The 288358-nt window shown below is 39.3% G+C and overlaps 4 protein-coding genes and 1 non-coding gene across 5 annotated transcripts in view; 3 read left to right on the forward strand and 2 right to left on the reverse strand.

Annotated features, from left to right (window-relative positions):
• The first annotated feature begins 15910 nt into the window (after positions 1-15910).
• On the forward strand, positions 15911-168050 carry Vwc2 (von Willebrand factor C domain containing 2). Its single transcript, XM_038337593.1, has 3 exons — positions 15911-16606; positions 40940-41069; positions 167899-168050. The coding sequence occupies exons 1-3, from the start codon at positions 15911-15913 to the stop codon at positions 168048-168050; spliced, it is 978 nt and encodes a 325-aa protein (XP_038193521.1).
• Positions 85965-92826, forward strand: LOC119819406 (troponin T, slow skeletal muscle-like; the record flags this gene model as incomplete). The annotated part of the gene is made up of 2 exons (XM_038337605.1): positions 85965-86010; positions 92390-92826. Coding segments are annotated over 2 exons (483 nt in total), but the record flags the coding sequence as incomplete, so codon positions are not given.
• Positions 168051-183577: 15527 nt separating the features above from the next.
• On the reverse strand, positions 183578-267600 carry LOC119811694 (zona pellucida binding protein). The gene is made up of 9 exons (XM_042055086.1): positions 267565-267600; positions 266514-267006; positions 264288-264368; positions 239753-239878; positions 236673-236822; positions 233576-233794; positions 224890-224966; positions 199886-200063; positions 183578-183782 (listed from the first exon to the last, which is right to left on the reverse strand). Exons 1-9 carry the CDS (start codon positions 267598-267600, stop codon positions 183688-183690), a joined length of 1455 nt encoding a protein of 484 aa, XP_041911020.1. The 3' UTR covers positions 183578-183687.
• On the reverse strand, positions 242931-243056 carry LOC119806090. The gene has a single exon (XR_005284123.1). It is a non-coding gene; the product is annotated as a small nucleolar RNA SNORA24 (small nucleolar RNA).
• A 1008-nt stretch (positions 267601-268608) lies between the features above and the next one.
• Spata48 (spermatogenesis associated 48) overlaps positions 268609-288358 on the forward strand; it is a 40703-nt gene continuing 20953 nt past the window's right edge. Inside the window, exons 1-5 of the mRNA XM_038317350.1 lie at positions 268609-269179; positions 277957-278057; positions 283648-283724; positions 285836-285974; positions 287861-287928. Coding sequence (XP_038173278.1) covers positions 268609-269179; positions 277957-278057; positions 283648-283724; positions 285836-285974; positions 287861-287928 — 956 coding nt within the window. The remainder of the gene's footprint in view (positions 269180-277956; positions 278058-283647; positions 283725-285835; positions 285975-287860; positions 287929-288358) is intronic.

Raw genomic sequence — 288358 nt, forward strand, 5'->3', positions numbered from 1 at the left:
CAATTCCACCCTTGGGAATATACCCAAAAGATGCCCTATCATACTATAAAAACATTTGTTCAACTATGTTCATAGCAGCATTATTCGTAATAGCCAGAACCTGGAAACAACCTAGATGCCCTTCAATAGAAGAATGGATAAAGAAAGTGTGGAATATATACACATTAGAGTACTACTCAGCGGTAAAAAACAATGACATCTTGAACTTTGCATGCAAATGAATGGAAATAGAAAACACTTTACTGAGTGAGGTAACCCAGACCCAAAAAAGAGGAATATGGTATGTACTCACTCATAAGTGGATTCTAGACATAAATAAAGGTCAGTGAGCCTATAATTCGTGATCCTAGAGAAGCTAAATAAGAAGGTAAACCCAGCCGGGTGGCGGTGGTGCACACCTTTAATCCCAGCACTCGGGAGGCAGAGGCAGGCAGATCTCTGAGTTTGAGGCCAGCCTGGTCTACAAGAGCTAGTTCCAGGACAGGCTCTAGAAACTACAGGGAAACCCTGTCTCGAAAAAAAAAAAAAAAAGAAGGTAAACCCAAAGAAAAACATATAGTTATCCTTCTGGATATTGGAAGTAGACTAGATTGCCAGGCAAAAATTGGGATCTTGGGGGTGGGGTGGGGGTAAGGGGAGATGGGGAGATGGGGAGAGAAAAGTGAGGAGGGGAGGATGGGGAGACCCTGGACGAATGGGATGGTTGGGATGGAGAAAGGGTGGATAGGGGAGTAGGAAAGAAGATATCTTAATTAAGGGAGCCATTTGAAGGTTGGCAAGAGACGATTCTAGAGGGGTTCCCAGGTGTCCATGGAGATGTCCCCAGCTAGTTCCTTGGGCAGATGAGGAGAGGGAGCCTGAAATGGCCCATCCTATAACCATACTGATGAATGTCTTGCATATCACCATAGAAGCTTCATCTGGCGATAGATGGAGATAGAGACAGAGACCCACATTGGAGCACTGGACTGAGCTCCCAAGGCCCAAATGAGGAGCTGAAGGAGGGAGAAATAAGCAAGGAAGTCAGGACTGTGAGGGGTGCGCCCACCCACTGAGACGGTGGGGCTGATCAAATGGGAGCTCACCAAGGCCAGCTTGACTGGGACTGAAAAAGCATGGGATCAAACCGGACTCTCTGAACGTGGCGGACAATGAGGGCTCACTGAGAAGCCAAGGACAATGGCACTGGGTTTTGATCCTACTGCATGTACTGGCTTTGAGGGAGCCTAGTCTGTTTAGAAGCGCACCTTCCTGGACCTGGATGGAGCATGTAGCGGGGAGGACCTTGGACTTCCCACAGGGCAGGGAACCCTGGCTGCTCTTTGGACTGGAGAGGGATGAGGAGGGGAGTGGGGGGAGGGGAGGGAAATGGGATGTGGGGAGGAGGCAGAAATTTTTAATAATAAAAAATTTTTTTAAAAAATTAAAAAAAAAACATGGAAAAAGCTCTCTTCAACCTCAGGGTAGAAAAAGTAGTTTTTAAAAGATTTTTAAAGTATCAGTGAAGAAAACATGTTTTATAAGTTGGAATTTATTAAATAAAAATTTCTACTTTTTAAGAAAATGTTTAAAAAGTTGAAGCTTCTAAAACTAATGAAAATGGTGGTAAATATAAAATTTAATGGATTTTGATCTAAAATGTATAAACACCAGTTAATTCATACAAAAGATAGGCAACCAATTTTTCCAGACATGAACCTGTGAACAGACTCTTCACTGAATATGGCATGAAAGGCCAAAAGTACATAAGAAAGTGTCAACATTGGTTAGTCAAAAGACAAGCACAGTTACAAACCGCACTAGGATATCACTTCACAGCCGCCAGAGAGGTTAAATCTGCAATTACTGACATCTGTGCTGACATGATGTGGCACCATGGGAGCATTCAAGGACTTCTGGTAGAAGCATAAAAGGTACAAGGACATTTTGAGAAGTAACTTGGAAATGTCTTATAAAACTATGTACAGATCATAAGCACAATAATTTAATTTTTCTGAAAGTCCATGTTCACAAAATTATTTATGTAAAAAGTGCTCAATCTGCCTCAATTCTGGTAGTAAAAAAAATGTAGACATCATTGAGATGTCCATTAACTAGTGGATGGGAAAAAATGGTAAAGCCATGAAACAGAACATTTCATAAAAGAAGGGAACAACTTCCAGGGGTATGTGGCATAGGAGGAATCATGGGAATCATAGTGAAAAGGGTCAGACATCAAACATTGTATAAAGACATGGGATTCTCTGAATGGAATCCATAAGAAAAATGAAATGAACTCTTGGTGATTAGGATGTGTGGGGTGCAGTTGGCAGCCACATAAAGAACTGTCTTGAAACTATAATAGCGAAATTTCTGAATAGGTAACAGTAAATATTGGGACTAGTGTATAAGGCACACATATGTACATTGATTAAAACACATTGAATTCCATAAAATCTGTGGTAAGTACATATATATGTATATTGGTTAAAAATGCATTAATCCATGCAATCTGTGCATTGTATACTACATATATTACATTACATGTGAACTGTTTCCTGATAAAGTTAGTTTAAAATGACATAAGCAGGTTCTATACCCTCATACGATCATCTAATGAGAACCATCATATGAGTTTATTTCTCACAGTTCAAAAAAATTTTTATTATTATGCTGATTTGGCATTTGGTACAATTTTAATAGTCACAAACTCAATACAAGCCAGCAGTGAGTCTTCATAAATAACAGCTGTAGTCATATTAAATAGAGGCCACTGACTTTATGGGAAGCCCTGCTAATGAAGCATTGAGATCGTTTAAATAGAGAAAGATGTTGGAGGATCCAGACCCCACCAGGCATGAATCTTCCAACAGTGCTGGGCTCCGAGGAACAGAATAATTAGAAACATGGGCCTCCCACACTGTGTGGAGCCATGGGGCTTCAGGAAGACACCCTCCCCCTCTTCCTAACTAGTGGAACTCATTTCAATTGCATCGGTTTTATAGTTTATTCTACATGTGATCTGAAAATTTATTTTTGTGATTGTCTAGTAGTTGTAAGCCTAAGGATATGCAGTGCTTTGTATTTGCATATGTTTAAGTAAAATTAAAATAAAAAGAATTTTATATTGAGGGACCATGTGAACAGTTTCTCTTTTAAAATATATCAATACATTACTCAAGACTGGAATATGCTGAGTGTTTCTAAATGGTGTTGTAATTGGAAAAGGTCCAGAAATCTTGACTGGAAGCTGGGGCTGCCAGAAAGAAAAAAAATGTAGCAAAGCTGGCAATGGGGACTCTGTGCACAATTCAGGCCAGTTCTGCCTCTGAAAGCACACAGGCAGAGCCACTGGGACGGCATGAAAGAAAGTTTTGTGCAGAAAAGGCAGTGGCTTCTTTTCTAAGTGAGAGACCACGCTTGAGAACTGTGAAGATAGGCTCCAAATCCACTTACAGTCTAATCATTACGGTGGGATTTTGACGTTTGCAGATAGTCTCAGCAGCCACTGTCTGAGCTGTGGCAGAGCTGAATTCAATTAGTGAATTTAACAAAGCATTTGATTTGCCAGAGCTGTGTATTTTGTATTTGCAAAGAAAAAAATCAAATTCAAATCTGCTTGGGAGAGGAAGGAGGAGAAGGGAGAAAAGACGAGGAGGAGAAAGGAAATGAGAAAGAGGATTAGGGGAAACATAAAAGAAGAGAAGAAAAGGGAAGGGATGGAGAGGGCAGAAGAGTGGTAAAAGAAGAGAGAAAAGGGGAGGGAAGAGGAGAAGGAAGGCGAAGAAACGGGAAGAGGAGAGGAAGAAGAGAAAGGGAGTAGAGAAGAGGACAAAGAGAAAGACAATAAAAGGAAAATACTGAGTACAGGTGACCCAGCAGTTGAAGAGATAAGCACATCTGTGAGTCTGGAAGCTCCCACACAGCACTATCAGGAGTTGATTTGTTTCTTGTTTGAATTTTCTTCTGTGCTGTCTCCATTTCCGGTAGAATACACAGCATGTGCTACCTTTAGCACACAGACCCTTAAATTTTACAAGTTGCATACTACTAGGAGGAGGAAAACAATAAATCTTTAGATGGTTTAAGTAAGTACCAGCCCTGGTTTTCCCTGTCTCAAAGCCATTGTGGACACATCCTTGCACCACCCTCCATGGTCTATGAATAAAGAAGCTGGCCAGACCTAAGCATGAGCATAAATACATTTCTAATGGACAAAGTGTAACGTTGTCTTTGAGAAACAAGGATGAAAAAGTTGAATGCAATTATATTGGTTAGATGATATAGGTTGCTATAGTAATACTTGAAACAGTATTACTCAAAGGATACTAGAGAGTCTGGTTTCTGGTCCATATGTCAAAGACCAGATATCTTGTCTTGCAGTGAAAATCTCAAGCAATGAAATCAAATTCTATTTAGATTTTTTTTTTGGAAGGGGGAATCAAGTTCACAAACAAAGCAGACCTCTAATCTTCAAATAAAATACACAGATAAGAGGATGTGCAAAGTTATAATTTATTGGAGCAGAAATCCACCTTCCGATTTCCATGGGAACTGAGCAGAGGTGGTAAAACATGAACTGTGATTGTCATTGCTGGAGAGGGTGTGTGGGCAAGGGGGCCTCCAAAGCTCCAGCTGAACCCTATCACCCAGGGGTCTCTCAACTTTTATGATTTTACCTTCTGAAGTTGCACCCAGCTTCTGCTTCTATCAAAGGGAAAGAAACAGCAGATATTCTGAGATATACCAGAACACCCTCTTTTCCTTTTAACAGTGCCTGCCCCTAGGAGACCCTATTTAATTAGAGATAACTGTTTGGGGGTAAAGAACACTCAGATGTAACCTCACGATTTGAACAGAAAGCAAACATCAGAGACAAACGGGAAAAGATGGTTACTTTCCAGGAATTTAAAATGACAGTGGCTGACAAGGAAAAGATAACACTGGATAAAGACAACAACACATGCGTACTAGAGGTAAAGAGGCTGAAGTCCTCAAAGGGAGCTAAAAAAGAAATGCTAAAGATCAAAAAGCACTAACAAAAATGAAAAATGCCTTTCATCAGCTCATTGGCAAAGGGCACAAGGGGAAAGAAGTTTAAGGATGTCTTGCATCAAAAAAAAAAAAAAAAAAAAAAAAAAAAAAAAAAAAAAAAAAACAAGAGTAATGAGACTGAGAACAGTTCAAAAAATAAAACTAATTATTTGGAAGAAATAAAAACCGAACAAGTTATATGCCCATGAGAATTTAAGAAAGGGAGAAAAAGAAAAGTGGGGAAAAAGGAAGTGATGGACACATGGTTTGACACTAGTAACTAAGAATTTCCACCAAAATTAAAGTAAACAGAACACAGATTTACAAATCTCAGAGAAACCCTAGAGGGATAAATTGCAGGTCACAAAACAGGTACCTAGCAGAAAAAGCAAGTCCATAATTAAAAGGATCCAAAGTTCAAGGCCATTCTTGGCTACATAACTAGTCAGACACAAGTCTAGCAGCCAGGAGACCCCATTGCAAAGAAGGAAGTGGAAGAGAAAATGGAGGAGATCAGAATTAAAAAAAAAGAGGGGGGGGGGGAGAAAAGTTTCACCAAATGCCAGATGGAGGAAAAACTTTTCCCATGAAAGAGCAAACAGAAAATTTATGCAACATCTTGGAAATCAAGTAAGAAGGGTGGTGGAAATCACAGCTGCGTGTCACACAAGCAATATTTTGGTCCGTAAAATATCTCGGGAATCCTCTTCCAACAGAAGAGGAACCTAGAACAGAAGAAAAGAATTCCCCCAGGAAAGTTCACTGTGTAGGGTTAAACCAGAAGCTTGGTGAGGCTTCAACTACTTCTTAAGAAGTTTGCCAATGCTACATAGCTTACCTAAAGTTCATGATCCTCTTGCCTCTGCCAAAAGTTAAAGTAAGATGAGGTTAATTGTGATTGAAGATATAAAAATATGTTTAATAAATTTAGCAGGACTCAAGTATACAGTACTTACTACGTCTGAACAGTGATGCACCAAGACTGGGCACTTATATAAAGATAAAGTTATTAAAATAAATTTTAAAAATTAAGAACAAATAAAGACTTTCTAAGGCAAACTGAAGTTAAAGAATTTGTTGCTAGTAAGCTCAACTTACAATATCACCAAACAAGTGAAAAACACATTGGCATATTTTCTTCACTGTTCTAAGTGGACACTACTGAGCTAGTGAACTGATGTAGTCTAAAAGCAAGCCATCATGTGCATGGTAGGCGCTCCTGTGATCAATAGTAAACCCAATCTCTGATGCAGCAGGGACTGGCTACTTAACCTGCTCTAGGGTGGCACGGTAATGGCAAGAATAATAAACCAAGTCTAGTGTCTATGCAAAGACTAGAGTGAAAGACCAGCAATCAGCTGATAGCCCAGTGCCTGCAACCATGACCAGGGAGGCTCCACTGTTCTCAAACTCTGGTGAACCTGAGTAGCCTCTTCACTGGACTGTGCTGGAAACTAGGTGTTGAACACCTCAAGAATCCAACAATCCAAGGTGGACGAACACTGAGGGATGCAGGGAAACCCACCTTCTATTATATGGTTTAGTAATTCATTTTACTACATACTATAGGTGTGACACGTGCTGGCTGCCTGAAATTCAGAGGTGACTGTGGTAGTGATTGAGGTATGGAGATTAGAAGTGATAATTATTCTGTATTAATAATTATTCTGTATCAATGGATTCAACCAACTGTCCATCAGACATACTCAGAAGAGGGCTAGAGAGATGGCTCAGCAGGTAAGTGTACTTGATGATCAGTTCCCAGAGCAGTGTGTTGGGAAACTCATAACTGCCTGTAACCCTAGCTGGGATGCCCTCTTCTGGCCTCTTCCAGCACCTGTACTCATTTGCACATATCCATCAATGAAAACACACAGCATACATGCAGGAAGTAATTAAAAATAAAATAAATAAAAATATTCAGAAAAGAAACCGTATCTTCACTAAGCCATATAGATATTTTCTCATTGTTCCCTAAACAATGCAACAACTATTTGCATATTTACATTGCTCTAGGTGTTATAAGTAATCAACAGATGATTTGGAGTGTATTAGAGGAAGTGTATAGGTTCTAAGCATATTAGTACATCTTTTGGAAAGAAGAAATATAGGAGGAGGGTCTGCTTGTTTGTCCCTGCCACCCAGCTAGCTTAGCCCCAAAATAACCACACAGAAACTATATTAATTAAATCACTCCTTGGTCCATCAGCTCTAGGTTCTTGCTGGATAACTCTTGCATTAATTTAACCCATTTCTATTAATCTGTGTATCACCACAGGGCAGTAGCTTACCAGGTAAAATTCACAGCTTCTGTCTCCTTAGGTTCCATGGCTTCTTCCTGACTCCACCCTTCTTTCTCCCAGAATTCAGTTCTGTCTTCCCTGCCTACCTAAGTTCTGCCCTATCAACAGGCCAAGGCAGTTTCTTTATTTATTAATGGCAATGACAGCACACAGAGGGGACTCCCACATCAAGGAAATACAAATGTAAGACTTTTGTGTTGTGGTAGAGCCTTAGAACCAATCCTATGTGGATACAGAAGGTCATCTAAATATGTAACATATCCCAAGTGTTCAGGAGTCTCTATTAGGAAACAAAGGCTCTCTAAGCAATTTGATAGGTTCCACATACCTTTAACTAGGCTACCTCAAATCAGTACCAACTGCAAAAGATCAATAGTACCATGGAAATCATTATGAGCAGAAGGAGTCTTCAAGCAGTCTCGTCAGTGTGACGACCTGGAAAGCTTCCCTTCAAAACAGGCTCTCCTGGCTGCTTTCCCTTGGTTTTTAGTGTCCCCGTTCTAAGCACCTACTAGTCATCATTTTCTGCATCCCCCACACCTTCTGCTTCTACTTCATGTGTCTGACTTTATTGTTGTTGCCCTTTATAGCCCAAATACCTGAGGCTTCTCATACTTGGGTTCCATATTGAGATGGTTTGGGGCAAAGACCCGACTCTGTATACCAGTCAGGCCTTACAGTCTTATGAGACAAGCACTGATTATCCTAGCCCACATCCGCAGCCTGGTATCTGAGCATCAAGCATGATCAGAGCACTATGCACTTTGAATTGTCACTAAAAACAGAACACCAGCCACCCTCAGATTACAACATTGCTTAAGGATCTGGTGATATCCAGAAAGGTGGGAATGACACAGAGGTTTCTAAGTTCCTAACCTTACTGTGGATTGTTTAGGAAGCCAATCAGCTCGAGGTAAAAGGAACAAGTTATATCAGGGAGACAGGTGCCTGGTTCTACCAAAAATTCGCGTGCCATTGGCTCACCATCAACTCACCTGGAAATACTCTCCCACTCTTACAGACAGGACATAAACACTGCATCTTCTAGGGCATCACAGTCAGGTCTGATACCTTGCTCTTTGGAAGACCAAAAACTAAGAAGCCCCGAAACACGATGCACCTGAAATCTTTTATTTCTGCTTGATACACACAGGCCCTTGTCTATGAGACTACTATACCTGCCAGGACAGTCCCAAGAATTTACAGCAATCCTCTTACAATGCTTCCAGACCAATACACTCTGACCAGTTAGCGTCTTTCGTAATAATTATTTTCAAAAGCATTTCTACCCATAAATATTGATGCCTGTGATGCTCACACATTGGTTTAATTTACAATATATGACAATGAATCCATCGGAACCCAGCAAGCTTTTGCAACCAATTTTGAAAAAAGCCTGAGTCATCCATTCGATTATCTGAACAGATGCTGCTGACGTTTGGCCTCCTAGCAGAAAGGATGAGTCCCTGAGGTGTGTTGTAATCAGGCAGCCTGAGCAGCAGGTCAGCCCAGGGAACAGTAACTCTCAACCCCAGGCATGTATCAAAAGGGTAAGCAGTTACAGAACTGCTTCTCTGCCGACTGGTAGCTTGCTCCAGAGCAGAACTTTAATTAGTGGTTCCCTTAATAGCCAGGCATGCTCTGTGAACATCCATAAAAAGCCGTCTGAACATGACGGTGGTTTCTCTCACTCACTCATTAGCTTTAGATAATGGTCAATGGTCACCCTAAACCACAAAAACTCTGCTTACTCTAATTTCAGGTGAAAGTGGCTTTTGTTCCCCTGAATTTGGAAGAGAAACATTTGACATACCTTTCTTCTCTGGCTCATACCAAGAGTTCACATTGAATGTGCCTTTGTCAGAGGTGTAAACTAAGTGAGGACAGCTCTTATTATCTGGGCCTAAACCTTTGGCAATCAGCAGGACACTGGCCAACCCCTCTGATTTTCTGCTTTTCTTGCTCTACACCATGAGCGAAGAACATGCCTTCACAGAGGTCTTCTTTCTCCTTGGCAGCATCTTTGTACTTTGCCAGCCTCAAGGACAGGCATGTTGGCAGCCAGACGTATCTCCCCTTTGCTACCTCTGGGTTACCTTCCCCCTGGGTGCTCAAATGGCTTCTTTCTTCCCAGGAAAGGTCATAGGGTGTGTTCATTCCATGTAACTGCTTGCCAGACCCCATAGGAACATTTCTGTTCCTTGGCCATTTTCAGTCAACTTAACTTCACTCTGTACTTCATTTCACACGATCTGTATTTACTCTCAATCTACCAATACCCAAGGCCATCCATTCCAGTGGATGATTTTGCTGCATTGGATTATTTTCATCCTTCTAACTTCTCTTCACTCACAAAGCACCTTCTCTTGCCTCCATGTGTCCAGGATCCTGTTCCCCATCAAGGTATCCTCCCTCAGCTATTCTTGCACTGGTTTGGTCTCCATAAAGGGGACAACAAACTTGAAATCCAGTTACAGCCGGACACTAGTGTAAGACATACAGGTGAGAAGTAGATGAAGAAGGCTCAGGAACTGGCGCGAAGGGCCACCCCTCCTAGTGTCCTGTGTCACCACTGTGCCTCTACTCTTCTGGGAGCGTGGTTTGAGAGATGAAGCCTTGTAGTGTTAGCTGCACAAACAGCCAACTGAACTGAATTTCCATAAGAAGCCAGGAATGATCTGCCCTCTCCAGATGGCAACTGAACTGAAGTAACGCTTAGCCCTTCCTCCCGTTCCCTTCTTTTCCTTTTCCCTGATTACTTCTGTTCCTCCCCCAAGAGGTCTTGTTAGGACCCTCAGCACTAAAGATAGAAAGATGGATAAAACACAGTCCAATCATTTAGTAAGATTATATTTCCTAGGTGAGTACCGACACCCTGGAGCTATGAAAAAGTTGAGTGCTATAAGATTGTAATAGAGACATAAACCATGCCTGGATGGAGAAGCAGAAGGTAGAATTAATTTTGCCTAACGGCAAAAGAAAGGTGACCCACCTCTCAAGGCAAAGTTGAACCCTGCTTAGAATCCATGTGCACGGCTCTTGCTCAGGGCTACCCTGAAGCTGATCACACATTCTCAACCTGGTCACTAAAATAGAACTATAATGCAGCTGGCTGATTTAACTCCTGAATAAAGATAGAAAAGAGGAAGGAGTAAACTGGGCTAAAGTCCAACACAGGTGAAGCAATATTGTGCTCCATTCCCAAAACGGAGAAGTTCCTAACAACTGTTGATTATTTTCCTTTTAAAGACATCTGGACCCTGCAGCACTGGGTAATTGCCCCATGCTTCAAAGTGAAACTTGATGTGGTTCCATGAAACTCATACCACCTTACTCCTTGACAAAGATCTTTCTGTCGCTGTCCTTTACTCTCTAACCTAAAAGACAGGGTAGGGAGGATAGAGAGAGAGGAGAGGAAATAAAATGGAAAAGAATAATGGAAAGGTAGGAGAGAAAGATGAACCACAGAAATTTACTGCATTGAAAATAGATGAGTGGCAAATCCCTTCTGTGGTGGCAAAATTCTCTTTGTTTAGTTGCTGGATATGGGAACGTATTGTTGTAAGGGGGTATTTCTGTAGGAGGAGGAGGGCTGGTTTGTTCATCCCAGCCACCTGGCTAGCTTAGCCTTGAAATAACGACACAGAAACTGTAAAATGAAGAAGGTCGCTTAGAAGAAACCCCACACTAGCTCAGAATTGAGAAATAGGTGGTTATTTATTTAGGGGTAGACTCACAAATCAGAATCCTCTGCTTCCATGGAGATCAGAAATCGAATCCCACAGCCAGAAAAAGAGCCGGTGCATGCTCTATATCGAGTTTATATAGTATAAGAGGCCACGCCCCAGTGGGTGGGTAACCACTGGCTGTAAGACTTCCTACAGCATGTTTCTGTAAGGGTTTATTGTTGAAGGGGAGGTATTGCTATAAGGGTACATTTCTACAGGAGGGTATTGCTGTGACAGACCTGACCATGATGTTTTCAAGAGAATTGTACAAGGACTTAGGGCTGGAAAAGTCACTGAATGCTCAGAGACCAATGAGCTGTTTTTTGAAATCTTGGGCGATAAGAATACTAACACAAATGCAGGTGATGGAGGTCTGGTTTGTGAAGTTTTAGAGACAAGTTTAAAGACTCTCTCCAAATAATTTCCTATTTTTAACTAAGAATCTGTGGTTCTGGTCAGCAGAGTCTCAAGAAAGAGGCATGATTAACAAGGGACCAGCACAACTAAAATAAAATTTTTTCTTTACCAGAACAGGTGATGCTAGTCATCTGGGCTAAGAAATAAGCAGTGTTTAAGAAATCAGCATCACCAGTTAGTGGTGGCCACAACTTTAATCCCAGAATTTGGGAGGCAGAGGCTAACGGATCTCTGTGAGTATGAGGCCAGCCTGGTCTATGAAGCGAGTTCCAGGACAGCCAGGGATGTTACACAAAGGAAATCCTGTCTTGGAAAAAAACAAAAACAAAACAACAACAACCAAAAGAAAAGGCATTGAGAGACAAAGCTGTGGTCCAGAGGCAGCCAAGGTTGCTCTTCATGCTGGCAACCAAACAATAGTGTACCAGTCACCCAGGCAGTGCTAACTTCAAAGGCGTGAAAAGGTCAGAAAGAGTAGGTGAGTCCAGGAAAAGCCATTGGTAGAGGCACAGCCTCAGCTACAGTCAAAAGCCCCAGGATTGAGGGGGTTATGGAGATATGTTGGAACTCAACAAAGTGGCATGGTCGGAGTCCCTGACGAAAGCCCAGAACACACTAATAGTGAAGGTGCAGCCCAGTTGTAGTGGAGACGTTGGCATTTGGGAGATGCCAATATCATGGGACAACCACCTAGGGAACTAGCAGATGGAGAATGGAGCTAGCCTGAACTAGACAAGCTGCATACTCAATGGCTGCCCAAGCCCTTTGATGGAGCCCAGAAGACCGTGAATGAGTCCCAGAAGTCTGACACTGACTTCACACTGTTGGAATTTGATTTTGCTTTGTTCAGATTATGACTGTGCCCTGGTTCTTCCCTCTTGGAATAAGAAAGTATTTAACTTGTTTAATTTTGTAGGATCCCACAGTTGAGAGAGTGAACTTTTAAGGAGATTTTAGAATTTTATAGAGACTGGATTTCTAGAGTAACTTTGAATTTTAAAAGAGATCAGTTATTTTAAACCATGTAACTAGTGTCAAGCTTCAACTTCTCTCCATAACTTCCACCCTGGCCCCTCTTGGATGACTCAAACTTGTGTCAAATTGAAATAAAAGCCAGCCAAGATGGGATGTAAATATTGCAATATAAATCATAAATAACTGAAAATTCTGCAGTCTTAACAAATATTGAGAGGGACAAACGAGGAAGGAAAAATTCTATCTGAAAAGTGATGTGTTTGTGTGTGAACTTGAAAAGTGATCAATTGTCCTGGTTGGGGCAAGTCACAAGTCCCTCCAGGTGCAAAGAGACTTGGGATCAAGGTAAGACAAATGAAACATCCCTTATGGGATCAAGATGAGGCAAATCAAACATCTTCATTCCTTCAATTGGACCCTGACTTTCAGTTATGCTTCTTCACACTTATTATTACATAGTCCCAGAAAGTGCACAGCTATTTCATGAGTGTGGCAATTAGCAAAAACACCCAGGACTCTACAACACATTGGATGCTGTCCCTAGGTACCCCATCGAGGGCTTCCCACATTAGAAATGATCACAACCCCAGCCCATTCTCACTGTAGCCTGTGGTGGTATCTGTATCAGAGGCATCATACAACACCAGAAGTTATGATTGATGGGTACTGGAAAAGGATCAGGGAACCGCTGGAGGTAAGGCAGCAGCCCCCAGGCACAAGACAGTTCTTCTCGTCCCTGAAGGCGACAAGAGTGGCAGCAGGGAAACTGACAAAATTCTTATCAGTGTGCATGGTTGCTCTCCTGTGGAGGGTCTCCCGGGGATTTTCCAGGCCCTATTGCTTCAGGTCCCCCATTTAAACCTTGGTTGGTCATCTACATGGAGTTGGAGAAAATAATTCATCCTAAGACAGTCCTCACTGTGCAGTTATGTGAGCAACCTTGGCATGGCGAGTAATCACAGTCCAGGAAAGAGGTATTTCTTTAAACATCCCGCCTCAGAGAGAAATTTGAACAGACACCACTGGCCTTTAGTCTTTTATCCAAGAAAAGCGGTAGATTTCGTGTTCAAGATCATAGTGGAGCTAACGGACTTGCTTACCACTCCAGCATAAGAACAAGTCAACAGCAGCAGCAGCCACTGTTGCCTCTGTGGTGCAAGCCGGAGGGTGTGCTGTTTGATATACTCCGAGTTTCTCACTCTTCCTTGTCTGGACCTCTGGGTTTCTGGATGTAAAGATGGAATAAACCTCCCAACAGTCTATGTTAACACAACCTTAGGATTCCAAACTCAACAGTTTGGTTTACATTTCCAACAGCCGCAAAAGCAATTGTGTCCACAGAGAGCAAAGCCAGAGGGGGCCAATTAGGGGAGAGGATTTTAAAGAAAAGAATAAACAGAAAGAAGAAAAGCCAAGATAAAAAGTCCAGAGGGGAGTGAGTGACAAGATTGAAAAGAAGCCTGAGAGCGACTGACAGGTGGGCTAAGCTGCAGTGGCGACCGCAGCGCATGCGACAGGAGCCCTCCCACCCAACAAGGGCAGCGTAGGCAGCGTTGGCAACGCCTCGCAAGCGTGGGCAGCGGAGGAGGGTGCAGGGTGCAAACCCCACGACAGGCAGCTGCGACAGGAGGCAGGCGGCGGGCGCGCGGGCTCCCAGCCAGCCTGAGTCCCATTGGCCCTTGGGACGAGCTCGGAGCCTCTCCTCTCTTCCTGGGAACAGCGACTGCCCGCCAGTCCCCGCGGTTCAGTTTGGGGAAATTCCTTGCCTGCCTAGCGGGGAGAGCTAGGCTGGGCTTGGGCGCTTTTCGTGCTGGAGACTCAGGGACAAGACCCGGGGATGAGCGGCGGAAGGCGGCGCTAGCACTGACAGGACTCGGGGCCGAGGCTACCGGCCACCGGCTGCGAGATGAACCGGCTGGGTCAGATGCCTTAGCTGGGTGCACGCGCCGGGCAGAGTGCGCAGGTCGGACTGTACTCTCCGCGGTCCGCCCTGCGCTGGTGCCCGGCCAGTCCCAGGATGGGCACTGGAGCCCCGGGGCCGTGCCCGCTAGAGCCCGGCGTCCCTCCCGCGTCCTGAGCTCATGTATGTAGGTGCCAGTCCGCTGGGGTGAGGGTGCATGTTGGAGGTCCACGCCGCGGGCATGGGGATGCCTCCGGAAACTATTCTATGGCCCAGCCACTGGGGAGGACCCCTTCTTACCTCCCAAGTTTTAAATATGGGCGATTCGCTCTAGGGTGATGTTCACTGGGGTTGGCCCTGAGCCAGGGGCCAGCATGATTAGAGTCCTAATAGAGAAGGCTGAGGCAGAGGGGTCAGACGCACTGGTGCGCACCTAGAGCGTGGGTGCTTAGAAGAGGCAAATAGATCGGCATGTCTGTGACCAGAGGTGTCTGAGGCTCTAGGCTCCTTTGGGCAACAGAAACTTTGAAATCCACCAAGGCTGGAAGACATGCTTTAATGAGATAGTCTTGGCCCTAGTCCTATTCCGCTGCACCTTCCCTCCCAGTACTCAGACATTGCTTCTCCATCACCAAGACCCCTCCGAATTAAAAGCTATTCCAAGACAGCGCTGTTGCCGGTGATAGCACTCACGTCACCCTCCAAATCGCCTAGTGAAGAGCCTGGCACAGGAAGGGGGATAGCAGCAAAGGAGCAAAGCCTTGGGAAACCCGGAGCGGGTCAACCAGGCAGAGGCCAGGTAGTGCCCCGGTTAGAGAACAGAGGGGACTTGTGCTTCCTAGACAGGCGGCGTCTAAGAAGTTACAAACGCCTCCTGGGGTCTTCGGAGTAGCTGGAGTAACAGTGGGTTTTTTGTTTGTTTGTTTGTTTATTTGTTTGTTTGTTTTCCCCGGCTCTCCCCAACCCAGCTCCCTTTCCATGCACAAATCTCTTCGGCAAGAGAGGAAGGGTTTCTCTTTAATCTGTGAGCCCATTTGTCGATCTCCAACTCCACTGCGGAATTCTTCCTTTAGTAACCTGCGGGAAATGCGGCCACGACTTAGGGAGGGCTAGCCCAGGTGCCGGAATTTGAGCTTTGAGTGCGAGCCTTGCAGACCGCACCCGCCCGCCTTGCTGCATTTTCTGGGCTCCGCAACCTGCTGGTGACCATCTCCAGCACTAATCTCCACTGCAGGAGACCCCGGGCCGGTGTTTTTGTTGGACTTCCCTTGCTATATATTCCTGCACATGTGTGATGTCTGAGAAGCCCGTTGTGTACAGACACTGGGCAAGCTGCCCCCGCCTCTGGCGTCCAGCTCGTTAATCTAGAGCGATGCGGGAGCCCGGGCGGCGCCGAGCCGGGTGGGGGCCACGGAGGGGCCGAGGTGCGCGCGGGCCGCGGAGCTCAGTTGTGCTGCTGTTCTCTCCGCAGGGACGGCGACTCCTGGCTGGCAGCGGCGCGCCCCCGGGCTGTGAATGCGACTCGCTCTTCGTCCGCGCTCCCCGCCCGCCCGCCCGCCGGGACGTGGTAGGGGATGCCTAGCTCCTCTGCGATGGCAGTTGGCGCGCTCTCCAGTTCCCTCTTGGTCACCTGCTGCCTGATGGTGGCTCTGTGCAGTCCGAGCATCCCGCTGGAAAAGCTGGCCCAAGCTCCTGAGCAACCCGGCCAGGAGAAACGCGAGCACGCGTCTCGGGACAACACTGGGAGGGTGAGCGAGCTCGGGCGCGCCGCGAGGGACGAGGGCAGCAGTGCCCGGGACTGGAAGAGTAAGGGTAGCCGCGCGCTCGCGAGTCGGGAGGCGTGGAGCAAGCAGAAGCAGGCCTGGACTGCTCAGGGCGGGAGTGTCAAGGCCGCAGACTGGCAGGTCCGGCCTCGGGGGGACACCCCGCAGGGGGAGCCCCCAGCCGCCGCGGCACAGGAAGCGATCAGCCTAGAACTCGTGCCCACACCAGAGCTGCCTGAGGAATACGCTTACCCAGACTACCGCGGCAAGGGCTGCGTGGACGAGAGTGGCTTCGTGTATGCGATTGGGGAGAAGTTCGCCCCAGGTCCCTCAGCCTGCCCCTGTCTGTGTACGGAGGAGGGGCCCCTTTGCGCACAGCCAGAGTGCCCGCGGCTTCACCCGCGCTGCATCCACGTCGACACCAGCCAGTGCTGTCCACAGTGCAAGGAGAGGAAGAACTACTGCGAGTTCCGGGGCAAGACCTACCAGACTTTGGAGGAGTTCGTGGTAAGAGGCAAGCGCCTGCCGGCTACTTGGCACCTTCCAGGAAGGGACAGAAAGGCTTTGGTTCTGTGACACCTGTCCCCCACTTTGAAGGGAAGGCTCTACCTGGTTCTCTGAGGTGGGGAACGGTGTTTTGGGTACCTCTTTCACACACCCCCTTTTCAATGTTGGGGTAGTCCTTATAAGACCAGTGTGGCCAGTCTGTATTGATTGATCAGGTATTTGCTGTAAAGGGGTTTCATTAGACACCAAGGGAACGGCTGCAAGTTATTGACTATACTTTCAACACGAATTCATTGCTCCTAATTTAGAAATGAAGCGCTCAACCTGTTTTCAAACGCAGTGTAATTTACCCTGCCACTAGGGACATAGTCTTTAGTAACTGACTAATTGCTAAAGACCATTCATATACAGAAGCCATTCTCCCGGATATGGTGGTCAGATTAACAAGTAAATGTCCTAAATATCAAAAGAAAACTTTTTTTTTTTTGCTTACTATCAAAACATGGTGGGATGCAATATCGAGAAGCCAGTTTCTGATTAAAAGTGTTTTAATCTTGTAGAGGACTACAAGGAATCCTGTTCCTCTTGACCCTCAGTATTAGGTTCCAGGCTAAGGATCTAAAGTGCAGTGCTTTACTGGGATTGTGTCTCCATCCAGGAGGTAGGTGATCTGTCTCTGTTTTATGAAGAAGCACCTGAGACAGAGAAGATCTAAATAACGAGCTGAAGGCAGGGAAGCTAACATGAGCAAATTCTTGTATCAAACTAAGCAGTTCTACTCCATAGCTTATGCTTTAAGCCTTACACTGCATTTGAACTCCATCCCGGGCCTATTAGGACTTAGGTTTGCATTGGAGCCCTGCCCTCCCTGAATGTGCTGGGCGTGGTGCAGGGTGCAATGTCTGCCTCTGGGTAGGGAACCTTTGAAAGGGTCTTCTGTCTGCATTTGCACACATCCCAACCTGGGTTCCACAGGTTTGGCCCTGGCCCTTGGCTTAAAACGGGAAAGACATTTTCCCCCCCCTGCCAGCAGAGGGCATCCTGCAGCTGCAAATCCTAAAGCAGAGGTTAGAAGACAGGAGGGAAGCCTTTTGGAATTGGAATCCCCTGTAAATTTGTGGACTCCTGGACTCCACGAGTGAAAGAGGGGTGAATCCCAGCACGGAGAGCACAGGGAAGTGCAAAACCAGGAAGAACTGATCTACAGATAGTGTGGAAACTGTGTAAGCAGCTTTGTGATTCGGTCAAGAAACATGGGTTTCCATTTGGACTTGGTTGCTATTCAGGTGCATGACTGAAACAAGGCAACTATGCTCCCCTTTGGATTTCATTGTTGTTCTCTGTGGGATGAGGAATCGGCTGTCCCCTTGGCTCATGAGCAGGGTAGAGCTTCAGATGTCCCACGTGGCTTGGCTTCCGCCCTTTGGAGAAAGCACTTAGGTGAAAATTCTATAGGACCCAAACTCAGGGAATATGTTAGCGCCAAGAACACTACCCTGGAACTGCCTCCTGTACTCTGGGGATGCTGCCAGACAACTCTCCAGATGTTTTGGATTCCCAATGCAATTCCCTTAAGTGTTCTGGGTTCATAAGATAATCAGGGCCTTATAAAATCAAAGCAAACAGTTGTTGTTAAATTAATAACATTTGTTGCTTGTTCTGTTTATAGAGTTCCACTTTAGAGGAGCTTTGCGAGGTGAGCTGAGGAATTATTTTACTATGAAACAGAGAGTTGAAACACTTCCCAGAGGAGCCATCCCTGCACCTGAAATCACAGAGACAGGAGAACTCAAACTTCTGTTTTCATAATTCATTGCTAAGCACTAGAAGCAACGGAGCTGTCTTTGGCTCTTGGAGGAGGGCAACCTCTGCTTTGGTTTCTGACTGCAAAACTGGTATTGGAGAGAGAATGTGTTTTTAAATTCTGGGGGAGAATGTGATAGTGACAAACCCCCCAGGAAATTAGCATATTCACATCCTCCTTCTTCAAATTAGCATATTCACATCCTCCTTCTTCAAGTGACTTTTCATACTCTCTGTCTCTGTCTTTGTCTCTCTGTCTGTCTCTCTGTCTCTGTCTCTCTCTGTCTCTGTGTGTGTGTCTGTCTGTCTGTCTGTCTGTCTGTGTGTGTGCGTGTGTGTATACATGCACAGAACCAGAGGTCAATGTGTAGTGAACTCCTCAGTCATTCAGTCGATTTCCGACTTGTTTTTGAGAAAGGGTCTCTCACTGACCCTGAAACTTACTGATTTAGTTAAACCAGTTGGCCACCTCTGGAGACCCTCTGACTCCATTCTTCCCCTCTTCCCAAAGCATGAGAGTTGCCAGGATATGCCAGTTCACCTGGCTTTCATGTGAGTGCTGGGAATCCAAACTCTGGTTCTCATACTTGCTCAGTAAACCAACTGAGCCAGCTCCTGCCTGACTTTTCGTTCTAACCTTTCAGGCAGTCTTTACACATGCTAGGATGTCACACATTTGTATATTGCAACATTTCATAAATTTAACTATGTGATTTCTCTTACAAAGTTTTTGCGCAAAGGTTTTATTCTATGATGTTTTGCTTACTCCTTGCCTTTGGTATCACGTAAGTGTCTAGTCATATATCCTATTTGGTGTTGCTAATAGAAGTCGTTTGGGCCTGTGGGCTGTTGTTTTTCAGCATTGTACAAGGACCCAGCACCTGGGGGGAGGGTCCTACAAAGGATCAACATGGAAGAATGCAGTCAGTTTCAAGTCCATGGAGTTTGTGGATGGCAGTGAGAGATATTTACTTTGCAAATGGTCACATATTTGCTGTGAGCATTCAGAGAGAGAGAGCGGGGGTCATCTCTTCCTCAGTCTGTTGTATGACATAGTTGTAATGCTCAGAGCTGTGAGCTAGAGACAGTTCTGAGGAGAAAGACTTCCTTTCCTGAGGAGATACAGAACCCTGTGACAGGTTAGTCCCTGCTTCCTGAGAGAGGAAGTTGCTAGCACTGCCTGGTGAAGTGAGCAGCAGATGAAGCTCTGGGGCTGCCAGCTGCCAGCAGGTGCCTATGATGTGTGAGACATTTGGCTCCTGTAAGCAATCAGCATTTCCTTAGTTCCTGTGCTTCCCCATTCTTGGGCACATGTTCCCCACCCCTTCTGCTGCAGAGTATCACCCCTCCCTTTTCTCCCCTTTCTGGGTACCTTAACCCTTACCCAAACACCTACCATTTATTGCTACATATTGGTAGAAGATTTTACTACTTAGCAAAATACCACAAGGTGATAGTGGTAGCAAGCATGATGGTGGTCTCACCCCTCTAGGAGACTATAATCCCACGTGAATTCCAGAATCGGGGGGAGGGGAGGGCACTTAGTAGTAGAATGTTTTCCACTGCCTCTTGATTATGTATCAAGTGTCTTGTTCTTTCAGCTTCTGACAGCAGCAGACATCCAAGATTAGAACAAGTTCCATGTACTTTGGGCTTCCTAGGAATATTTGTCATCTAGGGTTACCATAACAAGTACCAAATTTTTTAAAAATGAAAAAATAAAGCTTGGTGCCTTAAAACATAGAAATGTATAACTTCCTGGTCTTGGAGGCTAGAAATTCAAGGTCAAGATATGTACAGGGTTGATTCCATCTCGGTTGTGTTCCTTGGCTTATAAAGGGGCTGTCTTCTCTGTGTCTTTACTTGCTCTTTCTTCTGGATATTTATGTTCAAAGTTTCTTTTTCTTTTTCATTTTTTCCTTCTTCCTTAGTGGTCACGATTGTTGTTGTAGGGATTGGATCAGTGGCTTTACACATGATAGACAAACACACTTTGCTAATTCCCAAGTCCCAAATTTCTTGCCGGGATGCCAATATTTTTGGATTATCATTCCAGTGACGTCATTTTAAACTCAATTTCCTCCCTCAATGGCTAGATCTCCAAATGCAGTAAGATTATTAGATAAAAGGGTTGGGACTTGATGGGACTTGATCATAATGTCATTATACAGTTCGGTGTATAGCACAGGGTGCCAGTGACCAGAGTTGACCTTGTGGCAATGAGAATACAGGACAAACAAGACAAGCAGAGTAGAAAGGGACATATTTACATGAAGGAAGCAAGTCTTTATGAAGAAGACATAGGGAAAGGTAATAACTCCAGGCCCACTAACATCAGTGTGGCCCATCTAATTGTGTCAGTTCCATTATGTGAGTGCCACCTTTGGAGTTTTTAATGTTGCTTCTATAACTGTGCTCTCAAGTCACAGATAGCTAGAAGGTGACTCTGCTGCTCTATTGAGTTTTAAACTTGTCCCCCATGATGATAATCGTTTATTGAAGAAGCTGACTGAATTAACAGGAAATAGTTTTATTTTGATCTATATAAAAATTGTTCCCATGGTAGGAGTTCTGGTTCTGAGGAACTCATTAAGGTCTAAATGGGAGTCTGTAGCCACATTCAGTGTGTTAGCTGAGCTGGTGGAACTCATGGGGCTCTCCGAACTAAGGCCGTATTGGATGGCTAACACTTCATATTTCTTTGCCTCTGGTTGGATGGTATTAATTTAAGGTGTCAGCACTGTTATCACAGCAATCAGAAGTTCTACTAGCAATCAGTGTGTCTTTGGAAAAAATATGAATTATTAGTAGACATTGCTTGATGGACCATCTGTCAGAGCTCAAGACCTGTTGAGAAGGAAAGAACTGTGGGGTTTCTGTTTCTGCAGACAAATTGGATGAGGGATACTGAGTTAAAGCAATCTCTCTCTCTCTCTCTCTCTCTCTCTCTCTCTCTCTCTCTCTCTCTCTCTCTCTCTCTCTCTCTCCCTCTCTGAAAGATTGAGTGTCTGGCTTGCTATTAACTGCATCAAAAATTCTCATTTCTAGAATCCCATCAATGAGGAGAATATTTTCACATGAAAATTGGAACCGAAACTTCTGTCTAAATAGATGTCTGTTGCAATTTTGGATAAGTGCCAGTAAAACAAAATCAATCATATTTTCAGTCTAATGGTGTTTATATTCTTTTGGCTGATATTGCTTAGCCAAAAACAATTGTTATTACTATCTTCTCTCACTGAGCAAGTAGCATTTTGTGTGTGGCAGTGAGAATGGCATTTAAATCTACCTAGCTGTACAAAAGGAACATTCATACAGACTTGGGCACCTGAATGACATTATGCCTAATAAATAATTGGGTTCATTTGCCCAAACATTTGTTTATGTGAATTTATGACATTTTGACTCAAAATAGCGTAAGTATCTATATCTTTAAAATTATGAACTATTGAGTTGCAGCGAAATAAAAACATTAGTCCTAAGCATTCCACAAGAGCAAAGGGCAATGATTCCAGTCTGTCAATCACAGAACATTAGGTCTCAAGACATAGGCAAGATCCTGGAGAAGACCATACTTACCTGGGGCCCAATCAAATCCAGCTGAAGCTTCCCAATAGTTAGCTCATGTCTATAGCATTTGTTTATCTAGTGCCAATATCAAAAGGTTCGTGTCAACACACAGATACTTAGTTCCTGTAAAAAGAGGATGGTTCTTAGATGACAATTGTGGAGGAACAGGCTTGGCACCACTGTGCCTTAGCAAGCCATTTGCTCCTGCACATGGCCCCCTCTCCGCTTAGCAGCTGTTGTGTTTGTAGACTCTGGTCCGGACGTTTCACCTTAGGAAATGAGTGCCTTCTAGTCGGTTGTCCTCTGAAGGAATCCTGGGATCCTCAGATCCCAGATGACCTTTATTTGTGTGCACATAGTTCATAGAGTGTGGACGTGCAGGTGTGAGTCTCTGTCTGCTACATTCAGAGCCCTGGGACATTTTCACGGCCGTCTTGTTTGCTGGCAGGTAAGGCAAGCAATACCCTGAACATCTCTTACCATTAGAAGGAATGGGGTGACTGAGGATAGTTTGTGTTTTAAGCTCTAAACAGACATGAGAAAAATCATATTCTTATCACCTGTGTGGATGCTGAGTGCTCCAGAAGGTTTGAGTGTGGCTCTGCCATGGTGCGGCTTAGATCTCCTGGGGCCTCTACCTGACGATGCCCTAATCACCAAGGACACATTTGTGGGGCTGTGTTTTAAGTGTTTTTGTTCAGATAAAATCTCCATATTTGATACATCGCAACATAAAACCAACCCTTGCCTTTTTTTCCTCAAAAACTTTTGATTGCTGTGTGCCAGATATATCAAGATAGATCTTAGAGACACAGTGAGAAGCAAATGCGTCCTTCTAGTTGACAAGCAGGGCCACTGTGATACGAAACGTCCAGAGGGTCCTGCTGGGAGCTCTGAGTGGAGAGGAGAGAGTCACTCTTGCTTGTTATTACTCGGCATTAGTAGTAATCAACTCAATTCTTGCTGATGGCTTATTTTTAAATGATAGGAGGCATCAGGGCAGAGGTCCTAAGGGACAGGAAAAAACTGTTCCAATATAGTCACCATCAGCTAATGACTTTCCACCGAGGCCCGCCTGCTCGGTAGCCATCCTTCACAGTACTTTTCTGACCATGTAGCTGGAAGTCCTTCTTGCTGCTCCTGCTCATGTGTTCCCAGGCTGAGATCCTGCCAGCTGGATCTCTCTTCTCATTCTATTTCTGTCAGGCACTGGGGTGCGGCCAGGACATGGGCTGCCTTTCGAATCTGCAGAAAGGGATGATGTCAGGCATCTGCCTGTGGCCTTGTGAGTTCTCTCAGAATCCCTAGGACAGTAGAAAAGCAGGAAGACCAAAATTTAAAATGTTCTGTGGATACATTTCCAGTTGTGACAGAATGGTGCTGCATTAAACACGGGGAGACCATTCCTTTCATGGCAAAATGGAAGATAGCCAAAATTCTACCTTTTACAAACTGCACAAAATCCTGGATATAATGTAAAAAAAATCCTGGCTATGATATTTGTCAGTATTTTATTTAAGTGAGCGCATCTATTAAGAAAATCAAACTTTTTTGATTCACAGTTTTGGAAGTAGCAATCCATACTCAGTTGGCCCTGTTGTTTCTGACCAGTAGAGAAGAACTGTGTGCATCCTGTTGAAAGGACATGGTAGAGTAGAACCAGCCTCATCAAGATCCAGGATCAAAAAAAGAGGATTGGCCAAGGTTCTATAAGCCCCTTCAAGGGCACCCTCTTGGAGGCTATGGATCTATCTGTAGACTCTACCAGTCTGAGCTCTCACTACCACCCAAAAGAGTCCATTTCAGAACTGAGCCTTTAATGTATATGTTTAAAAGGGGCATAAAAGGCTCAACCAAAGGAACATCTTTTGAGAAGGATAGCTGAGATGGTGAGAAAATAAGAGATTGATCCCTAAAGATGGAAATTATAATTCATACAGCAAAGTCTGCCTTGACATGGTGGCTCTCTGAAAAACTCTATTGGTTCCTGTTAGTTCTTATTGGCCTAGTCTCATGAGTCTATGTAGCAATAAAGGGAATAAGATCATCATTAACCGCATAAAGCCAGGCTCTGTCCCTCAAAAGACCTGAGCATTGTTCAGAGGAGAAAGAGACTTGGGGTTTCTTTGTATAGTTCCAGTTTCTCCATTCACGCTCTTTTATAGATGTGGAAATACTTCCCCAGGAGGTGTGAAAAACAACAAACTTTTCTACTTTTCTCAAGTTAATAGCTTGGATAGAGACCAAAGATACCTAACCTTAGCAAGCACACACAGAGGAAATGCACCCTCCACCTAGGCTACTAAAATCACCACAAAGAGCATTCCAAGCAATGTGAGTGGTCTCTAAATGAAGCTTAATTAGGGAAAGAAGGGAACTTATAAGTGAGAGACAGCCTATAGCAAAGTTGTTGAACCTCTCTGAGATTCAGAAAAGAGACATGAGTATATTTAAGATGAATCTAAAAATGGATGCCCAAACTAAACAGCTAGGTAAGAGATAGAAATGTATTCCAGCTAATTGCCATGTTTATAAAAGTAATAGAATCAAGTGTGACATACATTAATGAAGTAATGCCAAAATAGTTCTTGTCCAGTAAGTAGTAACTGGGTTTAGCAGTAGATTTGCAATGGTTAATCTTCATTGTTAATTGACTATGTTTAGAATCCCTTAAGAGATATACTTCCTGGAATTTAAATAAGAAGCTTCCAGAAGGAGGAAAAATCCACTCTGACTGTGGATCGCACCATCCAATGGAATAAGGACCCAGAATGATTAAAAGAAAAGGGGGGAGGGGAGTCAAATGTAATGCCAGAATCATCTCTTTCCAAACTTCTGGCTGGGGAAGCAATGTTAGCATCCATCTCCCATGCCAACATTTTGACTTCCCTGCCACAATACACTATATACTGTATACTCAAATAAGCCTTCTTTACATTGCTTTTGTTTGTTGTTTTGTGTAACAAGAAAAGTAGCTAGTACAAAACAAGACACTGATGAAGAGTTAATTTAGTGAGTCAGCAAGTAAGTCTGAAGAAGCAGACATATGGCTAGGATAAAGGAATGAGACATTCTACTGCAGAGAAGAGAAAACCTAAGGTCTGATGATTTCTTCCTAGACTGTAGACTCTGGGAGAAATCAGGAGACAGTTCCAAGACTTGGTCCTTGCAGCACACACTGGTTTTCTGGTTCAGAAAAGCCAGCAAATATAAGCAAGGATAAATACAATGTGTCTACATTCATGCTATTCTGAGACTAATGAGCACAGGGACAGAAGAGAGATGTTCAGCAGAAGTGGCAGCCGGAGAAGATATTGTATGCAGAGCTGCCATGGGCAAGCTGTCCTGGAGATCAACAACTGTGCAACAAAGACAGAATAAACAGGAAAAGCAGCTATGAATCTGGTCAGTGTATCCAGTACAACTGTTGTTCAGACAGGAGTCTAATAACATAATTTCAAGTAATAATAAGCAGCAGAAAATGGCATATACCTGTAGTCTCGGTTAGTGGGTTATTCGACTACAAGAGGTATAAGGGATGTTTCTGGCAACAGATTGTAGAAACTAGGTTGAAAAAACCTACTGTGTGCAAAACAGTTGGGCAACCCACACCCTTGGTGCATGGTGTTGGTTGAGTGGACCCTGCACAGTGCCTGCCTTCCTGATGGGGGGGAAGAGCCAGAGAAAGTAGATACACCTATGCCTGGGTTGATTTCCTTGCCCTGGAGTTTGAATTGGGAAATTTAAATAGGAAAACCCTTGAAGGTCAGTTTTCAAATGCTTCCAGGAAGGAGATCCAGGAATCAACCTCACATATATTCGAAGGCCCCCTCCTGCCAAAGCTGCCCATGGTAGGTACCACTAGGCTTCCCTTGACCACCAGCAGTTTTTATTGTCCTTTCTGTAATGAAGGTCAGAGTACTTCAAGCTGATCTTCCTTCTTAGTTGGTTCTCCATGCCTGCCACACCCTGGGAAGTTCTGAAATAAAGTATCCAACGTAAATAAATAACGTAATAAAGATACTCCACGTGCCCAGCTTTCCCAACACCCCTTAGTCTTACCTTCAAACAAATTTTGGGTGCCTTTTACAAAGATCTCTCTGTGTTTTTAGAAGGCTTCAAGCAAAATACCATCAAATTAGTTTCAAGCAAGTGACTGTTCTCATTAATTACTTTTGGTGTGTTGGGAGTTGTGACAGTCACTTTGGAGGCACAGCCCCTCCTCCCTCAGGCAGTAGAAGAGCTGTATTTAGTTCCCTTGGGTGTGGCCAGTGAGACACATACCTTCTCACGTGGATTAAGACTGCCCTGAACACTGTTGTACTGACCTATTGCTACCTAGCTATACCTGGCATACAGAAATGCAATGTGGGTGAGTTGGAAAACAAAAAGAATTCTGACAGGACTGTTCCTTCCCTCTAGCTGGAGGAAGACAGGCAGGTGGCCTGAGGGATAAACTGTGCTCTCATGTCTCAGCTTGGACAGCTTCTTGCTGTTGGCAGAACTTCTGGGCTCCAGAGCTCTCCAGGAAGCCAAGAAAATAAGATCATCCAGCCCCTGGATACTAGGAAAGGAGGAGGGACACGCTTTAATGATTCGCTCACAGGTTAATGGTTTCTGTATGTCTGCTTGCAAAAGCGGGTCCCTCTATGGGTAAGTGAGCCCTGTAGGCTCCTTTGCATAGAGATTAACATCTCAGACAAAAGAATTGGGTAACCTGAAAACACTGCTGGTACTCTTTTCACACGTGTGTGTGAATGCCACCAAAGGAGACTTGCTTGGGGCAAAGGAAGGGGACAGCTAGCAGTGCAGGTGGTGAGTGGGCACTGAGCTCTAGCACTCAATAATTGACAGCTGATGCACTCAGATGGACTTTAACATGATAGCTGGACTGGTGGTATCCACGCCGGATTCCAGAAGAGCCGCCTTAGAGATGTGGGTGTGAGCCCTACTGCTGTGGCCCTGCCGGCTCTGTTAAAAAGGAAAGAAACACATATTTGAGCATTGTCATCATTATTTGTATAAGATGACCATTGTTTGCCATATCACATTAAGAATGACAGCATGGGGCTGTGTTTTGCCTGCGTCCATGCGTGTGAGTGTGTATGTGTGCCTGTGTATGCATGCACATGCACATGCACATGCACGCATGACTGTGTAGCTATATGCATATCAGTTTTAATGCATTCAAGTCTTCTTCTCTTGACTGCAGACCCTGTCCCTGTTCATCTAGTTCACTGCTTCATTTTCCTACCTGAACGATCCCTGAATTGAATTTATGTTCCCTACAGTGGGGTCGGTTCACAGGTCTTTTCAAACCCTTACACCTTGAAAGATATTTGATTTTACTCCTTTATATAGTCAGTGACTAGTAAACCCTCTTCCTCCTTCTCCAAAGGATTTCCTAAGAGTTTGGGTCTTCCAGGTTTTTTTGTTTGTTTCTAGGAAAGCTTTTAGTGAAAGTTACGAGAGGGACTTCTGTCATACACGTGGGCTCTAAGCAGCTGATCGTATACACATCACTTAATTTAGGAATCTGTGAGTGAGTAAATTAACTATTAACTTTTTCATAAGCACCTCAATATCACTTGGGGTCCCCAAGGTGGGTGGCTGGGGTCTCTGAACTCCGACTGCCTATATCTAGTACTGTGGCCTTTGGCATGCTGGCAACCTTCCTGTGTTGGTCTTGGTGGATAGCAAAAGCATTTATTTCCTCAGGATGTAGGCAGGAGCTTCTCAGGGTTTCTCACAGCCCAGCTGATGGCCATATTTGAAGTAGAATTAGGTGATACCTCGATGTTCGTTGAAAAAACTCACCCCACTTGCTCTTTGCCATGTCCAGAGAGGAGGCAGGAGGCAAGGCTAATCAAAGAGGCAGGCCCTTGCCAAAGGTAGATAGGGGCACGCCGGAAGTGCCATACTTTCTATCAGTGCGTCCATTCTGACTGTGTATCCATCAGTCTGCAGGCACCGTATCTGAGCTGTCAGCAGAGGAAGCTATTTTGCTGTATTCTATTCCTCTCAGTTACTCAGCCCTTTGCTACCAGTTAAACATGCCATGTGAACACCACCGGCATTTTCTACTCCTAACAGCTCTAGCAGATCCCTGTAAGAGCTGCACTATTCTGAGGGAATTCTTCCCACAAAGGTTTGAAAGACTTTGGCAGGTGAGGATCTTACAAAGTTATTGCTTGGTGCTTAAGAAGAAGGTTGTGCCACTTCTCCTCTGCCCCCAGGATGCTCTGTGAATTTACGGTGCAGTCCCTGGAGTTTTGTTTCTCCTTCCAGATTCTTGGAAACTGACAGCTTCTGGGGATGGTCCTTAATTAAGTCCCCTTGTGTGCAAATCCGTTCCCTGACAGAGCACGGAGAACAAGGAATGACAAAAAATGCCTTCTCTGAAGAGTACAGGCATCCAGGCTGAATGCCTCGTGGCTGTCTGCTGCTGCTTGGCTTTGAGGGGAAGCGAGGGATTATGCTCTATTTCGTTCCTATGAAGAAATACCACCTTCCCATAGAAAGGAGACAGACGCACCAAGAGGGAGCAGAACTTGCCTCTGATAGGCCTGCGGGGTCACTGTCCATCAGAAAACAGGGTGTGCCTGCCAGCCTTTCTGTGACTATGGACCCACCCTGTACCTCACATAGACCATTGCTCCCAGCCAGATTTGGGGGGAAAGTGTGTGAGTAGTTTAATAAGTCAGTATCAAGGGGGAGTAGGAAGCAGAGTAGAATGGAAGAAAAGGAGACTGAGTTCATTCCGGGTGTGTCCTCCAGGTAGTAAGACATCCAGCAGAGTAGTTCTATTGTAGGGTCATTGTAACCAAGGGTGTGTGTGTGTGTGTGTGTGTGTGTGTGTGTGTGTGTGTGTGTGTTCGGATCCCATACCAGTGAAGGTTTTTAGCTATAGACCAGACCTGGGTTGGACTCCTGGGTGTATTTTCTTCATTCTGTCAAAGCCAAGTCAGAGGGTATCACTTCTGCTTTTTGCCCATAGCTTAATAATGCAGTTCCAGCCTATTAGAAGTTAATGAGATATTCACACAGAAGAGCACTTGCTGGTGCCCAGAGTGTGACCTGGACTGTTCTGATAATATGAGTAGTTAGAAAGGACACTTTCGCCACCTGGTGACGAAACTGTGGCAGTGTTTTTTTTGTTTTGTTTTGTTTTTTGAGGCGTTGTTAGTCTCCAGAACCAGTGGGAAAAGGCCCTTTGCTTTTAGCTCTTGCCTCTAGCAACTTGCTTGGAGTCTGAGCTCATCAGGATAACCGAAGAGCAAGGACAGAAGGAACATACCAAATTCCCACGTGGCAGCTGGAAGATCATTATCTTTAGTTTGGGAACACAACCTTCAGCGTGTGGCTCCTGACAGTCAGAAGATGGGTAGAAATGGTTGTCCTTGTCAGTTTTCACTTGAGCTTCTTTTGGAATGTTCTGGTCTTGGAAATGCTCATGAATCTTATTACTTTGGGAATTACCCAATGATCCAGTGGTTTTCCCCCATAATGGTAGGGCCGGGTTTCATTTAACCCAAGAGAGAAAGGACTCCTGTAGCATCAGATTATTGGGAAGGGCACCTTATCCTTGCCACCTTCTGACTTTTGCCTGGTTTCTTGTTACAGAATCCAGCCAACTGTATCAGGTGCTAAAGATCCTTTGTTTTCTTGGGAGCAGAACCCTGGCTCCCATGTCTGTAAATGATTGTCAGCTTCTTTGTAGCCGCCAATGGTAATAGAGTCTTTACTCTTGACAGCTGTCATGTTCCAGATCCTTCGAGAACCCTGACCATCAGAGGTCCCTGCTCTGTCCTGTATCCTAGGTGCCTGTTGTCTGTTCAAACACCCGAATGAGTCCTGGACTCATGAGATTCCGTACTATAGTGGAGACTAGCTTTCTCCCAGAGCACCTGGAGCCTTTGGAATCCATCCAGGCTAGTGAATGTCAGCTCCCCATTCTCAGAGACCTGCCCCCTATCCAAGGACCCTTCTGACAGTCCCTTCCACCAGGACCCGGTGGACTCAAGCTAGAATCTTAGCTTTTGACTCAGTCCTCATCCCTCTCCCTCCCTCCCTTGGGTCCTTATTCCCAGAACTGAAGATGATTAGACTTCTTGCGATATATTCTAAAAGTGATATTTTCATTTTTTCTGCACTGTAGCTCACCCTGCAGACTTTTGAGTCCTGACATCTGGAAGTCCAGCTCCAGATGCACTGTGTATGATCACTTCCTCTCAGGGAAGTCTCTCCCTGGTAATACCCACAAATCAAGCATAAACATTCTACTAGTTGTTATTAGTGGTTCAGGGTGGGTTTGCTCTTCGGAAAAATAAGTTTTTGGGGTTCTCTGTGAGAATACAGAACTGGATGGAGAGGTGAGAAGAAAATCTGGGTGGGGCAATATTTCAGAGTTTACCCAGCATTCTATGAACAGGACTTAGCATTGTGATCTAGTGTGGACTGAAAATACTTAAAAGATTTGCACCTGAATTTCTTGTTATTGTGCCCTAAATAATATAGCCAGATAACTATTTATAGAAAATTTGGTACAAATAGATATTATAAGTTACCTAGAGATCAGCTTAAATGTGCAGAAGGATGTACATGCACCTCATGTAGATAAGACTCCACTTTATAGAAAAAGACTTGAGCATGTGTAGATTTGGGTCTCTATAGTTAAAGGAAAATCCCATATGAATAATGAGAGAAGACAACCCTAGCCTTCTCGAACTGTTGTCTATACGCCATCACAATTTATGTTTATTAGCACCTAAGCATGTTGTGAGCGATGGTGCATAGCCATTTCTCAGATGTGGCACTGATACCCAAGTCACCTGCCCTACTTTCACAGTCAGTTGGGCTTAACTGGACTTGGACCCAATATCTGGTTCTCAATTTGCTCTTACGCTAAAGGAGACGATTTGGTATATATCCATGTGTGTCAGGCACTGGGGTTCTCTGATTGGACCTAGATGGTTTATTGGATACCTTCCTCCTCCCGACTTTGACTTATGAAAGCGCAGAGGCTCAACAAGAAATGCAGCCAGCCTTAGTTTCCCATCCCAAATCACTGTGAAGTCACAATGTGGACCAAACCTCCACCCCACCGCCACGATCACCTGGTACCCTTGGCTTTCTGTCCTGACCCTCACTTGTTCTTGCTTGGTGAAGTCTGGAAAGCCTTCCTTGTGGCCAGACACATCCTCACCACCACACACAATTTTGTAATTCTCCTTGGGCATCTATTGGAAGCCAATGTATGGATTACTGCATAGCCTTTTCCTCTGGTTTCAGAGGCATGAGTACATAAGATTCTTCTGCCTATGTCATTCATCTGGGATGGCAATGCCAGGGCCCAGAAGAGCCTTATGCAAGCTGGGAAAACAGACCCCAGTGTCAGCGTCATCCCCAACCCTAGGGATCTGGAGGAATAATTTACTGGCTTGTTTTTGTATTTGTTTCGAGGCTGGGTCTTGCTCTGTAGCCCAGGCTAACTCGGAACCTGAAGTTATCCTGTTCTGAGCACTGACAAGGCAGATGTGCTCCACGTACCCAGTTTGCGGAGCATCCCTAGGTCAGTCCCCTAGCATACTGTAAGTATGTAGTAAATGTATTTTTATGTTTCGACATAAAACAGGTGTATTTTTTAAAGACCACATATAAAATTTAGCCAACAAGCATAAGCAATGGGTAGTTGAGTAGGTATCTCATGCTCCTCTCATGCGCTGTATTTTAACATATTTGTTTCTGATCCCCATTTTCTAATGAGATGAAAGGATACAGATAACCCTCCTTCCCCTTCCTTTCTTGGTCCTTCCCCTCCCTTCACTGCCACAAGAAGATATGTAAATTAGCCTCCTATGTTGACTTTCTCATTTTCTCCTTGAGCACATGCCTATAAACCACATCTTTCATTGCATGAGCTCTCAAGGGTTGGTGCTTATATGCACGTGTCGTGAGATGCCATATCTGGTTTTTTTTTTTTTTTTTTTTTGTCACTTTGTTCCTGGCGGTGTTTTTTGAGGTTCACATGCTTGTTTCATATATGGTGATTCTTATAGTTTTGCTGTGTTCCATATTTCTTATGATTACTGTGACACAAGGCTTTTCGGGTCTCTTATTAACAGGCATCTTTTTTCTCAGTTCTTTTGTTGTTGTTGTTGTTTTTGTTTTTTCTTTTTTCTATTATTATTATTATTATTATTATTATTACTACTACTACTACTACTACAGATTTTCACCTCCTCCCGTCCTCCCATTTCCCTCCCTCTCCCCCATTCCCCCTTTCTCTCCTTCTCCAGTCCAAAGAGCAGTCAGGGTTCCCTGCCCTGTGGGAAGACCAAGGTCCTCCCCCCGTCTATCCAGATCTAGAAAGGTGAGCATCCAAACAGACTAGGTTCCCACAAAGCCAGTACATGCAGTAGAATAAAAACCCAGTGCCATTGTCCTTGGCATCTCAGTCAGCCCTCCATGTAAGCCACGTTCAGAGAGTCTGGTTTAATCACATGCTCCATCAGACCCAGTCCAGCTGGCCTTGGTGAGTTCTCATTAGATCGGCCCCACCATCACAAGGGGTGGGCTCACCCCTCACGGACCTGACTTCCTTGCTCATGTTCTCTCTCCTTCTGCTCCTCATTTGGACCTTGGGGACTCAGTCCAGTGCTCCAGTGTGGGTCTCTGTCTCTATCTCCATCCATCGCCAGATGAAGGTTCTATGGTGGTATACAAGATATTCATCAGAGTGGCTATAGTTTAGGGCCAGTTCAGGTGCCCTCTTCTCAACTGCTCAAGGAACAAGCTGGAGACATCTCCTTGGACACCTGGGAACCCCTCTAGAGTCCAGTCTCTTGCCAACCCTCAAATGGCTCCCTTAATTAAGATATATACTTCCCTGCTCCCATATCCACTCCTCCTCCATCCCAATTGTCCCATTCCCCCAAGTTCTCCCCATCATCCCCTTCTCACTTCTCTCACCCCATCTCCCCTTTTCCCCATCCTACCCCCATCCCCAAGCTCTCCATTTTTGTCTAGAAATGTTGTCTACTTCCAATATCCAGGAGGATAACTACATGGGGTTTTTTTTTGGGGGGGGGGGTTCACCTTCCTATTTAGCTTCTCTAGGATCATGAATTATAGACTCAATGTCCTCCATTTATGGCTAGAATCCACTAATGAGTGAGTACATACTATATTCATCTTTTTGGGCCCGAGTTACCTCACTCAGGATAGTGTTCTCTATTTCCATCCATTTGCGTGCAAAATTCAAGATGTCATTGTTTTTTAACCGCTGAGTAGTACTCTAATATGTATATATTCCACACTTTCTTTATCCATTCTTCCATTGAGGAGCATCTAGGTTGTTTCCAGGTTCTGGCTATTAAAAATAATGCTGTTATGAACATAGTTGAACAAATGCTTTTGTAGTGTGATAGGGCATCTTTTGGGTAGATTCCCAGGAGTGGTATTGCTGGATCCTGGGGTAGGTTGATCCCGAATTTCCTGAGTAACCGCCACACTGATTTCCAAAGTTTTCAGTTCTATTTTATCAATCTGTTAAGGTTCTGGCCTCAACTTAGCTGGTGCCACAAGGTCACCCTCTTGGGCCTGGCTGAGTACACAGATGGAAGGCATTTTGCTGGTAGACCCAAGGGGTGGCTATGCCTTTCTAATCGAAACAACTGCAGCGCCTATCTATAGAGTCGATCCTGCTAGCTTATGAAAGGAAGTCCCAAATTCCCTCATCTTGTAGGCAGGCTGACAGCCAGAGAGAGAAGTTCAAAGAGTCTTTTTGGAATTAGCTGCAGAGTGTCCTTGATCTCCCCTGTCCCCAAAGAATGGAAGAGAGGCAGAAGCAAAACCTGGGAGAATTTCTCTCACTTCTAACCCTCCCTGGTTGCCTCCAGTATAGTATGACCCAAAGCCCTAATTTCCATTTGCAAGCCAGAAAAGATAAGAATTCTTGTTTGTCCAATTTGATACCCTCTACATTCTCACCATGTGAGTTTAGTGCCTCCAAATACGTTCTCATTTGATTTGAGATTCCCAGATTTTGGATCATATGGTATATTCTTTCATACATCAATTAACCATTCAGACCGCCTTTGCCATGTCATTGGTTTTGGTGGCTTTTCTTTTCAACTTGTAAAGATAATTCACAGTTGATTTATAGAATTTCTTGCGTACTCTGGATACTTTTGCCTGTATATAGTTCCATCATGATTGTGTCAACCGCAACAACCACAGTCTATTAAGCTTTGTGTGTCTTCATTCATTTCATCCCAACAGCAGTCAATGAGCTAAAAATTGCTATTCTATCATTCAATGTTTGTTATTGTAACAAAATACCCAAGGCAATTCACTTATAAAGGGAAACGGGATTGTTTATAGCCGTACCACCCTGAATGTGCCCAGAGGCATCTAATCTCTGAAGATAAAGAGTGCGGGGGCTGGTTAGTACTTAGACGGTGGGAGAAGAGGGGTTCTTTCAGCTTACACTTTTGGAGATTTCAGCCCCTGATGCATTTGAGCCTAAGATAAGGCATCACATAATCACATGAGCAGGGGACAGAGAGCAAAGATGTTCACTTCAGGGACAGAGAGTAAATGAGAAGTGTAGAAGGGACTATGGTTCCGTATATCACAAATGGTTCCAAGGCCATTGCAAGACCCACCTCCAAAAGTCCATTACCTCCTAATAGTGACACCCTGTGGCTCACCCTCCAATACTCTATCAGTTGAGTTTTCTGTTCTTGGTAATGGACATGGATACACAGCAATGATAAAAACAAATATGAGGTTGACTGCACTGTCTTTGAGCCTTGTAATACAGTGTGTGAAGTTGTCGTTGGTTAGTGCAGATCCAGGATGATCTTGTATCACTGTGTAAGGACCAGGAGTGGAGAAAGCCCTTCACCACAGACCTCATTCCCTGGTGGGCCTCTATCTTCTCCCTCTCTGCATGCTGACTCTGACCTGCTATTGTGTACTTCCATTATAGTTATGTTCACCCAGCCTATTGTGAGCAGTATTCTTTGTATAATGGATCTGTGTCTCAAACTTTGTCTTCTTGTCCATTTGGTCTCCTCTGCTCCACAGTCAGAAATCTAAATAAAATAGTTTCAGAGAAGAAATTATTGGGAAAGAATGGGGGAATGTATATCTCTTTGTTTCATGATCACCTTGTTTTGTGTAATTGCAGAATAAACACTTTGGAGTTTAGGAAGACAAATGGGTAAACTGATCAAATAAATGGTGATGTGGGGTTTTATTCTATGCTGAGAAGTTTTAGCGGATAAAGATCTAAGCTGAAACCTATTGACTCATACTTCTCTCAATTTAAATTAATCCCATTAACCAAAATATTACAGTCATTTAGGAAATCGTTCTGGGATTTTCATCCTTCCCATTTGTCTATTGTTGAGTTAGCATCTGCATTTAGCATAGAATTGTTCCCTGGGCATAAAGTGCTGCCTTTTGCCACGATGCAATTTCATGGTACCCACTCCAGAATTTCTCAGTGACAGTTTCTGGACGAGGAATATACTAGAGGGAACTAATTACACCAGGGTGGTTGAAACACACAACTCTTAACACTCTTCTATGACAATGCCCCTTTCTTGCAGCATAGAACAGGGAGGTGCATTCGGATTGGATTGAGAAAGGAGTATTGTATTCCCGAGCAGAGGGCAATTGTGGTGTGGTGAGAGAATGTTGTGGTGCAGATAGGAAGGAGCAGGAGGAAGTGACTGGAAAGATCTGTTTTCTAGCTAGGCATGGTAGTGCATGTCTTTGATCCCAACACTCAAAGGCAGGTAGGTCTCGGTAAGCTCAACGTCAGCCTGGTAACACAGTGAGTTTCAAAACAGCCCGGGCTACTTAGTGAGACCCTATCTCCAAAGAGAATGGGGGAGGGTAGAAAAAAAGGATTTCGCGTTTTCCACAGGAAAGAAACTAGAGGCATAGCAAGAATGGGACTTAAATTTAAGAAGCTTTCTGCAGGTCCCTTTTGTCGTATTAGTAATTAGAATTACAGTTGCAAACTGACGAAGGCAGAGCTTTATTCAGATAGACACTTAATTACACCCAAGTACATTAATATAAATGTAAACAACTTGCCATCTTGTGGAGGTACACATGTTTGAGAATTGATCCTCATTGTGGTGACGGATAGACTCTTTAAAAGGTAAGGTTTTGCAGGAAGTGATTAGGTCATGTGGGGGACACTTAATTTATGTGTAAAGGCACAGTGTTCAGTCATATGGTCTTCATTTTATACTTGAGGCTAATTTTATATAGTAGCTACAATTGCTCACTATCCTAGTTAGGGCTTCTATTGCTGTAAAGAAATAGAACCATGGCCATGGCATCTCTTATAAAGGAAAACATTAAATTGATGCTTCCAGTTCAGAGGTTCAGTCCATTATCATTATGGTGGGACATGGTGCCATGCAGGTAGACATGGTACTGGAGAAGTAGCTGAACATCTTACATCTTGCAAACAACAGGTGTTGTTGGTTTTTTGTTGTTGTTGTTGTTTGTGCTCTTTACTCTTTGGGGAAGCCACCACACAGCTCCTGAATAATCACATGGAGACTAATTCTTATTCCTGAATGTCCGGGTTTAGCTTAGCTTGTTTCTAGCCAGCTTTTCTTAAATTATCCTGTCTACTTTTTGCCTCTAGACTTTTATCTTTATCTATTCTATATACTTTTCCCCCTTCTTACTGTGTAGCTGGGTGACTGGCCCCTGGTGTCTTCTCTCCCCCTTTTTTCACTCCTGTCTTTCTATCTTTTTCTCCTATTTATTCTCTCTGCTTGGCAGCCCTGCATATCCCTCTCCTGCCTTGCTATTGGCCATTCAGCTCTTTATTAAACCAATCAGGTGTTTTAGACAGGCAAAGCAACACAGCTTTGCAGAGTTAAACAAATGCAACATAAAAGAATGCAATCCATCTTTGCATCATTAAACAAATGTTCCACAGCATAAACAAATGCAATACATCCTCAACTAATATTTCACAGCAAATAGAAAGTTGTCTCAGTGTCACACAGAGAAACCTGAGCAGAAAAAGACCTCAAAGCTCGCACCCACAATGACATACTTCCTTCAAAAAGGCCACACCTCCTAATAGTGCCACTCCTTTGGGGACCATTTTCTTTCAAACCACCACACCCACTTCTATTTAATCAAAAGATACAGCCTCGGGGCTTGTTGCCCCTGCTGCTGCTGGACATGTGAGAGGGGCACACACGTAACTATCAAGTGCTATGAGGGCACCCCCAATTATGACTGATCTGCTTTTATTACCATTTAGTTACTGTATTTATTTGCACTTTCTTGTCTATGCTGTAGTCTATGTAGTCAGAGTTGTTTCACTGAAAATATTCTGCTTTGGGTTTAGGGCATGTTTCTTGGATTTCCTGGGAGGAGGTGCTGCTTGCAAGCATAGCACACCTTAGGTAACAAGAAAGTCATATGGGCAAGGGACAAAGATAAGCCGTGTGAAATTAGAGATCTTCCAGTAGAGGCCAGGTCCAGCTACACTACTTGGTCATCACTCAACACACACACACACACACACACACACACACACACAATCTTATCCTCACCCCCACAAAAGGTGCCAGAAGAAGTTCACACTTTTGAAATTGCAGCTGGATTCATAGCATGAACAGAAAATGTCTTCATTCTCACTTCCAGTTGGGAACAGCTATACTATTATTATTGATATGTATTGGGATCACTCCTACTTTGTTGCTGTGCCTGGGGCTGCCGAACATAGTTGGGTTTAAAAGGGTAGATGGTCAATCTGGATCAGAGCCATAACTGTGTGAAGATCTAGCCCTGAGTCCCTCCTGGTCCCCATCAGCCTCACAGGGGCCACTTTTTGAACGTGCAATGCTGAGGTTGAGCCTGGCGACAACTTCCTTGGTTGATTCCTGAGATACCATGAACCCTGGGTTTTTTGTTTTGTTTTGTTTTTCTCCCATTTTCTTTGTCTTGTTTTATTAATTTTATTTTTAAACTTAGCAACATTTCATATGCTGTAAGAGGGCCATACAGCAGCCCACGGGATGAAGTTAAGTGATAATTTACTGGAGGAAAGACCCCAGCTCTACCCATGCTTTGATGGACATATCTCAGCTGGGTCTAAAGTCAGCAGCAGCAGATTCAGCATGAAATTTAAAAGGGGCAGAGATCTGCACAAATGAAGAGTAGAAAAGTGAAAGCCAAGACGCTCGAATGATAAGCACCACTGGGCTTGACACTCAGGAGGTAGCCTTAGTCCGAGGCATGCCTGGTTAACTGGTTTTCACTTAATCTATGACCAGGAATCAGCACAGGGAGTGGCAAGAGGGCCTGGCAGATGGTCTCAGAGGAGTATGGAAACCAGGTGGTGAGGAAGGTGTGTGATTTGGAAAGAAGTGTCTGAATGTATTGCCTTGTAGGAGTCAGGAACATGAGAACTGGGCATGCAGTTCTGATGTGAAGCTGGGTACTGGACAAGGTGGGAACCCCATTAGTACACATGAAAGACTGCTATCTTAGGAACTAGGGGCCTGTGGCCTGCTGAAGAACTTTTGCCCAGCTGGTACCAGCAGAGCATAGGGAACCCCAGGTAACCAACAGATTGAAACTTCCTCTTACCACCCTCTCTTGTAGGAGCTAGGGTGGCCTGAGCATGGGATTGAAGACAGCCCCAATGTAGGAGCTGATGATAGGAGATCTGGGTGGTAGAAGGAAGACTGGAGGGAACACACTCACGGTAACCCTGATGGACTATTCATTCTGATTTTTGAGAAACGAACAAATCCCCATAGAGCTGAGCCAGACTTCTTTGTATTGAATTAGAGTAAAACCTGCCATCAAATTTTAGGGAAAGCATGAGACTTTTGAGAAAATAACAGATCAAATGTGTATCTACACATTTGTATTCTGAAGTTGTACTCTGAAGCCCTCACGTGGTTTTAGGTCAGGCTAGAGATAGGGGACTTCATTTCTAGGTAAGGTTGTGGCATATGGAAGAATGGACCTACCGAAGGCCACCTGCCAACATACTGAATTTCAAGTGCACATTTTGCCTCGGACATGACATAGGGCTCTTTTTGTCTCCTTTAAATCTACCGCATGTTGAGCCTTATCCTTTCTATTTAGAGCGTGGCCAGGGTGAAGAGTGGGTTCCTAGCTATGGAGCAGCTTGCTAAGGACATATGCAGATCTGTGACCTCCCTGCCCATTACTAGTTCTGTTGCCCTAAGCGAGGTTGACTTCTGCTCCCTTGGGAAGCACAGCTCTGCATCTCTAATCCACGCCATCTGGGCTCCTTGGCTTCTGCCTGAAGTCCTTCCAGTTAAAGGGATCTGACATGCACTTGACTGCTTCTCTTGCAACTAACTCAAGGTCTTTGCTTCTAACACTCAGGATATTTTCTTCATGTTGCTTGCTATCTACATCTGCTCTTGAGACAGAGATGCAGTGCTATAATCAGGAAAAACTGACGAAAGCAGCAACAACAACAAAACTCACATTGCAATATCCCCGCACTATATTGTGCCAAAAATACTTCTTAAAACTGTGCATTTATATTGGGATAAACTTGGTTTTAACTTGCAAAGTAGGCCAACATTTTATTCTGGGCTATTGTGAAATGTTTACCTCTCTCTCTCTCTCTTTCTCTCTCTCTCTCTCTGCCTGTCTCTCCATACACAAAGAAACAGAGAAGGAGGGAGGGAGGGGGAGAGAGAGACAGAGACACACACACACACAGAGAGAGAGAAAGAGAGAGAAAGAGAGAGGGGGGGTTAGCGCTTGTTTGTTTCCAGCTTCTGAGATCTGAAATAATCACTCAGAAACTGTATTAATTAAATCACTGCTTGGCATATTAGCTTATGCATATTTCTAGATAACTCTTAAATCTTGAATTAACCCATTTCTATTCATCTGTGTATCACCACATGGCTATGTCTTACCAGCATGATTCTGGTTCATCTGTCCCCGGTGGTATGGTGGCTACATGGATTCTTACTGACTCTGCCTTCTTTCTCCCAGCATTCACTTTAGTTTTTCCTACATAGCTCTATTCTACCCTGCTATAGGCCCAAAGCACTTTCTTTATTAATCAGTGGTGATCATAGCATATAGAGGGGAATTCCACATCACACAGGGGAGGGGCAGGGGCAGAGAGATGGAGAGAAAGAGACAGACAGGCAGGCAGACAGAGACCTGACACCTCTCAAAGCTTTGGTTCCCAGAGAAATATGGCAGCACTGATGACATGAAGGGGTGACCCTGTAAACCACTGGAGAAGGGGAAGTCAGCATTGACCTATAGTCAGGAACCCTCTACGTCATATTGGCTTGATTCCCTAGGATATCTGGTGAAGGCAAATTGCCTAATTCCTCTAAATCTCGGGTTCTTTTCCACTAAACAGGGTCATCCATATCAGGAGGGCAATTAGTGTGGTTATAAGGCCTCTGGGACATCAAGGTTATGCAGTTTCTAGAAAGGGGTTCCTGGCCTCAGAGGACTAGAGCATCTTGTGCTTTTTTTTCTCTCTGTCCCCCCTCCCGTTCTGAGAAATATTGGGAAAAATCCATGTTAGTTAGATTAAGTGCAGAGTTGACAGAGCTATGGAAAAGTAAGGCTTTGTTAAGCAAGAAATCAGTAGTAACTTGATTTTGGAAGCAACAAAAATATTTCTTCAGAAGGATGCTTTCAAAGAAGTCCCTTCAGTGAGAGCTGCCCTGACTAGAGCTGAGAGGCTAAGTAGCCCAGTGAGTGCCTTTATTTACGCCTAAGACAACACCAGGAGCTTGTGTTCACATTTGAAAAACTACTATGCCTAGCCACTTAAACATGCCATTCCTGAAACACCTGGGTGTCTTCATACCTAAAATTAAAGCTACGACGTTATAGGGTAAGGACTGTGGGAGGTGTGACCCTGATCATGGGCTTGTGTCTCAGGTGTCTCCGTGTGAGCGGTGTCGCTGTGAAGCCAATGGTGAAGTGCTGTGCACAGTGTCGGCGTGTCCCCAGACGGAATGTGTGGACCCCGTGTACGAGCCTGATCAGTGCTGCCCCATCTGCAAAAACGGTAGGTGTAACACCCATCGGGACAGTGTGACCTGTAGCCCCAGCTATGCTTGGCTTCTATCTGTGAACTATGTGGGCATGTATGGTTTTTGTAGACATGTCTCTGCCCTGCCACATAGACCACCAGTAGATCAGGGGTAGGTGCAGGTGATACTTACTGTGAATCAAGGTGTTCTGTCTCATTGGTGTGGTGTCTGCTTTGTGTTTTATAGATGTTATGAAATTTGGAGGGAAAAATTCAGTTCCACCATGGAGGAGAATTACTTATTTTAATTTAACTTTGTTTGTTCTTGCAAAGCAGTTTCTGTTTTCAAGACAAATCAAACATGTTTGTTTTGCTCATTTTCTTTTCATTACTAAGAGAATTAAAGTAGAAACATAATTGAATATTTTTCAAAAGCAAATTAGGCAAGAAGAGAGGTCTCTCTTTTTCTCGGGGAGCATCCTTGGTACAGCAAACACCAGACCTGCTTTATGAAAAGAAGCAACCAGAAGCCTTTGTCAAGGAAGAGTTGCTTATCTAACTTAATAAGAAGTATTACTCTTGTATCTGAAGCTATTAGGGCCTTACGGGTGTGACATTCCAACAGGGTGTTTAATGAAGGTGTATCCTCACCAGAATGGGCCAGGGATTACAACTTAGTTAGATGATTATCGAAGACATAGAAGAGAGCTTTGAAAAGAACAGAGATAGGAGATCTGACCAGTGGTTCTGTATCTCAGTATTGCCCCTCATGGGAGAGATCGGGCTTTCTCAAGTATGTTGATTTATAGCTAGGGTGTAAATGTGAGTATTGCAGGATTAATTTGTGATGTCTGTAAACATGTGTGCTTCTGAACAAACGTATGATGGCTCTATGATGACTCTATGGCTTTAGAAATAGCAGGTGAGATCTGCATTCATGATTGAATAGGAGTATCAGTTGTGTTTCAATTTTGACAGTCTTGGGACATCATTAAAACTTTGGCCAGGTACATGCACATACCTAAGCTTCCTTATGACACATTGTGAAACTCTTGACATGTATAAGTTGAAGAAGAAAGGAAGTTTCTGTTGATGATGGGTAGCCTTCAGATGAGTAACTGTGGAGGATGGTATGTTCAGTCCTGATGGCAAATGGACAGAGTGCAAGGAAAAAGGTTAGAATGTTCCATGTGGAGCTGGTGGTGTGTTTATGAAGACACCATGATGTGTGATCTCGTTTCATGAAAATGGAGAAGATTGGGAAGGTCAAGAGTGTTTTTGTTTTTGTATTTGTATGGACATTGTGCCTGCATGTACATATGTTTGTGCATCACTTGCATGTGTGTTGCCGTCAGGGGTCAGAAGTAGGTGTCAGGCCCCCTGGAACTGGAGTCACAGATAAATATGAGCTGTTATGTGGGTTCTGGGAACTGAACCCAGGTCCTCTGGAAGAGCAGTCCGTCCTCTTAATCCGTTTCTAAATCCCCTCAAGTATGTTCATTTAAGAAAGAATGTAAAACAGAACTACAGGAAACTAATGACCTCTGGAAGAAGAAAAATTAGAATCTCCAAGGGATGAGGCCCCTGATTGTGTTATGCAAAGTGGTCTGACCTGAAACCATGTACGAACAAAGGGCAAAAAAATGAACTCAGGATGATAGATATAGATAAAGATATGTGTCTTTACATACAGATATATGAACATCATACATGTTACTTATATATGTAACAATAATTACCAAAGACAAGAAGTTGTGAATTTGAGCATGGGGGAACATGGGATGAGTTGAAAGGAGGAGAGAAGTAGTACACTGGGGGGACTGGAGGGAAGAAAGGGAAGGAGGGAAATAACATAACTATTACCTCTTAATTTAAAATGTAAAACCATAAACTAAAAAAAAAAAGAATGTTGCAACACTGAAGTAGTGTGTGGGGAATTGAAATAACTTAATTTACTAGTGTAAATCAACAACAAGAGACTGAAGAAGAAACAGAAGCAGGTGGCAAGGCTAGCAGATTATCGTTGGTGTGTGGCATGACACCAGCAAGGCCAAGAGCTGCAGTTAGGACTTCAGATGGTGAGGAGATGGCAGCCAAGCTGGCTGGCATGGCTTCAGCTCCCTGCTTGGAGAGAGGCTGAAGAACGACCTTTCTCCAGCCTAATGATTCAGTGAGTGGCTCCAACCCTGACACCTCAGATACTTGGTAAACAAAGTACCAGAGATTCTCAGTGTTTCTCTTGTTAGTTACAATTGGTAACAATGTGTTGGCATTAGCAAACCTTGGAATCCTACCTGGCATGCCTTCAATACATGGGAAGTCAGAATTTTAATCCCTGCATATTTCCCAGGGAGTGAAAATAGAGATCCAGACCATTGGAGAGTTGACGTGAATGTCCAGTGAGCAGTTAGCTGCGCTCCCTACATTTGCCTGCTGTCCATGTTCTGCTTTGTTTGGTTCATGTTTTTCATTGTGTTGCTCACTCCCCACCCCCGACAATACAGCCCTGCAAATACATGGCTTCATAGCATTGGTACTGTGGTAATTTGTCCAAGAGTAGCCTCCCTTCCTCCCATCACCAATAAGGAGCTATGAGACTAGATTTCTTCATGGTTTGTTTTTCCCATAGGGTTTATCCCAGTTAAGGGACAGGGTCTTTCAAAGACCTTTAAAAGATATTTGAATGCCATGTGTTGATATGCTAAAATTTGCAAATTTTAGCCAAAAAATATTTAGACTTATAAGGTGACTTAACAGTTATGAGCATGTGCTACTCTTCCAAAGTTAGATCCCAGTTTGACTCCCAGAACCACTTTAGGTAGATTTCTGAAACTCCAGCTCCAGGGGAATCCAATACCTCTGACTTCTGATGCACCAGCACTCAGAAGCACACGATTAAAAATAAAAATATAATTTTAAAACCACAAATATTCAGTGTCATTTGTCTCTTTCTGCATCCAGTCTTTTATAGTTTTAGATATAAATTTGTTTGGGTGGACAAGAAGTATTTTAAGAATAAGAGGTATAAAATAAGGTAAATACAGAGATTTGCCTTCACTATTGAAGTGACAGCCCGGGAAACCTCCTTTTGGTGGCTGCCCTGATAGTACACTTTAAATATTCACGTATTGCTTGTTTACCTGTGTGCTTTTAGGGGCAACAGAGATAAAGTCAAGGCATGGTTTTTGACTTATTAAATACTTCTAGAAGTGTGATGATATTTTTATAAACTAGATTTATTTATGGAAAGTTTCATATTAAGACATTTGGGTCAATTAAACCAAAAAGCAATAACTTCTTATTTCAAGGACTACAAATATTAATACATTGAAAGGTGTCTAACTGTATATCTCTGACGAGATTTTGCCTTATTCATCAGAGAGTTCTTAACTTTGAAGTCTCCGTTTTAAGACATTCTGACCTTGACAGGATGTCAAATCTGACTGAAAAATGCTTGCTTGAAAATGAAATCTGTGTCTGTCAGAGATGGATGCTCTGATAACTGACAAAGTTAATGGATAATTTACAGTGGTCCAGCCCTGCCTCCCACACACAAAAATGATGATTTTGTAAGAAGAGATTATTTCTTATATGTAGTTAATTATAGGATATCAAAAGTGGATGCTATATATGAAATTAAACATCTGGGTAGACTTAGCTTGGTTGAAACAGTGAGGTTTAACCCTGATCTCTGCAAAGCTACCCATTATCCTCATGCTGGCATAACTTAACCTACAGCATTAAACAGCTCTTCTCTTGGCAGAATGGAAATTGCAATTCAGTTGCTGTCAGTCACTTACATCAAAAGAGCAGAAGTTTAAAACCAAGAATGTCTGGAGTATAAATAAATGATCATAAATCAAGTATGCTTTAATTTATTCACTTTGTTGACATGTGTAGCTCAATCTCTCAATGGTCTTTTCTTTCAATAAAAGGAATGCATTATGGCACTGTTTCCTCTCACCCCCCGTCTTCTATGCAAACAGGGTACTGTATTGTATCAGCTTTTTCTGGTAGTGGATGCGCCCTGCCCTTTATGCACCTTGATCACGACATTACGCAGGCATGTAGCTTCTACCAGTGATCACATCTCTGTTTTGTATAGATGGGCTTTCTTTTTTACAGCCCCAAATAACAACATGGAGATTTATTATTAATTATGAAAGCTTGCCCTTAATTTAGGCTTGTTCCACTAACTTTTATAATTTACATTATACCATCTATATTAATCTATGTTCTGCCATTTGGTATTACCTCTCTTTCATCTTGAAAAGAAAACCTTCTGTTTTCTCTCCCTATCTTGTTGGATTCTCTTCAACATCTCTATTATCTGCTTGTACTTCCTCTCTCTGCTTGGAAGTCCTGTTTATACCTCCTGCCTAGCTATTGGTCATTCAACTCTTTTTTTTTTTGAGACAGGGTTTCTCTGTGTAACAGTCCTGAATGTCCTGGAACTCCTTTTGTAGACCACGCAGGCCTCAAACTCACTGACATCCACCTGCCTCTGTCTCCCAAGTGCTGGGATTAAAAGCATGCACTACCACCACCCAGTTATCATTCAACTCTTTTGTAAACAGCAATGAACCAATGTTCACACAGCATACAAATATCCCACAACATTTCCCCCCTTTGTCTAAATAAAAAGAAAGATTTTAACTCTAACATAGTAAAACTACATACAATAAGAACAGTTATCAAGTGAGAATGGTATTTACAATGTTTATTCCACATGTGTTTGGCAAATTCTGAGAAAGTATTATATTATCTATCCTATCTTAGCGAGTCTAAAGTTTTATACCTAAACTATTTTTATTATGGTTTATATTACTATCCTAAAACTATCTTTTAGACCTTAAAACATTTTTAAATAAACAACTTGAGTTCTTATATTTTTCACCATTATAAACTTTATACATATTTTGTGAGTTTTTTTAAAGTTTGATAACAAGGAAAACTGTAACTAAAAATATCTAGTCTTTCACATCATTAAAGATCCAAGAGGAATATGTTACCTGATTAAACAGGAAGTGCAAAGCAAGCCACTTACAAAACTAAGAAATGACAGACTGCTGCTTTAAGAGACACACAAGGTCCTTCTGTAACCTTGGGACATCCATCTTTGGTCTATAGTCTTAGAATATCTGATAGACTTTCTTATGAAGCAGTAATTTTGAAGACCTGTACTACCTTTTCTTGGCAAAGTTTGTCAGTTGCCTTTTTTCAGATCCTATTCATCCAATTTGGATATCATGCTATCAGCAGTTGAGGCAAAGGCAGTTTCTTGCCCAAATGGCTAGCTTTGTCACATTGAAAGCAAACACCACATGGTGGTTCTTTGATGCTCATCATCCTTTTTTGAAGTTAATTGATGCTGCCAGGAGCAGACATATCTCACTGTCATAGAAAGCCCTATGTTATTAAAACATTTTAAATGTCATATTCTGTAAGTCTTTGAAGTGCTTGAAGATCATCTAACTTTTAAAATATAGGTTTGATCATGAAAATATATCTAATAATAAGTTTGATAGTTACAGATGATTAACTATTAACCTGTCTTTCTTTATTATTCTAAATAGCTTTCAAGGACTAAAACTTTATATTACATTTTAAAGTAAGTTGCATAGGTAGAATATCTTAAACAAGAGCAGAAATTTATATACAGTATAACAAAAATAACCTTAAATTTGTATCAATATACAGAAATCCATACTAATGTAAAGTATTTGAGATGAGTAATTCTTCAAAAGAGACTCAGAAACACACACTTTTGGCCTGTCACTTTTGTACTATACTCCCCCTTTTCCCTTCAGAAAGAGAGTGCAGAATTTGACCTCCTTTATTTTGTTTTGTTTTTTTAACCATTGTCAATAACAATTTGCAACCACTTGTATCTAAATGACAAACAACTATAACCCACCAAATGACCAAAAACTACACACTCCACATCTTGAGATATGTGGGTTTCATGTACTCTAGACTGCTACTGCTGTCTGGGGGGTGATAACATATTTAGGAGACCCTGAGAGAGTAGGGAGAATGATCTAGTCCTGGGAGAGCTAACTATATCATTTGCTGTCCAATTTCTGTATAATGGGAAAGTTTAGAGCTTATCTGTAGTCCTGACTGGAGTAGTATGTGAGACTGGACTATCTCAGCTAGTAGCTTGGAAGTGGTTTTGGTTTTTTAATATTTATTTATTTATTTATTTATTATGTATACAATATTTTGTCTGTGTGTATGCCTCCAGGCCAGAAGAGGGCACCAGACCCCATTACAGATGGTTGTGCGCCACCATGTGGTTGCTGGGAATTGAACTCAGGATCTTTGAAAGAGCAGGCAATGCTCTTAACCTCTGAGCCATCTCTCCAGCCCCAGAAGTGGTTTTGAATGCAGAATTTTGAGGAACCTTTAACAGAGGCATTTTGAGGCTGAGTCACCTGGTCTTTATTGGTGTTTAATTCTTTATTTCTGAAAGCACACAAACTTCTAAAGTTAATATATATATTAAATATTAAATATATATTAAATTAATAATATTATATATAAGGATATATATCTTCATTAGCACATATATAGTTATGCAGAGTGCACAAATCAGCTAAAGAGATTTTTTGTTGTCGTGGCTGTTTTATGTAAAACTAAAAGGTAAAAGGCATCTCTTAACTTTATAAGTTTATTTGGACTCTATAACCAAACCTCTATCCATGTCATATAAAAGGATGGCATGTGATAAGTTATAATGGTATATTAATTGTGTTTTAATAAATAAAGCTTCCTGAAGGTCACAGGGCAAAGCAGCCACACAGGTCAGGGAGTGGTGGTACACATCTTTAATCCCAGAACTCAGGAGACAGATGCAGATGAATCTCTGTGAGTTCAAGGTCACCCTGAGTTATACAAGATTGAATCTGTATATGAGTTCATACAGAGGTGATCCCAGTGCTTGGGATCACACACCTTTAATCCCAGCATTTGGAAGGTGGAGATTGGAGTGCTATAGCTGGGCAGAGAAAGGAATACAAATGGAAAGAGGCAGGAATTCAGTGGAATGTGGACCTTGAGGACTCGTGGAGACAGGACCTTGCTCTTTGGTCTGAAGACTTGGTAGAGGTAAAAGATCTCTCTAGTGGCTGGCTGCTTTGCTTTTCTGATCTTCAGGTTGAACTCCAATATCCGTCTCTGAGTTTTATTATTTGTGCTACAATAAATCATGAGGATTCTATAGCCAAGAAGATTTACCATGCCTCATCCAGTGTCACAGCTGTTCCCATGTTAAGGGATCAGCACACCCATCACCTGTCCTGTAGTCTTTCTTGGCTTTTTCCCTCATGTCTGTAGCCAAGAACCTCCACAAGTTCTCCCCAAGGAGTTCTGTTCTCCCCAAACAAATCTGATCTTTATTAATTTTGAAGTAAGTCATAACTTTCTGTTTCCAGTGGAAACAAAGGCATAACATCTCCCCCAATGCAACATATTTTCTGTCTTTCATTTTGAAGTGAAGACCTTCTTTTGTTTTTGCTTTTTTGTTTTTGTTTTTGTTTTTTCAAGACAGGGTTTCTCTGTAGCTTTGGAGCCTGTCCTGGAACTAGCTCTTGTAGACCAGGCTGGCCTCAAACTCACAGAGATCCTCCTACCTCTGCCTCCAGAGTGCTGGGATTAAAGGCGTGTGCCACCAAAGCCCAGCTTGAAGACATTTGTAAAATAATTAGGTCAATTTAATTTGGCAGTTCCCATAATCTGATATCTCTCAGAAGCTATTGTATTTTTACATTAGCTTTTAAAAGTTTAAAGTCAACAAAGCACCATGCAGGATCCAGACACCCTGTGTATTTCCCATCTTTACATGGTTTATTTTTTTATATTACTTACTCTCTTTAAAGACTATACAATATTTTTAAGCTATTTTTTTCTATGACTGTCTATACCCATTTCCTTTCCTTTCTTCAGCATCTAAGTGCATTTTTAAACATACCTTTTTAGAGGTTTTATGTGTCTGTACCTGACTTTATTAAGTACCTGAAGCATTCTCTGAATGTATGAGACAAATCTTAAACTGCCAAGTCAGCCACCATGTAGCTCAGCTTAGTGCATGACATTGGTGGCTTACTTCAGCCCTCAGGTAGCAACCAGAAGCAGCACCTCTGTACACCACCAAGGGCAGGCCTGCTTGAGATACTGCAGGACTAGGAATCTACACCTGGCTCATTGTCCAGAACATTTTTTGCTTTCTCAGGCCCCGTGTTTGGACATTCAAGTACTCACATTAGATACCATATGTACCAAATCTTTCTTTGTCCCACCAGCCAGCTCCCAAAAAATGACACAGAAGATTATTATTAATTATGACAGCTCAGCCTTAGCTTAGGCTTGTCCCACTAGCTCTTTTAACTTAAATTAACCCATTAATTTTTATCCATATTTTGTCATGCAGCTCATACCTCATCTCTCCATTTCGGTCATGCTGCTTTCTCAGCATCTGTCTGGATGCTCTGCCTTGTTTTTCCCAGAGTTCTCTCTCTTCCCTGAAGCACCGTCTATATCTCCTACCTAGCTATTGGCCATTCAGCTCTTTATTACACCAATCATAGTAATAAATTTTTACACAGTGTGCAAATGTCCCACAACAGCTCTGCACGTGTGCTGTGGTCTCACTGTACATCTGCAAAGAGGAGAACTAATAAGAAGGATGCCAAGTGTGGGGGTTCACTGTGCTTCTCGGAGAGACTCAGCAGCAGGAAGAGGAGAACCTGTTGCATGCTAGAAGCACAAAGGCATGGAGCATAACACTTATTTCCTTCCTGAAGTCTCATCACAGTTTCATAATAGTTATTTACAGCTTTATTTTCATAAGAAAATGTAGATGTTTTTTTGGATGAGCATGTAAAACATGAAATTTTAAGATAAACACTGAACTTTCAAATCATTAGATGTACTGTCATGGAATATGTGAGAAGCACTGGCAGAACATAAGGCAGAGTTTTGCTTGTTTTTCTGAGTATTTCACAACAGGACATAATAACTACGGTGAAGACTGAAAGAGAGACTGGGATAAAACAGATGTGTGCAGGCTCCTATCCAGAGTGTCTCATAAGGAGAAGACTTAAAGTCACTTCTTTGTACAATTTTACCAAAGCAATGGTACCAGTCTCATAAGAACTCTCTCTCATTGTCCGCAGATGTATCTATAAAACCTCTGAAATTTTTAAATTTCAGAGCATCCAGACAGATTGTCAGAATGAATTGGTTGTAATAACAGTTTTTCAGGTTAGCTTCATCAGGTCACTGTTCAACACCCATCTGTGTGCTGGGCTTGGTGGTCTAAGCTATAACCCTAGCCTCCCAATAGGCAAAGACAAAAGTACAAGACTAGTCTAGAATTTAGCAACTTTGTCTCAATACAAAAGATAAAAACCAGGGATAGAGATATATAGGTCAGTGGTAGAACGCTTGTGTTCAGTGCCTGGAACCCTAGGCTCAATTCTCAATATCACCAATAAGAATTTTTTTTTATGTGTATTCTTTTTTTTCTCATTTTTTTATTCAATATTTCCATCTCCTCCCCTTCTCCTCTCCCTTCCCTCCCCTCCCTTCCACCCATACCCCCACTCCACCCCTCTCCAAAGACAAAGAGCCATCAGGGTTCCCTTCACTATGTTTATTTTTTCCATATACCCATAAAAAAACACATAGAAATGAATTCAAAACAACATTCTCAAATAATATCATGCATATCAAATGAACAGAAGTATATTCTACTTCTACTGACCCAATAGAAGTTCAATAAAATTGCTCTGTTTTAGCCTGGCGATGGTGGTGCATGCCTTTAATCCCAGCACTCGGGAGGCAGAGGCAGGCAGATCTCTGTGAGTTCGAGACCAGCCTGGTCAACAAGAGCTAGTTCCAGGACAGGCTCCAAAGCCACAGAGAAACCCTGTCTCGAAGAAACAAAAACAACAACAAAAAAAAATTGCTCTGTTTTTCTTAAAATCATCATATTACTTCTAAAAACCAAACAGAAATTGAGAGTCAATGAACATGCAAAAACAACTGGGCGTGTACAGAGTGATAAGAGGATTTATTCAACATCATAGACTTTAGCATACTGTTATGTAGCCCCAAAGGTTCATGATGACAAGAGAACAAAATAGAGAAAGAAAATTGTTGGAAACATCACATACTAAGCTGTAGATGGAGGTGGAGCTTTTCTCTCCTAACTGCCTAATCATAAATAAACACACAAAAGCTCATATTAATTACAAAATACCCAGCCTATAGCTCAGGCTTATTACTAACCAGTCCTTACAACTTAAATTAATCCACTTCTATTAATCTATATTTTGTCACATGTCTTGGGGCTTTACTTGTCTTTTAGCATATCTTGTTCTTTTGGCAGATGGCTTGCAGCTCCTTGACTCTGCCCTTTTTATCTGCTGTATTTTCAGTTTGACTTTCCTGCCTAGCCTTATTATGCCTTGCGATAGGCCAAATTGGCTTTTTAAATAACCCATGAGAGTAAAACATATTCACAGTGTACATAAGGGTTATTCTACAGAACTATGCAGCTCAGTCAATCCTGAGATCCATCCAAAAAATGATGTTTCACTAACTGAATAGCAGATGAGTTAAAAAGAAAAGTCTAAATTATTTCCTCAGACTACATATAGGGAAGAGGAGAAAAACAAAAATGGAATTCCCAAGACTTGAGATTTAAATATGGAAGTTGAAATTAATAATTTTAAAGGAAAATACATCTTCATGATGTTCAACAGGTGAGAAATAGCAGACCACTAAAATCACCAGCTATATGGAAAAGGTGATAAGATAAACTTTATTAAAAATGCATATCAAATAACACTGTTAACAAGGTAAATGTAGCTCCCACCTATCATGTATCATGAGAAAATGCATACAATACATTTATCTGGGAAGTATCTATGATTCTAATGCATTAAAACTGAGCAGAGAGAAAGGACAGAAATAGATCCAGAAGATTCCAGAGCCTCTGAATACTAGTATCTTTTCTACTCATCAGAGAGGTGTCTATTCTCAATATGTTTTACATACTGATGCAGAACATGGGAAATGCGAGTTGAATAATCCCAAGATAACTTCGAATAGAGTATTCTAAGGCTTTTATTTATAAAAGGGAACTCACAGATCACAGCAAGGAAATGGGAACAAGGTCCAACATCCAGGTATGGGTTGTGGTAAGAAGAAACCCAGCGGGGCAGGACCATGGCTTTTTGGTACCCTAAGTCACGCCCCAACCTGGTCCAGTCTCTTAAAGGCCATTGACTTAAGGAGGTTCCCATCAACATACCAGACTTCTATGACTATCTCCTCACACTGTAGTCACATTACAGTAGCCATCTTTAGTTTACATAGAAGAGAGAAAAAAATCAAAGGAGAATTAAATAAGTTAGTATTTTTGTTTATTTTTTAAATTTTATGAACTTTTATTATAGAAAAGTTTGCAAGTCAGTAAAAATATTGCACACCAAACTGAACGAGACCCAAAGTCTATACAGCTTAATGAAGTTCTATATGATTAGAATAGGTGTTAGGAACAGGAGCTGCTGACCTTCAGATTGAGTTTTCCACTGAAAGTGAATGAGTACTAACATGGAGTTCATTGTTATAATCAAAGGCACATCTTGTAATTTCTATGTCACTGACAGAATCAACAAAGAAAATGAGCACAAGATACAAGAACACATAACTCTAAAAACGGAAAAATAGAGACAAAAAACAGAGAAAACAAAATGTTTATATGTTATCAGTAAAGCCCCAAATACATAAGTTTGAAGAATTCAAAAATAAATAGAAGAATAAATCATTATATTTACAAATTTCATTTAGCAATATTTAATAGACAATCCAGACAGAAAATTATCAAGGTAATGAAAGACTCATACCAGCTGCAAAAGGTGTGAATACACTGCCCAATAAGAGGTCCTCATTTTGTTTACTGCAGATAAGTGTTCCATAGGTAAAACCAATTGCTAAGCCGTAAGAAAATTCCCACTAAGCATGCCAGACACAGCACACAAACACAACAGAATCATCTTAGAATTAACAGAAGCAGACAACCTAGGGAGTCTGAAAACATTAGGTAATCAAACTGTTATACTTTTGATCACCGGTGAACCATAAAAAGAAATCACAGAGGTTTCAGGACATACCTGCAACTGATACAAAATGCAAAGCACCTGTTTTAATTGCTGAAGCAGCTCTAAGCTACAATAGTGCTTAGAAGAAACTTTATCTCTCAGGTCAGCAGCATAAAAAACAAACATCTGCCTGTAGAACAGTAATACCAGAACAACAGGTCAAACAAAAGCATGCAGAATATAAAACTCAATAAAATGTAAGCAGAACTCAAATAGAAGATACAAATACAAATGAGAGGGTCATTACATTACAGAGAGTTAATTCTATGAAACATATTTGAAACAATAAAATTAACACAGCCTTCACTAGACTTCAAGAATGACATATGAATGCTACTAAAAATCCTCCATGATTATGACTGCCTCCCCATTACGGTGGGGTTCAAGAAGTCATACTTGGATGTACAGAAGATAAGGTGGTTTTGTTTTGTTGGTTGTTTCTTGCTTTTTGTCTTGGGACAGGGTCTCATTATGTAACTCTGACTATAATACAAACTCACTATGTAGTATGTAGTAGAACTCATAGAGATCCACCTGCCTCTCCCTCCCAAGTCCTGGAAATAAAGTCATGCCCAACTCAAAGATATGGTTTTTATAGCTCAGGGGTAGGGGGTTTCCAAAGGGAGGAGTTGGTAGACAAGCAGTCATGGTTATAGAAACTGAAAACATAACAAGGTGGTCAAAACACGGTAGTCACAACAACAGGTGGTTATAAAAACATATCCTTTTGATAGCAAGGTAGGGTTGCAATGCTTTAAGACAAATATATGGTTGCCATTTCCTGGAACAGGCAGTACAGAACCAATGGTAGTTAAGGTTACATGTGGGGCATAGCCCAATCCTTGAGAAACAGGTTTACTCATAAACAGGAATGAGCCTCGTTTGTCTTTACTTAAGACAGTTTTCATGCCTGAGATGGAGGTAGGCTGGTTCATCATAATATGTGAAATATTTTCTTTCTTTTACAAATAAAAGCCAGGCTGTGTGCTTTCCCTGGTGAGTTGCCTGATATAATTAAAAGAATAATAACACTTCTTCACAAATTGACTCAGGAGAAAGTTGGCAAAAAGGAACACTTCCCAATTTAGTTTTGAATTGATTTTCTTGCTCACAAGGTTACAGCAGTGTACCATACACCAAAGAAACTGTACAAAAATTCTTTATTAACATGATGAAAAAATCTTTAAGAATGTGTTGATACTCTGAACCCAATACCATGAAAATAATGTAGCATTAGATCAAATGGGTGTAGCCCAGGAAAGGAATGTTGACTTCACATCTGAAAAACGAGTGAATTAATTACTGCAATAGCAAAATAAAGGAAACAAAAATCACCTCAACTGATGTAGAAAAGTTATTTGACAAAATCCAACATTCAATTATGGCTAATTCTTTTTAATAAATACTTACAAACAGAGTGTTTGCAAGTTGACAAATGGTAACTGAATAATTCACAGCTAGTGATGTAGATGATTGTTCTCATAATACTCCTGAGATTTAAGATCATAGAGCATTATCTATTTATCTTTTATATTCATCAATGTAACATCAATGTAGTAGAGAGAGAAAGGGAGAGAGAGAAGGTAATGAATCTGAGTGTGAATCTTTTCAGGGAATATGTACAAACTTATTAGGGCTAATAAGTAGTGATATCAGTAAGTAAATCAATTTATATACTATATAATACATTTTAGAAAAAACTAAACTCAGAAAAATTCCTTATTTGGTGGGCTAGTGTTATCGAAAAAATGATCACCAAACAACACTGGGGAGATGGTGGTCCCCTTAGGGATCTCGATTTTATTAATAAAGGAATTTAAAAACTCAAATGGAAACTTGAGTGCAGTTTTATTTGAGTTTGAGAAACCCCAGGGCAGTAGAGCTCTGAGTGTCAGCAGCTGCCTGGAGGAGAAGAGAAAAGTCACAGTGCTTGAGTTAGGCCATCAAGGAAACCAGCCACATAGACAAGCAGCCACATGGCAGGGAGGGGAACCACAGGGAAAATAAAGCCCAATTGTTAGGGAAAACATGTTTTGAAAAGAGTTAAAAAGAGGAAAAGAAACAATTGTGTTTTTCTGAGTAATTCAGAGAAGCTGCCTGATTTACCCAAGTGCATGCTTGGCCTGCATAAGAGACTGAACTAGGGGGTAGGAACTCTGAATTGGGAAAGTAAATATGTCCTTAAAGAGAAATTTAGTCCTCCTTTTTTTTTTTTTTTTTTTTTTTTTTAGCATGGTTTAAGGTGGATCACTTTCCTCAGGGCCAGATTCCTTCCTTAGGTGATTAGCCAGCCTAAGTGAATTAACTCTTAAGGGAAGAGACAATGGCCCATCTCCACACAGAGGTAGATTCCGTTCTTTTGACTAGGAGGTGACAACTGCCCCTACGTGGGCCTTCACTGATTACAGAGCACTGAAGGGTAAAGCAAGAGGATGGTGGATTAAAATCAGCCTGGGCTACACAGAAAGTCTTCACCTCAAAAAAAAAAAAAAATACCAGAAAGACAAAATTAAATAATATAATCTTATTTACTCTAATACCAGAAGAATAGACTACCTAGGAATATAAGTAGTTTAAAAAATGCAAGATACAAGCACTGAAAACTACAAAGTATTACTAAAACAAATAATAGGAGATATAAATTAAAAGCTATTTCATGTATTAAAAATCTTCACTCAAGCCAGGCGGTCACCACGCACGCCTTTAATCCCAGCACTCGGGAGGCAGAGGCAGGCGGATCTCTGTGAGTTCGAAGCCAGCCTGGTCTACAAGAGCTAGTTCCAGGACAGGCTCTAAAAAAGCTGCAGAGAAACCCTGTCTCAAAAAACCAAAAAAAAAAACAAAACTTCACTCCTAATAAGATGATAATTCTTTCTAAATTGGACAATAAATTCAATGCAGTTTTTATACAAACCAAAAGTCATTTTTGCAGAAATTGAGAAACTAAACCTAAAATTCACCAACAATGGACAAACCAATGTTAAAACTAATAAAGTTGGAAAAATGTCACTATTCAACTTCAGAACACATTGGACAACTATAAAGATACTGAAGTGTTGGTATAAAAAGATTTTCTCTATGTTTTGAAGCAGGATCTTTCTGTGTAGCTCAGACTGGCCTCAAAGAGACTATGTTATATAAAATAGCCTCTAATTTGTCATGATGTTATTACCCCAGGCTCACTAGTACTGGGATCACAGACTTACAAACCTGAGTCACCATGACTGGCAAAAAGATTGTGTGTGCTTTTGTGTCAATAATTAGCACATATATAAGTCCATGCAGATATGAATTGACATGTTCATATTTAACATGTACTATGACTACATGGAATTTATATAACACAATACATATCTAAATAATAGATTAAATATAGAATAAATAATGTGTTGATTTAAATGTCATGCATATAAAATTAATGCATGAAATCTATATTTGAGAAACTCAGAAAAAAAGGTATAAATCCTTGCATTCTTTTTCTTTAACCAGGAGAATAAGGTACTTTAGTGGGGGTAAAAATAGCCTTTCCAGCCAATCCTGAAGGGACAATTAAATAATCGCATGATTAAAAATCAAGACAGAGATAATATAGACCCTTAAGTCACATCATCTACAACACAAACACTCATGAACCATAGACTTTTCTAGAGATTTAAACTATTTACCCTTTGGGTGGGAGAAGAATACTTTATGACTTTAGGTTGGGCAGAGTTCTTAGATTTGACATAAGAATCACAATCCTTAAAAGGTAAGCAAAACTTGAATGTCATAAAATTTAAATCTTTTGTAATTCAAAACATATAACTGAAAATAATTAAAGCACAAGCCACAGATTATGAGAAAATAATTTGGAATGATATATATGATAAAATATTTATATCTAGAATCAATGAGGACCTCACACAATTTAAAGAAAAACATAGTAAAAATAAGTCAAGGACTTAAATACACACTTTACAGAAGATGGACAGATGTGAATAATCACATGAGATGTTCTCATTAGTCTTTAGGAAAAGCAAAAGGGAAAATGAAAAACATGAAAACAGGTATCTTGGGAAGGCAGATCAATGAATATTGGAAATGATGAGGAAATGCTAGATCCCTCAGCATGGCTGATGGCACACCAAATAGTATCCACCATGGAAACAATTTGATGTTTTATCCCAAATTGAAAGAAAAATCTACCACACATCTCAATAAATCATTCTTAGAATTCTGTCCCAGGAAACTATGAGCACGTCTTCACGAAGATGTGCATACAGATGTTCATAACAGGATTACTTTCTGTTTCTTCAGAGAAGGTTTTAGGCAGCTGAGGCTAGCCTTGAACTTCTGACCTGCCTACCTTCGCATCTAAAGTGCTAGAGTTACTGTTTTTAGTAACTACACTAGCTACAATTTTATTAATTTTTTTATTGTTTTTTATTGAGCTACACATTTTCCTACTCTCTTTTCTTCCCTCTCCCCTTTCTCGTCAGATCATATAGATCTTTTGCCTTTTACCAGATGTACAATCTTTTTTTTATTTTTAATTAAAAATTTCCACCTCCTCTCCTCCTCCCATTTCCCTCCCCCCCCCCTATTCCCTTCCCCCTCCCTCCCCAGTCCAAAGAGCAGTCAAGGTTCCTGCCCTGTGGGAAGTCCAAGGTCCTCCCCCTCCATCCAGGTCTAGGAAGGTGAGCGTCCAAACAGACTAGGCTCCCACAAAGCCAGTACATGGAGTAGAATCAAAACCCAGTGCCATTGTTCTTGGCTTCTCTTAATGACCACTAAATAATCAGAAATGTCTGTCAGTGAACAGATGCACCAAATGTATCATATCCAAACAAATGCATGTTACTTACTAATTAATACAAAGAAAAGAACTAAAGCTATGTGCTACCACATGAATGAACCTTAATAGCCAGTTTTAAAAGACCATATATTTGATTTATTTGAAACATTGTTAGGAGATAAATTTACATAAAGGGGAAACTGATTGTTGGAAGAATAAGGATGTTGTCAAACTAAAATTTACTATATGTAGACCCAGAGAATTTATTGAGGTGGTGATATGGGTGTTAATTAAGTTAACTAATTAACTGGGTTGATGAATTAATTAGGTTAATTAGCCACACAATGAAATAAACTTGACAAAAGTTGTTAAATTATAAGTCACTGTGTATAAATTCGATGGCGTGTGAGTCATGCCTGGATAGGGCTGCCGACAATGCTGGTGATTCCCTAAGACATGAGGAGTATATTAGTTACCAGCCTGCTGCTGAGATAAACACCAGAACGGAAAGCAACTTATTGAAGGAAGGGTTTATGCTGGCTTGTGGTTCCAGGGGGAGAGTCCGTAATGGTGGGGAAGGCATAGAATCAGAAGAAGCCGAGAACATGAAATGGATGTGGGGTGAGACTACGGACTCTCAAAGCATGCATATAATGGCATACTTTGTCTGGCAAAACTACACCTCCTAAAAGTTCTATAACCTCCCCTACACAGCACTAGCAGCCAGGGACCAAGCATCCAAGTGGACTGTACAAGCCTGCGAGGGGCATTTCCCATGTAAACCACCACAGAAAGGTTCTATACAGTTTTCTTGACTTTTCTTGGTTCCACAGCCTTCATTTTCCCTCAGAGATCAGCTATTCTATACCAGGTCTGATGCCCTTGATAAATTAAATAAAATCTCTTCCTCTTTAAGTCTGTTGTGCTGAAGGCCTTTTGGAATATATACTTCTTACCTGTATGGAAACAAAAAGTTAACTTTCGCAGAGTTTATTTCCTCAAAAGACAATTAGTGAATCAAATTGGGCCACACTAAGAACCAGAAGTTCCAAGAGTTCCATCCTGCCAGGTTTCAGTTTGTTATGTAACAACTGATGTTTATTTTATTTTGACCTTGAGATGAGAAACTGTAAAGGGTAGCAAGTGGAGTGATGCAGCAGGAGTCAATAATCAAACGGAGTCCTTCCTTACACTCAGAGTTCCATAATCAGACTGTGGCTCTCCAACACCGCACTCATTCCTGCTGTGGTCACTCTTCTCTTATAGGACAGGTACTTCTGCTCCTCCTTCAAGTCCTGTGCTTCTCCATGCCAATCTAGGCTCTACTACTTTATAATTTAGCTTCTCCAAACATGACTATGAAAAGGCATGAAGAATGAAAGGCTGTGACAGAAGGAGACCCCGGTCTCTTGCAGGCACTGGACTGTGGCCACTCCATCGGCTCCCTCACACCACTGGCTAACAAGGCGGTGTATGCAGAAGGATTACCTTGAAGGCTGGCTTCTGGGCCCTGTTTTAGAGTATCGAATTCACAAGGTCTAGGCTGGGACCAGAGCCTTTGCATGTTTAAAATGGACCAGCCTCCCATCTGAGATGTCTCTGTCAGGGCTGGGCTAAATCCTAAACTGGGAAGTGCTGCTGGCTTGCTCACACATGTTTCTGCTCTTTGGATATTTTCTCCTTGTCAGATTTAATGAGAGAAGAGAACAGTAGAATTCTAAGGGCTTGAACGTGGAATGAGATCATTTTGGGAATTAAACACATTTGCAACCGTATTAGTTGCATATTTCATGTTTTCTAGAGATTTGAGAGCTTATAGAAAAAGCTTAATATAGGGGTTTTTTTTAGTATGAAAATACCAGGTCAAAGAGAAAACAACAACTGAATGGCAAATTAAGTTGGAAAAGGTTAAAACAGAAATGGGTTTTCTCATTCTGTACAGTTAGTTATTAAAGACAAAGTTTTACTGTTGTCTTAGAGCCAAAATGAAAAGAAACATAATAAATCTTAGCTACAAAGAGAAACACAATTCTGCTTTTCTTGGTACAAAGCCCTAGAAAACTCTCTAGTCATCAGTTTTCCTAATAATGAATACATCAATAAAATTTAAATATTTAAAACCTTCCTTCAACTTCTCAGCATTCCCCGAGTCAGAAATTCAACTCAAAAGTGCTAACTTCTGCCGGACGGCGGTGGCGCACGCCTTTAATCCCAGCACTAGGGAGGCAGAGGCAGGCGGATCTCTGTGAGTTCGAGACCAGCCTGGTCTACAAGAGCTAGTTCCAGGACAGGCTCCAAAGCTGCAGAGAAACCCTGTCTCGAAAAAACAACAACAACAACAAAAAAAAACAAAAAACAAAAAAAGTGCTAACTTCCTTCTATGTATGCTCTGATATATGCACATTTTGGTGGTATAGGGATTCTTCAAATGACATTTTGTACATTCTTTAAATCTCCTTGAGCATCAATTGTCATTTTTACTTAAGGACATGATTCCTCTGCTGAAGTAGTATTTCCTTTCCATTGTTTCTTTTCACTTGCGTAATTAATATAATGTCTACATTACTGCTGTCTGTTCCAGGCTTCGATGTTATATCAGCAGTAGAGGGTGTTAAGATCTGCTGGCCTGTAACCTGGTACACTGTCCCTTTAAGAGACAAGCCTTGTCCATCCCAACCACCCCTTTCCACCCAGGCAAGTGGATCTCCCATCTCCTCCAGCCTGTGCTCTCTCTTTCTGTCTCTGTCCTAAAGAGGTAACTTTTGCTCTCTTTCTCTCCCCCTTTCTGTTCCCCTTTCTCTCTTTCTCTGCCTCCCTCTCTTCTTCCCCCTTCTCCCTTTTTTCCCCTCCATAACTCACTAAATAAACTCTATACTCAATCTCTCTGCATGATGTATCTGTCTGTCTCTAACCTGCTGCTGTCTTCCACCCACCAAGGTAACCCACCAAGGCCTCAGGGGACTTGCATGGGTCTCAGGTCACCCGCCACTACCCCTCATGGGACTGACCTTCCCCTCCATATCTTTGAAAAAGAATAACATTGGTGCGTGACTCAGCCATGTTCTCTCCATGTTCCCTCCTGCCTGCAGGCAAGCAGGCTAAGGATACATGGGAACTCTGGACTCGGACCACTTTCCAATGCTGCAAATGGTAAGGCTCCCTATCAACTCCTTTCTAAATTCTACCAGCAAACAGGACTGCCAGTGTCCTGCCTCCAGCATCTCATGCCTGTCCCCTTTTCCTTTCGCTGGGAAGCCCCTTCCCCATCCATCTGTAAAATGCTGTTTTTCTTTCTCTCCTCTTCCTTCTACTCTATCTCTGCCACCGCTACTTCTGATCCCACAGAAACTGACAAGATTAGCCAGATCCCTGAGGCACCTGTTTCCAGTTCCAGCCTTTGCTCCCTGCTGTGGCTTGGCCACACGGAGGCTCATGGTGCTGAGTAATTGTCCTCTCTACTTCATGTATGAAAGAATGTGTGAATGGTGTGGCGACATGGATGTATTCGGTTTCAAATGTATGTTCTACACGGCCTCGATTGTATGTTTCTCTTGTTATTATCTTTAAAACTCTTGCCGCTCTAAAAATGTGGTTTCTCCATACAACACATGACTGCCACCGTTTTGACTAAGGTCAGGTGACCTCACTTCCATATTAACTAAGGGCAGATCAAGTGACCAAGTCCCCCCATCTTTACTGAGGTATTTCTTGCCTAGTCTCGTGGTTTACTTACATTTTTGTCTCTTTCTCTTATTCTCCCCCCCCCTCTCTCTCTGCCCTTTTTCTGGAAAGGTAACTTCTGCCTTTCTTCCTTCTCCCTCCATTTCTTCCCTTCCCCCACCTTTATATCTTTATAAAAGAATAAGAGAGAATCTCTCTTATTTAGAACAAGGGAGATAAAGAGAAACATTTCTAAACTTCAGGGTAAGTTGGTTTGTTTCCACCTCAGATCTTTGGAATAACAGCCTTCATTTGCAAATTTTTAACAACATTAAAAAATAACCGCTATGATCACAAATAATGGTTCAGACTTTCTGTACAGTGTCTCACTAAAGAGCACAGGCTGTTCTCCCAAACCCAGCTGAACATTTTTGTTTTGTTTTGTGGTTTATTTTTGGTTTTTCGAGACAGGGTTTCTCTGCAGCTTTAGAGCCTGTCCTGGAGCTAGCTCTTGTAGACCAGGCTGGTCTCAAACTCACAGAGATCCGCCTGCCTCTGCTGAACATTTTTAAAACAAATATGTTGCTTGTTTGGTTTTTGGTTGGTTGGTTGGTTGGTTGGTTGGTTGGTTGGTTGGTTGGTTGGTTGGTTTGGTTTTTTGAGACAGGGTTTCTCTGTGTAACTTTGACTCTCCTAGAACTCTACGGACCAGGGATTAATGGTGTGTGCCACCATGCCTGGCTTAAATAAGTTAAAGACAGGCTACCCCAAAGCAGTTGCTGCCAGTTTATTAACATGAATAATTTTTCTGGGTTTAAGTACACTTCTAGGCAGTGGTTCTAATTCTGTGTTCCTGAGGTTACAAAACAAAAACCAAAGCCCTACTCTGACAGGCATGGCCACTTCTATTTTACTCTGTGCCCTTTGGCCTTGCTGAGGTCTAGCCCTGGTGTCCCTTCCTCATCGTTGCTTCTTCGTAACCCTTTATGAATGTCTAAAGGCCTGTGCCCATGTCCTCACTGTACAAACATTCCAGGTCCAGCTTCCAGGGCATGTTTCTTACATTGCTGGCTGTCCTGAGAGCTTACGGTCTCAGTAAGGCATTATTGTGAGTGTAGGAATCTGAAGACATCGTGGTAAGTGAGCCTTCTTCAGCATTTAGTTCTGCTTTTGGAGATGTGTGTGTTTGTATATGCATATGTGTGTGTGTGTGTGCATATGTGTGTGTGCTTTCTGATCATTATTTATAAAATACTGAGTTCATTACCATTTATTTCTCTGTAAGTACAAAAATGGATCATGTCATGGCATCTTGCCCATAATGAGCTCATAGCCTAGAGGGGAGTCTGCCTTGTAAATAACTTGTGTTTGTGGTTCTGCTTGAATGATGATAAAAGTGGGGAGGGGGCAAGAAAAAGCTGCAAATCCCCAGTAGCCTCACCTTGGATTGTTTTTTTATTATTAGAACATGTTCCCAGGAGTGAGCTGATCAAACCAGAAGTTTAGAGCATTTTTATGATCTGATATATTGCCATGTTATTCAGCAAAAGGTTGTGAGAATTCATTCTGATTTTATTTTAATCCTTCTAAACTCCCGTTCACTTTATTTAGAGGAGACGGTGGTTCATTTCTTCCAGTATTGAATATTTAAACTTTTTAATAGCCTACATAGCACTTTTTAAACAATATGTTTTACTTCCCTGCCTTTGTAACAAATAACTTCAGACACGATTTAAATAGTTCCTGGTGATTTACAGTCAGGAACATCAACAGCAGTTGGTGGAGTACCATGTATACTGTAAGGTCTCCAGAGTGGGATATTCAAATATCCTGATTCCTGTGCAACCATCTTTGTATCTATCACTGTGGGTACATGCATAGATGCTCCATGATAGCTAGTACAAGGAGCGATTTTGAAATCCTCCATAAGTTCATTCAGCAGAAAATACCTGATCTTCTTCTCTATGCCTCAGAAAAGAAAACAGAAAGATTTCAGAAGCATCCTGTCTTTGTTGGTTTTTTGTCAAGTTGGCACATGCTAGAGTTATGTGGCGGAAGCTCAGTTGAGAAAGTGGCTCTCTCCAGATTGCTCACAGGCAATTTCTCACAGGGCATTTCTTGATTAATGACTGATGTGGAAGGTCCAGCCCAAAGGGTGTGGGGGTGATGTTGCCTCCTCTAGGCAGGTGGTCCTAATCCTATAAGAAATCACCCTGAGCAAGTCATGGGGAGCAAGCCAGTAAGCAGTGTTCCTCTGTGCTTCCACTTCAGTTCCTGCTTCCAGGCTCCTGCCTTGAGATTTTAGTGACCCAGGAGCTATAAGAAGAAATAAACCCGTTCCTCCCATTTTTGTCATGGTGCTTTATTGCAGCAATAGAAACCATACCAGAGACATAGTGTAGATAAGGCAAAATGTAAGAAGCGCTCTTCTCCACATAAAGAGAATGCCTGTGAACCGGTTATAGTGGCTGAGAAGGAAAGCGCATGCTAAGACGGGAAACACAGGTGTTGGAGACTAAAAATGGTCCTGTGGGTCTGAGATGACGCAAGAGTGAGGAAGTGTGGGGCCAGAGCATGAGTGTGGTCACAAAGCACCTCACAGAGGACGTAGATGCCTCATTATGGAGGTAAACATTCTGAGGAATGAGATGCAAAGAAAGTATTTTAGGATGGAAGTGGCACAGTTATATTTGAATTCTATAAATCCAATCTGATTGCGGGACTCAGAATAGAGGGCATTGCAATATCCAGAGAAGGGTGACAGTGGCTTACCTTGAATATGGCCAGTAGTTATGGGGAAGTTGCATCATAGAGACACATGGGAGGTCAAGACAACTGGGTGATGACTCTGTAAGGGGGGAACCAAACATTTAAGAATGGTGTTCTACTTCAGGTATAGACAGAGAAGCAGAGGTAGTGGAGAGAGTCTCTGAAGCAGGTGAACTGGTAGGGGTTCTCTTTAGCAACAAAACCAGTAGGATAGTGTGCACACATGCATGTGTGTGCATGTGTGTGTGCAAATGAATTTATTAAGTCAATTGTTGAAGAGATAGCAACAGCTGACTCACACATGAATGCTGAGCACCCAGTAGTTACTGGGTCCTTGAGGCCGGGTACCTCAGCAGTCAGAGTATTCCCATAGAACAGACTCACAGTTATTGCCTTCCACTATAGGGGGTCTGACCACTGGGTAGTCACTTGGTCCACAAGCCTGAATAGGTCAACACTGGCCCTGAAAACCCAGGAGGTTCCTGGAGAACCACTGGCACATAGTCCATGATGAAGGCCTGGTAACATTCCTTCTGACATCAGCAGTGAAATCAGCAGTAGCAGCAGATGTGCTTGGTGATAGGAAAGGCCATGTGATCAAAGGTAAGATGATCTTCCTTATGCCGTACCTCTTTTATTAGAAGGTGATGCCCACAGTTGATGTGGATATCAGTCAAGGCAATGAGGACACTACCCAAGTTCTTCTAATTCATAGTGGTTTGGCATTAAAACTAACCATAATAGCGTTCCCAATGAAGGACCAAGTTCTGGATGTCAACTCTCAGAACTGCCAGGTTAGACTGGGCTTCTTGCTGTGGTGTGAAACTTCTTGGCTTGGAATCATGTTTACTTTTTTCCTTCTGTAAAATGGGCACAATCTGATGTACATTACCTTAGGATTATGATGAGAAATACATAAGTTTAAAAAAAAAACCTACGATTGAGATCAAGACTCAAGACTGCTTCCTTCCCACTTCTTGCCCCCAGAGCTCTACCTGGAATTTCAGTTAATACTCAATTTTTAAGTACTATAGTGCGATTCCATCTCAAGAAACCAAAAAAAGTATCTTGTATTTCCAAAATTCCTTTTAATAAGCCTCCAAATATTGTCCTGAAAACCCTGTAACAGTTTGTGCAGCCTCCGGTTGTGGGCCGGGGCTAGAGAAGAGGCTTACGTTCTGCTGTGTTCCATAGAACATTATCTCTCAGATTATCCATTCATGCTCTCATCATCGTTTTCGTCTGTTCGAAGCTGTTTGCTCATTAATACAGTGGTCTGAAATCCCCCGCCCCATCTATGTCCTTTGCAAAAGGGAGTTCAATTGTCACAGTACACAATAAAGCCATTCAACCCAAGACAGATAGCTTTGCCGCATCCCCAGGATGATCAATGACACCATTACTCGAGGTAACTTGAACTGTATCCAAAACACTTACACGAGACACATCCTGGTAGAAACGACCTGTCAATGGTAGACAGTCTGAAGACAAATAATCCCATGGATGACTTGCCCAATCTGTCTCCTCTCAGCAGTATGAACCAATGAATATTCAATGCAAGGGTTGTCGTAGGGACGTCCAAGGAATGCAGAATGTGTTCCTTGTTGATAGAAGACACATTCTGCTCTTACCTAACAGCCAAACCTAAATGTCTTATTTGGCTTTCATGAAGATAAACTTCAGGCATAAAAGAGTCCATTGCCCTAGGAGGTTCCCATAAACCCCCAATTCTGAACATTGCTTCTCCATCTCATCTTTTCTAAAACCAATACTTCCTCTTAAGAGTGCTTGCCACTTGCTAATCCTGACAGCTGTGAACTGAGTGTTTCTTTAATCACACATTCACTGAGGTCGGTGGAAAGCACCTCAGCCATCACCGAGTAAAGCATCAGCATATGGGATAGAAGTGATATGTTGCCAATTCTTTAATTAGGAACACTTAGGTTTTCCAGATATAAGGACCACGTGCCTCTTGGAGGAATGAAGGCACTTAGCCCCTGACAGACCTTGTGCTGCTATCGACTGGTTAAAATGGGAGTTCCAAATATTTAGTTACTCAAGGAGCAGACTAGGATGGGCACAAAGGAACACACAAGATTTCACCTCTAATTAGAACCACCACATACTGGGTGAAAGCATGTGTGCCCTCCTAAACAAAGGACTCTCCCTGTCTCCTAAGATGAACATCTGCCCCTCAAGATAAGGAATCCCAACCCAAGAGAAAGCCTCCATTCTGGGAAGGCCCCAGCCATCCATCTGGCCACCCATTCTCAGAAAAGCAGCAAAAGTCCTTTGTCCTGACCTGACTCCCATCTCTTATAAAACCCTGCCTTCCCCATCCTCATGAGGCACATTATTTATTCCTGTGGGAAGGTCGCTGCCCTTCATAGTCATAACAGTGCATTCTGTTTCTGTTGAGGTTGATTTCAGTCTCCTTCATTTTCACATCACCTGGATCAATCCTGACTTGACACTAGGCATGCCTATAGTCAAGGAAACTTCGAAGGCGAAAGTGAGATGCATGAGAGTCACATAGCCAGGGTTCAGCGCGTCCTCATTTTCATTCTCTGCCCTCCACAGCCACATCAACCAAACCACAAAAGACGTGGAAGCTGACACATAGCTGTGTCATGGCGCCTACAGTGTAACTGCTGTAGGGTGAAAACAGAGGTTCACAATTGGCATGTGCTCTGGTACAAAACACAGACGGCTAAGAGAAGACAAACGGAAGGCTGTTGGTACATGTTTCCATACGCTCACAGGAGCGGCACTGGATTCTAGATTATACGATAGACTTAATGAAGATGCACAGTTTGACAGCAATGAGGGACAAAAGAAAGAAAACTGGTTTGAATCTCTAAGATCAGCAACTGTGGGAAAGTGAAGACCTGGACGACAAGAGCTATTAGGGAAGCTTATTAGTAGACGCTTATTGTTCTATCTCCAGACCCACTCGGAGCCAAAGCTAGTCTAAGAAGTTAGCCTTTGTTCTCCCCGGTAAAGAGGGTTATAGAGACTGTTTATGTTCAACTTCTAGGTAAATACAAGGGAGACAGGGAATTCTGCTGCATCATTTCTAATTGTCTTCAGTTTCTTCATATTTTGTTCTCCCTTAATATATTTCCGAGTTTAATCCCTTCTAAATAGGGTGGAATAAGAGATGCCAAGCAACCACCCTTGCTGGAGACCATGCTTTACAGTTTGGTCTGGAGCCCTTGAAGAAAATGCTGATTTTTTTTAAAGTATTTAAAAATAGCCCAGAAATCTGTAGCCTGCAGGTTCTGTGGATCTCTGAGACTGTCTGGACTGCAAGAAACTTCTCACTAGTGACTGTGACTGCTCCCCGGGCTCTGTAAACGATGATCACCAAAGCAGCCTGACAGTCACGATCGAAAAGGCAGTCTCAGAGAAATGAAGATGCCCAGACTCTCCCCTCTGGCTCCCATGGGTAATGAAAGCCTGAAGGAACAGCTCTCTCAGTAAGGTTTCATAAGTAGAGGAAGAATAAAAGTATATCTGTTTTAAAGAAATTCATTTTTTGTCCAGTCTATACTTATTTTAGAAGAACATTATAGGGAGTGTAAACTTTTTTAATGATTCAGGTGATGCTCAGTGGCTGAGAATGTCTTAACTATTAAAGTGTTTCATTAGCAACGATTTCTTCAAAAAAATTATCCACTAAGATGAATTTGATTTTGCCTCATATGCTAAAGAAATGCAAAGTTGACTATTTTTCTATACCAGGAATACAGAAAATAAAGTGCATTTCACCCCTGTTTCCTCTTCCCATCCCATAACTGCCGCAGTGCCTCTGCAACCTTTAATTATATGGCCATTGCTTCATTTCCTGGGACATGCCCAAATGGTGACCCCTGACAACCCCATTCAAAGGCGCAGTTCCCAAGCTGAAATGACAGGAGTCCTGGGAGGGAAGGAGTGGTGTCACATCTGCTATCCTTCCACCTGCTCCGTCGACCAAGCTGGACCACAGCCCAGAGCTGCTCTGTGCTGCCCCTCTCAGAACAGGATTCTGAATTAAGGGTTGGTATTTCTAGTTGAGCAATATGATCACAGGGCAACATCTACAGTCACTTCTTAATGTATGTGAGATGAAATCCAGGACCCCTGTCACTTACACAAAATGATCCATGATTCCCTTTTCACCTACATCCCTCTATGTACTTTAAACCATTTTGATGTGATATATAGACCCCGACGCAATGTTAACACTATATAAAGAGTTGTATCGTTAGGGAAGATGACAAGAAAAATGGGCACAGTTAACTATCAATGCTATTTATTTATTTATTTATTTATTTATTTATTTATTTATTTTATGGAGATAGAATCTCATGTAACCCAAACTGACCTTAAGCTCTTTATATTGGGAAATGTATGATATCTAACTCCTTATCCCCATACTTTCATATATCTTATGCTGGGATGCTCAGTTTTTAATATATACTTTTTTTTTCAATCGCAGTGTATATTAATTACTTTTCTGTTGTTGTGACAAAACACCATGACAAGGAACTTTATAGAAGGAAGGGCTTATTTGGGGCTGTACTGTTTCAGACCAGTAGGAATGAGTCCATTTACAACCAGGGCATGGAGCTGGATGGCAGGCAGGCACACATGGCTCTGGAGGAGCAGGTGAGAGCTCCCATCTGTGTCTGAAACACAGGAAGCTGAGATCACACTGGGAATGGTAAGAGTGTTTTTAAACTTCAAGATCACCCTAGTTATATACACCTCCTCCAATAAGGTCATACCTCCTAATCCTTCTCAAACAGTTTCACTAACTAGGGACTGAGTAGTCAAACACATGAGCTTATGTGGGCTATTCTCATTCAAACCATCACATAGTACTAGTGCTTATATAAAATGTTTTACATATAACAAATTTCCCTCAAAGATGCTCTTTTAGAGGTCTGTACCCACAAAAGGAAGAAACCTTAGGAGGTAGAGAATAGTAGGAGCTGTTTAGGTCATTTGGGATGTGTCCCTAAACTGGGATTAAAGGACCCAGCCTCTCTCATCTCTTGTTTGCTCCTTGGCTAGGAGGTGCTCAGTTGTGATCTCTCATATATTCCCCAACATAGCCCCAAAGCAATCAATGTCTCCAACATGAATAGAAATCTGCAATTCCATGAGCCCAAATAAAACTCCTTTTTATAAACTCATTATTTAAGATATTTGTTGTCATAATGGAAGGCTGACCAGCCCCCTGATATTGGGTCAATGGACAGCTAGAGACTCACCACTATGAATGGCTGACTTTCATTCACTTGTTAAAGCTTTTCAATTGTATCAGTTCTTTAATTAGCAATGGAAAAGATAAAAGAGGGGAAAGAAGTAAAGAAGGGAATGAACAGTATTGCCAACATTTAGTGATAATTTTCAGTTTCTGAAGGCTAGTAATAAGTGCCTACTCTGACCAATATTGTCCCACTGTTGATGACAGAGAGCTATAGTGAACTCAGATGGTGTGGGAGGTCCTTCTGTCTAGGTGCTGCTTTTATTGGTTAATGAATAAAGAAATTGTCTTGGCCTGTGATAGGGCAAAAGAACAGAGCTAGGTGGGAAAAACTAAAGTGAATGCTGGGAGAAAGGAGGCAGAGTCAGAGAGAAGCCATGGAGCTGCCGGAGACAGATGCTGGGCACTTTACCTGGTAAGCCACAGCCACATGGCAATATACAGATTAATAGAACTAGGTTAAATTATTTTAAGAGTTAGCCAATAAGAAGCTAGAGCTAATGGGCCAAGCAGTGATTTAATTAATACAGTTTCTGTGTGATTATTTCGAATCTAAGCTAGCTGGGCAGCTGGGAAGCAACAAGCCGCCCTCCTCCAACACTCACAGGCTGGTACACCTCTCAAAGGGCAGAGACTTGAATGTGAAACATCTGTTCCTGGTTTAGAGGCTAGCTATTATTCTAAGGTGATTATCTCTAGATGAGACGTGATCCACGTAGCAACAAAAGACCTGTTTTCCGCCTTCTCTAAACTTTAAGTTTTATAGAGCAGGTCTTCTATGCTCAGGGATCATCAGCCCTTTTCAGTTGCAAGGCTTCTTTGTGGTTGAGTGAAATAAGTGCTGTTGCTAATATGTAGACTCCAGTATCATGAGAAAAAGTAACAAAACTGTTACATAATTGTTTTATATTAGTATCCCATTTACTTGAAATAGAAAATCAATGATTTTAAAATCAAGGTCAGTATATTGTGTGTGTGTGTGTACATGTGTCTGTGTGTGTATCTGTATGTACCTATGTGTGCATGTGTATGTGTTTGTTTTAAATTTGTAGAATCAAAGGAAGTTCAAGACAATTCCACCAAAATTAAAAATATATAATGTGCTTAACTAATTCCATCTTAAATTTGCTTGAAAATTCTAGCATTAAAAAACAAATGTTTTTAACAGATAATGTGGATAAAGTTTTGACATATTAATGTATTTCTATAAAAAACCATAGTCTTGCTAATTGATGAAGACAGCAGAGAGAAAGACATGTGGGCTCAACTCTGCTGTATTATTTATGTTTGCATCCAAAAAATGATTTGTAGAAGTAGTTGTGGAAGCTGTGATTGTCAGTTATCACATTTCATAAGCCTTATGAATCCATTCTTTTACAAAACAAAAAAACACAAAAGAAAACAAAACCCCAGTTTGGTTGCCATGTCTTCACTTCCACCAAGTGGGTTTCCTCGAGACCAGCCTGGAGCTGAGCATGGCTGCTCTATCCCTACCACCTCCCAGAGTTTCTGATTGTGAGGTCTGTATTGTGGGCGCTTGGCTCTTCCACAATCAGCTAGAAAGTGTGGTTAATCCCAGAACTGAGCAAATACAAAAAGCCCCGGATTTTAAAGCTTTAGAAATTCGCTGCTGATGAAACAACTGCATATAACTTCTATGTATTCCATGATTCCATATGCTAATAAGAACTTTCCCTTTACTGCACTGCATGTTTCTAAGCCTTCCCCCTCTTATCAGGGCAAGTGCTTGTGTGTTCTGCAGCTGCATTTGTTTTAAGTCTGGCTTGTAGAATGTCTTTGGATGGACTAACTTACCGCAAAGGCTCTCTGACTCACCAGTGCTGCTGCCTTTCCCACCCTCCTCATTTTTAGCATATTTATGGATCCCACTTCATTCACTACCCATATTATTTCAGCTTTCACTTTCTAGCTAATGTGAGCGCTGTTCTATGCGCATTTATGAACCAGTTTTTGTGTGAGAGTAAATTTTTGTTTATCTAGGATAGATTTTGCAGAAATGGAAATACTGGGAGTCAGGGCATGGTTTCTCTGGCAAGAAACTTCTGCGGGGTTTCACACCAGGGCTGTTCTGTTTGCATTCTCTTTAGCAGAGTGTGAGCACTCCAATTTGTGTCGTAATTGCAGGGTGCTCCACGTGATTACAGGTTTCTTGGATCACAGTATTTAACACAAAGGTACTTAGATGAAAAGCAGAACCCTTTGTCACTTATGGATAGGAACACAGTGTGTTGTATCCAGAGATACGAAGACAGCAAACGGTAACTACCAGAGGGAGCTTTTGGGCCCCGAGATGAGTGAAAGGGTTTTGTGGAGCTAGTTGGAAATGGAAACAACTAAGGGATAAATGAGGGGGAGGGGCTGTTTCTGGGGATTTGGTGCCCAGGGAAGCCTCCAGAAGTGTGGTACATGCATACCCAATTCTCAGTTCTCAGAGCTTGCTAACAGAAATCCCTGTGAATGCACTTAGCAAATTGTATGTGCTTTCAGAATTCAGAATTTCAGAATTCAGAAGTTTTGGTCAGAAATCAAGTTTTAGCAAAGCACTTGTGAAGTGTTGAATTAAACATATACCCATGTTATTGCCAAGCGTTGTTATTGACGGCACTTAGTTCTAGAAGGCGAAGCTCAATTTCCATCCCCATGAGTGCCAAAAATGAGCATGCTTTCCTGAGACTTTATGGCCAATTGTACGATGAACTTTCTGAAATGTCATTTAGATATTTGGCTCACTTTTCTTTGAGTTGCTTGATTCTGGTTATTGATTTGAAATGACTCATTCAAACATTATGTGCATTTCTCTTTCTCTCTCTCTTTCTCTGTCTCTCTCTGTCTCTCTGTCTCTGTCTCTCTCTCTTTCTCTGTGTGTGTGTGTGGGGGGGCATGTGTTGCGAATATTTACATGCAGACTTAGGCTTGTCTTTAATTCCTAAAGGGTATCTTTCAAAATAAAAAAACTTTTAATTTTGATAAAATTTAATTTGCCCATTTGCCTATTATAGTTTATATATTTTATGAACCTAGCTAAAGATTATGTCTTTTTTCTTTTCATTGTGATCCAGAGTTTCATAATTTCAAGTCTATGCTCCACATATTGAGGTATAGAGGGAGAGAAAGGTTGTAAGTAACTGTTTCCATGTTGAAATCCAGTTGTGCCTATACCACTCTGGGAAAAGATTATCTTTTCCCATTGACTTATTTTGCATCAAAATATATTTACCATATGAGTGTGGACCTATTTAGGTTACTGATTTTACTCCATGTATCCATACATTTATTCTTATGTCAATACCCAATTTGGTTATCCCAGAATTACTGTAAGTAAATCAGATATTTTGAAATGGCAAATACATTTCTTTGGCCTTTATATTCTGATGTGTTTCTAAAATCATCTTGTCAGTCTCTACAAAAAAAAAAACAAAACATTGTTGGGTTTTGATTGAGATGGCATTAAATGTACAGATCAGTTGGAGGGAAAAGGCTTTGTCAGCCCTGACTCTGGCAATAAGACTGTGAATAAATTTCATCCAAACATTTTATAACATTTCAGCCACAGATAAAATAATAATTGATAAATAAAAGAGAAACTCACAACCCCTATTGTGGACTGTTTAGCAATCCTTACTCAGGTCCCTGAAATGTAAGCATAAGTTATAGAAAAATGAAGCACGTTAAGCACGGTCTGTCTATGACAAGTATATAGAGTAATGATAATGTATAAAATCTATCTAGAGAGATGGCTCAGCAATTAGCAATGTTTGTTGCCCAGAGTTTGGATCCCAGCACCTATAATAGTCTATAACTATACCACTCGGGGATTGATACCTTCTTCTGGACTCCACAGATACTTACACACACACACACACACACACACACACACACACACACACCCCACACACAGAGACACATACATATAAATAAAAATAAATCTTTAAATCACCCCAAACAAACCCCAAAATTCTCTCAGCTATTTTTAGCTTAAAGAAATGCTGAATGCTGAATTAACAGAAATATCACATGCCAAAATCCATGATAACTTCAAATACCTAGTTTTTGGTAAGAAACTTTTCACAGTTACATTAACAAATCTTTAATAGGTTTCTTGTGCAGCCACATAGGCATAATTATTTGTAAGCTTGAAAAATATGACATGAAGGGTGGCTTAAAGTTATGTTGGCAACTGAAAGGAAGACTATGTATATGGACTTTTTGTCATGATTTTCAGGAAGAATTATGTTATTTGCCATGTGGTAAACTGTACACTAAAGGATAGAATATTTTCTTAGATAAAATTTTTGTCTTTAGCTTGTTCATCTGCAGAGTCAGGAAAAATAACTTATTCACAATTGCCTTGTTCTTTGTCTTACATACAGTTACACATAAACATAATACTTCATCCCTCCTTCCCGCCCCATATATCAATATGATGTAGTATAATTTCAAGGTTTTAAATTGTTTCTTGTTTAGCTTCACCTTTCATATTCCATGGACATAGACATCATATATTACAGTTTTGGAGGAAGCTTGGTGTATTTGTTTAGTCATATTTCAGAGGACTTAGTTTTGATATATCCTCATGGTAATCCTCCTTCTTTGGTGTGCTGCAATTACAGGCCTGGGCTGCGGCTGTGTTTTTGAGTGGGGTTTGGATGTTTGTTTAAATTTTCTACGTATTTCCGTATTCCTGGGTTGTTATACTCAGAGAGTAGGTTTGTTAATTCTTTAGAATGCCTGCGTACTTAGTTGACAGCCTTTTAATTTTTTTCACTATTTAAGATCCAGCAAGTGTCTTCTTTTATTTAGAATAGTACATTGCATTGCACAGTTGCATTAATACAGATTCTGTGAGGAAAATTGCGTTTACGCTTCCTCCTCACAAACTTTACAGTCCAAACTGACAAAGACAAAATAGATGAGAAGAAACACAACAGTGAATGTACCAAAGGAAGAAAGCATGACACAAGGAACAGCAAAAGAGTGTGTTTACCCACCTGCTTCACCTCGTACACAAATCCAAAAAGGTTCTTTCCATGGGGAATGGAGAATTCAGACACTTTTGTTGGCTGCAAGTGACTGTGAGCCAGCCATGAGCAGCTAGCAGACATTCTCCAACAGATTGGCTCCTGCTTCTGTCTTCTTTCTTGAACTGGGGCTGGATGTCAGGGTGGAACTGGAGAATTCCCTGGGCAGCTGGTCACAAGGAACTAAAGGAATTCGAAAGATGCCCTCGACATTATAGCTAGCCTTTTCTCCCTTTGCATATGTGATTGTGTGTGTGTGTGTGATCATGTGTATGTGTGTGTGCGTGCGTGTATGCACTTGTGCGTGTGAAGTGTGCATTGTGTGCTTCTGTGTGTGCATGCGTGCATGCACTCATGGGTGTGAAGTGTGCATTGCATGTGCGTGTGTGTGTGTGTGTACAGTGCGAATGCATGTGCTTGTGCAGGTAGATGTGTTCATGTATGTGCAGAGGCCAGAGGGCAACCTCAAATATCATCCTCAGAAACACCATCCAGCTCTTCTGAGACAATGTCTTCTTTTGAACTGGAGCTCACCGATTGGGTTAGGATGATTGGCCAGTGATCCCCAAGAATCCTCCTATCTTCATTTTCCCAGCACTAGGATTATCACAGCATTCTATCATGCTCAGATATTTTAATGTAAATTCTAAGAAATGAACTTTGTTCTCAGGCTTGTGGGGCAGGCACTTTTCTGATTGAGCTGTCTCCCCAGCCTCTGTTACTAGGTCTTTTCCCTATGCTATATGCATATAGATAGATAGATGATAGATATATAGATAGATGGATAGATGATAGATAGATAGATAGATAGATAGATAGATAGATAGATAGATAGATAGATAGATGATACAGTGATACTTATTTTTCTTCATATCAGATGAAGGTAATTGCATACTATCCAGATTGTTTTATAGAAATCTATTTATGTTGAATTAAGATGCTTTCTTTAGATTTTGCCATTGTTACCTCCACGCCTAGTTGATAGAAATCACTATGTAAGAGGTTTCCTTTGTACAAAGGGTGGTTCTAAACCTCTGCGATGTCTCATGTGCTTCAGGGCTCTCTTCCCTTCAAGGGAACTTTTGCAGCCAGAACATTGTGACAGCGTCCTCTGAACATCTCATTACTTTTTTTATTTATTGGCACTAGCAATTGAACCCAGAGTCTCAGCATCAAAACATCTTAATTGAGTTCGATCCCCAATTAAATAAGATTTAATTCTTACACCAGACTGTTTCTTAAATGTAAATTTTTTGAGAACAAAGTTTCTCCTCCCATATTTTGTTTAAACTTTTGTTTTTGATACATGTGTCTTATAAAATAATTCAGACATGTTTAGTTAGTCAGGAAATAGGTTTTTTTGAGATTTTGTTTATGTGTATGAGTGTTTGCCTGTGTGGATTTTTGTGTACTAGGTAAGTGCTGTGCTTACGGAGGTCAGTCAAAGATACTGAATCTCCTGAAACCAGAATTATTGACAATTGTGACGTACCATATTGGTTCTGGGATCTGAACCCAGGTCCTCAGCAAGAGCAACAGGTGTTCTTAACCACTGAGCCATCTCTCCAGCCCCTCTTGTAAGTTTTGATTGTTGTGTATGTCTACCTAACCAAGCCATCATTTCTCAAATTCTTTCACGAATGTCACTTCCACTAGGCAATATCTGACAAAGGAACTGCTTTCTGATTTCCATCCCTATAGGTTCTTTTTCTTGTTTCTAGATATGATTTAAATGGAATCTCCTGAAAGCTGTATCTGTTTTCTTCTAATGTAACATGGCTGAGTTTCATCCCTGTTGTTGTATTTGTTACAAGGGAGAGAGACTCTTTGTTTGTCCTGGCCACCTGGCTAGCTTACATCTGAAATAACCACACAGAAACTGTATTAATTTTAACACTGCCTGGCTCATTAGCTCTAACTTCTTATTGGCTAACTCTTACATATTAGTTTAACCCATTTCTATTAATCTGTGTATTACCACAAAGTTGTGGCCAACCAGCAAAGGTCCAGTATGTCTATCTCCGGTGGAGGATCTATGGTGTCTCTCACTCTGCCCTTCTTCTCAGCATTCAGTTCTGTCTTCTCCACCTACATAAATTCTGCCCTATCAGGCCCAAAGTAGTTTCTTTATTCATTTAACCAATTAGAGCAACATGAACAGAAGGAACTCCTACACCATTTCCCCTTTTTTGTTTAAACAAAAAGGAAGGCTTTAAAAAAGTAAAATTACATATAACAAAACAGGTATCAAGCAAAAACTACAGTTATAATATTTACTTCTATTTTGTCTTTTATCATAACTGAGAAAAACTATAATAATAACTATCTATTTTTAAACCCCATCAAAGACTCCAGAAGGATATACTATTACCTAAGTAAACAGGAAGTGCATTATAAACAACTTCCAAAACTCTAGAATTGATAGAGACATCTTGCTGCCTGTACAGTCACCCAAAGTTTTTCTGTACCATTGGGGCATCCATCTTCAGCCTACAGGCTCATCGTATCCAGCAGACTTTTCCATGAAGCAGGAAATTTCAAAGACAGTTTAGTCACTTTCTTCTGTGTCCTGCAGAATGTCTCACAGACTCTTTCATGAAGCAGGAACTCCGAGGGACCATCTCACCTTTTGGCAAGTTTAGCAGTTATCTCTCTGTGAGTTCTACATGTCCAGTTTATGCAACAGTCCAGGCGAGCGCAGTTTCTTGCCCAAATGGCTAACCAACTCCATAAGGAGCTTCTTCGATGCCCATCTTCCTTAGGAAGTAGCTTGGTGCTGCCAGGAGCAGACGTGTCTCATTGTCATGAAAAGTCCTAAGTTATTAAAACATTTTAAATGCCATATTCTGAAGGTTTCTGAAAGATTTGAAAAATATCTAACTGAAATATATCTTTATATATCTATAAAATTTAACTAACATAACTATAAGCTTGACTATTAAAGATGACTCTATTAACCTATATTTCTTAATTATACATTACATTTTAAATGAGCTACACAATCACAATACCTTAATCAAGATCAGAAATACATATACATATAGCAAAATTGACCTTATATTTGTATCAGTAAAGCAAGATCCATACCAATGCAACAGCATGTATTGAATTTTGTTTTTTTTTATGCTTACTAATTCTATTTTATAAACAACTTTAATTTGTAAGTCTACCCAACTGTTAATGGATGATTAGTCCCTTTCCAGTCCAAGTAATGAATACATCACAATGCATATTTTTATGCTGGCTCTTAATGATTTTAAATAACTACTAAGGAGTAACATGAGTTAGCCTTGTTTAATGTTATATGATATTGCAGAGTTTCGAAAGATTTGTAGCTTTCCTTGTGATTCATCTGTGTGTCTGTGTGTGTGTTTGTACATACTGGCATGCATGCCTTGTGCACATGTGGAGGCCAGAGGTTATCACGGGTTTCTTAGCGGCCATTCTCCTCTTTTGGTGAGACAGTGCCTCTCACTGAGTTAGTGTGCTAGCCAGGAGGCCTTCCTGTCACTGACTCCCTGGTGCTGGGATTACAAGAACATTCAATCTGTTGCCGTGACAAGCTTTGTAGGTGGGTCCTGGGGGTTGAACCTGTATTCATGCTTGTGTGACAAGCTTTTACTGAGCTATTTCTCCTACCCAGATATGTAGCATTCTACCTTCCTAGAGGAAGTGTGTGAATCCCCATTGCTAGGCAGGCTTCCTCCACTTAGCATGGCCAGTCTTCCTATCTTCCTTTGGTTAGGGGTGGTGTGGCATGTGCTGAGCTGACCATGGGCTTTGCCACTGTTTGGTTGCTTTCAGTTCACCAAGATTTTTTTTTTCTTTCTGTGTCCTGGTACTTGGTGCCAAGCCTGGAGGACATGATCCTCTCAGTCCTGTCCAATTACAGAAAATGTGAAATAGCTCATCTATGGATACATTCATGAAACACAAACCAACCAATATAGGGTACTCCTTCTTCAGCTAGCTCCCCAGAAAATTCTCATATTCTGAGCCACTGTTTCTTTGCTTTCATATCCACCTAGAGATGAGAATCAGAAAGTCCCTACACCCAAGAGCCAAGAAGAAACTCAGACTAGCCAATCCTCAGCCTGTTGGAGTACTTGTACCCATTCCCACTAGACCTACTACAAAGGCTGCTAACCAAGAACCCTTTTTATCTCCTTCTGCCTTCTGATTGCACTCCCATTATGAGCCCTGAGACTTGCACTTCCTTCCTCGTGAGAACTAGGGGATTGTTGAGTATCAAGACAATGAGAACTGTCTCCTGATGTATTGGGTCTGCTGTACCTCCTATTTCTGCTACTATACTGTCTTTTAAAGCAAATCTGCTGCACACCTCCAGATGGTTTCAGGATTTAGGAGCTGAACTAAACGTTCTTCACTTTTTGCCATTATTTTGTTCAGCTTCCTAACTTACTAAGTCTTTTTTTATCTTTTTGCTTATGACCTGGCTGTTTCTTTCTGGTTCTTGAGGGAATTCACTTAGCACAACATCTGTGTTCTTGATAGCCTCAGGTTGGGGGTCTTTTTGCTCTGATGCCCTAGGATGATCCCAAATCACACTCAGTTAAAGTCTTCACTGTCTGGCAGGGAGTATCTTCTGCCTATTCCCAAATATTCTTTGCTAAAGGTCCCTGTTCCTGTGGAGAACCCCACAAGAAAGGACATGTTTTTGTGGACAGGCTTGCTTCCTTGTTTATTCTCCCCTTGGGCCTAAGTACTGTGCCATCTTCCTTTTCCAGTGAAAATGGTGAACCCTTGCCTTCTCCTGGCCTGTGACTAAACACCCTCCTTCTCATCCTCCAGCTACAGAGACGCCATCAAGACTGTTGTGGGCCTCTGCCCTCAGGAAGTGACTGTCTTGGTCGGCCTCAAGTCTGTGGGACTCTCTCCAAGTCCTCATTGCTGTTGACTGAATGCTTTTAAAAGACCACCCAGCAATCCCACCAAAGTCTGTGGTCTTGTAGTGTTTGCAGAGTTTTCTTATTAGGGTCGCAATGACAGTCCCTTGAAATTGTCCTGTGCCAGATGGAAGCAGAGCTGCATCGTGACTGATTTGTGTATCATTACCTGTCTGTAGGTTACTGTCATCCTTCCTACTTAACCCGCTCTCGGGTGTCTGGTGTTACTTGTAATAAATTTTACAGCCATGTGTAAAATTTGTTTTTAAAAAACTGTGTTTATAGATTTTTCTCAGGTCCTTCGCTTCCAAGACATTTTTTTCTTCTGATCAAAACAAAACAACAACAACAAAGAAGGAAGCCTAGCTAACTGCCGCCATTGCTGAGGTGATGGTCCTCTTTTCTCTGCCCTGGACTCCTGCAGTTCTTCCCTGCATAGGGAAGCAATTTTCTTTGTGTCTTGCACATGCTGTAGCCTTTGGTTTTGTTTTGCTTTGTTTTGTTTTGTATCTTTAGCTTGCAATGATTCTGAAAGAAGTGTTTGACAAGAAGGAGTACTAGAGAAGAAGGCTTTTTTTCTGGGGTATTATAATTCTGATGTATAATTCGGAATCTTGATGGCATCGAGTATTGGATTGCCCAGATGTGATGTCAAAATGTGTGAGCTAGTGTTATGTTAGTGTATTTTTCTTGTCTGTGGAGCCAATAGTAATTCTTCCAGACCAATGTCTGTCTATGGCTGATCTGTCCTTTCCTATCATTCAGTTAAACTTCAAGAAAGTTAGTTAACCTTCCACTTTCCTGAGAACTTTATGTTTTAGCATTTCCACAGCATAGCATGGGTTTGTCTACTTGTTCAGTGAGTTAACCATTCTTCTCTGACGCATGGGTGATAAGGTGATCAAATGAGGAAGCTACACCCAGCCACCTGCTCCTCGTCATTATATCTGGTGATCTTCTCTTCCCCCCTGAGTTTCTCATTGATTTATTAGTACTTCTAATTTATGTAGATATGGGTTCCTTTTCAAATCCTGTCATACACACTATTTTTTTTCAGCAGTAGCAACAAACAGACCTCTTCTATGCTCTCTGCACACCAGGGTTTCAGAATGCTATGACAGATGTCCTAGTTACTAGCACAATTATTTAATAAGAAGAAAATACTGTAGAAAAGAAACACTGAGACTTAAGGAGTGAAATGCTATGAAAATTGACTATAGTAGTTACTTCTTTGTATCTAAGGGTTCTGCTTTTGTGGATAAAAATGTAAACCTTCAACATCCTTAGTCATCAGAGAAATGCAAATCAAAACAACTCTGAGATTCCATCTTCCGCCTGTAAAAATGGCCAAGATCAAAAACACTGATGACAACTTATGCTGGAGAGGATGCATTGGTTGTGGGAGTACAAGCTGGTACAGACCCTTTGGATATCAGTGTGGTGATTTCTCAGAAAATTAGGAAACAACCTTCCTCAAGACTCAGCAATACCACTTTGGGGTATATATCCATAAGATGCTCAATCGTGCCACAAGGACATGTGCTCAACTATGTTCATAGCAGCATTGTTTGTCAAAGCCAGAACCTGAAAACAACCTAAATGCCCCTCGGCTGAAGAATGGATAAGGAAAATGTGGTAAGTTTACACAATGGAGTACTACACCGCAGAAAAAAATAACAACATCTTGAAATTTGCAGGCAAATGGATGGAGCTAGAAAACATCACTTTGAGTGAAGTAACCCAGAAACAGAAAGACAATTATCACATGTACTCACTCATAAGTGGTTTTTAAACATAAAGCAAAGAAATAAAGTCTACAAATCACAATCCCAGAGAACTTAGGAAACAATAAAGATACTAAGAGAGACATACGTAGATCTAATCTACATGGGAAGTAGAAAGTATAGAAAGACAAGATCTCCTGAGTAAATCGGGAGCACGGGAACTTTGGGGGAGGGTTGAATGGGAGGGGAGAGACAGGGAGGGGAGCAGAGAAAAATGTAGAGCTCAATAAAAATCAATAAAAAAATAATAAAAAAGTAAGCCTCTGGAGTTTGCACCTGCACTCAGCAACTACTTGTTAATATTGAAACATTTGACTACAAACTGAGTAATCTAGATTTTATTTAAAATACATCAGGGCATATGTATAAGTGATATGGAAATCATATACCATTTTATATTAGGGATTTGAACATCCATAGTTTCTACTTTCTTCAGGGAACCAAGGCAACACGGACACTTGATTATATAACCAAACACAATGAATTCACATCCCGGTGAATACAAAGCCAAAATAAGCACAACCAAGATATAACAGAGGAGGAAGAGACTGTTTACCAATGAAGTGAGGGCAAGAAGATGAGTTATTTCCAAGTCAGCACCCTCCACCAACAAAGGAAGCACTCATAGAGACTTTATTCTACAAGGTTATGCATACTCATTAAAAAAAAGCACTTTAAGCATGCTTTCCTGAGCATGGTGTTTGAGGTCGTAATTTACAAAAAGGAATTTTGGATAGGCTCAGCTGAAAGTCATGTGCATGTTTAAAAGGCCAAAATGGTGGACAGGAATGCATCTGAGCATGCTCAGATTTGTCCCTAAATTCTTGCTGAAATGCATGAAAGGCCACAAAAGGTGCATTGATATGTTAAAATACGATTCTGACTCTAACAGTACCTGTCTCGTCTAGTGGCTAATAGTTAGGCTTATCTCATGAGAAGAAAAAATATTTATTCTGTACAGTTTTAGGAATTCATGGGTAGCATTTACACATGGCAGATTTTACCTCCATGTAAAGAGAAACCCCTCACAATGAAAATTAATGACTGCCCGAGTGCACAGTGGGAAGTAATCAGCAGCTCTCGGAGGTAGGAGAACAAAGGCTCACTTCTCTCACTGAGTTACATCCCAAATTTGTCAGTGAAATCCAAAAGTTTATTTTATAAGTAAGATTATAACTAGAAGTAGAGAGATGGCTCCATGGTTAAGAGCATGGGCTGTTCTTCAAGGGAATTTGGGTTCAATTCCCAGCACCCACATGACAGTTCACAACCATCTACAAGTCCAGTACTAGGGGTATCCAATGTCCTCTTCTGGCCTCTGCAGGCACTGAATGCATGGCATGCAGTAAATGGATATATATATATATATATATATATATATATATATATATATGCAGGCAACACACTCACACACATAAAATAAAAATAAGGCTATAACTGTCAAATAAAGAAAAATGTTGTTTTTTGTTTGTTTGTTTGTTTCTGAGATGGGGTTTCTCTGTGTAGCTTTGGAATCTGTCCCAGAATTAGCTCTGTAGACTAGGCTGGTCTCAAACTCACTGAGATCTGCCTGCCTCTGCCTCCCAAGTGGGGTTAAAGGCATGTACCACCACTGTTATCATTCTTGGTTCAGGTGACCCGAGTCTGCAATCCATGAGAGACAGACTGCAGAGAAAGCTTGGGTATGGAGCATATTTAGTGGGTGGGGGGAGAGAGAAAGAATGAGAGGAAGAAAAGAAGGGGAAGAGGAGAAGTAGAGAAGCAGAAGTTGCATCTTCAGAAGAAGGAGAGAGAAAGGAGGGGGAGGCAGGAAATCCACATGCCTGGTATAAAGGGGGAGATTGGGAGTGGGGGGGTTGTCTCTTAAAGGGGCAGGTTACCCAGGTGACAGGACAAGCCAGTAGATTTAGTACAACATTCCTGCCTTTCTCTTATAATAAAGGCAAGGAGTTAGGTGGCAGGTTAAGGGGATGAAGGTGTTGAGATTTTAAAACTGCTTCCTGCTCGTTTGTGGATGTAGAAGTCTTGGGGGACCTGAGAAAACAGGGTACTGGTCATGTCCTGGGGTAGCTTTACTCCTGTCCAGGATTTGTGGTGTGGTGTGGAACTGTCCAGTGTCTCTTAGACCTGGCAGGTTTAAACAGAGCAGAGGACAAGGTTAAGTTTAAGGAAAAAATTTTCTTTAGGTACTGGTAATTAAGATCTTGGTAATTGAGGAGGTGGGTGTCAGAACCAGAAAATTGAGAGAGAGAGGTATGTCTGACCTGTTAAAGGTAAATCCTTTAATTCTGCTCCCTGGAACTTGTAAGAATTCTCTGAGTTTGTAAAACATAAGTTTTAGACACATACATTGTATAAACAGCAGCATATTTATGCCAGAATGACTGTGGCAGATGTTTCTGTACAATGAAAAGCATCTTTAGAAAAAAATCAAAGAGAATTTCAAGTCTTGATTTTGCAGTAGTGGTAGCAGTAGTACGCTGCCAGAGTTAGATTAATAGTTTATCAGCATTTTATTGATAATGTTAAGACTATGAATGGCAGCATGAGAGAGAAATTTGGTAACTTGTATTTGTTCTCAGACCTTTAAAAGTTGCAGGTACACACCTTAATAATTTGCATTTGTGCATCTTAAAACACCTTTCATTTAGGACATAGTAAGTTATACTGAAATTTCTTTGGTGAAACAAAACCCTCTCTCAAATTGCATCAGAGATCTTTGAGAAGGATAAAATTGTACTTGAGCTATTGATTTTAAAATGACATAGAACTTACTCAAATTGCTACCTAGAGCCACTCCTCAGGGTCCTCGATGGTTGTCGAGGGCAAGGGTGTCAGGACTGTATTTGTCTTCTGTTGTTTAGCACAGAAGATCCTGTGGCTTAGGAAATCTGTAGGAAGACAAGCCTACCTTGACCTGAGCAGTTAGGCAGTCGATTCCAGTGATTCTGTCCACTATCTGGAGGACTTCAGGATGTTAGATGAAAGGCAGTTTTTGCCAAGTGGTTAGCACTTTCACTTTCTGCGAAGCAAATTGCAGATAGACGTTGACCTATGCCCATCTGTCTTTTGTCTTCTTTGGAGAAAACAAAGTGCTGCTGCTAGGAGCCTTTCTGTCTCTTTGTCATGAAAAGTCTTCTAATAATTAAACATTTAAATGCCATATTCTCCAGATCTCTGAGCACTTGAGGGTTGTTTTTCAGGTACAGATAAGTTATAACTACAGTATGGGATTGGCCTGGAGAACTGGGTTCAAGCTTGGCTGTACTGGTTTTTAACTTAACAGGTGTGATTTATACTTGTGGAAAACAAAGAAGAAAAACTGTTTGCAACAGAAACTTAACAGTAAAACTGACAATAGTGAAGAACAGCTTACAGGAAAGTCTGTAGTTTAGCTTTTGTTAATCTGAAATAGATTTTTATAACCTTAAATTTTATCATTATATAGAATATATGTTAAAGCAGAGTTGAATTATATACACAGTATGTTGTAACAGATTTAAATGAAGGTGTAAGTCACAAACAATCCCACACCAGTTTGGAAATATGATTAATAGAATGGTTATTTATTTAAAGGGGAAAAACTTACAGATCACCATCCCAGACAACAGCACTCTGCACAATCAGGAAGGGAGCCTAGTCGCTGGAAGCTGAGCTGGAAGCCAGAGAGCGAGCGGAGGGCAGTTGCTGCTTTTTTAAAGAGAGAGAGACCACGCCCCAATGGGCTGGTATCTCAGCGGCTATTGGCTGAAGGAGCTGAAGGAGCTCCCGCAACATTTAAAAGTACATACCAATTTAAAATATTTAAGACTCTTTGCTTTCTTTAGTCTGGAATGATATACAATGAACAGAGCTCATTACAGCTGGGACTACTTAAAACACATTTTAACAGTAAGTACATGTAAAAACATACACAGTTGTATTTAAGTTTCTTACACATATATACACAGAGTTAAAGCTAACTTATGTTCACAGATAAAGTTAACTCAAAAGTCACATGCACATACACACACACACACACACTAAACAGGAGTAAACAGCAAGAAGAGGCAAGGAGTACCTCAGTAAAGATGGCAGCTTGGTTACCTGATCTGCCATTAATCAAGATGGTGGTGAGGTCATCTGATCTCCCCTCCTTGCCCTTAGTCAAAATGGCAGCGGTCACGAGTTGCATGGAGAAACCACATTTTCAGATGTACAGTGGGAATTCTAAACAGATACAATAACAAGAGAGGCATAGAGGACGTGTAGAACATACATTTAAAGCAGAATCATATGTGGGTGGCCATACCATTGACATTCTTTCACACATGAAGTAGGCAGGAAAAATCTCCATTTTTCCATTTGCCTATTTGCTGATAGAAATTATAAAACTTTCACTTTAGGTCGTTACCTAAGGGGTACGTAGGCCATTTGTTAGTGCAAAGGTAGGGAAGGTTATTAAGTAAGGCACTAAACTTAGACGTTTTATGGTCTGTAAAAGACATCCCAGCAGGGAGGCTGGACTTATAATATTGAAAAGTTTATTTTCCATGGCCAAAGACACGAGAGAAAGAGAGAGAGAGAGAGAGAGAGAGAGAGAGAGAGAGAGAGAGAGAGAGAGAGAGAGAGAGAGAGAGAAATGGAACCCAAAGGCAAGGCTGTCTGAAAACTTGAGACAGAGTGAGTGTCGAGTGATTGGTCAGGTCATCCTAAGGCTCCTCAGCTCAGAGGGTGGGCATTGGGGCCACTCCAAGTGGCTGAGGGACTACAGCCAAAGACACAGGAAACAAGATCTCAGTCCTCAGCCGTGGAGAATTAGCAGAGATGAGTGCCAGCAAAAGCTGACTTGGAGAAGGGGACTTTACCATTTAGTCAGTGTTGTGTGCAGCTAAGGAACAAACACAGGAAGTTGGAAAGTGGTCCAGGTCCAGGGTCCCTGTGTGTCCCCGTCTGCAAGCTTGCAGGTGGCAGGAACACAGAGAGCCTGGCTAAACCATGCACCAGTGTTATCATTCTTGGTACTGGTGACCTGAGGCTGCAGCCAGTGGGAGACAGACAGCAGAGCAAGCTTGAGTATAGAGTTTATTTGGTGGAGGGGAGAGGGATAAAGAGAGTGAGAAAGAGAAGAAATAAGGGGGAAGGGGAGAAGGGAGAGAGGCAGAAGCTACCTCTTCAGAAGAAAGCCAGACAGAGAAAGAGTGAGAGATGGAGTGGAAGCCAGAGATCCACTTGCCTTGGCAGGAAGGGGGAGATCAGGAGTGGGCAGGGCTTGTCTCTTAAAGGGACAGAGCAGGGTAGCCATGTGACAGGGCAGGCCAGCAGATTTAGTACAACTGCCACCACCAGGCTATTGATTTATTTTTTTAAAGAAATAATTTAACTTTATTTTATGTGCATTGATATGAAGGTGTCAGATCCCCTGGAGGTGGAGTCACAGACATCTCTGAGCTGCCATGTGAGTGCTGGGAATTAAAGCCAGGTCCTCTGGAAGAGCACCTGCTGAACCATCTTTCCAGGAAATACTATTTGAAAATATTCCTGCAAACAAGGAAGGGACTTGTTCACCAGGGAAAGTGGCTGTTGCTGTAGTGGATATGTGCTGTTCAATAGGGAAAATGGCTTGGTACAGTCCAGGAAGAAGGCTATTGCATTTAAGGGAACATTGTATCTTTAATAAAGGAGCTAAGATCGAAGAGTTTGTGAAGCAGGGGTTTATTTTCATAGATATGAATAGATAAAGACGAGAAGACCTGAGTGTGGAAAGCAGGAGGAAAGACCTGCATGACTGATATGACCAGGGATATTTTATCTGTCCTTAGGAGGACCAAACCTCAGGAGCCCAGAGAAAAGTGGATCAGTGGAGAGAAGGCAGTTCTGAGGAGAATGCCATTTGTAGGTCTGTGTCTCGCCTTATCATAAGTAAACAAGGGGATTATGAGTCTTACCTGAGCAGTATGAGAAGGAATGATTCTTTACACATAGATGCTCTCAGGAGCACAAAAGGTGTGAAGATAGCAATTTTTTTAAAAATATCTAGTTACTTTGTACATGTGACTGTAGACTGGGCAACACCTCGTTCCATAGAACAGAACGAATGTTTTCATTCCTGGACAGAGAAGTTTCGCTTCATAGAAGTCCAAGTGGCAAGTGTTGATGGTTTGTCAATTGCTTTTCTTTAATAGCTAAGGCACAGGGGACTTCCTTATTAGACTTGCGCGGTTTGACTGGAGTCTCCTGTTTTTTTTGAAAACTGACCTTTTCTAAGGTTCAGTTTGATGAACTGATGCTTGGATCTTTGACTCCCTTCGGTTTTAGTCTGGTTTTCAGTGCCCTGGTGAAGAATCTTGGTCCAGAAGGGCCCCTTCACTTATGCTTTAACAAGGCTAAAGCAAAATCTATCATTGCAAAGGTTTTATCAGTTTCCCTTTTTAACTTCTGAGCTATCTCTCCAACTCCCACTTCTTGGTATTTTAAGTAGGCCCTGTAAAACTCAGACTGGCCTCAAATTTGTGATCCTCCTACCCTAGTGTCTCTAGGGCTTGGGTTCTGGGTCTTCACTATCATACCTACTTAATACTGTCTCAGTACTTATTAGCTTCCTTATGAGGAGCTGGGCCCATGTGTCATTTAGTATTCCTTAACCATGTGTTAAATACATCTAGAAACTCCACTAGGCACTTGGGCTACCAAACATTGACCCTACCCCCCAGGAAAGCACAGATGTAGGTCATGTATGTCTTGAGTTGTCAGTGCGTAGCAGTCAGGATAACCATCACAAGGGCGAGATTTCAAAGACTGTGACAACAAGCATCACATGATGATTTGCATTCATGCATGAGAGAAGAGAGGCATCCAGTTTAACTGTAGAGAATCTAGTCTGAACAACTAGGTGAATGAGAATGCTGCCATCGGTATCAAGACAGAATGTGGACATAAAAAGATGGGATAGGAGGAGAGCAGGAATCCAGCTAGATGCGCAAAGGTTTAGAGACCTCTTCAAGCCCAAGTCCTTTTTCATTCAGAAACTTAGAGTCTGGAACTGAGAGATGTGGTCCATCCAGGCCAAAACGATAAATCTGAAGATGCCTTCTGGAACAACCTAGCCATAGATTTGCCCTTGTACCATGAGGGCAATGTGAACCTAATAGAGATTGTTAATAGATTCTAGGCTAATAGATAGATTCAGTCATTAGGGAAGCCTGCTATTTTCCTAAACTGCCTAATTTTCAAAACAGTCTTCTCTGACCTGTGAGCATGGGTGTTCTGATTAGCTGCACAACATTGTGTAGGTTATGTGGGCCTTGGGGTAAACTGCAAGGTTGACTTGGTGCAATTCATTGGTGTGTTTCTTTGTCCTCTATTAATTATTCCCTGTGGCTAATTCATTCCCCAGGGGACTCAGTGATAATCAAATGGTATATGGAGAATGGATCTGGGCAGAGAGGTTTCATAATTAACTTTAAAAGACCATACTATAAGTGACATACAAAACTATAAGAATAGGATTAAAATTACAAAAGTATATACTCAGGTAACAAGTTAATGAGTGTGATTCAAATATTGAAAATATTTGTTATCTCTAGAAAGGATCAGCATCTGAATTATATGTTACAGTTGCCATAGGAAGTAGATTACATGCCACATTGCTGACAGAGCTAAAATTCATGATACCTTCTTACTATAAAGAATTCCAAAGAACTCTGTTTGAAAATTCTTGATGTCTATAGCTTATCTTCAAAAACAAATATAAGCAAAATTGCTTCAACTGCTAGAAGTAGAGAGGAAAGTGATTCTCAGTCGTAACTGATGGTCAAATCCACAGAAATCTTGGAAATCTAGGATTGACAGAGGCATTAAGGATAAGGGCTGTGCAACATCAAACTAAATGGAGAGAAACTCACAGCAATCCCATGAAATCAGGAACAAGACAAGGCTGTCCACTCTCTCCATATATATATTCAATAGAGTTCTTGATGTCCTAGCTGGGGCAACAAAAGGAGATCAAAGAAATACAAATTGGAAAAGGAGAAGTCAAACTCTCATTATTTGCTGATGATATGGTAGTTTACATAAACGACCCCCAAAATTCTACCAAGGAACTTCTACAACTCATAAACACTTTCAGTAATGTAGCAGGATACAAGATTAACTCAAAAAAATCAATAGCCCTCCTGTACACAGATGATAAATAGGCCAAGAAAGAAATCAGAGAAACATCACCCTTCACAATAAATACAAATAGAATAAAATATCTCAAGAGTAACTATAACTAAGAACTTTAAATCTTTGAAGAAAGAAATTGAAGAAGATACCAGAAAGTGGAAAGATCTCCCATGCTCTTGGGTAGGCAGAATTAACATAGTAAAAATGGCAGTCTTACCAAAAAGCAATCTACAGATTCAATATAATGCCCATCAAAATCCCATCAAAATTCTTCACAGACCTCAAAAGAATAGTACTCAACCTTATATAGAAAAGCAAAAAACGCAGGATAGCCAAAACCTGTACAATAAAAGAACTTCTAGAGGCATCACAATTCCTGACTTCAAACTCTACTACAGAGCTACAGTACTAAAAATAGCCTGGTATTGGCGTAAAAACAGACAGGAAGACCAAAGGAACTGAATTGAAGACCTGGATATTAATCCACACACCTCTGAACACCTGATTTTTGACAAAAAAAAAAAAAATCAAGAAATATCAAATGAAAAAAAGAAATCATTTAACAAATGGTGCTGGCATAACTGGATATCAACATGTAGAAGAATGAAAATAGATCCATATCTATCACCATGCACAAACTCAAGTCCAAGTGAATCAAAGACCGCAACATAAAGCCAGCCACACTGAACCTCATAGAAGAGAAAGTGGGCAGTACACTTGAACTCATTGGCACAGGAGCCCACTTCCTAAATATAACTCCAGTAGCACAGAGACTGAGAGAGAAACAATTAATAAACGGGACCTCCTGAAACTGAGAAGTTTCTGTAAAGCAAAGGACACAGTCAACAAGACATAACAACAGCCTACAGAATGGGAAAAGATCTTCACCAACCCCATATTAGAGAGATCTCCAAAATATTCAAAGAACTCAAGAATTTGGTCATCAAGAAAACAAATAATCCAATAAAAAAGTGGAGTACAGACCTAAACAGAGAACTCTCAACAGAGCAATCTAAAATAGCTGAAAGACACTTAAGGAAATGCTTAACATCCTTAGTCATCGGGGAAATGCAAATCAAAACAACTCTGAGATTCCATCTTACACCTGTAAGAATGGCCAAGATCAAAAACACTGATGACAGCTTATGATGAAGAGGTTGTGGGGAAAAGGGAACACTCCTGTATTGCTGGTGGGAGTATAAGATGGTACAGCCCCTTGGGATATCTTTGTGGCAATTTCTCAGAAAATTAGGAAACAACCTTCCTCAAGACCCAGCAATACCACTTTTGGGTATATATTCAAAGGATGCTCAATCATGCCACAAGGACATGTGCTCAGCTATGTTCATAGGAGCATTGTTTGTCATAGCCACAACCTAGAAACAACCTAAATGTTCTTCAACTGAAGAACAGCTAAGGAAAATGTGGTACATTTACACCATGGAGCACTACACAGCAAAACAACAACAACAAAAACACATCTTGAATTTTGGAGGCAAATGGCTGGATCTAGAAAACATCATATTGTGTGAGGTAGCCCAGACCCAGAAAGACAATTATCATACGTACTCACTCATAAATGGTTTTTAAACATAGAGCAAATAAAACCAGCCTACAAATCACAATCCCAGAGAACCTAGACAACAATTAGGACACTAAGAGAGACATCCATGGATCTAATCTACATGGAAGTAGAAAAACATAAGATCTCCTGAGTAAATTGGGAGCATGGGGACCATGGGAGATGGTCAAGGGTGGGGAGAGGCAGGGAGGGGATCTGAGAAAAATGTAGAGCTCAATAAAAGCTGCCAGGGAAATATTTTTATGCTATGTTTTAATGGATGTCTGGGATATTCACTATTTTTTTTGTTTTTGAACGGCTACCAAACCATCAGGTTTAATTTAGAAAGAATATTGAAGGCAACTAAATACACTAATTATATTTTCATTTCTAAACATAAGATGACCATTTTTATATCAAAATGAGGAGGTAAATGTATAACTTGGTGTCCTTCATGAAGAATTTTGCTAGATTTTGCATTTCCTCAAACTGTATCTATAATGTATATCTTGATAGGTCCAGAATTTATAAAATCTCTTTCCTACAAACTGGCCAAAACTTTCAACGAATTTGATATAGAAAAATGTTAATGCATTGAGCAAGTAACTGAGCTGCTGCTTCACTGTAGGCATCCCTGTGTGCATATGTTTATATAGGTGGTCTTCTCCGTGAGTGGGTGAACTCAGGTTCCCAGCATCTTTGTCCTGGGGACACCAACAATGATGAGAATGTGTACCCCAATTTCTAAAGTCCACAGTCCCCACATTCTTATATTTTTAGCCTTTGAAGTCGGTGTTATTCACTTTGTCTGATTTTAAAAACTGACCTCACAGAAAATAACACGACAACTCCTAAAGTGAATTGAGGCCCTTGATATAAATAACCCAGTTATTTTTAAGCATGTTACTAAGCACGTTCCATAGAGACACAGACCATTTAAATTAAGAGTTGAGATTGTGACAACCAATAGCTGTGATAGCCAATAACAAATCTGCACTCCCTGGGATCCAATGAACCATGCAACCATCTTGCGCTCTGGCCTGATTAATGGAACTTAATTAAATTTATATGTACTTAGAATAACTGCTGAAAAATGTATTATTGTTTGTAAAATAAATAAATGTTGTTAACCTTAAGGAAACCAAAGCAAATAGTTTACCTGGGTTATGGGCTCACTGATTCAGGCAAGAGAGTGGATGTCAGAGATCATGCAAAGGACTTTGAGCCACTTCTTATCAGCAAACAGGTTTCACACTGGGGTCTCTGAAGCCTAGGTAAGACAGCCATGAACCGAAAAGGAGCGAGAGCGGCAGGCCAAGCTGGCGGAAGAGAAGATGAGGAAGGAGGAGGAGGAAGCAAAGAAGCGAGCAGAGGATGACCTCAAAAAGAAGAAGGTTCTCTCCAACACGGGGGCTCATTTTGGGGGCTACCTGGTCAAGGCAGAACAGAAACGTGGGAAGCAGCAGACTGGCCGGGAGATGAAGCTCAGGATCCTGTCTGAGAGGAAAAAGCCCTTGGACATTGACTACATGGGGGAGGACCAGCTCCGAGAGAAAGCCCAGGAGCTGTCAGAATGGATCCACCAGCTGGAGTCAGAGAAATTTGACCTGATGGAGAAATTGAAGCAACAGAAATACGAGATCAATGTGTTGTACAACCGCTTCAGCCATGCCCAGAAATTTCGAAAGGGGGCTGGGAAGGGTCGAGTCGGAGGCCGCTGGAAGTGAGACTGCCAGGATTTGTCCCATTGTATGGGGTCCAGGAGCCACTGAAGCATGTCCCTTCTGTAACTCAAAATAAAGGCTCTCCAGAAAAAAAAAAAAAAAAAAAAAAAAAGATAGCAGAGAGCCTTTGGACAAGGCCTCAGGCCTGTAATCAGTTCTGAGACTTAGTCAGGGCCCAGTGGTGGGAAATGACTTCCACTGAAGAGACAGTCTATAAATCAAAACTGGGGGTTCCACGGGAAAAGCCGCTTTATGCAACGAAGTCCTCTTTGTTTCCAAAAGGATTTGGCAGCTTGACACAAGATCCAGAATATCAAAGGATTTAATGGTTTTAAACAGTGACACAACATGAAAGGGACAAGAAAAACAAAATCCTAGCAAGACAATGATCCCCAAATGCCCTCCAACATCAGATGAACTTACTAGAAATGAAATACAAATTTAATTTTTAACTTTATTACACACAAGGAGGTAGAAATGTAACCCATCCCTTAGTCCCTCACAGCGATAATAAAAGTCAAATGAGTGGCTCAGGAGGGCATGATTTCTCACTGGGAGATTTGAAAGGAATGTTTGTACTTGTCTTTGTGATACTGTGTAATAAAAACATTTTCCACTTTTATAACACAAGAATAAAGTTCAAAAATCAGCCTGTGTGCTTTCTCCGTGTACATCAATGTGATAACACCAAGAGCAGTCAGTGAAAGCAATTTGAAGGAAAGCCTTCCCTCCCTTGTCCAGATAAGAAATTCTCCAATGGCCTGGCTTCCTCTAGCTATAGAATCCACCATCCATAGCTGAGCATCCCAAAGGCTGTCTTCCGTATCTATCTTAAGTATGCTCGCCTTGTGATAAGAACCTTAAGGTAGTGTTAGGGGCACAGTTTGTGAAAAGCAAGTACCCAGAGCATATAACCATGAAAGGTGAAACACTGAACAAATGGGAAATGCTCCTCGTCCAAGACTCTTGAACAAAACTGTGTGAAGGATGGGATTTATTTATTTATCACCTCTTTCTTAAGTGATTTATTTTGATCAGATTAGTGCTCATCTTGATTTTCTTCAGAATAACTGGCTGGACTTTTTAAAAGGGCATCTGGATGCTGACTAGAGATCACTGAGAGTGGGAAGTGGGTGAATCAGTGTCCTTGGATATGGTCAGGGAAAAAGAAACCAGGGGTCTGGTTCTGGGGATGCATGCAGCCATGAGTGGTTCTGGAGTTGCATGCAGCCATGAGTGGTTCTTCTAGCAGCCAACAGATGTGCAGGCTGCAGGATGTCCTGTCTAAACACTGTGCATGGACCCACTGCTTCTTAAAGGAAAAATCTGTGTGACGTTTCAATGGCTGTAGTCATAGTTTATCTTACAAGATCTAAATTTATTGGGATTTTCTAGGTGCTTTTAATGTATCACTTTTAATGTATTACTTAAGATTCACAGCTACTGTGAAATTATAGCTCACATTTCACAGGTGAGAAAAACAAGATTTTGGAAATGACATTTAAGTTATCCAGAGTGCCATGCTATTTAGAGTGAATGGATTGAATTATGTCCTCTGAGTCTTAATCACGAGTTACAGAATTTGGACAAAAGCCTTAGCAGGAAGTGATGAAGTCTAAATCAAGTCAAGAAGGCCTCACCTTCAGGACTTCATGACCTCCTGACTTGACAGAGCAAGGAACTTGGAAGAGAAAGACACACTTAAGTGTGCTGCTCTCTTTCTGTTCTGTGAAGACTACTCAGCCAGTAGGAAGAAAATCTTCAACAAGCACAATTATCTGCGCATCTATCTTCATAATCTACATCATCCTTATGAAGTTTTTAACTTTGTTATATTTTTATTAATGCTTCCCTTTTAATTTCTACATTTATTATGTTCTTCTCTCTTTTGGTTAATTTTGATAAGAGATTTTCAATCTTGTTCATTTATTATTCTTTAAAAATACTTTTACTAATTGTTGAACATTTTATACAATGTATTTTAATCATATTCATTCCCTTCTCCTAGATCCTCCTCACACCTTTTCTCAGGTCTATCCCCTTTCCACATCTTCAAAACTTTGTGTTCTCCTTAAAAATAAAAAGATCAAATTCAATTTAACCTACTGTGTACTCAAGTGTGGGAACATCCTCTGGAGTGTGGTCAACCTGTGATGAGCCATACCTACAAAGAAAACCCATTCTCCTTTCCCCAGCAGCTCTCATTGGCAATAGCTCTTCAGCTAGGGATAGGAGTTTATGTCCACCAAGAAGAATTACATGGAGATGGATGAGAAGACAGAGTAGAGGAGGGAATATGGAGAGAGAAAACTAATACTGATGACTTTGAAAATCCCATATGAAAACCTATTATTGTAGAAGCCTTCTAAAAATATTTACATATACATTTGCACATACTTATAAAAAAAAGAGTTGAGGTGAAGGTAGCCTGTAATTGAATGACGGTACCCTACTGGATACCACAGGCTAACAAATTCAAAGCAAAGTGCTGGGAATTGGTTACCTCTTTCAGAGCTGTTAGCCAGCGATGTTCCATAGACCCTCAAACACTGTACTCTATCACTAATGCTCTTGATTACATTCTAGAACTTGATGATAAGACTCGGTTGCTGAAGATACCCACATACTTAAGCCAGAAACTATGGAGAAATCAAGTTAGTACTGACCTGGAAGCTCCATTCCTAATAGCTATATTTCAGAGTGCTGGGTTGTGTTGTGCACACTATCAGAGACAAAAAGTAATCATTGCCCTTTTCTATTTGTAAATCCTGTGAGCTATAATAGAGATGGCCCTGGAAAAATATGCTCAATGGTCAGAAATATTTCATAGGAGTAAGCAAACACTTTGTGATTGGATGTAAGGCTTTCTCCAAGGAACCCATACAACATTATCAGGAGCAAGAACCCATGACTAAACAGACCTTAGACACAGGTGAGAGTCTACTACTACTACTAATCTATAATTATAGCATTAGACTGATTCTGATGATTTAGGGTGATACTAGTGAATTTGTAAATATCTTAAATCTCATTAGAGAAGCTTCTTTTAGGAGTAAATGGTAATAACATAGGCACCCACAGCTGGTCAAGGTATAGAAAATAAAAGACTTTTTCTCAGCGCTAAAGGGGACATATCACATCCCTCCTCCCAAAACTCTGGGGCCATCATAAAAGGAGGCAGAGGATTGTAAGAGCAGGAGGAGGTGGATGACTGTAGGAAAACAGTACTTTCTGGACACAGCCGGGTAGTCACATATATTAACTCACAGTGTTGTGACAAGATTTGTGTAAGCTCAAGCCAAACAAAATCTTGCTCCCCATGTTCAAACAACCAACTCTTCATTTCAGCTATTTTTACTTTTCCAATATTCATATTTCATCATTTCTACCCTGGACTTACTCTTTATTTCTTGACTAGTGCCTTTGGGGGGGGGGGATTATTTGTTTTCTTGCTTTGTGTGTTTTGTTGTTGTTATTGGTTTCTTTCTTTCTTGTATTTTTAATTTTCCAAAACTGTATAGTGCATCAATAAATTATTTTTGTGGTTGACTCCTAGTTTTTTTGATGAGTGAGCTTAGCATTATAATTTATCCTATTAATGTTGCCTTTGCTATATCCCATAGATATCACTTATCTTTTCAGTCAACTCTTGTATTTTCTTATTTCCTTCTTGTTGTCTTTGGTGACCCATTCATCATTCAATGTGTGCCATTTAATCTCTGGGAGTTTGCATATATTTTATAGTTTCTCTTATTTTGATACCTTGCATTAGTCCATAGCATCAGATAGAATACATGTTCTCATTTCAATTTTCCTATTATTGTGAAGGCTTGATTTGTATTTTGGAGCAAGTTTCATGTACTGCTAAGGAAAAAAACATGAGTATTCTTTAACATTTGTGTAGAATACTCTATTGTTAGTTAGGTACTTTATAATATCATTTTAACCTCAATGAATCTCTGTTTATTTTATACCCAAATGAGCTATCTATTGATGACAGTGAGGCATTTTGGACACATATTATAACTTCGCTAGAGTTTCCCTGTGACTTTCTGTCTACTAGTATTTGTTTTATGATACTGAATGTACCTATGCTTGGTGCATATGTATTTAGGACTTTAATGTCCTCTCCAAGTATTGTTCCTTTAAGAATTATGAACTGACCTTCATTATCATGAATAGTTGTAGTTAGAAGTCTATTTTGTCAGATATTAGAATATGCCAAGTTTGTCTCCTAGCTAAATTTGTTGAGCATACCTTTCCTGGCCTATATTTATTAAGGTGGTGTCTATTTTTGTTAGTTGAGTGTATTTATTGAGGCAGAAGAAAAGATGAATCCCACTTTCTTATCCATTCTGGTGGGTTTTATTGGAGAACTGTTCAGAGTTATTAATGAAAGATATGTTTATTTCTGCAATTTTAAATATATATTACTTAATATATTTGAATATATAAATATATTAATTATAGATATATATATGCCTCTTTTGATTAACTGTCCTAGTTTTGTTTAACCCTGCCCCATGCCTCCTATAGTTTTCTTGTTCTTAGGCTCAGTCTGAAGGATTCCTTTTAGCAGCCTTTGTAGAGTTGTCTTAGTTGTTATAAAATCTTTTGATTTGTTTTATTGTTTTGTTTTAAGTTTCTGTTTTTCCTCTGCTTACAAAAAAAAAAAAAAGATTTTCTGCATATAATGGTATGTGTTGACAGTTGTGTCCTTAACTTTGGAACTTGGAAAACTATCTTAGTCAATGTTCTACTGTGTGACAAGACACCGTGATGATGGCACCTCACTGAAAAAAAAAAAAAAAAACAAAACTTTAATTGGGGCTTGCTTATAGTTCCAGAGGTTTAGTCTATTATCATCAGGATGTAGAGCAAGGTGGCATCCAGGCAGCACATGGTGCTGGTGAAGTAGCTGAGGTTTCTATATCCAGATCCACATACAGCAGGAAGAGAGAACCACTGTACCTGGCTTGGGCTTTTGAAACCTCATAGCCCCAGTGATTCCCCCCAACAAGGCCATAGCTACTCCAACAAGGCTCCACCTCCTAATCCTTTTCATGTTACTACCAGATGACTAAGCATTCAAATATATGAGCTTACAAAGTCCATTCTTATTCAAATTACCACATTCCACTCCCTAGCCCCATAGGCTTGTAGCCATATTATAATGCAAAAAAAAAAAAAAAAAAAAAAAAAAACCATTCAGTCTGAAATTCAAAAGTCCCCATAGTTTATCACAGTTTTAACACTGTTTAAAAGATCAACATTAAAACCTCTTCTGAGACTAAGGGCTATCCCTTAATTGTAACCTCCTGTAAGATCAAAAAGAAAATGGAGAGCACACACTTCTACCATACAATGGGACAGAATTTACATTACCATTCTAAGGGGAGGATTGGAAGCATAGTGATGAATTACTGGAGCAAAATAAGAATGAAAAACAATAAATTTCAGATTCTTCATCTCCATGCCCAATGTCAAAGTGGTCTTCCAACTCTTTCCAGCTTTATTGATAACTGCAACCTCTCTTCAGCAGGTTCCAACTCTCTCCTCAGCAGACACTCCCTGATTCTGGCATCTCTAACATCTCTAACATCAGAGGGTCTCCAACATAATCCAGATTTCACCTTCACAACTTCACAAATAAAGGCCTCTCTGGACCTCCATTCAGGGACATCCCTGACACACACCTGGCCTCAGTAGCTTTCCTTGGATGCAAAGGGAGATTCTATATAACCCCTTTCTTCTGTCCTTGACTCTAAGACCAGAACCATGTAGCCAAAGCTGCCAGTGTCTGCTGCTTGCTGGGGCTGGAACTTGGTCCCCTCATGCAAACCAGCTTTCTGTTTTCAGTGGTTTCCTTCACTGGTTAAGCTTTTCTTTAATTCTTTTTTATAAGCTGGAAATTTAGCTGGATGGGGTTTACCCTGAGGTCACCACTCCTGATATAGCATCCATTCCATTCTTCAAACTTTTTAATCTCCTGGAGCACTGGATTTCGCTCCATTACACTTGCTGGTGTTCCTTTTCTCCTCAAACTATATTTGGTATATTTCCTTGCTCAACTTTCTCCATTTCATTATGGGCCTGTATAAAAGTGACCACTAATAACCCCATGACAGAGTCAATACTAGATTGTCTTGAAATATCATCTGCCAAGGTCATTAATACAAAATCCCTCAGCTTAGCTTCAGGTAGACTTTTTTTGACATGGACAGAGGCAGTCATAGTCTTCACTAAAATGTCACATAATAGGTCTCTAGGCCACTTACTAATAGTCTTTCCCCCTGAAACACCTTGAGTTGGTCCCCAATAGTTAAAATTGGCCTCAGCACTGTCTTTAAATCCCCTACTAGGATAGGTCATCAAGCCCCACTTCAAGTATACAACCACTTTCTAGTCCAAAGTCCCAAAGTCTTCTATGTTCCTCCAACCAACAGCATGGCCAGGCCTGTCCCAGAAACACCCCAGTCCCTGGTACCAACTTCTGTCTTGGTCAGTGCTCTATTGCTGTGACAAGACATCATGGTCATATTAAAGAAAGCATTTAACTTGTGCTTGCTTATAGTTATAGAGCTTTATTGACAATATTTTCTGTTCCTTTTATCTAGGCTTCTAGAATCTCCACCTTCTTCATCTATAATCCACATGCTTGGTCTTCACGTGGTGCCCAATATCCTCTGTGTTCTATTCATGTCTTGTTCACAGTTTATGAGTTTCTTTGATTGTGGGACCTAATTCCTCCATCCTGACTTCGAGCTCTGATGCTGTCTTCCACCTGATCAGTTCTGTTCCTGATGCTTGCCACTGAGATACTTACTTAACTAATCATGTTTTTCCTTTCCAGTTTCATTTCAGTTTGGGTTTTCTTCTGCATTTCTACCTCTGTACTGGATTTAATTTTTTATATCATGCATTATCCTCCATCATCCACTCCTTAGAATTTGATCACTCTATTTTTGTCTTCTTTAAGTTTATTTGTGTGTTTGTGTTCTTTTTTAATGCTGTGAATTTACTGAAATTATTTATATTTGTTCTTTAAAATTCTGTGTCAGGAATTTTGTCTAAATTGTTTTTCTTAAAAGCCATTTCTATATGGTTGAAGATTTGGGTATATTGTCTTAATGTTTTATATTACTTGCAATTTTACAAAGGTCATATGATTCAGACTGTTTTGTTGTGTCTTTTCGCCCATAGGATCTGAGGTTTGATGGGAGATGATGGGCTATGTGAAGGAAACTTGAAAGGTGAGGGAGGTTCCCAAGGCAGTGAGGGCAGAGTCAGGGTGCTGTGGTCTTTTAGTGGGATGGCCGCATTTAGTGAAGCAAAGGAGGGGTTTTCTGAAGTGAGGGGGCCAGGACAGAGCTATGGTATTTCTTGTCCTTTACTGACAACCACAGGGGACAAAATGATAGGACAGGTTCTCCGTGTGGTAGGGAACAATGCTGGGTTGCTTCCTATCTCTTAGTGAGCTGGCCGCACTAACGAACAGCAGGAGGAGTTCCAGAGAGGATTGTCGCTTTCAGTCAAAGTTGTGATGAGGCCCAAGGAGCCTGCATATTGTCTGGATGTTGTGCATCTTCCTTCCTTTAATCACACAGACCCTCAACCATGGCGACTCCCTATGCTAGAGTCACATTCCACACAGGGTTAATAGCAGAAAAAAATCCAGGGGATAATTTCCAAAGATGGCTTACAGATGAACAAATGTTTCTGTGGCTATGATTTGTAAATGATTACAATAATGCTCATGATCCAGAGATCCGTGGGACTTAAAATAAAGAAGACTATCCCCAGCAATAATTCTGAAAATCTCTAATCCTAGTAAAGCAATACTTCCACTGTATCAAGGTTGCAACTGCCGTGTGGTAGCTGCTTTGTAGATCTCATCACATCTGATCAGTGATGGACCTATTTACATAACAGAATTAATAGGCTAGAGCTTGACAGAGATGCTCAGGGCAGGAGGCTGCTTGGTAAAACTTAAACGCTGTGTTGTAGTGCTGGGAGTGGGGGCAGGGTGATTATGGGACAGCGAGCCTCCAGCCGCTACATTTCCAAATGGGTCAACGTTTGTAAGTTCCTCTGCTTTGCTTTATTTTGTGAGTAGGAGGGTACTGGTGGCGGCTATTTTTTCTTCCCCAATCTCTAGAAAATTGCTCCAGTGCAGCTTCAAGAGCCGTATGCATAAGACCTGCTTAGTCACCATTTTGCTGTTCATCTGTGTGGAAGAGGCATTCAGGAAAATTCTCCTAGCGTTCCACCCGTCGCGTCGATGTACTTCAGGCTCACAAGAAATCAAGCCCACCCTGTCTTTTATTTGCTTTTCTCCATCTTTTCTCTAGCCCACCAAGGCACCGCTGTAGGTCAGCCCCAAGCCGTCTGCCTCAGAGATCAAAGTGCCCAGTACCGCAGCTGGTCTGCCTGCAAAAGCTCACGGGTGTGCAAAGCACTCACGGAGATGATGCCAGGAGCTGGTCTCGAAGAAACTCGTGTTTTCTTGATTGACCTTCATTCAGAAGAAAAGGTTGAAATGTTTTGCCTTACTTAGATGTGAGCAGACATGTGGTTTGGAATTTTTCTTGTCTGAATTATGAGACATAGTACACACAGGGAATCAGTTTGTTTTAACCCAGGAGGATTCCGGAGAGAGTGCCTTTTCTACCCAGGAGGATTCCGGAGAGAGTGCCTTTTCTGCTCCAAGACAAGTAGGCCATGGCAGAAAGTGGCTGACAGTTTTGTACCCATAGAGATGAATTTGACTATGTTAAGAAAGTACCATTTGTGGAAAGAGCATTGTCGCATTTGTATTTTGTAATGTCAGAAGATCAGGACTAGAGGCAGGAGCTGAACCTACAGCTCCAAGTTCCATAGACAAGCAGAACAGTGTTTTTCAGAGTGGAAAGGGGGAAATTAAAATGAGTTGGTAGAATTTAAGGCAGAGGTTCAGTGTTTATTATGCTGATACATAATTCTCACATATTAGCATCTGAACAGTGTTATCCTTTAGAAAGTTCATGCTTCTGAGCTCTAATGTGGGGTTTATAAACCGGTAAGAAGATGCAGAGAAATTTCCTATTCAGAGGTGCTACATAGATTGCTTCATTTTCTTCAGATTCCCCATCCTATTAGAAATGCTTGTCTAATATTTCGTATAACGTATTAAAGTTTATGCAGACATTTTTTACAGAGCTCTGTTTTGTGAAACACTATTTTCTTCTTAATCTGCATTCTGTGGCTATCACTAGATAAAGATAACTGTGTAACTCGTAGAGAAGAAAGGTTTATTTGGTTCATTGTCTCAGGGGTTTGTAACGTCAAGATTGGGTAGACAGGGTGAGGTCTGTTGTGTAAGTGGAGACTTTCTGCAAAGTTCCAAGTTAATAAAGGACATTGCATTATTTAAAAAGAAACATTCCAGTTTAGGCCTCTCCTCTCCTCTTCTTTTTTTTAAAGCAAAATATTTTTATTGATTCTCTGGGGATTTCACGTCATGCACCTCAATCACACGCACTACCAGTCTTTTTGGGTCTGTTCCCTAACCCTCATCACCTTACCCCCAAAATAAAACAAAAATTAGAGAAAGAAATAGAAAATTAAAGAAAAAGAAGTCCAGTTTTTGTTATCTATCTACTCGCTGGAACATAGTCGAATTCTCAGTGGCCTGCTCCTTAAAGAGAACTAAGTGCTCCCACTCCCATACCATGTGTTGTGGGGAGTAACACCTCAGTGTCCTTACCAGACTTTTTAAGCCTTCATTTTGATGGCTTCCTGTTTGGGCTACTACTTTGGGGGAGGGGTGTTGATATGGTAGAGATTCCCCACTGTGGCCAGGGTCTGTGTTGATATCCATGGCCTGTATGACCGCCAAAGACCATGTGTGGTCTGTGCTGCAGCTGAAGCCACGTTGATGTGAGTGGCCTGCGATGCCGCCTGAGGCCGTGTCGATGTCTGTGGTCCAGGTTGCCTCTGAGGGCCTTCTCTTGGTCCGTGGTTTTACTGCAGCTGAGGGCCATCTGTGCTGTAGCCAGAAACCATGCGGAAGCTAATGGCCGGTGCTCCCACTGACTGTAAATGACAAGGAAGCTACTTTGCAGTAGTAGCGATGGCTGCAGACCCACACTTGAGAAAGAGGGACAAGGCAGGCTTCTTCTCTTCTTAAAAAGTGTCAGTCCTGTTGGATGGGGCCACCACATGTATAGTCAAAGTCAGCATTGATTAGCTACCAAACATCTCACTTCCAATCTGTAGTCAGATTAAGTTTCACTTTCTTATTTTACAGTAGGATTTAAATTCGGCATGAGCTTTGGTAGAAACTATTCAACTCATAGTAACCTCTGTTTCTGAGTGAGGACCTTGTCCATGTGATAAAATTATTGCTCTTGGGGCTGGAGAGATAGCTCACTTATTTAGAACACCTGGGTCCGATTTCTGTCATGCAGCTGCTAGCAACCCTTTGGAACTGCAATCCCCGGGGATCTGTTGCCCTCTTCTGGCCGCCTCTAGCACTGCATGCTCATGCAGCTCAGACATAAGCGCAAGCAAACACCCATAAATATAAAATCTCCCTCAAATTAAAAATATAGTGTTCACATGATACATGGGCTGATATAAGCCACACTCGCTGTTGTAGGTTTTCTTTTTATGCTTGTGTGATAAAGTTTTGCTCCGTAGCTTGACAGGCTGGGAACTTTTAGCGACGCTTCTGCATCAGCTCCACAAGTGATTGGATGAAAAATAAGCACCCCTCAGCGGTCATTCTAACTATTGTGTTATTATTAGGATTACATAAGTATTATATAAATACATACAAAATTTGAGAGCGTGTGCATGAATGAAGAACTAGCTTTTGCAATACCATTTCATAGCAGAATTGAGGAAGATTATTTTAAAAGCCCTGAATGTACACTTATCCACTTTCGTATATTTAAATAAGCTCTTCCTACAGCACTTATTTTACGGTTTATTTTTAGCACAGGGTGGTCTGAAACTTACTGTGCAGCCCAGTCTCCTTCTTGATCGATTACAGCTGTGCTTCACCATGGCGGACTCTTTTCTTTTTAATCAGACATTTGTTATTGCGTGTGTCCGTTGACTCAAGGCAGTCTCGGGAAGACCTTAAGAACTTAGATATTTGTATGAGAACAAAATCAGAAAAGCAGTGTTGAAAACCGGTGGGACTCGGTAACGTCACCGTGAACCCATATCCTTACCTGTTTCCATAAAATATGCCCTCTTCCCATCATGCATCAGTGAGTTTAAGAAAGCTGCTATCTGGAATAGTGTATATACTTGCATATTGATTGCTATTAATACTATTGAAAATAAGCATGGGAAATTATGTGATCATTTATGCAAGTCCAAAGTTAGTGATTTATATCAATGAGCATTTTGAAGCCAAGCAAAGCTGTATAATATTAATATGGATGTGTGACAAGAGTGGAGCTAGATTTGGTGGGCTGGTGTGACTATGCAGATATGAATCATGTTTCCCATGCCAGGTGTCTCCCAGCTTGTCTCTTTTCTTTCAAATTTCTGCTTACTGTAAGAAGTAATAAGCATCTCTGTGGGGTAATTCCAATATAGCTACACTCACAGACATCCACATTCAGTAGTCTTAGAACCTCTGTTGTTATGGATGCTCCTGATGACTTCCGGCACATAGAGCAAATGCTCTGCAAGTTAGAGATACCAAGCCCAAGAATCCAGGGAGAGAAGAAGAGCTACCCTCAATGAGAATCTCTGAACTATTTTGGTGTCATTTTTGTCATTCAAAAGATCAAAGAGTATTCCAGTAGTGAGCCTACAGAGCCCTGATGCACTCAGCTGACTTCAACTATTTTACCAAAGCAGGTACTTAACTAAATCAAACAAGCACTCGTAAAATCAAGGATCATCTTTTGATGAATAGATTTATTTCCTCCAACACAGAAAAGGCTTTTCATCTGCAGTAAACACAGTGTAGGCAGAACCCACGTTGTTGCTTTGGTGAGTTAATTCCCTTTCCTATTTACTCTAGAACGATTCAACAGTTGTAGGTGATGCTTCCTGCAGAATAAGCCATGTGACATTGAAAATGGGTGGGTACCTGCTAGGGTATGGGATGTTTGGATGCTGGAAGGTCAGCTTATTTGCCTCAATCCTTTGGATGGCAACCGAAAGAAACAATATGAAGTTGTCTATAAAAGCAACATGTATTTTAAAGTTATTTCAAATATTTTTGGGAAGATGGACAAAAGAAATAAATTTTATTGAGTGTAGCCACCTTCAGTAAACATGTTCTTAGGAAAGGTTTAATTCAAACCACCCATAGCCCAGTCTTCAATGAATCTTCAGTCACAATATGTGAGGTTTAGTGAAAACTAGCAGAAATTGGGAGTGAGTTTTCTCACTCCTTGGTCACCCACTTGTTCCCTTGCTGGATTGCTCACTGTTTTCTCCCAAACACATGCTCTCCTTCACAACTCCAACATGATAAGTGTCTATGATCCTGACAACACTTACCATAGATTCAGAGAAAAACACATTTTTTAGAGTCTTGGGGTATTTTCTTTTTAATTCAGATATAAAATTTTCTTTGAAGATATCTGTCACTGAGAGTTGGTGTCCTGAAGTTAGACAGGTCTGTCTAACTTTGAAAATTGATTTTTGTCTTATGGAATTCCTCTTGGTCACAAAACTTCTGGTTTCATTACCAGCTAAGAAATTTATTTGCATATAAGTTTTACACAGACATCTTTCCTGTCTCTGATTTAGACATATTCCTTCATTATTGGTCTTTTAAACAGCAACACCATAAAGCAACGTGGGGTTGAAATTTAGCTAATGTTTCTCTTATTGTAATCACTAATTCTGTTGTTGAAATTACAGGTTGCATGTTGACCTGTAAGACTGCAGAAATCATAGAAGCCCAATCTACATGTAGAATCCTAGAAAAGATACGCCTCCGGAGAACTGTATCTTTCTGGAGAAAATGTATCTCTGGAGACTGAAGTATCTGGAAAAAAAAAATCCTGCATGCTGGATCCACCGACACCAATCACTGTTCTTGCTGTCCCTGTCACCTATCCTAAGGCTGCCATTTGCTCCTATTCAACAACCTATTAAGGAAAAATTTATATTCACCAATGACCCCGACTAACTGAGTAATGTAGAATAAATTTTTCCTGGGGAAGTTTTATTGGGACAACCTTAGAAATAAATCATGTTTATGTTAGCTAACAGACAGAGCAAAGCCAATCTGGCCTGGCTTATGTGGAACTGTGAAAATGGGTAGGTTACTAGCTAAGTGTCCCGAATGTAAATCCTCCATGCTTTAAAGGCTGACGAGCTAGAATTAATGCTCTAAAAGGCCCTGCACCTCCATATTCTTTACACTAATGTGGAAATTTTCCACACCAAATCCATGACTCCCGCCTAGTGTTGGAGTCATGTCTGACCAAGCCGACCCTTCACCTGGCAGTACCATATATACCTTAACATCACCAATTCTCCATCTTTTGGTCACTTCGTCTCCATCAACAGTAACCCCTAGGTTCTTAACCTGTGAGTTGTGATCCCTTTATCAAACCTCTATCTCCAAAAATATGTACGTTATGACTCACAACAGTAGCAAAATTACAGTTACGAAGTAGCAGCAAAAATAATTTTATGGTTGGGGGTCACCACAACATGGGGAACTGTACTAAAGGGTCACACCATTAGAAAGGTTGAGAACCACTGCTCTAACACTTGCCCTGTGTCTTCCACATTCAAATAGTACCACAGCCAAACCTGAAACCTTCATTGTTTTTTCCTATTCCCTTCTTTACTCACAGTCCTAATGGCCTTTATCTGGAATTTTGCCTGCTTTACCCTCTCAGTACCTCTGAGGTCTCTCTGCCTCCCTGGCCTCTAGCTTTTCCCATCCATACACTTGACAGCAGCCAGATTGATTTTTCTGAGATCAAACTCTGCTCACATCAGCTCCCAGCTTAGATCCTTGCATGATACCCTTGTAATGCCAGACATAATATTCGCACCCGCAGCTTCTCATCCCATCACCTCTGTGATCTGACCACTAGCAGACATTTCTGAGGTTCCCTACCAGCCAACATCTTAGCCTCCACCCCAGCCCCACAGCTTGACTGTGACCAGCAGCACCGCTCCCACCCCAGTCTCGTGGCTCTCTTCTGCTCTCCTGCCTCGCATACTTCCTGTGATGAACTTTAAACACCATATGGACTTTTTCACCTCAGCATCCATGGTGTTTAAAATAAATCAATCATACAAGAGGCCCTGTGCTGCATAAAGACTGAATTAATACACAGTTTCTGGCCTAGGAATTCATACTCTCCCCCTTGGCATACACATAAACATCTTAGAACACTATTATACAGCCAGAGAAGGGTTCCTAATCATACAAACATGATGGCAGTTTAGCCCCAGTGGGGTAAAATATCACGATAAAAATACATGATTGTTTTTCTTTGAAGGGATAATTAGAGTTCGGCAGCTTGGGCACGGAAACAAAGGAAACTGTAAATCTCCAACCTGCATAATTTAATCCAGCTTTAAGTAGAAGGTCTGTGTTAAAGAGTAGATGACTTTGAAATGTGGCTCATTGCTTACTGAGCGACAAGAAAAGAAATGGCAAGAAATATAGATGGCTTTGTTTTAAGAATAATAGATCTTAAAAGAGTCGCTGTCGGGCTATAAGAATCCTCTAAGTCAGTGGTTCTCATCCTGTGTTTCATAACCCCATTAAGGGGTTGCCCAAGACCATCAGAAAACACAGATATTTACATTACAATTCACATCAGTAGCAAAATTGCAGTTACGAAGTAGCAACAAAATAATTTTGTGGTTGGGAGTCATCACATGAGGAACAGTATTAACGGGTCACTATGTTAGGAAGGTTGAGAACCACAGCTCTAAGTGATGTAATATTAGAAAAGGAAAAGTGTGAACATTTTATAGTGTAAGTAAAGATTAGTATACAAATGACACATGGGTTTTTACAAGTCCTTTGTTATCCATAACTCTGAGGTTTTCATATTGAAATTGGCATAGTGATGTTACCTGTATTAGAATTTGTTGCATTAAAGATCAAGGGTACAGAGCCTGCTAGTGGTCCCTCATTATCACAGCCACCATTATACCCCGACTTAAGATATAATGATTAGAAGGTAAGGCCCCTCTCTTTCTTAGGTATGGTAAGGTTAATGTCTCAAGAGAGTTGCCACTGAAAAAGTTGATTTTGCTAATACATATCAAAAGAAGCCAGGGGATAAATCAGAAAGCACAGGTTAGTCATAAGTCAGAGGCAGCCTAAGGAAGACGGAACCACAGCTTTGACTGTGGCATCTGTGGGAATAACAAGTACACAAGGTTGGTGTCTTAGTTAGGGTTACTATTGCTAAGATGAAACACCATAGCCAAAAAACAAGTTGGGGATGAACGAGTTTATTCAGTTTAAGCTTCCAAGTTACAACTCGTCTTTTTATACTCAGGACTGGCTATTGGGGAGAATACCAGCGTGCTTAGGGCACAGGGTTGGGCTTGGTTGTCTGAGACCTGGCTCTGAAGGGAATGAGTAGTAAGCAGGTGAAGGGTGGTTCTCAGTGTGAGCCCCGTGGGTTGGAGTAGGGACTCTTAGGTGTGGGCTGCCTTTGGGAATAGGCTATCTTGCAAAAGCACTCCCTCTAAGTCAGCAAGGCCCTGGATGTGGCAGCATCATCAGAATTTAGAGAGTAAAAAATGAGTATTAAGATGAGATGCTCCAATAGAACCTTAGAATTGAGTGCTGGTCACTGGTTAGATCAGTCTTAAGGGGAGACACCTGCGCTGGGTTTGTTACAGTCTGCCTATATAGTGTTTCACCTAGCCAGGTAGAGCGAGGGCTGGAGTGGCTGGAGACTTGGGACAGGGTTGAGAGCATGTGAATTTTCCCATCTCAGGAATAAGCTACTCCAAAGCGCTCTCTGGATGCTCAGGGCTTCCACTCAGCTGCAGTAGGACCTTCCCAGGATCTATTCCCTTGAGAACCTGTTCCTCCACTGATAAGAAGCAGCTGATTCCCCGAGGCCTCTGGGAACTGGAAGAAGGAACCTAAACAAAACATCTAGTTTTTGTATCTGTTTTTGGGCCGCACAGCCTAGAGCGATATAGTCTTGTGTCAAAGTACCCAGCAGCATCAGTTGTTGAATAAGGTTCCCATTGTCCCATTTACCAGTCAGATTCTCTAAACCTACATCAAGGGGCCATCTTCCCCCTTTTTCCCATTTGTAAAATGCTGGAAAAAATATGTGTAAGTAAGTGTTATATACCCAGCTTCTGCATATCTGGATTCAGCCATTCATAGTTGGAGAATATCTGCCCCTCCCCCAAAAGAAAACCATGTCTTCTCTGAACATCTATAAACTTTTCTTGTCTTTATTCCATAAGCAATGCAGTATGGCAGCTAATTATACAGTATTCACAATGTATTAAGCATTTAATGTAATCTATAGATGACATAGGCAGTGTAGGGCAATAGGCCCTAATTTTATGTGAAAACTGTACCATTATATAAGGAACTGGAGCATCCGCAGAGCTTGTTATCCATGGGGAATCCTGAGACTAATCCTGCATGACAACTATGTATCTGTGATTCAGTGGCTGTCACTTCCTGTTTCCTCAGAACACCTGTGTTCTGAATCTTCTACATGGAAAACACATTTCTCTGTTTTGTGTATATCATTTTTGCATGTCAATGATATAACTTGATATTTCTGTATCTGTTCTCTGTTTTTGAAATCACTTACATCCTATGAATTAAGAGCATTAAAATGCACAGTCAGTAAAATGATTATGCTTTCTCAATTAGTAGATCAAAAAGGAATTTAGCTAGGATATGTAGAAATGGCTCAGCAGTCAGTCAAAAATATGCACTGTTTTTGGAGAGGACATGAGTTTGGATCCCAGTACCCACGTCAGGCAGCCTGTATGTAACTCATTGTCCAGGAGAAGTGGATTTCTTCTTTACGTATTTGGAGAAATGTATGTACATCCCCCACATAATAAAAAAAAAACTATTTTTAAGAAAGAGATGAATTAGCCAAATATTATAGTTTTACAAATGTTTTAGGAATTTCCTGGATTCCATATCCATTTTATCAAAGCATTTGAACTTACCCAGAATTTGGAGGAGATGCACACTGTCCTCTGTTGGAATTTTCCAAGTTTGACTTAACGTTCTCACAATAGCTCATATTTCACAGACCCAGACATCGGCATCTTCCTCCAGAGGGCAAAGCAGTCACCATACCTTGATTATATAATGCTTTTGCCTTTTATAAACTAATTTTTACTTAATAATCTGCTCAAAACTCATTATTTAAATAAACTGGGCCAAGAGATCTCCGGGGACTGGATGCACTGTGGATATTTGTACGTCTAGCCAGTGCTCCCTGCAGGCTCTGAGCGTGGTCCCTGTAGCTGAGAGAAGAGTTGAGAGGAGGATTCCTCAAAGCCTTTCATGTGGGGTGCAGCCTGTCTCAAGCAAAATTCTGTGTAGCCAGTTTACCCATCTGCGTCTGCTGCTAGAAAATTCCAGCCCTGGCAAATACATGCCCTGCATTTTTTCTGTGCTTTTCTCTCCAGTCCAGAATGTGTCTGCCACTGAAGACACTGCTTCTAGTCTAATGCTGGATATTTACCTTTACCATGTGCTAACTGCCTGTTTTATTTCAAAGAGACCCAATTGTGGCAGAAGCTAGAAGATAAGCACTCAGCGAGAGCCAGTTTGCTCTGTCTGCTGAATCGGGCTTTCTAAATATGACTCCTGCTCTCACTGGGGGTTAGGGAGATATCACTTCTTTTCTTGATCATGGGGCATTAGAGGCTTATGTGATACAATGAAAAGACTGAGCACAGTATCTCCACATGGTACACAGTAAGGCTCAATACTGCACCCTAGCACAGCGCACAGACTGTGTACAGTACCTTGCCACAGTGGCCAGGGAGGCTGAGCCCAGTATGGTAGTAGGGTGTATAGTAGGGTAGCAGGATACAACATTCACAATCATCCTCCTCATGCTACTGGAAAACATAGATTTTCCCTTGACTTTCTAAGGGTTCAATAATTAAGCATATGACATAAACTGACAACAGGAAAAAACAGTCATACAAATTTGTTTATGTGCATATGTTTAGATCAGTTTGGGAGACCCAGTCTTCCTGTAGAACCCTCCTGAGCCCAGCATCCCTAGAACTATGATAAACCTGGTATCATCTGCACAAGATGAGGACTGGGCATCGGGGCCTCAGGACAAGAGTTATACTGTTTTATCATGTACACCCATGTCTGTAAGCAGCTATGAGCACACACAGACACAGACACACACACCCCACACACATACTGCACAGCATAAGCATCTACAAAGATTTTACTGGGCAAGGTCAGGACTAATTTCATATCATGTAAACAGAAACATAGTATGGAAAAATGCTAATGTCAAGCACATACCTGTCCAAACTATCTAACCTTTGTGACTTCCCAAGTTAATTTATTCTGTACAAATGCCAACTATGATATTATCAATTAAATGGGGGTTCCTGTATTCATTTGGTAGAGTTTAGCTGGTATTCCTTTCACTGAGCTAGCCCAGAGGTATACTAGACCTTACATCAACTTGTTATGGACGTTGTGACAAATGTTGGGGAGAAAGAGCTGGGACAAAACTGCCTCAACTTTAGTGCTCAGTCGCCCTAAATTTATTCTCTGGCAGTTCTGAAGGCAAATTCTGGACTTGAGGTGTTGGCAAGCAAGCCTTCCTTCCATCTGAATGTTCTGAGAGAGGAACCCTCCCTATAGGCGATGTTATATGAATCCACGAAAGCCTATTGGCGGAATGAATTCCCACAGCACCTCCCTGCTTTCCTTCAGTGTCGGGTGGCTACCAACCCTCCTGGGCTTCCTGCACTGTGGATGCATTGTTCCTACCTTCACTCCGTCTTCTCCATCACTCTTAAAGATGACTGGCGGTTTAGGGCTACCTGGGCCACTCTCCTGATCTCACATGGAAATTCTTCACTTTATTATATCTGTAAAGGCTCCCCCAAAAAAGGCTTCATTGATAGGCTCCACGTTAAAATAAATCTTTGAGGTCATCATTTCAATGGTTCATCTTAATTGTCAACTAAATTGGGTTTAGAGCCACCTCAGTTGCTTATTTCTGGGGGTGAATATGAGGCTGTTTCTAGAAAGTTGTAACTAAATGGAGAAAGGTCAAACCTAAACATGGGTAGCACCATTTAATGGGCTGGGTTCCCAGACTGAAAAAAAAAAGAAGAAAGGGTGGAAACCTGCTGAGCGCTAGCCTTCATCTCTCTTTTTCTTTTCCTCCTTTATAGTGACAAAGTATGATCAGTCTCCTCACGTTCCACCTGCCATGTTCCTTGCCCACCATGATGAACTGTGCCACCTCAAGCCACGAGCAAAAGTAACCCATCCTTCCTTCATTAAGTTGTCTTTGCCAGGTGTTTTGTAGCAGCAGAAGCAGCAACAACAAGCTTGACGTACACCATTCAAGTCAGCTGTTGTGCTAACCACACAGCTAGCACATAGCAGACAGGGATTGAAGGACATCTGGCAAGAGGAAAGATGATGCTTTATTTAGCGCTGTGGTCAAGCCTGATTTCTGTTTTTGTGATAAGCAGCACAATTAAAGCAACTTAAAGCAGAAGAAAGGGTTTATTTCATCTTACACTGCCGGGTCATGGTACATCACTCAGGGAAGTCAGGGCAGAAACTCAAGGCAATAGCCTGCAGGCAGGAACCATGGAGGAATGCTACTTCCTAGACTCGTCTCAGTTAGCTTTCTTATACAGCTCAGATTCACCCACTTAGGGATGGTGCCTTCCATAGTGAGATGGGTCCTCCCCATCATTAATCAAGACATGATCATAGGCCGATCTGATCTAGGCAGTTTCTCAATTTATTCCTCTTCCCAGATGACTCTAGGTTTTGTCAAGTTGACAATGAAACCTAGCCCACACATCTAGTAGCAGTGCCATGCATCAGATGTCATGGCACCATAGATGAAATGAAAATAAATGCTGGAAAGAGGCTAGAGTCATGCAACTTTAACTCCATAACAGAGGGTCTCCTCTTCATGCCCCTGAAGATCTTCCCACGGTCATTCTGATGGCCCCTAGACAATTTGACATCTCCATTTCCAATAGGTCACTCTTGCATGCCTAGGATAAAGACTGGATCTTTAAATTCTCAGAGCGTGTGGAGTCTGGTGTGGAGTCTGACAAAGGTTGCAGGTTCTTGAACTCCCGCTCCTGACCCCTACCTGTGAAGAGTGGGTGCTGTTAACCTGTTTCCTCCAGACCTTGTGGCGACTACCTCCCACTGATCAGTCAGATAGAAAGCCAACCTCAATAGTTCTATCTGGAAAGTCAGGGTCACAGCATCCTAGACCTGTGGTTGTGTTCTCTGAGGACAAGGGACACGAGTGCTAATAAGGACAAGGTTGCTAGTTAGTAGAAGCAAAGGCCGGTGTCATCCTTGACTTGTGCACCCTTTCACTGCACAGCACCTGCTTCTGATAGCACTTGCTGGAAGTTTATTCATAGTTCATCCCTTTAGGGAGATGGTTCTGTTCCATGTTTTAACCAAGTCTTTACAAATACTCTAAAACTGAGGATTGGAAACCCATACCTGGGGTAATACTATATAGTGGTTCTTGCTATTCTCGTGGTGTTTTGAGTAGTAATGGAGTAGGTTGAGAACCATGTGTCTAGCTTCTTCTCTTCTAAGGAGTCTTGCTATCCCAGTGTATTAATCAGGGTTTTCTAGAGGAACAAAATTTATAGAAAGAATATATACATAAACATACACACATGTATATGCCCATACAAATATACATACATATATACAGATAGATAGATAGATAGATAGATAGATAGATAGATAGATAGATAGATAGATAGATAGATAGCTTCTCAGTCCATGAGCTGGTCTTCAGTATACATCAGAATCCTGAAGGAGGCCAGGCAATGGTGGCGCACGCCTTTAATCCCAGCACTCGGGAGGCAGAGGCAGGCGGATCTCTGTGAGTTCGAGACCAGCCTGGTCTACAGTGATAGTTCCAGGACAGGCTCCAAAGCCACAGAGAAACCCTGTCTCGAAAAACCAAAAAAAAAAGAATCCTGCAGGATTAGGCACTAATGCCAGTAAAGCAAGAGCAAGGGCATGTAGACAAAGAACAAAAGCTCACTTTTTCCATGTCCTTTATGTAGGCTGCCACCAGAAGTTATGGCCCAGATTAAAGGTGAATCTTCCGACCTCAAAAGATCTAGATTAGAAGTGGGTCTTCACACTTCAAATGATTTAATTAAGAAGAAAAAAAAAATCCCCCACGGGTGTTCCCGGCCACTAGCATTTTAGTTAATTCCAGATGTAGTCAAATTGACAACCAATAACTATCTCAACTGGTATGACTGGACTACAGGGGGGTCCTCCTCTGGATTTTAAACTTCAAGAGTCTACATTTTCCTTGCTTGATTTCTTACAAAGACTGACTGACCCCTTTCTTTGCCCTCAAATGTTGACTATTCATCCATGACTTGAACTGACTCGCCATCTAGTGCCTGAATCCTTTAACTACAGATTTATACGAAAGATAGTTTAGACACAGGGCAACTGCTGTTGGTAATAGAAGGGAAACATAGTTTTCCCCAGATGCCAATCATCTTTGCCACAGACCTCCTTTGATCCAGAACCTTCATCTTTACCTTCCTTTTCTTCATCGCTCCATGCTTTAAAAATGTAACATCATTAGCAACGAATGGAAGCAAAGGCCACAGGAACTCAGAACAGCAAACCTGACTGACTGAGTTATGGGGTAGAGGCAAAGGGGCCTCAATAGGAAATGTGGCTAGGTGGGCTTTGTTTTGCTATAGGTTCCTTTCTGAAGGTAAGGCCCTACATATTCAGGTTAATATTGGGTGCGGGCTGAACTGTTCAGCAAGGCAGTTGGCCTCCTCTGATGATTGCAAGCCAGCCACAGTCTCTGCTGGGGGAGGGGTCATCATCCACAGGATTCAGATAGTCATCTTAGAATTCAAACTCACCCCTGGTCTCAGGAGACGCTCAACACCTGCCTGCTCAGTACCAGGATTCTGTTGACCCCAAACCCAGGTTGTGTCCTCAGGTAACTTGAAGTTCAAAACACAGATTAGGCAGAACAAGTGGAAAAGTTATTTTCAATCTTGGTGAACCACAACACCTTGTTAAATGAACAGATTTATACAGCATATGCTTATGCAATTCCTGTTCCTTATTGCCATTTATTATTATACCCTTAATACAAGGCATGGATTACACTATTCTAGATGCCACAACTGCATGAAATAGCTGTTATAATATTTTATGGTTTTAGATGAAAGTATAAAAATTATTGTTCAATGTCACATAGTCCAGGGTGATCAGACTGACACATATTAGTTATCATAAGAAAATTACCAAAAAGCACATAGAGGCAGAGAGAGGTATTGTCCTGCATGACTTAATGATGGGCTATCATCTAAGTAGCGCACTGTTGAATGAATCCGCCTTCGGCCTAATATCATAGAGTGTCCACAGTCCCACATGCAGGCTGTGCATGTCCGCATCATGGTACTGCCCTGAGTGCCGTAGGTGGGAATAACACAATGACAACTATTTGTGCATCTAAGCATTCCAGAGCAAATGGTGTAGTAAAAACGGGAAGCCATAGAAATGCCTCAGCTCCACTGTACTCTGTAGAAACTCTGCTGCCTAGTCCGCCTGCCATTGAACTAAGTCATGTTACGTGGCACATGACTGGTGACAGTTTCATCTGAATGGGACAAGGGGCTCTCGGCTTCTCTATTTAAAAGTAGAAAAATAAATATGTTCCTTCATAACGCCGTTAACGCAGAAATTAAATGTATCACAGGCAACTAAAGCATATTTGCCTTAGGTTCTTAATAATTAATGCAATTGTCATATAAGTTGATCCCTAAGAGGCACTTTTTATTATTTAGCATACATTCTTGTCTCAGAAGCCTGAATGCCTTTTGCTATGTATGTTGGAGAAAAATTTGGGCTCATGGTTTAATGACATGTTTTCTCCTTTCGTGATATCGAATGGTCTTTCTTACCATTGCTGGAAGTAATATTACATTTGCTATGGTATTGCTTGTTGTTAGGTGTAAAACTTGACTAGGACAGCCCATTGTTTCTCAGTGGGCATCTAAGGACCAGAGAGTGAGCGTCAAGTACAGTCAAGGGTCATTCAGGTGGAAGAAGGACAGATGGACCCTGGAGTAACAGAGGGCAGACCTTTAACAGGGAAGGCAGGCTCACTGAGGAAGAGCTCAGGGGCAGAAAAGAGGAGCATGAGGCTTATCACATTCATTGACTTTTGTGCATCTTGCCACATTAACAGTCAAGGAATAAACATCATTTGTCACAATATGTAATCATTATTAATATGCTGTCACCGTCACTTTAATAGTCTTTTGTTGGCGATATTAAACCTACAGTCATTGCAGGTGTTTTCTTACAGCTTCCTTTCATGTCCCTGTTTGTCTAGGTGACTGTGTGATGTTGGCCCCTGTAACCAATTGCAAGAAAGTGACCTTTCTTCTACTATGCAGAAGAGTTTGAGAAGGACTCTGTGCTAATATAAAACCCTATGGCAGAAGACACCATGCACCTTGGATGTATAATACAGAAAAAAAAAAATCAATGTGGAACTGATCTGGAAGTTTTTCTCTCACAATTACCTTTTGTAGTTTAAGACCAAGCCATATTATAGTCTACTTGGGGAGAAAAAGCATCACTGGTTTTATTCATCGATAAACACTATAATCTATAAAACCAACCAGACAGGAAGGATGAGCCCAACTACTTATGGCACTGCTAGTTTGGCATAACCAACTCCTTTCTGATGGTGTCTGGCACTTACACAACAGGAGGACATGCCTGTCTAGTACTATAAACCAAGAAAGAAACACCTAGGGGGAAACCAGATACTGTTCTTTAGCAAATTGATCAAGTGTCAGGCTGCCTTTTACAAACATATTTATTCCTATAGACAGATGGTGCGCTCAGCCTTTTCAGAGAGCCTCTCTTTCCAGCCAGCAGTGATGGATGCGGAGGCTCGTGGCAGCACAAAGCGTTGAGAGGGACAGATGAGTGCTTGTCACTAATAACATTTATACCCTCCTTTCTAAGGTTCAGTGTATTGTTTAAGATGAAGCAGAAAGAATGAAATAGCTGAAGATAGGCCAAAGGGCTATGAGGCGCCCTCACCTGGCATGACTCTGCCATTGCAATCACAAACTCAACACTCAGGTATGGCTCAGTGGAGAGGCTCAGGGTGACCTACCCCTCACTATGAAGAGCCTTCTACTGATAGATCGAGGGAAACGGCAAAACATCGTCTTCAGTTCTGTGCCCACTGATGATGCTGCCAGGTTACAATGGAGAGTTCCAATTGAATGACCACGCAGATGGTCCTAGTTAAAGAAAATGAGTCACAACCGTAAATAGAAAGTCATGAATGTGGGAGAAAGACCTGCCGAGACGAGAGAGCTGGCAGTGATTGCAGGAAAGTAAAACAGTGTGTGTGGAAGAGGGCAATCAGAGTGTGTTAAATACACGGATAAAATTACCAAATAACAAAAACAGCCAAATAAGAAACACAAATCAATCTTGAGCCAGGCAGTGGTGGCACAAACGTTTAATTTCAGCACTTAAGAAGCAGAGGCAGGTGGATCTTTGTGAGTTCGGGGCCAGCCTGGTCCACAAAAGCTAGTTCCAGGACAGGCACCAAAGATACAGAGAAACCCTGTCTCTGAAAAAAATTAAAAAAAAAAAAAACATGAATTGACTTTTACAGTGTAATGCTTTGTAACAAAGACATTCCACTACCCGTGTATACTCAATACCAGCTTACAAAGCAATACAACATCAGCAAAGCACTTTCAAATTCAAACATACACATCAAAAAGTTTGGTCGCATCAATAATAAAACCTAGATCCCCACTATTCTTTGGATTTGCTGTTTTGACTTTACAGATTTTTATAAACTGTTTCTATTTCTTTCGGAGTGGAGGCATGTATTGTGTGTTTCTAGGAATTTGTTCATTTTATTCAGATCATACAGTCAATGGCACGGGGCTTGGCCATGCTAATGTCATGTGATGCTCTTTGTTCCCTCAGTTGCCACTTTCTCTTCTGATTCAGATAATTTTGATCTCTTTATCTTCATTGTTCGAGATAGTGATTTTTATATTTTACTGATAGTTACAAAGCAACTTTTTTTTAATTTTTCTCTTGTTTTTCTATATTTTATTTTGCTTATAATTGCTCTACCTTTTTTCATTTCCAGTCTTCCAGGCTCTATTAGAAGGGTCAAGGCAAGAGCAAATAAAAGGTTTTCACCCATTCATTCCTTCTGCATGGAAATTACTTCAAGCTGTTGTATGCCTCTGTTTTTGTTTATCTGAGACAGAATCTCACCTTGTATCCTTGAGGCTGGCCTAAATGATTTCTTGCCTACCCCTGTTGAGTGATGGGATTTCAGGAATGCGCTTCCATGCCTGGCTTGCCTTCTTCTCGATTCAGCAATTACGTGCTTGTTGCAAGCCTTGGATGACTTCCCACGTTTCTGACAAAACTGGTTCTGACAATTCCTCCTGGCTGCTCAGTGCCCCTGTGGATGGGATGGAAGGCTGGAGTTGTTTTGCTGACATCATCTCTGTTTATAAAGACTTGGTTTTTGCAAAGAACTTTTAAGAATCATCATGTAGAAATGCTATTCCTTTTTATGCTGACTTTATATAACATTCCTTGAGGACCATGGCTAAGGGTGAAAGCTTTTTGATGTAATTTTATTTTGACAAGAAGCACATGACTTGGGTTTTTGCAACCAATCTACACTCCAGATAATTAATACTTTTGAAAGAGCAGAACCCCAGTCACCTCTTAGAATTCCTGTGTGGTACAACCTCTCTCACAAAAAGAATCAAATCTCAGTATTAACATTGGAAGATATATCTGTATGTGTACATACACACAACTTGCTTCTGTTATTTTTTTCCTCAGGCTATTTCTCCCCGAGAATCTGTTGCCAGTGGGAGACAGCAGAGATGTGGAAAAGTTTCAACCTTCCTCCTAGAGAGGCCAGGCTTGTCCACCTTTTCCAAGTTCTGCATTTAAGCCAAACAGATTAAGCTTTCTCATCTTATTACTCCCTTGCATGTAGAGTATTTGAGACAAGTGTGAGAGCCAACCAACACGCTGCCAGATCCAGAGTTCATCAATATTCCATTTCCTCTCATTACTCCAGATGTTAGCTGTGCCTCATCTGACAACAGGCTGCCATTTTTTTTTTCTGACCAGTTGATTTTCCAACATCTTTCTATCTTATCTCTGTCTAAGTTAAGGTTTCTATTACTGTGAAGAGACACCATGACCACAGCAACTCTTGTACAGGAAAACATTTCATCGGGGTTGGTTTACAGTTTCAGAGGTTCAGCCCGTCGTGATGAAGCATGACGCCATGCAGGTGGACATGGTGCTGGGAAGGTAGCTGAGAGTTCTACATCCTGTGTGGGCGACAGAAAGTGGTCTCAGACACTGGGCATGGCTTGACCTCAAAAACTGCCTCCAGAATGACACACTTCCTCCAACAAGGCCACACCTACTCCAGCAAAGCCCCACCTCCTAATAGTGCCACTCCCTTCAGAGACCATTTTCTTCCAAACCACCACAACATCCAGTCATTTCCCAGGCCAGATGGGTGGTAAGTAAAGATACAAAACCACACTCATGGGCAGGCAGTTTGCAAGCCTCTGCTCCCATTACATTTGTTGCAGTGCATAGAACAAAGTAGTTACACAAGAAAATCAGACATAACCTGTAGGGTGACAGATCCCAGTGCTTGATGGGAGATGATGTTCTGACTAGTTGTAGTGTCCATTCCAGGTGCCATGTTTGTCCGACTGTGGTGAGCAAGGAGGCAAAACACTTGGAAACCACTTCTAATGATGCTCATATATAACCTTAGCTGGCTGGAACATGTACTGACGCTGTCGTTTATTGTGTAGAGGACTTGTAATTGTGGGTTTGGAACTATGTTTGCTTCCTTTTAATTTGTACATTTCTAAGATAAAAGAGGCCCCAGACAGCAGTAACAGCAGTAAAACAAAGCTAGCATTTCTCTGAATACAAAGAATCTTCTCTTTGTCAACAAGAGAATTCTAAGTGAGACTGTAGACCAAAGATGGGATACTGGGGAGCTGACCACTCTGTATTTGCACTTCCTAGTGAAGAGAAAGGTGGCTGAAGACATTGAAATAGCAACCTATTTCTTCAGAAGGGGAGTTGCTTCTCAGAGGTGGAGCACACATGAAAGAATATGAGGAAAACCCTCCCTTGGGCAGCTTCCTAGGAAAGATTTAAGCTCTGTTATTCTCTACGAACTCCACAGGGAAATATTGAGCAAAATGTAAACACACATACATTTATAGATATTTCACTCCTAAAGTTTGAGTCATGGGATCACCAGGAAGGGGTTCTGCTGGTTTATACATTTAGTGTCAGAATTTGCTGCTCAGAAGTCAGGAGCAGATTTGAGAGTGGCAGTGGCAGGCTTGAGCCCAAGGTGGTAGTATTTAAAAGTTTCAACCCGACCCTAAATATTCTGATTACATTTAAGGTAGGCTATGTGAAGATAGGGCGTTTGGTGAGCTGAGTACAGTAAGTAAATATTCTGCTAATTGTGTGTTTACTGGATATAAACATCTCAAGCTGAGAAACTTCTGTAATGGAGGCGGTGTCAAATCAACAGCAGTGCTGTGTATCCAGATTTAAGAAGAATGGTAGGAGAGTATTATAGCAAGTAGAGTTGCCCCATGTGCTGCCATTACCACTAGTGTCTTAAGAAAAATTGGCAAAGAAAATTAAAGTTTATGTGATTGACCAGGCTCTGAGATGATTTGAAAGAAAATAGGAAGGCCTTCTGAGTTTGCCATATTTGTGATTCTATCTAAATCCATAGGATTTAGATAGAATCTCACAGATGAGATTTCCTGGGATTTGTCTGTCAGTTGCCATGGACTTGAGATGAAGACATTTACCAAGACACAAATCAGAAAAAGGAAAAAAGAGTAGAAGACCTTCTGAGTTCTTTTATGGTCTCTAGAGTCTCCATCAGCATTGTGTGTGTGTGTGTGTGTGTGTGCCCACGTGTGTGCGCATACATGCATGTATGTACATTTTTTTAATACTTATTCAATTTATTTTTTTTAAAAAAATCAATTGACAGGAAATACTGGTGTACATTTTTAAGGCACAACACAGCATTTTGATACAGATACATATTGTGGAATGATCAAATCATACTAGTTAGCAGTATGTACATTTTAAAGGGAAATTACTCCCACTGTTAGGACTCTCACAAGAACCCTCAGGTACACAGCTATAACACGTATGCAGAGGACACACATGCAGGCTCTGTGAATGTCACCTTATTCTCTGAGCCCCTATAAGCCCTGCTAAGTTGATTCTGTGGGCCACATTTTTTCTGGTTTCCTCGACCCTTCCGGCACTTACAAAATGATGTGGGAGAGTCTTCTGTTTGTGTTGATTTCATTCGTTAATAAAGAAAACTGCCTTGGCCCATTTAACGGGCCAGCCCTTAGGTGGGTGGAGTAGACAGAACAGGAAGAAGGAAGTGAGGTAGAAGGCTCAGTCAGATGCCACACCTCTCCTGAGAGAGACACGTTGAAGCTCCAACCCAAGATGGACATACCACTTCGTGGTGCTACACAGATTATTAGATATGGGTTAATCAAGATGTGAGTAAGAGGCTGAAACTAATGGGTCAGGCAGTGTTTAAATGAACACAGTTTGTGTGTTGTTATTTCAGGTGTAAAGCTAGCCGTGTGGGAGCTGGGCGAGATGAAAAGCAGGCCTGCCCGCAGCTCTCATTACAACAATACTTCCTCTTCTTCTGTAGGATTCTCCAAGCTCTGCCTAATGTTTGACTGTGAATCATTGCATCCGCTCCCAACAGTTGCTGGACAAAACCTCTCTGATGACTATTGGAATAGGTATTATGAGTAGAGCAGAATATCATTAGCAATCTTTTCATTGACTTTTTTTTCCAGTTATGTTTGGTTATATGCTGGGTCACTGGACTGTCCAGACTCTGGTTCCTGGCCATCCAGGCAGTGTCAGGCATGAGATCCCTCACCTGCATGGGCCTAAAGTTGGACCAATCATTGGCTGGCCTTTCCCACAACTTCTGTACCACCATTACTCCATCATTTCTTGCAGGCAGGGCAGATTGTGAGTCAAAAGTTTTGTGGCTGGGTTGGTGGCCCAGTCCCACTGCTAAAAGTCTTGCCTGGTTATAGAAGTTAGTCAGTTCAGAATCCATATCCCCTATTAATACTAATCTTCATTAAGGTCACTCTCTTAGATTTCCGGGAGTTTCCACTGCACTTGGTTTCCAGATTACCTCCACAATGCCCCCCCAATTCCAGTCATCTTTCCCAGTACTCTATCCCTCCATCCCTCCCCTCCACTTAATCCCTCCTGTTCCTATCCCTCACACCCACTAGTCCACCCATAATATCTATTTTAATTCCCCTTCCCAGAGAGACCCATGTGTCTGCCCCCCCTCCCCTTAAGCCTCCTTGTTACTTAGCCTCTCAGGGTCTAAGCATGATTATCCTTTGCTTAACAGCTAATATCCTTTTATAGGTGAGTTGATGTCTAGTTTCTTGAGTTCTTTATATATCTTGAGTATTAGCCTTCTGTCAGATGTAGGGTTAGTGAAAACATTTTCCTATTCTGTAGACTGCCATCTTTTTAAAATAATGGTGCCCTTTGACTTACAGAAGATTTTCAGTTTCAAGAGGTCACATTTATTCAGTGCTGATCTTAGTGTCTGTGCTATCATTTTTCTGTTCAGGATGTCGTCTCCTGTGCCAATACATTTAAGGCTATGCCCCCACTTTCTCTTCTGTCAGATTCTGTGTATCTGGTTTTATGTGGAGGTCTTTGCTTCACTTGGACTTGAGTTTTGTGCATAATGATAGATATGGACCTTTGTGCATTCTTTTACATGCAGGTATCCAGTTAGACCAGCACCATTTGTTGACCATTTGTTGAAGATGCTTTCTTTTTTGCATTGTATATTTCTAGCTTATTTATCAAAAATCAGGTGTCCATAGGTGTTTAGATTTATGTCGATTTGATTCTATTGATCATCCTGTCTTTTATGCCTACACATAATGCAGGTTTTCTTACTTCAGCCCTGTAGCACATCTTGAAATCAGGGATGGTGATATCTCCTGAAGTTCTTTTATTGTTCAGGATTGTTTTAGTTACCCTGCATTTTTTTCTTTTCCTCATGAAGTTGAGTATTTTCCTTTCAAGGGTTATAAGAATTGTGTTGCACACCCACCCAGAGCAGTTTACCATGGGCACGTGGGAAGAAACCAAGGGCCTGCTCAGCATCAATAGCACTAAGCTGCAGAGATGGACTCACAAGTGCCCACTTGAAAGACTTTGTTCTGAGAAAGTGGGAAGACACTAAAGACCCAGACAGTCAGGTGTTATTATGGTGAGCAAGTTATGGAGGGGTAGTGGAGGGGGAGAGAGGCAGAGACGTTTATGTCCTGTGGAGACAGGTGGATCTGAAGAAGCAAGGGTAGTAAGGAACAGGCTAATGTGGGAGGCTTTATTGTCACCTGGGGCTATGGTGACATCTAGTCCTGAGACACTGCTAAGAGACATGTCATGATCCATGGTCCTGTCTTAGCTGATCTATATTGATATACATAGCTCCTGTTTCTATCAAAGCTCTTGAGGATGCCGGGGTCTGGGCCACTACATGTGACCTTGTCGGTACCCAAAGGCCATGTCACTGCAGAGGCCATCCTGATGTGAGTGGCCTGGGTTATCATCTGGAGCCATGGAGTTTTTTTGAACTTAACTTGCTGCCAAGGGCCATGCCTGGGTCTGTGTTGATATCCAAGGCACCTGATAATACTGAGGGTCTGGTGGATGCCTAGAGTTTGGGTCCCCATCTGGGGTCATGTTGGTATCTGAGAGCCACCCAGCAACCAGGATGATGCCAATCTGAGTGGTCTGTGCTACCACCCAGGACCATGTAGATGTCTGGGCCTGAAGTATGGCTGGAGGTCGTGTGTGGTTCTGTGTTGAGGTCCATGAATCCTGTCGTCATCTGAGGTCCTACATCTGTTCAGGGATCTGGACTACCACCTGGGATCATGTTGGAGTATGTTTATCTGAGAGTCCTGCTCTGCCACCCTAGGCTATGAGGACATCGGGGCCCAAGCTGCTATTGCTAGCCATGTCTGGGTCCATTGTCCTGCCAAACCTGGGGTCTGTGTTGATAATTATTGTGTGTGTTATCACAGGGTCCAATGAGAACCATGTGTTGAACCATGTGATGAGGTATGAGAGTCTCACTGAGCTGGTCACTCTTACCATTGGCATGAAAGAGCTGGCCCCATCCCTCACTTGAGGGGAGTGGTCCCAGCAATCCTGACTGACTGGTTCAAGAGCCTTCAAGAGCCACCAGTTACACATCTTGGATTTTGAGCTGGCATGTCCCAATACCTACCCTATATGACCTGCTGGAGCGCATGAAGGAACTGGTCTTGCAGAGCCATAATGGCATTATCTCCAGGACTTGAGCAACAGCAGGATATGTGAGAAGCTCCTGTGAGGGTCCAGTATTGATGGTGTACTAGAAGGCAAAGCAGCAAAAATGGAGGAGCAACGTGTTTTGTTTATTTGTTTTTTGGTTGTTATCTGTTTATAATTGATATTGATAGTCTTCTTTGTATATTTTATTATTTTTGGTTGTCTTATTTTTATTATTTCTGTTTCAGTTTTCCTTTGGGGGACATTACAAAGGTGAGGGTGAGGAAGGGACTGGGATATGAGTGGGATTGGGGTGAAAGATGTGAAATTACCAAAGAATCAATTGAAAAAGAGAATTGTGCTGGAATTTTGATGGGGATTGCTTTGAATCTGTAGGTTGTTTTTGGTAAGATGGATAATTTTATTATAGTAATTCTACTGATCAGTAAGCATAGGAGATCTTTCCATTTTCTGATATCTTCTTCAATTTCTTTCTTTAACAACTTGATGTTTTGGTCATACAAGTCTTTCGCTTGCTTGGTTAGAGATACCCAAAAATATTTTTATGTTATTTTTGGATATTGTGAAGGGTGTCATTTCCCTGATTTCTCCCTCAGCCCATTTGTAATTTGTATATAGGAAGGATACTACTTTCTTTTTTTAAAGTTGATCTTGTATTCAGCCACTTAACTGTGGTGTTTATCAGCTGTAGGAGTTCTCTGGTAGAATCTTTTTATTGAATATTTATATGCTTTATGTTTTATTGTATTGTGTACTTTTGCATCTATGTTTATGAGGGAAATTTGTATTTCCTTTTCTTTATTGGATCTTTGTGTAGTTTGAGTATCAGGATGACTGTGGACTCATAAAATAAATTTGGCAATGTTCCTTCTATTACTATTTTGTGGAATAATTAGAGGACCATTAGTTCTTCCTTAAAAATCTGATATAATTCTGCTTGAAAACCATCTAACCCTGGACTTCATTTTGGTTGGGAAAATTTAATGACTGCTTTTCTTTCCTGGGCATTGTAGGTCTTTTTAGTTTGTTTATCTCCTCTTGATTTAACTTTGGGAATTGGTATCTATGGGGGAAGTTGCCCATTTCTTTTAGATTTTGCAGTTTTCTAGCAAACAGGGTTTGAAGTGTGACCCACTGATTCACAGGATTGCCTTGGTGTTTGTTGTTGTGCTTCAGTTTTCCTTTCTGGATTAGTCTAGAAACTCTCCCTCTGCCTTTCAGCTAGTTTTGATAAGAGTTTGTCTAGCTAGTGATTTTCCTCAAAGAACCAACTCCTTGTTTCCTTGATTCTTTGTATTCTCTTTGTTTCTATTTTATTGATTTCATCCCTGAGTTTGATTATTTCCTGCCACCTACTCTTTCTGGGTGAGTTTGCTTCTCTTGTTCTAGAGATTTTAGGTGTGATAAGTTGTTGGAATGAATTCCTCAAATTTCCTTATGAAGCCACGTAGTGCCATCAACTTTCCTCTGAGTACCACATTCATTGTGTTCCATAAGTTTGGGGATGCTGTGTATTCATTTTCATTGAATTCTGGGAAATCTTTAATTTCTTTATTTTTGCCTTGATCCAGAAGTCATTTAGTAAAGAGTTGTTCAGTTTCTGTGAGTTTGCAGACTTTCTGTTGTTTCTGTTGTTTTTGAAATCCAGCTTTAATCCATGGTGTGTAACACGATTAATAAAAACTCAGAGACAGATATAGGGGTTCAAACTGAAGGTCAGAAAAGCAATACAGCCAGTCACTACCTCTTTCCTCTACTTCACTCTGAAATGGTGATCCTGCCTCCAGGAATCTCAGAATGAGACTGAGCTGTCTCCTCCCATTTTATATTCCACTCTATGTCTGGGATTAAAGGCATGCCCAACTGGAGTTAAAGGCATGCCCTGCCCTGTTCCTATGGTACCTAGTATGGCTACTTGGATTAAAGGTGTGTGTCACCACTGTCTGATCTTTAAGACTGACCAATGGGGTTGTTTTACTCTGATCTTCAGGCAAACTTTATTTATTAAAATACAAATGGTGGCACATGGTTATTTAATTTTCTTGTTTCTGTTGAGTCTTGCTTTTTGACTGAGTGTGTGTCAGTTTTGTAGAGTGTTCCATAAGGTGCTGAGAAGAAGGTATATTTTTTTGTTTTAGGGTTGAATAGTCTGTAGATAGCTATTAAGTCCATTTTTCTCATAATGTCTGTTAGCCAATGTTTCTCTGTTTAGTTTTGGCTGGATGGTCTGACCATTGGTGAAAGCAGCATATCAAAGTCTCTCTTTATCATTTTGTAAGGGTTGATGTGTTATTTAAGCTTAACTGGTGTTTCTGTTACAAATGTGGGTGCCCTTGCATTTGGAGCATAGATGTTAAGAACTGAAAGATGATCCTAGTGGATTTTTCCTTTTATGAGGATAAAGCATCCTTCCCTGTCTCTTTTGGTTAATTTTGGTTTGAAATCTGTTTTGTTGGATACTATAATTGTTAGACCAGTTTGTTACTTAAGTCCATTTGCTAGGAAAATTTTTTTCCATCCCATTATTCTGAGATAGTTTCTATCTTGGATGTTGAGGTGTGTTTCTTGTATGCAGCAGAAGGATATATTCTATTTTCACAACCATTCTGTTAGTCTGTGTCTTTGGGGGGGGGGATTGAGCCCATTAATACTGAGAGATATTAATATCAATCATTGTTAATTCCTGTTTTCTTGTTCTTGGTTTTAGGGTGTGTGTAATGTGGGTTTCCCCTCTGTATTCTGTGAATACCATTGGTTAATAAAGAAACTGGTTTGGTCTGTTAGGGTAGATAGGCAGGGAAAACTAAACTGATGCTGGGAGAAAGAAGGCAGAGTGAGGAGGAGACATGTAGCCCTGCCAGAGACAGATGCCAGAACTATAGCCAGTAAGCCACAGCCACGTGACAATACACAAATTAATGGAGATGGGTTAAATTAAGATATAAGTGTTAGACAATAAGAAGCTAGAGCTAATGGGACAAGCAGTGTTTTAAATAATATAATTTCTGTATGATTATTTTGGTTCTGAGCTTCCTGGCATCCAGGAAACAAACAAGTGGCCTTATTACAGTGTGTGTGTGTGTGTGTGTGTGTGTGTGTGTCTGTGTGTCTGTGTTCCCCTTCTTTTGGTTTTTTACTGGTGCTAGATTATTTATTACCTGTGGTTTCATGGGTGTTATTAACCTCCTTGGATTGGGGTTTTCCTTCTAGTTTCTTCTGTAGAGCTAGATTTGGAGATAGATATTATTTATATTTGACTTTATCATGGAATTTCTTGTTTTCTCCATATATGGTGATTCAAAGTTTTGCTGGGTATAATAGTTTGTGCTGGCACCAGGCCCACATGGCTTTTAGAGTCTCCACTGAGAAGTCAGGTATAATTCTAAAAGGTCTGGCCTTTATATGTTACCTTGGATTTTTCCCTTGCAGCTTTTAATATTCTTTCTCTGTTCTGTATGTTTAGTGTTTCGATTATTATGTGGTTAGGGGCCTTCTTTTATGGTCCAATCTATTTGCTGTTCTGTAAGCTTCTTGAACCTTTATAGGCATCATTTTTAGGCTAAGAAAAATTTTTTCTTCCATGATTTTGTTGAAAATATTTTCTGTGCCTTTGATCTCAGATTCTTTACCTTCCTTTAGTCATATTTTTCTTAGGTTTGGTCTTCTTATAGTGTCTCAGATTTCCTGGATGTTTTCTGTCAGGAACTTTTTAGATTTAACATTTTCTTTGACTAATAAATCTATTTCTTCTATAGTATCTTCAACACCTGAGATTCTCTCTTCCGGATCTCTTGTATTCTATTGGTGATGCTTGTGTCTGTAGTTTCTGTTTGCTTACCTAGATTTTCCATTTCGAGAATTTCCTCAGTTTGTGTTTTCTCTGTTGTTTTAATTTCCATTTTCAAGTCATGTACCATTTTGTTTCTTTTGTTTTTTTCTTAGTTTTCTTACCTTTATTAATACAATTTACTCATTTCCTCCATTTTTTTTTGTTTTTTCCTAAAATTCTTTAAGGAATTTATTCAGTTCCTCCTTAAGGACCTCTCTCATCTTCATAAAGTTGGTTTTAAAGTAATGGCCTATGGCTGTGTTGGAATATTCAGGAGGAATATCTGGACCCTGGTGGTGACATATTGCCTTGGCTATTGTTGTGTTCTTATACTGGCATCTAGGCATCCGGTTTTGGGTGATTATAGGTCTAAGTGCTGATTACTGAGTTTGTCTTTGTAGGATAGGTGCTTTGTTCATTGGTTTCTGTTTCCTTTCTGGTCTTCTGGCCAGAGTGTACTGTGGTTGAGTCTAGAGGGTTTCTACCTGAATTGGGGCTGGACTTCAGATGGCTGGGGTGGCCTCTTGTCATTTGGGAATTCCTGCCTGAGTTGAGGGCTAGAGTTCTGGCAGCTGGGGTGGCCTCTTGTCCAGCTAAGGGTCCTCTACTAGGGTTGAAAACCTGGAGTTTTGGTGGCTGGTTTGGCCTGGTCCAGCTGTGTGCCTCCTCTGGAACTGTGGGCTGGGCATGGTGATGAGGAGAGCTAGTTGGGAGTAGGCTAGGTGGGCTCTGGGGGAGTTGGGGTAGTCACAGCAACAGGAAATCAAGGCAGAAATTAGTACCAAGAAGTGTGGCCATTGCTGTGATAAACCGTGCCATGTGGTTCTTAGGCCCTTGGAACCATTTTGTGAGAATGTGGAAGAGTTTGGAACTGTGCATTAGGAAACCCATTGAATGCTGTGAACAGAACATGATGGGCTGTTCTGGTGGGAGCCTAAAAAGCATCACTGCTGAGAGGAACATGGACAGTGGAGGTCCAGCTCATGAGGTTTCAGAAATGAACATGATTTCTATCAGGAACCTGACTAGAAACTACTTGTGTGATATTTGGCCAAGAATCTGGTTTCATTGCGCCCATATCCTCAAAACTAAGCACAGCTGAATTTCAGGATAATGGATAAATTTGTCTGTCAGAGGAACTTTAAAGACATTAGGGCATTAAAGCTGGTGCTTAGTGCTTGTTTGAATTAACAGGGATTTCAAAGAGTTGTGACAGTGTAGTGAACTTGACAGTATCTAGACTCGCACAAGAGATGGGTTCCTGGGCATGGCTGCGAAGGGATACCTTAATTATGTCAATTGAAGTGGAAAGACTAGCTCATCTTGGGTAGCGCCATTCCCTAGCTGGGATGTTTGACTGTATAAATACAGCAACAGCATGCATTCATCTCTGCTTTTTTACCGTGAAAATGGGATAACAAGCTCCTTCAGGTATTTGCTTTTGTGATTTCTATACCATTATGGACTGTAACCTGGAACCATGCACCAAAATAGGTCCATTTTTTCCCCTAAGATTTTATTTTGTCTGAGGTTTTGGGATATTTTTGTTTTTGGCACTGGCACATAAGAAATCTACTGTTTTTAATATGTTAATCTTGTCTCCTGCTGCTTTGTTGAAAGTGTTTTTCAGCTCTGTGAATTCTCTGGTAGAGTCTTTAGAGTCTTTGTATGGATAAAATCATGGCCATCTGCAAATAAGGATATTTTGATTTTTCCTGTTTGTGTCTGCTTATTTCTTTGGTCTTGTTGCTCTAGTTAAGATTTTGAGCCCTACATTGAATAAGACTGGACAAGGGGAACATGCTTGTCTTGTTTTTGATACTAGCAGGGTTGATTCAATTTTTTCTTTGTTTACAATGACAGGCTTTTTATATATAACCTTGATCATGTTGAGATGCAGTCTTCCATTGATATTCTCTCCATGCTTTTATTCTGAAGGGATGTTAAATTTTCCAAAGTCCTTTTCTGTGTTTATTGAGTTGATAATGTGATTTCTATACTTGCATCCATTTCTGTGTTGAATCATGTTTACTGATTTATGTGCACTAAAGTCTACTTTAATTATGGTGAACAATCCATTTGATGATTTGAGAATTTAATCTATAAGTATTTGATTCAGAATTTTTGTGTTGGTGTCCATCGGGAACATTTGTCTGTAATTTTCTCTTTTGGTGGTCTGTTTTAATCTGTTTTGTCTATCAGCATAATGCTAACTTTGTATAAAGTGGAAACATTTCTTCTTTTTCTACTCTATGAAATAATTTGAGAAGTACTGGTTTGGGTTTTTATATAAATTTAAGGAATTCTGGGGTGGAGGTGGGCAGTGGTGGTACACCTTAAACCCCAGCACTAAAGAGGCAGAGGCAGGTGGATCTTTGAGTTCAAGGCCAGTTTGGTCTACTGAGAAGAGAAAAGAAAAAAAGAAAAGAATTCTGGGTGTGTGGGGATTGGGGAACTATGTGTCAGGGTCAGGAATGTGTCCAGTCCTGGAGCTTCAGGAACTGGGAGCTGGAATGTACGTTATGTGTTCAGGCAGAGCTACAGCCTCTGGCTTCCCCTTCTTTACCTGGGAAAACAAGCATTCCTGTTGAGGTCTCTAAATTACTCCTCTGGCTTCAATAGTCAGGGTACATTCAGGATCTTTCAACCTCTATTCCTAAAATTAAAATGCTAGCCATGCAAATGTATATTCCATAGTTTGCATTTTGCTATTGCATTTCTAATCATAAAAATTGTAGAATTATGCTGAACATTCATTAGCAATGGAATGACTGGGCAAAATATACAAACAGGTGTTGAAACTGGATAATTTAAGTGGAACAAGTTGGGTTGGTGGGATTTCTATCTGTTTTTAAGAACAAATAGCAGAAAAGATGGTGTAGTATCGCATTTTTCTGCATGAAGAGCATTAAATGAAACAAAATAAGAAATTCTGTAGTTTTACACATTCTATACTTTTTTGACTTAAAAATGGAATGATACGGAAGGTAAATGCATAGTGATGCTGTTCATATGTTAGCAGGGAATTTGAGTGAGATAAGAAAAAATTTAAAACAACTAAAGAATTTCTTTAAAAATGTATTGAGGGAGGGAGGGGAGGTATGGGTGGAGGGGAGGGGAGGGAAGGGGGAGAAGGAGGGGAGAGAAAGGGGAGAAGGAGGGGAGGGAGGGGGGAGGAGGAGGGAAGGAGATGGAAATTTTTAAATATAAAAAAAAATAAACCATGAGAAAAAATAAATAAATAAAAGTAAAAAAAAAAACCAAAAAAAAAAATGTATTGTCCTTAGAAAACGGCCTGTATTTTATAATCAGGATTGTTGAAATTATACATACAATCATGGGAGAGATTGGGAGGAACAAAGGAGGAGGATTGGCCAGAGAGAAAAGAATCGATGTAAATGATTGTATCCAACAAAAGTTAAAACAAATGAAAAAATAACATGTATTTAGAGAACTGTAGCCTGAGCAGGTAGGAGAAGAAAGAAGCCCACAATTGAAAACATTCATTGTCACTGAAAGTCAAATCCTGTTATCTAGCCACAATTAAAAAGTGGATTTGAGAATTGGCCTGAGTGGGGTGTGGTAAAGAAGCCATTGTTGAAATCACAGTAACTGAAGATATTTGAGAAATAAATACAGCAAAAGGCCTCATACTTCAGTGTTTGTCAGTATTGATTCTGATTACCAAGAACTACAACACAAACCATGTTTATGTCTTAGTCACAGCTGCACAGTGAAACAATAGGAGAAATAACCTGAATATCCCAGAAGAAAGGCAAGTTCCTCTCAAACTCCAGAGAAAAAAGCAATGGCACCATCAAACAGAAATGGACATCAAGTGGCAAGAAGAATTTAAATATTGAGAAATGCTTAGTCCTGAGAGGAAAGAATGGTGTCGTCAATTTCAGTATTTCTGCATATTCTCATTTGAAAATGAAATTTGACTGTATTGTACTAAATAATACTATCCTAAGCCATAAAAACTTTTTATTTTCTCAGAAATATATAGCATAATGACAATAAACCTCTAACAAATAAGTCTACACCATCTTAGTTACAAAGCAAAAGAAAAAAAAGCAACTGTAAATCCATGCACATTGCAAACTTATGGATGGGAAGACTTAGCATTGAATTCCTTTCTGGAAATGAGCTGTGGGAGTCAGAAACTTGTGGGACAGACCACAGAAGGCGCATGGTCTCAGATGCACTCTGAACTGATGCCTTCCCTCTCCCTGGCATGAAAAAAAAACTCAATTTTTGGCTGTTGTCTACTTACAAGCCTAGTTCCCACAGATATTATCCAATAAATGTTACCAGGAAAATTAGGTTTCCATATGGAAACCAATTTAATTAGATCTCTGCATCATAGCTAAGCAAAAACAAATCCAGGCATTCAGGATCCTAATGTGAAAAATAAGTAAATTAAATTTGTGAAAATTGAATTTGTGAAGATCTATGGCTTATGGGAAATTAAAATTCCTTAAGATATGGAAGAGGAACTACAAAATATTAAGGAAAATTATGTAACCTAGTTCCATAATAATATACAATAAAACCATGGGCAGTAGAACTTAGTATCTAGGTAAATTACATTATAAATCAAGAAGAAAGCAACATGAGAGAGAGCAACATGAAGAGAAACAGAAATATTGATAACAAGAGTCACACCAGGGGGCTGCTGAGAGGGCTGCAGTGGGTGAAGGCAGATGCTGCCCAGACTGATAATCTGAGCTCCGCAGCTGGGGTGCACATGGTGGGAGGAGAGAGCTGACTCCCTTAAACTGCCTTCTGACTTCCACATGTGAACGCACCACACACGAGATAAGCCAACACAGTAAGAATCCATAAAACAAATTATATGAAAAATGTTCAACTTTAGTAGTTTCCAGGGAAATATAAAATAATATGGAAGAAAATCAATTCTGGCCCTCTATTTTGGAACAAACAAAACAAAACGCAAAACCACAACCTGTGTCTGATTTATTTATTTGGATGGCCAGCACAAAATATCATAATGTGCTATACTATAATCAGAAATAATTTGTTTCTAACTGTTGTGGAGGCTGGAAGGTCAAGGTCAAGTCAAGGCATTGACTAATTCCTCATCCAAAGGACACAATTCATGGTTTTGGCCACCTTGTGGTGGACTGGGGAATGACCTCAGTTTATTTAAGAGCCACTAACCCTACCAGGAGATTCCACGACCATGATATAATCACTACCACAAATACTCTAAGTCCCCATACAATCACCTTAGGGTTTGGATTTCAGCTTAACCATTTTGAAGATACAGGCACATCCAGACAGCTTTTGGGTGCGGTGTGAGAAAACTGTGTGGCATATAGCTACTTTGTACATGAATTGAAAGTCAACTTTGTTCCAAAGTTGGGTATTATATGTAAAGTGGTATGTGTGCATAGGCAGACGGATGACAGTCATCACTGATTTGGGGTAGATAAAAGAGAAACTCCCTATGGATCTTGTACACAGAGTCTTGACCACGTGTATGTGTTACATTGTTCTTGTTAATGACTGTAAAGGGGAGATAGCAGCTGAGTATCTAGTGAGGGCCTCTCTGCTGGATGAGACATCATTACTCAGAGTAGGCTATGCAGACACCAGGCAGAGAGAGCTCAGCTTTATAACAAACCCCAAACAGAACTTCATTTATCCACTAATCCATTAAACTGTGGAGGTATTAATCCATTTATCTCTTAATGGCCTCTTCTCTTGATACTTGAAATTTCATCATGAGCTTATATGGGGATGCTCACATGTTACAAGCCCTGTGACATAGTATGATAATTCATTTAATGTAAGAAAACCAATGCAATATAGTGGGGTGTGTGTGTGTGTGTGTGTGTGTGTGTGTGTGTGTGTGTGTAATGGAAACAGATCTTTTCCTTGTGAAACTGAAAAAGAGTGGGAAAGTACTTGGGAGCAGTGAAGTTCTCACTCTTTATACCATACTAAAGGTTTGTGGAAAGCAAAACCAAATACATACTAGATACACATATACCCTATATTTGTGACCACTTGAAATTAGGAAGTTCTTGTGTCTGTGTGTCAGGATTGGAGTATCCGTGTTCTTTTCCTTTTCTGGAACTCTGAAATTTACTACCCAACTGGCAAACTATCACTGACGGACCACAGATGGAAGACTCTTGTGAGTAGCACTGTAAAGAGACAGGACACAGAATTCCCGACCCCATTTCTTCATCCCGCTCCCATATCTAGTGTAAACTCAGGCCCTTCTTCTTTTCTTCAGAATGTAGAGCATGAGCAGAAAACATCAAAGCTGCCTTAAATTTTGGAAGAGACTTACGTGCCTGGAATTGAAATAGCCACTAGAAACAATTTTAAGCTGTGCGGGGATGGAGTTGAATTTATTATGATAACGTGCTTTCAAATAGGTAAAAGATGTCTGAAGACAGAGCAGGGAGCCATTTAGGATGCTGTCTTTGTGGGGAAAAGAAGTTCTAATATAGTAGGAAGAAAGGTAAAAGTACTTGTACCTAAGTCAATTCACAATGCACGGTCAGTGTTACAAACTAAAGACCAGCAAGAAGAGCTGGTGACTCTGGCATATGGCTTCACATTCGTTTGTATGATTATTGAATGGTGGCACGAGGCAGAGAGTGAAGTGCTGGGTATTGCTGGGTGCAAACCCAGCCTCTGCCCTTCCCGGTGGTTTCTGTCAGTCACATTACCCCCCTTGCTCTTTCTCTGTGCACTCGAGTGATGACAGGTCAAGTTTCCATTATTCAGAGTACTTCAAAGCCAAAGGACATTGTGGTTTACATTTTCTCAGATTTGGGAATATTTATAAAAACATTAGATATATTAAAACTGTTATAGCTCATACACAAATGGCCCAGTGCTAATCTTCTATGATGCTTTTTAAAAATGGTGCATGATATGAGATTTTATGCTGTGGGATTTTCCTCTGGAATCACACGGGTGGCTTTGTCTTAATGGAATTGTACGATAATTGCATTAACATGCGTTGAGAACCAGAACAGTGCCGAGGTATGGTAGCTGCATTCCGAATGTGGCTCACACTGGAATTGTTATTCCTCTTAGCATCTGTCTGCCTACTAGAGTCTGAGATCCCTGTGTAATGCCTGCTTCTCATCACTGTGTCCTTAGAGATGGTTCATGTCTAGTAATTAGTTGTGAAGAATAAACAGAAGAAAATGGTGTTGCAATTTTCTGACATACTTGTTTTCTACTGTGGATGTTTATCTATATATCTATACCTGACATTGGGTATCCAGTTCTGAAAATGTTCAGACTTTGTTATTCCTTGGGGATTGTACTTCTAGAAGTTTATCCTAAGAACTAAATTCATGAAGCACAGTTTATATGGAAGCTGCTCCTGCCACATCATAAGAATGCAGTAAGGTTCTGTGTGCTCTAAGTCAAAAGTGCAGTAAGTCCTGGTTTGATGAAAACTTATAGCAATGTATCTGCATGCTAATTTGACAAATATTGACGTTTTCCTTATTGAGCGCTTGTGGTTAGTTTTGTGGGAAACACATTAAGCTTTCATTTAAAAGACACAGTTTGGTTTTTCTATCCACCACTTTGTGATTGACAAGTCAGGCAAGTGACCTAAGTGATGGGGCTTCAGTTTCTACCAGTATAAGAAAAAACATGGAGCACCTGACTCACAGCTATGAAAATAAGTCAATGCACATAGGAGCTCTCTCAAGACCACAGACTCCGACAGGATGCTCAGAAACGTTCAGGATCATGTGTGTGACATGATTCCGGCATCACCTCATGCTTCGGTTAAGTAGCTGACTGGGGGACTCTACAGCATGAAGTGAAAGCATCCAGGGACAGATCCAGAAATTATCGCCGTGCTTGCAAAATTGTCAACATTTATCCTATTTTAAGAGCTTCCTTCCTCCCCCTTTCTCCTGACAGCCCGTGTCTGTATTCAATCACTACCTGTCAACACAGTTTCATTTTGTATGAATAAATATGACATAATTAGCTTGGAAACGATTCTCTTAATTACAGTTGTAGAGGTGCCTTATTTGCTCAGCCTTCCTGCCTGAAGAAGATGACACAGCCTGCCAAGATGGCTTAAAACACGAAGTCTAAATTTATACATGCCATCCTTTTGATGTGCTCACACTATTGTGGTTTTGCCCGATTTCTCCTGACAGGTCTCCAGAGTTCAAATACATTTAGCCATATTTATTCTCCAGGACAGGCTGGGGGTGCAGAGTGCTCCCTGTGACTGTCAAGCCTCTTCTATAATTAGAACTGATGCCTAAGGAATGGAAGGGATGGATACACACACACACACACACACACACACACACACACACATCCCAGCATCTACCACTACACTGTTCTATGAGTCATATGAGAAAATGTATTAAATGACACTCAAGACACGTGGCCATTTCCTGGCACTCTGTCATTAACAGCCATTGGGTCATTTGTTCATGCAGGCATCAGTGGCCATCATTTTCTGTGATCAACTTCCATGTCTGTCTTCCAGATTTTGAGTATACTGTAATAGCGACTTACACAATGCATGTAGCAGCACCTAGACAGCACTTACCTGGTGCCCACAACCATTGGATCCAGTCCTACTGCCTGTATTTTGGATAGTGATAGTCACGTTTTGGGCTTAAGCTGGTTTTTTAAAGTGTTAGTGTTTCTTCCACTCATCAAACGTTCTGAGACCTGCCCAGCTGACCACATGTCTGCACTGCCTCTCCAGCCTCCTCTCAGGGCACATTCCCTTCTACTTCAAGGCTCCCTGCAGTGCCAGTCCAAAAATAGAAGTCATGGTAGATGAAGGTTCCCATCAATTGCTCGGTTGACGCTATTTATTTTGAAGCTATTTCTTCCCTTTTAAAGAACCTCTTTGCATGTAGTACAGTTGGATGGCATTATATACATGAATGAAATTGCATGATGAACCCCATTATGATTAATATATCCTAATTATTTATAAATCTGATTGCTCACCCTGAACCTCTAGTTGCAAATCTCATTCAAGTCTCAGCAGCATTTTGCTCTTCTCTGAATCCCAGGGTGGAGACTTGTCTCTTCTTTCTGCTTTTCGGTCCTTCAGAGGCAGTTTGACAATTGTTTGTTGTGTCTTTGCTTTGCCAGTAATGGTTATCTCTGCTATTTTCAACAGGCTCACAATGGTTTCCTAAGTTGTATCTTACAATAGATTAAAAAAAAATCACCTTTTTTTCTAAAGCTTCCATCTGTATATAACTTGACATCTTTTCTAAGTTACCAACTATAATCTTATTAAAATGAAATGTTGCATCTTCTCCTGTAGTGATAATATTGTATCTTAATTTTCCAAAGATAGGACTAAGGTTGAGCAACTGTGTGGCTCCATAACCAAGTCAAACCAGCTTCCAGTACTTTGTTAATAATGTTTTATTAGAACTTCCCTAATTCTTTCCTACATAGTGTGTCTTTGTACACAATGGCAAAGGTTAATTTATCTCAGAGAGTATGGCACCCAAATTTAAATATTTGGTCTCTGGTCCTTTATGCAATTGTGGCTAGATATTATTATATCTTTTTTACATTCTCTCTGAATATTGTTATTTTGTGCTAACATTTTCTTCTGAATACTTTTTAGTTATTCTACCTTTAGATTTCCTACTATATCTTATTTCTATATTTTGATCTCTTTGTTAATACCATTTGAGAAATCCCAGGTTATTTGATCCATGTTTTCTTTCAAAAATGTTGATATATTTTTGTTATTATTGTGTATATATACATGTATTTATATATATATATGTATAATGTAATTGAAATTCTGTATTAGATAATTCCAGAATCTACAACAACTGGCTTTAATAGTCTTATCCTTGTGCAATCTCATCTTCTTTACATTAAAAAAAATTGCTGGGCATTGTTTTTGAGGTATTTCGTAGAACTAACTTAAGAATAAAGATAATGTCACCATACCCAGAGGGAGTATACATGAACATATATACACTGCCATTGAAAATAACCTAGCTAATCTGGACTTCACACTTAACTTCCCCACTGTGTTCCTTTACTCTTATGAGTAAACAGGAAGTCATCAGTTCTAACTTGTACCTCATAGTAAGTGGTGTTGATAGGCACATCACTCCCAACCCTTCATATGGCCTTGGACTAAGTTATATGATAAAAAATATATCCCAGTTCTTGTACCCAGTTAGCCTTTATCTTCACCTGCTCTGTTATTTCTGTGGGTAGTTGTGCGCTCTTTGCTGTCTTGGACTATTTTCCTCTTACGATGTTAGATACAGTTTCTATTGTCAGAAGGCATTTATTATCCTTTCCTTTTCACAAATTTATTTTCAAGTCTTTGAAGACTACATTTTTTAAGAGGTCCTGTCCTCCTTAGATAGACTTATCGCTATTCCCAAATGTTCACTGAAGCTATTATGTATTCTCTGGTTCTTTTGTTGTTTGTTTTCCATGTTTAAGTCTACAGAAATTCAGGCTTGGTCCTTCCCGTGTTCTCTCCCCAGGCTCTAAAAGGGGCACAGCTCTAGTGCTGACACGCGTGCTCCAGTGGAAGGAGAGAGTCCCACATCAGAGTCCGTGTAGTTGCGTTCATTTCACCAGCGGTTTTTTTACTTTGGGGTGTTCTCAGCCCACCCGTCTGATGATATACCTAGAAGACTTTTGAAATACAAAAGAACAGCCTGAAATTATATTTACGATGACTGGAACTTTAGACTATTAGTAGTTAAGTTGAAATTTAGTAAAAGAAAGATGGAAGTAGGACAGCCTGTCACTCATGCTTACGGGCTTCCTCTGCTTCCTCTTAGCATGGTCTGGGTTCTTAGGTTTGTTTCAGGAAGGAAACAAGACTCCCAAGATCTGTGTTGTTAGATCCATAAAACAGTGTGCCATAGCTTCTTTGAGACCCTCTGATAGTTCCCATCTATCGTGAAGTGCTTGTCTTAAACCACCACACTACTATTTAAGAATATATTCATTTTCTCTGAAAGTCTTTGATTTGGTTACATTTCAATGATTATAATAATGATTATAAGCAGGCATTTGAAGGCAGTTTCTCTTCTAAAAATATTTATTGAGATATTTTTCATATGGTAATATGGTTTACTAACATAATTAGTTATTTATTTTTCTACTGTTTAAACATGTATTTATTTCTAAGCTGAATCTACAAATATGTTTGTAAAGGATAAATCAATATTACAATAATAATCTCTATTATACAGCATACTTAGTATCTACTTAATTGAGTATAATTTTCTTTTTTCTATGTTAAACTTGTCATGTAAATTAGATTTTCATATAATTTTATGAGCCCACAAGGAAATGAAGACAGATTTTAGACCAGCATCCAAGTGCCATCTGTTCGCTTATCAGTCACATGCAGATTTTCTGTTTTACAAATTATTTAAAGCATGAAGTAATTGTGTATAAATATTTCAGAATACATCCACACATGCCGTAAACTTGGCGATGAGCTGGTGGTGTAGTCACAGTTTCCTCACTGGTTTAACTGACTGAGCAGACAACAGACAAATGTGAAAGGCAAGCTCTTAAACTCAAGGTGCTAAGAGTTTGTGCCACTTCTAATTAGATGTCCAGGGGAGATTCTGGATGGCTTCCTCTCCTCAGCCATTCCACCAACATTGCCGGTGAACTGTACCAGTATTTCACAGCATTATGCCACCCACTGCCTCCATTAGTCTTCACTTCTACAAATCCCATACCTTTATATTGTCACTGTAAAGACCGGGAAGGAGGAAGAGGGAGGGGGCAAGACAGAGAGACTAAAGGGAGGTGAGGAGGGAGGAAGGGAGGGACAGAGGAAGACAGAAAGAGTCTCCAGGCAGACACTGTGCAATTTTTCTGAAGATATCAGCTTCCCCACCTCCAGGTATTCACTGATGGGGTCAGTGTGCAGCTTTCACACACCAACCTAGAAGCTCAGAAGAGTCATTGGAGGAATCTTGGTTTTTCTTTTCTTAACATATCAGAATTATAGAAATCAAAAACTTCAACTCTTTCTTTTTATTATCTTTTAAATTTATGTCTGAATATTCCTTTATTTTCAACTCCTAAAACCAAATCCACTAAAAGTTTCAATGCTTTTCATGAAAACTTTGTTACGTACAATTGCAGTGAACCCCCTCTCCCCCTCCCCAACAAACAATTTTATTTTGCTGGACTCAAGCCCCAGGAAGGGTGGGAAGAGCCAATTTAAGATGTTCCCTTGGGTGTGGAGGGGAGACAGCACATCTCACAATGAACCCCAAGTACCAGGAAGAAAGAGGAAAGAGCCATGCTGGTGGCCCTAAAGACACAGTTGTGGCCAGGCCTATCACTGGGGGCAAGAGAAGGGGATCCTGCTGCTGTGTGAGGAGCTGCTGAGACCCTTGGAGGAAGGAAGCAGAGGTGCGTAACTGGAAGGGCAAAGGCGGGAGGATGAGAGGAGAGTGGAGGATATGGACCCGCACACCTGCTGAGCTCCAGCAGCACCTCCATGCGCTGTGATCCAGGCCTCCTTTACTATTTTCATTTCTCACCAAGGACAAATAAGAGTCAGCATAGAGGCCTAAAGGACAGAAACACAGAAGTCTGAAAATTAGAAACTAAACAATATGAGAAATAGAAAAATACAGAAAAAAATGATAAACCTAAAAGCAAATTCCTTGGACAGAGCCATAAAATAATGGCTTTCAATATGTCAAAATAAAACATTAGAAGCATTAGCTTATGGAATTATGAAATCTACACAGGACACCATCGTTGTAGAGCTAAATTTATTATGGGAGATATTGTATAACTAGGTAATCATAAGTGATTAAAGTCTCAATTAGGTGGGCTATTTTCTGGCTTTACTGAAAATGACTCAAAAGAAATAATGCAGAATTTGAATGGTGTGAAACACATGTAAAAAGTGAACTATTGCTAAATAATTCAGTTACAAAATGACTTTTGCAAGTTTCTGAGAAACAAGTAATATATACAATAATTAAAATTAGCACATAAAAGCAAGACAATTCTCAATAAATTTAATAAAATTAGGGTAACTCTAAACCTCAACCTCATTAAAAACAGCTCTGGAAAGAAAAGTACAGGAAAATTCCACTTATTGATTTAAGAGGGTAACCTTGTTAAATCGCATCTGGTAATGTAATACTCCATAAATATTTAGGGCTCTTCTGGCAACCCTTTCAAACTATAAAGACTCAATGTCATAACAGCAGCAAAATACATCTTTTGTAAAGTATTTTTTCTAGTGTAATTCTCTAAGTTCAAGCTGGTAGAAGTGCACAGAGTTCTAAGACAGTGTGAGTTTGACAAGGTCTCATCATTTAGATGATGATTTTAGATCTAATTTTAGATCATTAACTCATTAGTGATTGAAATGGGGACATGGTCCCTTGAAAGGGCAGGTATTAGTAGAAATGGTAGGAAGGAACTGAATACCTATACACTCAGATAAACTTGGCAGGACACTCTTGGTTCCTTGATATGGCAAATGAGAAAGCAACCAGGTACCGGATGCTATTATTTGGCTCTAATCTCTCCCATAAGTCTGTGTGCTAAAGGCTAGTACCCAGAGTGGGGCTACTGGAAGGTGGTAGGGAGACAGTGGGTGGACATTAGGTTATTGGTGGTGGGCCTGCTAAGAAGATTGAAAATGTCAACACCTTCACTCCCTCTGCTTCATGGCTGCCTTAGGATGAGCAACTTGTTCTAGCATATGCTGCCTACCATGATGCTCGGCCTCACTGAAGACAAAGCAAAGGGGCAAACACTGCACTGAGTGGACCTCTGATGCCATGAGCATTTCTTTTCTAAGTTGATGGTGTTGTTCAATTTTAAATACTGACTTACTTCCTTTAGAAAATGATATATTTATAAAATTATAAAAAATGAATACATTTTATATAGAATATGAAAATTTAAAAACACAATAAAGAAATGACATCTAAGAATCTTACTGACATCTTAAGCTTCAACATCCTAAAATACAAAGACCTCTGCAGGAGGAGGTACTGAGGGAGTGGCCTCCAAGGGATCAGGCCTGAGCCAGCAGCCTCTGTGGGACCAGATCCGACCTAGAGACCTACTCAAGAGCAGGCCTGAGTAAGCGACCACCATGGGACCAGGCCTATGTGAGCAACCTCCGCTGGAGCAGACCTAAACCCACAGCCTCTACTAGAGCAGGCCTGAGCCAGCAACCTGTTCCTGGGCAGGCCCAAGTCAGGGACATCCATAGAAGCTGGCATGAGCCAGTGGCCTCCACTGGAGTAGGCCAGAGCAAGCAACCTTTAAAGCACCAGGCCCAAGCAAGCAACCTCTGTCATAACAGACCCAAGCCAGTGACCTCCACTGGAGCAGGTCCAAGCCAGCAACCTCTGCTGGAGCAGGCCAGAGCCAGTGACCTCCACAGAAGCAGGTACAAGGGAGTGGCCTCCGAGGAAGCAAGCCTGAGCCAGCAACCTCTATGGGACCAGGATCAAGTCAGCAACTTCCACAGAAACAAGCCTGTTCCAACAAACTCCATGAAACCAGGACCAAACCAGCAACGTCTGTGGGACTAGGCCTGAGCCAGGGACAACTGTGGGAGCAGGCCCAAGCCAGTGACCTCTGCTGGAGCAGGCTGGAGTGAATAAATGCCATGGAACCATGCCTGAGTGAGCAACCTCTGCTGAAGCAGCATCAAGCCAGTGACCTCCATTGGAGAAGGCCCGGCCAATGACCTCTACCAGTAGCCCAAGCAAGTAATCTCCATAGGAGCAGGCACAAACCACTTCCGGGATTGTAGAGCAACCTTCGGGAGTGTCAAGAGACCTCCAGGAATACCAAGTGATCTCCAGGGTGACTGGAAACATGGCCCAGACTCTACCATAAGGAGCAAGCATCTAAGCCTTGGATCCATGGGCACCTGGAAGAGTGATTACCAGACACATGGGCCCAACAACACCAATCAGAGGAAAAGATGGGTAGACAAGGTAAGAACACACTTAACACCACAAAGAGCAAAATGACATCAGCAAAATCTAGTGACTCTTAAACAGCAAGACATGAACACCCCAATACAGATGAAGCATAAGGAATTAACCTAAAAAATAACTTGAGGAGAATGCTTGAAGCTGTTAAAGAGGAAATGAAAAATTCTCTCCAATGGAAGAAAAAACAAACAAAAATTAAAATAAACCAACAAATCCCCCAAAGAAAACCAAGAAAGAGCAACTGAACAGGTGAAAGAAATGATTTAAGACTTAAACCCGAAATAGCTACAAATCCAGTTGTACTCAAAGTACTAGAAGGAAAATTGGGATGAGCTAAAAAAAAAAAATCAGTAGCCTTCCTTTATACAGATGACAAATGGAATGAGAAATAAAAGAAACATCATCCTTCACAATAAACATAAATAACATAAAATATCTTGGAGTAACTCTAAGCAAACAAGTGAAAGACCTATATGACAAAAATATTAAATCTTAGCCGGGTGGTGGTGGTGCACGCCTTTAATCCCAGCACTCGGGAGGCAGAGGTAGGCGGATCTCTGTGAGTTCGAGGCCATCCTGGTCTACAAGAGCTAGTTCCATGACAGGCTCCAAAGCCACAGAGAAATCCTGTCTCAAAAAAATCAAAAAAAAAATTAAATCTTTGAAGAAAGAAACTGAAGACGACATCAGAAAATGGAAAGATTTCCCAAGCTCTTGGGTAGGTTGAATTAACATACTATAAATGGCAATCTTACCTAAAGCAATCTACAGATTCAATGCAATGTTCATCAAACCCCAGCAAAATTCTTCACAGACCTCAAAAGAACAGTACTCAACTTCATATGGAAAGGCAAAAACCCAGGATAGTCAAAACAATTCTGTACAATAAAAGAACTTCTGGAGGTCACAATCCCTAACTTCAGGCTCTACTACAGAGCTACAGTACTGAAAATAGCCTGATACTAGCATAAAAACAGACAGGAGGATCAATGGAACTGAATCAAAGACCTGGATATCAATCCATACATCTCTGAACACCTGATTTTTGACATAAATCAAAAAATACAAAATGGAAAAAAAGAAAGCATCTTCAACAAATGGTACTGGCATAAATGGATATCAACATGTAGAAGAATGAAAATAGACCCATATCTATCACCATGCACAAAACTCAAGGCCAAATGGATCAAAGACCTCAACATAAAACCAACCATATTGAACCTCATAGAAGAGAATATATGAAGTACACTTGAACACATTGGCACAGGAGCCCACTTCCTAAATATAACCTCAGTAGCACAGAGACTGAGGGAAACAATTAATAAATGGGACCTCCTGACACTGAAAAGCTTCTGTAAAGCAAAGGACATGTTCAACAATACAAAACAGCAGGATACAGAATGGGAAAAGATCTTCACCAACTCCATATTGGACAGAGGACTGATCTCCAAAATATACAAAGAACTCAAGAAATTGGTAATCAAAAGAACAAATAATCCAATAAAAAATGGTGTACAGACCTAAACAGAGAACTCTCAACAGATGAATCTTTTCAGACACTTAAGGAAATGCTCAACATCCTTAGTCATTAGAAAAATGTAAATCAAAACAACTATGAGATTCCATCTTACATTTGTAAGAATGGCCAAATTCAAATATACTGATGACAGCTTATATTGGAGAGGATACGGGGTAAAGAGAATACCCTCCCATTGATGGTGGAGTACAGACCGGCACAGAAACTTTGAAAATCAGTATGACAATTTCTCAGAAAATTAGGAAACAACCTTCCTAAAAACCCAGCAATACCACTTTGGGGTATGTGCCCAAAGGATGCTCAACCATGTCACAAGGACATATGCTCAACTATTTTCTGTCATAGCCAGAACCTAAAAACAACCTAAATGTCCCTTGACCAAGGGATAAAGAAGATGTACATTTACACAATGGAGTACTACATAGCGGGGAAAAAAATCTTAAAATTCACTGGCAAATCCATGGATCTAGAAAACAGCATATTGAATCAGGTAACCCAGAGCCAGAAAGACAAATATCATATGTACTTATTCATAAGTAACTTTTAGACATAAAGCAACAAAAAACTAGCATATAATTCACAATCCCAGACAATCTAGACAACAAATAGGATCCTAAAAGGGACATCCATGGATCTAATCTACATGGGAAATAGAAAAAAGCCAAGATTTTTCTAAGTAAATTGGGAGCATGGGGATCATGGGAGAGTGTAGAAGGTGAGGGGGGAGGAAAAGAGGGGAGTGAAGAAAAATATATAGCTCAATAAGAACAATAAAAGAAAAGAAAAAAGAAATAAGGAATGTGAAACATCTGGGAAAAAACAAATGAAAATCTTTATGAAATAAGAATTTAATAGTAGTCACATAATTTTCATGACCTCCAACAGCTTATTACAGATTAAAGAGAATATACAAGAAACTGAATTCACATTGTGAATGTCATGCTAATAAGGAGAGTTTTATGTAGCATGAATAATAAAAACCCAAAGTTGGATATTATTTATGGCTGAACCTGAAAACAATAAAGCATTAAGCCACTAGAGAGGTCTTACCTCTATTAAGGCTGGGCAACTACAAACTAAGCAGCTAAACAGACTAAGCAGATTAAACCTCTCTCTCCTCTCATGTTATATTCCCTCTGGTGCTGGGATTAAGGGCGAATGACTCCTTAGTACTGTGTTTAAAGATGTAGGCCACCACCACCTGGATTTCTTTCTGCATTGATCTTGTGTAGTCCAGGATGGGCTTGACCTCATAGAAATCCATCTGCCTTTGTCTCCCAAATCCTGGGGTTAAAGGTGTGTGCCACTACTGCCTGACCTCTAGTGGTTTAGCTTTGCCCTTCTGATCTTTAGGCAAGTTTTATCTATTAAGACATAAAATATTACTATACTTTTATCTAAAATAAAATGGCTATAACTAATATAAGAAAAGCTTTATACAGGAAATACAATAAGTATATACAATATATCCAGGCAATAAGTACAACAACAATGTCTAGTCCATTTGTATTTGGCAAATTCAGAGAAAATACTCCATTATCTATTCTATCTTGGTGAGTTCAAAGTCATGTACCTAATTTATTTTCTATCATAACTTCCTTTCTGTATCTGGTAAACAAGGAAAACTATACTATCTTGTCTTCAACTTGTTCAGAGATCCATAAAAGGAAATAATATTAACTGAGTAAGCAGGAAGTACAAGCAAGTGAATTCCAAATATTGTGAGTAATGACAGAAACAGTTAGCTGCCCAGGCAGTCACCCAAAGTTCCTCTGTAGTGTTGGGGCATTCATCTTCAGACTACAGGCCTAGCATATCCAACAGACTTTTCTGTGAAGCAGGATATTCACAAGGGCTGTCCTTCATTGTCTTGACAATGCTTGGCAGTCACTTTCTTCTGTGTCCTGCTTGTCCCATTAGGACAGCATACTGTCAGCATTCAAGGCAAGGGCATTTTTTTGCTCAGCAGCTTACTTTTTCCACAAAGAAAATAAACTCCATGTGAAGTTTCTTCGGTGCCCATTATCTTCTCTGAAGTAGATTGGTGGTACTTCCAGGAGCAGACATGTCTCACTGCCATAAAAAAGACAAACCTAGGTTATTAAATCATCTTAAATGCCATATTCTGTAGATCTCTGAAATGTTTGAAGATGACATGAATATCTAAAATATATCTTTCTTTGACTTTTAAAGCATAAATAATATAACTATAAGTTCAACTATATGAGGTGATTAACTACTAACCTATATTTTCTTATTACCTTAAACAGTTGGTAATAATAATTTTCAAGGACTAGAAATTTGCATTACATTGTTAAATGAGTTATATAGGTATAATACTTTGAACAAGAGTAGAAATGTATGAAATATTCTAACAAAATTAATCTCAACATACAATATTTATATACAATATACAAAAGTCCAATCTAAAATAAAACATTTAAAACTAGTAGTTGCTTTTAAAAAGTAGATTCAATAATCCCTTTTTTATCATATCTATATAATCCCCTTTTCTTCTCAGAGTAGATTTAATAATCTACCCTTTTATCCTACCATATCTATATCCCCTTTTTCTTTTCAAAACAAGAACCTTGAACTTAATTTACTTTGTTTAGCTTTTTTCCTGACTATGGCTAATAATAACTTGTAACTAACTCCCTAAATAATGACAAATATCCATAATCCATTGACTGCAACCAAATACCACCCACCCCACCACTTGAGAATGTTGGTGTCAAATTTACTTCCTGCTGTCTGGAGGCAACAGCATCTTTAGGAGATCCTGAAAAATATTTGGGTTAATTTTCAAGTCCTGGGAGACGCAGCTCTATCATTTTTTGTCCAGTCTATGCATAATGGGAAAGTGCAGAGCTTGGCTCAAGTCCTGGGTAGACTAGTCTGTTAGGCTGGATCATCTCAGCTAGCCACCTCAAAATTATTCTGAGCAGTCTGTAGTTCAAAGCTGATCCATAGATGGTGTTTTTCAGATTAGTAGTGTTATCATAGTCCTGGAGGAGTGGGGCCCCATCCTTCTTATGGAGACTTCAAAGGTCAGTTGTTAGGCATGCTCATGGTTCACTGCAGAAATGCCACATTTGGGTGTAACATTTTACAGATGGTAAGGGTGAAGACTTTCAGAAATGATACATCTTTAAAAGAGAGAACTCTGGCTTTGACAACAATGATAGCCAAATGAGAATATGTTTAAAAGATCTGAGTCTTCAGGTAGTGCAGGATCCTACAGGCTCTCTTTCTCACCCCCAGCAGCCTCTCCTGGGTTCAGCTCCTAGCCAACCTTCCCATGGCGCACCTGTCATAGTGGGCAAGGTGCATCTCCTAACGCTAGCTTCCTTTTGCCTCCCTCGGAAGCAACTGGCATACCACCTGGCAGACAGGTCAGCCCTTCATAAATCCAGATGAAAGTCCACTTGTGTGTAATCCTCCCATGACTCAAAAGCCAGTTCAAACCTAAGTTCGAACTGGTCCTCCACAGCCACCTCTGCCACCTCTACCACCTCAGCAATCACCTGGGGGAGGAGTGGTGATGATACAGCTCATCCTACCAAACAATCCACAACTTCGGGCACACTCACCCCCACAGTGGAAAAAAAAAACAAATATTGCCATGTGTAGTAGGGGGCTGCTAGTTCACTTCCTGCCCAGCAGCTCAGACCCGAAATAACCACACAGATACTGTATTAATTAAATCACTGCTTGGCCCATTAACTCTTGCTTCTTATTGGCTATCTCTTACATCTTAATTTAACCCATTTCTATTAGTCTGTGTATCGCCATGTGACTGTGGCTTACCGGGTAAAGTTCTGTCCAGCATCTGCCTCTGGTGTTGGCTCCATAGCTTCTGTCTGACTCCACCTCCTTTCTCCCAGCATTCAGCTTAGTTTTCCCCACCTAACTAAGTTCTACCTATAGGCCAAGCCAGTTTCTCTCTTTATTAACCAATAAAAGCAACACATAGAGAGAAGAACCTCCCACACCAACTGTGACCACCAGAGAGGGCAGCAGTGTGTGGAATTTAGTAACAACATAGATAATATTGCTCAGCTAGTCCCCAATGTGGTAGAAGCATCGTTTCACCAATTCAGCGACCAGCACCCACCCAACTTCCCACTCTAAAGACCATCTTGGGACCATCGCTTTCTATCATGTTGCCATTTGCTAAACCCTTTGTTCCTGGACAGGGAGATGCCAGTTTTCCACTTCTTAGCCGACCCCTGCAGTCCAACCCTCCTATTCTTCTGCATGAACACATCTCACACCAACAGTGTCAGTCTGGCAGCAGGCATGGAAAGTGAGGACATAAGACAAGCTAAGAAAGCTGCATCCACTGACCTTGGAGCCAAAAAAAGCAGTCGTTGGCCAGGTGGAATGCCACTGTAGTAGGCTATCAAGGATGGAACATATTAAATAACACACTAAGTAATAACCAAATTGGAATATAGTTATACCTGAATACTCAAGGTGTTTACTAAATGTGACTCAAAGTTATAGGGATGTTTTCCATCAATTGGAATAGGAACATGGCTTACCAGAGGCCCCTCATATCCCTTATTGTTTAGACTTTCTGGCTTGTTTTATTTATGCTCCTCTGAAAGTTCTACTTTGGTGTTTCTTTTCTTGTAATGACGCACACAAGACTCAAAGTGGAAGATGGAACTCTACTAAATTATCATATACCCAGAGCATAGCTTTGAAACAAGTAAAGCCACAGTTGAAAGGACTAATCTGAGAGAATGATTTCATGACTTTATTTCAAAGTTCTATCTGCAGTAATGTGCCAGATAAAAGACTCATTCAGAACATGTGAGAATTAAAACAATGCAGCTAAGTGCAAAAGAGAAACTGAATCTCACAAACACATCAGAGGGCCACATAACTTCTACGTGTTCTCAGCAATAATAAAAACTGGAATCTTATTCAATTATATAGGAATTAAGGCCAGGATGGGGGATAAAAGAGATTCTCAAACTTTGTAATGCCAGGTCCCTTGAGTTGTGTGGCAGCTTGATGCATATGTTGCTGTTTTTGTCCTGGTCAATGTAACCCCTATGTTTGTGTTAGCAAAGGCACTTGTTCATGCCACAGTGTGTCTCTTAGCTCCGCACAAGCCAAAGAAGTCAGTTACATATTTTACAAATGCTTTATTGACCCATTTGTGAAATACACATGTCACTCAAATACTAATATCTACTTATGAATGCAGGCTTTCATGATCAAATAAGTTTAGGAAGTGCTCTATACTCCAAGCCTGCTTCTCTGAGTGTCAGTATTTATTAACATGACTAAAGCTCTGAAAAGGCAGGCTTTCTGTAAAAAAAAAATCCTTGTTTAATTTGTTTAATGAAGTCTGTATCCAGTTTATTCAACAGATAACATTTTAAGTTTGAAAAATTTAAGTTTCTTTTACATATTTAAATTGAAAAAGAATATATTTTTTATTCTTCATTCCTTTGAATGAGACATATTATGTATATTTTCTAAGAATTGAGTATGTGAATGTTTTCACCGCTAAATTGGGAGAAGGAAGCCCTAATTGGGGATTGGGGAGGGAGGTCAAAACAGGAGAGTGGGGAAGGAGGGACAAATAACATTAAGAATGTTTTATAATGCTTCAAGGAATTATATTATTCTATATTTACCTAAAAGTATATATAGTAGGTACATACACACATGTGCATACACAGAAAGTTGTGTGTGTGTGTATATATATATATATATATATATATATGTTTGTGTATGTATGTGTATTATGTAAAATAATAAACAAAGCTATTAAATTGAGAAGGGGTATGGGAAATAGGGGGTGTTGCAGGGAGAAAAAGGAAATAAATAATATAATTTTTAAATTTTAATAAGTAATAATAATAAATAAAAATATATTGAAAAAATCTCACTATGTAGCCCTGGCTGTACTGGAACTCACTCTGTAAGCCAGGCTTGAACTCAGAGATCTACCTGTCTCTGCCTCCTGACTGCAGAGATTTAAGACATCTGCTATCACACCAGGCTATATATGTGCCTTAATTCATGAATTATTGTAGTAAAAATCTAAAACGTATTAGTGGTATACACATAAACAGGTTTGTGGTTTTTTAGCAGGATGTTCAGAATGGCAGTTCATTATTTGAGTCTAAGATTTCAAAAATGGTTTTAAACACACACTGAACACCAAGTACTAGAGTCAGGGGTGGGGCTGCGTTGATCTTGTGGATTCTGCCCTGTGATGAGTACTGATTACTATTACTGTGGAAGGTAGTGCTGCTGGACACAGGGAAAGCAGGAAAGTACTCAGTTCCAATCCTCTCACAAGGTTCCAGCTTGATTTGGGATCTGTGAGCCTCTGTATAATTTATCATCAGGCTAGAACAAGCCAAGAGGAAGCACTACCATGGCCTACTCTGTGCTGGTATCCAGGGTACAGCAGACTCTCCATTCCAGTTCTATTCTAGAAACACTGGTAGATAAAAGGGAGAAAGGTTCTTACGCACACTCGCCGAAGAGTGAGTTCTGCTAACAGTGCTACTAGGCCCTTCCATCCTTGATACTCTGTGTCTTAGCCTGTTTGTGTGTCTATAACAAAACATTATAGAGATGGAGAGATGGTTCAGTCATTAAGAGCACTTGCTGCTCTCCCAGAAGACCCAAGTTCAAGTCCTAGAACCCACATGGTTTCAGGATATCTGATTCTCTTCTGGCTTCCACTAGCACCATACACATGTACGTTGCATAAATAAACATAAAAACAAATAATGTAAGATGCTACAGACTGAATGATTTAGAAACATCAGAGCATATTTTCTTACAGTTCTGTAGGCATAAAAGTCCAAGAACAAGTTGCTATAAAGTTCCGTGTACCTTGTAGATACCTGTACCAGAGTGGTACTTTCTCATGGTAGGAGTGGTAGGAGCAGAGGCACAACAGCTCTGTTAATCCCTTTTGTAAGATATGCCCAGGCCTGAGGGCATTCATAATCCAACCCTGTTCTGACATGGTCCTGCTTCAATAGTGTCACACTGTCATTAAGTGTCTGCACATGACTCTGAGTAAGACTAGCATGCAGGCCATATCACTGTGCATCAGTCAAGATCGGCATATCTGTGAGTACAGTCCAGGCGTTATGAACATCCTCCACAACCATTAAGCCTCCATCCTGAAGTTAGACCAGCACAAGAAAAGTTCAGATTGTGAAGGTTTGTTTATCAACTATCCCTGAGGAAGGAAAGCATTACTGCTATAGGATAGAATCATATTTGAATTAGCCATCATCAGTTATCTAGGCCAAGTCAAAAATAACAGCATAATTAATCAGTACTTATTACCCATATGACTCAATTAATACTTATAGTTTCTGAATGTACTTTCCATAGTTATGAAGGTGTTTTGCCTATTGCAGAGCAAATAAATGATTAAGAAGATTATCTATTATATATTAAATAATTAGGATTATGGTTATTCTTTCCACTTTCCTCCCTATAAATGCAGCTAAATACATAGGTATTCATTTTCCACTAAGTGACTATAGTACCACAGTCCAATTACAGACAGCAATATTGTTAATTCATTTATATCTTTCCATCAGGTGACTTTGAGTGATAATTTCCCCCAGAATTCTAAAGGTCTGCTTTGTTAAAAACTGAGAGACAACTCTGCTTCCCTTTGACTAGTGCTCAAATGAGTCAGCCTTCTTTACTGACTTACTTTATATTTCTCTTTTACTATCTTTAATGTACTCTTCGTTTTTTAAATTTATTTTTAAATTTTTTCAGACAATATGTTTTGGTCATATCATTTCCCCTCCCACAACTCTTTCCACATCCCCGCTCCCTACCATCTCAGTTCCTATTTTCTCTTTCTTAAAAATAACTGGAGCTGGGCTCCTCACAGTCCACTGGGGTGTTGTCATGTCCTGCTTGCTCTTCAGAATTGTTCTCCGTTTACCACCTCACTAGACCCAATATTTGGTTAAGTTTTAGTACCACACACAGTTTCCCTCCCGTTGACTTAAGGTGAGTCTTAAGTTCAATTAGATAGCTGTTGTTTACCACAAACATATGAATTTCACGATTGAAATGTTTTGGATATCTTGCCATGCTGGTCATTGTTGTAGTTAGTAGATGTCACTGCTTGGAAGGACTGTTTAATTGCCCCCCATCTCTTGAAAGCTTGCACCCTGGTTACTGGTACTATGGAAGCATGAAGCAAGATCCATCTTGATATAGGAATGCAGTGTTCTAAGTGTTTGGTGTCTTCAGCACTAACCCCCACCCTCCACCATCTGAGAGGCAACTAAGGGCTACAATAAGAGTTTTTATTGCTTTGATTACTATGATTACTACAACCAACAATTTGATGCTGAGATTTTTGTTAATCAATGCTTCTTGTGGGGAACAATGGCAGCCCAAGTGGCATAAGACAGAGACTATCAGATCCTGGTTAGCCCTGCCCTAGTGAACATGCCTGCAGCACAGCTTCTAAATCTATGGCTCAGGGAATATTTTTGAAGGGGGGCAGAAAGATTGCAAAAGCAAGAGTACCAGGAAGTCTGCTGTGAAACCATTTGTCTTTTTTTGGTTTTTTTTTATATTTAAAAATTTCCATCTCCTCCCCTCTTTCTCCCCCTTCCCTCTCGTCCCCTCCACCCATACCCCCCTCCCTCCCTCTTCAGGCCAAGGAGCCATCGGGGTTCCCTACTCTATGTTAAGACCAAGGTCCTCCCAACTCCCCCCAGGTCCAGGAAGGTGATCAACCAAGCTGAGAAGGCTCCCACAGAGCCTGTCCATGCAGAAGAGTCAAAGCTCAGCGCCTTTGTCCTTGGCTTCTCAGTCAGCCTCCACCATCGGCCACATTCAGAGAGTCTGGTTTGGTCTCATGTTCCATCAGTCCCAATCCAACTGGAGTTGGTGATCTCCCATTAGTTCTGTCCCACCATCTCCATGGGTGAACGCACCCCTCACGGTCCTGAATTTCTTTCTCATGTTCTCTCTCCTTCTGCTCCTCATCAGGACCTTGGGAGCTCAGTCCGGTGCTCCAATGTGGGGCTCAGTCATTTTCTTCATCTATCGCCAGGTGGAGGTTCTTCTTATTATCTTCTCAAGGATCCCGAATTATAGGCTCGATGTCCTTTAATTATGGCTAGAAACCGATTATGAGTGAGTACATCCCATGTTCATCTTTTTGGGTCTGGGTTACCTCACTCAGAATAGTGTTTTCTATTTCCATCCATTTGCATGCAAAATTCAAGATGTTACTGTTTTTTTACCGCTTAGTAGTACTCTAATATGTATATATTCCACACTTTCTTCATCCATTCTTCCACTGAAGGGCATCTAGGTTGTTTCCAGGTTCTGGCTATTACAAATAATGCTGCTATAAACATAGTTGAACAAATGCTTTTGTAATATGATTGGGCATCTCTTGGGTAAATTCCCAAGAGTGGGATTGCTGGGTCCTGGGGTAGGTTGATCCCGAATTTCCTGAGAAACCGCCACACTGCTTTCCAAAGCGGTTGCACAAGTGTGCATTCCCACCAGCAATGGATGAGTGTACCCCTTACTCCACAACCTCTCCAGCAAAGGCTATCATTGGTGTTTTGGATTTTAGCCAATCTGACAGGTATAAGATGGTATCTCAATGTTGTTTTGATTTGCATTTCCCTGATTGCTAAGGAGGTTGAGCATGACCTTAAGTGTCTTTTGGCCATTCGAACTTCTTCTGTTGAGAATTCTCTGTTCAGTTCAGTGCCCCATTTTTTAATTGGGTTAATTAGCATTTTAAAGTCTAGTCTCTTGAGTTCCTTATATATTTTGGAGATCAGACCTTTGTCTGTTGCGGGGATGGTGAAGATCTTTTCCCAGTCAGTAGGCTGCCTTTTTGTCTTAGTGACAGTGTCCTTTGCTTTACAGAAGCTGCTCAGCTTCAGGAGGTCCCATTTATTCAATGTTGCCCTTAATGTCTGTGCTTGGGATCTGCCTAGACCCTCTGCATGTGTATTGCAGTTGTGTAGCTTGGTCTGCTTGAAAGGCTCCTATCAGTGAGAATAAGATTGTGTCTCATACTGAGCTGGCTTTTGGAATCCTGTTGACCATGCTGGATTACTTTATGCTGGGGCTATACATAGGAAGTGGTCTCCTGTGCCCAAATGTTGTAGAGTATTTCCCACTTTCTCCTCTAACAGGTTCAGTTTGTTCAGACTGATATTGAGTTCGTTAATCCATTTAAACTTGAGTTTTGTGCATGGTGATAGATATGGATCTACTTTCATTCTTCTACGGGTTGACATCCAGTTATGCCAGCACCATTTGTTGAAGATGCTTTCTTTCTTCCATTGTGTACTTTTAGCTCCTTTATCATAAATCAGGTGTTCCATAGGTTTGTGGGTTAAGATCCGGGTCTTCTATTTGATTCCATTGGTCGACTTCTCTGTTTTTATGCCAGTACCAAGCTGTTTTCAATACTGTAGCTCTGTAATAGAGTTTGAAGTCAGGGATGGTAATGCCTCCAGAAGGTCCTTTATTGTATAAGATTGTTTTGGCTATCCTGGGTTTCTTGTTCTTCCATATAAAGTTGATTATTGTCCTCTCAAGATCTGTGAAGAATTTTGATGGTACCTTTAAGGGGATTGCATTAAATCTATAGATTGCCTTTGGTAGAATTGCCATTTTTACTATGTTGATCCTCCCAATCCAAGAGCAAGAGAGATCTTTCCATTTTCTGGTATCCTCTTCAATTTCTTTCTTCAAAGACTTAAAGTTCTTGTCAAATAGATCTTTCACTTCCTTGGTTAGAGTTACCCCCAAGATATTTTATGCTATTTGTGGCTATCGTGAAAGGTGACGCTTCTCTGATTTCTTTCTCTGCTTCCTTATTCTTTGTATATAGGAGGGCAACTGATTTTTTAGAGTTGATCTTGTATCCTGCCACGATACTAAAGGAGTTTATCAGCTGTAGGAGTTCTTTGGTGGAGTTTTTCGGGTCGCTTATGTACACTATCATATCATCTGCAAATAACGAAAGTTTAACTTCTTCCTTTCCAATTCGAGTCCCCTTGATCCCCTTTGTTGTCTTATTGCTATTGCTAGAACTTCAAGCACTATATTGAAGAGATAAGGAGAGAGTGGACAGTCTTGTCATGTTCCTGAATTTAGTGGGATGGCCTTGAGTTTCTCTCCATTTAATTTGATGTTAGCTGTCGGCTTGCTGTAAATAGCCTTTATTATATTTAGGAATGACCCTTGTATCCCTAATCTTTCTAAGACCTTTATCATAAAGGGATGTTGAATTTTATCAAATGCTTTTTCAGCATCTAATGAGATGATCATATGGTTTTTATCCTTCAGTTTATTTATATGATGGATTACATTGATAGATTTTCGTATGTTGAACCAGCCCTGCATCTCTGGGATGAAGCCTACTTGATCATAGTGGATAATTTTTCTAATGTGTTCTTGGATTCTGTTTGCCAGTATTTTATTGAGAATTTTTACATCGATGTTCATGAGTGAGATTGGCCTGTAATTCTCTTTCTTGGTTGAGTCTTTGTGTGGTTTAGGTATCAGGGTAATTGTAGCTTCATAAAAGGAATTTGGCAATGACTGTTCTGTTTCTATATTATGAAATACATTAAGGAGTATAGGTATTAGGTCTTCTTGGAAGTTCTGGTAGAATTCTGCATTGAAACCATCTGGTCCTGGGCTTTTTTTGATAGGGAGGTTTCTGATAACAGTTTCTAATTCTTCGCGACTAACAGGACTATTTAGATTGTTCACCTGGTCCTGGTTTAACTTTGGTATATGGTACTTACCTAAAAAAGTGTCCATTTCTTTTACATTTTCCAATTTTGTGGCATACAGGCTTTTGTAGTAAGATCTAATGATTCTCTGAATTTCCTCTGTGTCTGTGGTAATGCCCCCTTTTAATTTCTAATCTTATTAATTTGTTTGTTCTCTCTCTGCTGTTTGATTAGTTTGGCTAGGGGTTTGTCAATCTTGTTGATTTTCTAAATGTATTCAAATCTGTAAAATCCCTTCTGGACTTTGCTATCTCACAGGTTTTAAGTGTTTTCATTGTTTCTTAAGTTAAAGTATTATTAAATTTCTCTTTGGATTTTATCCAGCACCCTGTTCTTTTTAAAAAAACATTATTAGGTTTTACAAAATATACCAATCCAAGTTCCCACTCCTTCCCCTCCTCCCATTTCCTCCACACACTATCCCACCTCACTCCCATCTAAACATCAGAGAGGATTGCTTTGGGGAAGGTCCAAGGCCTGCCCTACTACATCTAGGCTGAGCAAGGTATACATCCAAAGAGAATAGGATCCCAAAAGGCCAGTACATGCAGTGGGAATAAATACCAGTGCCACTGCCAGTGGCCTCTCAATCTGCCTCAGAAATTCAACTGTCAACCACATTCAGAGGGATTAGTTTGGTCCTATGCTTGTTCCTTCCCAGTCAGGCTGGAGTTGGTGAGCTCCTATTAGCTCAGGTAAACTGTTCTTATTGTATGTTGCATAATCTCCAAGTATTTGGTGTTTTTCTGTTGTTTACCATTAATGACAGCTAATTTAATCCCAATATGATCTAACTGCACTTACAATATGATTTTCCAAATTTCTTCAACTTTCTAAAGTGTGTTGTGTAGTTGGGGACTGCTCGTTCAGTTCCCGGCTGCCCAGACATGAAATAATCGCACAGAAACTATATAAACTATATTAGTTACAATACTGTTTGGTCAATAGATTAAGCATATTTCTAGCTAGCTCTTATATCTTAAATTAACCCATTTCTATTATTTTATATTTTACCATGAGGCTCATGGTTTACCAGTAAGGTTCCAGGGCAGGCAACTTTCTCCTTCAGCAGCTACACAGAAGCTCCTTGACTCTGTCTACTCTCTCTATGTATCTTTTCCAGCCTGGCTATATTCTGTTAAGCGACTGGCTGAAAGCAGCTTCTTTATATGTTTTATGGGAATAAAACGTATTCGTAGCTGAGCAAGATGCCCTGGGCCACGGAAAACTGATACCTTGTGTGGATTAGCTGGGGCCTGTCCGTCTTGCCCTGTGTGGATCCCTACCCACCCTACTCTTCCGTTCAGGCCCCTATGTAACACCTATGCAAAGACACACATTGAAAGTAACAATAAAACTAATTGTACCCACAAAAAAACGTATTCATAGCATAGAGAGGGGGGATCTAACATCAGTGTTGCTTGGTCTATAACTTAGTTTATCTTAGTGAACATTCTAAATTTTTTTGAGTGAAAAAGGTGTATTCTCTTGCTGATGAATGACAAGAACAGAAGGCAGCAATACCCAGTAGATGGCTAGTACTCTTCTGGTCCCTCTGTCCTCACTGGTTTCATGTTTGCTGCAAGTATAATAAGAGATTCATATATTTCTTGTGAAGTTCTATCAGATTTGTTTGTGATCCACTCTAACAATCTCTTTTTGATATATTAAGCCTTTTAAACACTCACTAGGCTAATTTCTATTATTTTACATATTTATTTATATCTTGACATTTGCTACTCTTTTCTATCTGTTGTTTTGTTCTTTGTTTCCATTTCTGTCTCTAGTTCTCTTCCGTACGCTGTGATTTCACTTGAGCATTTTATGGCTCCATAGTACATATCTTACCCTCCCTATTCTTAGCATTTTCATCAGTTATCATAAAGTTTGCAATGTACATTTACTGAAATTGTCTATAATGGTGATGGGTGATAGTTCACCAAAATGGCCTTCAAACAAGGTGTTTTCTTACAAACAGAACATCAAAATGGATTAAGGGAAAATAGATGAAGGCCATTACCAGTCATTAAAGAAACAAAAATTCAAATTTGGGAGTACACTACTTCTCTTTCAGAATGACTTAAGATAATACATGGGATAAAGCCAAAACCTCCTAAAGATGCAAATAAACAGGGCTCTGGTGGAATGTAAAATTTGATGTTTCTGTAGAGAACTATTATTTACGTCCTGCATACAAGATTAGTGGTGTCTTTATCAGTAGCATCTAGTTAGTGGAAATAGCTTTTGTTTTGGGTGTTGTTGAGGACTCAACTCACCAGTAACTTGTAAGGAGGTAACCTGTGGGTAACACTGGAGATTTTCATTTAGTAGCCCATGTCTTTTGGGAGTAGATCTGTTTACCCATGGAACTTCACTGACCAGGAAACTCTGTCCCTTTTGGCTTGCTTAATAGTATAAGAAGGTGTTGTACAGGCTTTGAGGGAAGTTACGTCATCAGTGGTCTCAATCAGTGCTGAAATGTGCAAGCTACACACAACACCGACCTGCCTGGCAAGATTTGCCCACTGGTACAATGGTGGTATATGGTTAGTGAGATAACCAATTACTTTATGATTTGAGATGAGATGATGTCCTGCTCCACAGATGGTATTTATATTGTAAACCTGGTCAAAAGTTCACAACAATAGGCAGATCTTGGGGAGAACTTGATGTTAAGTGAACATGCTGTTAAACTGTCTTCCAAATATTTATGTCTGTACCCATATGTGGGTTGCTTTCAACTTTAGTAACAGATTTATTGTTTCATTAGTGGATCATATTTAATACTGGGACACATATATGACCAAAGCACCAAGTATAAAAAATCCTGAATGCTTACCTATAATCATTTCTATTAACCTCTCCCTTCATCAAACTTAGGGAACATCATAGAATAGTGGGAGTAAAGAATGACAGATAAAGAGGACAGATATTAAATGCACATTTCTGGACTTGCCATAGCTTCTGCATATCAGTTCACAGTAGCTGTGGTTAGTGACACCAGTATTGTATAAGCTCAAACTAGTCAAACTTCTGGCATGAATAGGAGACCACCCAGAGACCCCCACTTTTGGTGGTATTAGCACTTAATGGTTGATGAAAGAGAAAACATCACCCTTCTTGAGGGGATTTTGCTCATGCCTCAGTTTATGGCACCACACCCATCACATATGGGCAACACTAAATGAGCTCATATGGTTATTAATAACAAGAGAACATGAATTTAGGATGGTGGTGGAGTGAGGGACCCTAGGGGGTTGAACTGAGATAATGGTGGTACTAACTATACAAAACCCCAGAAGTGAGAAAAACTAACAGAGATCTACATACACATTATGCCATGGCAGCTACCCTTTTCATATTGCTCTAACATTATACATAAATATACAACTGTTATGGAATAAGGAGTGAAGTGACATGTCTCTCCCCTCTACTTACAACAGTTTAGTTTGATTTAAACCTACAAATACAAAAGTCTGAAGATTTGTATTACTACACTTGATAAAAAAATACAAAATCTGAAGGCTTTAATTACTATGCTTGATAAAGTGTGTGTGTGTGTGTGTGTGTGTGTGTGTGTGTGTATATTTGTAGACATAATGTTCAGAGAGAATCATTTGAAAGATAAAAAACTGTAATGAGTCTTTCTCTATCCTGCCAGCCAGCTCCAAAATAATGACATGAAGACTTCATATTAATTATGAAAGCGCAACCTATAGGTTAGGCTTGTTTCTAACTAGCTCTCATAATTTTAATTAACCCATATTTTTATTAATCGGCATTCTACCACATGGCTTTTGCTATATTATTTTTTGTTTAGCCTCTGTGTGATGGTAAAGTGTAGAGTTTACCTGGCTGGATAATCTGTGAGGCTGGACCATCTCAGCTAGCAGCTTTGAAGTTGTTATGGATTCAGAATTTTGAGGAAACTGCAACAGAGGCATTCTGAGAGGCTGGATCACCTGAGCTATGTGTCTTCATTGGTGTGTACAAGTCAGTTAAAATGACATTTATTATATGGTTGAGCAGGTAAAAGGCATATGTCGACTTTACACATCCATTTGGACTGTATAACCAATTCTCTAAGAAAGGATGTCAAGAGGACTCTGTAGCCAACAAGATTTATCACGTTTCATCCTGTTTCATAGGTATTCCCATGTAAAGGAATCAGCATATATGTCACCTGTCATATAGTCTTTCTTGGTTTCTTTTCTTTAATGTCTGTAGCCAAGATTCTTAGGAGGTCTCCTCCAATCAAATCTGATCTTCATTAATTTTAAGAGAATTATAACTTTTGCTTCCTGTGGAAAACTTCTCTTGCAAAACAACATATTTTCTGATTTCCATTTTAAAGTTAAAACATTCTTAAAATATATAGTTTAGTTTAATATAGCAGTTTCCATAATCCAATGTCTCTCAGAAGCGATTGTTTTTGTACATTAGCATGTAAAAAATTCAAAGTCAGCGAAGTACCATACAGAATCCAGACACCCTGTGTATTTCCCATCTTTATGTAGGTTACTTTTTATATTACTTTACCCTTTCTTAAAAGACATTATTATTTTTAACTGTCTATACCCATTTTTTCTTTCTTTGGCAGTTAAGCACATTTTTAAACATACTGTATCTTTTTGTTGTTGTTGTTGTTTTTCGAGACAGGGTTTCTCTGTAGCTTTGGAGCCTGTCCTGGAATTAGCTCTTGTAGACCAGGCTGGTCTCAAACTCACAGAGATCTGCCTGCCTCTGCCTCCTGAGTGTTGGGATTAAAGGCGTGCGCCACTGCCACCCGGCTTCATACTGTATCTTTTTAAAGGTTTTCTGTGTCTGGACCTGGCTTTACTAAGTGCCTGCAGATGTTCGGACCATGTGAGACAAATCTTAAACTGTCATGTCAGTCATAGATCAGCTTAGCACATGGCGTTGGTGGCTGGCTAGAGTTCAAAGGTAGCGGCCAAGAGCCCACCTGAGAGACTGCAGGAATGGGAATCCATATCTAGCTCCATGTCCAGAACTTGTCTTAGCTTTCTCAGATGCTGTGTTTGGATATTTGAGCCTACACATGGGAAGCCATGAGTAATGAGTCTTTCTCTGTCCTAACAGCCAACTCCCAATATAATTTCATGGAGACTTATTAATTATGAACGCTCAGCCTATAGCTTAAGCTTGTCCCTAACTAGCTCTTATAGCTTAAATTAACCCATATTTTTATTCATCTATGTTCTACTACATGGGTTTTACCCCTATCCCTCTCTGTGTGTTCAAATCATTCCTTGTCTGGCTGGCTTCTCCACCTCTCTTCTCCCCAGAGTCCTCTCTGTCACCAGAATTCCCCACTAACCTCTTCCTATTGATCATTCAGCTTTCTATTACAACAATCACAGAAATGCATTTCCACACAGTGTACACATATTCTACAACAAACAACTTGGTGAATTTATACATTGCTCTTGAAATATAAAAACTATGGAAATTTTCAATAATTGGAACCTGTTATTAAATTTAAATTTTAGTAAAACTAATATAATTCACCAAAAATTTTATAACATTCTGATCCAAAATGGTTTATAAACTACAATAGTAGCTCTTAATTTATGTGTCATAAATCAAGTATCTGAAGCAAGAAAACACAGCAACATGGCATAAAATTCTAAGTAAAAGTTACCTTTAAAAAACAATAATAAAAATAATCCTCTATTCTAAGTTATTTTGCATGAAAAAAGCCAGTCTCATATATTCTTTAAGGGTCTGTGTCTTAACTGATCTTTCATTAATACAACCAAGTTCTCATGGGAGTCCAAGGACAGCATACTGGCTTTGTGGCCCTGGTAAGCACCTCATGGTGGAAAGCAATGCTGCCAGCAGTGTACATGAGGAAGCACCAAATCATCAGATAGGAAGCCAGAAAAGCTGCTCAGGTCTTGCTTTCTGGATTGGGAAGACTGAAGTGCCAACCATAACAACCTTAATTTCTTCCATGGACACACTCTCAAGTGATGCAGGCATTTCCCGTTAAGTTCTGCCTACTGTTACCATATCAGAAACCATTTTTTTCTAATGCCCTCTGGGGACATGTTCAAGTCACTTCCAAGCCAAAGCAGTCTACACTGATGCAGTATATTTGAACTACACTGTGCATCTACACTGCTTCAGTAACATGGCATAATACAAGCACACACCCCTGAGGTTGCCTGACACACATGGTCTGAGAAATCCACTAACAAAACAGGATAAAGAAACTGGTCAACATGAAATGCCTCTCAGAACTTAATAAAGTATATTACCACTGAGTTCTGAGCAAAAAGAATTACTTGCTATCACAGCCATGAAACGTCTGGCACTCTAAAAGCCTGTCGATTCTGCACCTTACAGTGTATCCTGAAGTTGAGCCTCCAGGAAGCCCTGAGCCAGTACTTTTCTTAGCAATTCATTTACCAATGAAAGAGAGACAAATGGTATAATATTCTAGTTACAGTTGTATAAAAGAAAAACTTTCCTATATGAAATAACATAAATGGTGCTTCCTTCCTTTAGGATTCTTAATTATTTTCATAAACTGTTGGTACTATAGTTAGCTTTTTCTTTTTTTCCAGGAATATTATTTTCACTAATAAGTTCCCAATATTTAAATGCTTTTTTCTTCACTTGAATCATAAGATTACAACATACCCCAAGTGCAGATGCACTGCATATTTTCTGGGGACCAATTTTAAAGTGTCCATTAGCAGAGTAGGTGTTGAACACACAGTGAGGAATGCCCCCACTGGGACCAGGAAGAACAAGACAGGTCCCATGTTCTGATATGGGCTCAGACAAGACTTTAAGTAAAATTAAAAGAAAACCATACATTTTGTGAAAGAAAACAAAGAAATAATTTCCTTACTCTTTTTTAAAAAGTTGTACAATAGGAAGATAAATGAGAAGTGACTTTTTAAAAGCAGATTGAGGTTCTTGATACCACCAGCCAAATTTTGACCATTACAAAAAAATACAATTTCACTGAATTGAGAAAAACATTAACAAAAATCTAAAATCTCTGAGTAACATAAATATAAGAAGGTAAACTATTAATTAATCATAAAAGCCTAAGAAGGACTAGTAACACTGGTACAGAAAAAGCAATTCAGGCAAGGACATTCTCAGAATAACTAAGAGGAATGTACAGAGCATAACAAGACTCCATATCATATTATTATCCCCTTTGGTGGATAAGGACACCATGGCACGAAGTGGTTATTTAGTCTATGACCACGTGTTAACCAGCAATCTCATATTACTTTGAAGATGAGTCCTCCGAGTAACTCTCTCAGGATACAGGCACTCTGAGCAATTGTAGTATAATAATAGGATGAACTGAAAGCAGATTATTCTGTAAAGATAATAAACAGAAAGAAAAAAATTAGTAACTTCATGGTATACCTGGCATGGGGGGTGCAGTGTTTCGGGGAAGCACTTTCCTGAGGTAGGGTCCACACATAGTCCTATAGCATAACGGGCTTTCATCTGACAGTGGAGAAGAGGCATGGGCAGGCTATATGTAGAGAGGGCTAAGGTATTTGAGCAATGCTACTGGATGCAGAAAAGTCTTAGATTTAAAATAAGTATAGGGCAAGATGATACATGCACAACTTTAACAGAAAGTCAGTAGATGTCAATCTGAGCCACGGCTATTTGCTCTCAGGAGGACAAGACTGGAGCTCAATGAAAACTCCCAGGATTTATATGCTAAGACTCCTAGGAATGGGAGATACAGAGCCTGAACTAGCCATCTCCTGTAACCAGGCAAAACTTTCAGTAAAGGGACTGGAACTTGAACCTAACCACATAACCTTTGACCTATAATGTGCCCTTCCTACAAGATATGTGAGTACAAAGGTGGCACAGAAATTATAGGAGTGGAGAGCCAATGACTGATCCAGTTTGAGACCCATACTATCAGAGGGAACCTAAGAACCAGAAGCTGGACAGCTCAGAGACCCAGGACAGAACCAAACATGACTGACAAAAAGAAAAAAGAAAAAAAAGTCAATAAAATGATTCCTAATGATATTCTGCTATACTTATGCATCATTGCCTAGCCAAATTGTCATCAGAGAGGCTTCACCCAGAAACAGATGCAGAGACACAGAGTCAAACATTAGGCAGACCTCAGGGAATCCTGTAGAAAAAAATGGAAAGGAAGGATTGTGGGAGCCAGAGGGGTCAAGGATGCCACAAGAAAACCCACAGAATCAATTAACTTGGACACATGGGAGCTCACAGAGACTGAATCACCAACTGACTTAAGACCATGGGACTGACCTAGGCCCTCAGAACAAATATATCAGTTGTATAGCTTGGTCTTTTATGGGACTCCTAACAGTGGAAGCAGGAGCTATTCCTGACTCTGTTGCCGGCTTTCGGGACCCTTTCCTCCTACTGGGTTGCCTAGTCCAGCCTTAATAAGAGAGGAGATGCCTAGACTTACTGCAATTTGATCTGCCATGGCTGGCTGATATACATGGGAGGCTGCCCTTTTCTGAAAAGAAAGGAGGAGGAGTGGATTGGGGGTGGGTTAGAGGTAAGGACTGGGGGAGACAAGGGAGGGGAAATGTGATTGGGCTGGAAAAAATTAATTAGCTAAAAAATCAAGAGAGAAAATAAAACTGAATCTATAACTTTTTATTCAATTAATTTATTTATTTTACATCCAGACCATAATCTCCCCTCCTTCTTCTATTCCCATTTCTTTACCCCTCTTAATCCACCTCTCCTCCATATTCACTCAGAAAGGGGCCAACCTCCCATGGACCTCAGCAAAGCATGCATATCAAGCTGTCATAAGACCAAACACCTTCCACTGTATTCAGATTGGCCAAGGCAATCCAGTACGAGGAACAGATTTCCCAACCCTGCTCTCATTAACAGGGGTCCCACAAAGAACCCAAGGTACATGACTGTCACATATATGCTAAGGGCCTAAATTGGTCCCATGCTGGTTCCCTGGTTGTTGGTTCATACTTTGTGAGTTCCCATGAGCCAGTCTAGCCATTACTGTGAGTTTTCTTGCTATGTCCCCAAATCCCCTGACTCCTACAATCCCCCCTTCCTCTCCTCAGCAGGACTCCCCAAACTCAACCCAATGTCTGGCTTTGTGTCTCTGAATCTGCTTCTATCACTCACTGGATGAAGGCTCTCCGATGTCAAGTGGGGTAGTCATCAATCCAATCACCAGAGATGTCCAGTTCAGGCTATGCATCAACTGCTGCCAAGAGTCTTAGGTGGGGCCATCCTGTAGACTCATGGAAGTTTACCTTGTATCAGGATTCTACCCAACTCTGTAAAATCTACCTTTCCAGTCATCTCTCTCAGCACTTTCCCCCTCCAAACTCCCCACAACCCAACCCCTCAACTACTCATGCCTACCCATTCCCAGTCCAATCAGAAGATATCCTTTATATCATCATCCCAAAGGGGTAATTGCTGAAGCTTCCTTCAAACTCTTTCACATACTGCCCCTTTACTCTTTCAAATTCATGGCCTCTAAAAAACTGTTGTTACATGTGTGTTCCTAGATATATAAATGCAATCTGCTGATTCCTGTATAATGTTACCTGTATGTGTATATGTTTTCAGGATTGATCCTTTGTCACTAAATGGTATGCTCTTCCCTGGGGCAATGACTTCACTTTTGCTCTCAATATTTCTTAGTTGCTTGTCGTTCTTTGTCTAGAGTTGAGGCCTCCTAAGCATTCCACCTTGTGTGTCTATTGGTATCATCTGTGTTCATGTCATGTTTAGGCAGCCATATTAGTGAGGCTTCATGAATGCAGTTTCTGACATTCATAAAAGACATAATATTACAGCAAACTCTGACTTTTACAAGCTCTCTGTTCCCTCTTCTGCAATGACCTCTGAACCATAGGTGCAGAAGTTGTATCATAAATTTAGCAGTTGGTACTGCGCTCGACAATTTTGTATCTTGATTGACTGTGCTTTTCTATAATGATATCTATCTATTGCAATGAGAAGGCTCCTTGATGAGAGATAAGGACTACATTTATCTGTGGGTATAAGGACAAATATTTAGTATGCAGTAAGGGATCATTCTGGTTTAGTAAAGTGGCCATTATAAGTTCTTTTCTAAGGTCCATGGCTTCACTAGCCCTAGGTTTCCAGTACTGGGCATGATTTCCCTCTTGTTGAGTGGGCCTTAAGTACTATTAGAGAGCTGTGGGTTACCATCAAAGTATGTCTGCCACTGTTGTACCCCTAGAGTACATGCTAGTCATTGTTGTGGATCACATGTTCCAAGCTTAGTAGGACAATTGGTTGCTTCCCTTCTTTGAAAAATTGTATGGCACCTTCTGGTTTGCTATTGCCCTTAGTTGTCCCCAAGAGGTGAAAGGTAAATGCCTATTGATGAATAGAACTGACCTAAAAGCCTTTTCCCTGAGGATCAATTAAATAATCTTTTATAACAACATTAGTTTCAACACATACTAGAAATATTTTTCAGGCTCATTTTTCATACCCTGGAGTGTAGACCTAAACTTAAGCACAGAGGGTACACCTTTATGTTAAGCTTTTACTTGGTCTTACAAGCAAGAATTGCAGTCATTCTTGGTTCTTAACGACTGTGGAAGATATATCCCTGTACAGTACCTGGGGGTGTTGCTCTAACTGTGGTCTCCAGATATGCATTATCATCACCTAGGGACTTAGTTCTTTGGCCCCATACTTAAAGAATTCTGTTGTTGGGGCTTGCAGCCAGCAATGGAACCGAAATCCCAGTAATGGTGACACCTCATGTTTTAATACATGTGGGAAAGTTCTGGGATGACTGTTTTCTTGTTTCTCTCTCCTACAACTGCCATGAAGAGTGAGTCTGGTTTTCTGAAGCTATTGGTTGGCTGTTTTAAATATTGGCAATTATTTAACAGCATTAGTTGAATCTAATGATTATAGATGTAACTTCTGAAAAGGCCCCCAACCAAATGGAGCAGTCTACCTATGAAAATAGTAATGTTTTGTCCTAAAATTTTGAGTAACTTTGGTTTCACTTCAGAAAAAAAGTGTTCTTTGTGTTTCTAGTTCTGGCTTTTCTAACTGTACTTCATAAGAGGATAAATGAAACACTCTGCAGTGCTAACTACCTAATTTATACATTATACATTTATGCACTCAATAGTGTGAAATGTTTTTCTGAATTTCAGGCCCAAACTGCTTTGCAGAAACTGCTGTCATCCCAGCTGGCAGAGAAGTGAAGACCGACGAATGCACCATATGCCACTGCACCTACGAGGAGGGGACCTGGAGAATCGAGCGGCAAGCCATGTGCACAAGACACGAATGCAGGCAAATGTAGACTTCACAATATAAAAACTCTGATGTTTTTCTAGAATATTTTACTAATGTGACATTCTAGATGACTCTGAGAAATATCAATCAAAAACAGAAGACTTTTGATAAGGAGTCAAGGAAAATGGTTGGTACTTTTCCTTTTCTTGGTAACAATTACAGCAAGAGACAGAAATGGATGTATTTCAAAACATCAATAAGAACTTTGGACATAAACTCCCTCTCTAAATAAATGTGCTATTTTCACAGTAAGTACACTAAAGTTCACTATTCTATATTAAATGTGTTTCTATAATCCCTCTATTAGAGTCTTATATATTAAACAATGCTGTTGTCAACCGTCCTCACTGTGTTAGCCTTCATTCCATCACAGGGGCTGCTGGTGGTACCAGGAATCTTTTACCCCTGCACATGAAATAACTGTACACTGTTAAGGGACTACAGAAAATAATGACTGCTTTCTAGAAGAATACTGCTCAACTGCAATTGAACTAGTTCTGTGTTTCTAAAGCTTGCCCAGGACACATCCTAATTCACATACACAGGCTTCCATATTTAATAACCCATTTCTTTTATCAGTTTGTCCTTAGTCGTTTGGGAAATGTAGGTATAAAGATTGCTAGCACATATATTTTCAGTTCTCATAGGAGTCCATAAACAAACACTTCGGGCATTTCATTTTCATTCACATCACCTATTGTTTTTCTAAGCACGATTTGAATTCATTCCCTGAGGAAGAGGAAGGCTGGGACATCTATGTTAGTGCCCATGGAGTTGCAGCTGTAAAGAATTCTGTGTGTGCATGCAGGGGTTTCCCTAAATTCTCTGGAGAATAGTCAAGGAAAGTCAAATTCCTGAACAAGCTTATACCTGAAGTATAAACTATGCTATAGGCATCTCACTCTTGGCTCAGTGTACTGATACTGCTTGCTGAGGTAGATGTCTGTCCTCAATAACAGACAGAGTGAGATGATAAATCTGTCTTGTATCAAGAGTAGTGCAGATGCAGGTAGAATTCTTTGTCCAATTGTGTTTCAACAAGTGAAAATGAAGACTAAGTACAGTCTTTCCTACAGTCATAGATAATCCAAATTGTTCTCATTTGCACATGGACCAATAAAAAAGCTGCTGCTAGGTGTTGCTGACCATACCATGGTGACTGTGGAACAGTTCCCCTTTTATGAACCACATCAACACTTGGTATACTAGTGATAGAGGCAGTCAGGGTCTTAATATGTGTAAAGAAAACTAAAGTAACTATTTTCAACCTTTATGTGCATTTCCCTACATTTATTTTTTTCTAAATTTTAAAATTAAGTACCTATTATACAAAAAAAAATCTCGTGGAGACAAAAAAATGAGGGCTGTTTTGTTTTCTTAATGTGTTTTTATCTATAGCATGACATGTTTAAGAAATTACACTATAATATTTTATTTTAGAAACCCAATTAGAGGCTAGAAAATGAATATTTCTAGAAAGACTTACTAAAAAGAACACAGTGCACACATTCAAACCCTGCCAGTATATAATTTCAATAGTTTATTGTTGAATAAGTCAATGACAATTGATACATTTCTCATATATTGAAAATTTGAATCATTATAATAAATACAAAAGTTACCGGGGCATTTGCATATGCTTATATTTTCAATCTTACTTTTGAAGAATGTCTTGGGTCAGGTAGATTGGCATGTCCATCAATTTCATGAAAATACTCAGGGGTAGTTTAGCTAGTTATCTCAGGTACTTGTTTTCAGCTTGCCAAAACTTAAATCTTAGTATGAAGGACTGTTAGGTACCATCTATCCCTCCATTATTCAGAGGTAGACTTTCTTGAGATAAGAGATAAAGGTCATATAAGGTTAGCATCTTGCCAGCAAATGGCCCTGTCCTCTTGAAATACACTGGCTATTGAGGCAGATATAACTACATACCAACTTGCCTCTTCTCTCCACATGAGACATGGTGAAGTACAGCTCCAGGGTATGGGGCCCATTCTTCTTATTTCCTTTGGCAATGGGATCCCTAGAGAAGGGAAAATGGGTTCTCAAATCATTGCAGTGGAATGAATCATAAATGCTATGAGGATATCAACAAATCTTATTCTTCTGCAGAGGAAGTGAGCACAGTGTTGTCTGGGGAATTACTTTCTTGATGTAAACTACTGGGCCCCAAACTGTTTCGGGCACACTTCTGGGAGATGGAGCTCAGGGACTGTGATTGCATTAGAATAACTCACATCATGCATAAGACAGACGTGGATGAGGCTCAGCCCCCTGCACTGCGTATCCTAAGTAATGAGACTGTATTGTTACTGAACCAGACACTACTCCTTTGCCACACCATTTGCACTTTTCACAGCTGTTTCGGATATATACTTTCTTCTTCCCTGTGTGCATGAAAGTCTGCTGAAGTTTTCAACAGTGAAACAGAAGCTAGATAACTTTAACTGCATAACTCTGGGATAGTATGAATTAAAGTTATTTGATTGCACAAGCCTCACAGTTCTAATACACTTATTCTTTAAATGCCACAAATCTGTAAAAGTCTAATATGCTTGCCCTATAAGAACATTATAATTACTAGGGATTTAATCTAGTTTAAAAGGCAGTTGTGTTTACAAATTAATTACATGAGCTTATTTCCAAAATTCCAACCTATATCTAGGTATGAAAATATGCGCTGCTCATACGAGGTACAGAGTAGCTCCAGAAATCACAAAATATGACTTTCAAGAAGTCCACAAAGAGAAGTTGTTTCCTTTTTGGATTCACCTAATGTTTTAGTTTACAAATGGATCTTGTTTTCATTTGGTTGTTTTGAGGATCCTAATTGCACAGAGCAGCCAATCCCTCTCAGAATAGCTGTCTTTAAAGTCAGCCTGGGCTATGAGAGGACACAGTCCTCTGCTAGCAGTGGCTATTGGACACCTAGACCTTTCTCTAAACTCTTTGAAGACTTTCAGTTCTTTTTTCAATACTGAAAGGTCTCAGATTTGGGTTCAAGGGGACATTTAGATGGATTGTTGTAAGCAAAGAATTCATTAGGGAAGTTATTAATGCTGTGGACAGACAGACAGCTGGGAACAGCATGAAAGGGCCTCTGAGGAAAGTTCAGTCTCCAGCACCAGAGACAGAAAACAGAGCAGGGGTTCTGGAGAAATGAAATCAGAATCCAAGCAGCAGAAGTGAGGTTCTCAGTTTTTCTGGAGGGGCGGTATACATAAGAGCACAAGTCTCCAGGCACGGATTCCTGTGCTGGAGGCAGAGGGATGGATAGGAAATGGAATCTGTGACCATTCGATGTAAACTCAGTCCCCACATGACAGATCCTGGAAGCTGAAGTCTCTCAGGCAGTGTCTCAGTTGGGGACCTGCAGGAGTTTGCAAGAGAGGAAGGCTGTTACAGGCACTGTTGTTGGGGGCAGCAGCTGATTATAACGCTGCATTCTTACAGTGTGGTAGGGCAGTATTCACTCTTCAACGGCCAGCCCAAGTATCATGACTTTTGAGGATTCTGTAGTAATTAAGGGAATTACCTAATTCTTCACGTTCTAAGTTTCTTCCACAGCACTAATTTGATGCCATTTTAGCCCTTTCAAAATTGTATCATAAGCCAAGGACAGAAGTGGCTAAGTGGAAGTGTGCTTGCCTAGCATGCACAAGGACCTCAGTTTTCCTATAATTATATCAATTAATAGCTGGATGTTCCTCAATGTGAGGAGTTACCTCACATGCAGAAAGCCCCAGTTCAATCTACTCTAGTGTTCAAAAAGAAGTTTGTATCACAGCCAGCGGTTAATGTGCTTTTCCCTCTAATTTCTATACCTTTAATTCACACTATGAGGCCTTCACTTCCTCAAGCATCACCCACCAAGTGTTCCATTTACTGAATCACATGCAGCCCACTACACCTGTGTATCAAGCAGTGGCAGGAAGCTCCATTGTCCTTTGGCTGTCCTGCTGCATTTCATTTCAGACTTCTAACATTTCACACACCCAGGATACAGACCACAACCTCCCCCAGATCAAACCCCTCACGGCTGTAATGGTTGAGAATGGATGAGACAATCAATGGCCAGTTCTGATAAAAGGACAAACCACTTTGACACAAAAGTTCTCGCCCTGAAGAAAGCTTCTAATGAAAATATAATGATGTTTATAATAAATGCAATCAAGTTTACAGTTTTGTTATTTCCTTGTATTAGACCATTTTTAAATAAAAATTTCAAATCCTGGAGTTTATTTTAGGATTTTTGAGTAGTTTCTGGGCAACATGACTGAGCACTGCAGCTGGCGTCTATGAACCTGATACTGAGTCAGTGAACTGAGTTGCACACATAGCATCAGAGTAGCTCAAGGCTGCTGGACGTGTTTAAAAGGGATGGCTGTTGATCTTTCCCCAGGTGTCAAGCTTCACTCTCATTGTAAAGCATTCACTGTTCTTGTTTATCACAAAAAAAAAAAGCGTGTAGAAAAAAACTCATTTTAAATGCCTACGTTAGCTGAATAAATTCCATCAACTTCTAAGTGATACTGACAATCAGGGCGAGAATATTCACTCCAATATTCAGTAACATGAAAACGCAAATGAAGGTGTGTTCTTTGTGTTGGGCCTATTGGCAGTTTACAATGCATGAAATGCATACCTGTGATTCTCTAATAAGGACATAAAATCTGTAACAGAGACACAGTGATATCAAATACAATTGATGAATACACCTGAAGTCATCTATTAAATTATTATTGCAGTCTGTTAACTAAAAATAATTCTAAATATCTCCCACACTAGTTAGAATTCAATATTTTTAAGAAGTAGAAACATTTACCAATTTTATTTAATATTTAAAAATATTTTATTTGTTCATTAAAATTTACTATTTTTCTTAAGTTTCTGGAATTACACTTCACTTGTTTCTATATACATTTATGAAAAATGTTCATTTCCTTATTCTCTTTATTGTTTTGCATTCTAGACTAAATGCAATTCTATTTTATTTTTATTTGCCTATAGGGTTATTTAATTATTTAAAATCACAATATCACAAAAGTGGCCAGCACTGTCCCCACTCAGGACATTCAAAACACCTGAAGAGTCAACCTAGTGAATGGATGGGCAGAATGCAAGAGTACTTTCTACCAGAGCCCGTGACACAAAGCCTTGTTCTTCGTATCTAGACAGATGACCTCCTGAAATGAGACACAATCTCCAAAGTGCTCTTTTGCCTACTCCCATGAAGCACAGGGGATGAAGAGCACCATGCTCTCCTAATTCAGCGGTGAAGTTCTGACATTTGTCAGTTGCCCCACACAAAGCTGTTCATAGCCTCCCTTTTCTGTTTGTCACATATTTTAATTTCTAATCAAACTATCTAAATTTCTTGTCAAAATGGGTTTTCAAACATTAGTGGATTCTTATGGTTTTGTTAATAACTTTGTATTGAGTTTATAAAATATGACCAAATATGATAACCCTTTATGCGATGGTGACTTATCTGTCCTGCTGTGGTAAGATACCTGGCATTAACAATGTAGAGGATGAAGGGTTTGATTTAGCTTACGGCTTTAGATGTTTCTCTCATGGTTGCTTCACTCCATGTGGCTCAGGAGTACATCATGATGGTTGAAGGGGGTTGGGAGGGAAGGTTGTCACCTCTGGCAGCAGAAAACAAAGAAAGGAAGTGAATAGAAACGAGATGTAATGGCCACAAGCATGTCCCCAGGAACCTACTTCTTCCTTCAAGCATTTCAAAGTTTCCATCGGCTTCCAAAACTTTTCTATGAAGCCTTTGACACATGAGCTTGTGTCACGAAGTAGTCAACACTTGAGCCTAGGAGGGACACTTCATATTCAAATATTAATGAATCAATATTAGCATTTTAGAGCTAATGAAGAAAAGTATCACTTATTAGATGGAAACCTGTGGCAAATACTACATTTTCAAACTTTAAATTCTAGCATCTGCTATCATCAGTTCTGCTGTGAGAAAACATCACACTGCAGGTGCACTGTTCCCATGTCAGTGGTACCATTGAGGTCAAATCTATTTGGTTCCAAAGCCCATAAAACTCACTTTCCTCATGAGACATGGTCAAGGAAGGAAGGGAGAGTACAACCTCCATCCAGCTTCCCCCTAGGGGAGCAGCTGCTAGCCTTAGTCAATCTTTCATCTCATTCCACAGGCAATGAGTGCACTTTGTCTTCTGAACTCAGTTCTGGCCAGGTGGTTAAGCAGTGTATAATATTTGGCTCCATAGACCACTTACTCCAGAATACTCCCCAGAGGCCTTAAATCAATGAAAATAAGTGATCATAGCATATGTCATTTTTAACTCTTACATTCAGGTCAGTACATTTCATCAGTATCATTTAAAAACAATGTTTTAGCTACCTTTTTATATACAATAGGCAGTGGTAAAATTGGGAAGTTAACATTATATTCTAGAAATGGCCTATGAAAATTAAGTGCCTATTTAATATGTCTTACTTACTTCATTTTCATCCAACCCTATGAAACTTTAAATTAATATAACTCATTGCAAAGCAGCCTGTCTATGCTACACATGGACAGGTTTATAACTTTAAGTCTGTTAGTCATTAAACAAAAACAACAAAGATTCTTTCCAATCAAAATGATGACACTGAATGTGGAGGTAACTTGACTGGGGTGGACCCTCCAGTACCATGGTCCATAACCATCAGTCAAGCCAACACATCTTTTCTATTTTGGCCCAGGAATGCCATTCCACTTTAAAATAAGTATGGCTTCAAAAAAAGTGGTTAACATTAAAATGCTATTTTTATGTATCTTTTTATAGGCTATTAATTAATTATAGCCAACATTAAAAATTCACACATATGTGCATAGAACCCTTAAATCAGAAATAGAAATGTGTTTCTATTTAAGCCAAGACTGAATGTCTTTAAAATATATATAGTGGGCTTTTTTGTACACCAAAGAATACAACTACAATTGAAAGGACAAATCACATCATAAAGAGGAAAAGCAAAACAAGTGGTTACTTTGGGGAATAAAGATGTTAAAATTTAGAGCAGTGCAGATAATAAGAGGTGTGTTGAAAACCTTTAAACTATTTGCAAGACTCATTTGTGAAATTCAAACATGTTAATACATAATGAGCCCCTTTGAGAAACAAAAGTCTGTTTTGTGGGATGGGGTCAGGATTCAGCAAACAGACTAGACTTAGAAGGTATCATGAGACTTTCTCATCCTTGGCCTTGGTTTTACTGCACATTTACAGAATCAGGACCTCTAGAAACAAGGCTGGGTCACTGCTATAGCGTTTAGACATGAAGATTTCTCACAATGTTTTTCGTCTCCGTGAGGGTGTCCCATCTAGTCTATCATTCAGCTTATCAAGTGCATATTACCTACCTCTTTGCAACTCAGTGTGCATCTGTGAAATGGGACGAGAGCACCAGCTCCTGAGAAGATGGGGCGAATGGGTATTTTAACACAGAACGAGATAGATAGCATCTGTAAAGCACAGATTATACACAAGCATTCATTAGCTATATAAGTGAAAACTATAAGAGACTGAGATTTAAATTCAGTAAAAGTGAATATGATTTACATGATATCCTGGTTTTTATCCATTCATGTGTTATGTCTGCCTGAAAAATGTTTTTGGATTAGCATAACTTTACGTGGAACTAAATTTATACCATCAGGCCAACTTTGTACATGCTGTTAGATGAGTACGTATGTCATAAACTGACTTACAAAATAAAATATTCATGAAACTGCATTTTGCACTTCCAGGTAGAGTCACTTTTAAAATGTTTGTCAGTCTGTTAAAACACGTTAAGTGAGGTCAATAAAAAGCACCATTAAAATACCCCAAATGTCTCCAATATCATTAATGTATATAAATTATTTAAACAAAGTCCTCAATATTGCCTCAGCTATACAGCATACTTTCATTTACTATTTAAATAAAATTGGACAAGGATTTACACTGGAAGTATATCTACAAATAAACATGTCTGATGGTATTGACTGTGATGAAGTGTTTTTACTTTGTCATTTCTAAAAGTAATTGCAGTGAACATTAAACTGTATATCTAGAAGTGTGCACTAATAATAAGTAGATCTCTACACCTCACGTGATTTTATTTAATCATATTTATACTGGCTTTTTGACAACATATGTTAAATACTTTTTAATCATAAATGAAAAGAGCCTGCTGTAATGGTGCTGTCTGTAACTCTAGTACTCCAGAAGTTGGAAGGAGGATCAGGAGTTCAAGGTCAACCTTGGCTACCTAGAAATTTGAGGCCAGTCTGGACTACAAGAGACTTGATCTCAAATATACACCTATAAAATGGTATATATGTGTACACACATACACACACACACACACACACACACACACACTGAAGATGGAGAACTTCACATACCTTGGAAGATTAAGTAATTTAGCGTAACCATCCTGCAACCAGGAAATCTGTATAGAATTGATACTTCTTGAAGTAACTGGAAAATTCAAAGCATAGGGAAAAATGTATGAGACCAAGAGACCAGAATGAAAAGTCTGATGTTCTCTGCATTTTTGCCCTAAGTATGCTTCATGCTTACAGTTATTCACAATATTTTGATATTGCATGAGATAAAAGTTTCAAAGTGTGGTCAAGGTGAGTCTTCAATGATCTCCCCACATTTTAATCTGTTGTTCCACTGAAGCTCAAACAACCCTCCCCTGAACTGCAGCTTACCTCTTAATCACCGGGTTACCAATGGAAATATAATTATAGAATGTGGGGTTACAATGGCTCCAAGGCTGTTGGGGTCTTGGACCCTTTTTTTAGGATCCAGCATTTTCTCTTATCTGAACTTGACATCATACATAATTGAAGCATGACCTCTCACTTGTTATCAAAGCTGAAAGGCTTCACAGGGTTACGAGTCAGTTTGCACAAAGGAGCAGACACAAAGAACAATGGTAAGAGAGGCGTGGGATCTCCTTAGGACAATCAGACATGGAATACAAAACAAACGTGGTGCACTCAAAGACTAAAGAACAGTACTGGAAGTTTCAGGAGCAGATTAGAAACGTAAATCACCTAGCAAAATCTAAAATAATCAGGAAGAATTTTGAAAAATGACTGAAATTAACTATTTCCCTGAGAGGGTTTGACAGAATATTATTGAGAGCTTAAGAGAATGGTGAATCTGAAGACAAGCCAAAGGCAGAGCTGCCCAGGCAAGGTATGAGTGTCATGCCTATGGTGAATACAGGAAGCATCAAAACAGGGCAGGGGCAGACTAATGCCTGACAGACAATAATCTACGGAAAATGCTAGAGATGCCACTACTGTGGGGTATCTACCAAGACTAGCTGTAGGCTCAGAGTGACTAGTTCAAGACAGTATGTGTACTGTAGGCATCAGAGGCAGGGATGCCTGAGACAGTGGAGCCCGATGAGTCCATCATAAGACTCAGATGGCAAATCTAGAGCTACAGAGTTTGGTGTCTTCCCTGATAGTTTTGGTCTTGCTTGGTCTGGCCTTTCCTTGATACTGCCCCATTACTCCATTTTAAAATAAAAATATTTAATGTGTGTACCACTGTATGTTGAAAGTCTGCAACTTGATTTATGATTTTACACAGTTCATAGCTAAGAGACTTTCCCAAGTCTGAGAAGATACTACAGACTTCTGAAAAGTGTTTGAATCATTAAAATCAGAGGGATCATTTAGAGATGGACTAAATGTATTTTGAATTATGTGGTAAGAATGACTTTAGTGGCTAAAGAAAAAAAATGTTACAATTTAAAGTGATGGGTTGGGTGTCAAGCTGTCAAGGGGTGGAGTTATCATCATTAATATTCAATGTCCACTGGATTGGATTTAGAATTGTCATGGAATGTTTCTGTGAGTTTTCTCTGAGGATCTTTTAAGAAAGGTTTAAATAGGAGAGGGAAAGAATCGTCTTGCATGTGGGTGGTACCGTCTCATGGAGGTCCTGGACTGAATGAAAAAGAGAAAATGAACTGTTCACCATCATTTCATCCTCTTTGCTTTCTGGCTGCAGAAGAAATGTAACTCAGCTGCCTCATCCTTCTGACACCAGATTTCCCCCACCAGGAAAATGGAGCCTCAAAAAAGACCCTTTCTTAAGCTCCTTTTATCAAAATCAAGTGTTCTCACACAACACTGAGAAAAATAACTAATAAGGGATGTTATAGACAAAACATTCCTTTCAAAGTCCTTCTGATCTTAGACAATGATCCATGTGAACTATAGCCTACCGTGAAATTATATATTGTCAGTTGAACATAAGTATTCATTCAGTGATACATTAAAATGTAGTAGCCACAGTCAATGTAGACTGAATTTGCCAGGCATGTGGAAAGACTACTGAAATGACTGAATTAACCACATGCTCAAGTTTTGGAACAATTCCAACATTCTACATGCTATTTGAAACATGTCTGCAGCGTGAGGAGATGCCAAACAACAAAGTGAGGAGAAGTTATGTCTAAGGTTTCAAGGAAGTTTCTAGAGAAACTGGCAGAGGTATTCACTGCTATCAACAGGGGCATGTAGATGGTAGAGGAAATTGACACCAATTATAGAAGATTCACAGGAACTGAGTTGTAATAAGATACTTTAACAAAAAATCACTACACGCAAAACTTGACATCTTCCTGAAGACCAATATGTCTACTACACCATCAACAAGCACCAATGACTCCAGCCTTATTCAGAGAGAAATGAATTAGTGTTACTAGAGCACTCCAATTGCCTAACTACTAGCTTTATTTTGGTGAAGTATACTAAAATATACACATTCATGGAATCAACTAAATATATTAATTCCTAGCTTCCTTAACAGTGTCAGTTGGTTAGTGACACTACTCAAAATAATGTATAAGGCTTACAGAGAGTATTCAGTTTATTCTCTTATTGAGATGGAAGGCAAATAAAGTGCCTGGAGACCCAACACACCAGCAGCTGAAAGACATAAGCTATGCTGGAGATGAACGCACTGACAGGCCCTTCAACTGATGGAGGTCAGGCTCCACCATCTACCCATCTACGAGAGAGGAGTCAAGGCTCTGGGAATGTGCAGCAGTATTAAGTCGGAGCTAACACTAGGCTTTATTACTTACCTGCTGTGTAAAATTCCAGGCATGTCATTAAATTATTTTGGCTTTTTCAGATCCTATGAAGTCAGAATGGTGATTTTAAAAGATAGGCAAATTAAATAAGCACTAAGTAAACAATACAATAATCCACTGTAGAAGCATTATTATGGGGAGATATCAACCTCACTAATAGTCGGAAATAAAAACCTAGAGAACTGGTTTCATCTATCAAATTAATCTTAAGAATGGCATCAGATTATTTCTGCTTTTGTGTTCTTATGGAATTCTTGAGTGTGTAAATGAGTATGTCTCTGGTATATATGTTTCATGTTCCTTTTCTTGGGCCCTTTTTCTTCTTTCTTCTGTTCATTTCTTTTGTCCTATTCTGTTGTGTTTGTTTTTATGTGAGAATTATATTATATTATTATCTCTTATATGCCCAATTTTTTTAATACAAGACAGAAACATGGTGGACCTAAGTGCCAGGGGAGATGGCAAGGAACTGTGAGGAGAAATGGGGGAACTATAATCAGAAAATATTATATTTAAAAATGTTTTCAATAAAAATTAAAAATAAAATAAAAAGAGGCTACTAAAGTATCTTTAGATACACCATTATGCATCAACAGCTAACTGACAGTTTCCTTTGAAACTGCATAAGAAATAAATTTATGGAAGGAAAATGTTCTATTTCCTACATATATAAATAAAAGGTCAATATCTTTGTGAAAACTCAAATCAGTTTCAACATAGCAAAATAGGCATATTTTGCTTATATAAATATTATGTTCATTGATTTATTTAATTTTTTATGCTATGGAATGTTACTTTGTTTTTTATAATATGTATGTGAAAGAACTGTAGGGTAAAAACAGGGAGCAAATAATAAATAGGTAGGTAGATAGATGATAGATAGATAGATAGATAGATAGATAGATAGATAGATAGATAGACAGATGGTTAATAGATAAATAGATAATAGATAGGTGGATAGGTAAGAAAAATGTAAAAAGAAGAAAAAGAGAAAAGCCTGACACAACATTCTGAAGCAAGACACCCCAAAGCCGCCCCTGAGTTTCTTTTCCGTTGGCCATGTACTACAGGGCATGCAGCCTATCCTTAAGAGTAGTTTGTTTCCCCAGTGAAACTCCTTGGGAGAAACTTAATTTTCATTTGCAAGTGGTTATCAATTGGAGACAGTCTTTGGGCCAGGGATGAGGATGTGTGTCCACTTCCCCTTCAGCTCTAGGACCCCATCAGGTGCAGACCTGTGCAGGCCCTATGTGTGTTGTTACAGTCTCTGAGTTCACACAATCTGTCCTGTTGTGTTGAGAAAACTTGCTTCCTTGGTAACCATCCTCCTCTGGCTCTTAAACTTCGTAGTTTCTATTTTTAAAAAATGGCATATCAGAGAGAATGCAGTGAAATATTTATTTTTTCTGTGAGTCACTCTTTGTTAATTAACTTCCTCTTTTGGTGTTCTTTTTACAACACCCTTGTAGTTAGTGCTTTATCAATGAGGATCATTTATCTCTAACCAAAAACCTAACTTGCTCATATCCAATGAATTTCCTATGTCATGGAACTGTGAAGTGCAGGGGAGGCTGGGGTCCTCCATTAACAAAGGCAATGATTCGGTGACATCTTTGGAGCCCCCGTTCTTTTGGTAGCTCTACTCTGTCGTCAGTATAAGGTTCCTTCTACTCCTATAGCTGGGTCACCTCATGGTATCTAAGAAAGTCTGCATCTCGCTTCTAGAAAGATCATGCACTGTGTAGGCAAAGGTGCTGCCCTGCCAGGACAAGGATGAGAGAAACCAGAGAGATAATAACAACATCTTCTCTCATGCTGACTCCTGTGGTTTTTCAAAGTAACTTTATTGCTTCCAACATTAGGAAAGTAATTCATACCAGTGAAGAAATTTGGGGAGACAGAAGGCATAAAAATCTCATGCATAATCTTATCACATGAGACAATCATGAGATAAACATTTTAGTGCATTTGTTTTAAAGCTCAATATACAAATAATAATAATGCGAGCCAATACATTTAAATATATAATTAATCTAAATTAATTCATTCAATTTGAAAATGTGACAGTCAATTTATTGGCTCAGTGACAGCATGTCAAGTGGAAGGAAAATAGTTTATTATTCTTTCTTGTAGGGCTTTCATGCTAATTTTATTACTATATATGCTATGACCCTTTGTACCACCAGACATACTATTTCACCTATCTCTGATTTACTTGTTAGAATCTTCAGAAACTGAGATTACCAAACCAAACTCAGGGATCTTTATTTCTACATTGCCAAATAAATATATATTACATATTTGATACAAATATAATGAATACAAAACAGGAATAATTATTTCCCCTTAAAAGATGTTAAAACATCTTTAGGTGTTGTTAAGATCTTCTGATCACATAATTGAAAAGGTATTATCTTAATGGAAACAGAACTACTTGAAACTGCTTTATGACCAAGTCCTTTAGAAACAATTTGCAGTTTTTAGTGAATATTGCTGTCATTTTAAACTGTCAACACTGCACAGCTTATCTGGCATTATAACAGAAGTAACTTGTCTCATAGCTTCTGACATATTTTTATTCAGTGGCCTTTAATTTGTATAAAAAACTTAACTGTATCCTAAGAAGTGACCTATGAAACAAGGGATATGCTAGTGTAGCTGAATGTTGACTACAAACACACAAGGATTAAAACAACTGTGGTGTTATACAGTAAAAATGGATCATTTCACTATGTCAAACAGGAAAAGGCAGTCATGGATGTCTCCCTTTCTCCTCCTAGAGCGTCCCCTGCTTCTTTAAAAAGATAGCTGTCTTGACCTAGCCTTTTTAATTCTGCCTTGTTCCAACCTAACATTGGCATGGCTTTGTTGCCAAGTCTGCTGGATAAACCAGGGACTTAACTGAGCGGCCTTTCATCGTCTGCTCTTACCCCAGATTATCTGGGCCCCAGGATGGCACTGCTCTCCGGACTTTACCATCACCACTGCAGTTCTGTCTCTGCTTTCCAGACTGACAACTTCAAGAACATCTTCAATCCATCCCAATAAATACTTAAGAGACTGGGATGACTTCAGAAAGTTTTAGCAAAGGAAACCTGGGTTTTAGAAATAACAGAATGTATGAGCTAATTAATTACTTAGAGAAAAACAATTATTTCACCCCAACAATGTAATGCTCAGTATGTTACCTGCCATAAGAAAGAAAGCATCTGAAAAATCTCTACAAGCTATAAAGAAGCAAACATTTTATGATGATGAAAACCCAGAGACAGAACAAAACTACCATCAGGGCTAACCACGAACAACCACAGGTCATTCACCTTCCAGGATATCCGTGAAAATTCTGAGGCTGTGCTTGTCCACAGGAGGATAAGACAGGATATTTTCTAGCTAGCTTGGTCTCTACAAGCCAAGAGTAGCTTCTTATTAGTCAACCTATCACTCAAAGATGCTGAGATCCAACTGTTTACTCTTTCCATCCTTGAGTCACTCATGTTTTAGGACAGGGAAATGTCAAGAGTAAAGCAGGCAATGCCTCACAGAGAAGACACAGGAAACGTGAACCAGGTGATCACTAAGGACTTCAGAAAAGGACTCCAAAGTTAGGTGTGAATTTTCCTCTATTTAAGTCATTACAAACTGGCAACTCCTCATATTCAAAATGTGTATCCCAATGTAAAATAAAGTATTTAGTGATAGCAGCTGTGACTTCTGGCACATAGTACTCATTTTAATGGTGCAGCAAATGAAGCTTGTGATGATTGTTAATTCTTTGTCCTGGAAGTACTGTAAAAAAGACAAACTGCTTTAGTCTACTGAGAAAATTCAATGGTTACTCCATTCTAAAATGTGAAGGAGGTAATGTAAGACACTTTTTGAGACAGGATGTCATATAGTCCAGGCTGTCCTTGGACTTTGAACTCCTGACTTTCCGTCTCTGCCTCCCAGGTACTAAGATTCCAGGCCTGTACTACCATGTTTGGCTTGAGAGTAACTGTTAGCTTAAGACAACACATTGACCTATACATACTAGAACCTGAAGTTTCCCTAGGACCAGGACTTATGTAACAGTGTACAATGATGAGATTCAGGACATATTTTTGAAACTGGCTCTAAGCTGTCACAGGCTGAGCTCAAATAGTTAAAATTCTGTAAGATTAAATTAAAGCTCTTAGAATATGATGGCATGAATCTAGGTGATACATAGCAAAGATAAAATGGGATACTTTTTAAATTCCTGGAAAAAATCATTAACATCACCCAATACAGAACATTCAAAACAGGTTTTAAAACGCAGTGACACAGGAGCAATCTGGTGTCAAACGTAGCTCTAGTGTTAACCAAGGAAGATGATACATACAGTACTGGATTGAAAGAGGACACCATAGCTTTGTAAATTCTGATTATTTAATTTTGGCAAATAGTGATTTATTATAATTTAGCACTTCGAAAATATACTTTTGTATATAATAAACCACTGGGTCACACAAGGCAGTGGTCTATATGCATGCCTTCGCTCCATACACCAGGCTGCTGTTGCACTGGAGGCAATGAGTTCCATCCCGGGGATTGTAGGATCCAGGGCTGCAAATCACTGTGAATAAAACATAAAGTAATGAGTAACAATCCCCATGGTGCCACATAAGTTAACTTAATGCCATGATAAGTTGTCACGCAACTTATCTTAATTTTGGTTTTTGTTTGTGTGTGTTTTGGTTTGGTTTGGTCTGGTTTGGTTTTTCAAGACAGGGTATAACAGCCTGGCTGTCCTGGAACTCTCTTTGTAGACCAGGCTGGCTCAAACTCACAGAGATCTGCCTGCCTCTGCCTCACAAGTGCTGGGATAAAAGGCATGCACCACTGTAGCCAGGCTGTTATTGTTTTAAGACAATCATATTGTCAAGGTTGTCCTTGAACTCCTGATCTTCCCAGAGTATTGGGATTATAGGCATACACCATCATTTCTGACTAATATTCTTTATTTTTAATTGGGGTAAAATATGTAGGATGGAACTCACTACCTTATCCATTTTAAGTACTCCCTTTAGTAGTGTTAAGTATACTTGTATGTACACCAATGTCCAGAACATTTTCATATTAGAAAACTGCACGACTATGCCAACTGAGCAACCCTCTACCATTTTCCCAGTTCCTAGAAATCATCATAGTTCCTGCTTCTCTGAATATGACTACTCAACATTCCTCATATATGTAAAACATGTAGCACTGTGAATCTTAGATCAACACTATCACCTAAAATAATTTTAGTGATCATAAACTGCTGAGTTTAAAGCCTGACTGTATGATCATAAAAAGTTAGCACCATACATAAAAGTAACTGCTTATAGGATAGTCCATAATAACTAGTGTACAAAGGGCCAAGAGCTGCAAGAGGACTGTAGCTTATTTCTAATCTTCCCATTTCACGTTCTATTTGTATCACTTGATAAATGTGTGATTTGGGGGAAATTTTTAACTTAGCTCAGTTTGATCATCCCTCATCTGAAGACAATATCACAAATACTGCTTCAGTTGTCCTTACACAACAGAGGGTAAAAAGTGCAGAAAGAAACCAAGATCAAATATCACTGATGACGCAGATAAGACTCTAGCCTCCCTTTCCTTGCTAGCAAAAGAAAAACAGACACAGTCAACCTCATAATAGTAATATGAAAATGAAAACCAAATGTGTGATATGAAAAAGCAGGTACTCAACAAATACAAAATACAACTGCCTGTATTGACTGTATCCATTTCAAGTTGGGGCAAGTGTGTCACATGATTCCCCCAAATGCACTAAGTTGACTAAGGTCTCTGATTAACCAACTCTTCGTTTCCCTGTTACAAGCACTGGTGAATGATTGTAGATTATGTTAAAGCATGGTATTATGGGCCTCTAACTTTTTAGTACCATGATGCAGTGCTACGTGTTAGCACTTAAATCCGCCTCACACTCTACTATTTTATTTTGTGTCATTCATGTTTGAGATGTGTTTTCCAAAAATACAGAAATATTTTAACTGCCTATTCAGAAAAAGCATTTGCCATACTATATTCTAGAGTTCTTCAAGTTACACCAGATGATTTATTAGTGGAATGACATTTCTAAAATCGAAAATATTGGTTATACAAAGTTACAACTTTTTTCACTTAATAATACTAAGGATCCTTAGACACTTAAAGTATATATCAAACTTCCAATGATGAAGTACAATGTTACATCAAAAATACACTTTCTCTCAAATCAGGTATTAACATTTCTTTAAAAACTAATATAGACATGTTAAGCAAATATACTAAAACTTCTTAAATCACTATGAAAGCAGAAAAGAAATCTATATGCAGTGTTTGCAACCTATTTCATACTGACTGCTACAAACAACTGAGAGTGGCATGAAATTATCTGGGTTCAAGGTAAAATCAATGCTCTTCTAATAACTTGAGAATTCAAACTTGATCAAAAATGCACAATAACATGGAATCCTTGTCTGTCGTACTCTTTCCTATTACTGACATACTTAAACATTTTGTTCTGTTATGTGGAGTTAAAAGAAATTTTCTGAAATATAATTTAAATCTTAAGGATAATATTAACAAACTACATTTATTGAATTAGGTCAGAAGGAAGCACTTGGAGACTAGCCAGTACGGACATTAAAAAGATATTTGGAAAATAAACTTTTACAAACTTTGAATGGTGATGTCAAAAATTTATTTATTTCTTTGTTTATTCATTTATTTATTTATTATGTACACAGTGTACTGCCTGTATGTATCCCTACAGGCCAGAAGAGGGCACTAGATCTCATTACAGATGGTTGTGAGCCACCATGTGGTTGCCAGAAACTGAACTCAGGACCTCTGGAAGAGCAGACAGTGCTCTTGATCTCTGAGTCATCTCTCCAGTCCCAGGGGAGGTCAAAAGAGGAGAAATAAAGTTTACAAAATAAAAGTTATCTTATAATTACACAGTAAAATTAAGACATAATTAAAAGCATAAATGAAATTGTCAAAGAACAAATGTATGAAACTATTTCAGATACATTAATTATAATATGTAAAAAATCATATAACTTGATAGGAAAGTATAGGAGAATTTAAAATTTGTGTATATTATAAAATATTACCCAAATGATCAGTCAGTATACTTGGAGTTGTATCAGTAAAAACTTCTTAACCACATCAGTAATGTAGGCAATGAAGACACATCAAAATATGCTAAACTGAGAAAAAAGTCATCAAAGAGCTATCAGAAAGCATTGGGCCTTCATCTCTTTATGGATACATTAAAGCCACTGACAATTGGTCAAGACAGCACTGCAAGAGAGCTCTGGAAATCAGACACATATCTACAAAAAGCTAATCAACACAAAATCAAAAAAAAAATCTATCTTCAAAATGGTGAGAAGGCTTATGTTGATTTTAGTTACTCTTGTCCCCCTCAGCCCAGCAACACAACTCTGTAAGGTCATTGTATACGTGAGAAAAACAGTCTAATCAGTCCACAGCCCTAACTTCATGGCGTTCTGATTGTATTCCATGATAGCACAGCTCTGACCCCAAGTCATAGGTGGCTTCTGAAAACCACAAATGCAAAAAAAAAATCACTGCAGGATACAAGACAAACATCTAAGGCTTACAGAAGAGCAAGGGGTTAATACTTAGAAAAAGTGAGCATTTACCTGAATCCTATAGACGATACAGAGAGAGGTGGGAGAAAGCAAGCACATGCACAGGACCAAGGATATAAAAGACAATGAACATTAATTGTTCATTAATTGTTAAGGGAAAAGAAAGTTAAAACTAAGAGAGATAGCATTTCCCATCCATTAGAATAAGCAAAAATTAGAACCGGACAATGAAGGTTGGTGAGCGTGCTGGAAATGGCACAGTTTTAGCGGGAAGAGAAGACGTTGAAGTTGTGTATGGGGGCTGGAGGGACATAATATTTAGGTTTCTTTAAAAAGTATCACTGATGTGACCAAATAATTGAGAGAAGCAACTCAAAGGAGGAAAGATAAAAATGAAGACCCAAATACAAACTACATAACTTCAACCACCTAATGCTTGACAAAGATGCCAAAGAAAAGAGGGGGAAAAAGCATCTTCAACAAATAGTGATGGAAAAACTGGATGTCCACATATAGAAGAATGTAATTCAGCCTTTCTACACATTGCAAAAAAACTAATTTCAAAAGGATCAAAGGATTAGATGTAAAACCTGAAACTGGAGAAGACGACGTAGGTAATACCCTACATGATACAGTTATGTTAAAGGACTTTCTGAATAGGAAACCATTAGCTTAAGCATGAAGACCAACAACTGACAAGAGAGACTTCATAAAACTATAGCTTTTGCACAGATAAAGAAACTATCAGTTGGGCAAAGAAGAAGCCCTCAGAATGAGAGAGAATCTTTGCTAAGAAAATGACAGAGCCCCACATTGGAGCACCGGACTGAGCTCCCAAGGTCCCGATGAGGAGCAGAAGGAGAGAGAACATGAGAAAGAAAGTCAGGACCGTGAGGGAACCTCCAGCTGGCGACAGATGGGGAAGGTGACTGAGCCCCACATTGGAGCACTGGACTGAGCTCCCAAGGTCCTGATGAGGAGCAGAAGGAGCGAGAACATGAGGGAGAAAGTCAGGAACGAGAGGGGTGCGTTCACTCATGGAGACAGTGGGACAGAACTAATGGGAGATCACCAACTCCAGTTGGAATGGGACTGATGGATCATGCGACCAAACCCGTCTCCCTGAATGTGGCCAACAGCGGGGGCTGACTGAGAAGCAAAGGACAATGGCTCTGGGCTCTGAGTCTTCTGCATGGACGGGCTCTGTGGGAGCCTTCTCAGCTTGGTCGATCACCTTCCTGGACCAGGGGGGAGTTGGGAGGACCCTGATCTTAGCATAGAGTGGGGAACCCTGATGGCTCCTTGGCCTTGAGAGGGAGGGAGGGGAGGTATGGGTGGAGGGAAGGGGAGGGAAGGGGGAGAAGGAGGGGCGGGAAGGGGGAGGAGGAGGGAAGGAGATGGAAATTTTTTAAATATATAAAAAAAAATAAACCATGAGAGAAAAAAAAATAAATCTGACAGAATACTAATACCCAGAATTTATAAATATAAACAACAACAAGACATTTAAAACGGGCCTTGTATCTGAATAGTGAGTTTTCAAAGTAAGAAATAAAACACAGCTACAAAATAACTCAAAACATTCACCAACCCTAGCAGTTAGAAAATGCAAATTCAAACAACTCTGAGATTTTATCTTACTGTAGTCAGATCAGCCAAACCACTAACAAAAAATGATGGAGTGGATGCAAAGAAAGGGGAGTTCTCATTTACTGTGGGCAGGACTGCAAACTTGTATAGTCACTATGAAAATCATCGTGGAAAATTCTCAAAAACAAAAAATAAATGTACCATATGACATAGCTATACAACTCCTTGGCATACGCCCAAAGGACTCTACATCCTAATGCACAGCTACTTGCTCAGCCATGTTTATCAATACTCTATTCATAACAGCAAAGAAATGGAAATAACCTAAATGTCCTTGAAGAGATGGATGAATAATGAAAATCTGGCACATATATACTATGGACTACTATTCTGCTGTAAAGAAAATGAAATTTGTAGGAACTAGACAGACCTAAAAAAGATCATATTTAGTGAGTTAGCCCTGACCCAGAAAGACAAACATCACATTCTCTCTGTCATCAGAGCATCTTAGAGCCAAATCTGTACATTTAGGAACATATCATGGAGTAACTGCAGAAACCAGGAAAGTCATATGGGACCATTACTTGGGTAGTGTGGTTGGGAAAGAATAGAAAGGGAAAGCACAGGCTACAAATTATATGACTTGGCTAATGGGAAAAGGGAGGGTGTTAATTAGGGAGAAGGGAAGGGGATAAATACAGACATAACCTAAGAGAAAAGGGTTGAGAAAATTTTTCCAATCAAATGGACTTAAGAAAGAAGTTGATATAGCTATCCTGGTATCTAACAAAATAGACTTCAAACTAAAATCAACCAAAAGAGACAAAAAAAGACATTTCATAATTGTCACAGGAAAAATCCATCAAGAGAATATCTCAATTCCAAACACCTGTGCCCCAAATACGAGGGCACAATCATACATAAAAGAAACACTATTAAAGTTTAAATCACACATTAAGCCCCACACACTAATAGTGGGAGACATCAACACCCCACTCTCACCACTGGACAGGTCTGCCAGACAGAAACTTAACAGAGAAATAAGAGAACTAACAGATGTTATGACTCAAATATACTTAACAGACACTTATAGACATTTCACACACACATAAAAGAATATATCCTCTTCTCAGTTCCTCACGGAACCTTCTCAAAAACTGACCAAATACTCAGTAACAAAGAAAATATCAACAGATACAAAATTTGGAACAACCCACTGTATCTTATCAGATCACCCTGGCATAAAGTCAGAATTCAACAACACTAATCGCAGAAAGCCTACAAACGCAAGGAAACTGAAGAATGCTCAACAGAACCATCACTGGGTCAAGGAAGAAATTAGACTTCCTAGAATTCAATGAAAATGAAAGCACAACTACCCAAACCTATGGGACACTATGAAAGCAGTGCTAAGAGGAATGTTCACAGCACTACAAAAAGAATGTGGAGAAATCTCACACTAGCAACTAAACAGCACATCTCAAAGTTCTAGAACAAAAAGAAGCAAACTCACCTAGGAGGAGCAGGTGACAGGAAATAAGCAAACTGAGGGTTGAAATAAACAAACAGAAACAAAGAGAACAATACAATGAAAGAACAAGATGATTGTTCTAGAAAATCAACAAGACAGACAAACCCTTATTTAAACTAACCAAAAGACAGAGAGGAAGTAAACAAATTAACAAAATAAGAAATGAAAAGGGAACCTGGAAACAAGCTAGATGCTCCTCAACTGAAGAATGGATAAAGAAAATGTGGCACATTTACACATAAGAGTAATACTCAGCGGTAAAAAACAATGACATCTTGAATTTTGCATGCAAATGGATGGAAATAGAAAACACTATGTTGAGAGAGGTAACCCAGACCCAAAAAGATGAATATGGTATGTACTCACTCATAAGTAGATACTAGCTATAAACAAAGGGCACTGAGCCTATAGTTCATGGTCGTAGAAAAGCTAAATAATAAACACAATAAATGAACACAAAGAAAAACATATATAGACCCACCTAGAAATTAGAAACAGACAATATTGGGAGCAGGGAGGTGGAAAGAAGGGAGGGTGGAAAGAGGAGGAAAGAAGGAAAAAAGGAGGGGAGAAGGAGAGGGCTGAAGAGAACTTGAGGGAATGGGATAGTCGAGATGGAGAAAGGACAGAGATGAGAGCAAGGAAAGAGATATCTTGATTGAGGGAGCCATTATAGGGTTAGCAGAAACCAGGCTCTAGAAAAATTGCCAGGCATCCACAAGGATGACTCCACCTAAGACCCTAAGCAATAGCGGAGAGGAGGCCAGATCTTGACTTGCACTGTAATCAGACTGATGATTATCTTAAATAACACCCTAGAACCTTCATCCAGCAACTGATGGAAACAGAGGCAGATACCCACATTGGAGCACTGGACTGAGCTCCCAAAGTCCAGTTGAAGCATGGAAGGAATGAGAATATGAGCAAAGAAGTCAAGACCATGATGCGTTCACCCACTGAAACAGTTTACCTGAGCTAATGGGAGCTCACCAACTCCAGCCAAACTGGAAAGGAACAAGCATAGGACCAAACTAGTCTCTCTGGATGTGGTTGACAGTTGCATGGCTGGGACAGACTGAGGGTCCACTGGCAGTGGCACCAGGATTTATCCCTACTGCATGTACTGGCTTTTTGGGAGCCTATTCTCTTTAGATGTATACCTTGCTCAGCCTAGATATAGTAGGGAGGGCCTTGAACCTTCCACAGTGCAATATACCTTACCCTCTCTGAGGATTAGATTGGTGTGGGGTGGGAGGGTATGTGGAAGGAATGGGAAGAGAGGAGGGAGTAGGAATTTGGATTGGTATTTTTTTTTAAAAAGTCTATTTTTTAAAAAAAAATTAAGAAAGAAAAGACAGAAATAATAGCAGACATTGAGGAAATCCAGAGAATCACTAGGTCATACTTCAAAAACCTGTACTCCTTAAATCTGGAAAATATAAATAAATGGACAAGTCTCTGGATGGCACCACATACCAAATCAAGACAATATAAACAATTTAAATAGACCTATAGCCCCCAAGGAAATAAAAGCAGTCATCAAGTCTCCCAACCAAAAAAAAAAAAAAATCCCAGGGCCAGATGGCTTCAGTGCAGAATTCTACCAAAATTTCAAAGAAGAGCTAATACCAATAATCTTCAAGTTGTTACACACAATAGAAACAGAAGGAAATACTGCCAAACCCTTTTTATGAGGTTGCAGTTACTCTAATACCCAATCCACACAAAGATACTACTAAGAAAGAAAATTACAGACCAATCTTACTCATGAACATTGATGTAAAAATACTCGATAAAATATTGGCAAGCTGAATATAAGAACACATCAAAATAATCATCTACCATGATTAAATAGGCTTAATCCCATAGATGCAGGGATGGTTCAATGTACAAAGTTCTTGTGATGTAATCCACCATATATATAAACTGAAAGAACAAATCACATAATCATCTCATTAGATACTTAAAAAGCCTTCGACAAAATACAACACCCCTTCATGATAAAGGTCTTAGAGAGAGTAGGGATAAAAGGAACATACCTAAAAATAATAAAAGCAATATACAGAAAGCCAACATCAAACTAAATGAAGAGAAACTCAAAATGATCCCACTAAAATCAGATACAAGACAAGGCAGTCCACTATCTCCATATCTATTCAATACAGTATGAAGTTCTAGCTAGAGCAATAAGACAACAAAAGAAGGTAAAGAGTATACAAATTGGAAAAGAAGAAGTCAAACTTTCACTATGTCTTATGTTTTTAAGAAGGACTCTAAGGGCGAGCACCATGGCTCAGTAATTGGATGACTTCTGACAGCCCAGAACCCACTGTCCCTGCTATCTACGTGCAATCAGCTGTTTGCATATGGAGGAAGGTCTTCTATCAATCTGTTGATTTCATTGGTTAATTAATAAAGAAAACTGCTTGGCTTGATAGGTCAGAACATAGGTGGGTGGAGTAGATAGAACAGGATGCTGGGAGTGAGGCAGATGCCTCAGGCAAGCGCCATGTCTCTCCTCTCTGAGACAGATGCCATGGAGCCAGCCGCCAGGTCATACATGCTGAATCTTTCCCGGTAAGCCACCACCTTGTGGTGCTACATACATTACTAAATATGGGTTAAAGCAAAATGTGAGAATTAGCTAATAAGAGGCTGAAACTAATGGGCCAGGCAGTGTTTAAATGAATACAGTTTGTGTGTTGTTATTTCGGGTATAAAGCTAGCCGTGTGGGATCCAGGCGGGATAAAAAGCAGGCCTGCTCGCCTCATCACAGAGTTTGCAGCTACACCTGCTCCACCCTGTGCTCCCAATCCTCTGGTTTCATGTCTGGACTCTAGACTTCCTCCACTAGGCATGGCTCCTTCCCACCTCCAGAGACAACTCCTGGAGCCCTCCCTCGAGGATATCCCCTGCCATGGCACTCCCTCCCACCGATGCCACCTGGAGCTAGAGGACACGCCTCCTCAAAAGCAGGGACTCCAGGACATGCTGGACATGGACAGTCACATCCTCATTCATTCCCACCAGGTGGGATGCCCTCATTTCCCAGATGCAGCTAGCCAACCACGTCCCTTATGGCCTAAGACATCCCCATGCTGGGTTTCTGGGGGACAGCTACCATCCCTGCTACTTCTTGCAATGATTCATCCTGAACTTCATCCCATGGACACAGTCCCTGGCCCTGAGAGATCTCTCATGTGGTAGTTTCAATGTAACTGGCCCCCATAACCTCACAGGGGGCATCACTTTCAAGAGATGTAGCCTTATTGAAGTAGATGTGGCCTTTCTGGAGGTGTGTCACTCCGGGGGCAGGTCTCGAGGTCTTCTATGATCAGCTTCCTGTTGCCTGCAAGTTAAGATGTAGCTCCTCCAGTGCGCCCACCACTGAGACGGTGGGGCTGATCTCATGGGAGCTCACAAAGGCCAGCTCGACTGGGACTGAAAAAGCATGGGATCAAACTGGATTCTCTGAACATGGCGAACAATGAGGGCTGACTGAGAAGCCAAGGACAATGGCACTGGGTTTTGATCCTACCGCATGTACTGGCTTTGGGGGAGCCTAGTCTGTTTAGATGCACACCTTCCTAGACCTGGATGGAGTGGGTTGGACCTTGGACTTCCAGCAGGGCAGGGAACCCTGACTGCTCCTTGGACTGGAAAGGGAGGGGGAGGGGAGTTATGGTAGGGGGAGGGAAATAGAAGGTGGGAGGCAGAAATTTTTAATAAGAAGAAAAAAAAAAAAAGATGTAGCTCTTCCACTCTGACCTTTTTCTCAAGCAGCATGTCTGCCTGCATGCCACTGCTTCTCACCATGATGATAATAGACTAAACCTCTGAGACTGCAAGCCACCCAGTTAAATGTTTTCCTTTATAAGAGTTGCCATGGTCATGGTGTCTCCTCACAGCATAGAAACCCTCACTAAGACGCTAATGAATCACCTGGGTCCCATGCCTTCTCATGGCCCTGGGAAACTCCCTTCCTATGGATACCAATGGTAACCCCCTCCCTCTACTCAAACCAACCCTACAGTCCCCAGTTCAGCCATGTGGTCTTCCAGACCCATTTCCCCAGTAAATTGCCAGTTTTTATCTCCCTCTTACATCCTCTCAGTATCTTCATTTCTTGGACCAATCAGAATTGCTATAGCTCAATGGGGCTAAAGTACTATCCCCTCTTATCATCTACATCCCCATCTCCTTTGTCACAGGAGATTTTTCTTCATTTTTGGTTAAAATGTTGGTTCTAATTGTTTTACACATGTATAGAGAAAATAAAATTATATTTCTTGCTAGAAACAAAAGCAAGCTAAAAAAATGTATGACAACCAAATTAGCTCTACAAAAAACATCAGAAAGAATCTTCAGACTGATGCTAAGTATAGTCAAAGAACTGTAAAAAGAAAGCAAATGAAGCTATAATTACAGAAAAAAACGAGATTAAGAATATAAACAGGTAACAACAACAAAATGACTACACTGACACATACCTTTCAATGATAACAAGCATCACTGGCCCCAACTCACCATTCAAAAGACAAAGGTTAGGTAAAGGATTAAGAAACAAAATCCATCTGTCTGTTTTCTACAAGCAATTCATCCCACCTTCAAAGATAGGAGCCACTTTAAAAGAATGGAAAAAAGTATTCAAAGAAAATGAGTTCAGAAAGCAAGCAGGTATCCCATTATTAATACCAGACAAAATTGATTTCTAACTAAAATAAATAATAAGATACAGCAGGACACTGTAAGAGCCAAAGTTACATTTTAAGTTTTAATTACTACACCTTGGAGATCTATGAAACACAATGCCTCCTATCCATCTGCAAGCCTCTTGTCAAGGACAGGTAGTTCCTGAAATGTCGTAGGTTATTGTTTATGAGAGAACAAGCCACATGTTTTCATTCTCCTAATCAGGTTTGTTTGACACAGCTGCACCAGATATGCTTAACCACATGAGGGCAGTAGATATGTAGGCAGGAAGTATGTGAGCATACATCCTTGCCCCTGACTGAACCTGATGGGAAATGCAATGAATTATGGGTTTTCCTTCTTAAGCCCCTGCCATACTTGATTCTGGGTCATTTCCTAGGAACCTGAGTATGAACCTAGCCAGAGCCCATCCACCTGGCCAGTATTTAATTAAAGTTTGCTTCAAATTTGGCTTTAAACTGTGTTAGTGGTCTTATTCTTGATCGGTAGGATTAACAACACTTCCTTCTAATCAATGGAATAATTAGCCTAGAGGACATCACAATCCTAAACATACATGCACCAAACATTGGGGTTCTCAGTTCCATAAAATGCATACTACTGGACTTAAGAACACAGATTAATCCTAACTCAATGATAGTGGGTAATTTTCAATACCTCACTTTTTCCAACAAACATTATCTGGGCAAAAAACAGAGAAAAATCAGAATTAAATGACACCATACATCAAATGGACCAAAATGGTATCTATAGTATAGTCAACACTAACATCAATGAATATGCACTTTACCTGGCAGCCCATGGGAGCTTCTCTAAAATACTATATACTGGGCACAAAACAAATCTACACAAATTTGAATAATTGAAATAAATCATGTATTTTGTCTGACTACAAGGCAATAAAACATAATTAACAGTAAATGCATCTCAAGTAAAAATACAAATCTATGACAATTAAACAACACATCAATGAATAATGAATGGGTCAAAGAGGAAATCAGTGAAGAAAAAGAAATTATTAGAACTAAATGTAAATGAAAATACAACATAAAAGAGCCACTGGGACACATTTTAAAAAATTCTTAGGGAAATTTATCTCTAAGAATCCACAGCACAAAACCAGGAGGAACATAAGTAAAGGCCTTTATGATGCAACTAAGAAATTTATAAAAACAAGAAAAAAAAATCAAGCAAAAATTCATTAGAGGTAAGATATAATAAAAATGAAATAAAAATTACAAAATTAATATATAAACAAGTACAAGGGATCAAGTACAAATCTAAGAACTAGTTCTATGGGAAAATAAACAAGTTCAACAGATTATTTCCCTAACTAACCAAAGGAAAGAGAGAATTCAAATTAATAGAGTGAGAGATAAAAAAGGAAAACATTATAACTGACATTAAAAAAATCCAAAATAGTTTGAGGAAATACCTTAAAACTCTATCTATAATCCATTAAAATGGACCTTATAAAATAAATGGACAGGCTTTTAAATTCATTCTAACCACCAAATATGAGAGAAGATTAACAATCTAAACAAATAAGGAGATCTAAATAGTAATAAAAAGCTTTCTCATGAAAATAGGCCAAGGCCCAGATGGATATACATCAGCATTCAACCAAATTTTCAAAGAATATCAACAACCAATACTTTTTAAATTACTCAAAGAAATGGAAGCAGAAGGCACTCCCCCAAATTCATCCATGAAACTATTGCAACTCTTCTAGGAAAAGCAAACTAACAAACACAAAATTATTACAACATCTCTGGATGAACATAGATTCAAAGTCCTCAATAAAAATACTTGCAAGCCAAATAAGGAACATATTTGAAAAAGATTATACGCCCTGATCAAGTCAGCTGAGATGCAGGAATAGTTCTACATAGCTATAATAAAAAAAAAACAGCATAATTCAAATGCAAAAACAAAACAGAACAAAAAGACATTTATATCAGTGGAAGAAAACAAAAGACCCAAATATAGGTTCATGTGGTTACAATCATCTGATATTTGACACAACTACATTCTGGAAAAAAGACCTACCTCATCTTCAGCAAATGGTACTGAGAAAACTGGATGTCTTCGTGTAGAAGAACTAAATTAGACCCATAGCTATCACTTTGCACAAAAAATAAACTACAAATGAACAAAGACTTTAGCATAAAACCTGAAAAGCAGAAACAAGCATTTTTTTAGTATAAAACCTGAAATGCAGTAGAAAAGTACTTTCACAAAAGAACCCTATTTTCCCAAGAATGAAGGCTGACAGATGAGGCTTCAAAACCCTAAAACACAAACATGAACATAAAGCTAAAACACTGTGCATAACAAAAAGTCAGATGAGTGAAGAGGAAGCCCCCAGAGTGAGAATCTTTTCCAGCTATACATCTGACTGAGGATGGAAGCTCAGAACACACACACAGAAGACAAGAAAACAAGCATTCCAACAATTGAAAAGTTGACTACTAAACTGAGCAGTGGTGGTGCACACCTGTAATCCCAGCACTTGGGGGGCAGAGGCAGGCAGAGCTCTCTGAGTTGAGGCCCACCTGGTCTATAGAGATAATTCCAGGACAGCTAGGGCTATTACACAGAGAACCTCTGTCTCAAAAAATTTTTAAAAAAGGTGGACTTGTATCTCTGAAAAGAGAAGATTCAAAAGAAGAAATGAAAATGACTAATATCTCAAAAGATGTTCAGCATCCTTAACAATTAGGGATATAAAAATAAAAACAACTTTGAGAATTCAATTGCAATAGATATTCTTGGCTATCAATTGTTTATATCTGGAAGTAACTAATACCAAAATGTCTGGGCACAACTTTGAGGGCATTTTTTTTAATTAAATCATTTGAAGTGAGAAGACAAACATTTAATCCACATCTTTTGATGTGGAAAAATTCACCTTTAATCTGCACCACACCTTCTGATGGAAGCCTATATAAAGGATATGGAAAAAAGGAAGTGTTCACTCTTTGCCTACTTGCTCTTGCTGGCAAGTTTATTCCTTCACTGGTATTAGAGTCTACTTCTTTCAGATTCTGATGTATACTGAAGAGCAAATGAGACATCCGGTATTATGAACTGAACAACGACTGGATTCTTGGACCTTCCATTGGTAGACAGCCATTGTTGGACTATCTGGACCACAGCCAGTAAGTTATTTTGATATATCATTTGCATAAATCAGTACACACACATAAATATGTAGGTGTATGTATGAATATATATATATATGTACAAAAATACACACTTTATAAGTTTCATCCCTCTAGAGAACCCTAATAAATCATCTTACCCCAGTCAGAATAGGTAAGATCAAGTGACAACAAATATTAATATGGATATAAGTATTGGTCGGATTGCAAACTGGTAAAGTTACTATGGAAATAAGTGTGGAAAATTCTCAAATAGCTAAAAATAAAGCTACCATATGATTATTCCTCAGCATATGCCTAAAGAACACCACATCACGATTCACAGATACCTGCTCAGTCATGTTCACTGCTGTTCTATTCACAACAGATAGAAAGGGAAACAACCTAAGTGTTTTCCAACTGAAGGATGAGGAAAGAAAATGAAGCATTACACACAATGAAATTCTACCCAGCTGTAAAGAAAAAAATGAAATAACGAAATTTGCAGGTGAATGGATGAAACGAGAAAATATTATAGTGAATGAGGCAACCAAGACCTAGAATGACAAGCACTGCATGTGTTATCTGGGACTACCAGCTCCGAATCTTTAGATCTGAGTATATAACCTAGAGCAACCGCAAATAACAGAAAAGTAAAGAGGGATTATGGTGGGAGGCATGAGCATTAGATAGGGAGTAGCAGAACACAGTTGCTGTGAAGGAGAAAATGAGAAAAAGAGGTCATGGAGACTAGCTTGGCGAGTAGCAGAGAGGGCACAGAGAGTGAGAGGAGAGACAAATAACACTAAGGATAGTTGATAATGCCATAAAGAATCATTTTCTGTTTACTTTAAGTTATATATAATATTAAGTTTATGTGCATATATAGAGATATATATGCTTTAGCTGAAGTCGCATTGCTTGAGGTGGCAATGCTCCCCTTCAAAGCATAGGCTAACATAACCCCCAATGGCAGGCATGGTAAACTTTATTTCAAATTATTGATCAGGAGAATCCAACAGATCCCCAAAATATTATAGGCTATGCCTTAGGTGTCTTCTGGAAAAAGAAGTTAGCACACTAATACTGAAGGCACCCTTCAGGCACAGGTCATGGAGGAGAACATTCTGATGCCACTTTGATAAACCAGGATAGTTTCTGACTGCTCTCTAAACACACACCTTCATGTCCACAGAAGGTTGCTCTCACCCCTCTTCAAAGCAGCCTCTCTTCACAGCTGATATACAATTACAGAAATTGTGCATAATTACAAATGCTCATAGCACCCAACTACTAATCTTGAGGTGACCATCCCCACTTGATATATTTACACAACAACTTCTATACTTTAGACCTAGGCGACATATGGAAGAGGTGGCAGAAAGGCTGAAAGACGTCTGTTGCAAGACAATTTCTCTTTCTTTTTTTTAAAACTGTAAAATCTTGCACAAAAGATGGAAGAGTAAAATAAAGGGATGGTATCTGTGGGAAGGTGTTGTAAGAGGCTGCTGCTTGTTCCTAGCTGCTCAGCCCCAAAATAATCACACAGAAACCATATTATTTGCAATACTGTTTGGCCAATAGCTTAAGCATATTTCTTGCTAACTCATATCTCAAATTAACCCATCTCCATTAATCTGTGTATCACCACGAGGCTATGGCTTACCATGTAAAGTTCCAGCATCTGTCTTTGGTGGGGCTACATGGCTTCTCACTGACTCCGCTGTCCTTCTCCCAGCACTAAGTTTAGTTTTCCCCACCTGGCTTTACTCTACCCTATCACAGGCCCAAGACAGTTTCTTTATTAACCAATGGTACTCACAGCATACAGAGAAAAATAAAGGGGAATAAATGGTATTAAAGATATATTGCAAAGAATTCTCAAAAATAGAATAAAATATATTATTTTAAAAATTAGGGCAGTTTTTTTCTTTGCACATATTTAGAATTCAGTTTCTTCAAATATATAATTTAAAATAAGTCAAAATCTAAATGACAGTTTTAAAAGAAGATAAACATTCAGTTAAACATAATCAAAGTAAGTGAATTTTTATCCACATAAAACCTGAAATGTAGTTTATTACATACCACAGCACTCGGGGCACTTTGGATGTTTCAGGACATTTATCCCATAACCGGGATAGCAGCGGTTAATCCACACCATTTGAAGGGTTCCTTCAATGTAGTATATTTCAGGCAGTGGCTCCATACGTTTGCCCAAGACTTCTACTTGCTGATTAAAAAATCTCTCTATGAGATTTTTAGCCTACATTTGAAATAGAATTTTAAAAACTAATTATCTGTAAGGCTAATATAAATTTAGAACAAATAATGTAGAGGAAAAAGTCTCAAATTTTTTATCTGTAGTTAAGATACATACAACACACAAAAAGGAAAGTCTACCATTCATTTTAAACAGTCAGTTATTTAAAGTTAAACACATTATGAAATTAAATTAATTTATAATATTTTATAAGTCACTAAGAAATATGTATTCTATCACCCCCTTCCTTACTTTATGAAGGAAAATTAGGCTTATAAACAAGATAAAATGTGGTAAGTTCTGGCTCTTTGTTATAATTAAATTTACAAATACTAAGACATCATTCTGACAGATATCTTGATATTGGCAATACTGGCTCTGACTTGGCTGCAAAGAGGAATAAGAGGCAGTGTTTTCCTTTATGGAGTCACACCTCTAAATAAAAATAAGGTCAAGAACTCAAACTCACTTTCCTCTACAACAAGAATCTTTATCTCTAGTCTAGTCAGAAGCATGGATAACTGGGCACACTGTTCTTGAACCTCAACTTGTCTAACTTCTTTGGATACTTTCATAAGTCTATTATTTCCATGAAAATTAAAGAATTATTAAACCCTTTTAAATAAGCTACACTCAACATAAATACAAATTGTGCTTTTCTTTTACTCAATTACTTGCATGTTTTCCCATATTAAATATTTTCCAATTTTGATAAGTTCTGTCTGATGAATTTTTTACATTTATTTGGTCAAACATAATTTTCATTTAAAGAAATACTAAAAAAAATTAGTAATAGAAAGCTGGAGAGATGGCTCAGCAGTTAAGAGCACTTGTCACTCTTACAGAGGGGATTGAGTTCCATTCCCAGCACTCACATGGCAGTTTATCGTTTCCTGTAACTCCAGTTCCAGGGATCTGGACTCTTCCAGTCCTCAGTACATAGCACATGAAGTGCACTTACATACATGCTGGGAAAATACTCATACACCTAAAACAATTATATACAATCTGATATCTAATTGCTAGCATTTAAATGTGTTATTATTCAAAGTTTAAAGGAGACAAATCACAATCATTCAGAATCCTATGCAAAAATAAATGTAAAATAAAAGCTTGACAGAATCACAACTGATTGGTTAAGAGAAACAACACCCTTCACCATAGCCACAAATAGCATAAAATATCTCGGAGTAACTCTAGCCAAACAAGTGGAAGACTTTTATGACAAGAACTTAAATCTTTGAAGAAAGAAATTGAAGAAGACACCAGAAAGTGGAAAGATCTCTCATGCCCTTGGGTAGGCAGAATTAACATAGTAAAAATGGCAATCTTACCAAAAGCAATCTACAGATTCAATGCAATGGCCATCAAAATCCCAGCAAAATTCTTCACAGACCTTGAAATAATGGTACTCAACTTCATATGGAAAAGCAAAACACCTAGGATAAGCAAAACAATCTTCCAAAAAAAAAAAAAAAACCACAGAAAAGAACTTCAGGAGGCATCACAATCCCTGATTTCAAACTCTACTATAGAGCTACAGTACTGAAAACAGCCTCGTATTGGCATAAGAACAGACAGGTGGACCAATGGACCGAAATTGAAGACCCGGATACTAATTCACACACCTAAGAACACCTGATTTTTTTGATAAAGACACAAAAAAAAATCAAATGAAAAAAGAAGGCATATTTAACAAATGGTGCTGGCATAACTGGATATCAACATGTAGAAGAATGAAAATAGACCCATATCTATCAGCATGCACAAAACTCAAGTCCAAATGGATCAAAGACGTCGACATAAAGCCAACCACAATAAACCTCATAGAAGAGAAAGTGGGAAGTACATTTGAATGCATTGGCACAGGAGATCACTTCCTAAATCTAACCCCAGTAGCACAGACACTGAGAGAAACAATTAATAAATGAGTTCTCCTGAAACTGAAAAACTAAACTGAAAAACTTCTGTAAAACAAAGGACACAGTCAACAAGACAGAACGACAGCCTACAGAATGGGAAAAGACATTCACTAACCCCACATCAGACAGAAGTCTGATCTCCAAAATATAGAAAGAACTCAAGAAATTAGTCATCAAAAGAACAAATAATCCAATAACAAAAATGGAGTACAGACCTAAACAGAGAACTCTCAACAGATGAATCTAAAACGGCTGAAAGACACTTAAGGAAATGTTCAGCATCCTTAGTCATCAGAGAAATGCAAATCAAAACAACTCTGAAATTCCATCTTACACCTGTAAGAATGGCCAAGATCAAAAACACTGATGACAACTTATGCTGGAGAGGTTGTGGGGTAAAGGGAATACTCATGTATTGCTGTGGGAATGCAAACTGGTACAGCCCCTTTGGATGTCAATGTGATGATTTCTCTGGAAATTGGGAAACAACCTTCCACAAGACCCAGTAATACCACTTTTGGGTATATATCCAAAGGATGCTCAGTTGTGCCACAAGGACATGTGCCCAACTATGTTCATAGCAGCATTGTTTGTCATAGCCAGAACCTGGAAACAACCTAAATGCCCCTCAACCAAAGAATGGATAAGGAAAATGCGGTACATTTACACAATGGAGTACTACACAGCAGAAAAAAAAAGACTTCTTGAAATTTGTAAGCAAATGGATGGAGCTAGAAAACATTATTTTGAGTGAGGTAACCCAGACACAGAAAGACAATTATCACACATACTCACTCACAAGTGGTTTTTAAACATAAAGCAAAGAAAACTAGCCTGCAAATCACAATCCCAGAAAACTTAGGCAACAATGAGGACACTAAGAGAGACATACAGTTTTAATCTATATGGGAAGTAGAAAAAAGACAAGATCTCATGAGTAAATTGGGAGCATAGGGACCTTGAGGGAGGGTTGAAGAGGAGGGGAGAGGCAGGGAGGGGAGCAGAGAAAAATGTAGAGCTCAATTAAAAATCAATAAACAAAAACAAAGGCAGAAGTTCTTACAAGTAAAGTTCTAAGGAAACACAACTGTCAATTCAGGCTATTATAATTGCAAAACTTTCTTTCCTAAGTAAAGGAAAAAGTAAAAACGTTCCATGATAAAAACAGACTGAAAGAGTATGACCATTAAACCAACTCTGCAAAAGCTATTGCAGAGGAAAATTTCAAACTGACAAGAATAATAAACATACTCTAGAGACCAGAGGGAAAAACAGTGACAGGGTAGTCAATCAAAAGAGATCTAAGGAAACAAAACAAAATTAGCAAGACTGCAAAAATAATTCATCTCTCAGTAAGAATCTGAAATTTAAGTCTTAATTCCCTATTAAATACTGGAGAAAATGACAGGATTCCCTTTTCCTTCTTCAAAGGAACACACCTCATGCTCAGGGATGGACACTAACTCAGAGAGTAAAAAGGGTGAAATGGGGGTATTTCTAGCAATGCAACTAAGAAACAATTAAGAAAAGCTATTCTAACAAATGTCAAAAAGGACTTCAAATACTTTTCAGAACACACAGTGAAAGTCTCTTCATACTCTAAAGGTATAATTCATCAAGAGAATATGACAATTCTAAACACATACATCCCAACGAGGTACACTGAACTTCATAAAACAAACACTAATAGATATAAATCAACAGATCCATTCTAACACAGTTATACTAGGTAACTTCAATACATCATTTTCACCAACAGGCAGGTAATTCAGTCAAAAAATAGAGATACACTAGAGTTAAATGATTCCATGAATCAAATGTACCAAACAGGTATGTATAGAACATTTCACCCAAACACTAGAAATACACAATTTTCTTAGCAGTCCATAAACTTTTTGGAATATATTGGAATATATTTGGAATATTCTGGGCCAAATATGACTCAAAAAGAGTACAGAAAATGATATATTATATATTGTATTCTATTAAAAATATGAACATTCAAGAAAATACATAAATATAAAAACTCATGGAATTAAAAACTACTATTTAATGCTGCATGGAGCACTAAACCAGATACAACAGAGCTGACACACACATGAACTCACAGAGACTGGCAGCATGGGGTCCTAGCACTGAGAAGGAAATAGACATGAACCCTTCCCTAATTAGAAGCTATCTCTAACTGACAGACACTCTCCAATGGAGTCTCACTGGGTACACAAACTACACTTAAGGGGCAGGCCCTATGATCAGCAAAGATAGCCAACACAAAACAATGACATTTCTAGAGATATTTTATCTCCTAATTATTTGCGTACCTTTTATTTTTTACCTTACTTGTTGTCTGATGTGGGATGTCCTTCTATATATGTGTTGCTTTTATTGGTTGATGAATAAAGCTGTTTCAACCAATGACTTAACAAAGTAAAGTCAGGCAGGAAATCCGAACAAAGAGAGAGAGTAGGCAGAGTCAAAGGGACGCCATGTAGCCAACAAAAGAGAAAGATGCCATAACAATACAGGTAAGCCACAGCCTCATGGTGATACACAGATTAATAGAAATGGGTTAATTTAAGATGTAAAAGCTAGCTATGAATGTGCCTGAGCCATTGACCAAAGAGTGTTGCAATTAGTTTTTCTATAGTTATTCAGATCTAGGCAGCCAGGAAACAAAAGCACAGTCTCTTTTTACAAATTACACCCAAATGTTTGGTAAGAATTTCCACATAAAGCCTGAGAAATCATTAAAAAAAAAGAATTCTAGACAGATAAGAACAGTCAAGCACAGATTCTTGAGGGAACGTTGTCTCAGATGGACTCTGTTAGAAGCAAGCACAGGCACAGCTCTTTAAGAGAGGCATCCTGACTTAACATTAGTGGTAAAAAAAAAAAAAAAAAAAAAAAAAAAAACCTTGCAGCTATTTTAAGAGGCTCTGCCACCAAACACTTAAATCGTGCTTATGAGCAGCTAGTGGCAGGCTTCTTGGTGGTAGCATGGACCTTGAATCTCCACAGAGTTGTGGCAATAAATATGGTCACCAGTACCTCTGCCATGAAGCTAAACTCACAGAAATCTAAGAAATAGAGCAGAGCCAGTTGCCAAAGCTTCAGCTTTAATCCTAGTCATATTGCTTAGCAGACTAAAGACTCATGTGGTCAGAAAAAGACAGATACATACAGTAAATACAGATTCAGATAGAAAAAAGAACCTCAAAATAGGTTACAGTGTGTTTAAAAACATACATAGGCTTGGGAGAGGAAAGAAAAGGGATAGAGAAAGTCCTTAAAAAAGAATTAGAGTAGTGGACATGGTGGTATATGCCCTTAATCCCAGCACTTGGAAGGCAGAGGCAGGCAGATTTCTATGAGTTCAATGTCAGCCTGGTCTACAAAATGAGATCCAGGACTTGCAGAGAAGGCTTGTCTCAAAAAAAATTTAAAAATAGAAATAAAAGAAATAGAGTTTTAAAAAGTCATGTAAAGATAGAACATACACAAAGAACCTGGATTATGTATATTATTGTGTTTTCTTTGAAGTTGTTGACTATGAATGAGCTACCTACAAAGAGACATTTTATTGTACAAGCTGCTAAGCTAAACCAACATATATATTTCAGAGGTATTTTGACTGGAAAATTTAAGTCTAAAAATATGTTAGCTTGGAAAAGAGGTTCTGCTTTTGTTTCCATAAAGGATAGAAAGCTGTGGGTCCTTTACTGGCAACATATTTTGAACAAGCAAGACCTCCTGAAGCAACAACCCAGGTGGTCCAACATCCACAATAGCTTCAGAACTGCTGGATGAAAAGGGCCAAACACATAGGACACTGCATGAAAGACCTGATTAACAGAGCCCCCAATCAGCAGGAAATAGTCTAAAAATCTATGCATCAATTCAAAAATATTTTTTACAAATGTTCTTTTCACTTAAAGAAAGTTGATTATAAATGGCTAGTGGTCATACTCAAGGTCATATTAAAGAGAAAAAATGGGATATGATACAGAAATGAATACTTTACATTGGTATGGACTTTGGTTTATTGATACAAATTTAAGGTTAATTTTGTTTTATATATTTCTATTCTTGTTTAAAATCCTTCCTGGACTTAGGGGGAGCTGGGAGGACCTTGGCCTTAACATAGTGAAGGGAACCCTGATGGCTCTTTGGCTTGGAGAGGGGCGGAGTGGGGGTATGGGTGGAAGGGAGGGAAGGGAAGGGGGAGGAGGAGGGGAGGAAAAAATATTTTGTTTATGTATAAACATTTTTAAATGTAATATGCATTTAAAATTATGGATTAATATATATTCATCTATAATAGTCAAACTTTAGTCATGTTAGTTAGGTTTTCTAGATGTACAGAGATGTATTTCAGATGGATAGGTATTGTATTCTTCAAACCTTTAAAGGACCTATAGGATATGGCACTTAAAATGCTTTAAAAACTTAGATTTTTCTCAACAATGAGACATGTCTGCTTCTGGCAGTACCAATTACATCAGAGAGTTTGATAGGCATCGAAGAAACTTGTTAAGGAATTTGCCTTCGATGTGAAAGGCTAGTCATTTGGGCAACAAAAACTGCTCTTGCCTGTACTGCTTGATGGTATGCTGTATGAACTGGACATGCAGGACCCACAAAAAAGTGACTGCTGAACTGTCCAAAAGATGGGATGGTTCTTCAGGGTTCCTGCTTCATAGAAGAAACTGCCAGACATTCTGCAGGACACAGAAGAAAGCAACTGACGAACTTTGCCAGTACAAGGCAGAACAGATCTTCAAATTTCCTGCTTCATTGAAAAGTCTGCCAAATATTAGGGGCCTATATGGATGACAAAACATTACAGAAGAATGTTGGGTGGTGACTGTCCAGGTAGCAAGATATCTCTGTCATTTCTAGAACTTTGGAAGTTGCTTACAATACACTTTCTATTTATTTAGGTAATATTATATCCTTCTGGGATCTTTGATGGAGTTGAACACTAATAGTTATAATTATAGTTTTTCTCAGTTACAATAAAAGAAATTATATAAAAGTTCTAGACTCACAAAGACAGGATAAATCATAGAATATTTTCCTTAATTTGCCAAATGTAAATGGAATAAATATTGTTAGCTCTAACCAAACAAGTGGAAGACCTGTATGATAAGAACTTTAAATCTTTGAAGAAAGAAATTGAAGAAGACACCAGAAAATGGAAAGCTCTCCCATGCTCTTGGGAAGGTAGAATTAACATAGTAAAAATGGCAATCTTACCAAAAGCAATGTACAGATTCAATTCAATGCCCATCAAAATAGCAGCAAAATTTTTCACAGACCTTGAAGGAACAATACTCAACTTCATATGAAAAGCAAAACTACCCCCCCAAAAAACAGGATAGCCAAAACAAGAATGTACAATGAAGGAACTTCGGGAGGCTTCACAATCCCTGACTTCAAATTCTACTACAGAGCTACAGTACTGAAAACAGCCTGGTACTGGAGGACCAATGAAATCGAGACCAAGATATCAATCCACACAGCTATGAACACCTGATTTTTGACAAAGAAGCAAAAAATATCAGATGGAAAAAAGAAAGTATATTCAACAAATGATGCTGGCATAACTATATATCAACATGTAGAAGAATGAAAATATATCCATATCTATCACCATATAAAAAACTCAAATCCAAATAGATCAAAGACCTCAGCATAAAGCCAACCACACAGAACCTCACAGACAAAAAAAAGTGAGACATACACTTGAATACATTGGCATAGGAGATCACTTCCTAAATATAACCCCCGTAGCACAGACACTGAGAGGAACAATTAATAAATGGGACCTCCTGAAATTGAAAAACTTCTGTAAAGCAAAGGGCACAGTAAACAAGACAAAACAGAAGCCTACAGAATGGGAAAAGATCTTCACTAATCCCACATCTGACAGAGGGCTGCTGTCCAAAATATACAAAGAACTCAAGAAATTAGTCACCAAAAGAAAGAATAATTTCATTTTAAAAAAAATGGTGTACAGACCTAAACAGAGGACTCTCAACCTCAACAGAGGAATCTAAAATGGCTGAAAGACACTTAAGGAAATGTCCAACATCCTTAGCCACCAGCTGATATTCCATATTATACCTGTAAGAATGGCCAAGATCAAAAACACTGATGACAGCCTAAGCTGGAGAGGATATGGGGTAAGAGGAATACTCCTCCATTGGTGTGGGAGTGCAAGCTGGTACAGTCCCATTGGATATCAATATGGCGATTTCTCAGAAAATTAGGAAACAACCTACCTCAAGACCCAGCAATACCTCTTTTGTGTATATACCCAAAGGATGCTCAATCATACCACAAGGACATGTGCTCAACTATGGTCACAGCAGCATTGTTTGTCATAGTCAGAACCTGGAAACAAACTAAATGTCCCTTGACTAAAGAATGGATAAGAAAAATTATACAATGGAGTACTACACCACAAAAAAAAAAAATGACATCTTGAAATTTGTAGTCAAAGGGATGATCTAGAAAACATCATATTGAGTGAGGCAACCCAGACCAAGAAAGACAAATATCCTATGTAGCCAACCATACGTGGCTTTTAGACATACAGGGGGAAAAAAAGCCTACAATTCACAATCCTAGAGAACCTAGACAACAATGAGGACCCTAGGAGAGACATACATGGATCTTAACTACATGGGAAGTAGAAAAAGACAAGATCTGAAAAAATTGGGGAAATGGGGGCCATGAGAAAGAATAGAATGGAAGGGGAGGGGTGGGAGGGTACCAGAGAAAAATATATAGCTCAAAAAGACAAAAAAAGAACATAGACCTTTCTTCCAGAGGACACTGATTTGATTCCTAGAACCTAAATGGTGGATCAAAACTTCCTTTAACTCCAGTTCCAGGGAATCGGACACCCTCTTCTAGCCTCTATAGCATGCACATGGTGCACAGAAATACATGCAGACAAAACAGTATATAAAATAAATTTCAATTTACTTTTTGGTGAAAAATTCACATGGGACATAGAAATTTAATCTAATCCATCAGTAATCTCTGACATACAAAATGTCTTTGAAATAAGCCTAGAGTATTGCTATTTCTCAGCAAGTCTTATTGGCTGTTAGGTCTCAGGCAGTCCATGTTTCCAGAAATGAGTCTTCTTTCAATTCAAGTTGGACTATCAAAGGATTTCTGACAGTTAGATAAAAGCCAGCATTCATCAGGAACTTCTATCAACCATAAGAAGCCATATCCATTATCTGTGGCAGAAGAAACGTATGGCTCTCCACTGACAGATATATACAGCTATGTATTTACATATGTACATATATGTATTAGTTATCAGCATGCCACAGGCTGCCTCCAAGCTCCTCGGTGTCTATTTGCAAAAACTTCATTACATTTCAAAGCTTCTATGCTAGCGAGCACCCTAGGCCCTCTCACCCCTCTCTACTTTAAACTGCCAGGCCTGCTCCAGCTCAAGGACTTCCCTTCCCCTAGTTACTCATCCTTCTCATAACCCTCTATTCTCATTTCTCTCCTCCCTCTCTATCTCTCTCTTTCTCTCCCTCCCTCCCTCTTTCCCTCTCTCCTTTCCCCTCCCCCCTGTCTCTCTCCATACCTAGCCCTGGTCATGTCCAGTGTATTTCTTTTTCTCTCTGATCTGAACTCTTGCAGATGTCTCTGGATATTCTCTTTTATCCACAATAAAAACCTTTCCCCAATGGAGTTACCATTTCTGCAGGGTCTTCACTTAGCCCCCTTACATATATAAGTACAGTGCTAACAGTGCTGGACCCTTTGATACCTTCTGAGAAAGAGAAGCAACCAGGAACCCCATGACTAGGACATAATCTTAAATAAGTGATATAACCCCAAGAAGGGTAGTAATATACTTAGAATACTAGAACATGACTTGAGATTTATGCCTTTCCTAACTGTGTTCAACACCAGCCTTATAAAAATTTAAATAAGGGATAACATATGTTTGGTGAATAAGGTATGTCTGATAAATAAGGTTTATAAATTCCTAAAGTTACTCAGGTTAACAAAGTGACTTGAAGATATATGTCTAGCTTCTTTGTCTTTGCTAATATATTACATTTTAGCTATTTGAATAAACTGAGTCTTACAAAAAAAGAACCTGTAATATTCTGTAATGGGTATACTATGAAAAAAAATAAGGTTCCATGTCTTTCTATGAATTGCATCTATGGCTTAATGTCTTATTTTGATGCCAAAAGATCATCTATTAAATCTACCACTCAAACTTTAAGGCTCAAATTTAAAAGGGACAAAGCTGTGAAACTCTTGTCCTATGAAACCTAACTTGTAAACTGTTAAAGATAATTACGGCATGCAAGTTAATGCTCAGTTACTTTATAAATGACCAAATTCTTTATTGTGCTCAGAAATAGACTCACAGTCATTCTAAGCACAAATGTAATTTACAATGACAAGCTTTATTTAGCCTCCTCTTGAAGTAGGACAATGGTCTTATACTCTGTAAAGGTTTGTCAGTTGTATGGGCTTAATAAAATGCTGGTTGGCCAGTAGTCAGGCAGGAAGTACAGGCAGGGTAACCAAAGCAGGAGAATTCTGGGAAGAGGAAAGGTTCAGTCTGCAGTCATCACTGAGGAAGCCAGACACGGAGGAAGCAAGATGATAACACCTCACTGATAAAAGGACTAGGTGGGACAGAAACCTCAGTCAACATCCTCTGTGTATTTTTCAAGGTTAAACCTAAAGCAAGTAACTAAAAAGATAGTTTGTTAATAGATAATAGTCCTCTAATTCTTCAGGTATATGATGAATATTATATTTAAACTACTTAATGAAAACAAGTTTCCTGTAATGGACAGAAATGCTAGCAGCTTTTTCTGATATTCTGGGTAGTAAAGATATTTAAATATTTTATTGTTATTTTATTTTAAATTCTGTATACAGAGTTTAAATACTGTACATGTTTGTATTCATGACTGCAGAGACAGAAGAGTGCATGGAATCCCCTGAACCTGCAATTACAGGCAATTATTATCCTCCTAATGAAGGTGACAGGAAGAAAACTCATGTCATCTGCAAGAGCAGTGAAGGCTCTTAACTACTGAGCCACTTCTCCGGGCCCAGGTCTGCTGTTTAATCTTATATGTGAATTTCCCTGTTTTCCTTGTGGTATAATTTTATTTTGTTCCATTATGACTGGAAAATATATTTTACATGAGTATATATTTCCTATGTATAAAGACTTGCTTCATGTTCAATACATGTTTTCTATTCTACACAACTTCCCAGGTTCACTTAGTGGCTTCTGCTACCATGCAGTCTGTCATTGTTCATACAATGTTCTATATATGTGCTTTAATATAATCTATTTGTATTATTTGTCAGTTTCTCTATTTCTTAACGATTTGTACGTGTGGTGGCTTTGCACATTAAGGCAAGCATGATATTTACTTTTATGATGCTGCTCCTGAGTCTTCTCTTTGGTTCTCTTAATATTTGTTTTTTACATTGAGGAGTTCAGATAGTAGGTGCTTGTTTTTAACTGTTACCTCCTGTTGTTTACTGGACATTTCATCACTATATAATTCCTTTCTATGTTTCTTACAGAAGTTTTCCACTTAGTCATTTTCTTTGAGATTAGTCCAATCTCTTTTGGCTATAATTTTATTTTTCAGCCTTTTACTTTAAGCTTTATATGTTCTTATATCTAAAGTGAGTCCCTTATACTAAATATATGCCTAAATCATGCTATTTCTCAAGTTATGCAACCTCTATTTTATGTTGTGTGTTTATTTAATATTTAATATTTTTAATACCTAAGGGTTTAACAATACCAATCTTGTTAATTGTTCTTTGCATTTTTACAGCATTTTGTCCCACTTTTTCCCACTTCTGTCTTCTTTTGTGTGTAGTTAATATTTAAAATACTTTTCTTAGAATTTCTTCTCATTTCTTTTCAAATACAGTGTACAGATACTTTGTGATTATTTTGTCCATTACAGAAAGCAACATTGCAACAATCCATTTAAACCGATAAGTTATCATTAGTTATCATTAGTTATACACAGAAACTCTCCTTCTTTATAGCTATCTCCTTCATTACACCTTCATTATATTTACTTACTGCTTTCATCACTCTGAGTCTCATATAGAAATTAAATTAAAACCAAATATCACTAATGCAGAGATTTATATTTCTCATTATACTTTTAAGATAACTTTTTTTTTTGGTTTTTCGAGACAGGGTTTCTCTGTGGCTTTGGAGCCTGTTCTGGAACTAGCTCTTGTAGAACCAGGCTGGTCTTTACTCAGAGATCCGCCTGCCTCTGCCTCCCAAGTGCCGTGATTAATGGTGAGTGCCACCACCACCCGGCTTGTTTATCGTTTCCTTCTGAGCAGGCTAGTAATAATGAGCTTGCTTAAGCTACAAATGTGATTAATATGGCTTGGCTGCAGAGATAAAGATGGCCATAAGAAAAGGGGATTCAAACACAAAATAAAAAACATGGCAGACTTTGCTGTCTTTCTTTGCATTTTAGTCCCTAATAAGATACTCTAAAAATAGTCTTAAGTATTGGATATAATAAGATTAAAATGTCTAGCAAAATGGTTCATTTAAATGTGTTATAGAAAATGTGTTCAAGACAGCTAAAATTATGTTTTACTCATGCTTCAGATATGGCTTTCCTGAGTTTAAGCTGGGATATAAATATTTATTTAAAAAATATTTTAAGGCTGGAGAGATTAGTAACGAGTAAAGTGTTACATAAGCATGAGAGCCCAAGTGTGGATCCCAGCACCCAGGTCAAAGGCAAGAACAGCAGCAGATACCTGCAACTCTATAGAATTACTGGGACAGAGACAGGTAGGGAGAGACGGAAGGAGAGAGAGAGGGAGGGAGGGAGGGACGGAGGGAGGGAGGGAGGAGGGAGGGAGGCAGGGAAGGAGGGAGGGGTGAGGGTAGGAGGGAGGTGAGTGATGGAGGAGGAGGGATGGGAGGGAGGGTATGGGAGGGAGGGAGGGGGATGGGGAGGGGGAGGGGAGGTAGGATTCTTCGTCTTTTTTCTTTACCCTTCGAGGGAAGGAGGACAGCCAATTACGATAAATGGGCATGGAGGTTGAGATAGATCAACAAACAAGGACACTTGTCATGCAAGTTGGATGGCCTAGGTTAGATTCTTAGACCCAGGTAAAGGAAAATATCAGTTCCCCAAATTTCTCCTCCAACATCCATGTGTGTGGTGGCAAACACACTTCCACATGCACATCATGTGGGCATGCACACACACAAATATTTTTAAAGGATCAAGAAAACTGTAGGTATATTTTTGGTAAAAGTTTTTTAAAGAGAAAATATTTTTAGATGAGGAAATATTTTAGACAGTAGTCTTGTTCTAAAATAAAGAATAATTCCAAAATGGAAACAAAAAGAATCAAGAATAAACCATACATCTCATCACTAAATGTCTATGTCACAAAAGATATCAAAAGAAGAAAATTGAAAAATGGTACACAATGAGTGAGCTCACTACAGTGAACAGAGGACGGTGCACGATGAGTGAGCTCACTACAGTGAACAGAGGATGGAGCACGATGAGTGAGCTCACTACAGTGAACAGAGGATGGTGCACGATGAGTGAGCTCACTACAGTGAACAGAGGAAGGTGCACCATGCGTGAACTCACTACAATGAACAAAGGATGGAGCACGATGAGTGAGCTCACTACAGTGAAAGGTCAGACATGATGTCTAAGGTCAGGCTTTGCTCTGCACTTCTTTCATTGGACATCTGACCTAGACATTATGAGGAAGCTGCAAAGGCAGGAAATTCCATGTTAACTTGGAAATTTGGCTTTTGGATATGCAACAGCAGGAACAGAATAGTTGCAACCCTTTCTGCTGTAATTCAATAGAAACAAGAGTAATTCAAATAATATACTTAGTCCTGGGAAACAATACATTTTCCTGGTAAATAAGAATTTGCCTCCTTAATCAACACAATCAAATTGAAGACCCAGAAATAAGTCCACATACCCACGGACACCTGGTTTTTACAAAGTCAAAAATGCACATTGGACAAAAGACAGCATCTTCAACAAACGATGTTTGTCAATGAGGCGGCTGCATGTAGAGACGGCAAACAGAGCCATATTTACCACCCTGCAAAAACCGCAGAACCTACCTCAACATAAAAGATACCCTGAATGCAGAAGAAGCTAAATAAACAATAACCTTTATTTCATTGATACAGGAATGCACTTTCTGGACATTAAATGACACCAATAGTACGTAGTAATAAGACCAACAATTAATAAATGGGTCCTCATAAAACTGAAAGGCTTCTATATGCAAATAACATGATCATTTTAACAAACTGGCAGCCTAGTAAATATAAAGTGCTTTACCAATTATGTATCTGATAAAGGCTTAGTACCTAAAATATGTATAGAATCAAAAAATCCTGAACATTCAAAAATGTGGTAAAGATCTAAGATGAGTTCTCAAAAGATGCAACATTAATGGCTGAGAAACACTAAAGTTCAACATCCTTACCCATGAGGAAAATACAAATTAAAACTACTTTAAGATTTCATATTACCCCAGTGAGAATGTTCAAGTCATTAAAACAATGATAACACATGCTGGCAAGGATGAAGGGACAGGAGAGCATTTGCTCACTGCTGGTCAGATTGCAAACTGGTACAGCCACTATGAAAGTTGGAGTGGCAGTTCAACAGTACTACCTCAGGTAGCTCATGTTGTGGTAGATAAAATATCTCACTTCCATTTTCTGTATAATGGCTTTGTTTTTTGAATAATGATAATCTAAGTCCTTTTCTTAACAAATATGCAATAAAAAATACTGAGAAACCTTATGACTTATGACACCACAAAAGATAGACATTAAATATTCTAGTCACTTGTGCATTTAGAGAAAAAGGATCAAGAAACTCACAATTTAAAGAGTCATAAGTGCCTGTCTGCTGCTTCTATAATAACATAGGAAGCAAAATCAAGCACTGCCTTTTCTTAATTTAATACAAAGGGCAGGCATATTTCAAAGAAAAGAACAATTACATTTTACTCAAGTGCTTCCCTGTCAAGGATATAAAGATCTGATGTTTGCTGACACATGCCAGGGTGTTCAGAGGCCTACCCATTCCATACCGGAAAAACTCAAAGTTGTAAACTCTACAGTTAAATCTATTCTAAGTCTCCACAGCCACAAGAGCACTGGAGGATACAGTTACTTACACTTGTGACCTTTTTGAAGACTTGAAATTTTTTTCAAACATTAAAAAGGATATTTTATATTCTTATGTAAATCTCACATATGAACTATCAGTAGCTATAACCTTACATTTTTTTCTTCCTTTGTTGCTTTTCCTTTAGGAATTTCTGACATATATAAATGTGTGTATACAAATATATATATATATATATATATATATATATATATATTGATAATTAGAGTCTCACACTGTTTTCCCTTTAGTCTATAACATTATTAGATTCCTTCATGGAAATCTTGTTTCCTCTTTGGCACATTCTCAATGTATAGCGAGCAATGTATAGTTTATAGACTAAAGGTTCCCACTTCTAAACTCAGAAATTTAGACACTGAAGACAGCTGCCACAACAATGAGATTGATATATACTGATATTGCCATTCTAGCAGCACAAGGCAAATCTGTATCATAACTTAAAAAGGATGCTGTGTATATACCTGACAACTCAGATAATGGATAGTCTCAGTGCCCCATGGTTAAGACCCCCTCTTTAATATGTCTCAATTCTCCCTCCAACTTGATTTACTAGTATTATGGTTATCAGGTATCTCAAGATGCTAATCTTGAGGTCAGGCATAATAACAAGCTGCTATGTGCTTTATTGTTTATATGGTTTGGTGTCCTGAGCAATGGTGTCATTTCTTCCATATTCTAAAAACTGGTTATCCTTCAATCTCCAAGTACAAATCTTCTAAGTCTCCTTACAACAGACAGGATGAGATTTTTGAGCATTGAAAAGGTAGACTATGTTTAGCTGGTAAGAAGCTATGGAAATGAATCTTCAGCAGTAAATAAACCTTAAGTTTAAGGGATCAAAGTTTCATATAGGAAAGTTGAAGCAAGCTGAAAAAAATTAAACAGGTAAAATTTAGGAAATATTAATTTCTGTCACCTACATCTGGTTGAAGTCTCCCACCAGCTAAGAGTCAAGATTTCCACCACAATTAACATTAATGGAAATGGGGCTCGTATGGAGAGCATATTCCTCTTATAGAGAGACTGTATATAAGAATGCTAAAGCAGCATGGAGCCGTGCTTTAGCCTTACACATGTGTGTCCACTGAGTATGGCCTCACACCTTTCAATACATAAACCTGAAATTTTCTAGAATTATATATCCAAAATTAAACTTCAATAACAGTAAAAAATATCTCAACTTTTTTTTTGTTTTCTTTAACTGATTTTATTGAGCTATACATGTTTCTCTACTCTCCTCCTTCTCCCTCCCTTTCAACCCTTTTCCATGGTCCCCATGCTCCCAATTTACTCAGGAGATCTTGCCATTTTCTACTTCCCATGTAGGTTAGATCCATGTATATCTCTCTTCTGGTCCTCATTTCTGTCTCGACTCTGGGATTGTGAACTGCAGGCTGGTTTTCTTTGTTTTATATCTAAAGGCCACTTAGACCCAGCAATACCACTTTGGGTATATACCCAAACGTTGCTCAATTGTACCACGAGGAAATGTGCTCAACTATGTTCATAGCAGCATTGTTTGTCACAGCCAGAACATGGAAACAACCTAAGTGGCCCTCAACCAAAGAATGAATAAGGAAAATGTGGTACATTTACACAATGGAGTACTACATAAAGAAAAAATAATGTGCCGGGTGGCGGTGGCACACGCCTTTAATCCCAGCACTCGGGAGGCAGAGGCAGGCGGATCTCTGTGAGTTCGAGACCAGCCTGGTCTACAAGAGCTAGTTCCAGGACAGGCTCTAAAACTACAGGGAAACCCTGTCTCGAAAAACTAAAAAAAAAAAAGAAAAAAGAAAAAGAAAAAATAATGTCATCTTGAAATTTGCAGGCAAATGGGTGGATCTAGAAAACATCATATTGAGTGAGGTAACCCGGACCCAGAAACACAAATATCATATGTACTTACTCATATCTCAACTTTCTATTCAACCCTAGATGACCTAGGATGACATTATAAACTATAATCCCAGATAATGTACTCCAGAAACCACCTTATTAACTCACTTATACAAAAAACTTTTTTAATAAGTGCCTTAGTAATATTTTGAAATCTAACTTCAGAAATCACCAAAATCATGCATAAACCTACTGTAAAGACACAACCATGACAATTATGCATGACCCTCAAGCTTAGGCTGTACTCTCCTTTTCTTAAGCAGTACTATATTAGCCACCATGTTTAAAGGTATATTAAAATATCTTTTTAATAAGCTCTAATTCTGCTTCAAAGTGATATGTCCTGAATTTTTTTCTTTTTACAATAAATTCAATAATCTGAGCCCCCATCTTAGTAGCTGTCTCTTAAAAGAACTCCCTAGGCTGGTACAGAATAGTGTAGAGCTATCTACTGCTCTGCCCCACTACCACTGACAAGCTAGCATTCAACGATCAACCATGTTAATACATCACAGTTCTATTTAAAAGCACATTTTTTCCTCAACTGATAGAAGAAAATGCACCTTAAAATGTTACCACACATCCATGACAAAAAAAATTGAGAATAAAAATAATTAACAGAATCCAAACCACATAGCAGTTCTAAGGCCATCAGAGGGAATATTAAAAGACTGAAGCTTTTCTTCCATGATAAAGAAAAAGAAACCTGGTTTGATTCTCTATTTAAAATAGTCTGGGGAAATCACCAGTACAACAAATAAGGAAATAGAAGAACAATTCTATTTGGGAAGAAAACTTTAACATTATCTCTGTTTGTAAATGAAATAATCTTATAAGCAGCAAACCTAGAAGCTTCCACACTGCCATTAACTTGGAAAGCTAAAATAAATAAATTCATGGGAGCCATAGGATGCATAATTTATAGGAAACAAAACAATTGGCTTACCATATATTAAAAAAGAAGTATGCTCAAGGGAAATTAAAGTCGTGATTCCACTTACAATAGCATCAAAAAGAAAGTTAGCCAAGAACATGAAGAACCTGTTTGCAGGAGATTATAAAATGTTGCTTAGGAATTAACTTTCCTGTGCAGTTCATTGTAGCAGGGACTTACATGTCTAAAATGCCAACTGACTCCTAGATATCAGCAGCTTGGCCCTCAAGCAAGGTGTTTTAATGCTTAATGGACTTTGATAGCACACATTAAGATCTCAGAGCTATGACTGCTTCCACACTTCACAACACACTTGCACTTGGGACATACTCCTTAGAACATTAGCCACCCAGGGAGATGATCTGTGGGGTCTCAAGGGCATGCACACAGAGTATAAGCAACTGTACTCATTAGAGGCTGGTGGTATGCAAGGAAGGGAAGCTACCGAGGATAGCAGCTCTGTTAAACAACTAAGACCTGTCCAGCACCAGCCTACATCATAGGAAAGACTAGTCTCCAAACTCCAATGATCCATCCGCTTTTCAACCTGGAGGACAGTAACTCTAGGAAACCTAAAAAAACTGCTTGAATTGGGATGAAGAGGATTGAAAGATGCTCAATGGTAAACAGAACTTGCTACACACTCAGTCCCATCAATTTACCTGCAAATTTCAAGATGTCATTGATTTTAACCACTGAGTAGTAATGTAGCACATTTTCTTTATCCATTCTTTGGTTGAGGGACATCCAGGTTGCTTCCAGGTTCTTGCTATTACAAATAATGCTGCTATGAGCAGAGCTGAGTAAAGGTCCTTGTGTTATGTGTGCATCCTTTGGGTATATGCCCAAGAGTGGTATTTCTGGGTCTTAAAGTAGATTGATTACCAGTTTTCTGATAAACTGCCATACCAATTTCCAAAGTGGTTGTACAAGACTGCACTCCTGCCAGCAATGAAGAAATGCTCCCCATATTCCAGCATAAGCTGTCATCAGTGATTTTTATCTTAGTTATTCTGACAGGTGTAACATGGTATCACAGAGTGGTTTTGATTTGCATTTCCTTGATAGTTAAGGATGTTGAGAAAATCTTTAAGTGTCTTTCAGCCATTTCAAATTCATCTGTTGAGAATTCTCTTTAGACCTATAAATTATTTTAATTGGATTATTCAGACCCAGAAAGACAAACATCATATGTACTCACTCTTAAGTGGATATTAGACATAAAGCAAAAAATAACCAGCCTACAGTCAACAACACCAGAGAAGCTAGGACACAAGGAGGACCCTGAGAGAGATATACATGGATTCCTCTGGGAAGGGGAACTAGACAAGATCTCCTGAGTAAATTGGAAGCATGGGGCAGGGGGTGAAAGGTAAGAGTGGAGAGAAGAAGGGGAGGTGGGAAGAGAATATGAGGGGTCAGGATGGTTGAGTTGGGGTAAGGAAAGAGGGAGAGGAAAGAAAGAGATATCTTGACTGAGGGAGTCATTATGGGGTCGGCAAGAAACCTGGCACCAGGTAAATTCCCAGGAATCCACAAGGATGTCCCCAGCTAAGACTCCTAGCAATAATGGAGAGAGTGTCTGAACTGGCCCTCCCCTGTAACTAGGTTGATGACTACCTTAATTGTAATCATAGAACTTCTCCCAGCAATTGATGGGAGCAGATACAGAGATCCATATCTAAGCACTAGGCCAAGCTCCCAGAATCCAGTCAAAGAGAGGAAGGAGTGATAATATGAGCAAAGTAGTCAAGACCATGATGGGGAAACTCACACAAACAGCTGACCCAAGCTAGTGGGAGCTCACTGACTCTGGAATGACAGCTGAGGAACCTGCATAGGACTGAACTAGGCCCTATGAATGTGAGTGACAGCTGTGTGGCTTGGGCAGTTTGTGGGGCCACTGGTATGGAACCAGGATTTTGTCCCTAGTGCATGAACTGTCTTTTTGGAGCCCATTCCCTATAGAGAGATACCTTGATTAGCCTAAATACAGTGGGGAGGGCCTTGGTCCTGCCTCAAGGTGATGTGCAAGACCTTGAAGACTCCCTATGGGAGGCCTCACCTTCTCTAAAGAGTGGATGGAGGGTGGTGTGGAGGGAAGGTAGAGATAGCAGGAAGAGGAGAAGAAGGGGGAACTGGGATTGGTATGTAAAATAAAAATAAAAGATTGTTTTAAAAGAAAAGGGGGAAAAGCACTTGTTACTCTTGGAGAAGACCTGGATTCAGTTCCCAGAATCTACAGCACATGCCATCAGTAACTCCAATTCTGGGGATTCTGATACCCCTGAATTCTTCAGGCACCAGCACATACATGGGGATAAACATACATGTAGCCAGAACACTCATACACATAAAATAAAAATAAATTATAGGTTCAATGTCCTTTATTTATGGCTAGAAACCAATTATGAGTGAGTACATCCCATGTTCATCTTTTTGAGCCTGGGTTACCTCACTCAGGAGGATGTACTTAAATATAATTTTATAAACCTGATAGAGATTCTTAACAAGTAAATGAAAAATTTCCTTAAAAAAAGAGGAAAAGAAACAAAAAAATGGAAGAAATCAATAAATCCCTTAAAGAAAGTGAAGAAAAAACAATCAAGCAGGTGAAGCAAACAATTCAAAGAGTTCAAGACTTAAAAACTGAAATAGAGACATTAAAGAAAACACAAACCAGGGCAATTCTGGAAATGGGAAATCTGGGTCAATGAATAAGAACTACAGATACAAGCTTTGGAGTTGGATTGTGATCTCTCCTTCTCTAAACCCAAGCATGCTTATTAAAGTAAAATCCAAAATCTCTATCCCATGTCAAAAGAGCCACCGGATATGGAGCAGAACAAAAACAAATATTTAAGGACAATTTTATTGTCACTAATTGCATAATCCTTTGGCCTTATACTGACTCTTTAAAAGTTTTTCTTAAGGTATGAAATATATAACATTAATATATATATACATACATATTTATTCTAAACTTTTTATCATGATATTAATTGTCTTATACAGTACTAATTCTAGAAAAAGGTTTCATCTATCTTCCTGTACATGATTTGGGGTTTGAGTCTCTATCACTTTTTTGCAGTGAACCATGATCAGGCCTAGCAGTGAACTTCAAAGTCTCTAAAAAGAGGATGGGGTCCCACAATGATTCCTCCAGGACTATGATAATACTACTAAGCTGCAAAACAATACCTAAGGATCAGCTTTGGACTACAAACTGCTCAGAAGAATTTCAAGGTGGCTAGTGGAGATGATCCAGCCTCACAGACTACTCTAGGCAGGACTTGCGACAAGCCCTGCATTTTCCCATTATGCAGAGACTGGAAACAAATGATAATGATACCTCTCCCAGGACTTGACAATCAACCCAAATTCTTTTCAGTATGCGCTAAAGATGCTGTGGCCCCCTGACAGCAGGAAATAAATTTGAGACTATGATGCCCACATTCTCAAGAGGTGGGATGGGTGGTTTTTGGTCATTCAATGGATTATGGATATTTGTCATTGTTGAGGGGAGTTGTTTATAATTTATTATTGGTTATGGTCAGGAGGAAAGTTGAAGAAAGGAGATTAGATTCAGAGTGTTTTTTCTGAAAAGAAAAAAAGAGGGATACAAATATGATAAGATAAAAGAGTAGAACATTGAATATACTTTTTAAAAGCAACTACTAGTTTTAAATATTTTACATTGGATTGGAATTTTGTATATTGTATAAAATTTGTATATTAATACAAATTTAGGATTACTTTTGTTAAAACATACTGTACATAATACACTTCTAATCTTGTTCAAGGTATTGTACCTATACAGCTCATTTAACAATAATGCAAATTTCTAGTTCTTGAAAGTTATTATTACCAACTGTTTAGGATAATAAGTAAATGTAGGTTAGTAATTAGTCTAAACTTGTAGTCATATTAGATATGTTTTCAAGGTCAAACAGATATATTGTAAATAGACAGACAATTTTCACACTTCAGAGATCTACCAAATATGACCTTTAAGATATCTTAATAATATAAGTTCCTTTTTATGACAATTAGGCATATCTGCTCCTAGCAGCACCAGTCTACTTCAAAGAAGATGATGGGTACTGAAGAAACTCCACATGGAGCTTACTTTCTTTGTGGCAAAAGTAAGCCATTGAGAAAAAAAAAAAAAAAAGCCCTTGCCTCAACTTCTGATAATATTCTTTCCTAATTGGACAAGCATGACACAAAAGAAGAGAATGATTGCCAAAACTTGTCAAGACAAGGCAAGACGGCCCTCAGAATATCCTGCTTCATAGAAAAGTCTGTCAGATATTCTAGGCCTTTAGGCTGAAGATGGATACCCCAACATTGCAAAGGAACTTTGGGTAACTCACCAGGCAGCCAGCTGTCTCTACATTTCTCACATTTTTTTGGAAGTTGTTAGCTTGCATTTTCTGCTTACTCAGTTAACACCATTTCTTTCTTGGGTCTCTGAGGTAGTTGAAGGCTAGATAGTATAGTTTTCCTTTTTTATGAGACTCAGAAAAGAAATTCACTAAAGAAGTGTAAAGTATATAAGATTGATAGATATCAAAAGATAGTTTTGGGTGGCAATGCAAGTTATGATAGAAAGTAAATTAGGTATAAGTCTTTGGACTCACCAAGATAGGATAGATTATGGAGTATTTTCTCTGAATTTGTCAAATGAAAATGGACTAGACATTATTTTTGTACTTACTGCCTGTATATATTGTATATAGTTACTGTACTTACTGTATGTAATTTTTTATATTAGTTATAGCTTTCCTTTTTATTTTAGACCAAAAGGGGGAAAATGGTGATATTTTATTTGTGTTTTAATAAGTAAAGCCTGCCTAAATATCAGAATGCAAAGCGCCATACTAGTCAGCCATACAGGCCAGGCAGCAGTGGCACACATCTTTAATACCAGCAGCCACACTAGTTAGCCTTAGAGGCTGGGAGGTAGTGGTACATGCCTTTAATCCCAGTACTAGAGAGGAATATAAGACAGGAGGAGACAGGAGCTCAGGGTCTCAGTTTCAGTCTGAGGTTTGGTGAAGAGCAATACAGTCTGAGGTTCAGTTGATCGCCCTCTGATCTGAGCACAGTCAAGAGATGAGAGCTCTCTAGAAGTGTGGCTGCTTTTCTTCTCTAATCTTTCAGCTTGAAACCCAGTATCTGTGTATGGGCTTTTATTATTCATGCTACAAAATATGTAATATATATTAAATAAAACTAAGGAAGACAAATACATTTTTCTCATGTGTTATACATAAACATATACACACATGAACACACAAATATATAAAAAGTATTAAAGGATCAATTGGAAGGAAGGGGTATAAGTAAAAATAGAGATGCCACATGTTTTGTTTCATAGGTTAACCTAACTTTATATCTATACATAAATGTATAGATATACATATATACATAAACTATAGCATTAACATAAGCCTGAAACCATCAATTTATATATAATCTTGATTAAGCTTTGTGAGAGGTTTTTAAAAGAGAAAATTTTAAAACAGAGGCTAGAAGAATGAGTTCTCGGATTCAGGAAGCAGTGAGAGTGCCATGGGGAAATAAATACGGTTATAAAAAGACATCAAGTCAGGCGGTGGTGGCGCAGGCCTTAATCCCAGCACTCGGGAAGCAGAGGTGGGTGGATCTTTGTGTGTTCAAGGCTAACCTGGTCTACAAGAACTAGTTCTAGTACAGGCTCCAAAGCTACAGAGAAACAAAAAAGACATCAAAGATCCAGGTTGAGGCTGTTCTTTGTTTTACTACAGTGGTAGATATATGACACTACCCCAAACTATAACTGTACATAGTCTGTACACAGAAATGGATATAAATAAATGTGAAAATTACACCACTATCAGTATCCATAAATGATGACATTATACTGTATATCTATACCTTACTGTTTTTGTAAAGATAAACTTTAAGCTATAACCACATCCACAGTTTACACTAAAATGATTGAAGAACTGATGCTGAGTTGTACTAGAGGTTTTAAAATATGACCACAAATCCTATAACACACATTGCATAGAACAATGTATGAGCAAAAAAAAATAGAAAAATCCTTCATAAGATTCTGACAAATACTGATGTGTTTGCTAAACATACTAGTCAAAATTTAAGTCATTAATAGTAAAATCCAGTCAATGAAAAGTAGAAGACAGCATCATTCCACTAAAAAGAAAATGTACAGCTTCTATAAGACGTGACTGCTGAAGACTAAATGCTTTAAGTCTAGAGACAAGACATCTCCAGTCTCATCACGTCTGTTCATCGTTGTACTGACTCTAGTCATTCAGATTAGTTCAGTTAAATGAGTAAAGACTTAAGAGAAACATGTAACACTCTACCTGTGGACAACATGATGACTGCACAAAAATACTAAATATCTATGAAAAAAACTATTATAACAAGTGAGTAGCAAAATACCACTATATAAGGCTAATATGTAAACATCTATGGAAACTGAAACAACTGGGAAAATTACAGCCATGATTTCTCCTTAATATAAACTAGCCATATGAAATAAGGCCAAATAAATTTAAAATCATTCTTTAGATAACCAGTTACACAATATTAAATTTAAAGTAGTTTGTCAAATTTCAATTATATTGATTTCTTAGTTTGTAGTAGGTGAAGTTTTACTTCATTGCTGGAAGCCCTTACTGTGGGCCTCGATGTATTTTACAAATAGCTAAAACAATGACTAATTATGATGAATCTTTAAACACTTGGCATTTCCATTCAATTTTTTTCTTCGTTTCCACCAGATCATAACATACCTTAGATAATCTTTTGGAAGATTCACAATTATGGTCTGTACATGGCTTGACTCCTTTTTCAGTGTCTATAGATGAAACTGAGAAAATATATTATATTTTATATTTGTTCTGATATACTATACCAAACTACTTAAATTTTGAAAAATGAACTATCACGTGTCAACTACATTTCTCCCAGGAAAAAAGGCTGGATTTTCTAATGCTAAGTATTTTAGAAAAATCCAAAGTCAAATATTTGTTTATATAAATCATGAAACGTTCATTTCTATAATCATCTTGGAATTAAGTTCCTCAGTAACAGATGCTGGAATATTTTATTTTTTGTTTTTTATTTCTTTTTATTTTTTTTATTTTTATAAAAAATTTTCATATCCTCCCCTCCTCCCACTTTCCTCCCCTCCCCTCCACCCATACCCCCACTCCCTCCTTCTCCAGGCCAAAGAGCAGTCAGGGTTCCCTACACTATGGGAAGTCCAAGGTCCTCCCAACTCCCCCCAGGTCCAGGAAGGTGAGCATCCAAACTGACAAGGCTCACACAGAGCCCGTCCATGCCGTAGAATCAAAGCCCATCGCCATTGTCCTTAGCTTCTCAGTCAGCCTTCACCGTCAGCCACATTCAAAGAGTCCGGTTTGATCACATGTTCCATCAGTCCCATTCCAACTGGTCTTAGTGACCTCCCGTTAGATCTGTCCCACCATCTCAGTGGGTGAACGCACCCCTCACAGTCCTGACTTTCTTGCTCATGTTCTCCCTCCTTCTTGAAATATTTTAATTTTAAGTATTTAACAACAAATTTATTTCAACTTTTACAATGTATTATAACCATAACTATATATAGTTATATATAACTATATAGTTATATAGTTATATATAACTATATATAGTTATGGTTATAATACATTGTAAAAGTGTATATATATATATATATTTTCAGTCATTCTCTGTCAACTTCTATTCATATATATTGGGTATCACTACCCTAATTCAATGCTCAATGTGTAACTACAAATTGAAAAAGGAAAGATAAACTGTAATAACAATACTAGATATGCTATGAGACTGGACTATGGTTGTGGCCATTTTAACCAATATAATAAGCATGGTCATGCATACAGATACATTTTTATTTATGCACATATAGGAGCAACTATATGGAAACTGTAATTCTATTTATTTGCGATAAGCAAGCATTAGGAAAACTCAATGGACAAAGCAATATTGGACTGATGAGCATCTCTGCAAGGTCACTGAGGAAACTCCTGCTGTATGTACTAAGACTCCAGTCTGAAATCTTGGGTAAGAAATAGGCTCTATAAGAATTTACAATAGCTAATCCCCTACAGAGTAGAATGTCAATCTCATACCCAAACACTTTTGTTAATTCCCACTACCAATAAAAATATATGAAAATACTCTTATTGTAACCTCAGATCTATAACTAATTCATAAACATAGTATTTAATATCTTAAGACTTTCATACTCTGCAAAAAAGGTTCAGCTTTGTCATTTTGGTCATTATTTACAGCAAAGAGAATAAAATGAAAATTGTACTTCAGTTTTCAAATTAAAATTACTTATAAAATAGTCAATATTATTTTTGGTAATTTTCCATAAATACTACTTGCATCCTTTAGCTATTCTAGACTATTCTCTAATAAATCATATGTCATCTGTATGCATGTTATTAATTGGCTCATTTTCCCAACAATCCTTCAAACAGAAATCATTTTCCAATGGAGTTGTCTAATTGGTCACATATTTACTAACTCTACTGTCCCTGCGAAGCGACAATTTACCTCAAAGAACATAGATTCTAAACTCTGAGGACGACTCTTAATATGCTCAAAGAGCTGAAGGAAATTATGGACAAATGAATAAAGAAAACAGAACAGTTTGTCATGACAAGAATATTAATAACATAAAAATAAATTATGAACAGCCATCCAATAGCTCTAATGCATAGAATTCTAGCTAAGAAAAATTCACTAAAAGATTAAAACAACATATTTGAGCAATCTGGGGAAATAATTAGAGAACGTAAAGATAAGTCACTAAAATCTGACCAAAAGAAAAGAAAAATAAGTGAACAAAAGTGAAACAGGCATAAAGAATCGTGGGACAGGTTCACCAGCATACTCATAAGACATGAGGGGAGGAAGGAGAGATGCAACATTAGAATATTTGAGTAAATAATGGCCAAACTGCCTCAAATCTAACATGATATAAATTTTCACATGCACAGAAATGGAGCCTACATTTATACCGTGAAATATGCTATAATCAAACATCAGAAATGAAAGAGAAAGAGATAATCCAGAAAGGACCAAGGACAAGTAATGTGCCACAATACTAAATAAAATAGGAATTATCATTTGATTTTTAAGGCCAGAGTATAAGTTTCCATAGAGACCTATCTTAAAAATAAGGATACACTTAGAATATAGGGAAAAGAAAAGGTTCACTGCAGTTAACATGAACACAAAAGAAGCTAGAAAAATGGTGTTTCTTTCATGCAAAATAGAATCAGAATAAGGAAAAATATTATACCTGATTTCAAGAAATAATACAGTCATCACATAATGAAAGTACAATCTTTACAAAGGTTTAGGAATCCTTGTTATCTATGTCTTGAGCAACAGTGAGTAAAGGCATTTGACAGCTGGATAAAGTGCAGACCCAAGTTCAGAACCCCAGTACTCCGATGACAACAGCGAGGGCTGGGGTGGTGACAATGACATGTCTCTGCAACTGCAGAACTCATGTACAGAGGAAGGCAGGTCCTGACAAGTCAGACTGGTACAGACATCAAAGTGCCCATCTAAGGAGAGAGCCCATGTCAAAAGCAGACTGCAGAGTGACAGAGGATTGATACCCAAGGCCAACCTCTGGCCTCGATGTACACATAAGACAAATGAACAAACAAGCACAGACACACAATTTGAGGAAAAAACTTTTAGAACTTTTAGAAAAATAACAAAATCTACTATTATCTCTCAATATTCCTCTATAAGCAACAGAAAAACAAAGAAACCAGAATATAAAGTAGACATAGAGCTAACTCACAGAGCAAATTTTAATAACTGAACAAATAATACTTAGAGACATTTTCATGCAGTAACGCAGAACACATGTTAAACTCAACTGAATCATTCAAAATGAACCTACTCCATTCAAGTCATAAAAAGCATTTTGAAATATTAAAAACTAGAAAGCATGCAAATTATGCATCCAGTTCAAAAAGTAAGCTAGAAATCAGTAAAAGAGAAGCAGACTGAAAATCCTGAAATATATGGGCATGGAGAAACACATTAATGTATAATATATGAAATATCAAAAAATAAATAATTTTAACTTAATAAAAGTAAAATAAACTTACCACACTCTGTGACATAAGGTAAAAATTAAAAAGAAATTTATAGTAAAAAAATATGTTATTCATACCATTGAGAACAAATATTAGAAAAGACATTGTGGATAGCAAATGGCTCAGTAGGTAAAGGAAGCAACCTGAGACCTGAGTTTGCTCCCAGTATGTATATATATAGATGTAGAAGGAGAGTACCAACCCCACAAAGGGGTCCTCTGACCTCCATATGTGCATATATGCTCACATACAAATATACTGATATACAATAATAAAAATAAATACATTTTTAGACAAAAGAAAGACAGATTGATTTCAATAGAAACTTACATATAGGAAACTGGAAAAATTAAGCAAATTTGGAAACAATATACCAAATTAGAGTAGCTATCATTGAGATGGTGACTAGGGGACTGGAGAAATGGCACAGAGATTAAGAGCAATTGCTGCTTTCTAGAAGATCTGAGTTTGGGTGTGTGCATTGGCACTAGGTCCACACAGTCAATCTCTTCTCACAGTCAACTGTGGATGGGGACAGGGCTCAGAGGGCTTTACCACTACCAGTACTAATAACTGGAGGTTTATTGGTGATCAATGGATTCCTGCAGACAGAGAAGCACAGTTTCTAGTTGCATGGCTGCTAGTGAGCACATCTAACTGAAAAGGATAGCTCCAAACCCAGGATCACACAGATAGCCCTAGTTGAACTCTGCTAGTCACAGAACAGAAGTTAATTAACATGGGGAAAAATCCATAAGGAATAATAGGGGCTAGCAGAGGTGAGACGGAAATAAGGGAGGGATGGGGGAAGAGTAACCAAAATACATTACACTGTAGAAGGAGCTGCAGGCTACGTTCCTCCGGCCACCGGCTAGCTTTACCCCAGAATAATAACACGGAAACTGTATTCACTTAAACACTGCTTGGCCCATTAGTTTCAGCCTCTTACTGGCTAATTCTCACATCTTGACTAACCCATATTTAGTAATCTGTGTAGCACCACGAGGTGGTGGCTTACCAGGAGATATCTTAACCTGAGTCCAACTCAGAGAGGAGAGGCTTGGCGACTGCCTGATATGTCTGCCTGACTCTGCTTTCTTTCTCCCACAATTCTGTTTTGTCTACTACGCCTACCTAATTTTCTGTCCTATTAAAGGGCCAAGGCAATTTCTTTATTAACCAATGAAAGTAACACACAGACAGATGACCTTCCTCCATCATTTCACGTGCATATAAATATGTCAAAGAAGAAAATTTATAAGTAAAAAAGCTTACCAACGCCTACAATATATCCCCAAAATGGATGTATTTACTCCAGAGTAAATTAATGCATTAGGGATTATTTATCTGATGATATCTCACAATGAACTATTTACCTTGATACAAAACTCAGATAAATACATTACAAAAGAGGAAAACTTTTGGATATATGTCTTCTGATCATATATGCAAAATATCTCAACAATATAAAATCAAATCCAACAATTTATCAAAAGAACAATATGAGGTAATCAATCAGGATTTACACCAGGCTCCACATGACAATGCAAAGAGAAACCATTGTAAGAGCATCCTACTAAGAAAAATGGAGAGGGGAGAGCACTGCATGAGCCCAGTTTCATTCTTGTTAAATACCAGTAACTCACGACTGCATCAAATTTCTTCAGCTAGATAAAGAACTTCTGCAACAAACTGCAGTCACCACACATAGTTGAGACCGAAAAATCAGAGGGCTTCGTGAAGGAACAGGGCAAACGCGTTCCCTCTCACCACCCATCATGATTCTAGGACTATAACTAGTGTAATAAACTGAGCAACCAGATTACAAAGGAGGGCAGACTGCATCCAGGCAGGACCCACTACAGTATCTTCAGCACAGCCCTGAGTCACTGGAGAACAAACATCCAATGAAGAGAGTGCTCAGAGAAAAGCATTCCTTTCAGCAGCAAAGAAAAAAAGCAGAACAGCAGAGTAGAGGGTCATTTCCAGAGGCTTCAGCCCAAAGACAAGAGAGCTTTATTAACACTGACAGTGCAAGCCGGGCGGTGGTGGCACACGCCTTTAATCCCAGCACTCGGGAGGCAGAGGCAGGCGGATCTCTGTGAGTTCGAGACCAGCCTGGTCTACAAGAGCTAGTTCCAGGACAGGCTCCAAAGCTACAGAGAAACCCTGTCTCGAAAAAGCAAAAAAAAAAAAAAAAAAAAAAAAAAAAAAAAAAAAAAAAAAAAAAAAAAAAAACACTGACAGTGCAATCATAAAGTCACAACAATGACTATGGACAGAGCTCTCAGAGAGGCCTCACCATAGTCTGGTGAACGTATTTACACAAAAGTGGGCAGGGGAGGAAAAGGGAATGGTGAGGAGACAAGGCTGAGAGCTGCTCTACCAGAGGAGGATTAGTACTGGGGAAATCCTGTTATTGCTACTCCACCAGATCAGTGACACCGTGAGAAAAAAAAAAAGCATTTTTTGTTTGTTTGTTTGTTTTGATTTGTTTTTTGAGACAGGGTTTCTCTATAGCTTTGGAGCCTGTCCTGGAACTAGCTCTTTTAGAGCAGGCTGGCCTTAAACTCACAAAGATTCGCCTGTCTCTGCATCTTGAGTGATGGGATTAAAAGTGTGTGCCACCACCACCCAGGAAAAAAAAAAGGCATTCTTAAAGGACTCTGTAGACTCAGTGGCTGAGCAGCAAGCTATACACACAAAGGAAGCAGACTGCAAGGCTCATGCTGGAAACCCAGAGCAAACGTGTCCCAGGACTATAGTCTGAGGCCTGGCCTTCAGAATACTTCTAAATAGAGAAGGAAACTTTGTGATTTTGAGTTAGAATTTATCCAGTGTTCCATGAGAAGGATATCTGGCCTGATACATAGACCAAATTAGACCATTTAGAGACAGATCTGGGACCCAAGCCTGTCCCTTTGAGAGACTGCAAATAGACAGGACCAACAACCATGATCTGTCCCTACCTCCACAAAGGACTACTTGGAGAGAGCTCATCTAGCCAGGTCCCAACCCCGTGCTGACTGTGAACTGGTAGGTTTGGCATACACACTACACCCCCATGAAACCACCCAAAACTGTACAGAATCAAGCCTAGCTTCCATGGTCAGGTACAAAACCACAGACAGACCGCACCTCTACCCAGATTTCTTTTCTTCTTTTTCTATTTACCTTATTTAGTGTCCAAGTCCCACTCAGCAGAACAGATCTACCATACCATATCCTCTGCTCTTTTTCAAAGTTTTCTCAAGAACACTGGTTGCCCCAGAGTGGACTGCCTGCATATCTCAGCCTCTCGAGCTCTGGGACTGTTTGGGGTTCCAGATTGCATTTTTGACACCTGTCTCTCTTCATTTTCCTTTAGCTGAAGCTGCTAAATCTCCTCTCTGCTTTTATTGCTCCTTTCCTTTACTTACTTTCTCCTCTTCATCTATTGCTCTAGTACTAATCAATCAGGAGTCTTGGCTTATTTCCTTTCCATCTCTACTCTTAGTAACTAGCATAGAAGTATACACTATACTGCCCTTGCTCCTTACTCATCTAAAGTAACTGCAATTGAAGGGGTGTTTGTATTTAATTCACCGGTGCTCTATTTTCATAACTGGCATATCTAGCAGTTGTGGCTTCTGTTGCAGACAGTATTCTACTTTTTAGGTGATTTTAGAGATCAACCCAGGTGCCCTAGCAGGAGCTGAGAGTTTAGCTGAATTTTACTCTGAGGCCAGTGGGGACCAATAATATTTCAATCTATTACAGTTAGTCCCCCTACCCCAAACACTGAAAATACTTGCAATGAAAGAATATATGTGACAAGAGAGACAAAATCAGCCCAAAGATCAAATCCCACATGTACAAGTTCTAATGCAGAAACACAAGGATTATGAAAACTAAGGCAGCATGACTCCTCCAAACTCGTTTACTTCTATAGCAATAGAAAAAGTGAGAGAATTTGAAAAAAAAACAAAAGAATTCTCTAGAACTATTCTAAGACTATTTAAAAAATCAAAAAAGTCACCAGTAAACTGTATGAATTCATTGAGAATACCAACAGCTAAAAGTAATAACTAAACTGATACAGGACATACATGGGGATATCAATAAAAAAACAAATAAATAAAAATGAAGTTGAAATTTTAGAAATTAAAAAGTTCAATAGGTCAAATTAAAAAAAATAAAAATAATGGAACATCTGATCAATAGATCAAACAGAATTCAGAACATCAGAGCTTGAAGACAAAGGGAGACATAAATAATGGAACAATAACAACTATAAAATAATAAAGTATACCATAATATATAATATCTGTGACTGATTTTGCTTAATATGACGTCCAATTGCAACAATTTTACATAAAATGACATGATTTCATTCTTCTTTATGATTTCATAACCCTTCATATATCAAAGGCATAAAGTCGAACCCAGACCTCACTATTTACAGAAATTAGCTCAAAGTGCATCTTAATGTAAACAGGAAAAAAAATAACTAAAAGGAAACAATCCTTAATGACCTCAGGTTTCTAAACACAACATTAAAAGCACAAAAAGAAAGAAAAATCCCCACAATCTAAAAGGTACTGCAAAGTATCAGTCATTTGAGGACACACAGAGCTGTCTCACAACTGCAACATTTACCCTGGATCTCATCTTGTAAATTTTCTAAGAGTTTGTCCACGTAATTAAAACAATCAGGAAACAAAGATTCACAAAGCCTCCATATACAACTAGCATGTCCTTGACAGGATAAGCAACGCTTAGGCTGATCATCTGCCTTGAGGTTGGTGAAAACCAATGAAATTTCCCTGGAGAAGAGAAAAGCAAGAATTACACAAAATAAGAGTTTATCTTGCTCCTGCCTTTGAAGTTCCATGCCTTGCTACAGTCTCTGCCAAAATTAAATTCTACACAACAAATAAAGGAGAAAGAGGCGTAAACGAGGAGGAGAAGAACATCCTCTAAGTGGGCATGGATGATTGTTCCTGAGACTATTCCTCCTCTCTCCAGCACTAATGACAACACATGAAATGGGATGAGGTGTCTGAAATGTTCACCGCCGTACAAGCAAATGCTTTCACTGACTCATCACTATAGCTAAACACTACGACCCTTACTCTGACTTCCACTCAACAGTGAAGTGACACAGCACACTTTTCATTAATGGCAGGAATCAGCAGGATTTTATTTGAAGGCATTTTAGCATTAAGTCAAACTCAAGAGGAAGAAATACTTTTAGATTTGTAACATTCATATTCTAAACAGTTGGTTTGGAAACAGTTGTTTCCAAATTGTCTTTCTTAAAAGTATTTTGTATATTTACCTGAAAATGTGAAGAATAATTCATTTTGCAGACCAGCTCTCTGCATTTTAACACGGTGGCATTCAGATTTCAGCAAGGAAATCTCACAGGAAAGGTCAAGAACCAGTTTACTTAAAATCTGAAGAAGTTTCTTCTCAAAAGAAATGTTATAGATACTATTGCAGGGAGCCGCGTGGTACCGTGCTGTGAACTGGTAATAAAAATGAGGTTCACGATAAGCTACAAACATTAAAAAGAAAAGACAAAAACATCATCATTCAGGCAATTCATGTGCATTGTGACTATTTCAAATAAATAATTATTTGGAACAAATTCATATTCATTCCCAATAATCAGCTACATTTGCCTTCCTTAACAAATGCCTCCGTAGTAAGTCGGTATTAAATATTATTACAGGGATTCTAAAACGGTGACTCATTTAACCCTCACCATCATTTAAGATTCATATTCTTATTATTGTATCTGGAACAAAGGAATCAGGACACAAGAATCTTGCTGTGTGTACTGCCGATGCTATCAAGGCTAATATTCAAACCCAGGAAGGCTGGTCTCACTACACGACTGCTCAAATACTGGCATCATACCTTTCAAATTTTATATTTTAGAAGAAGTCAAACTGTTCTGTTTTAAAATATTAAATTTTAGATGATATTCTAGATATATAATTAGCAACAATACTTTTTAAAATATAATTATAATAAATATATACAGTTAGTTTTAGTTAATTCCAGTACAATATCTGGAATTGAAGACACATATATTTAAAGCAAATCTCAAAATCTTACTGGAAAGATACAATAAACCTAAAATGAAAATAAATCCCTAATTTTAAAAAAAAGATCACCTTGTGAAACAAGAGTTATTTTGCTGCTTCTGGATCACATTTTGAGCAAGAGCCCTCTATTCATACTGACATTCCTTACCACTGCCCATTTTCCTATCTTTGCTTAAAACTTAAGCACACTTACTACTCCCAAACTTAATGCAGAGGTCGGCAGCTTTTAATTGCAAAGGAAACCTAGTTGTTTTCATTGACGAACAAATGAAAGCCAAAAATTACCAACACCCTAACTTCAAGAAAATATAAATCAGTATTTTTAATTTTTTTAGAAGAACCTAAAAGAAAACTGATGTAGAAAGTATTGAAATGAATTTGATATTCTAAATACAATGACTAAAATACAATCCATAAAACATGATGAGCTATAAGACAAATGGTTTGAAAATAAGGAACGTAACAGACAGGTACACTGGTACATACCTGTATTTCCAGCATTCAAAAGCAGAAGGATTGCACCAGTGGGTAGGAAATTAAATTAGAGTAAATACAAACATTTAGAAATGATAGATAAACATATCAAGAGCAAAGGATAAAATTAAAATAATAATAGCAAACATTTATCTTTAACTATAATTATCAAAATAAATCTTTAAAAAAATTAACTGCTAAGCCAAACAGTTTACAAAAATACTACTACAGTTAGCACAAGACAGGAGAGAGCAAGAACAGAACAAATGAGAAAAAGAAATGATTTACTAAAATAAGTAAAACAGCTCATTTAGGTAGAGAGATATAAAAGCAATAAACCCATTACAAAACATCAAATAAAAAAGTTAAGTCAATAAAGCCATTACAAAACAAATAAAAAGTTAAGTCCCATCCCATTTTCCATTTTGACTAGGAAAGTGAAGCTAATAATATTTAAAGTTATTACTGAAAAGTGTCTGTTGATTGTTGTCATTTTGCTGTTCTTTTTCCTGTGCTCTTGTTCTTATTTTCTATTTTGGTAATTATGCCTTTGTTTTCTTTCTATACCCTTTTGGCTACACTTGTTCATCTTTTCAGAGGAGGTGGAGAGTATAATACAGAGGAATGGGAAAGAAGGAGAGATAACAACACTAAAGATCTGTGATAAGTCATAGGGAAAGATACTATTTTATAAATTATATATACAGACATATATACACACATTCATATATATATACATAACTGTATGTGTGTATTTGTGTGATGATACTAACTATAGACAAAGGGTTAGTAAATTCTAGAGAATGAGGGATATATGAGAGGAGCTAAGGGAGGAGGAATAGAAACAGTATAAATATAGTACTTTTTTATAATTTAGGTACTCTCAAAAATTATTTTTTACAAAGAAAAGAACATACTAATTTAAAACTGGAATTTTCAAAGGGGCACATCCTCAAGATTAACAAAGTGTGTCTGTGAAATTTTAGGACTTCTACACAGCAAAAGAAAAAAAACAGAAATACGTCAGACATAGGGTTGATATAAAGAATATCAAAGAAATGCAAAAATTAAAGTGCAAAACAAACTGCCAATCAATAAGTGTGCTAATGAACTGTACAGAGAGTTCTCAAAAGAAAACACAAAGGACAAAGAATATTTTTAAGAGTTCAACACCCATAACCATTACAAAAAGATAAATTAAAACAACTTTGAGATTTTATCTCATGTCAATTAGAATGGCCTTCATTAAGGAAAAGAAAAATCACAACAAATGCTGGTGAAGATATGGGTAAGATGATCCCTTAGTACCTGTTGGTGGGGGTGTGAACTGATGCAGCCACTGTGGAAAGCTCTATGGAGGAGCCTAAAAAACTAAGCCAGAACTACAATGACGCAGCTATACTACAATGGGAATCTAACCAAAGGACAGCACCACAAAGATGCTTACACATCTGTTTTTATTGCTATGTTATTAATAATAGCTAGGAAACAAGAACAGGCTGGATGTCCATCAACAGTCAAATCGATAAAGGAAATATAATAAACAATGGAATTTTATTAATGAAAAATGCAATTATGAAACTTACAGGAAAATAGATGTACCCAGAAATTATTGAGTGAGGTAACCCAGACTCAGAATGGCACTCTCTCATAGTCATCACCTCTATTTTAATTTTTGGGAGGAGGGGAGAAGGTGAAAATTTGTAGCAATAATAATAATAATAATAGAAATAAAACAAACAAAAAATTTTTAAACTATAAAAATATATAAAATGACAAACCTGTTAAAATGTTTAATCATTTCAAAACATTAAGATATGTTAAGACATAATTAAATTTGCTTCTTACCATAAACAACATATTTCAGTTGAAGATTTTTAACAATTTCTTCCACAGTCGGTTTGTACTCAAGGAAACATGTATAAACCCCAGTCATGGCCTCCTCAAAGTTCTGGAATATGAGACTTCCTGTGGATGTCACTTGTGCAGTGGTGTTTTCTAATAAAGGTATAATATACAGCTATTTAAATCACAATAGGGAGACAAAATACCAAACAGTTAAAGTAACCTAAAAACACTCAAAAGTTTTTTTTGTATCTGATTTTTTTTTATTTTTTTTATTAAAGATTTCCATCTCCTTCCCTTCTCCTCCCCCTTCCCTCCCCTCCCTTCCACCCATACCCCCACTCTGCCCCTCTCCAAGCCAAAGAGCCATCAGGGTTCCCTTCACTATGTTAAGTCCAAGGTCCTCCCAGCTCCCCCTAAGTCCAGGAAGGTGAGCAACCAAACTGACAAGGCTCACAGTGAGCCCGTCCATGAAATTTATGTTTGCTAAAAGGAGTTCGCACACAAAGTTAATCATTGTATTTGATGCTTATTATCAGTAGATGCTAGGACAACCTTAAAATCAAATTTCTACCAACCAGAGTTCATCAATTGTGTGACTAAGTCAATGATTCTCAACCTGTGGGCTGCAACCCCTTAAGAAATAACTGGGGTCACGTATCATATATTTACATCACAATTCGTAACAGTAGCAAAATTACACTTATAAAGTAGCAATGAAAATAACTTTATGGTGAGGATCACCACACCATGAGGAACCATATTAAAGGGTCAGAGCATTAGGAAGGTAAGAGTGGCGTGCAGACATAAAGCACTCCCAGTATTCTCCTTGAATTGAAATGGATGCTATCATGTTGTAGAATATTATTTTAACTGACAAAGATGTGATGCTGTGGAATAGTACTTTAGCTGTGTAAAGGTGTGCAACTTTTGTTTATGTTGCATTTATTTAATTATGTAAAGATGTGTTGCATCTGTTCACTTTGCCTGCCTAAGGCACCTGATTGGTCTAATAAAGAACTAGGCATAGAAAGGACAGGCGGAGCTGGTAGGCAAAAAGAATTAGTAGAAGAAGAAATCTAGGCTCAAAAAGAGAGAAGAAGAGGAGGGAAGAACAAGAAGAAAGAGAGAGACAAGCCTGGGGCAAGAAATCTGGCAGCCCTAACCAGACATGAGAAGCAGTGAAAGTAAGATATACAGAAATAAAAGTAAAAAATTCCAAAGCAAAATGTAGATAAAGAGAAACATGTTAATTTAAGTTAAAAGACCTAGCCAGTTATGAGCCTAAGCTACGCCAAGCATTCTTAACTAATAAGTCTCCATGTCATGATTTGGGAGGTGGTTGGAGGCACAAAAGAAAAAGCCTGGTACACTATCAGAAATACATTACTATTTATGAAAATTTATGCACACATATATGCAGTGCATGTATGCATAAACAACATGTATATACAAAGTATATATTTTATGTAGTGCATTTATTTAACTATGTCATAAATAATATTGATATAGCTTAAGTATGAGTTGTAGAGTCTTAGAATTTGCACATGAAATGGTATACCCAAAACAAAATCTATCACACTATACCCATTAATAACAGCTAAGAATTCTTATCACTACATGAAACAGTGAGTTGTTTCTACTGCTGAGGGATACAGAAGAAGATAAATGAAAAATTATTATCAAACACAGTGTTGATGTGTTAGAAAAAAGAATGTGATGTAGGCTCCCTCTTGGCTTCAGCGTATTATACTGGGTGAAAACTATGCTATCAAATGGAGAGAAAACCTCTTCCTGAGATATTAAGATATAGATGTGAAGGCTTCATTCTCTCACAAATGTACAACTATGGGTAATCACTTCTTTTGAAGTCCAGTTTATTTGTTCAGTGAAGAATGACAAGATATAGCTGCCAAACTCACAGAGTTGTTCAATTCAGAAAATATTAAAAATCATTAAATAGACAAGTTGTTATTCTAAAAGTTTATAACTACAGTTTTATGTCATAAAACTATAAAATAATATTTTCTTAATTAAGAACTGAATACTCCATTATTTAGAATTGAAATTATTTTCTCAGAAAATGACTAAATATCTTTTTCCACTTTAAGTAAATGATTTAATACTTATATATTTTTAGAAATAGTTCTTAAAACTGAAGAAAATGCCAGAATGCTCTTAGCACTGACATTTTTTGTTATATGAAAAGCCCTACTGCATATTTTGAAGGAGAAATGAATAAACAGATATACCACCCACAATGACCTTACACAGAGAGTTATGCCTTGAAATCTCCCATTTCTATACCCTGGATGAAGCTGAAAAATGTAACATAAAATAATATATTTCTGTTTAAATGCCTACTTGTTCATGAATATCTTCTGATTAAAGATTACATATTTATCTTAACATACTATTTTTAAAAGCTATTAATAAATTAAGCATCGTATTTAAGAAAAAAGTATAGAATAATAAGTTTTATAATAATTTTAAATATCACATCATCAGTGAAGCTATATATTCCTTAGTAATAATTTAAAATTAAATTTTTCTACACCAGAAGTGTCAATAAATATATATTTACATATATTCATGCATTTATTTTATATATATTTGTTGTATTTGGCACAGATATAAGAAAGTAAGTACTCATATTAGAATATCTATTAGCAGCCAACTTATGTTTTATATACTATTCTTTAAAGAAAATCTGACTGCTAATGACTGTAACCTTTAGAGGAAACTATAAATTAAGTCAGTTATCAAATTCAAGATTTAGAATAAAGATGAAATAGACAATACACAATAAAATAGGTACATAAGCAAAAGAAGGGTAATGAAATCAGAAACTGTGATTTTTCACATAAAATGGAACTCTCAAAACAGCTGAATTTGCTGATGTCTTCATCCTTAATAAACACAATAGGAAATGTTTATATTATCAACATTACTATCTCAACTCCACGAGACTACAAAGAAAATATTTGAATAAATGATAAATGTATTAGATACAAATATTCTTTTAAGTATAAGTAAATCTGAGATATAGGTATTTAATTATGATAACAAAAATAAAATCCTACCTGAAACAATTTTTCCTTTTGGCCCATGCCATTGGAATGATGGGTCTACCAGTTCAGTGTTTCTCAGTCGTTGAGTTACACAAAGCACATGTGGACTCTTTTGATGGAGCATGACATATACGCTCACTGAAAATACAATATTAAAATGTTCCAGTAACATTTTATGCTCTTTAACTGTCTAATAATACCTTACATTTTGTAGCTTGTGTTGCATTCTCTGACATTTCTTTGGGTTATTGCCCCTATTACTTGATGATAATTTAGTATCACTGTTTCCATATAATTGCATTAAGAAGCATACAATGTGTTTTATTTGACTGTGTATGTACATGTACATTTAGTCACCCATGTGTGAGGGTATGTGTCCTAAACATGAATGTAATGTGTTGGTCCTTTTTATTGATAGCTCACATATACTGACCCAGTTTAATCTCAGAGTATATAACTGTAGTGACAGTATTAAGATAATTCTCTAGCTGGACTTCATATGCTTTGCAAAGACATCAAATATAAACATAGTATGCATCTATATATGTATATATATGTATGTATTCATATTTACATGAGAGGAATAATATATTACTTACAATAACATAGCATAGTATACTAGATAAAAATAACATGATTAAAAAGTTCAGAAATATATACAATGGTTGACTTTTAAACATGCATTTTGTCAGACTCTGTTTAAAATAATTATGATAACCAAAACAAAGATGCTTTTAGGAGATTCAGCAGAAGCACAATCAAAGACTCAGTTGTTCTGAATGTCCTCAGGACTAAGCTTTCCCAATAATCCACCAGTAACTGCATGTCAACCCTTCTGATTAACCCAACCAAGAGTTCTTCTGAGTCAGTAAAATAAAAACTATCTTTGGTAATCAAATTTCTTGATAGTAAAAAGCCTTTATATTTTACAATAAAATGTTTGAAATAGTCATAGCCTTCCACTGCTTATGAAAGCTTGTCTCTACATTTTGTTGTTTTTACCATGAATGTTCTATCATGAGACAGAAAAATAATGATTTATTCTACCCATGAAAATGTTTTTCTTTTTCTTCTTCAATATTTTAATTAAATCTATCTATAGGCTGCCTTATTATTAAAAGTCTTATAGGTTGTATATTTACTTAATAACTATTAGATCCAATTTGCAAACATTTTCTTAGGATCCAAATGATTATGTTTATAAATATAATTATGTATAATTTTCTTATATTAGCCCTTTACTTTTTACTAATTTCAGCACTTACAATCATTAAGTATTTAATATTCAACATGATAGTATAATAAATAAACTAATCATTTAGGATCATAATGGCCACATGAAAAGAATTTGGTATGTTTTCTCCTATAACATGTCTTTGTAAGAATGTGTGCTTTTCCAGGTTCGTTCTCTTACATTTTGGTAAGGGAGAAAGCAGAAAAATGCATTATGAACTACACTAAAGTTGACTTTAATAGCTACAAGTCTAATAAATAATTTAATAAAATCTAGTTTAGAAATTTTCCCGCTAATTGTATATACTATAAAAATATAATTTTATTTTAACTATAATTATATTTGTTATATTTTATGATATAATTATATAAAATATAAAATTACTCAGAGTAAGTTAAAGTTTTATATGATTCTCTTTATCATAACACCTGTCCCTATTTTCATTATTTTCTTACAAAGTTATTTGCTAAAATCTATGCATTATATGTTCCAAAGGCGGCGTTTCACTCTAATCAACATTATTGCTCTTGTATGGTCTTATTCAACAACTCCTGCTCTTCTCTTATTTCTGTTCTGCTTCCCTCAGTTTAAGGTCTTTCCTTCCTCTTCAATAAGTACTCACACATCTTCAAGCCTTGGCATGACTAACGACTGCTCTCTTCTCCACTGTGTATCTTTTGCCCATATCTCCCTATCCCTTTCCATATCCTGTGTTCTTTCCAGACCACAGCAGTCCTCAGGGTTTCCCCTTTCTGATATTACTCTAGCAACTACCTAGTTTCTCTTAGCCTTTGGAAGGTGAGTGCAAGTCTATGCTTCTGCGTAGTTTCTTTGATAGGATCTGATACCATTATTCTGACTTTCCTGTCAGTCTCCCACTAAAGTTTGTGATTTTCATTCCAGCAACTTCAACTGAGTTCAACAGTCTCTCAGTGATGTAGGGGGTCTTCTATCTATCTGTTGCTTTCATTGGTTAATTAATAAAGAAAACTGCTTGGCCTGAACAGAGGTCAGAACATAGGTAGGCGGGTAAGACAGAACAGAACTGTGGGACAAAGAAAGCAGAGTCAGGCAGATGCCTTAGGCAGAAGTCATAGCTCTCCTCTCCAAGATGGATGCAGGTTAAGATCTTTCCCGGTAAGTCACCACCTTGTGGTGCTACACACATTAATAGAAATGGGTTAATCAAGATATGAGAATTAGTCAGTAAGAGGCTAGAGCTAATGGGCCAGGCAGTGTTTAAAAGAATACAATTTGTGTGTTGTTATTTCGGAGCATAAGCTAGCCAGGTGGCCGGGAGTCGGGCGGCAGGAACACAGCCTGCAGCTACTTCTACATCTCAGCACTATCAACAGACCAAAATAAATATTCCAAGACATCAACAATCAAAATGAATATAACATTTTCAAAGTAAACAGACATTGACTACTAATGAAATAACACCTCTGTGAAGAACATCTTCCGACTCCAGAAAAAAAGTATAGTTAGAACATACTGTTACAATCAGGGGAATATACAGTTTCAGTGTTTTCTGGAACATTTTATCAAGAATTTAGAAAAGCATACCCAATAAGCTAGCAATTCATAATTGTGTTTTATTTCATAAAAATTTATTCAATGTTTATTTATTTCAGGTGGATACACAGGAAAAAACCTGGGAGTGAAGAAACCCACATTTCTTACGTATTCATCAGTTCACAGTATTACATACACTTCTCCAAAGTTATCAATAATAACCGATCAACACTTGCCAATGTAATCATATATGACATCTTATTTCCTTATTCTTTGGAACTATACTCAATGGCAAACTCTTCCTTGAGTAATAAAACTTTACTTTTTTATCAGAGCCTATTGACAATAAGATGAGGTCCCTTGTGAAAGAGTTCTCTATAATGTGAAGACAGACAATGTGGTCTGTGGTCCTTCATGTACAGAAGTGTGTTGAACAGAGAAGAACGCTACTTGTGCAAGTCCTAATCTGCTATAATGTAAAGGTTAACAGCTTTTCCAACAGTAAAAAGCTCTTCCATGGCTAGAAAGAGAACATGCCACAGCTGACAGGTCCCAAAGTGAATGGAGTACAGTTACAATGTTTAAATACAATTAGTTACCATACTTAGAATATAATTAACACAGCTGCAAACAATGTACCAGTAATGTTTGTTTTCAGAATATTTTTAATACTGATTTAAAATATACATTGTATATATACATATATATCAAGTCTAATTAAGGAAAATTAAAGAATGCAACAATGAAAATTATTGAGATACAAGAAGTTTCAAGTAGATCTACCTCAATCCAGCTATACCACTCTTGGACATATACCCAAAGGACTCTACATCCTACATGGAGACACTTACTCAACCATGTTCATTTCTGCTGTGTTCATAATAGCCAGAAATTGTAAACAGCCTAGATGTCCATCTGTGGATGAACAGATCAAAAAAAACATGGTACATTTTACACAATAGAATATTACTCAGCTGTTAAAAAACCAAAATCATGAAATTCACATGCAAATAGATGGGGGAAGAAAAAATACCCTAAATAAAGGTAACCCAGGCCTAAAAAGACAAATATGGTATGCATTCTCTTATAAAAGGATGCTAGCTGTTAAGTCTTTGAAAAGCAGACATATATATATGTATATGTATATATATACATATATATATATGTATATGTATACATATATATATATATATCCACAAAAGTTAGGTATCTAGTAAGGAACTGGTGTGGGAAGGGAAATAGACTATATAATTAATATATAATTAGAGATGGATATTGGGGATAGTGGAATGGGAATGATAAACAGAGAAGGGGGAGAATAGGTGGTAATGGAGGGAATATGAAGAGGAACAGCTAAAACTAAGGATCATTTGAAAGTTCATATAGAAATCCATTACAGTAGAAGCTTCTTAAAATATATACATATATGAAAGAAATCTAAATGGCTGAGGTGTCTCTTTCCTCTATGACTCCATTCCCAATGAATAACAAGAATATTCTTTTCCAACATTTCCTCCCCCAGCTCAGCTCATTATCCGAGCCTCCAACATGAGCAGGCATTTCCTGTTAACACATCAGTTAAGAAAGACAGGGAACATAGGAAACAGAAAAAAAGGAAGAAAACACCCACCAAAGACAATACCAGAAATCAGCTCCTGTAATTATTATAACCCCAACCCCAGATAGCTGCTTAGGTACCAGTGTAAAAGCACAATAACAGCCATGGCAATATGTCTCCAGTAGAGCTCAGCAACCCTACCACAGCAGGTTCTAAATATTTCAACATAGCTGAAGCACAGGAGAACAGCCTTAAGACCACCTTATGAAGATGATGGAGGTCCTATGCTATACGAATTCCTACCATCAGTAGCCTTTTAGTTACATGCCCACTTATACTACTTATGCTGATGTAAAGCACACATCCAGTCTCTTTTCTGGCTGCGGGATTTGGTTGCTGCTCTCTTTTCCAGCAGAGGATTGTGATTTGTGTGTCTACCCCTAAATAAATAACCCTCTATTATTCTCAACTATGAGCTAATGTGGGATTTCTTTTAAGCATCCTTCTTCAGTCCTAAAAAAGGAAGTTAATAAATCTCTTCAACCCAAGAAAACCAAACAAATAGAGGAAAAAATGAATAAATCCATAAAGAAATCCAGGAAAACACAAACAGTGGAAGGAAATGAAAAAAAAAACTGTTCAAGACCTGAAGAAAGAAATAGAATCAATCAAGAAAACCCAAACTGAGGAAATTTTGGATATGAAAAATTTAGAATTTCAAAAAGGACCTACAGAGGCAAGATTTATCAACAGAATATAAGAGATGAAAGAGAGAATTTCAGGTGTTGAAGATAGAATAAATGGGCATATCAAAGAAAATGTAAAATAAAAATTCTGACACGAAGCATCCAGGAAATCAGCAACACTATGAAAAGATCAAATCTAAGAATAATAGGAATAAAGAAGAGAAGAATCGCAACTCAAAGGCCCAGAAAATATTTTCAACAAAATCAGAGAAGAAAATTTCCCTAACCTAAAGGATATGCCTATCAAGGTACAAGAAGCATACAGAACACCAAATAGACTGGACTAGAAAAAGAAGTTTCCTTGCTACATAATAATCAAAACACTAAATATACAGAACAAAGAAAGAATATTAAAAGCTGAAAAGCAAAAAAAGCCAAGTAATATATAAAGGTAACCCTATTAGAATTACACCTGACTTAACAGACACTCTAATAACCAGGAGGGCCTGGACATATGTCTTGCAAACTCAAAGCAACCATAGATACCAGTCTAGATTACTATACCCAGCAAAACTTCTAGTCACTATAGATTGAAAAAATAAGATATGCCATGATAAAGTCAAATTTGAACAATATCTATCTACAATTACCGACCTAAAGTGCTAAAGGAAAATGGCAACCTAAGGAGGTTAACTACACCAATGAAATCATAGGGAATAATCTCATACTAGCAAAACCAAAAGAAGGGAAACACACACACACACACACACACACACACACACACACACACAAATAACAGGATTCAACAATTGTTGGTCAGTGATATCTCTCAATAATCAATGGACTCAATTCCCCTAAAAAAGATAGAGACTAAGAGAATGGATTTGAAATAGAATCCATATAGTTGCTGCATCAAAGAAATACACCTCAATATCAAGAAGAGACAGTATCTCAGGGTAAAGGATTGAAAAAATATTCCAAGTAAATGAACAGAGCAAAAAGTAAACCATTTCAATATCTAACAAATAGACATCAAACCAAAACTAATCAGAAGAGACAGGAAAGGACACTACATACTCATCAAAGGAAAAGAACCCACCAGGATGGCATGTCAATTTTTGACATCTATGCACCAACATGAGGGCATCCAAGTTTGTAAAAGAAACACTACTATAGCTTAATTCACATATTGACCCTCATAGACTAATAGTGGGAAACGACAGTATACCACTCTCACAATACACAGGTCATCCAGACAAAATCTAAACAGAGAAAGGCTAGAGCTAGCAGACATTATAAACCAAATGGACCTATCAGACATTTACAGAACACTTCACCCAAAAACAAAAGAGTATACCTTTTTACCACACCTCATGCATGGAACTATCTCCAAACTTGACAGCATATGTAGACACAAAGCAAGTCTTAACATATATAAGAAAAAGGAAATAACTTCCTAAATCCTATCAGACTACTACATATGAAAGCTGGATATCAACAATAACAGAAAATTAACAAACTTATGGGAACTAGAAAATTCTCTACCAAATAAAAAGTGTGTCAAGAAAGAAAGACTTTCTCCAATTAAAGAAAGTTCACAGCACGGGAGAGATCTCATACTAGTAACTTAACAGCATACCTGAAAGCTCTAGATAAGATGAAGAATTCACACACAAGAGAAGCAGAGAGCAAAAGAGCATCAAACTCAGGGCTTAAATTGACAAAAGAGAAACAAGGAGAACGATACAAAGAATCAATGAAACAAAAAGTTGGTTCTTTGAGAAAATAAATGAAATTAACAAATGCTTATCTAAATTAACTAAAAAGTGGAGAGAGAATATCCAAATTAACAAAATCAGAAATGAAAGAAAAGGGAGGCATAGCTGAGGAAATCCAGAGAAGCATAAGGACATACTTTAAAAACCTGAATGCCAACAAATTTTAAAATCTAAAATAAATGAATAAGCTCTCCCCATCCTCCCCTTCTCACTTTTCTCTCCCCGTCTCCCCTTACAGAGGAAGGGTGGATATGGGAGCAGGGAAGTATATATCTTAATTAAGGGAGCCATTTTAGGAATGGCAAGAGACTGGACTCTAGAGGGGTTCCCAGGTGTCCAAGGAGATGTCCCCAGCTAGTTCCTTGGACAGCTGAGGAAAGAGAGCCTGAAATGGCCCTATCCTATAGCCACACTGACGAATATCTTGCATATCACCATAGAACCTTCATCTGGCGATGGATGGAGATAGAGACAGAGACCCACATTGGAGCACTGAATTGAGCTCCCAAGGTCCAAACGAGGAGCAGAAGGAGGGAGAACATGATCAGGGAAGTCAGGTCCACGAGGGGTGTGCTCACCCACTGAGACAGTGGGGCTGATCTAATGGGAGCTCACCAAAGCCAACTGGACTGGGACTGATGGAGCATGTGATCAAACCGGACTCTCTGAACGTGGCGGACAATGAGGACTGACTGAGAAGCCAAGGACAATGGCACTGGGTTTTGATCCTACTGCATGTATTGGCTTTGTCGGAACCTAGTCTGTTTGGATGCTCACCTTCCTAGACCTGGATGGAGAGGGGAGGACCTTGGACATCCCACAGGGCACGGAACCCTGACTGCTCCTTGGACTGGAGAGGAAGTGGGAGGAAGGGTGCGGGGAAGGGGGAAATGGGAGAAGGGGAGGAGATGGAAATTTTTAATAAAATTTTTACTGAATTTAAAAAAGAAAATAAATTCTCAAAGGGTATGACTTACCAAACTTAAATCAATATCAGATAAGCAACTTAAACAGACCTACAACCCCTAGTGAAATAAAGCAGTCATTAAAATTCTCCCGACCAGAAGAAGAGAAAAAGGAGGGAGCACAGGAAGAAGAGAAGCAGCAGCATCCCAGGACCAGAAGGATTTAGCACAGAATTCTACCAGACATTTAAAGAAGAGTTAATGCCAATACTCCCCCAAATAATTCCACAAAATAGAAACAGAAAGAACATGGTGCAATTCATTCTGAGGCCACAGTTGCCCTGATACCCAAACCATTTAAAGACTCATCAAAGAAAGAGAATTACAAATTTCCATCATTAACACTGATGCAAAAATACTCATTTTGCATTTGAAAACTAAATCCAACACCACATCTAAAAGATCATCCACCATGATCAAATAGGCTTCATCCCAGAGATGCAAGGTGGTTTGCCACAAAAATAAATATATAATCCGCCATATAAGAAAACTAGAAGAGAGAAAAACCACATAATCATTTCAATTGATGCAGAAAGGGTCTTTGACAAAATTCAACATCCCTTCATGAGAAAAGTTCTGGAAAGATTATAAATATAAGGAATATACCTAAATAAAATAAAGGCAGTTGAAAGCAAACCCAGAGCCAGCATCACTTTAAATGGAGAGAAACTCAAAGCACTTCCACTAAAAACAAAAACAAGGAAAGTTGTCCATTTATACCTATTCAATATAGCATTTGACATGTTAGAGCAATAAGGCATCTAAAGAGATCAGGGGATACAAGCGGGAAAGGATGTAGTCAAATATCTTTATTTGCAGATGATGTGTCAGTATTCATACATGACCCTAAAAGTTCCATTAGAAACTCCTATAGTTGATAAACAAGTATCTGGATACAAAATTAATTCACCAAAATCATTAGCCCTCCTATACAGAATTACAAATAGGAAAAATCATGGAAATAACACCTTTCACAATAGCTTCAAATAATGTAAAATGTCTTGTGGTAATTCTAATCAAGCAAGTAAAAGACTTGTATGATAAAAAAACTTCAAATCTCTGAAGAAAAACTGAAAATATCAGAAGACAGAAAAAATCCCCCATACTAATGGATCAGTAGAATTAACATAGTACAAATGGACATGCCACCACAAGCAATCCACATATTTAATGCGATCTCCATTGAAATTTCAACACAATTCTTCAGCTTGAAAGGATAGTTCTCAGCTTTATATGGAGGGAACAAAAACAGAATAGCTAAAGCAATCCTGATCAATAAAATAACTGCTGGAGGTCTCACCACTCCATTCAATGTACTACAAAACTATAAAAATAAAAACAGCATGGCATCTAGCCTAAAAAGAGACACATTTGTCAATGGAATCAAACCACACAATTATGGTTTGATTTTTGGTAAAGTCAGAAATACATACTGGAAAAAAGACAGCATCCTCAGAAAATGGTGCCGTTCAAACTGGATGTCCACATGTAGAAAAATGCATATAGATCCATATTTCATCCTGTGCAACACTCAACTCCAAATGGACCATAGACCTCAACATAAAACCAGATACACTGAACCTGAGAGAGGAGAAAGTGGGGGAAGTCTTGAATTCACTGGCACAGGCAAAAACTTTCTGAACAGGCTACCATTAGCACAGGCACTGGGATCATCAATAAATGGGACCTATGAAACTGAAAAGCTTCTGTAAGGCAAAGGATACTGTTACTGGGACAAAGGATACTGTTACTGGGACAAAGTGACAACCTACAAAACAGGAGATTTTTACCAACTCCACATCTAATAGAGAATTAATATTCAAAATATATAAAGCACTCAAGAAACTAGACATCAACAAACCAAATATTCCAATTAAAAATGGGTTACAGTCTAAACAGAGAATTTCCAAAAGAGAAAACTCAAATGGCTGAGAAACATATTTAAGAAATGTTCAATATCCTTGGCCATGAAGAAAGTACAAGTCAAACATCTTATACTATCAGATTTCATCTTCTACCTTTCAGAGTGGCTCATATCAAAAACACAAATGAGAGCTCATCTAGCAAGGATGTGGAATAAGGGAAACACTCATCCATTGCTAACAGGAGTATAGACTTATACAGCTACTTTGGAAATCAATATGACAGTTCCTTGGAAAGTTGGGAATCACTCTATCCCAAGATACAGCTGTACCACTCTTGGGAATATCCGACAAGGACACTTGATCAACCATGTTCATTGCTGCTCTATTCATAATTGCAAGAAACTGTAAACATGCCCCTCAACAGAAGAATAGCTAAAGAGGATGCAGTACATTTACACAATGGAGTATTACACAGTTGTTTTCAAAAAAGAACATCATGAAATTTTCAAGCAAATGGATGGAACTAGAAAACTTATCCTTTGTGAGGTAACCCAGATCCAGAAAGATAAATATAGTATGTATTCGCTTAAATGTGAATATTAGTTGTTAAATGATAACCAAGCTACAGATAGACCCAGAGAGGTTAAGTATAGAGGAAGGGAATGGGGGGGGGACATATGGATCTCCCTGAGAGTGAGAAATAGAGCAGAATTTATGAGTAGATTGGGAGTTTGGAAACTAAAAGGGGAAGGGAAGATGGGGTTGAGAGAGGGAATGTGGGGAGAGACAGCTAGACTTGAGGGGCACTTGAGGGGTGGTATGGAAATCTCATGCAGTCAAAACTTCCTAAAATATATGAAGGCAATCCTAATGAAATCTCCAAATAATGAAGGATACAGAGTCCCAACTGTCCATTTCTTGTCACAAAATGAAGCTTCCAATAAGCAAGACTGGGTTACATTGACCTGAGCTATTGGTTAAAGGGGTCTCATGGATATCTCTTAACAATGCAGACTGTTGCCAAGATAATAGGTTGCTCTCAGCAAACTGATATCAAGGCCCCATTGTTGAAGACAATACCCAAACACCTCTCTGAACATAGAGAGGTCAAACTGGTGCCTATAGAGAACCTTCACCCCTATGTTCTAGTGTCTTCAGTAAAGAAAGGTATTCTGCAGGCTACCAAAAGGGAAATGTATATGCCAACACATCCACAAGACCTTTGATATGTCCTGCCTGAAAATGTGCTAGGGTAATGGTATAAACCAACCAATATCTAATTTGACTTCAGACCCACTCCATAAGATGGAGTCCATACCCAGAAAATACTGCTTAGATAACCAAGAACCAGAGACCAGACAGCCCAGATACCAAGGGTAAAACCAAATGCTACTGGTCTAAAACAAAAGTAATAATAAAATGAGTCATAATAATATTCTGCTATACTCATAGATCAGTGCCTTATTCAGCAAGCATCACAGATGCTTCCTTCTGCACCAGATGGGAACAAATACAGAGACCCACAGCCAGATATTATGTAGAGAGAGAAACTTTGGAAAACACAACTCTAAATAGGATGTCTCCATCTAATCCCTCCCCTCAGAGATCAGGGACACTGCTCCACATTACGCCAATTGGAGGAAAGGGGAATGCCCTGAAACACGGGTTCCATCTGCTCTTATTGTAGAAAGAAATGGGTAGACAACAGGGTAAGAATACCCTCAACAACATAAAGAACAATATAATGCCTCCAAAAACTAGTGGTTCTTATGACAGCAAGACTTATACATCCCAACGCAGATGAAGTATAAGAAAATGAACTTAAAAATAACTTAATGAAGATAATTGAAGCCCTTAAAAAGGAAAACAAAAAAAATCCCTTAAAGAAGTAGAGGAAAAGGCAAACAAAAAATTTGAAGAAATATACAAATCCCTTAAATAAAACCAAGAAAAAATTAATCAAAGAGGTGAAAGAAATGGTTCAAGACTTGAAAACTGAAATAGAGGCAATAAAGAAAACACAAATATGGAAATGAAAAATCTTGGTAAATGATCAGGAACTACAGAAGCAAGATAAAAAAAAACAGAATATATACAAAGAAAAAAGATCTACTGAATGAATGCATGCAGACCATGTCCATTCAAGAACCGGACACCCCGTCTTAGCCTAAGTCTCCTTACCAAGGTCAGCCATCAGCCAACATCCAGATGCTGAGCCAGAGGTGGACAGGGAAGAGTTGTGAGCCATGTATGGACAGTGCTAGTCACCAGTATGTCATTTGAGTTGTTGAGAAATTGACAACAGCCTTCTTCATCCTATATGCTCTGTGTACCAATGATATCTGTGTAATATATGCTTGTTTCTAGCTAGGAACAATTAAAATTTTACTTGCCACATTAAAAAACAGAATATAAGAGATGAAAAGAACAAATAATCCAAAAAAATGGAGTACAGACCTAAACAGAGAACTCTCAACAGAGAAGTCTAAAATGGCTGAAAGACACTTAAAGAAACGTTCAACATCCTTAGCCATCAGAGAAATGCAAATCAAAACAACTCTGAGATTCCATTTTACACCTGTAAGAATGGCCAAGATCAAAAACACTGATGACAACTTATGCTGGAGAGGTTGTAGAGTAAAGGGAACACTTCAGCATTGCTTGTGGGAATGCAAGCTGGTACAGCCCCGTTGGATGTCAGTGTTGTGATTTCTCAGAAAATTAGAAAACAACCTTCCTCAAGACCAAGTAATATCACTTTTGGGTATATATCCAAAGGATGCTCAGTCGACAAGGACATGTGCCCAACTATGTTCATAGCAGCATTGTTTGTCATAGCCAGAACTTGGAAACAACCTAAATGCCTCTCAACTGAAGAATAGATAAGGAAAATGTGGTATATTTACACAATGGAGTACTACACAGCAGAAAAAAATGATGACATCTTGAATTTTGCAGGAAAATGGACGGAGCTAGAAAACATCATTTTGAGTGAGGTAACCCAGAACCAGAAAGACAATTATCATATATACTCACTCATACGTGGTTTTTAAACATAAAGCAAAGAAAACCAGCCTACAAATCACAATCCCAGAGAATTTAGACAACAATGAGGACACTAAGAGAAACATACATAGATCTAATCTACATGGGAAGTAGAAAAAGAAAAGATCTCCTGAGTAAATTGGGAGCATGGGGACCATGTGAGAGGATAGAAGGTGAGGGGGAGGCAGGTAGGGAAGCAGAGAAAAATATATAGCTCAATAAAATAAATTTTAAAAGAAAAAAAAAGAAACATAAACCAAGAAACAATCCCATTCACAGTAGTCTTTTCATAATACCTAGGAAAAAAACATAAAACAAGAACTACAATGAAAAACTTGAGAACACCAAAGAAAGAAACTTAATGGGATAGTAAACGATAGAAAGACTTCTATGTTCATGGACTGGCAGGATTAATATTATGAATGTGCCTATATTACTGAAAACAACTTACATATTCAATGAATTCTCCACTAAGATACCAATGGCCTTCTTCACATAAATAAAAGAATTCAAAAACTCATGTGGGTTCAAAAGACCTCAAACAGTCAAAGCCATCCTGAATGGAAAAAAAAAATCACTGCTGGAGGTACCACAATGTCTAATTTTAAATTATATGACAAAATAATACTGACACAAAATAGGTACACAGACCAATGCAATTGTTCAGAGGAACCAAAAATGAACCAACACAGATATAGCTATAGTCACATGACTCCCAACAAAGGTGATATAAAAACATATCTCAGACAATAATTAGCCTTCCCAGTAAACGGACGGAAACAGATACCCACATGGAGAAGACAAATTAAATTTCTAACATTCATTTGTTTACAGAAATCAATTCAACATAGAGCAAGGATCTCAATATAAGGCCTAAAATCTTAAAACTATCGGTAAAAAAACACTTCAATATGTAGGCCTAGGCAATGGCTTTCTGAATAGGATCACAAAATCTCAGAAAATAGTAACAAAAATGACAAATAGAATTGTATGAAATTAAAGAGCCACTGCACTTCAAAGGAAACAACAGAGTCAACAGAATAGAAGAAAGTCTTTGACAGCTACTATTCTGTCAATAGACTATTATCTGTAATAGAATTTTTAATTCAAAAGTTAAACACTATAATAGCAAATGGTCCAATCAGAAATGAGAATGTGAACTGAAGAGATACTTTTCAAAATAAGAAATGCAAATGTATACCCAATGATATACTCTCTTGGAGAAAGTAATTTTTTCTTTGCAAGTGGTCATTAATTGGAAGTAGCTTCTTGGTTGAGAATGAGACCTTGTGTCTACTTCCCCATCTCAGCAGTAGTCCCCATCTGAATTGGATCTGTGCAGGTTATATGCATGCTGTCACAGTCTCTGTTACTGCATGCATGTGTCCTGTTGTGTCTGCAAGATACCGTTTCTTTTGTATTACCCATTCCCTCTGGCAGTGATAAAGACATCCCATTTAGGGCTGAGTGGTCCAGGTTCTCTTACTCTTTGCATATTGTCCAGTTTCTCCCCCCACTTACAGGCCCTTCACAAATATGGCTCCAGGTTTTATGTTTTTATGGGTGTGTGATTATGTGAAGGAATGAGTGGTTCTAGGTGTATATATTTGTATCTTGTGTCTATTTGAACTCTTTTCCTTTTGTTTGTTGTATTTTATCTTTCTTCAGTTGTGTTTGTTTTTGTGTTGTTATCATTTATTTTGTTTTATTATTAACTCTTAGATGCCTATCTGTTTTCTAATGGGATACAGAAAAGAGGTGGATCTGGATAGAAGGGGAAGTAGGAAGGAACGGGAAAGCAGAGGGAGGGAAGGAAACTGTAATCAGGATATGTTATATAAAAAACTATATTCAATGAAAGAAAACAAGAAAAAAGTGAATGCAAATGTCCAATAAATCCATGAAAAAGAAGTCAGCATTCTTATCCGCTAGTGATGTGCAAGTGAGAACCATTTTGAGATTCCATTCCATTCAAAGTGGTGATCATGAAAACATGGTACATATATACTATGAAACACTACACTATTCAGTCATAAAAATGAAATCATTAACTTTCAGTGTAAATGGGTGAAACCAGAAAAGATCATAAAAAGTGAAGTAACCCAGGCCGAGAAAGACAGACACAGCATCTTTTCTCTCACTGGGGGTTCCTAGCTCCAAATATTCAGATGTGAGCACATGACTTGCTTGAGGTAACTGCAGAAGTTGGGGTGGGAATAATAGAGAGGGAAACAGCAATAAAATTGGGAAAAACACAGAACTCTAATTAAGAGAGGGTAGTAAATGCAGAAGAAGGGGGGAATTAAGGATGTCTGAAAAGTCATAAGGAATCATACTAGTAACTATCTACATAAAATAACTATAATATATAATGTATATAAAAATTTCCCATCTGAGCTGATAATGCTCCCTCTGACAGTCAAAGGCCAGCTAAAAAAAAAAAAAAAAAAAAAAAAAAAAAAAAAAAAAAAAAAAAAAAAAAACCCTAGCTCCAAGCATGAAAGTTCTCTTTTGAATTGTTGGTCAGGGTTGTCCAGTAGACTCCTGAAACATCACAGTTCCTTGGCTGCCCCCCAAAGATGAAGGTAAATCCCGGTTGCAGAAGACAGCATCAACATCAGACCTCAGCCTTGAGTACTAGCTTTCATGGCAACAGAAGGCAGCATGCAAACTTCCAAAGGAAAGAAAGAACCAATAGTCCTACCTAGTTATGATACCTATGAACTACAACATCCAGAATGGCATGATAGCTTTAACTTTGCAGTAGTGTCATGCATACCTTGGCAGTAAACAACAACTATCTAATTGGACTTAAGGCATGATCAACAAGAGGGAAATCATGCCTGGACCTAGAGACCTATCCAACTACACAGTGTTAGTGAAGTCATGGATCTTTGAGAAGAACCCCTAACCACCATTTCACTAAACCAGCACAATAATCCCTAATAATATTTTAAATATCTGTCCTAATTACCCACAGATAAGTGTAGTCTTTACCTCTCAAGGAAATATCTTTGTGTAACACATTAAAGCCTTTAGAGAAAAATATAACCAGTCAAAATGTAGAATTGACAATCCTAATCTCTCTACAGCACAACTCCTGCACCTACCAGAGATCCAAGAGAGGGTGGATAGAGACAGATGAACAGAAAGTTGGCTGTGAGATTGTGTCTCCAAGGAATGCCAAATCTAACCAAGATGACTTCCTAAACAGGATAACCCCAACAGACATGCTAACATGGATAATGGGAAAGTTCTGGAAGCTTTAACCCTACACAAAGCACTATAGGCAACTAAGAAAACCTGAACAGGAAAAAATAGCCTTCCTCAGGAAAGAATATACTAATTGTCTTTCCAGAACCAAAGAACAAGCCTGGAAGCATGCATACAAATACCATTATACAGACTGAACTGGTTGTATACACAAACAAAAACAACAACAGTTAAAAGTGAAGCCATGAATTTTAAAGAGAATAAGGAGGGGTATATGGGGCTGGGGATTGAAGGGAGGAAATTATATAAGTATATTATAATCTCAAAAAACAAAATACGAAGAGATTTCTAAGAAGAAAACAAATAGAGGACATACTAGTTAGGACATGGCTGGACGTGGGCAACATCTATACACTGTCTATGGGATACCAATTAGTGTAGCCACTATAGAAATCAGTGTGGGGGTCTACAAAAACTAAAAATGGTACTATCAGAGGTTCTAGCTATAAGGTCCTTGGACATACATACATACATACATGTGTGTATATATATATGTACATATATAAATAAAAATATATTTTATATATACATATATAAATATAAATATTATGTGTATGTATATACATGTATCCATCCAAAGGAAACTAAGTCAGCATACAATAAAGACATGTGCACACCAATGATTATTGTGGTACTATTCATGACACCCACATTACAGAATCAGCCTAGGTATAAAAGAACATGGACTTTTAAAAAGTGAATTTTATTCAACCATGGAAAATAACAAAATTATGTTATTTGGGTAAATATAATGGATCGTAAGATCCTGGCAAGAGAAATAAATCATGCTTGGCAAGATATATATAATGCATGGTGAATCTGTATTTTGTGTGGTGCATGTGTACAGTGAATGCACACTTATTCATTAGACTGTGAGAGCAAAAGATGGCACTGACCATCCCCTATTGCTCTCCCCCTCATTCTATTCCAACACAGTCTCTGATGGAGCCTGAAGCTCAGTTTCAGCTAGGCTGTCTAGCTAGTGAGCTTGGGATTCACCCTTCTCCTTCCCTTAATGCTAGGGTTACAGCCATTCAGGACCACACCAGCTTTTACATGAGTGTATGCATTTGAAGTCAGATTCTCGTGCATAGACAGCAAGCACTCTTACCTCTGAGCCATCTCCCTAGTCTTGGATATTTTTAATAGAATATGAAAGAAGAAGGGGTACTAGTTGAAAGACAGAAGATGATGAGGGTGGGCAAAGGAGGGGGAATGTGATCAAAGCATGCTATATATTAAGAAAACATAATAATGAAACTATTACTTTTATACAAGGGGAAGATACTAAAGAGATTTGTGGAGAAGGCAGTTTATTTATAACCAAAGCAAAGACCTCTGGAACAGACCTTTTGCTCATAACCCTCATAAGAGGCAGACCTGCTAACAATATCACTAAAGAATGCTAGCCTGCAGAACTATAAAACCTTTCTGATGTTTAAGCCACCTACTATGTGGTACTCCATTTATTGTAGTCACATTTATTATATTCTGTTCCTAGAGAACTTTTATACTTAGAAAAGGCTGATCTTGGAGCATTTTATTATATTCTGTACCAGTTCCTAGTAGTCTTGGAAAACCAAGGGTCTGGAGATAGAGTAGGAGTGGATGGGGAGGGGGACTAGAATGGAAAGGGGAGGAGATGGAAGGAGAAGAGGGAGGGGAAACTGTTCAGTATGTAAAATAAATGACAATGTTATTTTAATAAAAAAATAAAATAAAATGGAAAAAAGCAAAAAAAGAAGGAGGAAGGAAGGAAGGAAGGAAGGAAGGAAGGAAGGAAGGAAGGAAGGAAAACCTTCCAATGATCTGAAATTATAGCAGAGCCAATACCCTGGCAGCCACTAGAGGGAGTAAACAGAATCAAATGCCTACATGTTTTTTTTCTCAGAGAATCTAAGAGGTTTTTTGTTGCTTTCTGGTCATTTTTACTGAATTTCATAGAACACTGGATTGTAAATTTCAATACAGTGAAATAACTGCAGGAGTACATTACTCAAAATATTTTTTTAAAAAAAAACAGTGAATGATATTTGGGACCCTGAAAATTTCTAGCATATTTCAGAGAACAGAACACCAAGTTTATGCATAAGAATGGCTGCATAACCAGGATTGTGTAGATTCATGTAAACACTAAATTCTCACCTCTCAATGAAATTGAGGTTCTACACAGCTTAAACATAACTGTCACCTGCCTGGATGGAAACTACAGTTATGCTCCCAAAAAGGCAAGGAGAACCCTCAGAAAAGCTAAAGAAATAACTGGTGACAAGTGTTTACATTTTGGCTAATCATTAGCCTAAATTAATTGACAGAGATCTCAGTATTATTGAGAAAATAAAATCAACCAAAACACCACCACCATATTTTGAGAATGCAAAATAATCTTATTTTTGAATCATTATGCTATATCATTTTAAATACCCAGTTTTCAAACAGCATACAAAAAATCCAAGAAATATGCATGTAAAACATAGCAGTCAATTAAAACTAACTTTGAATAAAAACAAATGTTTGGCTCAACTGATTAAAATATTAAATTTGCTATTTCCTTAGATGATATGAATCAAGAAAACCATAGCTAAAATACTAATTAAAATATGGGATGCAGTCACTTCAAATAGAGAGTATAAATGAAAAAATTAAAAAGAAACAAAAGAAATTCCAAATTAAAAAGTATAACAACGAAAATGAAAACTCCAATCTCAGGGAACAGCAGGAGACTGAGCAGCCAGAAAAAAAAATAGGGAGCTTTAAGAAAAACCATCTGAGAATCATCCAGGCTGAGAGGCATAAAAATAAGAATAAAGATAAATGAACCATGGCTTGAACATAAGGGAAATCATCACTGCACAAGAGTCCCAGGAAAGATAGGGGGAAATTAGAAAGAGTGTTTGAAGAAACCATTATTACTTCGCCAAATTCACAAATATCATAAATCTACAAATTTAAGACCACTAAACTTCAGAAAGGCAAAATCAGGAACATACACACCTAGATACTTCATGATCCATCAAAATCTATTAAAAAGAGAATCATAAAACCAATAGAGAAGTAACTGGTTATATATAAGTGATCCTTAACTCATACCTTGTTTCTTGTTTTTTTCCTTAGAAGATATGATTAAATATAAAATATTAGTGTGAAAAGTCCTTCTGTATATGTGTTTTTATTGGTTAATGAACAAAAAAGCTGCTTTGGCCTGTGATAAAACAGAGTAGAGCTAGATGGGAAAATTAAATATTGCTGACAGAAAGAAGGCAGAGTCAGTGAAAAGACATGTAGCCACAGCAGGAAATAGATACCTCTGACAAAGTCCACTGAAACTTTGCTGGTAGGCCATGACCTCGTGGTGATGCACAGATTAATGGAGATGGGTTAGTTTAGAATATAAGAGCTAGCTAAAAATATGCTTAAGCTACTGGGCAAACAGTACTGCAAATAATATAGTTTCTGTGTGATTATTTCAGGTCTGAGTGGCCAGAATGAACAAACAGCTTCCGGCAACAGATTGGCACCAATGTGCGTGACTACATCCATAAAACCTGAGAGAGCATTTTTTTCCAGAAGGGCTCTGTTTGGCTCCTTTAAGAGAGGTCTTCCTGACTCAGTGGTAGCAGGGGTAAAATGTGTGGTTTTGAAACAGCGGCATCCTGGTTCATGTTGCCAGCATGAACTCTGGCTCTTTCAGGAGGCAGAGCACTTTAATTGTGAGCAGCAATTAAACATACAAACTTTTTAATGGCATGCAACATAGACTAGCTGCATACCTGGAACTGGGGCAGTGTGTATGGCTCACTCTGCCACATTGGACTGGATTGAGTCAAAAGGAAAGCAGTCTTAGTCCTAGTCACACCATTTAGCATTTTAAGAAGCAAGCAGTCCTGCTCAGAAAAGGATTACAGATATGCAATAAAGACAGACTGAGATGGAAAAGACCTCTAAATGGGTCACAGTGTTGGAGAAATGTATGTAGGCTTGAGAGAAAGAGAGGAAAAAGAGTATAGACAGTTATAATATAAAAGAGTACAGTCATAGGTTAAAACAGTAAAGATAATAAAATAAATATTAAACTTGTAGGAAAAAGTTAGTAGAGTAAGAAAAATAAGCCACGTAAAGATGGAATATACACAGAGAGTCTGGATTATGTGTATTATTGTGTTTTCTTTGAATTTTTTGACTTTGAATGAGCTAAGTACAGAGAGACATTTCATTGTAAAGGCTGCTAAGATAAACCAGCATAAAGGTATCTTGACTTCAAAATTTGGGTCTAAGGATATGTTGCTTTGGAAAAGAGGTTCTACTCTTGTTTCCACAGATGGGGAGAACCTTTGGATTCCTTCCAGACTAATGTGGTTTGATGAAACAAAACCACCCAAAAGGTCTCTGTGAAAATCCCCCCAAAGAAAATACTTTGCCCAACAAAGAGCAAGAAGTTTGGCAAAAACTAAGCCCAAATTCCCAAATATTGTTTATAAATGTTTGTTTACATTTAAAGGGAGATATGCTATAGAGATTTGCATGGGTATGGATCTTGGTTTATGGATACAAATTTAAGACCAATTTTGTTATATGTATATTTCTACTCTTGATTAAGGTATTGTGTTTGTGCAGCTCATTTAAAAATGCAAAGTATAATTAAGAAATATTCTAAATAGTCAAGCATCTAGTCATGTTAGTTAGGCTTTCTAGATATATATTTCAGTTAGATAGGTATTCTTCAAATCTTTCAGAGACCTTCAGAATATGGCATTTAAAATGTTTTAAGAACTTAGGACTTTTCGTAACAATGAGATCCATCTGCTCCTGGCAGCACCAATGTACTTCAAGAGGAAGATGGGCATCGAGAGAATCCTTATGGAGTTTGCTAGCCATTTGAACAAGAAACTGCTCTTGCCTGAATTGCTTAATGGTATGCTGTATGAACTGGACATGCATGACCCACAGAAAAATGACTTCTGAACTTGCCTAAAGGTGAGACAGTCCTTCAGGGTTCTTGCTTCATGAAAGAGTCTGCAAGACATTCTGAAGACACAGAAGAAAGTGACTGACAAACTGCCAATATAGGCAGAACTGTCTTTGAAATTTCCTTCTTCATGGGAGTCTGACAGATACTACAGGCCTGTAGGATGAAGATGGATGCTCCAACAATACAGAAGGACTTTGGGTGGCTGTCCATGACGTGAGATGTCAATTCTAGAGTTTTGGAAGTTGCATGCAATGCACTTTATTTAGGTAATATTATATCCTTCTGGGGTCTTTGATGGAGTTGAAGAATAGAAGGTTATAATTATTGTTTTCCTTAGCTATGATAAAAGATAAACTAGATATAAATATTATAACTGTAATTCTTGCTTGATACCTGTTTTGTTATATGTAATTTTACTATGTTAAAATTAAAACCTTTGTTTTATTTAAACAAAAAAGGGGAAATTGTGTAGGAAGTACTTCTGTATATGTGTTGCTTTTACTGGTTAATGAATAAAGGCCAATGGCTTAACAGAGTAAATCCAGGTGGGAAATCCAAACAGAGATGTAGAAAGAGAAAGTAGACAGAGTCAGGGAGGTGCCATGTAGCCACAGCAAGAAACAGATATGTTAGAACCATTAGATGGGGTTTACCTTGCCAGTAAACCACAAGCTTCGTAGTAAAATATAATATAAAATAATAGAAATGGGTTAATTTAAAATGTAAGACTAGCTAGTGATTGGTCAAGCAGTGTTTTAGTTAATACAGTTTTGAGTAATTATTTCAGGTCTGAGCAGCCAGGAATACGAATAAGTTTAAAAGCAGAATAAATTATAAATTATGAATAAGCTTAAAAGCAGAATAAATTACTATTAAAATATATTTCTATAAACTCCAGAACCCAGATGGATTCATCAGCACATTGTATCAAATAGTTAAAGTAAAGTTAACAATAATCCTTCATAAACTGTTTCAAAAAACTTGAGGCGGAAATATACCACAGTCTGTTCTACAAAGTCACTTTCACCCTGATACTAAAATCAAATGAAATGCTCAATGAGACTACAAGATTTTATGAAACAGTCCTCATAGTTCCAGCAATCAAATCCAATGTTACCGGAAAGGACCACATGGGCCAGTGAGATGGCTCAGGAGGTAAAGGCACTTCCCCCCAAGGCCGACAAACTGAATTCAATTTCCATACAATTGAAGGAGACCAACTCCTTTAAGTTGTCCTCTGACCTCCAAACACAGGTCATAGAATTCATGCACATCCCTCCCCACCCCGGACATACAAATAAAAAATCAATAAATGTTTTTTATACAAAGCAAAGGGCATTACATCATAATCAACTGAAGTGCAAGGCTATTTCAAAATTTAAAACCAATCTATATAAAGCATATCAATATAATAAACAAAACTAAATGATCATTTCCATAGACATAGGAAAACAATTTTGCAAAAATCCAACACTCTTAACAGTGAAAACACTCAAAACAGAAGGAATCATTTTCAGTCAGATTAAGAACATCTTTAAAATCACAGCATTGTGTTGAATACTCAAAATCGGAGAGATTTCCTATCCTCTAAAATAGCGCAACACAAAGCCATTTGCTATAATCAATATTGACGAGGAAGTTCTAAATGAAGCAACTTGCAAGAAAAACTTGCATTCATAGCAGAAACAAAACCATGCAGCTAACTTTGGGAGTCATACTTTGCATGGAAAATGCTAAAGATAATCCCAAAGAGAGCTAAGAAATAAATTATGCAAATGAAATGTATGATATCAATATGGAAATGTTAATATCATGTCTATAAACAAACAATAAACAATCTAAACCTAGCTAAATTAAATTCTTTCATTTAAAACAGAATTAAAGGGATATGTAGGAAGAAACAATAGAACTACAAAACATATTTAGAAACCTACAAGGTAACATGAAGATAATTTAGTATTAAACAAATGTGAAGCTACTTAATGTTTATTGAGTGGAAGGATTAATAAGGGGCAAAATTGATCTACAGATTCAGTTCAATCCTATTTTAAAAGTCCAATGTACTTTTAGTTGAAATTGATACTGATTATAGAATTAATGTGGATTTGAATGGGACCCGGAGTAGCAACAAAAAAAAAAAATCTTAAACAGAACAAAATTGATGGCTTTACATTTAATCACTGAAAGATTCACTATATAGCAATAACAATTCAAGTATCAAAGGTGTTGGCATAAGAAACAGAAATGCTGACCAATGGACCAGAATGGGAAGCCCATCACTAACCCCACAGCCAAATAACAGTGCCAAGACAGACTTCAACAGCACAATAGCCATACACTAATGAATCACAAGCAAAAATGAAGTCAGAATGGATTATAGTGAAGACTATGAGACTCTTAAAAGGAAACAAAAGGATAAACTAAGACTATCAAAGTTTAAAATGTACTTTTCAAAAGACTTAAAAAGTAAAAAATATAATTGACAGAAGTGGAGAAAATGTTAGTAAGTCATATTATGTTTAATAAGCTTCCAACAGTCAGGATACTGTGTGGTATTATATACAGTATTAATGCAAAAGAAAGAACTCTACAACTCAACAAAAGCAATAAGTAAGAGCCAGATATGGTCTCAAATAGGCATTCCTAATATATATATATATATATATATATATATTAGATGTTATATATATACATATATATATATATATGAGAAGAGCACCTTATTAGTCGTTAGGAACTCAAAACCACAATAAGCTGTCATTTCACACACAAGTAGGATGGTGATAATAAAAACACATTGACAGTACCAAGGTTTGGTGTGCATGTTAAGAAATCTGGACTTCATACATTGCTGCTATGAAGGGAAACAAGGAAGGCCCTCTGGAAAGTATTTTATAGACTGAACATATCACTGATGTGGTAGCCATAAATTATTCTCCTAAAATAAACAAGAGAATTCAATACAAACATTAATATACAAAAAAAAACATTATTCAACTATAAGAAGGAATGAAGTATTTATACAATCTCAACAGTATCCCAAAAAGTAAATACAAAGGCCATATAATGTGTAGTTTTACTTAAGCCCAGCAGCAAATATCAATCAGAAAGTATTAGTAGTGTTCAGGGCCAGGAATACTTGCTTAATGAACACAGGAGCTTTTTTACAATATGATGATGGTGTGAAATTAGAGTTCTGTTGGCTGTCAACCTTGTCAACAAACTGAAAAAACATTAAAGAAGACATTTCATGACAAATAAAATTAACTGAATAAAATCCCAAAAATGTTGCAGCTGTTGTGTCTCCTGTGAATTCTCTGAAAACATATATCCAAAATCTTTACAGTGTTTAAATCTTAAATGAAATTATCATTGCATTTTTAACCTTCCCACATTTAATGTCATAGTGAGAAGTGCATCTGTTAGAAGTAAAATCACTACAGGAAACTTTGGTTAACGTTTAGAAATAACTTTTCTTTGCACACAGAATTAGACTTGAATGACTCCAGCTCTACAGTAAAACCACTTTATCCAACTCCACAGAATTAAATGGACCTCGGGAACCAGAGTAACTGGGAAGCACTAGCCTTTTCAACAGACTCTTAAATTGTAGATGGATGATAGTAACATTCTATTGCTGAAAAGCTATTCATGAGTACCTGGAAAATGTGATGATCCAACTATTTTCAGTGAATCTTGAGTCAAGCGAAAACTTCTTGGCAATCGAGCCAAATATCCAACTATAAAAAACAAAAAGAAAACAAATAACTTGTCTGTCTTGTAAAAATTCCAAAATATTAATATAAGAGTACCTTGCCTCCACTGCAAGGAGCATAAATCAGTCTCCTATGACATGTTCTCTACTGTTCTGCATACTCCTTAAAGAATTTAATATAACAGGGTAATGACTTACCCCCGTTATAAATCTTAACCCAGCCTTTCTGTGTCTACTTAACAATACTCTCCCACCTTACAGGGCCCAAATCAAATGCCTCTCCTGTCTTCATTACTCAGCTATCATAGAAAATAACTGGCATCTCTCTTTTAACAATCTACAATGGAATGCAGTTAATCATACATGCACACTATTCTTCTTGCTACAAACTCCATTGATGGAAGCACCAGTGTTTAAGTCAAGACCCATTTATCAAGAACCATTTGCAAGCACCTCACCTTTAACATGGAAACTATTAAAACCGGAACTATAAAAAACATCTTGACAGTCTCCCTTCATTGTTGGATGAGCATATATATTATGGAATGGTGCTGGGGACAGAATGAATGGGGAAGGCTATGCAATGACTGTAAAGCATTAACCCCAAAGAGCCTTGGCAGCAAGCAAGTAAAAGGGGAGATCATGGCATTGAAGGCTGGAGCAGAGCTTATTGAAAATTCTGCCACTTCCTGAAATTGAGAAAGTTACTTTAAACCACCAGTTGGAGGGTTTCATCTGCAATGAGATTGATAGTAACTCCAACCTTACAGGTTTATTGTAGGAGCTGTGAAGTGCTCTATAAACATCAGCCTTTACTACTCACAGTTACACGCTAAGATACTAATTGCTTATGCTGTTTTTTTTTTATAATCCTTATTGGAGAAAAGGAAAGCCAGGCAACATTTTAAAACAAAAACACAATCTTTCATTACCAGGTATAAGGCCAACAGCTATAATCAAATGCATCTTCCTTAGACAGAATAATTAAAGACAATGAATTCTCACAGAACTATCTTTGCACTAGACACCTGGTCTTTATAATATATAAGGAGTAATCGTCATACCCCCACTCCCATGGTGTCTAGTATGCCTTCTGTTGCTGTGATAAACACTATGCCTCAAATCAGCATGGGACAGGGTGCAGAGAGGGTTTATTTCACCTTTCAGGTATACACCGACAATGTATACATTGTCCCGGAAAGCCAAGGCAAGGACTCAAGTCCAAACCTGGAGTAAGAAAGTGAAGTAGAATCATGGGGGAACACTACTTGCTGGCTTCCTTCCTCTGGCTTGTTCAGCCTGCTTTCTTACACAGCCCAGGACAGGGATGACACCACTCCCAGAGAACTGGTCCATCCCACATCAAAAGCAATTAAGAAAATACTTCCCAGACATGCTCACAGGTCAATCGGGTAGAAACAAATCTTTAGTTGAGTGTTCCTATCCCCAAGTGCCTATAGTTTGTGTCAAGTTACAAGCACACCCCTTTTCTTTCCTTACTCCGCCCTATTTCTTTCTTCGCATTCCTTCTACGTTTGTATCCTTGGTTCTCCCTCATATGAACAAATTTTAACTTCTGACAAGTGTTATCTTTAGTACATTGCCTTAGGATCTATAGAACACGGCTTATTAGTAGTAAGGCTACACCTTAAAATACACACACAATACAATCACAGCGTGCTACTTTTAAAAAAAAGACAAAGCTAGTAAACTTTCTTTAGTTTCTCCAGCATAAATATATTTTCAAACTGTGAGAAGAGTTTTCACTTTAAATCCCCAAACCCAAGTGACACCCTGCATTTTACATCGAGAGCCAATAGAGGGCGCTCCACCACCAAAGATGTTTCAAAAGCTCATTGTGACAGCACAGGTACAGCACCATACTAAAGACACTATAGACGGCCGCTCTAAAACACAAGGTGGGCGGTGACCCACGAACTTAAGTTTATTAAGGCACTTTTCATTGAAAGCTTCACATCTGAACAATCTCCTGCAGCTACGCCTCATTCGCATTCGCGTTCCCACCGCGATCTTCCCTATCGTTCTCTTTCAGACTCCGAAACAAGGCTGCCCGGTGGGACGGGGACGGGGTCACGTGACTCGGGCCCACCGCAATTCTCGTGAGGAGCCGCGGCCGCCGGAGCGCCCTCCGTGCGGCGCCGAGCCTCACCTGCAGGGGGCGCCCGCAGCAAGGCGGAGAGCAGGACGGCGGCCACCGACAGCGCCGGGAGCGCGGAGCCCTCAGTCCCGGCCCGCCGCCGGCCCCGCGGAGCCCGGCCCGGGGCCAAGGCCTCCATCCACACGCCGCCGCCGGCCGAGCCTCGGCGCCGAAGGTCGTTACCTGGCGCGCGCCCACCCGCCGCCGGAAGTTGGCGGACGGCGGGCCGGAAGGACGGACCGACGGACACGCCGCCGCTTCCGCTCGGGCCGTCTGCGGGAGGTGTGCTAGCCAGGGAGCTGGCTTGGGAGCGCGCGGGAGGCTGGGGGGTCGATCCGCAAGGGGCTCCTTTGCCTTTGAGGCCACCGCACCCCTGAGGGAACCCGCCAGAACCGAAGTGGCTTGTCAGAGATTCCAAAGCTAGGAGAAGAATCTTGTGCCCCAGAGTTCTAACCTTGGCCTTTCTCTGGTGTCTGTGGTAGAAAGGAAGACCCTCCTGACTACCCTGGCAGTGTATTGAGTTTCAGCCTTTGGGTGCCTACTCATGACTGCAGATCCTGGGGACTAATGACAAGGCACGTTTAGGTCTCATAAAGGAACTGACTATAGCAATGCCAACAACTTGTACATTCTCCGAACTTCATGGAAGCGAGATGCAGTGAACACCTAGAAGGGATTAAAGGTTTTGCCTAAAACAGATGACATGTTGGGAAAACAGATGAAATGACCCTAGATGAAACTGAGTCAGCTTGGAAGATCACCTTTCAGAACCTGAATCCTGGAAAACATACCAAATCAGCTAAGAGGCCATTTATAGTGAGAGTGTATTTTAAGGTGAAAGAGAATCATACTTCACTTTTCTGCCTTTGGACGCATTTAATGATAGTCGAGCTGTGGTAGAAATAAATCTTAAATATTTTAGACAACTAAAAACAGTCTTGCTTCACTTTAATATGAAGAAATGAGCGGTATGGGGTGAATTAAAAACTCTGACGTCATGTTTTGGATATACTGTGTCCAGGACCTCGTGCTGAAAGATTTAACCATTTATTTTCAATTTTACCTCTTGTTTAGTGGTGTATCTCAAATTTTCAAACATCGTCAAAGGGGGCGTGGCCACTGCTTATACAAACTACCTTACAGTTGATCTGATTTATATATTCTGTTCCTGAATATTGTACAAGCTTGCTTTGGTTTTGTTTGTTTGTTTCTATTTTTGTTTGCTTGCTTGATTCATATAAGGAAGGTGTGGATTTTTATCCCTCAAATTCTAATACTTCAATTTAGTTGCAGTTTTCACACACCAAATTGTCTATTTAAAAACATCTCTTAAATGGACTGGTACACCTATCATTTAAAACGGATTTTTTTATATGTTGCCATTTACTGAAATAACGTAAAAACCCTCATTGCTTTACCTCTGGACATTGTGGTGTCCTTAAAGAAACTGAGGATAATTTTAATCATATAAGGATGCACCTTTACTTTGGCTATAATTTCTGAATTACTTTCCTTAAAAATGAATATAATGCATGTTCATTGTTGCAGTGTGTTTAAATTAAACATACCATTTTTATCACATATCAGCTAAATACTTAGTTCTAGTTTGTATGTCAGAGATAGAGACTGTATATGTGGTATATTCACTAGATCAACTTCAGTATATTCTTTAAGTGATTATCTTACCCACAAAATATAAACATGAAAAAACATATTTGTACTTATATGTAAATATGTATATGATATTAGTTTCCTGAGTACTGGAGAAAAAAGTGTAATAGAAATATTACTAGCCCTTTTGGGGGATGGTTCCTAAGCAATACATTATGATTCACATAATAAGTAGTTCCATGAGCTATGGTTCTACCTGTTGCCAAGCAACAAAGGCTCTTCCTTTTTCTTTTATTCTGCCCTATTTATGTACTTTCCTATCTCTCTTTCGTCAGAAAAAAAATACCTTGAGATTAAAAAAATACTAAATTTAGAAAATTGAATTAATAATTTTATGCTAGATTAATCTTAATCTCCCGTTATTGGAAATATAGGCTCTTAATAGCTAAAGAAAAAAGAATTATCAAAAGAAATTAATTTGCAATCCTTAAAAATGATGCAAAATTCCATGGATATGGAGGTTCAGAACAAACTCAGAAAGATAAGTATCCCTAAAAGGTTCGCCTTCTCAGGAGCAAAGACTATTGAGCATCCAGATTACCCGCACTACTGCGATCTCTTCCGGAAAATGAACATGCCGTTTGTGAAAGGAGTCGAAGACAGGCATAACTATGGCAGATTTGAAAAGAAAGGCAGCCCTGCATTTTTAAAATTTCATCCTTATCCCCCTTCAGTGCTGCCAGATTACCACGTTCACTACCCTTATCCCCCACCCTATGGGAGGGAGTATCCACTGTTTCCACTTCGTGATGATGTGCCCTTAGGTGATCCCTGCTCAGGATTCCTGAGCCCTGGTGCTGATGCTGACTTAAAGCCTGGCATTGGCAGAACCATACCAAACCTGGTGAGTTTCAGTGATGTGAAACCTCAAAATCGAGTTCCGAGGCCAGACAAAGGATTTCAAACAACCATCAAAAGGCAAACGGTACTATCAGAAGAGCTACAACAGAGCAGAAGATGGAATTCCAGGGAAGTACCAGACAGTTCCATAAGGGCAAAACTTGGTGGTAAGTAAAGTAACATGGCCTTGAGATGTCTCGTGTGAGGTAAAGGAGCATGAACTGGAGCTTTTCAGAATTTTAGCAGTTATAGTAGCATAAATTATAACCAGACAAATTATTTTAAGTTAGATTTTTAAGAAGGTTTTATTAAAATGATACAAATCTGCTTATAAAATGATGGAGGAGTGTTTATGTGTTACTTTCATTATTAATAAAGAAAACTGCCTTGGCCCTTTAAGAGAAAATTAGGTAGGTGGAGTAGACAGAACAGAATTGTGGGAACAAGGAAGTAGAGTTAGGAAGACGCTTTAGGGAGTCGCGTGGTGAGTCTCCATGCTGCTCCTCTCCGAGATGGACGCAGGTTAAGATCTCTCCTGGTAAGCCACAACTCGTGGTGCTACCCAAATTACTAAATATGGGTTAAAGGAAGATGTGAGAATTAACTAATAAGAGGCTACAGATAATGGGCCAGGCAGTATTTAAAAGAATAAAGTTTCCGTGTAATTATTTTGGGTAAAGCTAGCCGGCGGCGGATTAGCTGGTTGCTGGGAACTGGGCGGCGGGAACGCAGCCCCGCCGCTTCCCACTACAGATTGGCGCCCAAGTTATAGCTTTCCTTAGTTATGATAAAAGATAAAATAGATTTAAATATTGTAACTGTAATACTTGCTTGATAACTGTTTTGTTACATGTAATTTTACTATGTTAAAGTTAAAGCCTTTCTTTTTTGTTTAAACAGAAAAAGGGGAAATGATGGAGGAGTGTTTATGTGTTACTTTCATTATTAATAAAGAAAACTGCCTTGGCCCTTTAAGAGAAAATTAGGTAGGTGGAGTAGACAGAACAGAATTGTGGGAACAAGGAAGTAGAGTTAGGAAGACGCTTTAGGGAGTCGCGTGGTGAGTCTCCATGCTGCTCCTCTCCGAGATGGACGCAGGTTAAGATCTCTCCTGGTAAGCCACAACTCGTGGTGCTACCCAAATTACTAAATATGGGTTAAAGGAAGATGTGAGAATTAACTAATAAGAGGCTACAGATAATGGGCCAGGCAGTATTTAAAAGAATAAAGTTTCCGTGTAATTATTTTGGGTAAAGCTAGCCGGCGGCGGATTAGCTGGTTGCTGGGAACTGGGCGGCGGGAACGCAGCCCCGCCGCTTCCCACTACAATAAAAACAAAATTTTGTTTAAAAACCAAATATGATTTGTACTGATCAACAGCAAACATTAGAACAGATATAGTTTTATAGATAGCCTTATTTTTTTTTGGTTTTTTTTTTTTTTTTTTTTTTTTTTTGGTTTTTCGAGACAGGGTTTCTCTGTGGCTTTGGAGCCTGTCCTGGAACTAGCTCTTGTAGACCAGGCTGGTCTCGAACTCACAGAGATCCGCCTGCCTCTGCCTCCCGAGTGCTGGGATTAAAGGCGTGCGCCACCACCGCCCGGCTAGATAGCCTTATTTTACCAGAAGAGGATTTATGTATCACTTTCATAATTTCATAACAAGCTTATCTCTTTATTTTTCTCCCTTATAAACAATCTGCTGAGGAGAAAGTGAGGTTTCAGGGACTGACATGAAATGTGAAAGAAGATATAAGTAAATTGGGTAAGAACGGGAACTAAAGAGAAGCAAGCCCTCCATAAATAGCCTTATGCTTCCGAAGGCTGAATTAATGGTACTACTGTCGTCTGTGCTAGGATTCTCTGGACACATTTGTAGTGAGAAATATCTCCAAAGGAAAACCACAACAACCACGTCCTGTGTAGGGAAGTGTGCATGGTAGGCAGGGAGGGAGGGATAAAAGATTAGCATCTTTGACTGTGGGAAAAGGAAAAGGTCAAACCTGTGGCGGAGGTGCTTGGCTTGCTGTGGTGTCAGAAACTGCAGGATGCTTCCACGGTTCATTCAAAGCCTTAGATGATGAAGGAAGACAATGTGTGAAGGAGGGCAAGGCCGCCCATGTTGGCACAGTAGAGATGCATACTTTCTGACATTCCTCTCAGAGAAATAGTGAAGTTATGAGGTACCAAGCAAGAAAAAGGAAATCGAAATGAAAAAGAGTAGTCAGCATGACTCCAGCCTCACCTTCCAACCACCTGTAAGGTGGAAGAGAGAAACTGAAGAGGGATAAGCAGGGGGAAGCATGGTACTTTTTGCATATCACTCCACTTATGGTCTTCAAGGTGGGCTTAGGGGAATGCCTGAGTTATAGAATTCCTGTGTAGAGTACTAATGAGGTCAGCATATTTTGAGTTGGTTATCTGAAAATTCTATCTGGGAAAATAAGTTACTGATCAGCAAACAGATTTGTTTCAACAAGAAATAAACACTATGTTTGTTACTAGAAATCAAAAAAAGGAGCGTGGGTTCATTCTTTATTAATATTCCAACATATAATAGCTTATTACTAATAATACATCATTAAAAGAGATAAAGTCATTTTAGATGCATATGCTACTTATACCAGGAAAGCACAAAACCCCTGTCCAATATAATTTCAAAGGGAACATTGTTGATCAGTTCTTTGTTTTTGTTTGGTGTTTTTTTTTTTTTTTTGAGACAGGGTTTCTCTGTATATCTCTGACTGTCCTGGAACTCATTCTGTAGACCAGACTGACCTCGAATTCAGAGATCCACCTGCCTCTACCTCCCAAGTGCTAGAATTAAAGGCATGTGCCACGGCTGCCTGTCTGTTGGTCAGTTCTTGAAAGTAGTTCTTACCCTGAATTCATAAAATATCATTACAAAAGACTTTAGGGTGAAGAATGTCTTGTTAAAAACACTAAATTACCAAGACAGTTTGGATAAACATGGTACCAACACTTAGAATGAAATTTAGGTCTTATCTGAGCTGTTATGTGGCCCAGGGCCAGTTAGAATTCTCTGTCTACCTGTGTGTCCTTGCTTATAAACTAAGGAGAGTGATTCATAGCATGTTAATAGTCACTATTTTATATGAATAGAATCCCAATACTGTCTAATCTTTTCATGTTTTTGTTCCTGGATGGCTCTTTTTATACTCTAACAGGCAATGGTTCTAAACTTAGTCTAATTATGTCTGAGCTCTCTCCTAGACACTCCCTCTTATTGCAGCAGATGGCTTGTTTTCCTTGCCATAGCTAAAGTGAGTTTGTCTATTGTCACCTGCCTTCCTTCACTTTGGACTCCATCTGATGTCAATGTTTGAACCTTCTGTGTGTCTTTCCATCTCTCCATCCTCCTAAGGCATTTATAAAAATACATACATAAGACTGGCTACACATACATGTCAGTTATGAAGGGTGAGAAATCAAAAGTCAAGCAGTCTGGAGATTTGCCTCTTCGTGAAGCTTTCCGGACTTGCAAAAAGCTGCCTACACCCCCTGTCCCTTGGATGGCAGAAAGAAATGGAGCTTCAATGAGTCATCATTTTGATTATGAAAGTAATGTAAGCAATAATTTTATGTGTACTAATCAGTGGTTCATAAACATGTTGGACACTTAAACTGCATGCCACAAACTTGACTCACTCTTTGCTGTTCTTTAACTTCTTCTTTCAATGGTGATAACAGTAAAGATAAAGAAAACACAACTTAGAATGGTCAAAACAGCTCCATCTGAATAAGAAATGTATTCATTATTGGAACCCAGAATAAGCTGGGAATGGGGTGCCAGAGTGGAATCGAGAGATGACCACTGAACACCTGGGCTATACAAACCACCTCTCACAATCTTTCCTTTGCCCACATCTCTGTCCACATAGCTCCCAAATATTAACTTCTGGATCCCAGATTTGTACAGTGCCTTAATTCACGGAGCAAGACTCTGATTAGAGGACAAAGAAGATGCTTCTGTCCCTAGAGCATTGCAGGACTGTGTATGGAAGCTATCGGAGTCACCCCAGCACCCTCACTTCTGTTAGTCACCTGAGGAACTCATAGGGACTTCTGAAAGTTTTAAACTCTCTAAAACACTATCTAGAACCCATCTAGAGGTTGAGCCCAAGGATCTCCCATGCTGACACTTTCTCCTCCTGCTCTTCCACCACTCCCTCCTGACTCGGTGCGACGGCTGTAACTTTCCCTCTGTAGTTTCCTCACAGCCCTCTGCCTTCGCAGACCTGGCTCCTACAGCACATGCTATTTCCCTGCCTGCAACAACTGCTTTTCATCCACTTCCCCTTTTTCAAAAATTTAAGTCCTATTTAATTTTCAAGATTAGATCAGTTGTCATCCTCAGGAAGATGTTCCTAACTCCTGACAATCTGGTTGGACTAGATAACCCTTTTCTGCAACCTCACAGAACTCTGATCTCCACTATTGTTGCAGTTGCCTCATAGTGGTTTCAGTGCTCATGTGCATGAAGTTTCTGCTCGTCCATCAGCACCTCAGAACCAAACTCCGCTTTTCATTTTGATGTGCCCTTTAGTTTCTACTTACAGTGCAGCAAATACTTTGAAGGCTATATCTTTGCTAAATATATTATATGGTTAGTGTTTTAAGATTTCTAGTCTATAATTAGATGGGTCTGCATAGTATCCAGAATTGCTTTTTGCTACTACCATCCCTAGTATGTGTATGTGCACACACACACACAACTATATACAGATCCCTAGTATTCAACAGTCCTCTTACAATAGCAAATTAAGCAATCAAGTAATTCTTTCACCTGTTGTAATTTACTGAGCACATAAATCTCAGAAATATTGTGTCTTTGTAGCAATTCACATTGCAGATATCATCCTTACAGACTTCTCTGAAAGATTCAGGAAATTAATTAAATAATTCATTACAAATGCATAATATCATATAAAATAGCTCTCTAGTAGGGAAACATTGGGGGTTTTGTTTGGTTGGCTTTTTGAAATGGATATTTTATTGTCTTGATTCCTTCATGTCATGAGTTGGACAGCTTAGCCTGTATATTAATTATATGATTTCTTTCAATTCTATATAAAAAAAGAAACTAAATGAGAAGTTACAGGAATTTGGACACACATAGTGTTCGACCAGGATTGATGTAGGCGATGTGGAAACAGAAGTTGGTGGGCATCTCCAGAAGGAAAAGTGTACATTAGTCGGAACAGCTGGAGCACCTCTGCCTCTGCAGGATGGGAGCATGTATGCATGCGGTGTGTGGGTCTTGAGGCTTTACAGGACAAAATGAGAGTGGGGGTACTTTAGAGATAGAAGACTCAATCTGAAGGTAAGTTCCCCTGCAGTCTGGAAGTGGAGATACCAACGGGTTTGGTATGTGGCCCTTCTTATCAGAATTTTGCACAGGGTTTATCAGTCAAGTCAACTGTCATGTCCAAAGTTTTTCCGGGCACCTGAGGCTTTTAGTTCATGAACCCTTTATTCTCAACCCTTAGGACAGATTTAAAAAAAGGAGGTGGATTTTTTTTTCTTCATTGGATACTTACTGCAGAAAGGGGGATGATGAGCTAGCCTCTTTCACCCGGCTCTAAGGGAGAATAGATTGGATTGATTTTATAGAGCAGAGGAGAGTTTTAACTTGATCAGCTGTGAGGCATCATTCTACCACCTTCACGCACTCCTAGAGAAACCTCTACAAAGCTTGAGGACTGAAAATGGATGACTTGGTTACAGAATGAAGCTGAGAGATTGCCCAGAAAGGTGGAGGAGGAGGATTAGCAATGGGAGACACAAAGATGAGTCAGTGAGGGGAGGTGGGTATCAGTATACAGAGGATCCCATGTAGTGGGGGAGGGATTTATAGTGTGTCTCAAAGGACTGTAGTATTTGGCAGGAGAGAGTTAGGGAAGAGTGTGAAGGATGCCAGCAGAGTTGATAAATATAACTTGTCATTCAGTATTTAAGAAAGGGTCTAGGGTGGTAAGAGGCTGGAAAAATCAAACTGGATCAAGGAGATAATATTTAATTAGAGCCAGGCAGTGGTGGCACACGCCTATAATCCCAGCACTTAGGAGGCAGAGGCAGGCAGATCTCTGTGAGTTCAAGCCCAGCCTGGTCTACAAGATCTAGTTCCAGGATAGGCTCCAAAGCTACAGACAAACCCTGTCTCAAAAAACAAAACAAAAAATATTTAATTAGAAGTATATGGTTATGCATATCTTATCCACATGTCTTATTCTTAAAAACAGATGTAGAAATTTTTAAATTTAAGAAACTTGCATTAATAGTCCCAAGAAAGATTCAGGACTATTAACCATTATCATGATTCATTTTAGTTTTCCTATGAACAAAATGAAGTTGAGTCAAGTTAACAACTTTAATTTCCACGAGCACTTACTTAGAAGTCAATTTGTTACTAAGTACAGAATGTTACAGAGCACATATGGACAGTCTATATGGACATAATCATAAATAAAATGTGCTTTAAAATCAATATTTTGAACATTACTGTTGTGTTGTGATTATGGTTTTATAACTTTCATTTGTTAAAGGAAAAACTTAAAGCATATTGTTAGATCAGGCAGAAACAAAAACAGATACATGTCAATGGGACAGTAAAGGGGGAAGGAAAGTGTTTTTTTGCAGTTGGGGAAAACGGGCCTGAAGATGTGTCACAAAAGCAGCAGACAGTGTGACCTGGCAGAGACTATTGCAGTGGCTCCTCACTGGCAGCAGCTGGTCTAGCACTTGATCATTTGTCCTTTGAGTCTCTTTTGGAATCATGAATCTCAAGAGTGTTATTTCCCTGTACTAATATGCCAGTATTGAAGGCAAATGGCCAGGAAAGTGTTTAGATTCTCCTTCGAAGCCAATCATTATATTGTGCAAAACTATCAAAATTGAAACAAACGAAAACATTAAAATCATAAAATAAGCATTTTAGAGGTTTGATGTTTCTCCTTAGTCGAATATAAAGGCATGTGCTGATTCCCAAGGAACACAATGGGACTATGAAGTTTTATGGGTGCCACCATTTTGGTTTGTGTCATGTGGTGATGTTTAACCAAAATGGTGGTAAAGTCACATGACCTTTGCCTTTATATCATTAGCAAAGATGGAAGCCCAGATGCTTGGTTACTTCCATCTTGATGAACTCCCTAGCCAAGATGGCAGCAAACCATGGTTGTTTTTTCTGCTCAAGTGCAGTCAGTCACATGGTAAAGTGAGCCCACCCTCCACTGTGGCACAAGTCCCTGTGGAATCCACCATTTTGAAGATCAAATGTGGATTGTTATACCATTTTCTTTAAAAATACAGTCGTTAGGTAAATGAGTATGGATATAAGAGAAGATGGTACCTATGGTCTAGGCAAGTTGGCCCAAAAGAGCTAAATAAAGAAAATGGGGAAGGAATCTCATGACCCCAGCTGTTTTATCTACTGAAGTTATCTAAATCAGTGAGGATTTGGAGGCCGAGAGTACTTCCAAGGGTGGTCATTGTCTAAGTGACAGGGCCAGATATGAATTCAAAGCTCACATGTGAGACAGTACATCTAGATTTCTGACTAATATGGACCTTTAAGACTGTTATTTTCATGTATAAATGTTGTGGTAGTTTGAATGTAATTGCCTCTATAAGTTCAAAGGGAGAGACACTATTAGGAGGTATGGCTTTGTTGGAGTAGGTAGGGCCTTGTTGGAGGAAGTGTGTCACTGTGGGGGCAGACTTTGAGTTATCTCATGCTCAAGATACTGTCCAGTGTCTCAGTCCACTTCCTGTTGCCTTCTGATCAAAATGTAGCCAGCACCATGTCTGCCCGCACACTGCCATGCTTCCACCATGATGAAAATAGACTGAAACTATGAAGCTCTAAGCAAGTCACCCCAATTAAATGTTTTTCTTATAAGAGTTTCTGTGGTATGGTGTCTCTTCACAGTAATAGAAACCCTAAGACAAATGTTTAGACAAATCTGTGCAATGGACAAAGCTGTTACCAAAGAAAAACACAGAACATAACAGCAAGTCTGCTAAACACAAAGAAGTAGTTTAAGCAACAGCAAATCAAACTAAGAACGACTGGTAACAGTAGATGACTTAGATAATGCTTCTCTAAACTACAAGAAACGGTTACATAGAAGCTTTGTCTAACACTACTATCTATCGCATGGTGTTTAGAATAAGACAGATCCGCAAAGGAGGAAGCCAAGCAGTACCAGTCATGTGTTAAAATGGTTTGCCTCCAATACACTTCAATGGTTTAGTCCCCATAGAAGGGCTAGATATGGCTCCACTATACCAAATAAGCTTTATAAATGAACAAGAATGTTTGTTTCCACGAATTTTAAAACAGAGCATTTCACCTGGGAACCCACATAACCTATCTCTGGGGTAAATGAATCACTATTATTTATTTCAAGCTTAAAAAGTGTACTAGGAGTGGAGAAACAGTCTTGGGTCAAGTATTCTGCTTGGCTAGCACTCTAGATATATGCGTAAGCTGTGGTTTGTACCTTCTATGGCTATAGTAGCTGCAGCTCAAAGTGAACATTGGGTTTACTATAGATACAGATATCCACAAATTCCATGTAACATGCTTAGATTCTAGGTCTTTGCACTAACACAATTTAAAGTTTGTTAGGTTTGGTCAGCATACATGCCTCTAGTTTCATTTGATGTACACAGTCAACGCAGGAATTGGAAAAATGACCAACTAGTTCAGAGCACTAAATTGCGTCCAGAACTGTGGACAATTATGACCCAAATATTTTAGTTAGTAATCTTAGCATGCATTTCATGCAATTTGGAAAACATCAAACTAAACCTACGGTTTCCAGAAGTCTTGTTACGGTTTAACACACATTAACTAAATGTTTCTAACGGAAGAAACATATCTGTATATTTTACCTGAAACGCATGAATTTTTGGTTTCCAGGTTGGACAAGCCCACAGAAAGCTCCTCCTTTACCAGTTCACGAACACAAAAGAAGCTCATTAAGTCGCATACATGCATTTGATGAGGAGGCAACAAGTAAAGTAAGATTTCCTTAATCAGTAGTAAGATATACTAGAGTTTGCTTATGTCATCATCTGTGTGTTTGGTATTTTCTTTCCCAGGGGGAAAAATAGCTACTATTCACAAAGTGCATCCCCTCTTCAGCTTTAAAACAAATAAAACCCTTTATTAGTTTAGATAGTACCAATGTGTGTAAATAGCATCACAGCAGCCTGCAAATGCTTCGGCTGGAGAGAACTGCTTTCCACATAGACACCACCCTTACCATATCCCAGTATGGCGCACATACCTTGGTTTCCTATTCCATGAAAGGAGGGCCCTCAGATTGAAGACTTCAAAATCCTATCAATATTATGTTAGTATAAATATCTTTACCTTACTTGACTTCATAAGGAAAACATTCCATTGCATACATGAATTATAATTTAATTACCCTTTCTTAAGATGTAGATCAGTTTCAGTTTTGTATAGCCCATGTCATCATGCTAAGTAAAATAAACCAGACTCAAATAATAATAACAATTACATGTCTTGTTTCACACACACTGTGTGTGTATGTGAAAATTGAGAAATTATTGAATTCTAGGTCATGGCAAAGACCATAATTTTCATAAAATTCTAAATAAAAAAAACTATAAAAGCAGAAGAAGAGTAGCTCCAAAGTGAGAATCACAGTTCATAGCTCTTTGGTGGTGCAGCAGCAAATTAGATATAATAAGAGATAATTCAATATGAATAAATAAATCAGAAGAAACTGTATGTCATGAAGCACAAATATACAAAAAGGCAAAAATGGATAAGAGTTGGGAACAGAAAAGAAAGTACATGTGCTTGTTGGAATCCCAGAAATAGAAGATAGAATAGCACAGAAGCAATATATAATACACAGTTGTTTATCTGTGTTTTTCTAGGGCTTTCTGAGGCAGCATCTCACATTTTCTCCTGTACATTAAATAGAAGGTATGAGCAAAAGAACCAGCAAGAGCACCATTTCTGCCAGCATCAGTCCTAACAACAGGGATGACGGCAGAAGTTTCCAGGAGGGTCGTGAGAACAAAGTAGTAAACTTCTGAAGTTCACCATTTTACACAGCGTGTAGTGACTGCATTGTCTAAAATCTGGAAAGCAGTAGCCATTTTTTGTCTTGTCATATTGAATATGAAGAAATTCTAAGAGAATGTAAGATATTTGCAGTGCAGATATTTGTGGTAATATTCAAGAATTTTATTGTGGGTGCTACCAGTATCGTGTAAGGATAAACATAAATAATGACTCTTCTTCAGCATCAATGGAGCTGTCAAAAGTACCTAAAAGACATCAGGAGTAATGAGTCAGGCTCTCTGCTGATCCTTTCCTAAAACAAACAGAAGACTCCAGTAGAAGATGTCATGAGGAGAATAATTTCAGAAAACCACACAGGTAATAAATCTGAGGACACAGACTTCAAAACATTTCATAAGGAAACTAGAATACATAGAATTTAGAAGTCACAGCTTGTAAGTTCATAGTCAGGATGCAGAAGAAGATTTTATGTTAGAAAAAAATCCAAATTCCAGTGAAAGTTCATCAGAATACCAATGCCTTACTAAGATGATGAGCAACAAGAACGTGTGTCCTCCACAGCATGGTGAAACATGGACTTGGGTACTCCTAGAGTAAGTTTGAACTCACATTCAGAAGCTACTGTCTCCCTTATGAAGAACAATAAAGACAGACAGATGTCAATCTTCGAGGACTCTCATTGTTAGGAGGAAAAAAACTGACATTTGATGGGTTTCGCATTCCACAAACTGGGAGCCATTTTCATATTTAAACTTCTCTGAGATTTATCTATATGCCTCAGAACTAGTACTATGTTGGAAATATTTAATTTTAGAAAATAACATAGATACAACTTAGTCATACAATAAACATTAGCTTAAAGAGATGCAAATATTTTGTGTAAGGAATAGTATTCAGTCATGTCAAATTGTCCTAAATACAGTGATCATTTTATATTATCAAAAAGATTTATACTTTGTCATATATACATAAGATCACAATTTGATCATCTCTACAGTGTAATAAGGTGTGTTGTGCTGTGCCCAAAGAAAGTATGGTAAGAAAAGCTGTGTTTTTTTCTGAAGCAATGATCTTATCATACAGTATTGGCATATATAATATACTAGTATTCATTTGAAGGCTATAACTTATAATGTGAATTCTAGAACATTAATTATTAACTTGATAAGACAGTATTGTAAAAGGAAATTTCAGAGTAACAAAAGTTTATAGATGAAAACAAGATTTGCTAGAATTTTGTTATTTAGTCATTTATAGAATTGACAGCACTTGCATACAATAAAATTGATGAGATAAATATTAATGTATTAAAATTTTAATTTTATTTTTGTGTATGTGTTTGGAGGTGAGGGTGCAGGTGCCTGTGGAATCCATAACAGGGTATTGATTCTGTGGAGTTGGAGCCACCTGATATGTTGACATCAGTTAAGTTAGGATCCAAACTCCAGTCCTCTGCAAAAGCAACACCTTGGGTTTTCTTTATTGATTTTTATTGAGCTCTACATTTTTCTCTGCTCCCCTCCCTGCCTCTCCCCTCCCCACTTCAGTCCTCCCCCAAGGTCCCCATGCTTCCAATTTACTCAAGAGATCTTGTCTTTTTCCTCTTCCTATGTAGATTAGATCTATGTAAGTCTCTCTTAGTGTCCATCTCCATGGACCCAAGATTCATAATATAAATGTTTAAACCATCAATCCAATAATTGAAAGAATAAAATAAAGTCAGGTCACATAAAAAGAACTCCATGCCATAACCTCCAGAAAAAAAAGCAAAACAAAATGCAATGACGTCGCCTTGAAACAGCCCAAACAAGAGAGTCCTTCTCCAAAGCCATAGCAAATAGCAAATTCTTCTAAATATAACAGAAAGTAGGCAATGCTGGAATCCCATCACTCCTGCCACCTGAGTCCCATTGTTCGCACTACTTCATCAGTCTGCCACTTAGGATTCTATTACACTGAAATGCACTTTAGAATGTTAATAATTCAAGGCATTTTAGTCAAGATCATACAGTTTATCCTAAAGCAGACAAAAATCTTACATATACATATATAACATATGTGTATATATATACACACATATGTATGTATATATGTATATGTCCATATATGTGTGTATGTGTGTGTGTGTCCCTACTGACCAATGAATACCTTATGTATATATGTGTAAGGTATTCATTGGTCAGTAGGGAAAGAAACACTGTAATCAGAAATACAGGCATGAATGAAGAGCAAAATATAATTAGTGCATGATTAGTATAAATGAGTCTATCAAATAATAGTAACAACTTTGTGGAGTTATTTTGTATTTTTAGTTGGTTGGTTGGTTGGGTTTTTATGAGACAGGGTTTCTGTCTAGAACTATCCTAGGAGTCACTCTGTAGACCAGGCTGGCCTCGAACTTACAAAGATCTGCCCGCCTCTGTCTCCTGGGTGCTGGGATTAAAGGTGTGTGCCACCACCGCCTAGCTAACTTTGTGGAGTTTTGAACACATATATATTGAAGGAAAATATAAATTGAATAATTTAGTCTGAAGGAAGGTCAGAAGTTAAATGTGGAAGTGTTTTTCATCTTTCCTGTAGAAGAGTAAAAGCAATAGTTATACTTAATCCTCAAAAATATGTGTTCATAAGCAAGGGGTGTCAAGATGATGAGAAAACCCACAGCGACAGCTGGCCTGGGCTTGCAGGAGCTCACAGACTCTAGACCAACAGCTGGGAGCCTGCAAACTAGGCCCTCTGCATGCGGGGGGAACAATTGTGTGGCTTGGTCTGTTTGTAAGACTTCTGGCAGTAGGACCAGGATCTATCCTTGGTTCATGAGATGGCTTTTAGAAGCTCATTCCCTATGGTGTGATGCCTTGTTCAAGCCTTGATACCAGGGGGGAGGGGCTTGATCCTACCTCAACTTGATGTATCAGGCTTTGTTGATTCCCCATGGGAGGCCTTACCCTTTCTGAGGAGTGCATAGGGGTTGGGGTAGGGATGAGATGGTGGGAAGTGGGAGGAAAGGAGGAAAGAGGAATTGTGATTAGTATCTAAAATGAATAAAGCTTTTAAAATTAAAAAAAGTGTTCACATTGCATTTTTTAGATTCAACAGTAGAAATAAAATAGACAAACAACAGAATTCATTGAATATCAGGAACTCAGCCCAAACAAAATTAAAATAAAAAGACTATAACAAAGGCATGTAGATCATAGGAAGCACATGATGCAGTAGTTTCAAACTCAAAGTCACCAATTACTTTTTATGTAAAATGTTAATGCTGTAGTTAAAAGATAGGTTGCTTGAATGCATGGATCTAAAGCACCTGCTTACTCTGCTAGGAACAGAAACTCACAAATAAGATTTTAAGCACATATAAATATTACACACTTATACCTTTTTCCATGAGTATTTATACAAATTGCTATAGATGTCTTAAAACAAGTCTCTGTAATTACATTTTTAGCTGCATAGTCTATGAGCACAGAACAATTATAACAGAACAAAACACTCTTCTAAATTATGTATTTAGAACCAATAAGATGTGTTAATGGATGAACAATCATCCAGAGGATTCACAACCATAAGAGAAGCTAAAATATGTTCAGAATGAAAATCAAAATGTTGTGGTTAAATGTGTAGCTGGCAACTGTAATCACAGGACCTGTCTTTAAAGTGTATGTTAGAACTCTCAATTCATTTTTTCTTCAGTGGCAAATAAACAAAGTACATCTCCAGGAAATTAGAAAGTAGGGAGAAATCAATCTATGAACAAAGTACAAGAAATAAAAAATAAGTTAAGGATATAGAAAACCTACCTAAAATTATCCATGTTACAACTTTGTTCTTCACAAAACTAATTCGCGGCCCTGCTTCTCTGGGAACTCATTTCCATGAACTGTCAGATGTGTGTGAAATTCAACCTTTTCATAGAAGCTTCTTCTATAAGTGGGTAGGGCTTAATGCAGAGAGTCTTTACCGTCTGTTCAAAGTACTGAGCATAATTGGATATATGTGCATACTATGGAATATTACTCAGCCATAAATGTAGGTCCACTATTTGCAACAACATGAATACCCTCTAGAACCTTACACTAAGGCAAATAAACCAGGCACATAAATAAATATTTATATTCTTATTTATGTATATAATCTAAGAAAGTCATAGGGAAAACAGAGAATAGAATAGGCATGGGGTAAGTATAGAAAAAGTGGAGAGATGTTAAGAGGGTACAGTATAAAGACATAAACAAAGATGAATATGTTCTGGAGATAGAATGCATATCATGGTGTCTCTAACTAGAAATCCTGTATTGTTTGCAGGGACTTTAAGAAAAAAAACAGATTTTAGGTGTCTTCAGCAACTCAAGGAATAATTTTGGCTAGAGATGAATGTATTGAGAAATTTGAGTTTGTTGATCTTAAATCATGTATACATGCACATGCGTCAAGTCGTCATGTACATCTTGAAGGATAAGGAAATCCAGAAAACATAGTGTATAGGAAAATACAGCAATTCTATTCATGCTTGGTCAGTTTTAACTTCTTGTTTCTATCTTGTAGGATAATAATGAACCACTTGTCCAGTCAGACAAGAAATATAATATAAAGGATTCATTTTACAAATCCTCAACACAGAAGTAAGCTCTTTTTCCAATGAAAAAGTTTAAGTGTATTTCTTAATATTTAATGGTGCATGTGCCAATAATGATCTAAATCATGTTAATAATTTAAAACACATCAAACAGACACAATAAGTCATTCATGTTGGCTAAATAACAAACATATCAGGACTTGAAGAGGACAAGGTTTCATACCTGTAAACCAAGTATTCAGAGGCCTGAGTTGGAGGATTACCATGAATTCAAAGCAAACCTGGGCTAACTAGGGAATAATACACTATGTCAGAAGTTGAAAGAGAAAAATATGTCATACTACCAAAATTCAGAAAGAGGGGAATGAGGAAGAGGAAAGGGAAAGGAAGAGAGGAGAAAAGAAACACAATGTCAGAGATAACAAAAGTGGAGAAAGTTTAAAGGATGACAATTCACTGAATCAATCCACCAGCACTTTGTAGGGCAGAGGCAAGAGGTCAAACTCTCCACTGTCGTTTTTATCTATGTTGTTCTATTTACCAATAAAGACTCGGGAGTCAGTTGTTGGGGTGAAAATTTGCTAGATCAGAGAAGCCAAGAAGCAACCAGCTGACTTTCCATTTTGGCTGGAGACTCAGTGAGAGAGCATCTCTCCACTAGTCCCAAACCCAAAAGGGACCACTAATCTCCAAGTCCCTCCCTAATCCCTCCTGTGCATCTCTTTCCATCTTCCTGGGTCCTCCGTACTCTCTATGGTTAATTCTTGTCAACTTGTCGCTGTCTCTGCCCTTGATCCAAGGTTAATTTTATTAATGCAATCTCAGAGTTTCACAGTGTGATCGATCAAATATTCTGCAACACCCCACTGTCACCCTCAGCAACCCGAGTTCTCTTAGACTTACTGGCCATGACTTAGGAAAACCCTGGATTCATTATGCAGATACAGGAAAGAATTTCAGGACTAGCCAGTTTATGAAGCAGAGCTGGGTTTTAATGAAGTTATCATTTACATAGGCTTCAGTACAAGGTCTAAGAGAAAGGGGCTTTTAGAGGAATGACATGCCTGACAATATGGGTGTGCTCTTCTCTACGAGAGTCACTGAAGCAAAGTGTACCAGAGTGTGGGCATTCCTCCTAAAAGGAGTCTAGGAGCTTGGCATTCTACAATAGTCGAGGACTTTGGTGGGGTTTGAAGTCATTGTCTTTAAAGGATTCCTAAGACACGTGAAAGGGATTACAGGATTACAACTCCTCAGGAGCACCTGGCAGGATTACAGTTGATAAAAACCCACAGGCTACAGGAAGGTAGGATAGCTTTTACTGCATGGAGTCTTGTTTGAGAGGCTCAGGTGATGTCTGGGGGAAGGAATGAGGTCTTACAAGAGCATATGCATCCAAACCTTAAGCTTGGTTCACTATTATTTGAACATGAAATATCTATATAAAAGTATAAGGAAGCCTAAATTTACATAGGCTGCCTTTACAGAAAATATTAATTGTGCCACAAATTCTTGCATTTCAGCTGATGGGGGGGGGGGGCTTCAGCTAGACTCTGGGATGAGAGGCTCTTATATCCTGCCTCATATCAGCATATCTATGGCCTAGGCTGTGAAATCATCTGTGAATAAACAGACCAAGTTCTCCGCTCTTGAAGGAGCCCTCATTTTAAAGAGGAACAGACAATAAGAAAAAAAAAAAAAAACATGAGAAAAAAAAAAAACAGAACCAATGAATCCACGAATAAAAAGAAAGAGGCAGCTAAGAGGTGGGGAGAGTAGGCTCAGTCACCAGCAGGAGGTGTGAGGTATGACAGAGGTACCTAAGGTTGGAATTGGAATGATCTAGAAGGGGGAAGGGGCTGAGAGGGTCCACAAGAAGGAGAAAAGTTGGGTCTGTCACAAGGATCTGCTTAGAGCCCTGGGAATGGACACAGACAGGAAGTAGAAGCCACAGCAGGTCCTGCTACAATGCTGGGGGACTGGGATTGGAGGATTGGAGGGAGAATACAAATTGCCTACCTGATCAATACACTGGCCTCAAAAAATCAGTTTTAAAAGACATAATTTCTTTGTAAATTGGATAGTCTTCCTACCCTGCTCTGAATATGGGCTTTGTGTATTCTTTATTAAAAGTCTCCTTATTTAATAATTCCCCAGAGCTTATGAAACTGTCCCGTGGGACACAATGCTACCACCAAAACTTGACCCAGAGGAAACAACGGTGGAAAAGGCTGCTGACCTCATCTCACAGTGTTTCACACTGAAAAGATATGAACGGCTGCCAGCCGTAACCCAGGTCAGTGAGCGTCCTCGACCATGGTGAAAGGGTACCAGCCATAACCCAGGTCAGTGAGCATCCCCGAGCATGGTAAAAGGGTACCAGCCGTAACCCAGGTCAGTGAGTGTCCCCGAGCATGGTAAAAGGGTACCAGCCATAACCCAGGTCAGTGAGCGTCCTCGACCATGGTGAAAGGGTACCAGCCATAACCCAGGTCAGTGAGCGTCCTCGACCATGGTGAAAGGGTACCAGCCATAACCCAGGTCAGTGAGTATCCCGACCACGGTGAAAAGGTGTCAGTGAGTGTTACAGATCATGGCTCCTACTGTTTGCTTTGACTGAAAATCAACTCCCAAACTCAAGCCACAGTGATATTTCATTAATAGGAATTATATATGAAATTGGAAGTTATATAATCACAAGTCGCTCATAATTGTAAACATTTTTCTCGTTGTTCATACTGAAAATGTTTACTAAAATTAATGACTTCTCCTTCAAAGTCATTTGTGGTGGCTATTAATTTTGGAAATTACAGAAGAACGTTAAATAATGAAAGAGACACAGAGACATTATTCTTCCCGATAATCTATGCAGAGCATAGTTCTGGAAATAGGACCTAGAATTTAGCTGTCCACTCTGAGCAGAATAGGAAGATCCATGAGCTGTAGACTGCTCTCTTATGTTTCTGGTTATGTGGTACACCAAAACACAGAGAGCTCTCAGAGAGATAGCCATCAGTTCCATTTCTGAATGTCAGGAAGAGCTTGTCATATGGACCACTGGTTGTGCATCCCTACCACGGCTGGAGTACTTTCTCTAGAGTGCAGATCTGTCCATGTTACTACATTGACTATGCCCATTGTTTTCAGAACATGGAATCCATGCTATTTGAGAAGACATAGAGCCAGTCGTTTGCCTGTTCTGCGCTCTCTTCCCTCTCTAGTGAACGCTCAGTGCCCAGTCCCATCACGATCCCTGTGGGATCCTGCCTTTTACAATGTCCCATCACCTTAATTACTCTGTGCCAAAATGAACCCCAAGCATTCACGAAGCCCCGGCTTTTGTCCTCCCAACACTGAGGCAAATACCCTGCTTCGTGCTTGCAAAACACCTCCTGCTTCCTTGTCCCTTTGTGTTTCGTCTGGGTCAGCTCTTGGATGATTTCTCATAATGAAGTTTCTGAGCATAGGAAATCTGTAATATAAAGAGGGAAACCAATTATACCCTCAGGAGTCCCCAAGCCCCAAATTAGGAAGCCTGCATTCTTGTGTAAAATTTCTTCCACTTTCATAGAGAAAGAAATAATAAGAGAGGGGGAAACACAGCTTTAATATAAACACTCAAACATTGGATTGTTACGCAGAAGTGAAAATCAGTTAAAGGACAAAAATTGTGTATGACTTCATTTATTTTTAAGGATCTTTAAATTACTTCAAAGAAATTTTATATCTCATAAAAATTGATCATTTCATTACATTTTCCGCATTAGATAGTTTGAATATCTAAAGTCCTCCCCTAGTAAGATGCTTTTCTGAACCCAGGCACTGTGCAAAGATGTAAGGAGAAGCCTGCAGTGGGTCTCAGAGGGGAAATATCTGTCATAAAACTGAAGCTAAATCTTTCCCATGGAAAAATCATGTCACCTGGAGAAGGTGACCACGAGGCAGTTCCAACTTGGAGAGAGAGTAGTGTAGGAGTGGAAGTTAGAGCAAAGAGCTAAGACCCACAGCACTAAAAAGCAAAACCCCACCCGACCCAGAGTTGCCAGGATGCCTAAAAAAGGCTTTCCCAAAGTTAAGACTCAGCTATGGTGTGAGGGGCCTGCTAAGGGCACTACAGTTTGAATCTATGAAATTACTGTAAGATCATTTAATAGTTTTTGTTTATTTCAATAATGGCTTTAGATGGTCGGAGGACTCTGGGACAGATTTCAGACGAGATTGTTCTCAGCGCCAGCCAAACCAATCAACTTGTAAGTTTGCTTTCCTGCTTTTATCATTGCTAGCTTTAACCTCGTCACTAAGAACCTGATGCCCCCACTGAGGGCAGGAGAGGAGCCTGACTTTGGATTCAGAGTGTCCTAGAGGCCTTCATCCAGTCGTCCTGGGGCTGAGAAGAGCAGGTGTGCTACAACACTTGGCCTCAAAATTGACACTTTAAAATGTACTACATTTTAAAATTGGGAGAACTGTATAAAAATTTGATATGGACAGCTACATTGTCGTGGCACTCCATAGAGTTTGTATAAAGGGGATTCTAAGTGACATTCCATTGACTTTCATGTCATGAATTTGCATTGTATTCGTGCTTAAAGCTATGTCTTTATTTCCGATGTTCTTCTGTGTACAATTCTGTACATTTAGTATCAAAAGAACTTGGTGGTTTGTTCTTCCAAAATGTTA

The sequence above is a fragment of the Arvicola amphibius genome, chromosome 1, assembly GCF_903992535.2.
Source record: "Arvicola amphibius chromosome 1, mArvAmp1.2, whole genome shotgun sequence".
NCBI lineage: Eukaryota > Metazoa > Chordata > Mammalia > Rodentia > Cricetidae > Arvicola > Arvicola amphibius.

Coding starts and splice junctions, on each gene's coding strand:
- LOC119811694 (XM_042055086.1), bottom strand. CDS start 267,600: ATGTTTGAAAATTTGAGATACACCACTAAACAAGAG. Junction 236,823..239,752: donor AAAAGGAAAAATTGTTTCAG/GTAGGATTTTAT, acceptor TACCTTTATTAG/AAAACACCACTGCACAAGTG. Junction 200,064..224,889: donor CTTCCAAAAGATTATCTAAG/GTATGTTATGAT, acceptor TTTCAAATGTAG/GCTAAAAATCTCATAGAGAG.
- Vwc2 (XM_038337593.1), top strand. CDS start 15,911: ATGCCTAGCTCCTCTGCGATGGCAGTTGGCGCGCTCTCCAGTTCCCTC. Junction 16,607..40,939: donor AGACTTTGGAGGAGTTCGTG/GTAAGAGGCAAG, acceptor CTTGTGTCTCAG/GTGTCTCCGTGTGAGCGGTG. Junction 41,070..167,898: donor CTGCCCCATCTGCAAAAACG/GTAGGTGTAACA, acceptor TCTGAATTTCAG/GCCCAAACTGCTTTGCAGAA.